At 49.4% G+C, this 228011-nt stretch overlaps 51 protein-coding genes and 2 non-coding genes across 53 annotated transcripts; 27 read left to right on the top strand and 26 right to left on the bottom strand.

Annotated features, from left to right (window-relative positions):
- Nucleotides 1–2868: 2868 nt before the first annotated feature.
- On the bottom strand, nucleotides 2869–4427 carry B0H65DRAFT_115319 (uncharacterized protein). Its single transcript, XM_062820643.1, has 2 exons — nucleotides 3947–4427; nucleotides 2869–3891 (listed from the first exon to the last, which is right to left on the bottom strand). Exons 1-2 carry the CDS (start codon nucleotides 4240–4242, stop codon nucleotides 3237–3239), a joined length of 951 nt encoding a protein of 316 aa, XP_062684647.1. The 5' UTR covers nucleotides 4243–4427; the 3' UTR covers nucleotides 2869–3236.
- Nucleotides 4428–8192: 3765 nt separating this feature from the next.
- Nucleotides 8193–9158, top strand: B0H65DRAFT_506776 (putative regulator of conidiation; the record flags this gene model as incomplete). Its single annotated transcript, XM_062828089.1, has 1 exon — nucleotides 8193–9158. One exon carries the CDS (start codon nucleotides 8193–8195, stop codon nucleotides 9156–9158), a length of 966 nt encoding a protein of 321 aa, XP_062684646.1.
- Nucleotides 9159–10939: 1781 nt separating this feature from the next.
- B0H65DRAFT_457618 (uncharacterized protein) lies at nucleotides 10940–11390 on the top strand. The gene has a single exon (XM_062826363.1). The coding sequence runs from the start codon at nucleotides 10959–10961 to the stop codon at nucleotides 11172–11174; it is 216 nt and encodes a 71-aa protein (XP_062684645.1). The 5' UTR covers nucleotides 10940–10958; the 3' UTR covers nucleotides 11175–11390.
- Nucleotides 11391–16263: 4873 nt separating this feature from the next.
- On the top strand, nucleotides 16264–16351 carry B0H65DRAFT_t126. The gene has a single exon. It is a non-coding gene; the product is annotated as a tRNA-Tyr (tRNA).
- Nucleotides 16352–18529: 2178 nt separating this feature from the next.
- On the bottom strand, nucleotides 18530–21249 carry B0H65DRAFT_419855 (uncharacterized protein; the record flags this gene model as incomplete). Its single annotated transcript, XM_062824240.1, has 4 exons — nucleotides 18530–19770; nucleotides 19843–19932; nucleotides 20012–20337; nucleotides 20420–21249. 4 exons carry the CDS (start codon nucleotides 21247–21249, stop codon nucleotides 18530–18532), a joined length of 2487 nt encoding a protein of 828 aa, XP_062684644.1.
- Nucleotides 21250–21922: 673 nt separating this feature from the next.
- B0H65DRAFT_115090 (uncharacterized protein) lies at nucleotides 21923–24305 on the bottom strand. The gene is made up of 3 exons (XM_062820640.1): nucleotides 24110–24305; nucleotides 22945–24031; nucleotides 21923–22622 (listed from the first exon to the last, which is right to left on the bottom strand). Exons 1-3 carry the CDS (start codon nucleotides 24212–24214, stop codon nucleotides 22360–22362), a joined length of 1455 nt encoding a protein of 484 aa, XP_062684643.1. The 5' UTR covers nucleotides 24215–24305; the 3' UTR covers nucleotides 21923–22359.
- A 1309-nt stretch (nucleotides 24306–25614) lies between these two features.
- On the bottom strand, nucleotides 25615–27657 carry B0H65DRAFT_115160 (uncharacterized protein). Its single transcript, XM_062820642.1, has one exon. It carries the CDS (start codon nucleotides 27394–27396, stop codon nucleotides 25795–25797), a length of 1602 nt encoding a protein of 533 aa, XP_062684642.1. The 5' UTR covers nucleotides 27397–27657; the 3' UTR covers nucleotides 25615–25794.
- Nucleotides 27412–28809, bottom strand: B0H65DRAFT_115101 (uncharacterized protein). Its single transcript, XM_062820641.1, has one exon. It carries the CDS (start codon nucleotides 28618–28620, stop codon nucleotides 27742–27744), a length of 879 nt encoding a protein of 292 aa, XP_062684641.1. The 5' UTR covers nucleotides 28621–28809; the 3' UTR covers nucleotides 27412–27741.
- A 17634-nt stretch (nucleotides 28810–46443) lies between these two features.
- On the top strand, nucleotides 46444–47064 carry B0H65DRAFT_421077 (uncharacterized protein; the record flags this gene model as incomplete). Its single annotated transcript, XM_062824318.1, has 1 exon — nucleotides 46444–47064. The coding sequence occupies one exon, from the start codon at nucleotides 46444–46446 to the stop codon at nucleotides 47062–47064; it is 621 nt and encodes a 206-aa protein (XP_062684640.1).
- A 592-nt stretch (nucleotides 47065–47656) lies between these two features.
- B0H65DRAFT_519533 (uncharacterized protein) lies at nucleotides 47657–49093 on the bottom strand (the record flags this gene model as incomplete). Its single annotated transcript, XM_062828719.1, has 2 exons — nucleotides 48223–49093; nucleotides 47657–48048 (listed from the first exon to the last, which is right to left on the bottom strand). The coding sequence occupies exons 1-2, from the start codon at nucleotides 48974–48976 to the stop codon at nucleotides 47657–47659; spliced, it is 1146 nt and encodes a 381-aa protein (XP_062684639.1). The 5' UTR covers nucleotides 48977–49093.
- A 1321-nt stretch (nucleotides 49094–50414) lies between these two features.
- On the top strand, nucleotides 50415–52178 carry B0H65DRAFT_440254 (rhomboid family-domain-containing protein; the record flags this gene model as incomplete). The annotated part of the gene is made up of 3 exons (XM_062825471.1): nucleotides 50415–50958; nucleotides 51021–51991; nucleotides 52059–52178. 3 exons carry the CDS (start codon nucleotides 50415–50417, stop codon nucleotides 52176–52178), a joined length of 1635 nt encoding a protein of 544 aa, XP_062684638.1.
- Nucleotides 52179–53143: 965 nt separating this feature from the next.
- Nucleotides 53144–57157, bottom strand: B0H65DRAFT_457587 (mitochondrial protein Pet127-domain-containing protein). Its single transcript, XM_062826362.1, has one exon. The coding sequence runs from the start codon at nucleotides 56826–56828 to the stop codon at nucleotides 53415–53417; it is 3414 nt and encodes a 1137-aa protein (XP_062684637.1). The 5' UTR covers nucleotides 56829–57157; the 3' UTR covers nucleotides 53144–53414.
- A 66-nt stretch (nucleotides 57158–57223) lies between these two features.
- On the bottom strand, nucleotides 57224–60770 carry B0H65DRAFT_457585 (cohesin loading factor-domain-containing protein). The gene is made up of 4 exons (XM_062826361.1): nucleotides 59399–60770; nucleotides 58653–59332; nucleotides 58506–58597; nucleotides 57224–58451 (listed from the first exon to the last, which is right to left on the bottom strand). Exons 1-4 carry the CDS (start codon nucleotides 60512–60514, stop codon nucleotides 57622–57624), a joined length of 2718 nt encoding a protein of 905 aa, XP_062684636.1. The 5' UTR covers nucleotides 60515–60770; the 3' UTR covers nucleotides 57224–57621.
- A 745-nt stretch (nucleotides 60771–61515) lies between these two features.
- On the top strand, nucleotides 61516–63125 carry B0H65DRAFT_568443 (Alpha/Beta hydrolase protein; the record flags this gene model as incomplete). The annotated part of the gene is made up of 5 exons (XM_062830391.1): nucleotides 61516–62148; nucleotides 62212–62344; nucleotides 62413–62642; nucleotides 62717–62845; nucleotides 62899–63125. 5 exons carry the CDS (start codon nucleotides 61516–61518, stop codon nucleotides 63040–63042), a joined length of 1269 nt encoding a protein of 422 aa, XP_062684635.1. The 3' UTR covers nucleotides 63043–63125.
- Nucleotides 63126–63306: 181 nt separating this feature from the next.
- B0H65DRAFT_114936 (uncharacterized protein) lies at nucleotides 63307–64393 on the bottom strand. The gene is made up of 2 exons (XM_062820639.1): nucleotides 63963–64393; nucleotides 63307–63865 (listed from the first exon to the last, which is right to left on the bottom strand). Exons 1-2 carry the CDS (start codon nucleotides 64275–64277, stop codon nucleotides 63551–63553), a joined length of 630 nt encoding a protein of 209 aa, XP_062684634.1. The 5' UTR covers nucleotides 64278–64393; the 3' UTR covers nucleotides 63307–63550.
- Nucleotides 64394–64597: 204 nt separating this feature from the next.
- Nucleotides 64598–65853, top strand: B0H65DRAFT_457581 (putative IMIDAZOLEglycerol-phosphate dehydratase). Its single transcript, XM_062826360.1, has 2 exons — nucleotides 64598–65041; nucleotides 65128–65853. Exons 1-2 carry the CDS (start codon nucleotides 64765–64767, stop codon nucleotides 65538–65540), a joined length of 690 nt encoding a protein of 229 aa, XP_062684633.1. The 5' UTR covers nucleotides 64598–64764; the 3' UTR covers nucleotides 65541–65853.
- Nucleotides 65854–66138: 285 nt separating this feature from the next.
- On the top strand, nucleotides 66139–67012 carry B0H65DRAFT_114865 (uncharacterized protein). The gene is made up of 2 exons (XM_062820637.1): nucleotides 66139–66511; nucleotides 66732–67012. The coding sequence occupies exons 1-2, from the start codon at nucleotides 66333–66335 to the stop codon at nucleotides 66889–66891; spliced, it is 339 nt and encodes a 112-aa protein (XP_062684632.1). The 5' UTR covers nucleotides 66139–66332; the 3' UTR covers nucleotides 66892–67012.
- Nucleotides 67013–67235: 223 nt separating this feature from the next.
- B0H65DRAFT_506763 (uncharacterized protein) lies at nucleotides 67236–67944 on the bottom strand (the record flags this gene model as incomplete). Its single annotated transcript, XM_062828088.1, has 2 exons — nucleotides 67236–67395; nucleotides 67475–67944. 2 exons carry the CDS (start codon nucleotides 67942–67944, stop codon nucleotides 67236–67238), a joined length of 630 nt encoding a protein of 209 aa, XP_062684631.1.
- Nucleotides 67945–77489: 9545 nt separating this feature from the next.
- Nucleotides 77490–79647, top strand: B0H65DRAFT_114774 (uncharacterized protein). The gene has a single exon (XM_062820636.1). It carries the CDS (start codon nucleotides 77779–77781, stop codon nucleotides 79327–79329), a length of 1551 nt encoding a protein of 516 aa, XP_062684630.1. The 5' UTR covers nucleotides 77490–77778; the 3' UTR covers nucleotides 79330–79647.
- Nucleotides 79621–81220, bottom strand: B0H65DRAFT_457568 (Der1-like family-domain-containing protein). Its single transcript, XM_062826359.1, has 4 exons — nucleotides 80961–81220; nucleotides 80686–80864; nucleotides 80528–80625; nucleotides 79621–80187 (listed from the first exon to the last, which is right to left on the bottom strand). Exons 1-4 carry the CDS (start codon nucleotides 81008–81010, stop codon nucleotides 79729–79731), a joined length of 786 nt encoding a protein of 261 aa, XP_062684629.1. The 5' UTR covers nucleotides 81011–81220; the 3' UTR covers nucleotides 79621–79728.
- Nucleotides 81221–81616: 396 nt separating this feature from the next.
- On the top strand, nucleotides 81617–83813 carry B0H65DRAFT_556171 (uncharacterized protein). The gene is made up of 3 exons (XM_062830046.1): nucleotides 81617–82954; nucleotides 83011–83289; nucleotides 83350–83813. The coding sequence occupies exons 1-3, from the start codon at nucleotides 81852–81854 to the stop codon at nucleotides 83375–83377; spliced, it is 1410 nt and encodes a 469-aa protein (XP_062684628.1). The 5' UTR covers nucleotides 81617–81851; the 3' UTR covers nucleotides 83378–83813.
- Nucleotides 83814–83842: 29 nt separating this feature from the next.
- On the top strand, nucleotides 83843–85542 carry B0H65DRAFT_457563 (P-loop containing nucleoside triphosphate hydrolase protein). The gene is made up of 3 exons (XM_062826358.1): nucleotides 83843–84134; nucleotides 84207–84427; nucleotides 84547–85542. The coding sequence occupies exons 1-3, from the start codon at nucleotides 84031–84033 to the stop codon at nucleotides 85293–85295; spliced, it is 1074 nt and encodes a 357-aa protein (XP_062684627.1). The 5' UTR covers nucleotides 83843–84030; the 3' UTR covers nucleotides 85296–85542.
- Nucleotides 85543–85904: 362 nt separating this feature from the next.
- On the bottom strand, nucleotides 85905–88625 carry B0H65DRAFT_440243 (carbon-nitrogen hydrolase; the record flags this gene model as incomplete). Its single annotated transcript, XM_062825470.1, has 4 exons — nucleotides 85905–87957; nucleotides 88009–88021; nucleotides 88087–88413; nucleotides 88481–88625. The coding sequence occupies 4 exons, from the start codon at nucleotides 88623–88625 to the stop codon at nucleotides 85905–85907; spliced, it is 2538 nt and encodes an 845-aa protein (XP_062684626.1).
- Nucleotides 88626–91916: 3291 nt separating this feature from the next.
- B0H65DRAFT_506757 (uncharacterized protein) lies at nucleotides 91917–93483 on the top strand (the record flags this gene model as incomplete). The annotated part of the gene is made up of 2 exons (XM_062828087.1): nucleotides 91917–92915; nucleotides 92941–93483. The coding sequence occupies 2 exons, from the start codon at nucleotides 91917–91919 to the stop codon at nucleotides 93481–93483; spliced, it is 1542 nt and encodes a 513-aa protein (XP_062684625.1).
- A 913-nt stretch (nucleotides 93484–94396) lies between these two features.
- Nucleotides 94397–94888, top strand: B0H65DRAFT_419247 (uncharacterized protein; the record flags this gene model as incomplete). The annotated part of the gene is made up of 1 exon (XM_062824198.1): nucleotides 94397–94888. The coding sequence occupies one exon, from the start codon at nucleotides 94397–94399 to the stop codon at nucleotides 94886–94888; it is 492 nt and encodes a 163-aa protein (XP_062684624.1).
- Nucleotides 94889–98732: 3844 nt separating this feature from the next.
- B0H65DRAFT_114535 (uncharacterized protein) lies at nucleotides 98733–100932 on the top strand. The gene is made up of 3 exons (XM_062820634.1): nucleotides 98733–99234; nucleotides 99297–99387; nucleotides 99449–100932. The coding sequence occupies exons 1-3, from the start codon at nucleotides 98964–98966 to the stop codon at nucleotides 100731–100733; spliced, it is 1647 nt and encodes a 548-aa protein (XP_062684623.1). The 5' UTR covers nucleotides 98733–98963; the 3' UTR covers nucleotides 100734–100932.
- A 449-nt stretch (nucleotides 100933–101381) lies between these two features.
- Nucleotides 101382–103540, top strand: B0H65DRAFT_114537 (pseudouridine synthase). Its single transcript, XM_062820635.1, has 4 exons — nucleotides 101382–101913; nucleotides 101990–102048; nucleotides 102125–102850; nucleotides 102914–103540. Exons 1-4 carry the CDS (start codon nucleotides 101719–101721, stop codon nucleotides 103374–103376), a joined length of 1443 nt encoding a protein of 480 aa, XP_062684622.1. The 5' UTR covers nucleotides 101382–101718; the 3' UTR covers nucleotides 103377–103540.
- Nucleotides 103541–105615: 2075 nt separating this feature from the next.
- On the top strand, nucleotides 105616–108047 carry B0H65DRAFT_114496 (uncharacterized protein). Its single transcript, XM_062820632.1, has 3 exons — nucleotides 105616–106209; nucleotides 106286–106540; nucleotides 106609–108047. Exons 1-3 carry the CDS (start codon nucleotides 105906–105908, stop codon nucleotides 107832–107834), a joined length of 1785 nt encoding a protein of 594 aa, XP_062684621.1. The 5' UTR covers nucleotides 105616–105905; the 3' UTR covers nucleotides 107835–108047.
- A 1-nt stretch (nucleotide 108048) lies between these two features.
- Nucleotides 108049–113340, bottom strand: B0H65DRAFT_114497 (SAC3/GANP/Nin1/mts3/eIF-3 p25 family-domain-containing protein). Its single transcript, XM_062820633.1, has one exon. The coding sequence runs from the start codon at nucleotides 113250–113252 to the stop codon at nucleotides 108333–108335; it is 4920 nt and encodes a 1639-aa protein (XP_062684620.1). The 5' UTR covers nucleotides 113253–113340; the 3' UTR covers nucleotides 108049–108332.
- Nucleotides 113341–114134: 794 nt separating this feature from the next.
- On the bottom strand, nucleotides 114135–117522 carry B0H65DRAFT_457530 (uncharacterized protein). Its single transcript, XM_062826357.1, has 6 exons — nucleotides 117046–117522; nucleotides 116392–116670; nucleotides 116134–116334; nucleotides 115950–116071; nucleotides 115345–115885; nucleotides 114135–115286 (listed from the first exon to the last, which is right to left on the bottom strand). Exons 1-6 carry the CDS (start codon nucleotides 117325–117327, stop codon nucleotides 114378–114380), a joined length of 2334 nt encoding a protein of 777 aa, XP_062684619.1. The 5' UTR covers nucleotides 117328–117522; the 3' UTR covers nucleotides 114135–114377.
- Nucleotides 117523–117769: 247 nt separating this feature from the next.
- Nucleotides 117770–120229, top strand: B0H65DRAFT_114236 (major facilitator superfamily domain-containing protein). The gene is made up of 3 exons (XM_062820631.1): nucleotides 117770–118464; nucleotides 118527–118626; nucleotides 118684–120229. The coding sequence occupies exons 1-3, from the start codon at nucleotides 118161–118163 to the stop codon at nucleotides 120077–120079; spliced, it is 1800 nt and encodes a 599-aa protein (XP_062684618.1). The 5' UTR covers nucleotides 117770–118160; the 3' UTR covers nucleotides 120080–120229.
- On the bottom strand, nucleotides 120230–121935 carry B0H65DRAFT_114232 (uncharacterized protein). The gene has a single exon (XM_062820630.1). It carries the CDS (start codon nucleotides 121526–121528, stop codon nucleotides 120380–120382), a length of 1149 nt encoding a protein of 382 aa, XP_062684617.1. The 5' UTR covers nucleotides 121529–121935; the 3' UTR covers nucleotides 120230–120379.
- A 9222-nt stretch (nucleotides 121936–131157) lies between these two features.
- Nucleotides 131158–132826, bottom strand: B0H65DRAFT_457515 (Snf7-domain-containing protein). The gene is made up of 4 exons (XM_062826356.1): nucleotides 132234–132826; nucleotides 131950–132154; nucleotides 131673–131881; nucleotides 131158–131606 (listed from the first exon to the last, which is right to left on the bottom strand). Exons 1-4 carry the CDS (start codon nucleotides 132421–132423, stop codon nucleotides 131527–131529), a joined length of 684 nt encoding a protein of 227 aa, XP_062684616.1. The 5' UTR covers nucleotides 132424–132826; the 3' UTR covers nucleotides 131158–131526.
- Nucleotides 132827–132996: 170 nt separating this feature from the next.
- On the top strand, nucleotides 132997–134281 carry B0H65DRAFT_114125 (CST complex subunit Ten1). The gene is made up of 3 exons (XM_062820629.1): nucleotides 132997–133276; nucleotides 133509–133957; nucleotides 134042–134281. Exons 1-2 carry the CDS (start codon nucleotides 133188–133190, stop codon nucleotides 133882–133884), a joined length of 465 nt encoding a protein of 154 aa, XP_062684615.1. The 5' UTR covers nucleotides 132997–133187; the 3' UTR covers nucleotides 133885–133957; nucleotides 134042–134281.
- A 651-nt stretch (nucleotides 134282–134932) lies between these two features.
- Nucleotides 134933–135499, bottom strand: B0H65DRAFT_421691 (uncharacterized protein; the record flags this gene model as incomplete). Its single annotated transcript, XM_062824358.1, has 3 exons — nucleotides 134933–135220; nucleotides 135282–135329; nucleotides 135383–135499. The coding sequence occupies 3 exons, from the start codon at nucleotides 135497–135499 to the stop codon at nucleotides 134933–134935; spliced, it is 453 nt and encodes a 150-aa protein (XP_062684614.1).
- A 10317-nt stretch (nucleotides 135500–145816) lies between these two features.
- On the bottom strand, nucleotides 145817–145887 carry B0H65DRAFT_t98. Its single transcript has one exon. It is a non-coding gene; the product is annotated as a tRNA-Gly (tRNA).
- A 1221-nt stretch (nucleotides 145888–147108) lies between these two features.
- B0H65DRAFT_114077 (ICE2-domain-containing protein) lies at nucleotides 147109–149127 on the top strand. The gene is made up of 2 exons (XM_062820628.1): nucleotides 147109–147930; nucleotides 147988–149127. Exons 1-2 carry the CDS (start codon nucleotides 147409–147411, stop codon nucleotides 148777–148779), a joined length of 1314 nt encoding a protein of 437 aa, XP_062684613.1. The 5' UTR covers nucleotides 147109–147408; the 3' UTR covers nucleotides 148780–149127.
- A 694-nt stretch (nucleotides 149128–149821) lies between these two features.
- Nucleotides 149822–153113, bottom strand: B0H65DRAFT_457501 (uncharacterized protein). The gene is made up of 6 exons (XM_062826355.1): nucleotides 152748–153113; nucleotides 152362–152680; nucleotides 152127–152306; nucleotides 150904–152074; nucleotides 150647–150849; nucleotides 149822–150563 (listed from the first exon to the last, which is right to left on the bottom strand). The coding sequence occupies exons 1-6, from the start codon at nucleotides 152913–152915 to the stop codon at nucleotides 150031–150033; spliced, it is 2574 nt and encodes an 857-aa protein (XP_062684612.1). The 5' UTR covers nucleotides 152916–153113; the 3' UTR covers nucleotides 149822–150030.
- A 1264-nt stretch (nucleotides 153114–154377) lies between these two features.
- On the top strand, nucleotides 154378–157910 carry B0H65DRAFT_114027 (Metalloenzyme, LuxS/M16 peptidase-like protein). Its single transcript, XM_062820627.1, has 2 exons — nucleotides 154378–157459; nucleotides 157523–157910. The coding sequence occupies exons 1-2, from the start codon at nucleotides 154490–154492 to the stop codon at nucleotides 157742–157744; spliced, it is 3192 nt and encodes a 1063-aa protein (XP_062684611.1). The 5' UTR covers nucleotides 154378–154489; the 3' UTR covers nucleotides 157745–157910.
- A 38-nt stretch (nucleotides 157911–157948) lies between these two features.
- On the bottom strand, nucleotides 157949–159783 carry B0H65DRAFT_114000 (uncharacterized protein). Its single transcript, XM_062820626.1, has 2 exons — nucleotides 158905–159783; nucleotides 157949–158832 (listed from the first exon to the last, which is right to left on the bottom strand). The coding sequence occupies exons 1-2, from the start codon at nucleotides 159648–159650 to the stop codon at nucleotides 158292–158294; spliced, it is 1287 nt and encodes a 428-aa protein (XP_062684610.1). The 5' UTR covers nucleotides 159651–159783; the 3' UTR covers nucleotides 157949–158291.
- Nucleotides 159784–160688: 905 nt separating this feature from the next.
- B0H65DRAFT_113906 (acyl-CoA N-acyltransferase) lies at nucleotides 160689–161452 on the top strand. Its single transcript, XM_062820625.1, has 2 exons — nucleotides 160689–160948; nucleotides 161007–161452. Exons 1-2 carry the CDS (start codon nucleotides 160780–160782, stop codon nucleotides 161408–161410), a joined length of 573 nt encoding a protein of 190 aa, XP_062684609.1. The 5' UTR covers nucleotides 160689–160779; the 3' UTR covers nucleotides 161411–161452.
- A 757-nt stretch (nucleotides 161453–162209) lies between these two features.
- On the bottom strand, nucleotides 162210–163961 carry B0H65DRAFT_457491 (2-nitropropane dioxygenase). The gene has a single exon (XM_062826354.1). It carries the CDS (start codon nucleotides 163618–163620, stop codon nucleotides 162529–162531), a length of 1092 nt encoding a protein of 363 aa, XP_062684608.1. The 5' UTR covers nucleotides 163621–163961; the 3' UTR covers nucleotides 162210–162528.
- A 307-nt stretch (nucleotides 163962–164268) lies between these two features.
- On the bottom strand, nucleotides 164269–166500 carry B0H65DRAFT_113904 (uncharacterized protein). The gene is made up of 2 exons (XM_062820624.1): nucleotides 164373–166500; nucleotides 164269–164288 (listed from the first exon to the last, which is right to left on the bottom strand). Exon 1 carries the CDS (start codon nucleotides 166214–166216, stop codon nucleotides 164705–164707), a length of 1512 nt encoding a protein of 503 aa, XP_062684607.1. The 5' UTR covers nucleotides 166217–166500; the 3' UTR covers nucleotides 164269–164288; nucleotides 164373–164704.
- Nucleotides 166501–166633: 133 nt separating this feature from the next.
- B0H65DRAFT_506738 (myosin-like coiled-coil protein-domain-containing protein) lies at nucleotides 166634–169468 on the bottom strand (the record flags this gene model as incomplete). The annotated part of the gene is made up of 6 exons (XM_062828086.1): nucleotides 166634–166648; nucleotides 167531–168064; nucleotides 168130–168373; nucleotides 168433–168581; nucleotides 168644–168915; nucleotides 169180–169468. 6 exons carry the CDS (start codon nucleotides 169466–169468, stop codon nucleotides 166634–166636), a joined length of 1503 nt encoding a protein of 500 aa, XP_062684606.1.
- A 1486-nt stretch (nucleotides 169469–170954) lies between these two features.
- On the top strand, nucleotides 170955–174056 carry B0H65DRAFT_546359 (Metalloenzyme, LuxS/M16 peptidase-like protein; the record flags this gene model as incomplete). Its single annotated transcript, XM_062829441.1, has 2 exons — nucleotides 170955–171244; nucleotides 171308–174056. The coding sequence occupies 2 exons, from the start codon at nucleotides 170955–170957 to the stop codon at nucleotides 174054–174056; spliced, it is 3039 nt and encodes a 1012-aa protein (XP_062684605.1).
- Nucleotides 174057–177055: 2999 nt separating this feature from the next.
- Nucleotides 177056–177319, top strand: B0H65DRAFT_418773 (uncharacterized protein; the record flags this gene model as incomplete). The annotated part of the gene is made up of 1 exon (XM_062824160.1): nucleotides 177056–177319. A coding segment is annotated over one exon (264 nt), but the record flags the coding sequence as incomplete, so codon positions are not given.
- On the top strand, nucleotides 177161–179255 carry B0H65DRAFT_113782 (ornithine decarboxylase). Its single transcript, XM_062820623.1, has 2 exons — nucleotides 177161–177823; nucleotides 177894–179255. Exons 1-2 carry the CDS (start codon nucleotides 177490–177492, stop codon nucleotides 179015–179017), a joined length of 1458 nt encoding a protein of 485 aa, XP_062684603.1. The 5' UTR covers nucleotides 177161–177489; the 3' UTR covers nucleotides 179018–179255.
- Nucleotides 179256–180036: 781 nt separating this feature from the next.
- Nucleotides 180037–182300, top strand: B0H65DRAFT_113773 (phosphoribosyltransferase-like protein). Its single transcript, XM_062820622.1, has 3 exons — nucleotides 180037–181270; nucleotides 181361–181519; nucleotides 181653–182300. Exons 1-3 carry the CDS (start codon nucleotides 180376–180378, stop codon nucleotides 182108–182110), a joined length of 1512 nt encoding a protein of 503 aa, XP_062684602.1. The 5' UTR covers nucleotides 180037–180375; the 3' UTR covers nucleotides 182111–182300.
- Nucleotides 182301–184832: 2532 nt separating this feature from the next.
- B0H65DRAFT_113732 (quinon protein alcohol dehydrogenase-like superfamily) lies at nucleotides 184833–187380 on the top strand. The gene is made up of 2 exons (XM_062820621.1): nucleotides 184833–185483; nucleotides 185548–187380. Exons 1-2 carry the CDS (start codon nucleotides 185146–185148, stop codon nucleotides 187094–187096), a joined length of 1887 nt encoding a protein of 628 aa, XP_062684601.1. The 5' UTR covers nucleotides 184833–185145; the 3' UTR covers nucleotides 187097–187380.
- A 1765-nt stretch (nucleotides 187381–189145) lies between these two features.
- Nucleotides 189146–190902, bottom strand: B0H65DRAFT_519433 (ubiquitin-conjugating enzyme/RWD-like protein). The gene is made up of 2 exons (XM_062828718.1): nucleotides 190512–190902; nucleotides 189146–190441 (listed from the first exon to the last, which is right to left on the bottom strand). Exons 1-2 carry the CDS (start codon nucleotides 190558–190560, stop codon nucleotides 189546–189548), a joined length of 945 nt encoding a protein of 314 aa, XP_062684600.1. The 5' UTR covers nucleotides 190561–190902; the 3' UTR covers nucleotides 189146–189545.
- Nucleotides 190903–192430: 1528 nt separating this feature from the next.
- B0H65DRAFT_422055 (Palmitoyltransferase PFA3) lies at nucleotides 192431–194302 on the top strand (the record flags this gene model as incomplete). Its single annotated transcript, XM_062824377.1, has 2 exons — nucleotides 192431–192578; nucleotides 192651–194302. 2 exons carry the CDS (start codon nucleotides 192431–192433, stop codon nucleotides 194300–194302), a joined length of 1800 nt encoding a protein of 599 aa, XP_062684599.1.
- Nucleotides 194303–195591: 1289 nt separating this feature from the next.
- On the bottom strand, nucleotides 195592–199514 carry B0H65DRAFT_113702 (putative phosphoinositide-specific phospholipase C). The gene has a single exon (XM_062820620.1). The coding sequence runs from the start codon at nucleotides 199398–199400 to the stop codon at nucleotides 195945–195947; it is 3456 nt and encodes a 1151-aa protein (XP_062684598.1). The 5' UTR covers nucleotides 199401–199514; the 3' UTR covers nucleotides 195592–195944.
- Nucleotides 199515–210868: 11354 nt separating this feature from the next.
- B0H65DRAFT_113646 (uncharacterized protein) lies at nucleotides 210869–211460 on the bottom strand. The gene has a single exon (XM_062820619.1). The coding sequence runs from the start codon at nucleotides 211270–211272 to the stop codon at nucleotides 210922–210924; it is 351 nt and encodes a 116-aa protein (XP_062684597.1). The 5' UTR covers nucleotides 211273–211460; the 3' UTR covers nucleotides 210869–210921.
- Nucleotides 211461–228011: the final 16551 nt, after the last annotated feature.

Raw genomic sequence — 228011 nt, 5'->3', positions numbered from 1 at the left:
CGGTTGGGTTGGGGCTGACATGAACGGAAAAGGGGGAGGAGAACCAACAGCAATGTTCCCTGACCCTCACCTTCACCCTCCCCGCTTCCGCCTACGCTCCCTTCAATCCTGGGTATCACATCCCAGTCGTTCCGGATGCGCTTCCCTATGCCTCACTGCAGGCCTTGATGTAGAACGAAACCCCGTGGTTCACCTCTTTTTCACAACCGCCGCGCCCGCACTTCATCCGTTCTCCCTTTTCCACCATGTATTTTCTCAGCCGCCCTCCTTTCTTGTGGGTCCTACGGCCTGCCTCAAAGGTACCCGCAATTTTAATGGCCTTTTATTAGCCTTTTAGCCCAGTCCTGCACGTCTGGGTTGGGCTTACTTCATGATACTGAAGTTGTGCCTTGCTTGTCGTTGCTCACAAATGGCATCCTCTTTCCAAAAAGTGTAATTTCCCTCTGGATCTGGCCTGACCAATCCAAATGCTCATACACATTTCCGGGACTTGATTGCCTTCTTTTGGAACTAACCAACCAGATCTTGAGAATTTGATCAGACCCAGAAACTGAGAGATGGCTGAGATGGCGTCAAGTGAAGGACTTACAGAGTTTCAGCCATAAAGCATCCATTGGGCAAGACTCGTTGAGCTCCTTGTCACGTCCCCCGCTTTGAAATCAAAATAACATATCGGAACTCCTGTTTGTAACCGTCTCTCAAAGCAAGATCGTCTTAATACACATTGTTCAAGCATAGTGCTGTGCGCCATCGCCCTTCCGGATGGCCCATTGCTCCGGCTTTGATACGTCTCGTCTGAGCGGAGTCAGTTCCGTCGATGTGTCTCAAGCATTCACTACCGGTCGTCGTCACCTTTCATGCAAATAGTTAGCTGAACGGGAAGGCACAGCCCAAGTGGGCCACGGCAGTCGGAAACCAACCGAGCCCAGCAACAACAAGGTCATTGACCAGGCTCCCTGTTTTGCCAACATCTCCTAATCGGATATCGCTGCGACTGGCAGAATTATGCTCAGCTTGCCGCAGCTAGTCAGGAGAAAAGAGAACCGAGCGCGACTAAAGTATACGGTGGGTTAACCGCCTTCTCTCAAGGAACTCGGCCTAATTAAACGGCCTTTCAAAAAGTCACACATCGCTTCGGCACTTTTGCGGTGCCCCCGCCCTCCACTCATCTGGATTCTTGCTTTATCCTGGAAAGTTTGATAGACCGCATATGAGGAAGAAGTGAGTAGGACGGGGGATGGGACCGACGAACAAGTGCGTTGGCATCCATATCCTCCCCCTCCTTTACACATCTCTTGCATTCATACCCTGTTCATGTCTCACTTCGAGGCCTCTCCCAGCGATAGTGGCAACAGAAGAAAGCTTGATGTCCAGTGGGCTCTCAGGACAAAAAGTGTCGAAGATCTGGACTCCGGCCGGGGACCAGGGAACGAACAAGAAAGGTTACGGCATGAGATGTGCTTGGCCGGGCGGGGGTCGGGGGCCGCACAAGGAATTCGAGATGACCTTGATGCAGGCCACGGGCTGACTTGATGCCTTTCTGAGCATGTTGCAGCAAGACTTTTGATCAGGTCGCCGACCTATATCCCTCTGGTTCAGTATCAGCCCTGGAACTGCAACTGGATTGTGGGTCTGCAGGACGTACAACGTAAGCCACAGAAGCGCCTGGTGTTCCCGTATTCCGGCACCGACTCCCTCATCGGTTGTGATCTCGATGGCGCCAGCTGCCAAAGGCTTCCACCAAGCCCAACACTCAGGCTTCAGGTGGGCCAGCCAACACGTTAAGAAGACAGTGGCATTGCATCTCCTTCCCTGATGTTAGGTCGGACTGATGGCAGGACTTCCTTCGCCGTGCAGAAGGCCCTTCCGGATGGACCGGGCAATATCCAGCCATCCAAAAACGCTGCTAGCCCAGCTGACCAACTTCTCAGCCGTTTAAGCAAGCGCCGATTCCATTGGGTGTCTCGGAGATGCGGATGCGGCGCATAGGATGGAGAAACCGTTAACCAACAGGCGGGACGAAAAACTAGGCCAATGGAAGCTGCCGTGATGGTATTGTCTTGAATGTCTAACGGCCACCATTCTGAAGTAGGAAGGGTAAGCAGATTCGAAGGGAGCGAGCTAGGTAGCGTTGGTTATTGATGCTCTCTTAGTCGAGTGGATCCATGTTTTACCATCAAGAGCATGGCAATGAGGCGGATCTTGCCAACGATTTGCGTAAGATTGGCGATATGACGCTTATGGAGAACGACAGTGTGTCCGTCGAAGTTCAAAACGGGGACTCCAGTCCCAACCACAATGAATGTGAACGCCTTCATGCCATCTTGCATGGAGTACGTCGAGGCGGCTCTGGGTTTGAGCTGGACAGGGGTTTGGGCGTTACAGGCATCCAATCGCTGACAGAAACGGCCCACGGAGACTTTTGTTGGTGAAGGTCATACCGCTAGCGGCACAACCAAGCGTATCATTCAATCTCGCGACCGCTCCTGCCACCAGAATGATAGGGTGGTCGGTCCCTCATGAGAATATCTTGCTGATGGGGTAGGGGCAATCGCATGGAGATAAATCTTGTATTCCGTGTGGAATTGAGCATCCACCGGCTAACTGGAGTTCGATCTCATCGTCGACTCGTTCATTCGATTAAGGCTTTCGGGTACGGTGGTGAAATATAATGAGCCACTATTCCATGTTAGTCAATCTTGTTACCACTGTCAGTTTCGAGAACTAGAGTAGGGAGTTATACTCACCTATGGTTACTTCTACCGTGGTGCTGCCGTATCCAAGGTTACATTTGCATTTCGCTCCGGTTCCAGCACTCGCAAGTTCATCGTCAAGAAGGTTTAGTGGAAGGCCAGGGTGACCGTCAAAACGACGGGGGGGGACCGTTACAGTGAGTGACGGGGAAGCCCCGTGAAGTGCTAGCAGGCATGCCCCCAGGCCGCTATTGTGGAGGTTTCAGGGCACTTCCTCCACCGGTACTACTATGCATACATAGCGACACCTCATCTCTTATCGGTTTCCGGTGTGTCTCGGTAGCTTATTGTCTCTGATGCGGGAAGTGTAACTTGTTTATCCCATCATCTTGTTGACTTGTTGAGGTTGGGTTGCCTTAGACTTGCTGCTCTCTTCTTCCCGCAGAGCGCAATGTAATGGCCGTTTTGGCAGCGTATTTGGATGATAATGGTTGGAGTGAGATGACCAGCGACAAGGGCGTTGAAGATTTCCCCATTTGGGCGTTAGGGCGTTAAAGCCTCAGCTGAACGCTCGCTAGAAATCGCCAGGAAAGGTTTAGGGGGCAGGGTGGGTGAGTGGACCGTATGCGACGGTAGGGATCGATAGCGGGCAAGGGGGTCGACAAGGGAATTACGGGCAACAGTCAAGGAACGCCACCTGGAAGATCTTCCTGCCATAATTGGACGCCTCTTGACCCGAAGCTGTGTGACAACGGTTTTTTGCGTCAACGCTAAAGAGCTTGGCGGACGGATCGCTCCCCTTCTTGGGTCCCAGGTCGCCGAGTCGGGCTTTAGCCACATGGTTTGAGGGAGGGTGGTGCCCGAGCCGCTGGCACGCAGCCGTATCGTATTCGTACCCAGTGCGCCAGTCCTGCCAGTGTGGCTGACTTGATTCCGTTTGGACCGTTTCCCCGGACTTCTGGTCCGTTCAGGTTCCGTGGATGGGGAAGCCCGTGGCTGTGGAGCAGTGTAATGGCACCGGCGAGTCGGCGACTGTTGCGAGCTTCGACTGGGAAGACAATGGACTCCTTCGAAAGACGGACTGGTGCCCAAGTCCGTCCGGGGATCGTCCCGTGGTAGTGGAGGTGACCTCTTTGCCCGGTTTCCGTCTCGCCCAGTCCCCAGTTTCAAGCATGCCGATGTTCCATGTGTGCTGGAGCTGCGACTGACATCAACACTCCAACGCCTCCGTTAGCGACATGTTGGGGGCGCACCTAAGCACGTCTAGCACCCGCTCGCTCCTCGGCATCTCATGGCTTGGATGGAGACGTGTGGAGCGATTATTCGCTGGCCTGGCCGATTCAGTCCAGCATGCCCAGATGTGGTAGTTGTACGCAAGCTCAGCAGGATCGCGACCATCCGGTATTCGGTGCAAGTTGCAGCCATTTCCTCGACACGGAATCTTTCCCTCGCTGTTCCGCCATCTTGGCAGCCTTGGATCGATATTAGTATGTGTGCGTTTGCTCTCTCTACAGTCGTTACTTGCAGGTTGCATTCGTACCGTGGTCATGGTGGAAACCTAGACTGCAGGCCGTGACGACAAGGCGATCGGAGGCAGATGAAACTGGAGACGGAAGTCCTTGAAGTCCAACCACTTCTCCCAGGCTCCCAGGTACTGCGAGAGCGAGACTCGACCGGAGTTGGAGTTGACGGACGGCGGGATGATGGTCTGGATTGGCAGTGGGGTAGTCGACGAGACGCAAATCATTGTTGCAATGCGGCTGCAAGTCATTTTGGTTGAATGGATATCGACAGCTTGGAGTGTCAGACTGTGTTGTGCCTGAGGTGGTCCTGTGCCCTGCCCTGCCCTAGGTAAGGTATCCTCAGTGTGCCCTGTGTCCATCACCGTCAGGTGCCAGTCTGCCAGAGCGACTCGAGTCCTCAGGGTACCATTCGACTGGGAAGGGTGACTGGGCTATAACGTGGTCCTGCTATGATTTGCCAAATTACAGCTGTTTCACTGGCTGCAGTCCGACCTCGAGGCCAAGGTATTATTGCGTAGACAAGGAAGGGACGACTTACCCCATATGCCGTGGTAGTATCATGAGTGAGATAGAGTGAGATAGTCGATATTATAGGGAAGGTACATTCCATATTGTCCAGGCCCCGACGATCCCGACGAGTTGGGACCACCGCGGGGAAAGGGCACAGCAACTTCCATCATGTTGAACAGAAGCTTGACTCGGAAGCTCAAGGCAGCCGTGATTGCTTCAGTGGGTTGCAACAAATCTGGTCAACGTCAAACGCGCCGCCGGGTGTTTGTTCCGTTTCTGCTATGATGTGAGCGGGAGTACAGTATCGTGTGTACAGTATAGGGTCGTTGAAGATGGTAGAGATGGGCTGCTTGTCCTGCTTAGTAGAGGCTAAACTTGCCCCGAGAATGTACGACATTATAAACACAGTAGAATTCTCATGTCTCAGGTTGGAAGCCACGCACCGGAGATATAGCCATGTCGAGAACCGCAGACATGCCTCCTCCGGCGCGAGCTTCGTTATACGGGCCTGGGGCTTCATTATCTTTACAATACGGCGCGGGCTCGGAGTGCTCCGTCCGGACATCGATTCCAATCACCATGCGAATTTGTTCGCTTGTTCGTCTCCTTTGCGTCCGATTTTTGTCGGTACGGTATGCGTCCAAGCGTTGCCAACTCTGGCTCGCTGACTGACACACTGCCTACATACTGTGCGTTAACCGTTGAGCTTTGGGGAGATGGACGCGCGCCGTTGTGTCCTCCGAACCCCTGCTCCGATGCATTTAACCGGTCGGGAACCCAAGTTACTGGATCGCTAGAATCCCGTCACGCTGATGACCTTTAAAGCCACTGCTCACACAACCCCTGGAGTTAATCAATTCTGTCCGGATTTAGCAACAAGCGGACGGAAAAACAGCGGAATCTCCCTCCCAAGCCGAGGCACGGAATTCACGACACCCTCAGATCCGGGCTTAGTGGGCTTGTAAAGGCCAAACGCCCGCTGTTTGCTAGCGCTCGGTTCGCCTTACTACCCCAGATCTCAAAGGTTACCGACATGTATACGTAGTAATGTCAAGATTGGTGCGATGGGTTAGCGATTCCCGCCGTGTAACCTAACTCACTTGAGTGCTTGGCCTGTCAGCGTTCACCCTGCCCTCTGTTTTCTTTCCTTTTTTCTCTTCTCCTTGGAGTTGGACCGAGCTGCCCACCGCCAGTTCGGCCTCGGCCAAGGAGAAAGAGTCAACTTGACTGCGAGCAGAGGGAACCACGGCATCAAGCATATCCGTCCTTAGGCATGTTTGGAAGAGGACATGCAAGATAATCCGCGGCAGCAAATCCGAGTCCTCGTCTACCGTAACAAAGATTCGCCAGGGGGGACGAAGACAGCCAATGTGTGTGAGCAGATGCATGGCTGACGAGAATAGGTACGGTACCAGGCCAGTGGGAAGGATGCCTGTGAGAGCGCTCTCTCACCCAGGCGCTCCAATATATACAGTAGCGCTGTGTAGGTACATACCGTGCTGTCCCTCTCCCATCTCACCCCGATTCCTCACCGGGGCAGTGGAATGGACGTCCCCAACACCGGGGTTTGGCATATCAGATGCAACCGACAGTTTGGGTGGGCGATGGATTGGACGGATCACGGACGCGGAGCGGAATGGTGTGGATGGACCGGGTTCAAGATTATCAAGCGAGCGCTCCCCGAGTTCAGTGGACGATTCGGGTTGGTTTTGGCGATCCTGCCTTCCCTGCTATTCTTGCTGTTGTGTTCCTGTTGAGTATCGACACCGGTAGGCCTATCTACCCAGAGGTAGGTAAGGGCCCCTTCGGTCTCCCGGTCCTGAACTGGGCTTTCTGCGATCGCTGAGCAAGGACTGGGCAATCGGACAGCGTCTGATCGTCACTCGAGGTCCCAGGCAGCACACAAGCTTCGGCTTTGGCAGTTCCCGGGAACGCCATGGTCAGGGTATGTACTGGACGGATGTGCTGTCAATATTATTGGATCGAGCGAATTGAGGGCTCGCAGCTTTACGGACATCAGGATGCGACCAAGTGCTACCTACGCAGCAGACACATCTCTAGGCACACGCAAATCAAACGCAGATTAGCACTCGTTTGTCACTTTACTGCGGATCATTGATCGAATAGACGGGAAAGGGTTGAATCAAACTTGCGCGTAGATTTGTCAATCCAGGGAAATGGCGTGGCTTAAGTTGTCTTGGGATTCATTGTGGTTGCGACCGGAAAAGGCGCTGTGAACAGAAGGACAGTGATTCGGTCGGCTGCCAACGAGGGACAACTGGCTGACCTGACCATCCAGCCAATCAGACCCAAGCAGCACTAACAATTTAGCAAGGTGCACGGGCTCCGGACTTGGACACTGAGGTTTCTCACGTGCCTCTTACCTCTCACCACTTCTCCAGTTTCAATAAACAGTGAGTGAGATGAGTTGGAGGCTCTGTCTTTCTCAGTTTATTTTTCCTTTTCGAATTATGCCTCCTCACCTCAATCCAGGGGCGGTTCGAATACGTGTCTTCAGGTACCTCCTCCACGCACGGATATCAGTTCCAGGGGCATACTGTCAAGCAAAACTAGGCCAGCATGGGCCCCCGGGCTTGTCTAGACAGACTCACCGTTTTCATTACAGCCCCTACCGGTACCGGTAGACGTCATAGTGGGACTGACCGTTTTGGTCTTTGCTCGCTTTCCGTAACCGGTACTGGCTGCGCTAAAGGTGGGCACCCCAGTGCATTCAGGTTGCGTTAGCTTACGGTAGCATATCAGACAAGGGGCGGTCCTGGACTCTCAGACATCGAATTAGGTCAAGGAAGCCACTGGCATTTTTCAGACTCCGCCAGCAAGGTATCTGCACAGTCTTGTCAACCGGAAGTAGAGACGAGCTTTACGAATTCTGGACAAGATAAACGAGTTTTGGTCCGCGCTGCCTGCGTTGTAAGGGGCTGAGAAGTGGACGGCCTGGTATGCGGAATCCCATCTCGTACTATGTACACCAATTGACCCCTGGCTGAGACTCGTACCGGAAGTGGAAATCTGTTCCTTCAAACGGGGGGGGGAGGTCCAGTCGTGACTTGCACTTGGGTACCTGCAAGTGAAATGGTCTAGCCGATACCCAGCAGGCTAGTACATACATGACATTTTGGGCCTGCGCCCAACTTCTTCTTCCTCGCATCCCGTCATCTACTAGCGTCCGTCGGTGGCATTAGACCGTCTCAGAACATCATCCCACACACCACTTCAGATCGGCCAGTCATCTTATATGCCTCGTTCCCTTTTAACTACTTTATCTTCCCCCCCATCCCCAACCTCCATCCCACACCACCTTCAACCATCCATCAAACATCCATCACAGTCATCGACATCCACCCCGATTCGACATCAACAAAGCACCACACAAGGACAACATTATCAATCTCCATCGCCACCAACACCAAAACTGTCGTCCACTTCTTCGACATTTTCGACCATCATGTCTAACATGCCCGACCAACGGAGAGGTCCCTGGTCAGCAGGGGAGGATCAGCGACTCATCAAGTTGGTCAAGGACCTAGGACCGGGAAACTGGGTCAACGTTGCCCGCATTCTCGGAACCAGAACCCCCAAGCAGTGCCGAGAGCGATGGCATCAAAACCTGAAGCCAGGGCTGAACCACGGACCTATGACACAGGAAGAGGCCGCTATCATCGTTAGAGAGGTGGATCTGAAGGGCCCACGCTGGGCAGACATTGCCAGGAAGCTCCAGGGTCGCAGCGACAACGCCGTCAAGAACTATTGGAATGGCCTCAACAACCGCAAGAAGAACCAGCTAAGGAGACAGAGCGCACCAAGACGCGTGTCTGCCTCCGACGTTCTAAGAAGCAGCCCCGGACAACCGCCAAGAGCACACATGCAGCGCCCCATCAGATATCCCCAGGACATCTACACGGGATCGAGGAGGCCATCCAGCCCCAGCAGCTTCAACGACAGCCTTCATCACCGCGTCCATGAGTCCATCGAGTGGTTCCCTTCTAGGCCGCAGCAGCAGCAACAGCAGCAGGCTCGATGCACCACTCCCTTCACTCCTTCCTTCCCTCCATCACATACCTTCCCCACTACCGATGGATATCATGATGGAAACGAGTGCCAAAATGACAACACTCTGCGGCTCTTGACACCACCTACATCAAGGCGGCTTGCCCCATTCAGCACCTTGCCCTCTCCCACTACCTCATCCATCGGAGACTTGGATGAGTTTGATCGCCGACAGCTAGCGGCTTTCGCACCACCTGCGGCCTACCGTCGTCCCAGTCTTCCTTTCCCTCAGCAGTCATCAATGGGATACTTCCCTTCTGCCACCGAGTACCTCCCAACGGCTCCTAGCTCGCCTATTGCCTTGGTTCAACGAGACGAGAAGAACCATGCCAGGATTCCTGTCACGAGTCTCCTGTGCTCTTAAGCAAATGGAAGACAATAACAACCATCCACTACAAACAAATATCATAACATCCTAAGAGCCACGGGCTAACGAGTGTATCGAAGCGTGAGCATGATAACATGTGGTAAGTTTTCCTGATCATGATCCCCTTCTCAAGCAAGCACGAAACTAACATGGTATATCAGATCAGAACAATGTAAAGCATCCACCCTGAGCTTGATGGTGGCATCACCGCACTCAAGGGGCTTCATCTGTTTTCACAGCTCAATCATCATCAATGTACCATGACTGGTAATTAACAGGAAAAGGAAGGAATCAAAAACTGGGCTGGGCATAGCGGATGGATAGAACACATTACGCACCCCCGCACTACCTACAATCAGGTAGTCAGTCGGTGTTTTCCTTTTCATCTTTTGTTGTATCAAGGGTCGGATGGCCTGATGAACGGACGGACGGACGGACGAGAACATTTCTTTATTGTTGAGATACCCCCACATCAGCAGATGATTTACTGCATGTTGTATTCCAAATCAAAAGAAGAATCAATCGGTCAAATCAACCAAAGATCAAACCAAACTAGAGTGCAGTCTGCTCTTGCTTGTTCTATCTTGTCCTGTGTCTGCGTCCAACAGTAAAAAAGTGAACATGATTGCGAGTTGATCCAGCCGGTGAGCTGATAAATTGGCTTACGACTTTGCATACCAAAAGACTCCGTACCTAACCAAGGGGTCATCCGTAGGTTCATTCATGACATGACCCCAGTCCTTACCAGCGTTCAGAAAAATGCCCGTTTCTTGTGTTCCCGTTATACGAACTAGGATACCTCAAGTAGAGAAAAATGTCGTGTTATACGAGACCCTCCCCCCCTCCCCGGGTTCAAGTGTTCAATGTTCAGGTTGAGGTTGTGCAACCAACTACCCAGGAACTGCAAATTGCTAAATTTAGATCACACACACACACAACAAATCGGTTGCCTCTGCAATTCTAATCTCCCCCCTCTTACCTTTGTGTTTTTGATTCTGGCGTTGTGAGTCTGGCGTATTTTTTTTTTTTCGAACGCCTCCTTGTTCTTCTCATCTTCGATGGTACAGCTTCTTTTAATCCCCGATTTTCCGATTTTTCGAAGATTTGTGTTAGACATATGTATTCACGGTAGGAAATGTTTTGTTTCTCGGTGTTCACTTCCTTTTCCCGATAAATCAGAAAAGGGTAAGTTTGACCGAGGATGATGACCACCGACAACTTCACACACAAGTCACCAACAGCAACAACAACAACAACAACAACAACCGCACACCGATTTCATGAGGAAAAAAAATCACAAAGAGCTCCACATAGTAGGCTGAGGAAAAACCATGCGAACTAGAGATAACTGAACTGAAACCACATGCTACTGCTTGACAACGGAAATTTGACGTCATTCCGAAAGGGGGAGGGGCCGGCAACTCGGATGGAGAACGAGAGGGTTGAGGAGTCGGGAATAAAGGAAAGGAAAGGAAGGAGTGGAAGGAGCGGACACTAAGCATTGGCACTAGCAACGGTGAAGCTAGTTTCACTTTGCTCCTAACGAACTGCATGAAGCGGAACGGTTTTTTGTTGTGTGTGTGTGTGTGTGTCCACTGTTCGTGTTCGCGATGCGGGAAATGGTAGTTAGTTAGTTTGGTTAGGTTTGGGCACTAGCCCGTGCGTACCTTTACACCGGAGATGTTGGAAATGTCGGTGTTTTGTGGGTTACATATGCACGACGGCGAGTTCCATAGTCTACGGGACTCCATCATGGCATTCTTCATTCTTGAAAGGTGGTTCTGATTGTGGTTCTGAATGTGGTTCCTGTGCTTGTGGTGGTTGTGTGTGGTCTGTGAGACGACCGGAGTTGGATCCGAAACCAAAAACGCTCGCTCAAAACTGCAAAACAACCCCCAATTCAAAAACTTCATCCCCGGTCTGGATGAGCGACAGGGGTCATGGGCCCGGAGACATATAAAAACTCTGAAGGGGTTCAGCTCACCCACTCGGCTTTACAAAAACGGAGCATGATAGACAACGACGGGGTAGCTGAAGGGTAAACTTAGTACATAGATTTCGGTCGATCGGGTTACATGTGGGCAGCATGGGCGAGATTGAACAAGGGGTTATGGTAATGGGGGATGGGGATGGGGATGGGGATGGGGGATGGGACCCGGCAAGCTGAGATTGTGAGATGATGCCCGAAGAAAGAGGGGCAGATAAGCTTTCAACGGCCTGAACGGTGCCGGAAAATGCCACTGTCGCCGAGATAGCGCTGCGAAAAATGGAAGTTGCCGGTTAGCAATTAGTTAGCAAAAGTTACCTAGAAACATCGATATGAAGATCTGAGTTTAGGGTGGGGAACTTGGTGATTTCTCGGTATACCATCGGGTTTATTGACAAAGTTCGGAGATATAACAGAAAAAAAAAATATCTCTCGGTTTGTAACTCAGCGTGAGGATAACACTGTGCAGCTACCTTCCATTTCCCACGAGTCACCGCAATGAATTACTATGGAGGTGTGGCCATGAGTAAGGTACCTCTAAGCAAGCTTTCCTGGCCCAAACGAAAAGTCGGTGATAGTGATGGATTTTTTAGACTGGTTTGCCTTCCAGCTTCCTGCCTGTCAGCAATGGTGGCCTGGGCGGGTATTTTGCTCGGCCTAGTGTGGAAGTTCGCGAGCGTGTTGGCGCCCAGGATTCTGCCAGGAACACGTTAAACCGTCATCAAACCGAAACCGAAAACCCAAGAGGGAGGTGTGGCTCGGTGGGTAAAAGGGGGCATGACGGGACTGTAGATCCCTCCCCACAATTCGTAACGGTGTTCCAGTTGATGGCATCGCTGTGGTGTGGACTTGTGAACGAGCTTCTTCCTTCATTTCCTTTTTAGTCTCGATCTCTGCAGCGCTGGAGAAGGCATTGGGATCGGACTCCATAGTTGGATCCATATTGTGGGACTATCGACTATATCGTGCACTAGATTATCGTGGGACTTTCATGAATCGCCTCGTGGAGATGATGCCCTTGTTCATGATGCCCATGGGAGCCATGCGTGACGTTCATGTCGATGCTGATGCTGATGTCTCGATGCCTGCACATCTTCACCATTTGCCATCCATTCACCCGCTCTGACACCATGGGAACCGGGGGTGACCCAACCCGGACACGGATGCATGAGATGGAACTTTGAACGGGCATGATGAGACTGTTACGGTGTGAGTTTGCGAGGGTTACTGCCCGCCCGTGCCGTTGCGGTGGAAGGACGGCCAGTGTTTTCTAGACTGGAGCGCATAAGAGTTCCCCGACCGCACGCAGTCCCAGGTCCCGTCCCGTCCATCTGTATGTGGCACGGGCGCCAGAGCCGTACCGGCGGATCGGCTCCCTTTTCTGGCGGGGGTCCAGACTCGACAGGGTTGCAACGCGGACGTCAGAGCGTCACTGATTGATCGACGTGAACGGCCAACATTCCCAATCCAGTTTCGGACGAACCGTCTTCTCTCTTGGGGACCTCGTTTCCGTTTTCCTGAACCGTTTTACCGTTGGTCTGTGAACTCGATTCAGTGTTTCTCTCTCTCTTTTCTTCACAACACAGTGAGCGAGTGAGTTACACACACCAAACCCATTCTTCCACCATGCAGCCCCTATCCAATCCAGAGTCAACTGAAGCGAATTCCGAAGTTCCTTAGGCGAGTGTCTTATTGGCTGTCAATTGCAGAGAAGCTCGAGAACGTTCAGGCGTTGACAGCAACATCCAACATCCTAGCATCGCATCACCTTCCCACCATCAGGGTACCAGTAGCAGTAGCCCAGCCTATATCAGGCTCTCGATATTTGTTCCTGTTCGAGAACTGAACAGCACTCGACAGGACGAGCAGCCAGAGTGGATGAAGGCACCACTAACAGGACCCCGCGTTACAAGCCGATACACATACGAATCCGAAACCGACATCAAGGACACCCAGAAAGGGAGCGGCCGCGGCAAGGGGGCCGGCCATTACAGAGTCGAAATGTAAAAACTTGGGGACGATAAAACGGTTGTGTTAAGAGCCAGGATCCAGCTCTCGTCGGCAGCCGCAAGGTGGTGGTTGAGGTGGGACGAGACACGACGGGGGGGGTTGACGCCCCAACCCATGAAGCGGGGACCAAGTGCAACGTCGGGAACGCCAGGTCGGCGACCTCGCGCAACGTCGACATCACCAAACGTACCCAAACGTCTGTGCTCCCCGCTGTAGATCCCGCAAATGCAATGTAAATATTGCATTGGCTATTCTCGGCGCTCCAGCACGAAGAGCGCCCTGTCCCTGTTCTGCATCACAACACTCCCATCACCGTCGTCACTAATTCGACGGATTACGCATTTCCCTCGCAAGTATACCTGTATACGTAGGATGCCGTTTTACCCAAAGACGAGCACCTAACCCATTTTAACCCATTCTATCCATGCAAGATCGCACCTTCAGATCCGGCCGACGTGACACGAGAGTGGCCTTTTGTTGCCGGAATCCATGCACACATACGGTAGAATCCGTACGCACATACGGTAACCCACTCTAAGCCAACACGGTCACCAAAAACCACCAAGTTTTGCACTCGCCTCACGAAATCTCCATCGTCTTTCACGAGGTTATTCGAAGTTGGAAATTCGGCCATTTGTCTACCTCTAGCTGAGAACTGGGCCTTGCTGCAAATGCTGGGGAGGGTGTTGAAGGCTGCGTTGTGTAAGGCTTGGAGGTCCTGGCTTTAAGGTACTTGCCCCATCATATCTTCGTGCAAGCGAAGACTGCCCACCAAACGGTCCATCTCTGCGGGTAGCACTGAAGATAGTGCCATAACTATAGGACCTTGCTTATACCGCGTTGCCGGTGCAAATGAGTTCCGTGAGCCATCTGTTGTTGATTAGTAGGGAGGATGAACTTAAAGCTCTCGTCGTCGTCGTCGAGCGACTTAAGGTTCGTGGTTAGGACTCTGATTGGCTGCACACCCTTAAAAAGTGGGTTTACCGTATGTGCGTACGGATTCTACCGTATGTGTGCATGGATTTCGTTTGGTTGCTGGTCCTCCACGCCTTGGATTTCCTCCATTGGTCCATCGACCCGATATCATTCATGCGACTGGATGACTGACTGACTGGATGGATGGAACCTGAACCATTTTTTGCGCTTCCAACGACCACCACGACAAGTCCAACAAAGCCCGCCGATTTTAGTCCCAACGGTGTCGGTTACTAGCTTGCGCCTGGCAAGGCACACACAAACGAGAAACACAGTTTTGTTTGTTCTCACCAACAACAAAATACATTGTTGACAAGCCCCCCGAGCCCCCCGATCGGGTTGAAGCCCGGAGAGATACCCCCCTTGTTGCCATGTGCGTCGCACGAAGAGAGCGCCTCCGTTCTTGCAACAAGTACAGTCTCACCTTGAACACAGTGTCGCTGGCCCCTCAAACGGACCGAAAAGCAGGCTCTCACCGTTATTGACCGTGGCACCCTTGCGCGGCGCCTGGTATCCAAGCATCCTTCTGGGAGTCGTGACCCCCGCGATTGGTAGGGGGGGAGATCAGATGCAAGGGCCAATACCAGACAAAACGGTGCACTAGGCAATGTCAACAACGCTTTCGGGAATCCCATTCTGCGCAGCAAACCCACTCTCGCGCATGGGAGGTTCAGCAGGACAAGGGGGTGAGAAGGGACAGCTCCATCGTTCTTCCTAAGTTCCATGCTCCGTCTTTTTGACCCTCTTTGCTGGGCGAGGGGTCTTGTGTGTACCACTGTACCACAACGTGTGCTTGGTTCCCTTTCCGCACCTGTCGGTGCCCGGTGTACCTACTGCTCGGCGCGCAGCGATCACCAGGCCAGGCCTCTCGCCAGCCAGCAGCCAGGTACCCAGGGTTCCCCCAGGACCCAGGCCCGATGTGTTTCGGTATGAGGCGTCCGTTACGAGACTGCCGAAGAGCGGCGCCTATCTCGTCATCTACCAGGTTTCAGTTCGCGGATCTAGATGTATCCGAAAGAGGATCCCCGATAGGGATTGGTCGAGAATGGGCCTTTTCCGACCTGACCTATCGTACGCCCTTGTTTGGTCCCTAAAGGGTTCCTCACCTGTCCCCTAGCTACTGGATATTCCAACAGCCTCATGGCCGAGAAGTAATCGAACTAAACGAACGGCCGAACCCCGAGCAACAACGGACCTCTATCCCACCCCCATCACCCGGTGGAGGTGGAGATGCTAAATTGATATCCAACAATGAATCAACCTCTATTCCACCCCCATCATCCGGTGGAGGTGGAGATACTGAATTGATATCCAACAATGGATCGGGAAATCAAAAAGATGGATACAAACGATCTTACCTTACAATCCCATCAACAAGCCTTTTACCATCATGCTTTCGTCATCGAAGACGTTGCTAGTGCAAAGTCGGTGAAAGTGGGATGAGACATCACCGGAGAGTCCCCTTGTTGTTGTACCGACCATCCGTTTCCCAGCACCGGCAACAGTCGGTACCGACCGCCATTCACATGGGGAAAAAATGTCCATCATGTTCAACGTTACACTCCTGCCCGGCTGCAAACTATTCACACAAGAGACTTTCATGTTTACACTATCGAAAGGAAGATTACCCACCGGCAAGGAAGCCCGGTCCCGACTCGGCGGCAGCTGCTATTGATGACATCCACACGGCACCTACTAGCTACTTCGTAAATAGTTCTCGGTGATAGACGTTATACGCACACAATACCGACCAACCAGCAGTAAGTTGATGAGCAGCAACAAAACCTTGTGTCACCAAATCTGCCTCAATTTTTGACTTTGGTGTGAGGTGTGTCCCGCTGCAAACAAGCGTCAAGCGTTGTTGCACCAACAGAGATCCAGTGGGACTCCGTGTCTGTGCTTGTGCTATGGTGACAATTGACAATAATTCTATCGAATGTCTCTTCTTGATAAGCAAGAACCACTACAGGTTATCAAACCACCGAACAATCATCACTTTGTGGAAGTTGTGGTCATAGCACCAAACAACAACCAAGGGTGTATGTATTGTTGTGACCGAGTTGCATCACTACAATGCACTGCAATAGCAGGACAGGGTACTTAAGCACAAGTTTCAAGGGACAAAAATATCCCCTTGTGGTGTAGTTGGATATCACGTTCGGCTGTAATTGTACGATTGTATACCGAAAGGTCACCGGCTCGATTCCGGTCGAGGGGAAATCTTTTTGCATCTTTTTTTTCTTTTCTCTTCTCTCTTTTTTGCTTTTTGGCTTTTTCATCCTCCTTCCTCTTACAACGAACCTTCCTCTATTGTCCCAAAACGCGGAATTCTGGAGAGCTGAAACCGGAATTTTTCCGTTTCCCCTTGTTTGCTTGCTTGTTTTTTTGCTTTTGTCGTTTTTTTCTTCTTCTGTTTCCAAATCTCGGATTTGCCCTTATGGCTCTCTCTTTCTTTTTTTCTTTTGCTATTTCATTCCCTTGGCTTTTTCGAACCTTTTGACTCTGTATCATACTCTCGTTTCATCATCGGACTTTCTCCACTTCTTTCGCACGATCTCACTTTCAGATCTCATGGTGTATTTATTTTCGATCACAATGGTATGTAATTTCAGATGTGCATAGTGCACTGTACGTACCTTAACCATGGAGATACGATGACCGTTTCGCGAACCCCTATCCAGTATAATCCCATCCTTGCCGCCATCATCATTGCACATGACAACATCTTTGCTTCTTCCACCCATGATACATACTGCCTGCTTTACCTGCCTAAGTACAGGGCCTGTCTATCTGCTGGGCATCACATGCCTACCTAATACGTAGTGATAGCCGATAGCGGCGCATATTCCGTCCTTGCCGCCTTGCGCCGTCACTGCACTAGATATTTTTCGGTCCCGGGGCTATGGTTGTGGTTACGAGCTTCTTCATCAGTCCGCACTCTCCTTCCTTCCTCTTCCGGGGTACGCTTTCCTAGGTACTCATCCATCCACACACGGCCCGGACGGGTACCGACTTGCCACTCCAGGCTATCTACCGGGTAAGAGAACCATAGCCAGCATTCCATGTACTGCAATGTCAAATATTAAGGTAGGCATCCAAGTAATGAGTGAGTGTCTCCAGGTCCCAATCACCACTCGTAAGAACTCAAGGACAAGGACTTAGAAGGAAGAGATGGCGAGACCCACTTTACCCCTGACACTTTCTATTGACTTCACGGCGGAGAGCCTCTTCAGAGTTCGGGAAGTATTTCTTTTAACGGAGGAGCCCGTGTTCGTTTGTTCTCATGACCGAAATTCTTGACGGGCTGGTACATGGCGTGAATGAAACGTTACGTGAAGGGTATAAGTGTGAAGTCAACGATGTGAAGTGAAGTGTCTGTTACGTATGTATATACAGCTGGACATCGTAGATATATCCCTCTGCCTCAGCTATCTACACAACACCTACTTAGGTACATAACCTACTCACTCGCGAGGCCTCAAGAAGTCGTCTCAAAACGAAAAGCCGAGAGACCCATTAGATAGATAGACAGTATGAAATTTAGGTTCCTCCGTGAAGTCCCGAGGTAGTGGAGGTAAGTAAGTACCTACTCAGCGCCGGTACTCCCTTCCCATAGAGAGGGCCAGACAAGTTCGCCACTCACTTTGTTCACGTTTAAACCGGAGACACTAGTCCTTCATTCACATGCCTCAGCGTGGACCGTGAATATCTCAAGTCTTTTTGCCACTTGACTGTTCAAAGGTACATCGCAGGTGTGTGTGTGTGTGTGTGTGTGTGTGTGGACATTTAGTCTAGTGAGAAAAGACGGACACTACGCCGAGTTTCTGAATCTCGAGCTTTGAGACCGGTGGAGATCCGATCTTTGCGCTAGTATTTCCATAACGGAGTGTAGAAAATCAAACGCTTCGTACCGCCGCTGAGTAATCTATCGTGAATCCGCTGGCCACTCTGCCCCCGCGTGAGAGCCGTTGACAGTCTTGCCCTGAGGAGACCTAGTCCTTGGATACTCCCCACACTGATATACCTCCCTTCCCCCGAGGTTAAGGTAGATGCGTGAATCCACAACGTGCGTAGGTATCAAGATGGCCTATCCCTACAACGCCCTCACGCCCTCATAAGAACAAATCCGATGACCAGCAGCAATTTCCAGCAAATATCCCCTCTCTCCCCGGAGCTCCAGTCACCTATTCATCTGTAACCCATTACCAGTTGCCACCTCCTTCCTTTGATCCTTTGGATCCTTCCTTCCCCCTTGATCCCTCCTCAAAACGCCCTCATTACAAAACACGACAAACCAAACTCCATAATCCCCACAAACAGAACAGTCCTCTCCCAGGTCCTATCCCAGAAGAAAGGTTCAACGGCTAAGCGGCTAAGCGGCTCAACGCAGATCCCCTTAAGTCCCTTCATTAAACATTGCCACTGTCGCTGAGACGTGATTCTTGTTCATCGGAGACTTTGTTGTGTCTTTGTCTCCCTTTTGAGCCGCTGCCACACGGGCGGGACTCGTCTCATTCTGAGGTTGTGATTGTTTTTGCTGTTTCTGCTGCTCAAACAGCTGCTCAAACCTGTCCTTGATAGGACTTACACTTCCGACTTTGTGCTGCTGCTGCTGGTGGGAGGTAGTCCGGGGAGGTATGGTCGGTCCTGCTCCTGATCCTGGTCCAAGTTCTGGTGCTAGTCTTGGGCTTGTGGCCGTCGCCGTTGTCATCGTCGGGCTGTAGTGGTAGTATTTTGTGCTGGGTACTTCTACCGCGGTAGTGCTGGTTATCTCTCCAAGCTCGTAATTTCCGCCGCCGACGCCGACTCCGACACTCGTCTCGTAGTAACTGGGTTGGTCAACCTCAGCCGCGGAGGAGGAGGTGACCGCAGCGGCTGCTGCTCTGCTGTTGCGCTTTCCTACCCAGATCACTGAGCCGGTGGAGTTGGAGGGAGTGAGGCCTGTGAGGTTACTGGATTTTGAAGAAGTACCCATGAAGGACGTGGTCGAGTCTTCTTCCGCTGGGCGTGTTGATGATGGCTTGTTCATAAAATCTTCCGCTGTTGTGAGCAATTTTGACGTTGAGTTACGGTCGGGTAAGTCAATGCCATTTGTACCGGCTAGCGGTTGTGTATCACTCCGGCCCTCCTGCTGTCTGAGTGTGTTGGCAAACTCATAATAGTCTTGAAATGGGTGCTGGCGATCGTCTGAAGCAGTATTGGCCGTTCCCAGCACCTCGGCCTCGCCTTCGATATACGAAAAGATGCGCCGTTGTCGTGGATTCACGGCCGTGGATACGTCCCCGGTTTCGATTACGAGATTGTTGATGTTGCGCCTGTGAGACAAGCTACGGCTTGCCTCTGGTGAGGCCGTACTCGCGGTGGAGCTACTGGATGTGGAGGGACTGTAGATTTGGCTGTTTACGGAGCCCATATATTGGTTTTGGCTCGATCGAGGGCCACTGTATGGCTTGGTTGGTGACGGAGGCGACAGTGACGATAATGAATCAACGAGAGTCTCTTCTACAGAAGGAGGAGAAGGAACCATAGAGTGCTGCAATTGTGATCTACGCCGCCGCTTGTCCTCCGCCGCTCGTTTCTTTACCAGTTGACTGATGCGGACATCATTGTCCACTGGAAGGTTACGCAGGGAGCTCTCTGAGAAGCGAAGAAAGAGTCAGTAAATTGCATCGATTATCGTTAGGAAGTAAAAGCCATGAGGTCCCGTACCTCTTATCCCATAGCGAGTTCCATCCCTGGTAGTCTCACCTCCAAAGCGCTCGTTCACCACCTTGTCCTCATCATAATCGCTCTCTCCTGCTGTGAAGAAACGGTCAACATCACTCCATCAACTCTTCACAATCTTGCACAGTCTCGTCGACTGATTCGCCCAACATACCTCGATCCCGGTCAGCGGTAGTACTCATCCTCTTCAACCTCGCCTGGAACCTCTTGCTGCCTGACCGATCAATGAGCGTGTCCTGCCTCGCCAGCGTAACGCTTGCCAGGCCATCTTTGCTCTCCTTAGCCAGTACGACTTCGAGCCGCTTGATCTCCGCCTTGTAGCCGTCCTCCCGTTGAATCCACTCCTCGCTGATTCCTCGAAACTGCTCGAGTTCCTTCTCTCGAAGGTTCTTGAGCTCAGCTAGCTCTTGCTCTAGGGCCTGCAACCGCTTTGTGAGGTGTGCGAAGCCCTCGAGTACGTTGTGGACAAGCGAGTTATATCTTTCAGGTAAAGGCTCGTTAGCAACTTCCTCATCGTCCCGAGGAAAAAAAGAAAGAAAGAGAAAAACAAGAAGTGACCCACTGAACAGGAAGAGGAGCCATCGAGTCCCCCTTCGTCATCATAACCGCCTGCAACGTCTCCGCCATCTGCATCAAGTTGGGATTATGCCAGGGGCTTTCCCGAGCAGCATTTCGCCTCAGTCCTCCAAGCCAGTCGTCCTCATCTTCTCCATTCGTTGCACTCCAATTGCTAAGCGGCAGCGCACTCAGCGACGGTGCCGGTGCTGCCGCAGCACTCGGCGTCAGGGGCCGGAAGAAGGTAAAGCGGCTGGTACTGCCACCGCTTCCCTCACGAGGTCGTCCGGAAGAAAACGAGGGTGACGATGGGGCGGTGGCCGAGGGCGAATTCGTTCCATTTCCTCCTCCTCCGAGATTAAGCAAACTTGAGACTCGTTGGAAAGTTGCAGACGGCCTCGACCTCAGTAATCGGTTGCTTGTGCCGTTAACATTGCTATCACTTGGCGATTTCTGATGAGGCAGTGATGGTCGACGTAAGCTTGCTGTTGAAGCCCCCGAGGAGAAGACACCCGCTGTGGGGGTTTTGGGCGGCGGCGGCGGCGGCATTTGCGGTAGTGGTCCGGTCCCGGTGGCGTTACCTCCGATTCCCCCGCTCCCGCTTCCGTTTCCGCTCCCGGCGTTGCTGACTACGCGGATGCCACCGCCATTGATGTGGTGTTTGCTGATTGCCGCAGGATGGGATAAAGGCGAGGCGTTCCCACTTCTGTCGATGGTCGTTACACTTGTGACAAAGCTATCCTCCGAAGTAGAAGTGATGATGGGCTGCGGTTGTTGTTTGGGAGGTTGCGCGCGAGATTGCTGGAATCTACGCAGCCAGCTGGTGCTGTCGGCCATCCCGCTCGTTACGCACGGTTTTCGATGTTGGCTGCCGACCGAACGTAAACTCTGGCGGAACTCCTCCGAGCGGGTGAGTAGTTAGTTAGCTCGAGTTTGCGCGCCACCGTCCTCTCACCACCTAGCAGCATAACATGGATTCGTCGTGAACAGAGGCGAGAGCGAATGAAAGCGTTGAGTGGTACCGAGTTTTGAGTGACCTGAATGTGCCACACTTGGCGGGGTAGAGCGACGGGAAAGTCGATATGGTTCGGATGCGGTATGCGGTTGAGCTGAGAGGGTAATCAATCAGATTCCGATGGAAAGCGGGATGCGGACAGGGTTCGTAATAACAGAGCTTGATGCCAAAACAATCCGTTTGGGTCAAGTTGCCAACCGCACTCGCCGGCAGCAATGAAGATATTGCTTCGGATGAAAGCGAACGAGAGGCACAGCAGTGAATGGATACCTTAGCAACTTGAAACTGCGCTCCTTCCTTTCAGCTTTGTTGTGTTCCTTGCTCCTTCCTTGTTCCACAAGGATATGACAAAGTTTGTTTCATGAACCTTACCGCCTTCCCAACTAGATTCACAAACATCTCATTGCTGGCACGCGCAATCGTTAACACGAATTTGCAATAATTGTGCGCAGAATGATTTGCGGCCTAATTCATCACTGGCAGTTTTCCCGACCTAGCGGGTCAGCGTTAACCTTTTCTTTTAAGTTTTTGTCGATATTATACAATTTAGCCAGTCTGCAACTGCTTGGCTGCACCGTCACTGACCTAATCTCATCTATGGGCTGAGCGTAAGCCACGATTGTTTTCCTAGTTGGCCTGAAATACCTCTTCCACCAAATCGTACCCTTCAAACTATCACCTTCTTCGGGGTTGTGTCCGGGCTCCAAGTTGAGAGGCTGATAGGGAAAAGCCAGCCGCAAGTGGCATGCACTGACCGATGATACCGCGGTGTCCATAAAAGGCCAGACAAACACAATGCCATGGATGAGCGTCTTGCTCTGTCCCCTCCGTAGAAATATCGATGATCCAGCTCCAACTTCGAGTATGTAAGCCTCAGGTGTCCCCTGGCCAAAGCATGAATCAGTCTATTCCTCCTCAGAAGCGCCTCCGCCTCAGTAAAACATATCCTCGGCTCTCCGCCTCCTCTGTCCTCTACCCTCCAATTTCTCAGCAAACAATTCTTTTCCTACGTTGGTTCCTGTTCCACTGAACTTCTCCGGGAATAGTTCTTTCACTGTAGTGCTTGTCGTCCCTGTCCCCTTGATCCTGAACCCTTGGTCGGTGTTAATGTTCTTGGTCGCGAGACCGCGAATGCTGAAGCCGCCAGCGGGTGTCGTTGTCGTCGTTGTTCGCGTAATCCGATCTGCTAGTTTTGCTATACATGTCGTTAATCATCGATTCATCAAAACGTTTCGTTATTTAATTTTGACTCAAGCGTTTGTCATCTGTAGCGTTTGGGCGTTTCTCATATGGTGATATGCGAAGCCGTGTCTTGAAAGATGCCGCATTCCCGCACCACTTTGCCAAGGAGGAAGGGCTCTACTTGTGAGGGGAGGCGGTCTTTTCTAGATTCAAAAGCGTCGAAAAGACTGTGTTACCCCGCAAGGAGAAACCTTCCTGCTTGGAGAAGTGATGCGATACCGTTGCTTCCGCCGTGACTGCTGAAAATGAAGTTGCTAAAGAAATGTCGAACATACCGCTTGCCAACTTTCCGACGTCCTCCTCCACTTGATCCATCTGCGCTCTGCTGCCAATTGTCGAAGATACCTTGGTAGGGAAGAGTTCTTTGGGCTTGTTGGCTTTGGAAGGGAAAAGCTCCTTGGTGGTGTTGTCGCTTCCTCTGCTTCTGTCTCTGGGTTCGGTCCTGGCCAAACGCTCCTTGATCGCCCGACCCTTCTCCCGGCTACGTAGCGAAGCAGCATCCCTGTATCTGTTGTCTCTCTCGGCGTCCAGATCCATCCGTGCGTCGCTGTCACGGTCTCGTAGAGGTGATGCCGATCGGTTGCGCTGGCGTGGCGATCTAGAGCGGCGTCGGTCAGGGAAGAGCTCCTTTTCTCGGTTCTGTCGCGAGTACGACCTCAATCTGTTAGATTCGGTCGAGAAATTGCTGGAAACCGAGCCGCGCCGAGACCGCGACTGAGGACGTGTCGAACCGGGCCTTGTGACGCGCTTGCCTAGTGCTGTCGAGTCGTCATCGTAAAGATTGACGTCAAACGGCTCACCCTCCTCTTCCTCATGTTCTCTGCGGCGGTCGTTCCGGTCGTTCCTGTAGTTCTTCCTGCCCCGTGGGCCATCATCGCGATCCCTGTACCTCCGGTCCCTGAACTCGCCACGCCTCTTTCGCTCCTCTGGGTCGTACTCTGGATGTAATAGGTAGAAACGGCTGCGGGCCGCAGCACCAACAACTTTCCTGTCTCCCTGGACGGCAAAGCGGACGAAGAGAACGCTATCTGGTTTTCCCGAGAAGCCTTTGGAGGGCACTTCTTCCAGTGGCGGTAGTGCTGTCGGGTCGGCAATAGCGACCGATGCGAGCGCAACGAGAACTTCCTGGGCAAGAGCTTCGGACCTGAAGACAAGGTTTGCATTGGTGTCGTCGATCCACTCCACTCTGTCGAATTGGGTCAATCCACAATGCTCGGAGACGTAGTCTTTGACCTCTTGAGGGTTGAATGTGTCGAGACCCCGAACGTGAACTTTTGTAGGGACGAGCGTCTTATCGGATTGGGCAATGTCGCCGCTGCCATTGACGTTATCGGTAGCGTCGTCATCGATCTCGCCGGGTTCCTGTAGAGGAGAATAATTGATAAGTGACTTGTCTTGGCTCAGTTGAGCTGAAAGGTAGGGAATGGTGCCAGCGCGAACCTGTTCCTCGCCCGTGATGATGTCGTGTGTGTATGCCTCAGGTATCTGGGGGATGTCTTGGACGTCGTGGACGTCGTCCACGTCCATCTCGATATCTAAGTCCATGACTGCAGACTGAGTGGGTTATGTGATACCAATGGCGATGGTAGAAGGCTGTATTCGCGTCTGGGCGCAGACAGCGGCAACTGGAGGTTTGCGATTGCTGCCGGTTTGCTGATTGAAAGGAAAACAGTTGAAGATCGGGGGGTGGCAGAAGGTCCGCGTAATAAATACTACTCGTGGTTAAGACTAAATCGCCGTCGTTGCGGGTGAATCGTACAGCCGATGGGTGCGTATGATCTGTCGTCGCGATTCTGGGAAGTGGAAAGGGTTCAAGTTGTGACTTGGCTTTGTCGTCGGTGGATGAATTGGATCGAGAAGCCCAGCCAGGCACGGCTGGCACGTCTGAGTCCGCTTGTCTGCTAGGGTGCTGCGGGACCCGACCCACCCCCTATCGATAAGAAGTTCCATCCAACCCCAAACCCCAACGGCTTGCCGTAGGGCAGAAAGTGGAGCAGTGTGCCTTGACCACTTGAGGTTTGGCACTTAGCACTTCGGTGAGCTTCGGACGGAAACATTGGCGGCAACTAAACTTCACTTATTCTCATCCGATTCGGTACAGCCACCAAACCCAACTGCTCCGTCTGGAAACACAAGGACGAGATGCAGCTGACCAAAGTCTTTACCTATGCCAAGATGCTACAATTACTTGCCACTAGTTTAAGGTACACAAACACCGGGCATCTAGCCCAAAGGACCACAGGATGAATACCCCGATACGTACTTCGAGGAGGCATGACAGACACTCTCGGTCCCCAAGTCCCGAATTGGGGCTTGTTCGCCAAGGGAGCCTCAGCTGAGTGAGGTTGGAAGAACTTCCAAGAACTTTACAGTTCGAACGTTTGTGTGTTGAACAAACCATGTTGACTGTGAGACAAAGCCTTGACCGCCCTTTTCCTCTTGAAATACTGCCGAATTTCTGTTTGGTTTTTACTCGGTTCCCTCCCAGACTCTGTCAGCCATGACTGTTTTCTCGGGTATTCACTCATGCTTATGGAAGTGATGGTTCTAATATCACACATTTCTCACCCTTCTTTGGCAGCAGTGTCACTAAAGTTATGCAATTCGTTTGCACTCCTGAGAGGGGAGAAACTTTTTGATTTCTTTCGATACAACTTCCAAGTTCCATTGATACACTCCTCATTCTGCCATCATCATCACCATCATCATCACGCACCTGCCTCCTTCCAGCTAAATCGTCCCAAAATATCTGTGCTAGATCCCTAAAGTTATTTGGCTTCGAACTCGGAGTCCCAAGGGGATAAGCAGTCCAACAAAATGCAGTTAAAACACCGACACACACACAACACCTATAGGATGAATGCTGGACAAGTGACCGTGTGAATCCTGTTACCAGATACCCCTTTCTCGACCCGAAAAAAGCCCGCCAAATATATGAGAATACGCCCCCTCCCCGTCTCTGTCAAACGCCTGTTGTTGAAAAAATGTTGATACATGCCCTCCTTCCTTCCTTACATATTCGTCTGGGCACATAAAGTTGAAAAGTCTATAAGATTATTCTACCGCCCTGATCCAAGCGCCGGTCATTCATCCAGCTCAGTTGCAAAGCGTACATCCTCTTCCAGTCATGCCGTCTCAACGTGCCTTCGCAGCTCCAAGATGGAGCTGGAAGGTGGTGCTGGGCAAGTCCGCTTTGCCCGGGTCGCTTCGCCGTCAACTGGAGGAGCGGCTGCCCCAAAGCTATTGGAGCGAGACATCTCTGCACGAGACCTTTTAAGGGAGGACGACGGCGCCAGAGAAGGCAATACCGTGGTGATCTCGCCGGCCGCTGGCCGCTCCCTGTCGTCAACGGCCATATCGCCGTCAAAAGGATCCGTGTCGAGCATCGGGTCGTATGCCCACGCAGCTTCGAGATCTTCCATGAATACAGGAGCATGCCTCAGCGTGTGCCATGAAATGGTGTCATGCCGCATTGCAATGTATAACGAGTCCATCATGCCACTCGAGTCGCAAACGGCACAGTTCTGGCGGAGGAAGTCGTGGTCGTAGCTGGAGTCAACCAGGGAAGCTTCAAGCTGGCGCAACATCGGAAGGCCCTGGAGTGGCTCGGCGTCGCAGAGTTTGGCTTGGAGGGGCATCCACGGACGACCTTTCAGGAACATGCCGAACGCCTTCTCGACGGCCTTGATGAATGACGCAGCGTCCCGCCCATGGACGGCCACCATCTGGTGGAGACCTCGTGATAGGCATCGCTGGTACGCGTTGGTATTCCTCTCGAACGGCATGGGCACACGGGCATGGGGAAGCAGCGAGATGTGAACGGTCCAGGCACCCGTCGACCGGGCAGAGAGCGGCGGCGTTTTCGTAGGGTGGGAGATCAGAGTCCCGTCGAGCCCGGATCCTTCGCCATGTCCTCTTTGCACGGGTGGTTGCGCTACATGGGAGTGGCCGTGACTGTCGAAGGGATTCGCGCCACCGCCTAAAGGGCCTAAAGGGCCTGAAGGGAAGTTTGGGCGAGATGTATCGGATGTTGACCTTCTTCGAGGGTGACGCCCGTTGAGTCTGGCCAGATGGTCGTCCTGTGCGTCCTGCGCGTCCTCCAGCTCCTCCATCGTCTCGGCGATATTTTCGATCCGCTCCTCGAGGCTGATATCGGCGTCCCTGAGTTCCAACTGCCCTGCATGCAACCTGTCAAGCTGCGCATCATGGGCCCCCAACCTCTCGCACACTTGGCGCAGTTGCTCGTCCTGGTGTTGAGTCTTGCGCTCTATTTGCTCGATCGACCGCCAACTGATGCTCATATTCCGGTATGCCCCCTTGATCTGTTCACTGAATTCTTCTCTGCTCTTCTCCAAAGTCTCCTCCACGTCCGTCAATCTGCTGACGATACCTCTGGTCTTCTCCAGGTCGTGCTCCACGTCAGACAACCTGCTGCCAATACCTCCAGCGAGCTGCTCCTCAAGCAGCTGGATACGCCTCCTTAGCAGTTCGATTTGGTCGCCAGATGCCGAGTCTGGCTCCTTCTGATGGTAACAGGCCAGATGACCACACTCGCAGGTCGCACCCGGAATGCCTTTGTTGTGAGAGAAGCCGACACAGGCACATCGGTGGCCCTTGATCTCTGGTACGCATAGGATGTATCGACAATGGCCCTTGGGCATCGTGGTTTCGTCCACTTGGTTGTTGGCCGGCGCCTGGAACGGCGATGGGGACGACTTGGCTGACATGCCCGTAGACTTCCCCGGAACGACTGTCGTCCCGTCGACCTCTTAACTCCAACAACAATGCCCTTCCTTCACAGGGCTAGGATGAATGATAATGGTGGAAGGATCGCGTGACGTGGTGTATGAATGACGCCAAAGGGTGGTGGTGCCGGCTCACGTCAGCAAGTAAGGTAAGGTAGATGGGTAGGTAAGGTACTGTTCTTGATGGTCACTATCGAGGCTCACACATGGCAAGGAGATGCTGATGCGAGAAGCGTCGGAGGTCCATGGAATGGTAGCTAGGCAAGAAAGAGGTTGGACATTCACGGGTCCAACTGGATGGTAAAATAATCAGGGTTCCTCGGTATTTTAGCGAAACAAGTGGAAACCGCGGGGGGACGGGAGGTCCAGTGTGGGTGGATGCCGTTGGGCTTTTGAGCGGCTCCGTACGGGGGGTATGTATATCACCGGCCGGGGACAAGATCGCTGGGTAGGGCGTCTGTGGATCGGTCGACAAGTCGAAATGGCCGGGGTGTGCCCGAAGGGGTCAAAACAAGGCAGCCAGGGGGAGATGAGGATCCAGGAACAGGCGAAAGGGTGACTTGTGAAGCGGTGGGGGCTGGCTGGCTGGTCCCTCTTGTCGATGGAGTTCTGGCACAATCTGACACAATCTGGTACAATCTGGCACAAGTCTAATCTGGCGGTGGACCTGGATGTCGTGAGAGGGAGAGGTATGATAGGCAGGAAGGGTGCAGCAGGTATCGTGGATCTTGATATGCCCAGCGAGGTTGCTACTTGGCGAGGGGCCCGCCCCGGGTGTTGCGATGGGATGCTGGGATGCTGGACGTTTGCTTTTCGTTCCGATAAGTGAAGGTCACGCCGGTGTGAATCTGATGGTATGTACGTACGTGGGCGTGAGGTATACGCAGGGACCGACGGGCAAAACGGCCAACAAGTTGGATCGAGGAGATCAGCGCTTGCGTGGTGGTGGGGATAACCTGTAGACCCAGATATGATGGCCGATGGCAGAAAGAAGCCTGAGTCGATGGCGGGATGATTGGATTTGGATTCCCGGTATGGTTTGCCCAGGACAAAGGGCTCGTGGTCCTGTTCACTGGTTGAGGTGTTGTAGAAAGACGGGATGGGAGAAACCTCAATTGAGATGAGTGGAAGGAGGGATTGAATGAGGGAGATAGATTGCGACAGCGGGACCAGGGTCTTGATAGGCGTGAGACGGGTTACCGGCATTAGCGAGGTACCAATAATGCAGCAGCTCCAGCCACGGCGTGGAAAGTCTTGTTCTAGCTTTTGAATACCAAAATCAAAGTCTGGACGGTTAGAGTCTGGAAACCTCAACGGCGTCTGAGTGCTCTACATAAAGCCTCGGTAGATGTAGACTCAATCCAAATACCGCGGCCTTCTTCCCGATGGAGTGCATTCTCTAGCGTAGAGTCCTGCTTGCGGGAAGGTGGGACGGGGCCTCGGGGGGCTTTGGGGGTAAAGCTATGATGGCGATGATGTTCGGGACTTGATATCCGTCGGTGACCTTGGACACAGTTTCGCCCCTGGGGGAAAATGGAAGAGACAACAGCCACCGATGACCACCACCACATCACCACGACGACATGGACAGGTACTTGGCCAAGGTACAATCTGCATCTGCGGTCCTTGTCAGAGCATTGCCGTTCCTGGCATTGCCCCCCTCGGGACGTCGAGAGATGTCGCTGTCGACTGAAGACGGGCACCCGGACGAGGGTTGCAATCCATTACCTCTCCGGAAGGGCAGGTGCGCAGGCATTGAAACACTGGAGTCAGGTTCCAAAGAGAAAGAGCCCGTTGTGAGTTGTGACCGATGTGGGTCCAAGAGTGGGAGGAAGGATGTGGATGAACCTGTGGGAGGAAGTGGACTCGACAGGGAAGGAAGCGGGGGTTTTGCGGGTGGACGACTCTAACGACCGGGGCTCCAGCAAGGATGGCACCCGCGAAGCCGTCAAGGTCCCAAAGGTCCATCAAGGTCACTCGGCGGACCTGATCTGTGCGCTGTTGGGGGCCTACCAGCGTCTGGCCAACCACAGGCCCTCGTGCTGCGACTTTATCAGAAGAGTGACACTCGACGGGCGAGACGACACGCACAAAGCAAAGCCACATGGATGACGAGGAACAAGACTGTGGGGGTCAAGATAAGCGCATTTCCGGCGGGCGGGCGGCCAGACCGTGAACAACCTCTCGCTCACCATCGTCGAGTTTCCAGGGGCTTTTTAGACTCTGCCGGATGCTGGAATCTCTCCCATTCGACAGTCTATCTGTCTTTGTTTTTTGTTCCATCTCACTGACCTTATTACTGGAAACATTTCACGGCATCCCTCCCGTCCTTTTCTGGACCATCTCATGCCTCAAGGACAGACACCACTGGGCTGGCTGGAAAAAAAAAGGTACCAATCTTGCAGGACAGTGACAGTCGATGTGCCGGCGCGTCTGCGGCACAGCAATTCAGATATCTATAGAGAGCTATCACCCGCGGCCTCCCAGATACCGATAGCTGTGTCCCATCCCCAAAAAAGATCGACGACCTCGAGACAAGATACGCTCTGACACCTTTACCGTCTGTCGCACGGCATTGCCATCGTCGTTGATTCGGGATTTCGTCAAGGGGTCGTTGACGGCGTCGTACATCTCTTTCCCTTCGGTTGGACTGCCGCACGAGACGGACGGTACACCACGTTATCAAGCCCCAGACCTATTGGGCATCTCAACCTTGTGAGTCGCACCAGGCGAGTATCGCGATAGCGGGTCTGAATGGTGTCAGAGAGCCTTGACCGCCCAACATGGCCGCACATGGCAAAGATGGGAGGATATACCTGGCCTGTAGCTCGGCTAATAAAACCAAGGACAAGGACACTCGCAGGACTAACAGGCCGGCCGGCCGCCCCCTTCATGTCAGACTTGCGAGCGAATAACGTGCTGATGCGGCGGGTTGTGATGCTGCGCAAGCACATCGATCAACTGTCTTGACTGCTTGACAAGGCTTTGCCTGGGCCATTGGGGTGGCCAGCGCAGGAACCGACCAATGAATCTCTTATCTCGGAGCTCGTGTGTGTGAGGAACAACATGAAATATGGAAAGCCAAAGCCTGCAACACCACACAACCACACACTTTGATAAACCTCTCACGACCGACACGGACGAGATCGCCTTCGTTTCCGCTGCAGTGTATCTGGGCGCTTTTTCATTTGCATGGATGCCCAGAATAGGCGTTTCTGGAAGACGGGACTTCCCAAAGCGATTACACATTCATCACCCCCCACCGTTGCACTTGCACCCCGTCCCTGTCAGTCTTCTTCCCGTCTATTCCGTCGTATCCATTGCATTTCACTCGGCATAAAAGATGTCTGAACTTGGATGCGCGGTTGCTGGTCCTGGTTCCTGTGTAATACAAAGAGGAATCTTTCTGATATTGCCACGGATATGGACATTCCGGTTTGGTTGATGAATGCAAACCGGAAGGACAGAGGTAGAATATTGACTGCCTATTCTACAAAATCCTTTCTCTATCTGGGCAACTGGCCTACCTAGCATTCAGCATTACACCATCCACCACCCAAAACATCTCACCGGCAACACCGCTCAGACGCCATACCAAGCCCTTGGTAATTCAGCACAGCCAAGATATCGCCACTAAGGGCCTGATCTTTTTCAGGATGCTGAGCCGGCATTCCAGCTTCAACATTCTGGCTGTGGCTTCATTTACTCCACAACTGGGGACGCTTTACCCTTTTGAGCTTATCAGAAGCAGCCAAGACAGTCCGGTTGGCGAGTGGAGTGTGGTGTGGCTGAAATGTCGTCGGAATGCTCCGTCTTTGTACCTCGCCAAGGCGCTAATCATCAACCAATCAAAAGGCCCAGATTCAGGGAAGTTGAGCGCTGGAATGAGAAAAGAAATGATGGGGGTGCTGTCTTTTCAACTCAACTTTCCAGTACATCCCCACCGACCCACATTAACCTGGCCCACCCCAAAGTCACTCGCCCTTGGAATGTCGAACTCAGCATCCCAAAAAAGATCATACCCTAACACCCATCCATCTCTCGCCTACCGTCAATTGTGCCACTCACACCTTTTCTTTTACGACCCTTGAAATATTGAGAACTCCCGTCATGATACAGCAGGACGGGAGGGATACAAAACTAGTGTCGGAAAATGACATTATGGTTGCTAGAACTAACACCCTATTAGGTAATAGCGACTAATAGTGTTGCACTGTCCGATTTTCCCTTTTGCAAATTAAATTTCTCGACATTCCGATGTCACCGTGGGGGGAAGACTTCAAGCAGAGGCTATTTTCAAAAAGAGATCCGCGCTGATTCCAACCTCCGTTCGGCGCAGGTTCGGCGGACAATATTTTTCGTGAAGAAAAAAAGACTCACAAGGATAATGATGATGATGATGGAGCTCCTGGACATAGTGACGAAGCGAGCACGGAAGAAACGAAGTGTGAAACTTCATGCGATGTCTACTGCCCGTACAGTACGTACACCACAGCCTATGCATAAACACCATCCCGTCTCAAACCTTTCGTCTTCCACTTCCAAACAAATTCCTTCATGCTTCCAGACTTCCATACTTCCAAACCTGCAAACTTCCACATGCAAAACCAAAACCACACCAGGGGTTAAAAAAAGCAGGGATTTTCATCGGCTTCTTCTTGGCTTCTTGGCTTCTTGGCTGCCGCTAACCCCCAACTCTCCTCCAGAGCCCCCAAGAAAAAGGAAAGCTTTACCTAAAGGTTGCGTAACGACATCATTCCGCCCAGGGTCCTTGTTCAGTCCAGCAGGGGTATGTAGCCACAACTTGATCATGAAAACCCTCCCGTGTTAAAGTTGACACTGAGACACTACGATATGTAATGTTGTCTGTCCGTGCAGTTGAAGGTCGTTTCGACCGTGATCAAGTGTACAACACGCCTTTGTCTGTCACTGTCTGCCAAATTGCCAAATTGCCAAATTGCCAAATAGTCCAAGGTGATAACACTTGTGGAGGGATCGGTGAGTACCTAGCCGGAAATAGGACGATTGCAGTTGAGGGTTGCCACCGTGATAAAATGTAGAGGAGGCTACAGAGCCTACCTACCTAGTTCCCTAGAAGTATGTCGTGTTGATCCAGCAAGATCTGGCATTGTGTGGACGACCGCGGGAGTAGCTTGCGTTGATGACATTGATTGTTCATACCGGAAGTCATTCTTGTTGCTTTTCTTTCACCCGATTCTGCCTCCGGTTATAGTCGTCCTCGTACAATGCTTTGAATCCATCACAAGAAACGGTAGAACCGAGTACTATGGTTCAGAAGCAAAGAATAGGCAATGTACAGGTAAGGCGAGGCAACATGCCAGAAGTGAAAAAGGGAACAAGCCATGTGCCTGGTCCCTGGTGATCACCTTCCCCTACGTACTTCCTACATGTACCCATGTCCAGCAATCTACCTGTATCGAGAAATAAATCCCGAATGCATCGGCGTAGAGTACCGGCAAGTGAGATCCAAAGCAAGCCACCTTACCTCTATGGGTATCATGCAATCCTATACATAACCTGTCTAATAATTGTATCTGGTCTGCTGGCGGCCTCCCACAACCAACATACAATATCATATGATAACGTAACCTTGTTGACTAAAGGATAGGTTCCGATTGGATGGCCTGCCTCTCTGGTGTTTTTCTGAGAACATGAAGGAAGAAGGAAAGAAGGGATGGGCCTGGCTGTTTGGATATGTATGTATCGTGATATCAAGAGGGTTGATTGGAGTGGATGGGGGGAGAAAATGGTAGGGGTCAACTGTTTCTTTGGTTGTGTATGTGTCTGGAGGATGATATGTCGTGCGGTAATGTATACTACACATTACATCTACTATGGACGTCGACGACTCGGTGAGAAGTGCTTGAATGATAACATGTATCAGAAGTCAAGACCGGTGAGTACAGACGTGAAGACGGAATTGGCTAGGAACATGGCGTTGTAGGATGAAGCTTGCATGAGAGATGGCGAGATGTCAGATTCCCTGGATCGATAGGTATTCAGTCAAGGACTGTAGAGTAGGTAACCTCTCGAGATCCAAAAACTTCATGATCTCTTTATCTTGTCATTCCTTGATGTGATGAGGACCAAAGGATGTCTAGAGGCCGCTGTGCTACCCACCTATTGTGTTAAACAGGCAAAAAAAGCCAGGCTATATCTCAGCCAGCTCAAATTCTGCATAGTGGGGGATGACAGAAGTGAAGTAAGACAGGTCTCTTGTAGCCACTCTAGCAATCACATGGATGACGGGCAGACCCGCTGGCTGGATCCCGAATAATGAACTTTGTCGTCGGCATACTTGCCCGTTCTGTTTGATACCCTTCCCAAAAGCATCATCTACCTGTCAACCTCCAGGGTCTGGTCTCCGGCCACCCGAGTGCTTGCGAGAATGACTGGATTCACACCATCGAATCAAAGGTGTACCAAAATCCCGCGAGATCCGGGCGTCTTGTCGTTGCTTTTTTTGTCGATAAACGGCATATCACATATGCGTCCGAAAAGGGAGTTTGTCGTGAGCGCCAAGGAGATCCAGATTCCAACGCCCGGTGCACTAACGTTGCATGTCGTGCGTAACGTGGGTATCGGAGAACATCAAGATATCGTGATCTTGTACTTCCCATGTCTCACATTTTGAGATTTGATATGTATCCATTCCACCGGGCGGAGATAGTTATTATCGAGCGTGGGGTTCGGCTCGCCTCGAGCCTTGCGATCCATATCACAAGCATCTAGAGATGGGGGTACCCGTGTTTGCCTGTAAAAGCTTGAAACTCTTGTCATCATCAAAAAACATTCGAGTTCCATTCATGTGAAATGTGTAAGGGTCCTTTTTTTGTGCAATGTGGCTGGCAGGCACCGGAATCCCGTTGATCCAGGAGAATGGGTCGGGTGTGTGAATGAGTTAGCTAGCTCATAAGATAAGCTTAAGTGAGATGCGATGCCCTGAGGCACCGATTCGTGGGATAGACGAATCTGAACTTTCAGACTGATCAATCGGTACCGTTTTTGAAAGACTCGAGAAGAAGTAAAGAAAGATAAGGGCCTGATCGGCTGGATGTGCTTCCGTCGGGAACACGCCTTTTCTGTTGCTTTTTGACCGCCAAGATCGATTTTTTTAGGAAGCTAGACCAAGATTAGCAATAGATTACCGCTATACGCTGTTCTTAACAGCCTATGTACTAACCAGGGTGCCAAATTTCGTACCGCGCTAATACGGACCGTATCACCTCCCTATTTAGGTTTAAATATCTCCACTTTTTATAGTATTAAGCGCTATATATTCGATATTTTACTAGAGTTGACGAAAGCTCCCAAACTACGTTTATAGTCAAATATACAAGGTGTACGAATATACAGCAAGTGCAAATGTAAAAATCCAATTGAATTAAGACAACTACGGGGTATAGTTGAGGCTCTATTGTATTTTAGGAGGTTTTATTGTAGGATATTAGAAACGACTGCTTACTATGATACTTATATAAATCAGTTCTTTAAATCCCATTATAAAATTAATATGGACAGTACCAACCGAACTACTTTTACCTTTGCCGCGGCCAATGCAATACACATTCTTTTTAGTAGGAGAAAAGACCGCAAGTTACCTACCCCTATACACTCTGGTAGTCCAAAGTACGCTAGAGAATTAGCAAATACTATATACTATAGATCTAAGACCTAATTTAAAAACCTCTTTCGTATAAATCGATATACCTTCAATACCCTAATACAATAGCTTTAAATCTATACCAGTATAGAATCGACTAAATATTAAACCGTACGTTAGAAAGTAATAGTAGTATTATCACGGGGCGAGGTACTGTTGGGTATAGTGTAAGATATACGTTGTTGTGCGGAGGAGAGGAAAGGAAAGTATGTATAGAGGACTAGCTATATAGGCGAGAGCCCTAGCGAGCCAGTCCGTGCACACGCACACGTATAGCTATACGTAACTATTATATATATAGCTAGTACGTATATAGTTCTAGGCTATAGTACTAGCTCTAGCTATAGTATATAAGGTAGTTAATATAGTACAGGAATGTTATAGGCTAGCCCTATAATACTATCCCTCTTTAAAAGAAGTTTTAGTAGCTTTGAATTTATATATATAATAATACTCTAAATTATTTATTTTAAACTTTCTTCTTCCAATATTTTATTATAGTTTACAAACTCTATCTTTAGTATTCGACTAGCCTAAATATTTATTAATCGTTTTACTATCTTTGCGAATACTGTATTTAATCCCTATTCTTTATATATTGTAAGCTTATTCTCTGGCCTTATTGTAATTATAATTGTATTAGGTAACGGCTATATAATATTGATAATAGCGGCGGCGGTCTCGTATTAGGTTATATGGGTAGACCGGTATTTTAAGGGTGTTAGTAGTTTCAGAGCGGCGGCGGGCGCTAGAATGGCGGCAGTAAGTATTAGAATTCGTCTAATTAATATAATTTCGATGTCTGGCGGTATAAATTTATTGGGGAATTCGTTGTAAAAGTATTAAAATATCTCTTCGCAATCGATAACGTTATTTTTAAGTTTTTAAGTTGGTTAGTTATTACTTTTCTATTTAATGTAGTAATATTAATAATAGTTACAGCCAAATTGGATGTAATCGATAAACTTTTCGAGGTTTTATTTTTCCTATTCTTCGTAATTATTTATTTTAATTATCACGCGGCTATTATTTACTTTTACGTCGGATGATGTATTTTAGCCGGGTAGGCCTCTATTAATCTATAATTATATTATAAAGACGTAGAAAATTGGTAAGTATTTTATATTAATTAGGAATGTGAAATATATTGTATAATTCTCTATTCGGGTAATGTAAAAAGGGCCCTCTTATTGTAAGTAAAATTTTAAATACGGCCGGCCGTTGGTTAAATTTATTGTATTAAGTAAAATTATATTACTAGGGTGATATTTAGGGAAATTAATACGTTTTTTTTTAGCGTTATCTTTGTATCGCTCTTATATTCGCCGGGTTTATTATATTATAAAGTTTTAAATTTTTTAAAAGTAATTTGTTAATTTAATAATTTTATGGTATTCCTTCAATTAGATTAAAGAAAAATTAAGGAGTAGTGGGGTGCGAGGTTCGGTACTTATCTATAGGTAGTAGCCGTAGTTAGCGAAAAAGGGGGAGATGCCCGTTGATAATGATACAGTATTATTTTTAACGAACTCCGTAATTAGTAATTATTTTGCTTAATCTATTTATACTTAATTAATATAAAGTTGTAAGAATTATTTTATTTTTACGTTAATATATTCTATTTAGGTATTAATTTAGGGGTAGAAAGTTAAAGTTAATTTATAAATAATAAATAATCTTTTATAAAGGGTAGATTAGAAATGTGATATAAATTAGGTACTTTTATTAGATAGGATACTATTTAATAGGCCGTAGATCGAATAAATATAATTAATGAAGCGGTTTGTAAATTCCTCTATTTCTAAGGTTACTATAAATATATAGTGCCGTATTTTAATTAAGTAATCGATAATAATAGCGATATATTTTAAAATTTAGTTAAAATAGGTATTTCCTAATAATGTGATAACGTAATTGATAAATATATTTCGCTATAATATTAGAGAAATAATTATAAGTTTAAAGTACCTAGCTAAACTCCGTTTAAACGATTTTATTTTTGTATAAAGGAGGTAATCTTTATAAAAAGTCCTTATATTATTATATATTCCTTCCTAATAAAATTCGTATTATAATAATTCGTATATAATATCGTAGCTAAGGTAGTCCGTACTGGGAAAATTATATTAGTAATTAATTAATTAAAGCTAGAATTCCTTATCGTAAGGGTCGATAATTACCCTATTGCGCCACTTTATAATACCGTTTATAATATAGCATTTGGAAAGAGTATAGTAAAAAACCTTTTTAATAATCGGTAACTACTAACGCCGTATCTTATTTATAAGATAAGAGACAAATTATTATAAAAAGATAGATATTTTTATAACTAACGTAAATTAAATTATTGGTAGATTTATTATTAAAATCCTTTATACTTGATGAATGGAATAAAAAGTTAATAATAGAATCCTCTTTAAAGAAATAACCGTCCTCGAACTACCAAGGGTTTAGAAGTGGGCGTTTTCTAATTATAAATCTATTGTTTTCTATACTAATAAGACGGTCGTTTAATTTTTAATTTAATGCGTTCGGGCGGAAATTGTTCGAACCCGGTATATATTTAATTAAGAAATTAAATTAGGATAAGAATTAAAAATACCGCATATAGCGCTAGGTAGATTATTTATTAGTCGTAAAAGTTTATAGATTTTTATAATCTATTAAAATATCGAAGAACTACTAGGCGCCTTCGAATTTTAGTTTCCACTCCTCTAGTACTTTAATAATAGCGAGGAATTCCTTATTATAGATATTGTAATTATATTCTTAAATTATATATTTTATTAAGAGGTAGATTATTAAATATAGTACGCTATTATCCTTATACTAAGATAAAGTATTGCTTATAACCTAATTAAATATATCCGTTTTAATTACTATTTTCTTAATCTAATTGTAAATCTTTAATACGGAGCCTTTCGTAAAAGTTTCCTTCGATGCTTTAATAACCCGTTAATAAGTAATAATTTAAATCCAAGTAGCGTTTTTTTTAACAAGTTCGTATAGTGGGGTCGCTATTATTAAAAAATTTCGTATAAAACGCCTATAGAAGTTCGCAAATCCTAAGAAATATTATAAGGATTTCTTTGATTCTAAGGCTACCTACTTAATAATAGTTTTAACCTTTTCTAGGTCTATTTTAATACCTCCTGGGATATAATTAAACTTAAGTACTTTATATATATAGTATATAACTTATAATTATCGATATTGATACTAAAGCCCGTTCTAATTAAGCGGTTAAGAATATTATTAATTTAACGTTTATAGTTTTAAACGTTGTCGGAATAGATAAAAACGTTGTCGAAATATATAGTCGCATAAACGTCGAAAATATCGTAGAGGATATCGTTAATATAATTCTAAAAAGTACCCAACGCACTCTATAAATTAAATAATACAATTAAAGATTCAAGTAGATTAAATTGTATAATGAAAATAATTAACTGTTTATAGCTTTATTTAATGCGAATATAATTAAAAGCCGTAATAACGTTAAATTTAATAAAATTTTTAATTTAGTAAATAGTATCGAAAGTCTCTTTAATTAGTAGTAATAAATAGCGGAACTTTAGAATTATATTATTAATATTTCTATAACTAACGCAAATACGGATATTACCTTTTAACTTTTTTACGAATAAGATTGGGGAAAAAGCTTCGGACTAGGACGGTCGAATAAACTTTTTAGCTAAATTATTGTCAATTTATTTCTTAATAATATTTAATTCGTCGGGGTTAAATAGGTAGCTTCGAATTGCTAGCGGGGTAATTCCAAAGTGGAATTCGATTTTAAAATTGTAAGAGTATATTAAGGGTAATATCTTAACGTCCTCCTATTTAAACGTCTTAACGTAATACCAATATTAAGAGAGGAACTTTACCTTAATTTGCTCATCGGTCTTTAGTAATTTATCGGCTTTTTTATAGAATTTCGTTATGTCTTCGGACGTAAGTTTACTTAAGGATATACTATTTATCACGAAATAATCATTATACTAACTTTATACTGTAGGAAATCTTCTTCTATCTTTAAAAGCAATACTAAATTAGCGACCCGTACGGTACGAAGGGTCTCGTCGTCTCCCTCCCCTGCTAAACCGTTAATTTACCTATAAAAATTACTACTAAATAAATATTTATATTTCTCTCCTTTACCTACTAATATCTCCGCTATCATTCCCTCAATTAAACCGTCGCTAATACAATTAAAATTTAAAACGCCTCCTCCTTCCTCTACTTCGTCTTTCTCTTTTATCCTCTTAATATCTTCTACTATATAAACCCTTATTGTGTAAATTACCTATAATTTATACTTCTTAACCAGCCAATTAAAAGTCGCTACTAATAATTCTTTAATATTATTAGGATTAATAAGATCGCAAAGTATATTATAAATGCGGATCGGTATATAGTAATCGGTATTATTAATATAGATACTCCTAACTACCCAGTAAGAAACTAGAGCTACCCAGTAAGAAACTGGAGAAACGCAGGGGGTCCCAGAATTAAATATAATTAAAAGTATTAAAGCCTATCTTAATCCGCTAAGGGTCTTACCGATAAATATAGTATTTAAATAGTTAATTATCCAATATTTAAAGTAATTAAACCTCTAGCGAGTAGTTCTATTTATAATTGTAAAAATAGAAATATAGTATATAATATCGGTTTAGGGACTGTATACGTAATCGAATTTAAATTCCCCCTCGAAAGTAGGCTCCCCCTCGTCTAGGACCTCTTTATAAAAAGCCTTTTTATAAATAGGAATTAAATAGGTACCCGGTATATTAAATAAGAGAATAGCATAGCTACCTCCAAATTTTAAAAGGACGTAGCGTATATATAAAAGGACGCGTTTCAAAAAAATAACCTCTTATTTTATATACTAAAATAAATTATAGAGAATTTTAAGGCCAAGAGATACCTAAGGCGTAGTAAATTAACTAAGGGTAGCCAAGAATAACCGTGTTATTTTCTATTAAATTATAAATTAATGAATTAATAATTTTATAATAGAATCCTACCTATATTGTTAATTTAAAGAAATAAGTAATATTACCTTTAGCTAGGCCTCCGTTGGCGAAATAAAAGATTTTTAGTATTCTTAATTTATAATAAGGAAATTAATAGTAATAAACGAAACGTTTATTGATAAAATTAAAAGTACTATAACCGCTATTAACTAGGGTAAAATAATACAATTTATATAATATGTTAAATAAATAAATAAAGAGATTTAATAAATTAAACTATTTATAATAGCTATCTACAAAAAATCTATATATTTTAATTATATTTAATTATATAAGAATATTCCCCTTCTTTCCTCCTAATCCTATAAATTTATACTTCCAATCGTAATTTAATTTAGAAGTTATATATTTCCCTACTAACCGACAATACCGTTCTTATTACCCTAAATAGGGCTAATGAAACCTAATTAGTAAATAGGGAATAGGATATTCTAATAGTTTTAGGCGGCTGTAAGGGCTATGCCTATAATATTAATTTAATAGCTTCCAATTAGGCGGTATTAATTATACTACTATTAATTATAATTATATTAACTTTACTAGGGAATAGCGTTACCTCTTCTACCGCCGCCTCTATTGCCTCTACCTCCTTTACGACTTCTACCTCTACTATAGAATAGGCGGACCTCTTTCCTAAAATTAATATTAGTATAATACGTAGCCGAAAAGTAACTTTAACAGCTATAGCGGGTATAAGCGCCTAACTACATACAATAATCGAAAACCTCTTAAAAAATTATATTACGCAAAATAATATTAGTAGTAAATATTTTATTGAAGTTTATAGTAATACCATTCTAACTAATAGGTTTATTTATAACGGGAATAAAAGAAATGGCCTTCGGTTTATAGAAAGGGTTAACGAAATTATTATAATAAATATTATCTTTAAAATTTTAAGCGAAGCCCCGAACGGTTTTAAACTACTTTATATAATTATCGTTAGTAAGCTAGGGGAATTAGAGAATGAAAATAGCCCGGACTTTTTTTAATAATTTTACTATAAAAGTAGTATACTTTTATAGCGTTATCCAATTTATCATAATCGACGAATAAAGTAAATTAATCTGCAAAAATTTATCAATATATATTTTTAATTATTTTTAATTTATCTAATTTACAACGAGCGTAGATAATAAAATCGACATTATCGTACTTAGTATCAAATTCGGCGAAAAGGTCCCTTGCAATCTTCTATTTCTACTTAATATTATTATTAGAATACTCAAAAATTATATTCAAATCCGATTTAATAATAAAGAAGGGCGTACCCTCTAAGGATTTAGTAATATATAAAACCGTTTAATCTCAGGTATAAAATAAATAACTTTATTAATTTAATATAATTTAATTTTTATACGTTAAATATAATAACGCTCAATGTATTCCAAAGGGGTATTACCCTTAGTATTAAATAACGGGACGTACAAACGGGATAATATTGACCAGCCGCTACTAGTAGCTATAATTAATATATTAGAGTCATTCGGGAGGTTGGGATTATTAAGGACAATGCTATAATTATTAGGGGCGGAAATTTAAGCTGGATCGTAAATAAAATTAATAGTATTAATTTACTTTAATCGATTGCAGAAATTATTAATAGCTTTAATATATTTATTGCATTATTTTTAAAAAGTGAAGTTAATATTAATTTTAAAATCGGCGAACAATTATTTTAATACAACGATTTCTTTATATAGTTTATCAATTTTAAACTTATATTAAAGAGCCATAATAACGAAGTTATTATAAAATTTAAAAATCTCCTTCCAAGATTCTTCCAAATCTTCCTCTACTCTCTAAGTGCGGTCGTAAGCTTCGATTACGTTATTGTAAAGTAAGCCGTTCAGAGCGATAATTACGTTGTAAAAAATAAGGATAATTGCAAGGGCGAAAGCGTATTCTATAATTGAATTCGAAGGAAGACTGGTAAGGGGATTACTATTAAAATTTATAAATACTTCTACGAAATTATTATAAATTGTTTAATTTGCGGGGTCAAAGACTTAAAGGGCTCTAACTATAGTAATTACAATAAAATTATTTATAATAACCAGGACGTCTGATATTAATCGCTAAATTAATCGTAATAATAATAATCTCTTATAATTACTATCTTTAAAGCAAAAAGAAAAAAGGGACTAGATACTTAATTAATTAACTCCTAACTCAGCCTAACAATAAGCTCGAATTTTATATTTATCCTATTAATAAGGGCCCAAATCTTCAATCGCTTAATTAATTAATTTCTCCTTTAAGTACGTATAGTGTAATAGTAAAGTATAATAAATTATTACGGGGTAAAATATTATTAGGTATAGGGTAAAATATACGTTATTATATAGAAGAGAGGAAAGGAAGGTATACGTAGAAGACTAGCTATATGGGCGAGAGCTCTAGCGGGCCAATCTGTACACGCGTATACGTGCAGCTGCACGTGACTGCTGTGCATATGGCTAGTGCGTATATAGCTCTGAGCTATAGTACCAACTCTAAGTATAGCACATAAAGCAGTCAATATAGTGTAGGAATGTTACAGCCTAGCTCTATAATAAGTATTATATATCCTAACCTATACGGAAGCTCAAAGAACTACGGTACACAAATTCCAAATTAATTAAAGTACCGTAAGGGAAATTGTAAAAGATCTACTCCCTAAATTAGTTACCCTTCACTAGCACTTTATGTAGTTACTAACCGATAATTATTTGGACTCTAATATCGAACTAAATCCAACCCTCAATACCTTTAACAGTTGTATTAGTGCTATCGATGGGATTTAAGTAGCCGCCTATATACCGCTACGGTAATAATTTTAGTATCGCGATCGAAAGGGTAATATTACCCAAAACGTATTTACCGCGGTAAAGTTCGATTATACCTTTACGTATATATTAGCGGGGGCGGAAGGATCATTTAACGATACTTCGCTTTTTGCCTATACGTTTAAAAAATCCTTTCGTATATTAGAGTTACGATATTATATAACGGATACGGGGTTTAGGACGCGGCTAGGCATTATAATTCCCTTCTCGAATATTAAATACTATTTATAAAACTAGAAAAATGTAGATAAACCGCTAGAAATAGCAAAGGAATTATATAATTTATATTACGCTCGCATTTATATTATTATAGAGTAAGTCTTTAATTTCGTTAAAAGAAAGTAGAAAATTGTAAAGGTCGTATTTATCGAATATAATATAAAAAATGAGTTTAAATTATATACGCAATAATTAGGCTTTATAATTTTATCGTTTCGTATTCGAAAAAGAAACTGAGGGTATTAATATAAATAGAGGAGAGGATACTAAAAATAGCGCGTTAGCGAACGGAATAATCAGTAAGGGGTATTTATTCTAATAATATCTATTATAATGCGGCTTAATTAATAAATAAGTAATAGTAATCGATTCGTAGAGGGTAGAGGGGAGGGCAAAGGAGGGAGGAGGAGGGGAGATGGGGATTCTTATATATAAAATCGAATTATTTTAGCAAAATTATATAAAATCGAATTATTTATACAAATTGAATAATATATATAAAGATTTCTATATAAAATTGAATATTTAATTTTAATTACATTTTATTAATATTTTACTATAAAAAAAAAGGGTATTTACTTCTATAATTCTTAGTAAAATTATTAAATTTCTAACTTTCATCCCCTCTTTCTAAATCCCTCTTTTTTATTTATCTATATACGCACCCTTCATTACCTCGTTCAACCTCATCTACATCGTCGCGACTAGCGGATTATTTACAAAATAATTAATATAAGCTATTATCTCCAATTTAATTATCTTTTTAGTAAAGCGCATTTATAGATTATCGATAGTAATACTAACGTTAACTATACTAGGAAATTTAAGAATTTATAATAAGGCCGCCGCTTTTTCTATTGAATTCCCTAATATTATTACATTAAACCTCTTTTTACTTACTTCTCCTCCCTCTACGTTTACGAGCGCAATAATTTAATTAACTAGAATCTTATTTAAATTAATAATAAAACGGTATCTCTAAGCCTAATTTATTATTAACACGGCGGTAACGGCGGTAGCGACGGCGGTAGCACGCCTTTTTAAAATCGTTATAAATAATTTAAATTTATTATTATCCTCCTCCTCCTCGCCCTCGTTAAACTTCTCCCCGCTAACGTTTTACTCCTCTTCCCCTACTTCCTCCCCTACCTTTACGTAATCAAATAAATTATTATCGTTTATATTTTCCTTAAAATTCTAATTAACGCCGGTACTAAATATATCCTCTTATTATGTTTTATTAATTATAGTAATATCGAATCCCGTCCCCTTCGCTTTAAAAAAGACTTATTTATATATATTAATATTATTAAGAGGCTAGCAACGGATTTAATTAACTTTATACGTTTTAATAGTATAATATTTAACGAAAAATTCCTAATATTCGTTTAAAATAATAAGCAATTAAATATTAGAGTCTAAGCCAATATTAAAATACTTAGAGAAAAGGCTTTACTATATTCTATATTGACGTATTTTGACCTTCTATTTATTATTAATATATTTAAAATCCTAATAATAACCCGGCTACGTTTCGATATATATTTCGATAAAGTAATTCTACGCGTCCCTATAATCTTTAGTATAAATACTATTAAATTATCCCTTAATCCTACAATATAGTAACTATTCTATAAAAGTAGCGGTAGTTTTAGGGGTAAACCTCATAAATTTAATACTATCGAATATAGGCGCCGCCGCTTTACTTTTTACCAGGGCTTTAGGTTTCTTAGGCATTATCTTATTCGCTAATTTAGTTAGCTCTTTCCGTTTAGCTTTAATTATAAATTAGGTTAACGGAAGAATATCCTATATAGTTGTAATTTAAGAAGCGGGGGGATTGAGTACTAGTTTTTAAATTGGCTAATTTAATATAATAATTAGGGAGGGGAAAGGAGGCGGCTAATTATTATTATAGCTAGCGGGCACCGGGTTATTAAAAATATTCAAATAGGTTCTAATAATAAGTCGTCTTCTATTAAACCTAAAGTTAGGGGTTAAGTATAGAATTAGGACAAATCGATACCCTCTATAGCGTTAAAAGGCTCTATGAAATCTTAGGAATCTATAATATTTAATCGTTTAGTCGATTACTAGTATTATTTACTTCCTTTACAATATTACGACGACGACAAGCAACAAGGTCAGCCCCTCTTTCTGAAAGCAGTGTGGATTCTTGGGCATTAATTATACTAAAAAAGGTTACTCCAACGCTAATACGGGCACCCCAGTCGACTCTAGTTCAAATACCCCCTAAAAAGCAGTACAATTGCTAGCTCGCTTGGCTGCAGGGCACCAGATTGTACTGAAATATCTGTGTGCTCGATGCCAGCACATCCAGCCGATCAAGGCCCAAGTTTGAGCTGCCAGGCTTTGAAGTGACAAAGCCAGGGGTCCTCTTTCTGTGTGTAACTGACAAGTACACCACGAACAACCAACCGTTGCCTGATGTTGCGCTTGTCGCGCGTTTCTTGTCGCAATATCGAAGCGGGCAGTAGATAACTGCAAGTGAGAGATAAAGAGAGCCGCCGAGAAGGGAGATCAACGAGGAAACAATGCCTTATCTGGTATTTGTTTGGGGTTCCATTATATCCCGGGCCTGCCTTTCGCGAATGAAACCCGCTTGTCTGGAATCTTATCAGTGGCATGGCATAAACACATGTGCCGCATCAGCCGTCCAAGATAATGTTGGGCGTCAAAGCGGCAAAGACGTGATTCCGATGTTCATGGTGCAATGTGTTGACAATGATTGGACTTTCTGACATGATGGATCAAGAGTTGCTGTGTCGAAAGCGTCGTTGATGGAGATCGATGCCGAGTATTGATGGCGTCGACGATTACGACAGTGACGACCATTAAACGTGCTCAATGGTGGAATACATGTGAATTATGGTCCATTAAGAGGTCGAAATGGCAATAGCCGTCACGGTCGAAGCTGAAAAGGGTTGAGGTGTACACGATAGAGGGAAAGAGGGAAAGGTCAAGACAGCTGGAGGGATTGACGTCGGGTCTTACAGCCCTATGTTATCGATAAGAGGAAATGCGATAAGATAACAAAAAGATGGGGTTACGGTCCGTGCGGATGCACGCCTGGTCATCGCCGGCTAGCTTTCCGCGAACCGCCCGAACTTTTGCGACAAGACGACGGGGGATCTTGAATCGAAGAAACCTCCAGCCTGCCTTGCGCCCAATTGGATTCCACTCCCGACAATCATCGAGCTATCCAGGGAACCCGTTCCCCCGAGAAATAGCCCTCACAATGGCCTCCCAACCACCATCATCAGAAACTCCCGCCGCGACGACGACGACACCAGAAAACCCCGTCGAAATCATTCCCTCAGCCGAGAACCACTACGGCACGCCCAACCTGCTCCACAACTCCGCCATCATCGTCTCCGTCCTCGCGCCCATCGGCCTCCTCCTTCCCGGTCGCGGACGAGGGCAGTTCTCCGTCCAGAACGCCATCCTAGGCTCGGGCACCTTCTGGGGCTTCAACCAGCTCTCGTTCGACTACACGGGCAAGTCGATCTACCAGCGGTCCAACGAGAAGTGGGCCAAGGTGCTGTCTACCGGCGACGCGTTGCCGGAGCAGGCCAAGAAGAACAAGGCTTTGATCGAGGCGGAGAGGGCGAGGAGGAAGCTTGCGCAGGAGCAAGCGGAACAGAAGGAACATGCTGAGAAAAATGGTGGTGTCTTGACCAAGATTTGGATGGGTGATGAGAAGGAAGGGTGGAAGGAGAAGAGGTTGGAGGAGGAGAAGAAGGCGCTGGAGAGTGGAAAGGGATACGGGAGCTTGATTATGGATCAGATTTGGGAGGTTTGGAATCAGGAGGGTAAGGATAAGAAGAAGGATGGTGATGATACCCCGAAGAAGGAGTAAGAGGAGAAAGAGGAGGAGGAAAAGAGGGAGGATGTTTGATTACTGAGATAGGAGCCTTCTGAATGGGTTACGGTAGGAGGACATGGATGAGGAATGATTACTGCATACTACATTTGACAACTGAAAAAGTGTTGCCGCTGAGGATGCCTGGATATGACGGAGAAAACGTCTCGCTGTACGATACTGTTCAAAAGAAAGCGGTCGAGGTTAAAGTTATGGGATTGGGCGTATTTGTCGGGCTGCGTGAGACTGATACCTTCTCCCTCCTAGACTTAAAGGCACACGGAGAGGACGAGAGAGGCGGGAAAAAAATAATATGTACAATACAATAATATCTCATATAAGAAGAATCAACAGAAATCCGACGATGTGATGGAATGCTAGGGTATATTCGACGACATACGTTGTTCCGCCACCGAAATTCCACTAAATATATAGCACACTCGAGTGCAACCATAAACAGTTCGTTGACAAGCAGCATCTAGGTAGGTATCTCTAACGACCAACGCCCCCATCCGGATAGCCAGAGATAACCGTAGTAGACAGCAATCCTCATCTCCAGCTCGCTCATTCAAATCCCGGCGGGTTTGCGTCATTCCTCGCCTTTCGCCTTCCTCCGTAGCTTGCTCACAAACTTTTTGTGCGCGACTGCCTTCCGGGTTTTCTTCCTCCTTTCCCGGTCCTCTTCCGCCTTAATCCTATTATACAACCACGCATCGCATTTGGCATCGATCTCCGGATGCGGTTTTGTGTCGCCGACTGGGACGCCCATCTTCTTCTGCAGACCCTCCTTGAACCGCTGTAGGAGCTTCATCCGCCGCCGCTCTATTTTAGACGGCTTCTTCTTACCGGCCCATTCGGCATCATCGTCCAATTCGTCTTCCCATTCGTCCGGGTTCTCTTCTGGTGAGTCGTTTTCTCGAGGGTCTTCTGGCGTCCGGACAGCGTTTTGCTGCGCTTGTGCTGGGACCTCCCGGGGCAATTCTGTCGTGTTCCTTGGTTGTGCGGACGATGTCTTCCCCAGCTTGCCCAGTGCTTGGAACACGTGTTCTGAAACTTCCGACTGCCCTTGGTTGATTACTGCCCTCGCATTCCTCGAGACCGGTGACTCTTGTTGTGGCGAAAACGAGACCTCTTCAGCGACTGGTTCCGACACACTATCCAATGCCTTCAACTTCTCCAAGCTTTCCTTCGCCACCCTTTCCTTTACGTTCCAGGGCTTCTTTTCCTTCTCGATCTGCTCGAATTCATGTTCCCAAGCCTTCTCGGCGGCCTGCGATGCCATGAAGATCCTCGCCTCCTTGGCCTCCCGTCTGACATCTCTCTTTAGCGCCCTGACAGCCCGCGACTCCTTGGGTTGGAACTGACTGTCCTTCCCCTTCATCTCCTGCCAGCGCGCAATCGCTTCCTTGGCGGTGCGGGGTGTGATTTCCGATCTTTCGGGGTCGATGGCGGATGTGATATCGGGACGTCCAGCGGCGTGCCGCCTGCTTGTTTCCTGTTCCAAGAGGGCGATGTTGCGGGCGGTCTTTCTTCTTCTTCTTTCCTCGGCTTTGTCCTTGTCGCGACGTGCAAGACTCTCCTCTCTCTTCTTGAGCCATGGTTTCTTAGGCTTCTCTTGCTTTGGTGACAGTATCCTCGAAAACTCATCTTCCCCGTCATCGGTCGAGCGAGCCTCTTTGGTCTGCTTAGAGCGATGGAGTTTCCCGTGGCTTTTGGGCTTCTCAATCTGATCGTTGAAAAAATCTTGAAGGGAGCCCCATTCCCTGGATTGATCGTCAGAATAAGGCCTTGCGCAAGAAAGTGGTTGATGTGATGAGACGTGTGGTCGAAAGGCGATGTGAGGTGATGGTCTAGCCCATAGTGAAAGTCGGCTGGTGAAGGCGCCCTTTAAGGGGCGTATTGTTGACATGGCAGGTCAAGCCCAGCCGTTTCGGTAACGGTGGTATATAGGTACAGAGGCTCTTCAAAAGGGCAGGTTGATCTGACTCTATGAAGTGATGGAGGACTTGGTGAAGTCGGCTCTGGATAACAGCCGGAGTGGAGAAAATGAGGTTATCGATAACGGGACTGAAGCACCGAGCATTTTTTGCTATTAGAACCATGCACTTGACCCATTTGGCTGCCCCAGTCAATTCGGTTCCCGACCCGTTCCGTTGTCGTCGTCCAAGTGACCCTTCCTTCAGATCCCGTCTTGGAGTGTGGCTTTGAAAGGCGATGAGTTGCACATTTCCCTTTTTGAGTGTTTCAGCCCATAATGCTTGTCCGTTGATCTGCATGCCGCCCCGTTCCACGCGCATGCACTGCCATGTCCTGATGAGCTTACAAGTGGCCGTGTCACTTGATAGTCTTTCACCAGAGCTCAGCTCTTCAACTGCTTGCTCGTGTTCAGGAGCCTGACACATTCGTCATCTCTTTTGGAGGCTATTCTTTTTTTAACTGTACTTGTTCCCTTGTCTCGCAACCCGAATCTGTTGTTCAACTCTTGGACCGGTGCTCGACCACATTCAACCCTTTGATTTGTCAACAGTTACTGCGCCGTCCGTTGAGCCCTACAACATTGCGTACCAAACGGCATTCTGCATTGCGGCTTGCAATTGATTAAATCGGCAGTCGCCGTCCCGAAACAAACGCACTGCCGTCATCTTGCATTCCACCATCTCCAAGTTCCAACATCCAACATCCATCCACCACAACCTATCCAACTCTCACAGGCAGTCCGCGTCCAAGCGCTCCCGCTCCCGCTCGCTCCCTTGTGCCTGGCCTGGCCGTTGAGGTACGAAACCATACGAACACGCGGAACCTGGATCCCGAGATCCCGACCCAAGCGCTGCGTGCCTGCAGTAGCAGTGGACTAGAAGGACCAACTAGCGAACAAATACCTGGAAACGACGCTGAAGAAAACGAGCATCGTCGGGGATCCCCTTGCCTCTAGCTCTAGCTAGACAAGTCCAAGCCTAACTGGGTAACTGCCAAACACGCCCACCTCCACCAGCCTCACCTCGTCCGATTTACCAATTTCAAGCTCGGGCTACCAGGACTTCTTCGATTTCTTTACCTCTTGGTCGCCAGTCGCTCGTTCATTATCAAACCTCGCTTCGATATTCCTGTCTCTACGCTTGCGCTGCCAAGAGGCTGTCACCGTTTGCTTTTTCGAAACCGATCCGCGACACATCCGTTTTCACAGTTTTTTGGGAATGCGATCAATCTCCCCGTCTGCGGGTTGGACAACTTGAATCAGACGAACGTCGAAACGTCTGCCCCGCGACGTCCCGCATACACCTTGCGCACGCTGAACCGACGACGACACTTCCAACAGACAAGGGCGACGACGCCACCGTGAGACAAACATGAACGACCACGAATACTACAGCCAAAAGCCGCTACCCATACCCGGCCAGTCAACGAGCTACCATGGCGGCGGCACCGGCTATTATAATCAAAATCACGGCCAGGGGCAACAGCCCATGCCAACCTCCTACAGCGCAAACTCCCAATCGCCCTTCGATACCGTCTTCGACGACCATGTCTATCCCGCATCTTCACATCAGTCCGGCGCTTCTTCAAGCCGACAACATCTAAGTCAGCAATACCAAGACACGGCCTACCACGGCCCCGTCCGTGTTCCCTCCGAAGAAGATATAGCTTACAATCATCCCACAGATGACATCCCTCTGGAGGACCGCAGCGGCGGCAGAAACAAGAACAATGACCCCGAGATGCAAGATCACGTCTACGATGCGCCCCAACCACAGCAAAAGAAGCCACGAAGCGGTCGTATTAGTATGGGACAACTAGGAATGCATGGCTCGAATGCGAAGAGGATACCCTTTGTTGTTTACTTCTTTACCACCGTCCAGGTGGCCGTATTCATCGCCGAACTCGTCAAGAACGGTATGATCAAAACCAACACAGACAGAGGCAATAGCTAACTCATGCAATCATCGTGTATCTAGGCATGGCCACCGGATCACCCATCATGATCAAGCCCACATTCAACCCCTTCATCGGTCCATCCAGCTACATGCTCATCAACATGGGCGCCCGCTGGGACCCGTGCATGCACGCCATCCCGGGGGTCCAAAACGCAACACAGCCGATTAGCTGGCCCTGTCCAAACACCACAACCTACGACGTCAATGCCCCGACCATGAAGTGTACCCTTTCCGAACTATGCGGCTTTGGCGGCGTCCCCGAGCCCTGGTACAACGCCACTGCGACCATGGAAAACGTTCCCGCACCCGACCAGTGGTGGCGCTTCATCACCCCGATGTTCCTCCACGCCGGAGTAATCCACATTGGCTTCAACATGCTTCTCCAGATGAGCATCGGAAGGGAGATGGAGCAGTCGATCGGATCGATTCGCTTCTTCATCGTTTACGTCACCGCTGGAATTTTCGGGTTCGTGATGGGCGGAAACTTTGCAGCCAACGGCATGCAGACGACGGGTGCGTCGGGCGCCCTTTTCGGTGTCATTGCTCTCTTGCTATTGGATTTGCTCTATTCATGGAGGGACCGCAAGAGCCCCTGGAAGGATTTGCTGTTCGTCATGCTCGACATCGTCATCTCTTTCGTGCTCGGTCTGCTTCCGGGTCTGGACAACTTTGCCCACATTGGTGGCTTCTTGGCCGGTCTCGCCCTGGGAATCTGTGTGTTACAATCGCCAAACGCGCTCCGCCGTCGTATCGGTGACGAACCGCCTTATTCGCAGGTTGTTGACACCAACGGCTTCCTGAGGCAAGGGGCACCGCCTTCTTTCTTCAGTAATCCTGTCGGGTTCTTCAAGGGTCGGAAACCGCTGTGGTGGGTTTGGTGGCTGGTCAGGGCGGCTTTCTTGACTCTTGCTGTCGTCATCTTCATCTTGCTTCTTAACAACTTTTATGTGGATCATAAGGAGTGCAGCTGGTGCAAGTATTTGAGTTGTCTGGTAAGTTTCTTTCACCCGCTCCTGTAAGACGAAGGTGAAAACTGACTTTCACCTCTTTTTTTCATAGCCCGTCAAAAACTGGTGCGAAGATGGAAACTTGCAAATTACGACCACAAATAACAAGCGCGACCTTGTTTTTGCTGCTGGTTTGGAGCAGTTACCGAGGTTTTATGCTCACTTTGCATAAACAAAATATTTCTAAAGCTTAACGTTATTAGCTCTTCAGGCCACTTTGGATATGGAGAGAGTGGCAAGAATACCGATGCTTTCCCATTTTCTGCTTTATTCATTACCTGGGCTTTTTCTACAAACAATCTTGAAAACACGAGGCTACGTTCGTGCCAACGTACAGAAGGGAGTGGTGGTTTTAGTTGTTCTCGAATATTTGCATAGCATTGGCGTTGAAGGGATGGGACTACGAATTTGTTATTTGATTCAGGATATTGATTGGGAGGTGGTGGGTGGTTGCTTTGAGAGGACGGACGATGCTCTCGATCCATAAAATTGCCGAAGGATGTTTGTTAGACAACGGCATCTGGAAACCAAATCGAAAATATAATGATAGTAGTATTTATCTTACAGAGGTGTGTGGTCTTCGGAGAGATAATTCTAGCCAGACATTGCCGTGATTAGGTAGCTAACTGGGTTAAAGCCTCCACCATCTGACGTTGCCCACGGGGAAGAGGGATCGTAAGTACTGGATTCCTGTTCGATTCGACTCCCCGGGCCTTTCAAGTTTTGTTCCACTGAACGTGTCTCAGGGGTTAGTTAGGTTTGTTCAACCCAGTAGACCTAGGTGGAAAGTAAACAAACTACCGCTTACGGCAAAGATCGCAGGTCGTGGTGCCTCCCTCACTGTCACAGCACGTTAGAATTATGGGCAGACGCATCCCAAAAGATTCAGACGAAAGTATTACACAGTAAGATATTAAAGGCGAAGAGGAAACTAGTCTAGTCTACACTTGGGTAGATGGTGGGAAAGGGGATCTTGTGTGTGCAATGGATGCCAGATGGGATGAAAGACGCAAAGATCAGATGGAAACACAGGATCTAACAGGTGTTGTTGGCATGTGCCATCACACTCTCACCAGAGAAGAGAACAGATGCGGCGTAACGATAAAATACCAGCATATTTAGTAAAGGACACAGAAGGCAGCCAGGGTATTTCGGTTTTTTTCTTCTAAATAATGGGAAATCCCAATCAAATGCGATGCTATCAATTCAAAAATGCTTTTTGCTTCTTCTAGTGGTGGTGGTACAGAGTGATGATATGTGATGGGGGATGAGAGCATTTACAGAGTTTCTCCTTACATCTCCACTTCACATGTGCTTGCTTTTTTACAACATGGCGCCCTCTTTCTTCTTCTTCCTCTTGACAGCTCAATCGGACTTTTCCTGGGGCTTGTAGCCCTCGGGCTTTTCCTCAGACTTTCTGCTCTTCAGCCGCAGGTTGGTCCTCAGACTTTTCCTCAGGCTTATTGTCCTCAGAAAAAGCCGCAACATCCACCTCCACCTCACCCTCCTCAGCCCCCTCCACCTCCTCCACCGGCAAACTGCCATCATCCTCCTCCACCTCCTCCGGGCTCAGCTCAATCGTGCCGCTCTCAACATTCTCCGCCTCCTGCCCATACCACCGGTAACTCATACCCTCCTCCTTACCCTCGCCAAAGACCGACTCCCAATCAAGCGGCTTATCCATACCGTACACGTGCACAGGCCTGGTTTTCCCAAGCTCGATCTCCTTCTGGCGGTGCAACCGACCCTTACGCGTGTACTTGTCCAGCGCGCCCTGGAACATCTCGTACCAGGCTTTGTCGCGGTCCTCCTGGTCGTTGAGCGTCTTGCTCCGCCTTTGGATCACCATCTTGTAGATGGTCTCGGCTCTCAGGGTCGGCATGTCCTCGAGCGAGTACTCGACCTCCCACTTGTCGGTGCGGCGCAGGTGCTCGGGGCGCTCGACGTACTCGCCGTTGACCTTGTTGCGGATGGTCAGGATCATGCCGAGGAGTTCGGGCTTGGTCTCGGGGAGGATCGAGTTGTCGTTGGTCTTGGTGTGCACGGTTTCGTCGAGGGAGGCAAGTTCGTCCTCGGGGTTCTGCGACTTGGTCGTGGCGGAGGCGGAGGCGTCGGTGGCGGTGGTGGGTTGTTCACCTTCGGTGATCTCGCCGGCCTCGGTGGTGTCCCGCGACTTGGAAATGAGCTCTGAGAGGATAGTCTCGAATTTGCGGAGCTTGGAGTCATCCGCCGCCGCAGCGGACACGTCGTCTTCAGCTTCGCCCTTGGCAACTTCACTGCGGTCGGCCTTGACCTGGCTGGCGAGGCGAAGGACCAAGTCCTTCAACGTGGGCTCCTCCTCAGTCTCAGCTGCCTGTCCAGCCTCAGTCTTTGTGTCTGTAGTCTCCTCAGCAGCGGTCACAGACTCAGATTCCTCGGCTAAACTATCAGCCGCGGACTCATCGGCCTTGCCCGACTCGGCGCTTGTGAGGGCCTCAAGAAGCTCGTCCAGATAACGACGCGCTTCCTCGGGGGCGCTGGCTTCGAGCAGGCCACTCGAGCGAAGGGCCTGCTCAATAGCTTCGCGGACCGAGGTGACGCCGTGCTCTTCGTTTTCGAGGGCCTCCTCCACCTTAACCACCATGTCCTCCCAGACGTCCGCTGTGGTGACCTCTTCACGGGCTTCAGGTTCACCGACAGACTCCTCGGTCGCTTCCTCCACGGCCTCCTCAGTTGTCTTCTCATCAGCAACCCCCTCTTCCTTCTCTCCCTTCGGTTCCAGGCCCATCATGTCGCGCTCAAACTTCTCAATGATCTTCTTGTTGGCTCCCTGGATCTTCTCGATCTCATCTGGTGTGACCGGCTTGGCAAAGATGTACATGAGCGGAGGGTCAGTTGGCCTGGTCTCAATGTGAAGGCGCAACGACTGCTCTGGCCACTTTGCGGTAGCCCTGTTCAGGATCTTGTTGAGCAGATGGAGACTGAGTTTGAACTCCTTGTTACCGAGGTTGGTGTCACGGGTGCCGTGCAAAGAATAGTCCATGTCGGTAAGAGGGATGTACTGGAAGCCGAAAATCCGCTGGGTGTTGTGGAAGGCAACAAAGATACCGTCCATACGACCCATGCGGACTTGGAGGGAGTACTTGAGGAAAGCAGAACGGATCATGTCAAAGTATTCGCGCTCAAACGATTCCCAGTTACCGTTCCGGTGGCGGATCTCGTATCCCAAGCCCTTTTGGAAACCCTTGGCATCCATGCGGATAGAGATAACGGCTCTTGTCTTGAGATCGAACATGCCGGTGCCGGGAATTCTGGGATCGTAGGCATCGAGCTGTGACCGCATCATGAAGTCTCCCAACTTGGTGTAATGGTATGACTCGGGGCTGTCACGTTCCTCTTCGGTGAGCTGGTGAGACTTGGTCTTGCGATACTTCTCAAAGTCTTCCTTAGGCAACGTAAGAAGCTTTTCCATGGACTTTCCGAGCATGCTGAGGATGTTTGCTGTGTCGAATTCCTTGTCCGCATCGATTGCGTATACACCATCCTTCCAGTGAAGGAAGGCAGCTGAAGGGGCGCGCATGATCCTGGTAAAGTTTGTCGAATCGGCCCTGAACGACTGAGACATCATGCCGGTGGTGATGGGTCGCCATGAGGACAGAAGATAATGGAAATGCGCTAGTGTTGAGGTCATACTCGAGGTAGAGCCCGTATACTTCTTGTTCGCCTCTCGTGCGATGTCGATAAGGGTGGTATCCTTTGAAGATGTGATATATTGCTTGAGCGCGTTGAAATCGAACTCCTGGATTGGCATGATGCGCGCAAGATAGGGGTCGAAATTCCACACCCGAGACCTAGGATCCTGCATGTGGTAAACTCCAGGGTTGAACAGAGCCCTATCCAAGCCATAAGACAAACCTGGTACAGGAGGTTGCTCTTTATGGACCGGTACCATTCTGATCAAATCGGGATCAACCCGTCGCACGTGGAGCTTTCTTCCCGGAGGCGGCCATTGTAAATCTTCAGGTGAGCGGGCCTTTGGTTCGGCCGATGCCCCTTTTGTCTGCTGCTTTGTGGTCGCCGCCGACGTGTCCGGTGTTGAAGTTGCAGCTGCTGCTGCTGCCGTTACTTTTGCCAAAACACCCGGGTGCTTCAGTTTACCGTCAGTCGGATGTCTTCTTATCAAACTCTTGGGTTCCGTGGGTTTCGTCTCTGTTGATTTCTGTTTCTTCTTCTTGCCATATTTAGACTTGTCCTTGCCCGCCTCCGATCCCATGCTGTCCTGCTCGGCACGCAGCTCCTTTTCAAGTACTTTTCGTAGTACCGCCGTAGCTCGTTGCATCAGTTTGGGATCATTGGCAACAGCAGCAGGAGAACTGCTTGGCTTCGACTTCTTCGCCTGTTTCCCCTTTTTCTTGGAACCCCCCTCTGCCGCTGCTGGTGTGCCATCTTGAGCGCCGTCTGTCGTCGTGGGTTCAGGCGTTTCTGGTGTTTTTGTCGTTGCCTGTTTTTGTTGCCCAGCGTTCAGACTTCCTGTCTCGAGGTCCTTCAAGAAGTTGGTCAACGGCTGTGTATTGGGCGCCCCGCCTCGCTTCTTGGTGTTTTTACTCCTAAGAGCCCGTGGGTGTAGGCGCTGCTTGCCCGGTGCAGGCTTGAAGTCGTTGTCTTTCAGTTCGGGAGTGTTGGCGTCTGAGCTCGGCTTGTCTGGCTGCTCCGTCGAGTAGAGCCTAGCAGGATTGTAGAGAGGAGCGGGCCTTGGGTGAGCATTCGAGATTAGGGTGAGACATGACGTGCGGAGAATGTGCGGCTTAATCGTGCGGCGCGTCTTGCTGGTCAGTTGCAACATCTCTGCGACTTCGGGTCGGCGTTTGCGACTGAAATCGAGAATCCGAACTGGGTCGTGCTTCGGATGGTCACTCTGCGATCGGACAGAGAGGAAGCGAGCGGAGGATGGATTGCCGTAAAGTAATCCCTGCCAACGCTGCCAGCACAACGTCTTCCGCGTCCAAGGATGAAGGAGGGGGAGGGCGGAGAGAGAAGAAAACGAAAAGGAATGGCTTGGTTGAAGGTCCGGTTTCTCGGAGGGGTCTGGTCTAACTTGGGGCAAAACAGCGACAATCTTCTTTCACACTACAGGACCATGGTCACTATCGTTATCGGTCTCGTCTCTATCTGGATTTATTTTTTTGCTGGGGCACTGGGGTTCATTGTCCACTAGCGTGGCTCCATTCCGTGGAGCTTGTCGGGATTTATGGGGCATCTGGCATCACAGTTCCCCACAAAATATTGAACTTCAGGGCGTCATGTCTTGGCATTCGACTTGCACACCCGTCCCGAATTCCAGCTCCGGGTCTTTACTGTGTATAAAGATGCTCCATGCCTTGACTACAGAGATATGCCTGGGTATCGTTTGCAAATGTCTACTGCTCCATGCCTGTTTGAAATACACGCTAATGGTCCCTCGCCATATCATGCCCCAGTTACCTTACTCCGACCTAGGAATTGACAGATCGCTTACATGCACCATACCCCGTCGACAAGAAACTCCAACCGGTGCGCCTCATCGCTATAACACATACGCTACCGAAGACAATATAAAGCCATCCTTATCCCTTCACCTCCAAGACACCTCCAAGGTCTTATTCCACCTGTGTTCGAAGGTGGGCCTCGTTTGCCAGCCGAATTCCGTCTTCCCGTGTCTTTTCGGCCTCTTCCTTGAGCCCTTGTTGTTCGAGGGACTGGGCGAGCATGCCCTCGGCCACGCTCATCCACAAAAGATTCCCGCTCTTCTTTGCCTGCGCCGTGCCTGCTCTTGCGCTTTTCAGTGCCTGTTCTCCCACGACGTTTTCGAAGAGCTTGTTACGCATAATGTTCAACGCGATCGACAGGAAATGTGTGTTGCTGGTGTTTTGCGCGCCGTTCAGAGACAGCTTCATATGCTGCTTGACCTGGTTGATCGGCAGCGGCGGATCCAGCGTAATGGAGGCGAGCACCAGGTTGTATGCGATCCTGATATCCAGATCAGGATTATCCTCACAGAGCGGTCGTAGAAAATCCAGGAGCTGTGCTGTTTCCTCATCATTGTCATGTGCTGGCGATTGCATGATCCAGATCCGATTCAGCGCAGCTAGGATGCATAGCTCCGAAGCGATGTGGCTCGTGTTATTTTGGGGTGTCCCATTCCGGTCCATTGCGAATCTCGGGTCTTTCCAGATCGCAAGTGCCTCACCAAGTTTGGCGATCCCTTGTTTGAAGACTCCGGTTAGGTAAAGAGTCAGCACATCCAGAAACCCTTCTGGCTGTTGCGCTGTACCCAGCGCATCGAGACACGTCTTCACCTTCCGCCAGTCCGAAAGAGTGGCGGCTTGCAGTCCAATAAGGACTTGAACATAGTTGCTTACACCCTTTGCCCACTGGGCATGCGCGAGAGCATCCGGAAGCGGTTTCAGTCCCGAGCCCGAGTTCTTGTCTGAGTAACAGGTTAGCGGTACTGAATCGAGAACCGACGCTCACTGATGCCTACCTTCCAACAATCGCACAGCCTCGGTCCAGATTGTCGAGCTTCTTCCCAGAGTTGTGGATTTGTAAAGTGCCACTATGCCGTTGAATATGTACCTGCGTGATGGTCAGTATTCATGTGTACCTATTTGTTGAGTACCGATCCACTTACGCCATTGCGAACGACTCTTGTTTCCCCAGAGCCGATAACACCAAGTAATCAAAGGCGCCATCCCCACGCCGGAGGACGGCCTCTGTATCACGGCTGAGTGTCGGTGCAGCGTCGTTGACAACGCGTCTAATGGGAAGAAGAAGCTCATCCGAAACCGAAGACCAGCTTGGGAGGTTGCGCAGTTCCTCTAACTTGCTCTGAAGGACGCTCAGCTTTTGAGCAGCATCTCTGTGAGACTTTTGCCGAAGGCTGCAGGCAAGATCGAGCAACAGTAGAAGGACGTCGAGCTGAGGAATGTGAGCAGCATCATCAAATTGCAGTTTCTGTGCCTGCGCAATACAATTTTGAACACGGTTGATCCAGTCATCCTTCATCGTGTTGAGGTGAGACAGTCCTTCCAGGAGCATTACCATGACAAACATGGCCTTCTCGTCCCTTGTTGTCGCAATCGACGACATCCGGCGCAAGTTTTCCAGCGCGTGGTGATCAGCAGCAGTTCCTGACTGAATATGAAACGCAGCTTTTAGAAAGCGAAATGCATAGACCCATGGTGCGTGTTTGTACATAGTAGCATCCATTATATGGGTATCAAGGGACTTGAACGCTGCTTTTGGATTGCGTTGAAAGAGGGTCTTCATTAAGAGAAACTGCGAGCAGTATTTGAGGTCGATGAAACGATGCTGTGATTTAAAGTCAGCCTGACATATCCTCAGGTATCTGCTGCCCATGGCCCTCGAGTTGCATACCTTTTCGCATACCAAAATGCCCCTTGTCAGAGCAGTTTCGGCCTCCATGATATTGGTCGTTTCCTCTATGAGAACGCTGGCGTATCTGAGACAGAGTCTAGCCTCCAGACGAGGCCACAACTTATTGGAATTCATGGCAACTTCAAGACAGCCCAGACCTGTTGCTACCATCTTGTGATATTCGTTGACCTCACTATCTGACATTGACCTCGCAACTTTTGAAGCTGCAGCGTGTGCTTTGGCGAAGCAGTCTTCGGCCACACATAGCAACAGTGGCAGCGTTTCGACATGGCCGGCTCTTTGCGTTGAAGCAGATGATTTCGCGACAGAAGGGGGCCGTCCTGGACCCCGTGGTGTAGCCATTTTGGTAGATGTCGCTTGAGGTTGTAGGCGCCTCTCGTCTGATCTATGGCTGTTCTGATGGGAGATCGGCTGATGCAACTGTTGTGTCTGTAGATGCGGGGAGTTCTGAGGTTGTGAAGGTTGAGGGCGTGGTTGTTGTCGTTCCTGTTGTTGGTGATGCTGATTCTGTGTGTGTCGCTGCTGCTGCTGTTGGTGTTGCTGCTGCTGTTGGTCATGGTGATTTGTTGTCTGCTGAATCTGTTGCGGTGGTATTTGCTGATTGTGCCGTGAAATTTGAGGCAGAGGTAGCTGAGGACTTGACACGGTCATCGGTTGAGGCGCTGGTAGGATACGGTTTGTTTGTATAGGCGGAACATATTGCTTTTGGAGGAAGGACGGATCGACGAATTGAACGGGCGCCGTCGTCGTTTGCGGGGTGTGAGCGAACGACGTGGTAGGATTAGAGCTATAAGTCGACAAGTTGACAGGATTATTGGGATAAAACATCGGTTGAGCCTGGGGGTAGGCTGACTGCGCGTACGGGACCTGTGATTGCTGAGTTTGTTGAGGTTGTTGAAGATACTGGGGTTGCCCATTCTGGTAGCCATTCACGTAGTGCTGCTGGTGGTGCTGCTGGTGGTGCTGCTGCTGATGGTGATATCCGGCAAGGGGCTGAAAGGGTTGTTGAGCCTGCTGCTGTTGTTGCTGGTTCTGATTCTGTTGAGGATAACTGCCGTATGGCTGCCCCGGGGGCATCGCATCGTGATATGTCATGGCATTTGTCAATTGGAGAGCGGTCTTATGTCTTCGTGTCGCGGCGGCCGTAAATACGTTCGTGCATCGGCGGTAGGACTGCGCGCTATTGGTGTCGGGATACTCAGATATTTGGCAAATGTGACAGATGACGGTCGCTAGGAACGTAACATGGTCAATGTTTGTAAGGAAAGGGTTTGACAGAGGCGACGGAAGTTTTCAAATTCCCATTGTGATGTTGGCAGGAAGAAGAGCAGCAGCTTGCTTGATGTCTGCGTGGTTGCTATTGCCGTGTCCGACTGTTAGCGCGCTGCCGCCGCGGCAAGGACAGTGCGTCCACCGACGCTGTCCTTCAGCTGATTGGCGTCCGATGACGGGTACCTCTATGTGGCCCACAATAGCAGGCAGGGCAGGCATCCAGAATCCGCATTTGCTTGGCTGCAGGTCCGACGGGAAGACAGCAGGGGACAGGAACCGACTGGATGAGATGGACAAGGAATGGAAGGGTTCGTTTTCCACTCGTACCACTGTCATCCCGATTGTTCGGGGCCCATCAGGGCGTGATGCTGTGGAGAAACGAAGATGGAACCGGACTAGACTTTTGAACCTTGGGAGCTCTCCCGCTCCTGGGGCTGAAAAGGGAAGAGTCAATATGCCGAGGAGTCTAGAGACGCGATATTTTGCGTTGAAGGTTGAGCCTAAAGGTAACATTAGGTAGAGTTCAAGGCCCCGATTCGTTGTCATCGTCATCATCATCGTGATAACGGATACCCAGACCTATAGGGGGGCAGCGCCAGGTCAAGAACCGCCAAAAGATTGACTTTGCCTTCACCTCTTTATACCTCGGCACTTTGAAGTCGATTAAAAAGGAGTCTGTCTGTCTTTCTTGGCTCTCCCACACATCCTTAATCTTTTGATATCTTCCATTCTTTTAACATAGTCTCTTATCTTTTATCCTCTTCACAATTTCCTCTTCAACATTTCTACGAGTTGGCCGGATCAACGGTCGTTTAGGCGCAATCATGGACTGGTTCGGTCGTGCCAAGATCTCTTTCACCCACCACGCATCACCACTTACACTCCAGCAGAAGGATGGTACTACAACCGACTTGCTCAAGGTCTGCGAACAGGCCACTCCGCCATGCCAGCTGAACCCGCTTCTCTTCAACGGACATGTCCAGACCATGTGGACAGTGGTCAAGGAGCATGGCCCCCAGATCTACTATCGCCGAAAGATCTTCGACTCAGACCATAAGCTCTACAACGGAACCTTCACTGTCGATTTTGTGACTGAGCCGCACCAGGACTTCGAAGAGAAACTGCCTCCAAGGACCGCCTACTTCTCCGAGCAAGCCTTTGCCAACTTGCCTTCCGATGACAGCAAACCTATGCTTATCGTGCTCCACGGTCTGTCCGGAGGCTCGCATGAAATTTATCTCCGTCACGCCATTCTGCCTCTCGTGGAGAGTGGCAAGTGGGAAATTTGCGTAGTCAACTCTCGCGGATGTGCAAACAGCGCAGTCACAAGCGGCCTCTTCTTCAATGCTAGGGCCACATGGGATGTTCGACAGGTTGTGAAATGGGCCAGAAAGAATTTCCCTAACCGTCCCCTTTTTGGCGTTGGTTTCTCTCTGGGTGCGAACATTTTGACTAATGTAAGTAACTAGAACCGCCCTTTAAGGAACCGGTTTCAAAGGTCACTGACATTTTCGATACAGTATGTCGGAGAAGAAGGGGAGGGTTGTCTTCTGAAGGGTGCAATTGCCGTTGGAAACCCTTTCAACCTGGATGTCACCAACAGAGCTTTACGGCGAACTCATTTGGGAAGACTCTACCAACGGGTCATGGGAAGTAGGTTCAATCCGCTTCTTTCACGCTACCTAGTCAACAAGATTGCTGACACATATGTGATTTTGCAGCCAACATGAAGAAGCTTGTCGCAAACCACAAGGAGACCGTGCTCAAGTACACCAACCTCGACTACGACAGGATACAGAACATCACCTACCTGAACGAGTTTGATCGTGAAGTGCAGACCGTAACCTGGGGTTACCCCACCGAAGACGCCTACTACCGCGATGCTTCCTCATGTGATGCTGTCCTAGGCATCAGAATTCCCTTTATGGCACTCTCTGCCGCTGATGATCCGGTGAGCATATCATATCCTTCCTCCTGAAGAGTTCAGCACAAAGACTTGATGAGCGTAGAGCTAACCCTCACTAGATCGCTGTCGAGGAAGCCATTCCTTACCAAGAGATTAAGCAGAACCCCTACACGGTTCTCTGCCTTACGTCTCTCGGCGGACATCTTTCTTGGTTCGAGGTCGGTGGCGGAAGATGGCACACTCGTCCTGTAAGTTTCCATAGTCTCAATGTCCGGTTGCCTTTTGCTGACTGGTTCTCTAGATCTGCAACTTCCTGAACAAGATGGCTTTCGAGATCGACTTGGACGCCATCAAGCCTGATGCTTGCGACAAGTTTGACAGCCAGTTCAGAACTCACTTCGATCCCGTGCAGCGCAAGTTGCAGATTCTCGATCTCGACCAATAGATGGTGCTTGAGTGAACACATAGATAGCGAAAGTGTACTTTGGAAAGATTCTAGAGATTTGTTTCGTCAGTTGGGCCTAGATCGAGGGTTAGACAAGACTTAAAGGTGCATTGGCGCTGGATATAGACTTAGATTCGTACTTTCGACTTGGAATGGAACCGAAAGTATGTTCACTGAAGGCTCATACAAGCCACGAGCTACACGCGTCCCGCAGTTATCACTTAAACAACATCAAACAACTCATGGCGAAGGCTGGACCAATGCTGGCGAGCCCAATTGGTATCTTCAATTCCCAGACAGACAAAAAGTAATAAGAATTTTCCCCCGGCCAAGCCCATCCTACCCGCCGCCGAAGACTTTGGTTGATATAAACGCCCAGACGCCATACATGCGAGAAAATAATGCTTGGTGTAGGTATTACGCGACAAGCTTCCACCCTCCCACTTCCTTCATTCTCCTAGCCCAGGCCCAGGAGGGACCTTCGAAGCTTCCATCCTCGCTTGATTGATTATTCGGGGGCAGCGAAGGATACCGACTTCTTCTTTTTCGACTTGACGGCTTTCGTGCCTGCAGACGAGAACTCCTTGACATCTCTGGAGTCGTCGTCGTCGCCCTTGCCGCCCTGGGACTTGCTGCGCTTACGCTTCTTGCGCAGCGAGTCCTTGGTCTCTTCTAGCCTGGCCTTGCGCTCGGCCTCCTTCTTGTCGGCTTCGGCGCGTCTCGCCTCGCGGATCTCCTCCATTTGTCGCGCCTTGATCATCTTGGACTCGATCTGGCCCTCCTTTTCTGCTTGTACGATGGCGAGGATGGTGGCCATGCTCTCCTGTGTAGGGGGTAAAAAACATGTCAGTCTATTGAAACTTTCTGGTTTCGAAAATGGAGACCACCAGAGGCCCGATTGCCAGCCAAAAAGAACTAACCTTGTCATCGACAAACACCTTGCCCTTCTTCTTTCCCTTCGGCTTGGTCACACCAACGGGGGTGATCATGTTGAGTTCCGGAATCATTCCCGCAAGCTCCTTTTCGCTGTACTTCTTCTTCTTCTGCTTCCTGGCGATAAGCTCCTGGATGTTCGGTCGGCCCTTGTTGGCAGTCACGAGAGTGTGGGTCTTGCTCTTCGGCTTTCCCTTCGACTTGAGCACTCCATCGTTCCTCGACCTCTCCGCATCTTTGCTGCCCTTGATGCCGGATTTGTTCGCAGCATGCTTGTTCTTTATCGTCTTGGTCGGCGCCATGGTGATTTATGATTGCGATGTTGATACCGTCGCAGAAATGGATTGAGTCGGTGGATGGATAGGTGGATGGAGTGGGAATACTTTCGAATGTATCCTGTACGCTGTCGCTTCGGTCGACTTCTCTGGGGAAAATTTTGGGACCGGAATTGGTCCCTGCCTTATCTTATCGCTGCTAAGCTAGAGCTTAATTGGCACTGTATTAATGCCTGCGGCTACGGAGCAGTGGGGTCCGTCAGCTCGCTGTGGGCCTGCCCTGGAATCTCGAATTGGCTGCTGGAGATCGGCAGGCAAGCAGAAAAGTCTAGCGCGGGGTTGGCGGCACTATCGATTGCTCGGTGCGTCACTGGGTGGCCCTCCGAAACCGCCAAAATTTCTAAGATCATCAAGTTTATTGTCGCCATCCTTTCATCCCAATTGATCACGTTGCCGTCGCCATATCCTACGAGTCTGCAGTTCCCAGAAGTCTAAGACACCCTACCCAGACACCATGAGCTCCGAACAGCCTGCGCCCCGCTGGGCTGCCTTTGCGCGCGACACCAACGAGACCAAGATCCAGATCGCCCTCAACCTTGATGGCGGCGCATTCCCTCCCGAGACCGACGCCCGCCTGAACGTCAGCATCGCCGACGGCCACGCCACTCAGGCTAGCAAGTCGCAAACTATCAGCGTCGACACCGGCATTGGCTTCCTCGACCACATGCTCCATGCGCTCGCCAAGCACGCCGGCTGGAGTCTTGCTCTTGCTTGCAAGGGCGACCTTCACAGTTAGTAGACCTTTTTCGCTTGGGCGCAAAGTTCTCCAGGGCGCAAACATCATCCAGAACTCGAAACTGACTTTATCTCTTCACAGTCGACGACCACCACACCGCCGAAGACGTCTGCATCGCTCTGGGCTACGCCTTCGCCAAGGCCCTCGGCACTCCCACCGGTCTCGCGCGCTTCGGATACGCATACTGCCCTCTCGACGAGGCCCTCAGCCGTGCCGTCGTCGATCTGTCGAACCGTCCCTTCGCCGTCGTCGACCTTGGTCTGAAGCGCGAGAAGATTGGTGACCTCAGCACCGAGATGATCCCCCACTGCATCCAGAGCTTTGCCGGGGCTGCCCGCATCACCGTGCACGTCGACTGCCTCCGCGGCGACAACGACCACCACAGAGCCGAGAGCGCGTTCAAGGCGCTTGCGGTTGCCACGAGGCAAGCTACTAGTCGGGTGGCGGGTCGCGAGGGTGAGGTTCCTAGCACCAAGGGAACGCTCAGCGTATAAGAAAGTTGGGAAAGGGAGTTGGTTATAGATTTGTTTGATATAGAGTTGCAAAGATACCATGTAATGTCATTTACCGTGATATTTTGCGCGCATGTCTGGTTTCCATCATTTTTCCATAGCGACGACGTAGAGTAGAGGTGATGAGAATGGGCAAGCAACTGGGGAATTGGTGATATCGTGACGGTACAAATAGGAAAACACCCCTGATGCAGGTTGTTGACAAAGTTCCCCTTTCGGACAGATGCGGGCCCCACAGCGGACAGCAGAACGGGGATCGAGGGGAAAGTGGAAGCCCAGGGCAAGAAGTTCCGGGAAATACGCACAATCCCATCGTTCGTGTGACGTACATTCAATTTTCTCCATCTCAGTGACTCTGATACAGACACGCATTATACGGCACTGAGGCCTCGCACCGGAAACGTCTGTAATCAAACGAAGACGAAATAAACCAGTCTTCGTCAAAACTCAAAATCAAAAGCAAAAGAATCTCCATTGTTGCATCCACCGGCAGCAACGACTCACTCCACATCTCATACGTTCCGGGATACGGCCTTCCGAGGGTGAATCACTCACTGAACCACCTCAACGACCTCTATACAACCAACAAGCCGAACGAACAAACAAATTCAAACGAGAACCGTCACATCAGCCAGGCTTAACGACCTCAACACCTGAGTCCTTCCAAACACCCCAGGAACCTAAGTTCCTCATCACCAATCCACACTACCTCCTCCATCCACGCCATATACCTCTTTTTCTTAAGACAGACAAACACACACAAAAACACCAAAAATGTCCAGACCACTCGACATCAACACCATTAAGCACGAAGAGGCCAACCAAGCCTCGTGGGAGGCATGCAAGGGCGCCTTGTCCGGAGCCTTCAAGTGGGGCGTGGCCTCGGCGATGCTGGGCGGTATTGGATACGCCGTGTCGCCGATTTATAGGGGGTTGACTATTCAGTTTAAGGTGTATGTATTCTCTTTTTTTTTTTTCTTTCTTTCTTTCATCTTTTTTTTTTTTCTGTTCTCTGCCCTTTTGTTATTTCCTGCTATGTTTTTGTTGTCTCCCGGGTTATATTCTGTTTTGCTTCTTTTTTCTTTATGGTTTGGTGGGCTGCGAGTGAGGTGATATGTAACTCGGTGGTCCAACAAGAGAGAAATAAGTTACTGATGAAATGAGAATTTGCAGATACATACAAATGTCCGGCATGGTACTGGGTGGCATGCTGGAGGCGGATCACCGGATCCGCGAGTATGAGAAGACCATGAGGATGAGGAGGAGGATAGCGGCGGATCAGGCTATGTGGAGGGAATTTGAGGAGACGTATGGGAAGGATGAGGATGAGTGAGTGAGTGAGTGAGTGAGTGAGTGAGTGAGGGATGGCAGTGGGATAAGTCAGGCTCTGTTGAGGGTTCTGGAGTTATCAGGGTTGGACCGTTTGGGTCGACGGATCGATCGGGGTTTCGTGGAGAATGAAACGGTTGGCATTTTCTCTCTTCTCTTCTCTCCTGTTGTTTATAAGTTGCTTTACATACAGAACTATGTTACTTGCACTACTACAGCCCACTAAAAGTCATATCCGGCGTGTACATGATATTCGTAATTCCAACCCGTTCCTCCTTTCTCATATTTCAACCAGTCGTTCCGAGCGTCATCATCATCATTACCATCCGTAATGGCCTCCATAACCTCTTACAAAGGGTAAGGGCTCTCGTTGTACACACAACCAAAATCGGTGAACCCGACAGGAACTCTCTCGATGTTACGGAACCCGTGTTCCTTAGGCCTGTTGATGCCCTCAAAATCGAACCAAGTCGACGCTTGAAGTGAACCTTCGGCGTCCATAGTGGAACTGGAGATTTCGCAACTTCGTCAGCTTATCGCACACATAGAAAATATCAAAACAGCCAAGAAAACAAAAAGACACTCACTCGCAGATATTCATGATACCCGCATCGAAATACTCAACGTAACCCATGGAGATCAGCCACTTCTGAGCCCCGGGAGGATCGTTCTTGGAGCAGGGCTGCGAGTGGAACTCGGCGAACTTGTAGTTCTGCCCGTCGGGTATGGGGGCGTTGACGTTGCAGTCCACCTCGGTGTTGTCCCGCGAGTCCCAGATGGCAAAGCTGAGCTCGACCGACTTCGTGGTATCGTTCCAGTGACGAGAGAATCCCCTCACGGACCACCAAGGGCCCTGGTCCACCCACACGTCGCCGTTGCCGTTGCCATTTCCATTCCCGTGGCCATTGCCGTGACCATTGCCGTTGCCACCCTTGTTGTTGCCGTGCTTGGTGTCCTTATGGAGCTCGCCTGGGGCGCGGACCTCGCTGATGGGGTTGGCGAGGGTAGCCGGGAGGCCCGACAGAAGGGCGGAGAGAAGGACGGTCTTGAGCTGCATTGTTGCTGCTTTCCGTTGCTTTGGTCTGAGCCAGAAAGATGATGGAGTTTGGCGGCGGTTGGTTGTTGCAGACGATAGAAGAATGGGGATTGTGATGCTGAGCTGCTGTGCTACTCTTCTTCCTCTTCCTCTTCCATGCAGGAACCCGTCGTCCATTTATACATTTCAACTCTCACTCATTTTTTTTGTTACCGACAAAACCATGTCTTTCCAACCTCCCCAACTTCTGATTTTTTTCGCCATCGTGGTCTGCGGCGAAAACATTGTGTTGTTGGCGGTGTTGATGTTGTTGTCGGACCACTGAGCAAGCTATCGTGGGAGACTAGAGATCCTTCATATTGTCCAAGTCGCATAAGCATTGTAGGTGTTAGTCAAGCAAACGCGCAGTAGAGGGGTGCGAGGAGCTAGAAAAGGAAGAAAAGACAGGGTTCACGTGAGAAGAAAGACTATGCGCTTGCCCGCACATCGCAGAAAAAGGGGGGATGAGGCTTCATGGCTTTCTGACTGTTGTTGAGCCTCATTTGAAGCCAGTTTGCCAGTGGTAAGTTGTAACTCCATCATCCTATCGACGGTTCAATCCAGTGTGTGTCTCCTGCTTGGAGAATGTTGGTTTTCCCATCGCGAACTCTGAACGTTCGGGGCTCGTTGAAGAGTATCGTGAACTGAAGAGTATTGGACAATCATAGTTGTCAAATCGTTAGTTAGCTTGTCAACAATCTGATAGATCATGGCCAAGCAACATATTAGGATATCCAGCCAATAGTGTTTAGAGATTGAGGCGATTTGGAAATTCGCACAGTAGTGAAGGTGATGGAAGCTTTTTGGAGCTCCCTCCGACAGACCGCCGAGCTCACCGACACACCGGACCGGCAACCTATAGCCTTTCGACCAGCCAGAAGGTCATAGCTTATGGTTTGGAAGACACTTGAGGGTCTGTCTTGTGGCCGTCTTATCCCTTATGGCGAACTATCGAACTCAATTCTGCTCGGCGCAGCAATCTTGTTGATGCTTTTGGCTCTCTCGTTCTCGTGATCTCACGATATCGTAAAGGGAGAGTGGCTGGTGCTTGCTACGATGACAGCTAGCTCTAGAAGGGAAAGAAAGAACTGTCATAAAGGCAAACTGCGAGTTTCCCGACCTCTCTTCAGGCCTTTCGTGCTTGTTGTTGTGAACGTTCGGCACCTTAGGAGCCAGATGAAGGCTGCTTATGGCATGTTCCTGGCATTGCCATTCAATGTGTCGATAACAAGCACCAGATGTCTTTAGACGTCCCAGCTATTCAATTTGTAGGCCTCCGGAGATTCAGTGACGGGCAAAATATGTGCCATGACAAGTGGAATAGGTAGGCTTCTCCCCCATCTTGAGCAGTCCATGTTTTTTTTGAGATGCAATAAACTGAGCCGTGATTGAGCAGTGACACCACAACTTTTCGGAGACAATCTGGACAATCTGAAGGCTTGTTGGCAAGCACTTTATCTCAATCATGGCTGTGCTTGGGGCTGACAATTTGCCTATCAAGGCTTCTGCCTCTGGAGGGCGCAGACAAAGGATAAGATGGGGGCCGACGCCGCTCGAGTTGCGCAGCTTCCTCATGGTGGACAAAGTGTTTCGTGGAAAGTATGGCAGTGTTGCACCAGACAAGCTGTCAGACGGCCGAGGCAGCGAATGCGACGTCAACTACGCGGATGTCAAGCCGGTCGTTACTGTTGCTGATCTCCCTTGTCTCCTTCCCTATATTGAACACAACCCGGCGACTTAGCAGGGTCGGTTAAGCATCGCGCCCATCGCGTAACTCATTTTCTCGTATGATATTGGGGGTGAACCAGACAGCCGGGAAATGTTCTTGGAGATGACTGGCGAGAACTGGCGAGTTGTGGGTGCCGATTAATACTGCATGCTGCGTATAGCCCGGCGCGAATACCTGGTGTCTTTTGAGGATGGAACATGAGGTGAACAGGCTGAATTGGTCATGTCGTTGGTCCTCCATGCACTCATCCTCTTCCCTCAAAGCAGGCAATTGAGGAAATTGGACGAGGCTGCTGTGAACCCGAAGAGGCGTCACCGAGTTACCGAAGAGTAGCAGCCAATCTTGCCAATGCTGCAGCCCGGACATTCAGCAGTCTCTGTGTTCTGCAGGTACAGACCCTTCTGTATTCCCGGATCATTTGCAACCGAGGTCCTCAAAAGATGGGGGTAACCAGAAAGGGTGGAGGCGGCAAGATGCGTTGCAACCTCAATAGTGACACGTATCGGGCCGTACATATTGCATGGTGATATGATGGGGCAGACGGGCCTCCTAGGATGGAACTGGAAGCTAGGAACGATGGGGAGAGCCGGAGGGTTTAATCAGATTGCACGGTTATGTAAATATAGAGAATATGGGTGATCGCTGTATTGATTGAGTGTGTAGAGTAGTAAGACTACACATACAGGTTGGGGGATCCCAGAGTATTAAGAAGGTCTACAGCGCTTTTAGGGTAGCTAGGAGGCTAGTCCTCTTATAGAACCCTCGTCTTACTAACTAAATACGGCCCACCAAATCAACACACCTCCCTAACTAAAATCCCCTTTTTAAGGATAAAACTAAAACTATTCACATATCGCCTTCCCATCTCTAACCATTTCCTCTACATCTTCCAACTCAATATAATCCATTACATATCCTTTCGTTTTCTTCTTCTCCTTAACTAAAGCCATTCCCAACAACCCTCTAAATTCCATATACTTCTACGTAGACAATACCTTCATCAAACCGTCTACAAACATCTTTACTATCTCCAAATATCTAATCTTAATAGTCCCAACTATAACCTCCTATCTAAGCCAATACCTATAAATATCTATATACTTCAATTTAATTACTAACTTAAAGGCCTCGACCGTCACTACCCTAATCGTTTACTTATTATCACAATCAATAGTAGGGATAAGATCTATAAGCCTTACGGTCAAGCCTCGTATCAAACGCATCGTAAAAATAACTTCCTTTACTACATTTAAAAAGGCAAAAAATTCTATTTCAATTATTAATATAATTATAGTCGTTTACTTAGTAATTCCCTAATATATTAGACCGCTAAAGAATTTAATTATAAAACCGTATAAACTTTTTCAATTTATAAAATTATCTATAAATGATATATCTGACGTAATTTGTAAAGTATCCTCGCTTCTATAGTATAGCGCTATATCTACAATAGCGTATAAATAATACAATACTTTATTTATAACCTTATAATAATCTAAATTAAGGTTATAATTATACTTAGTGAAGCAGCTTATAGCGAAAGTAATATCCAGTCGTATTATAACTACTACGTAAAGAATAAAACCGATTTTAACCTAATACTAATATATCAACTTACCAAATACCTTATCTTTAAAGGGCATAAGCTCAATATTAATTATAAGCAACCACATTACTCTTTTATTGTCTATAAAGCGGTGAATCTTCTATAAATATAACCGTTAAAATAGCTAAATCTTTCGTACTTTATAATTTTATATAATTTTAATACCTAAGAACTATTATAACTCTTTACCTCCAATAAAATAATATCGTTATTTAAAATTATTTATATACTTATAGGCCTCCTCACTTTTATTATAATAAAAGGCAAAAATAATATTATCGACGTAATGAAAAACGAGTATACTATTATTAATAAAAATATAAAATTCTTGTAAGACCGCTTCGAAACCTAAGACGGTAAATATATTAATAAATTCGTATTATTAAAAAAGGGGAGAATACCGCAGCCTATATAATACCTTTAAAAATTTTAATACTTTACTTAGTACTTAATATCCTAAAGGTATACGTATATAAATTTCCTTATCTATATATATATTAATGAAAGTATTAATAATGTTATATTAAATAAATTCGAAGTTAAAACGTACAACTATAATAATAAGGGTATAAGAGGATCGGCTGGCAAATATAAAAGTATATATTTCTTACCGTACTTCCTTCTTTTACTAATTTCTATATATAACGAAATATATCTTAACTTTATTAAACTTACTATTTTTAAAGAATTTATATATATATACCCATATATAATCAAATAACTATTTCTCCTTAATTTTAGGCTCGTCCCTATCGACCTCTACCTAAGTTCTTATCTCCTTATAACTATTGAAATAGATTTATTCTACTTCTTTAAAGAAGTCCCTAAAGAAGTATTAATTAAAAAACTTGTAATTCTTTAATAGTAATAATAATTTCTAACAATAGATAGTTTAAAGTTTATTTACAAAAACGAGAAAATCGAACTCCTTCTAAATAATAATTTTATCTTTCTAAAAAAAAACGCTCTAACTCTACCTTCGTAACTACTTTACTATAATATGTAATTGTAAATTAATATAATCTTCCTATATTAAACGCGGCCTTCTATAGTTCGAAACCGTAGTAAACTTCGTCTTCTATACATTTATCGAAATAAAATCCTACAAAAAAGGACGCAAGCAATAATATATTAAGAAGAATATGGTAATCCTTATTAAAAAAAAAATCGAAGGATATTTTATTAGCGGGGGAGTTCGAATTTTCTAACTAAGGTATTAAAGAGCTGTAATCAGTCTCTCCTTCTTAAGGGGTTTAATTTAATTCTAATAATAAATTTAGGAAGTTGTATATTTAAACATCCTCGAAATTAATTCGACTACCTATAAATTTAATATTTCTAACGCTAATTAGGACTAATTGTACTAATTAAATAATACTGTAAATTCGTTAAAAGTAATTTACAAAAACTATACTTCCTTTAGCATCTCCCTAAAAAAAAGGGTATTTTCGTTAAACAATACGTTGCGGGTATTAATAACTATATTCGTAATTAAATTCTATATATAATGAATTGAGGAAGTTATATAACCGATAAAATATTTTATCTAAACCTTAAAATTCATCTTCTAATATCGCTACTCCTTCTTTTAAGTAATAATAATTATTGCGTACGCTTTATAACCGTAAATGCGTAAATATACTATATTTAGCTTACGTAAGGATATTATATTAAAACTATTTTAATAGGTAATTAAAGTATAAAACCGTTTATAAGGGGATTTCTAATCGTAAAACTATTTAAATAATCGGTTAATAAAGTAGACTATTACGGAAATAACGTCTAGCCACAAATCTTTCGCGAAATATTTATTTAAATTTATTGTTCGAAATTTCTCCTTAATTATACCTCCCGAACGCTCTATGCTACCGTTCTATACCTAAACATTTAAAATAAAAGGCTCTACAATTATACTTCTAAGAACAAGGAAATTTTTTACTACTTTAGAACCGGTAATCTTATTATTACATTTAATAACTTTAAATTAAATATTATATCAGATAATAAATATAATAAAGAAATTATTTAAGAAGGAGGCAATAATTGTAACCTTATAATTTATTATATAATAATCCTAAATATACTTAATATACCGATAAGTAATAAGTATAACGCTAGAATATTCCTAGCGGCTTTTATCGTAATTTAGGAAATCGATAGCGAATTTCTCACCAAGTCTATAGCCACAATCTCGAAATTTTTATTTAGCTTATTATTTTATCTTTAATATTACGCAAACGTCGTAATTTATAATTATAAGTCCCTTAAGGCGGGCCCCTACAATGTTACTAAAGTAATCTAATACTTAAGGGCTGTAATAACCGAATTGGTAATACTAAATAATAGTTTCTTTTTTATAATATTTCCAGCTAATTAATTAATTAAATTGGTATTGTTTTGTAAAGAAAGTAATTCTTAAAAAAGTTGGGGAAAAGTTTTTGAACACCGTTTAACGATAATATATAGAAAAACTATAAAAAAGGAAATTGTTTAGGGCGCATAAACAATTATTTAAGAGTTTTTGATTCTAATAGAAGCCTTTTTTATATAAAAAGTAGAAAGATACGAAATTAGTAATAAAATTTAAGTAGAAGGCTACGTCGTTAAAGTGAAGTTTCTTAAATCCTTTTACTCCTTTTATAATAATATTTATATTACTATATCCCTTAATAAGAACATAAAAGTCCCTAACCTAGAGTCTATTATCGTATAAGGTATAATAGAAATTAAAAAAACCAAATATATCGTTAAATATATAAAAAGAATTCCTAAAATCGAAGATCGTATCATTTTTAAAAGGGTAAATATTTAAACCTTCCTCTATATAGAGAGTAGTTTTACTAATATTAAAAACTATTTTATATAAACTACCCTCGCTGAAAAATTAATTACTCTTATTATCGAGGCTGGGAAAAGGCTAGGCGTACTACCTTACCATCTCCCCTCTATAGACTTCGACCTCTCTTTTCAATTTTATATTATCCTTAAAATTCTTTACAACCCTATTTTAAATTTTCTTATTAAACCTCTATTGCGGATTTATAACTATAGCCAAAGTAGGGAATATATATTAATACTATTTAATAATATATATACCCTCCTTATATATTTTATAATTAGGGGAATAATTTTTAATTTTCATATCGTACTTTCTCTTATATTAATTATAGGTTCTACTAAGTCGAACGTCTTTATCCTTAATATTGCTACCCTACGAACCGTTAAAAATAATACTTACTCTAAATACTCCTCTATACCCTTTAGCTTTAACCGTAGTAGTTAGAGGTCGTTCGTATAAACCCTTACAACGAAAATCCCCGGATACAATATAAAAATTAAAAGTATTAGCCGTAACTTTCTCGCTAAAAAAATTCGAGATTCCGGATACCCAATTAGAACGTATAGGTCTTAAATAATCTAATAAATTTCTAAATTAAATAATAGCTAATTAAATCACTAGGACCTTATACCATATAGCGTTAATTATTATTAAATCCTAACTATCAATCTATTTACTTATTCTACTAAAGGTCTTACTAAACTCGCTCGATAAAGGTTTAATGTAGTCGTAATATTATTAACGAGCTTTAATTATAGTATCTTCTTCGCAATAATTATAAATACTATGGACCCTAATATACTATGTAATAATAAATTCTAAAGGGGTAAAAGAGTTAGCTTTATAGTCTAAGTATATAGTCCCTTACATCCACTTTCAAAAGTTAATATTCTTAATCTTAAAAAAACTCGTAAGCCTTTTAGCAGTTATTATATATAGTATTATTGTATTCGTATTCCTTAATAACTAGAGGGGTAAAATCAACTAATTAAATAATAATATCGGCCAGCCAATCTTCGTCAAACCGGTCGGTAACCTCGGCAGCATTATTAGGGTCTTCGTTAGTAGCTATAGAAGTAGTATTAAGAACTACTAAAGTGCGGTAAATTAAGAGCCTAACTTCGAAGTATTAAAAGGTCTCTCGAACTCTTTTAACATAGTGGATAACTCCGGCCTTAAGGGCATAATTAAAATAACGCGGTTTTTAAGGCTTAGTAACGCCTAATTCAAAACCTTATAGATAATTAGTAAAGTCTAAGCCTTCAGCGTACCCTAGGAGTTCATTACTCTATTTATAGAATTTTAAAAAAAATATCGAAGTAAAGTCGGTTAGATTTAAAAGTAAATTCCTTAGATAGGGATATAGTTTCGGTTATATATATAATTATATAAATAGATCTTATACTTCTAAATATACTCGTATAGCACAAGGATTGCGAATTCAGACTATTAATTATCAGATTGTACAGTTATATAAATATAGAAAATATAGGTAATCGCTGTATTAATTGAGTATGTAGAGTAGTAAGACTGCACACACAGGTTAGGGGATCCCAGAGTATTAGGAAGGTCTGCAGCGCTTTTAGGGTGGCTGGGAGGCTAGTCCTCTTACAGAACCCTCGTCTTACTGGCTAGATACGGCCCACCAAATTGACAGGTTTCGCAAAACGAAGAAAAGAGGAGGAAAGAAGAAAAAGAGACAGGCCAACATGCCAGGATCATTGGGGTCTCCAGTTCGGCCCCCCACAGGACCACTTGGGCCATTGACCTGACAAGCATGATTGATTGGCACGAAGGGTGTCGGGAGGGAGGGGAAGCTCGGGGTAGCAAGGCGAGCAAGAGAGGGCATTCCGGGAACAGGGAAGCTGTCGGGGTTGCTCTTCTTTTCTGACAAGTGCTTGCTGTGTCTGTCACGCAAAAAACATCAGCGGGACGGAAATGGTGAATCAGCCATGGACGGGATGATCAGCAACGTGCGGGAGCGCTAGGAACAACGGTCGTTCTGTGCCGCCCGCGCCCGTGTGGATCGCTTCCTTTCGATAGAAGGCCGACAGGTCATTTCACCACCTCACCTCGATGCCCCCGGGTGGTTTCGTGCTTCGTTTCCTTCAGAAGGATTCCGTATTCAGGATCGTCTTCCGAGATTTGGCTGTGAACAGGGAAAACAAAAAGGTCAAGTGCCGAACTGTTTCTCTGTTGAAGGTCAGATCTTCAGCCCTCAACTCCAGCTAAGAGATCTGAAAGTGGGCCGTGCGCTTGTCGCTTCCGTTCAAGCTCTCGTCAAGCTCCACTGAGCTTAGCGCGGGACAGTCCGGACCCCACCTTTGATTGCAGATGTCCTCCGGTGTCCACTTTGAACGCTCACCTTCCACTTGCACACACTTTCGACACTTTCACTTTGACACCTGGTGCGCATGCTTGGCAGTGACTGAAGTCTCTCTCAGCACTGTTTTCCTCTTTTCACGACTTTCTTTTCTTTTCAAAAATCTCTGCTGCGTCCTGCTCGAGCTTCTGCCAATGTCACACTCTAGCGCTCGTCAAAACAGGCCCTCACTGGCTCGCGATCAAGGCAAACAAACAGCTGGCTAACCAGACTCGCCAGACTTGTGACTGTTGTGTTTCCTTTGCCCACGTTCGGTTGCCTCTTAGAGACCTGGGCACCGTTGGAGGCCATCCCTATGCCGCCCTCCTGACTAGCCAACATGATTGGATCATGCCTTCACACCACCACAGGTCAAAGGTTCCAACTGTCCCAACCCATCCATCAGCTGGATGGACCAAAAAAGCGAAGGGATGAGAAGGAAGACGGAACTAGAACTGTGTTACAACGGGTGTGGCCAAAGTCGAGGGTGTCCCGCAGCTCAGCCAGTGCGCCCTACCGTCTTTTCACACCCGACTTCTCGCCGCCTTGGCCTCTCACCTGCAGCAGCCCATTTTCAGCGGGAGCCCTCAAGCAAACTTGCCGACTGGACAGCCCAGTCGGCAGATCCTGGACAAAACCTTCATCTGTATGGCCGTGGCCCTGCCGGAAGCTCAGGAAGCTGGCTGTCTGGAGGTTGGTTTAAGGTAAGGATAGTCGATACTCACGATGCTACTCTTCCACTCTCTTTACATTAGTCCTTTGAGATATCCCAGCTGGCTTGCATTAGTACCACTATCTGATATTAGTCGATATTGACTACTCACTATTCGACTACTTACCAACTGCCCGGATGATGACGACCTCCTCTTCTTTTCCCCGTCCAAGGCAGTCTTACTGTGCCGTGTAACCTTGCAGGTAAGATCAACGGGGGACGGAGACCCAACAGCCAGCCTGCTCCTCCCACTCACACCATCTTCAGTATACTTGACTATGCCGGGCCCCAAGTGGTGGCCTTTACCTCTTCCCCTCTTCTTGGTACCGACTCGTCTGTCTCTTTCGACCTCTTTCGACTTGAGGACGACCTTAGTGTCCCCGGGTCTTCTTTCGAATGTTGCCCAGTTACAAGGCAGCGACTGTGAGTTTTAAGTTACAGAAACGCCTATACGGATGGCCAAGGACCCGACGACATCTGAGCAAGGTTAACGCCTGAGTAACCATATTTTCACCCCAGCGCCCTTCGTTCTTGTCGAACACAGAGGGGATCCTCTGCGTGTCTGACCATGACAACACGGACATGGACCTCCCTTGTCCGGAGAGACACCAAAGGGCCCTTGAGCACCGGTGCTATCGCCGGCATAGCTGTCGGAGCGGCCGTGCTGTTCTTGGCGAGTGCTGCTCTATTTGTCGTGTACTATCGACGACAACGACGCTATGATGCCGAAGATAGCGAGTACTATCAGTATGCCGATTCTGTTCAACGGGGCCAAAACAACATGGGGAGGACATTCGTGGCAGTTCCTCGCCGAGCTCCAACCTACACTTTGGACTATAAGATGGACAACCAGGGAGGTACCGGGCAGTCGACTCCCGCCCAGTTCTCAGCAGACCCCCGGGCCCAAAATCCAGAGTCACCTCCACTGGACGATATGGCAAGCGCAATGCCAACCCACCCAGCATATCTTCCCAAGGCGGTGGTTCGGGGGACAACACTCAAGCCCATCACTCGTCGACTCTCCGAAGACAACAGCAACCCGGCATACTATCCTTCGACCACAGACAGCAACAGCATGCCAATGCAAGCCTATCGCGGCTCTTCATCCACTGCCACCGCCACCGTAACAGGAGGAAGGAGTGAGAACGATTCAAGGGTGATGGGAAGCAAGGAGAAACAGTTCTTCCCCTCTCCACCGGGATCCGGGGGAACGGGCGCAACCACCTTCTCCGACGACGAGGACTGTTACGCAGGGGATCCGGAGAAGGACGTCAAAGGCCGGCGGAGGGTCTCTCTCCCGCTCCGTCTTGCCCCAGTGGACCAAGAAGAGGACGACGAAGACCACCGATACTACCAACAACAACAGCAACAACAAGAACAACAACAGCCCCAGCACTACCAGCATCAGCAAGCCCAAGGTTATCACCAACAGCAACAACCACAACAGCCACAACAATCACCACCAGCCCTTCCCACCCCCGCCTCCGTCGTCTCCTCCTCCCGCACCACTCGAAGCGGCCTGGTACCTACCATCTCCCTCCCCAAGGGCAAAAAGAAGAAATTCCCCCCTCCCCAACTCAACCTCCACCAACAGCGCAACAACAACAACAACAACAACAACAACAACAACAACAACAACAACAACAACAACAACAGCACTCATAACTCTCCCAACAACCCCAACCAAACTACCGGCAGCGGCAGTAACATGAGCAGCGGTGGGAAGAACAGTGGCGGTCTAATGGTAGACATGGTAATGTCCACCAACAACCACCGCCCGCTAAGCGGGATGGAGGATATGTCCATCAGTGGACCGTTGGCTTTTCCTCATTATTCTCATAAGCAGTATCATCAGCAGCAGCAGCTGGAGCAACAAGGGGGCTATTATGTTGATGAGTATGGGAATCCGGTTCTAGCGCCGGGGAGTGGAGGGAGTAGAGGTAGAGGGGGGATTAGAGATCGGTCGAGAAGTTTTGGTGGTGATCACCAACAGGGAGAGGCGCAGCAGAGGCAGAGACAGGGACATGGAGAAGGTGGAAGGCGGGAGAAGAGACATAGTGGGAATAATGGGAGGCATTATGAGGAGGTGGAGATTGGGAGGGAGAGTGATATTTGGTGATTTCGTCGATGTTTTGTCATAAGTTGCAGACCTGGAAGTCTGTTTTCGATTCGTTGTATATTTAATTGAACAATACCATCATGGGTTTGGGGTGTGGAAATGGCGTATCATGGAAGGAGGGAATCTCGTTTTTCAGGGACACGAAGATATCTTGGCTCCCGAGTAGGCGGGATTCCTCTCGGGGACTTGGAGATAGTTGACTGCGTGTGAATGTGTCGGTTGCTATGTTTAGGTTCATATCCAGTTATGAACATCAATGTCACCAGAGAAGTGAGGAAAGCGAGGCGTGTATGATATATCAAATCATTACTATTACTATCTTGACTGATCTGCCATTCTGCCCGTGCCCTACACCACACATGCGCATGCTCTCAGACCCTCACCATGACAAAGTCACTCTCAATCACCACCCAGACGATGGCCTGAGCCCCGGGTCCTCCACGAATCCGGGAGCACCGAGCCGGTGGACGCACCTGTAGTGCTACCAGTAGACGGAGCGCCAGGACCGGGACGGATGGCTGTGCCGTACTCGCGGCGGAACACTCTCGGCGTCTCAACAAAACGAGACAGGAAAGCGGGCGTCGGCAACAAGCTCGAGCCGCCGCCGAATTCGGCCCACAGACGGGTCATAAAGTCATGCCAGTGAGCAGCAAGAATACCGGTGACCTGAAGAGGAATCGCCATGGGGTTCATGAGCAGCGACGAGAGGAGCATGCAGTACGGGATCAGCTGCGCAGGCACCGTGAAGAAGAAAAAGTTCGCCTTCGCGCCGCGGGCATCTTGAACGGCAGTGTAGCACAGCGCAACGATCAATCCTTGGAGGAAGAAATACCCACCCAAGAAGATTCGGTTTACGGTCTATCATGTGTTAGCAATTCTGCTGACAGAAATGCTGGCAATTGTATAACAAAAAGCACGAATGCTTGATGTTGAGATGTAGGGCGCTAGAAACCACACCGAGCACACTGATATTGCTCGGGTCATCCAAAAGCATTCCCACCATGGCCACACCGCAGCCCACCCGGTATTTTGCGAATGATGGGCGGCCGAGATGCAGCGGTAATCTTCCTCGGTTCCAGGAACCGCAATAGTTGTATGCATTGCACTATGCGGGCAGATATTCCGAGGATTCCAATGTGTGTTGTGACGGGTTGGGGGAAAGTGTAGTCAGGAGAGAAAAAGAGATGTCAAAACCTACAATGATGAAACCACCAACAGTAATCAAATACCAAAGGATGTCTTCCTTCCTTTGGAACTTGGGGTTTGTGGTTTCAAGTTGGCTCAAGTACTGATAGGCTGTAACACTTGTTAGCATCCATGTTGAGAAGTTTTCTTCGAGGAGGAAGGGTGGCTTACCAAAGTACGGATCTAACACAATGCCCAGCTGCGGTGAGCTGAGCAGGAAAGATGTAACAAGACGCCATATCTCAGGCGGCAGTTTGAAGAGTCTGCTCTCATCGAAGTAGATCCAGTCAATCGGCAACAGCCCGAAATGGGCTGTGATGGATGTAACGAGAATGGCCGTCGCCAATGTCCTGAAGCAAGTTGGTATGTGTCCATGGAGGCTCTTTGCCAGCTCTTGCACACGATATCGGGCGTGGGAAGAAACCAGCTCAGACGGCAAAGCTCACCTAGCCATTGGTGGCGCCTGCCAGTAGGCCGCCATGAGTTCAGACGACATCTTGTCGGGATCTGTGCGTGCGGTGTGATGTGATGTGGTGTTATGAGGGGGACTGAAAGCAAAATGCTGATTCTTGTTCTTCGATTTTTCAAAAGAAGCTCAAGTCGGCATTCTTCTGTAGGAAAAGGTGGAAAGGGGAAAACGCCACAGGCAGCGGTGGGATGTAACGCTGCCTGGAAAGGCAGAGACAGAAGACGTTGGTGATTCGTGTCTTTTTTGAGGAATGGAAGCACGAAGAAATTGCAGCCAACGGAAAACGCCTTTTATGGAAGCCTCGGGAAGCCAAGTGCCTCTGGTGGGGCTGTTGTGCTTTGGGTGGGGCATTTGGAGCTCTGGCCGTCGATTAATCCGTGTCTTGGCAGGGCAAGCGCGGGGACCCGCTTCGCCGGCGCCCGGGGCGATCTTCTCCCGGCAAGAGGAGCCGTTGCCGGTGGCATATAATGCCCAGCTCGATACCGCTTGCTTGCCCTGACGGCAACATCCATGTTTGTGCCTTCTACTTGTAGGGTTGCTGTGACTGTGAGTTGTGACTCAATTCCGTTTCGACAATCAAGCCAACTCAGATGAAGAGAATCACGATGAAAAGTATGCCTTCAGGCCAATTTAGATCTTTAAAAAAAAAAAAAAAAAAAAACTTTTGTGTCTCAATTGGTTTGTTCGTAGTGATATTGGTTGCGCTCTCTTTGATATCTCCCACTGGCTCCGATACCGCGCTCGGCGTCTTGTGACCTCACAGATACTGAATTGCGCCTTTTCGGTTGTTTACTTTCTGATAAGAGAATCACCAACCCAAGCCACCCCTTTCCCCAGTAACCTCCAGACTCAGCATCTCGCAGCAGTCATGGAGAGCCTCAACGGCTGTGTTCTCAGCCAATTGAGGCAGTCTGGTGCCCAATTGACTCGTACTCTTCAAAAGGTCCAGTCCAGGTCCTACTCGGCCCCCGTCAGCGGCTCTATCCCCGCGGCCAAGAAGAAGTATGTCCCTACTTCCGGCACCTATCCTCTGGGCTTCTCGGCTTCCGGCATCAACGTAGGCGTCAAGCCCAAGAACACCACCAAGCCCGATGTTTGCCTTGTCGCCTCGGACCGTCCTTGCGCTGCCGCCGCTGTTTTCACCAAGAACAAGTTCCAGGCCGCCCCCGTCACTTTCAGCCGTAGCTTGTTGCAGAAGAAGGGCAACCAGGGTATTCAGGGTGTCGTTGTCAACTCGGGATGCGCCAACGCCGTCACTGGCAAGGGAGGCTTGGAGGATGCCGGCAAGATGGCCCAGGCCGCCGATGAGTGCTTCGGCCAGAGCGAGAGCACTCTCGTTATGAGCACCGGTGTCATTGGTCAACGCCTGCCCATTGAGAAGATCACCAGCAACATCCCCCGGGCTCACAAGGCTATGGGCTCTACCCACGATCACTGGCTTACGGCTGCCAAGGCTATCTGCACCACCGACACGTTCCCCAAGCTCATCTCCCGGTCCTTCAAGCTTCCCTCCTCCCCTTCGGTTGAGTACCGCATCGCCGGTATGACCAAGGGAGCTGGTATGATTCACCCCAACATGGCCACCCTCCTCGGTATCATCGCTACCGATGCTCCCGTTTCTTCTACCGTCCTGCCCGCCGTCCTCAAGCACGCCGTCGACCGTTCGTTCAACAGCATCACCATCGATGGAGACACTTCCACCAACGACACTGTTGCCCTTCTTGCCAACGGTGCTGCTGGCGGAAAGGAGGTTGTTGCCAACACTCCCGACTACGATGCCTTCCAGACTGTCCTGACCGATTTCTCTACCGACCTTGCCAAGCTCATTGTGCGTGATGGCGAGGGTGCCACCAAGTTCGTCACCATCCGCGTTGTCGAGGCCGCCAGCGAGGAGGCCGCTAGGAAGATTGCCAGCACTATTGCCCGCTCTCCTTTGGTTAAGACTGCCCTTTACGGCAAGGATGCCAACTGGTACGTTGAAAAGAGTTATTCCATGCGCTCATGGCAGTTACTAACATCGCTTTTAGGGGCCGTATCCTCTGCGCTACTGGCTACTCCCTTGTCTCCGAGCCTGGTCTTCCCGTCAACGATGTTCCCGAGGTTGTCCCTGAGAAGACCAGCGTCTCTTTCATCCCCACTGACGGCACTGCTGAGCTGAAGCTGCTCGTCAACGGCGAGCCTGAGCAGGTTGACGAGGCTCGTGCTGCTGAGATTCTCGAGCTTGAGGACCTTGAGATTCTTGTTAGACTTGGAACTGGCGACAAGCAGGCAACCTACTGGACTTGCGACTACAGCCACGAGTACATGTAAGTTGAACAGCCCTCATCTGAACTTGAGTGACAGACTGCTGACATGATCATGAACAGTACCATTAATGGAGACTACCGCACATAAGAATGCACTAATGAGGCGTTACTGTTACTTAGGGAGGATACCCGGAGGTACATGGATAGAAAAGGTTCATTTTATAGCCATACTTTTGCTTTCCTGCCCTTTCTTTGATTCGTACTTCTACATGATACGCAGACATCGTCCGCCATTCCGACTAAGCCTTTCGCAAAAAATGGAGTCTCAGCATATACTCTGATGATTGAAATGTGTAAGAGAAAAGCACAACATGTGTCAAGTCACTTGAAGGGATATGCCACAAAGGCTTCTAAATGAATATTTCCGGGGACGACATATACAAATCTCCTCACAACTACGGACCGAATAGAAGCCCCTTCTAATAGACATCAAAAGATTTTTCAGGATCTTAGAAGATCATCTCATTTTGTTTTTCGATCGAGACAGAAGGAACAAAAGTCGGACGCTGAGGGCGAGTAAGAGCATTCTTAGGGTTAGGGTGCAGCGACCTCGGCCAGACCCCTGCAAAACCACTTAAAATCAGTTGAACGCGACGCGTCGCGCCGCTGACCTTTCCCTCCAGGCAGCTCAGGAAAATCGCAAACCAACAAACAACACCATTGAGGGTCGCAAAACATAAAATTTGGAGACTTGAAACAGGCCATTCGAACAGGAAAACAATTGGTCTACATCCACCCAAAATGCCACCAGCCAAAGCAGAAGAGAGGGGCGAGTCCTCAACATCCATCTCCAAGGCAGCAACCTCGGTTTCCACAAGCTCTTCCCCCACCTACGAGCTACCATGGTGAGTCTGGCCTGGAACAGAACCGCCGCTTGTTTTTCATAAAACGTCTGGCTAACCCACGAGTACAAACAGGGTAGAAAAGTACAGACCAGTCTTCCTCGACGATGTGGTCGGCAACACAGAAACGATCGAGCGACTCAAGATCATCGCAAAGGAGGGCAACATGCCCCACGTCATCATATCCGGCATGCCTGGTATCGGAAAGACCACGAGTGTCTTGTGTCTAGCGAGACAATTACTAGGCGATGCGTACAAGGAGGCGGTCTTGGAGTTGAATGCCAGTGACGAGCGAGGTTAGTTGACAACGACATCAACATCCCCCTCCTCGGTACAGGCGGGAGAGAGGCATAAGCTACGACAACATCACCAACCAACCCCCATACTAACCCTCAACCCAACCCAAAAAAAACAGGCATCGAAGTAGTCCGCCAACGAATCAAAGGCTTCGCCCAAAAGAAAGTCACCCTCCCGCCCGGGCGACACAAAATCGTAATCCTCGACGAAGCCGACAGCATGACCTCGGGCGCGCAACAAGCGCTTCGCCGCACAATGGAGATCTACTCTAACACCACGCGCTTCGCCTTCGCCTGCAACCAATCCAACAAGATCATCGAGCCGCTCCAGTCCCGCTGCGCAATTCTGCGCTACGCCAAGCTCACCGACGCGCAAGTCGTCAAGCGGCTGCTGCAAATCATCGAAGCCGAAAAAGTCGAGTACAGCGACGACGGCCTTGCGGCTTTGGTCTTCAGCGCCGAAGGTGACATGCGGCAGGCGATCAATAACCTGCAATCGACGCACGCGGGCTTCGGGTTCGTGAGCGGAGATAATGTATTCAAGGTGGTGGATAGCCCGCACCCGATCAAGGTGCAGGCGATGCTCAAGGCGTGCTACGAGGGTAATGTTGATGCGGCGCTGGACGGCTTGCGGGAGCTGTGGGATCTTGGGTATTCCAGTCATGATATCATTTCTACCATGTTCAAGGTCACCAAGACGATCCCGACGCTGAGCGAGCATGCTAAGCTCGAGTTTATCAAGGAGATTGGGTTTACGCATATGAAGATCTTGGAGGGCGTGCAGACGCTGTTGCAGCTGAGCGGGTGCGTGGCGAGGTTGTGTAGGTTGAATATGGATCCGAAGAAGTTTGTGGTTGCGAAGAAGTGAATAGGGTTTTCGAGCAAGGAAAAAGAACAAGGGATTGTGGAAGGGATCTTGAGGTGGCATGAAGAGGTTCTGAACAGATAATACCCGAGGGGCGCTATGTGTTGAATTTTTTGTTCGGCGTTGGTTTTGATGTTTGGTAAACTGGCATAGCATACTACACTACAGAGAAAAAGGCATTGGTGGTTGGCATGTAGCATTTGCGATATGGCTGGCAGCGAAGCATGAAACGTAGAGGAAGTCCTGATCATATGCATCGAATGTATATTATTCAGATACGTCGGGCCATGTTTGTGAAATATCCAAGTTGCCTGAAAAACTACACAGAATCCCAAGGGTTGTGACTTTTCCCGCTGTCACCACCTGTTTTATCCTCTGATCCATATTACCAATCCGGTTGCCCGGTATCTCTTTTAGACATCTTTCCAAAAACCGAGTGAAATCCTCTCTTTTCCTTGCCAGCTATCCAACGTTTCCATCCAAGAAAATTGATTCAAGAAAATTTCATAGAATTTCAACATGTTCATCTCATCCACGATACATCCGCACATAACCTTCGACCGCAAACTTTAAACCCCGTTATCTCCAAAATTCCCAGCACTGATACCCTTTTCAAACAGAAACAGGCGACAACAAATCCGGAGGATAATACCTCCCATTGACCCTAGCCCCACCATTGCGTCCACTCCCGGCAGCAGTCTCCCGGCGATGAGGATCAACGGAGTGTGTCCTCCTAGACGGCTGCTGCTGGGTAGATACCTTCCTACCTCTACTATCCCTTCCTCCCATCAATCCTCCAACTGGTGTTACCGGCCCTCGCCCGTAAAACGCCTCGGGTTCATCATCACGATCATTAATACCAACAGCCTGTGGCATTGCCTTATGTGGTTGTTGGACATGGCTATGGCCACCATAAGTCGTGGCAGGGAGCAGATTATGCTGATGGTACTGATGATGCGGCGTTGTCGGGCTTTGGGTGCTCGGTGTTGACGGAACTGTGCGTTGCTCACTGCCCCTTCTAGTGTAAGAAGCCTGCCTGCTTCTGCTCGATGAGCGGGAACTCGAGGTGTAAGAAGCAGGAGTATATTGGGGCGTTTGCGGGACCGGGGGTGGAGGATAGTTGAACGATGGTGGGATCTTGGGGTTTGATGCCGATGCGCTCCTGAGTCTAGAGGGCGTCCGTTCAGTTGTGGGACGTTGTCGGGGAGCTACTTGAGGTTGTGGCTCGTCCCTTAGTCTCATGTGAACTGGTTGGCCGGCACGCTGCTGCTGCTGCTGCTGCTGCTGCTGGTTGTTCATAACTTCTGCTTCGGAAAATGTGGTCTTGAAAATGCTGGGGCTTGCGGCGATGGGAATCATGTTGAAGAGGTCATCGAAACCCGTCTTGGCCGGCTTTCTTGCTGCTGTCCTGCCCACGCCTAGTTCGCCGAATTCATGCTCCCTCTCGTCTTCGCGTCCTGCCCGCCTTGGGTCTCGTTCTGTTGGACCTGTGCGTGCTGACTGGTAGGAGTGATGGCTCGTGACTGGTGAGAGCATCTCTGGGCCCCTTGTTCGGCTGGGATTGCGGGATCTGCCACCGGATTTGTTTGTCGATCTGCTGGCTGGCCTGGAGGGAGGAGTGTGGGATGGTTGGCGGTTGTAGTCAGTCCTGGCCGAAACGGGCCAGTTTGGTTCAACCGGTGTGTTCACAGCGGGTGAAAAGGGCAATGGAGTTCGGTAGGCTGCTGACAGCGGTGCGTCGTCGTAGGGTGTGATGGGAGGAGTACAAAGATCACGACTGGTAAAATAGTTTCCAGGCTTCACTCCGGATGGCAACCGCTTGGTAGTAATGGGGGGAAGTGTACGTGCACCTTTGTGAATGGGAAGCTCGGGTCGCATGGCCATGACAGTCGGACTGGGATATACCGGGCTCTCTACAACTTCTGCTCGTCCTACATAGGCATGCTCGTCACATCCTCCACAGTTGCCTTGGCAACCAGCGTAGTCCTCCGCGCATGAATCACTACAATCCTCTTCCTCGTCTACCACGAAGCGAGAAGGCTTCGTAGCTATGTTCAAGATTGGTCGTTTTCTGGCCTCGACTGGGCTGCGTCTGTTGCCCCCTATATGTCTGTTAGAAGCTGCGGCTTGCACTGCTGCCTCTGGTTGTGTATGTGTTCTCACAGGGGAATATGGGGAGGTTGTGTTGGCTTGGCCGGGAGAAACTGGATTCCCAGTAGTGCCAGGGGTTGTCTGGGGCATGTCCTCTTCATTGTTCTCGGTAGCGGCGTCAGGGCGATTGACGAGCTTTCCATAGGGCGGAGCGTCAGTGTTGACGACCAGCAACTCCTTGGAACCACGGCCGAGGAGTCCATAAACAGACACCTCACCGTTCTTGATTCCAATGACGGCACTGGTGCCCGCGTATAAGACGTCGTCTTCCATGCCGCAGCGATTGCAGAACACAACAATGAGTTCCTCGTCGCTTTCGTCTCGGATGACTGGCTCGAATCGTTGAAGCCAATATGTCATGGTTGCCAGATCAGGTTCCTGAGCGAGGGGAGTGAAAGTTGATGGATCCTCGTGGGTAAGCCAGGCCATTGATAGAATGACCAGGTTTGCTCGAACTTCAAGGACGTGGAAAGCGAACTCGAATTTGTGCCAGGGTGCCTCGAATTTGTAGGGACTATAACTCGTTAGCTATGTACAATAAAGGGGATGTGAGTTTAGGACATACTTGATATCCATGCCTGCGAAAAGGTTAGTACGAGTGTCTCTTTGAATAGTCATTGAGGTTGGGATTGAAGATACTCACAGATTCCCATGGCAACGTTGCCGAAGCCCTCCATTCTGCCGCCATAGAACCCTCCACCTTCCAAAGCCCAAGTCTGATCAGTGTAGTAGAGGAAGGACTTGCGATAGTTTGCAACGGTTTCACCTTCCCCATTGACAACAAGCAGTGAGTTGTAGTACTCGGGAGAGGATCCACGTGGTGAGCCCGAAGACCCGACCTTTTCGGGATAGCCGACGGCGACAGTGCAATCGTACTTGAGAGCATTTGTCCGTGCCCACAATGCACTGATTCCAGATCCTGATGGTTCGAGGAAGGGCTGGATTTCTTCCAGGGACTTGAAGTTGTATCCTTTTAACAGTGTTAGTTCCTACGTTGAATGGATGCCATGGTAGATGGGAAAGTAGAAGCTGCTTACCAGAAAAAGCCATCTCGGGAAGGACAAGTAGGTCTAGATCCTCCAATTCCCTCTGGTTGGCCTTGGCCAAGACGGCGTCGGCACGACTGAGGTTGTTGGAGACATCCCCGACCTGGGGTGCGAACTGAAGACACCCGATCCGCATGGTGGTCGAGTATAGACTTGTAAGTTGGTGTTTCTGTTATTTTCCCAGTAGACTTGGATTATTATTTGGTCGAGCGCGCTTTGGTAGCGCAGCAAGCTTTGTCTCGTAACTGCCGTAGACGCTGCTTTAGTGCTGACCTTGGCGACTGCGAGGCCGACGGATCGCAATAAGTCGAATTCTCCAGTGTTGATTGTTGTTGACGAACGAAGAGATATCTAAACGGTCTCCGTGAATGGTCTGAAGGGGGCGGTTGGAGCTGTGCCTCGTTTTTCTGGATCAAAAACAAAACAGGCGAGAGAGATTGGCGTAAAGGGAAGAGGCGTCGGTTCCTTCCTTCGTTGTGTTGGAATCCCCTTGGGTCATGAGCTGGAAAGTGTGGTAACACGGGGGCGTCTTGGACCTGCGCTGGGATATTTTTGGACCCTTTTCCTTAGGAAGGAATGTATGCGGGCGTCGAGGTGGTGTAAGAGGCACGAACTGCACTCTTTCGAGTTCGATGCAACTGAAAAGAGTCGGAAGCAGGAAACAAGTGGAAGATGGAGACGATGGGCGCATGGAAGTATGCAACACAGCAGGACGCTTCCACCCCGTACCTACAGTTTGTGTCACGGTTCGTGCTTTATTCTTTCGGGCGATGAGAAAATCAAGCGTGAATGGCCAGCAGACTTGCCATCATATTGCCGTCTTGCCGCCTCCATAAAGCGAGTGGGATGCTTAAGATGGCACGATGGGGTCTGCGTCTGTTAGGCTTCTTCAGGTAGACTACGGGGTACCCTCACGGCAAGATTTGGTTGGTCGGTACCTCGCCTCGTAACTTGGCTTGCCCCTGGAGATCTCGGCAGCCTGCGCTAGCGGGACGGGCAGCGCTGAGGGTCACTGCCAATGTTGTGCGAGAAGAGAGTGCGGATCGCGAGAATCATGGCAAAATGTGATCAAGTTGTCAAGGGCCTCATCACACGCTGTCTTCACAGATTTGTCTAGACTGGTCACATTAGCAAAGCTGAATGGCGAACCGAGCACGCCGAATCAGGAACACGAACGAGAAATTGTCCGAATAAAAGGGAATCAAGCAAAGATAAGCCACAACATCCAATGGCTTTTCTCAGGTGTTTTGTGTCAACTGTTCCCAGGGGCACCCGCATGACATGAGGCGGCTCGTCAGTGCAAGTCAAGTGTTTGAAGCTTCCCCGCTCTTACAGATCAAACTGTTCGCGGGGGAGTGCCCTGCATCATTCATCAACACCTCGTGTGGTTAGATATCAGTTCGTGATGACAGCGAACGAAAGCGAACGAAAGGAATGTGAGAAGGCAAAGTGACTGTGACGGCAGCGACATGCGAGATGGTCAAATGCAGGTCCAGACTCGATGCCCATGTGTCGCCCAATCCGTAGAGGCGTGATCTCGTACTGTGATTGGCCAGAAAGCGCTAATGAACTACCCCATACTGTCAGGTTCGTTTCAACCTCCATTCAACTATCCTATCAACTCCTTCACGCCAACATCCAATCCCAAGTTCAAAGACTGACCAAACACATCTCCGAGTTGAACATCAATCCAACATCAATTTCTTTCATCATTTGCATGCTATCCGCCCATATCACCAACGAGCTCGGACCAACTTTGATCTTCAACAAGCCTTTCTTTCATGCGGCGCCATCCAAATGACCGTCAACTAGCAATGCCACCCAAATCCACACGTCTTGCACGAGTTGGGCATGGTCACTTGCCGCCTTCCGGACTCCGGAGTCGCTCTCAACGTCACTCGACGATTCCAAACATCTCAGGTTTTTGTACTCAGTCATGGATAACATCTCTGGCCGTTCCAGACCGAGTTGGAAAGGCCAAAAAGAGCCAACTAGTCCTCTGGCAACCAACTATAGAACGTCATGAAGTCGTGGTCATCATGCCGTTGATACAGTGCCTGTCTCCAAGTGGAAACAGCATGCTGGGAGGATGAGGTTGGTCATGGGCAGACAGGCCTACCGGGCTGAGAGGGTATTTGTTCTACTTTGCACTCTGGAGAAACAACTCGTTGTCATGATATTCGGTTATTCCAATTTGCAAACCTAAGCGTTTGGTGTCTTTGGCCGAGATGGAATTCGGGAATTTCGAAAGGCGTTGCCCACAACGAGCGAGTGTGATCTCAGCACGTCTCACAAATTCAATTCAAACGCTGTAGTCTGCCAAGTGGTATATACTACATTGAGATCTTTACCTTCTACCCTTTATTCCTCACATCTCACGAGTGGTCTTGGAACTTTGATCTGCTCGTGAACAGGGGGAGGTAAATAGCAGGGTTGGGGCCAAACATCTTTCCTATTTTATATCATGACAGACAGGAAGAATCCATACTGCGACATGAATGCCTTTCAAAAGCTGCATTATGAACTCAAGAGGTCCTGTGCCTGACAGTGCTGCAGTCAGCAAGTGAGACGGGGTACGGTAACATTTAAGGCGATTCATAGAGCAACGGAAAGGGCTTAGCGTGACGTTGGGAATATGGCCTGGTCCTTTCTTGGCCGCCAAACACCTGGTCCCCTTGGGCACACACACCTCTGATATGGACGTCCGGACGCGTCGTTCAGGTCCATCGATTTTTAACGTTTTTAACGATTGAACACCGCGTATTCAATGCGTGCGAAATCAAAAGGATAATTCATAATAATGCTTCTTATTGTTATAAGATGGATTAATTTTGAAGGGCGCACCGGGTATACGCGGGTAGTAAATCGAATCGCGGCCTTTTTTCCGATCGCGCTTCGAAAAGGATATCAAAACAGACAATATTAAAACGCCTTTTTCAACCAAACCAAAGTTATTCCTATCTTCCTAGTCAACTACTATAGCGCAAAGGCAAACTATATGCTTTCTAAGTTGTACCAAGTCTGATTCCGAATATGAAGTCATTTTTCTTATATCTCGTCATTTGGAGGAGATGCATCAAAAAGTTCCCAAAACGCCCAACTTTTCGACGTTCATACTGTATCAGAGGTGTGTGTGCCCAAATGGCCAATGCCGCCAAGACCGGATCAGGTGTTTGGCGGTGGGAATAGTTGCAATTGCTACACCTTGGCAGGTAAGCCGTTACATAGTGTTGTCGGAACGATGGGGTTCTGGTGAGGTGGCTACAAGGCAGATCCTCAGGGTTGCGACTAATGAGCTCGATAGGCACATGGGCAGAACTGGGTGAGTCTTTCATATAAAGCCTCGAAAGTGGTGCTTTATGTGGCTTCGTTGTCATCTTCGTTTGGCATCGTCGGCTATTACGGAGGGATCCAAAGAAACTCAATCATGCCGAAGCAAGAAGTTTATCACCTCCATTCCTTCGGGTGGGAGAACGATCCAGAGGAGGAAAAGCTCAAGCTCTCTACCCTCGACTATATCTCGCTCAGCACATACAACAACTATTGCCTCTTCTTCAGGCTTGATGATGCTCTCAAACCCAGAGCTGTTCAAGTCCTCAAAGAAAGGCTCGAGCGGACGTTGAGCCAGGCCAGATACCTGGTTGGCAGAATCGAAAGAGATCCCGAGGGCGGCCATCACATCTTGAGGAAGAGAGACGACACGGTTGAGTTCCACGTACAATGGCTCGACGCCCCTGAGGATGCAGCCAAGTATCCATCCATCGACGACATGGAGCGGACGCACTTCAGTACCGTGACTCTGGGTGACCTCAAGCAATGGAGCGTCTTGCCCATGACTTTCGGAGAGAGCCCCGAGGCACACATTGAGAACCATCCCACCGTGTCCGCCTTCAAGATGAACTTCGTTCGGGGTGGCATGTTGTTCCACATGCACCATCACCATTTCGCCGCCGACGTCATGGCCTGGTACGGCTACGCAAGGCAGATAGCCGAGAACTGCCACGCCATCTTCAACGGAACACCATTCCCATCCTGGGACCCTGCAGCCCTCGATCTCTCACGCCTTTGCAAGCCCCAGCCGTCACCGGAAGCCATGATCACCGTGCCTCCGAGAGTACAGCGCCATCCAGCTCATACCAAGGGCGTGTCACTGCTCTTCCACCTCCCCAAGAGCAAGGCGGCCAAGCTAAAGAACCTCTGCGCGCCCGCGGACGGCTTGGTCCCCTTCATCTCCACCTACGACTGCGTCAACGCCTTCATCTACCGCACCCTAACCCGTCTCCGCGCCCCCGTGTACAACTACCCCTCCGACACCAAGCTCTTCTGGGGCGAAACTATCGACATGCGTCGGCGCCTCCAGAACCCCAAACCCGCCCCCCGCGTCCGCGGCAACGTCATGTTCTGCGCCCTCTCTACCAACTCCGCCGTCGAGCAACCAACCCTCGCACAAGTGGGCTTCCGAATGGTCCCTCTCCAGGCTGGCGACCTACATCCGGCAGATGACGGACAGCGTGACGCCCGAGGCGCTGGACACGGCGCTCGAGATGGTGAACATCGTAAGCAACAAGGCAGATCTGGGCCTGAGCGTGGACGGGACGCCGCCCATGTCCATTATGACGACGGATCATCGCGATTGTCACTTTGGCGATGTGAGCTTTGGGTTTGGCACGCCGTTGGCGTATCGCCTTCTGGCGGATTGGATCATGAATGGGCTGGTTTTGTTTTATCCGCCGAGGGATTTGTCGCCGGAGTCGGATGAGGGGGTTGAGTTTATTGTTTACTATGAGAAGACGTTGGTGAAGGCGCTGATTGAGGATCCGGAGTGGTGCGAGTTTATGGAGTATAGGGGTGTGGAGGCGGAGGATTCTGTGGTGAGGGAGGGTGATGATGAGGAAGACGGTGAGGTTGTTGAGAAGGTTATGGTGGCGGGGGATAAGAAGGGGTGGATGGAGACTGTGACGGTGGAGGAAGTGCCACCTACGCCTATCGCGTAATCTGTCTTTCAAAACATACCTAATCGGATAATGTTTTTCTTCCGTTGAATGACTTTCACGATATGAACCACGAATCGTGCAGCCTGAATTCTCTTTATCCCCCAGTTGTCTGCAGTCCCAGCTCTGTAATAACATTACACGGTCTTTCCTTGTACATCAGTACTCGCCAAACTTGAAGCCAAGGTAGACAGATTCGGAGAGCAAGGCTCTCAAGTTATCTACCCCTCGCTCCCCAGAACCGAGGGAGATCCCGCTATCCAGCGGCACAGAAGACCGAAGAGACCGTTCAGGTTGCCAGCGCCGCCACACACGTGCGTCTTACCGTCATGTTCCTTCTGTCGGGGACTTTGTTTCAGGCGGGTTTTGAGACATATTTCCCTTTTGGGATAACAGTCTCAAAGTGGTCTTAACAGCGACGTCCCGCTTCCCCCGGGATTGTCAAAAGAACCAACGGCATACGCAAGTGTCCTTGGGTTGTAGCACCTCCATCAGGAAAATGATCTCGGATTGAAACCTAGCATTGGAATCTCGGATTGAAATCTCGGATTAGCCTTCTTGCCATTGGATTGGTCACCGATATCTTTCAAGTTGACAATTGGAACAAAGAGGTTGTCGACGAACTATCTCAATCGAGTCATATAAAATCATCCAGAGCCAGATGATCCAGTGGTTCACAACTCATCCTTCCATCTGTCTTTCACCATCGTCATCATCCTACTCAAATCGAATCATACCACCTATTCCAACCAACAGCCAAAAGAAACAAAAGTGCACACCTCATTCAGCATCACCTACTCACTCAACAAACAGCCAACCACCTCAACGTCTACGCCCACCACGATCCAGAACCGCCCAAAAAAAACTTCACCTTCAACAACTCCCGTACAACCATCCCATCACCACACCAGTAACCATGGCCGCCACCCCAGCAGAATCCAGAATCCAATCCCTAAAACTCCGCTACTGCCGCTACGTCGACACCCAGCAATTCCCCCGCCTAACCTCCCTCATCCTCCCCTCTTGCACCTTCAATTTCATCGACTACTTCTCCTCCTCTCCCATCGTCGAACCGTCCGCCTCCGGGCCCGTGACACTCGGGTTTGACTCCCTGGCGTCCTGGACCTCTTACTTCTCCGAGAAATTCAAAGGCCTCCGGACGATGCATTTGATTTCGGGCGCGGGGGAGTTCACGAAGATCAGCGAGGATGAATATGAGGTTATTTTTCCGGCGATTTATCATGCGGCGCCGAAGGAGGGGGAGACGGGGTGGCAGGGGGCTGGCGGGGGACATTATTATGAGAGGTGGGTGAGGAAGGGGAAGGAGGGAGGGGAGGGGGAACAAGGGGAGGATTGGTATATGAAGAGTTTGAGGTTTGAGAGGTTGTATTGGAAGTATGTGGAGTGAGTGTGAGTGAGGGAGGCAGATGGGAAGGTTTTGCGAAGTGGTTGAAATGGGTCTGGCGCTGGTGGATGGAGATTGAGGGAACAGAGGGGGAACAAGAAGGAAAGACGCCGTCATTATGTCTCTATGGCCTGAATTGAAGGGATCATCAGGAAAAGGGAAGGACGAGGAGAATAACATCGGATGTATATGGCACTTTGGACTGTGGTGTTGATTGGATCTTGCTCATGGCGTCGTTGAAAGCCGCAAGTGTTTCTCTGCTGAGAGTTGACTGATTTGTTGAAGAAAATGTCAAACTATGAAACGTGAAGTTACGATGCATTTGCTTAACTCAGTGACTGGAACTCCGTCTGATACCTTCAATTCAATATCTTTGTTTATGCTTTAGGCACCCACTCAGCCGCTGGACATTCAGGGGTATATCTCGAGACAAATGCCGAGGGGCATCAACTTCCCATGCTTCAATTTCAAGTATGATATAACACAGATTACTCTGACGGCTCAGAAAAGGGGTGCGGGTATCCCTCCACCCGGCGGCTCGGCCCATCAATCTCAATCTCAGGGGCTCTACCCGAAAGCTGTCCGGCACTCAAACTTACATCCCTTTCCTTTCCACCATCAACTGTGCCGAAGCGGCGGTGATAGTGACAAGAGAAAAAGCTGAGCGGCAACGAACCGAAGGGGGCACCAGAAGCTCTTCACATTGCTCATGTCATACTCGAGACCATTGCCTCCTGTCATACCGGCGGCACGGTTGTATAACACAAAGTACTACAGCCTGCATAGAACGCCGAAGAAGCACCAGATTGCCCGGACAACAAAAGAGTGTCCAGCCCGACTGGGTGGATGGCCGGCAGACGACTTGTATGCGTGGACATATTGAGGAACATTGGGTATCACACTAGTGAACCAAGCATAGTCAAGCTTTTTGGCCAAGGTCCCGGATGTTCCGTAGGCCAGGTCTGAACGTGCTGATATCAGCAATGATGTCGGCGGTTGCAGTGATGGATTATGAGAGATTGGAACCGTGCAGCAGTACATTTGCTGCCAAGTAGTGAGCGACAAGCTGGCTTGAACCTAAGGGTTACGTTCGCTGGAGAGGCGCACTTTTAACGACATCTCCCTTTCCATACTCGGCGAGTGTCCAGGACGAGCATACATGAGGCCACGCCTCTTGCGCTCTCCTTCACGTCCACCTTCACCTATGCTTACCCCCTATTTCCTAATCTCTCGGTCTCGTGGTAAGAGATCGACCAAGGAACCGACTCGGGAGTCTAGTAAGCAACAGGCAGCGAGGTTGATACGTGGTAGTGTAGGACCGATGGCAGTATAACAAGGCCTTCAGCCGTTCGGGCCCCAGTGCCATATCACGGTGGTGTTCACTAACCATTAGTGCGCAGTACAGCGGCAATACCAAATTGCTGGGTCCATCTGTGGTGCCGTGTACTGTGTGCGCGCCGAGGCCGTGCGATGGCAGTCACTCGCTGACGGGCTGGACGATGGGACGAGACGAGAACCGCAAAGGGTGTGGCGAAAAAGGGGTAGGTGGTATATGTGATAATATGTCGTGCTTGAAGTCTTCGCCATAGTGACCTTGATTGGGTCCGGCCATGTGTTGAAGAACTCTCCGGACCATGGATAGAACACGGAATGATAATGGCTTTGACCGGGTAATATCCATGGAGCCTGTGAAGGTTGTTGTTGACTGCTAAGGAAAGGGGAAGATAATAGCACGTCGATAACAGGACAATAGTGCGGCATTGTCACATCAACTATGCGATACTCACGCTGCATCTCTTCGTCACGCACTCTGTTCGCTCATGTACTGTGTAAGTTGTAAGCGACATCAAATTCCAACAAGTGACGAGAATGGTAAAGTTCCAGCCGGCGGCTAAGGCCTGGTCGTTCCAAGTCCATAGTGGAGCTTATGATGACTTGGTTCATTTCTTTTCTTCGCTTTCGAGGAAAATGGCAAACATCGAGAGATGAAGACAAAGTTGAAAAGGAAATCATCTTCGGCATATCAGATACATACCTTAGCCAGCTCAGCCAGGTACGTACAGTGCCTCGGCTCCGGTCTCTTCCACTCGATGGTGGGTGGGGGTTGGCGGCGTTGGTTGTGTGGGATGAGATGTGAGACACTGTCGTGAATGTGCGCATCTCATCAATGTCGCGCAGCACACAGAGAGCCATCCAACGGTTGGGGTCGCTGAAATGATGACCACCTGTGTGTGACCAACGTTTCCAAGTTCCAGTGGAAGCGAGAACATGTGGTGCAATGCGAGGGAGTCGGCTGAAGACTTGGTTGGCCCAAGGCGAACAACCATCGAGGCCGCTTGCTCAAGTTGTCCTCTCTGCCCTCTCTCGCCCTCTTCTCGCAGCCACAGCCTCTCTGAGAATATCACGACGAACATCTTATGGCCATCCAACTGAAGGCCAGCCAGGAGGTGGCCTGTTTGGTCGGGCCACTTCCATTCCCACTTGTCTCCGGCTCTTGATGATCGGTAGGGCGAGAGATATCGGGAAGGAAACTGGCGATCGAGTCTTTGCCGGATCGGGAGGGGCCGTTGATGAAGAAGGAAAAGGGCATTGATGAGGAGATGATGATGTGATGTGACTGGCCGAGTTTGTCGCTGTTGCCGGACGGGACGACCCCGACAAGTGGAGCAAAAGAGGGAAGCCAGGAACCGAGCGTGAAAATGCTTGAAATGTTCACGGTGCTCAGCGATGTGCTCACTGCTCAGGCCGCCGGGGGCCCTTGCAGGCAAACCACCGCCGACGTCGCATCTCGCTCTTCTGATTGGCCAATGACGTTCCTGCGCAATGCATGGGCGGTGATGGGGCCAGAGGGTTTAGTGGTGATCGTGCCTCTTAGCTACAGCTTCCCGGCCTTGGCAAGCCCGCAAGAGTCCTCAGCCAACTTCCCAAGCCTCCATCCACAGCGCAGAACAGTCGTCCATTTCACCCCCATTTCACAAGTCAAAAGGATGGTCTCTTGTCGTCACGGGACGGGGGCTTTGGGGGACATTTCGGCAGTCGTCCCGATGCCTCCGGTGAAGTGACCTTTTCTCACCCCCATGATGGCCCATGGTTCATGGTGCCCGTGTAGTCGGCAATTTGGACCCCAATCACACCTCACTCCAGCTCTCGTCGAGTGAGCTTGTCTGTTCTGCACAGTGCGTCTTCTCCTGTATCTGCCCCTCCACTCCCTCGCCAAAAGTGACCCTGTTCTGTCAATCTTCTCCCCAACCCGTTCGGTCCCGTTCATCGTGTCCGCCACCCCCAGGCCTTCAGGGGAACGGGAACGGGGACCGTTGCTCGCTGTCGAGGTCAAAGTCTGGCAAGATCTTCTATATGCCCTGGGCTTGGACCCCAACTCAACCAATGACTTTTGTCCGAGGTGCTCGAGTCCAGACTGTCTCAATCTCACTGTGCCCTCTGCGCCTTCAAACTCTCATATCACAACTAACGAATGCCTGCCTCCGACGACCTTCCCGTCTTTTCAACATCCTTCCCGTCTTGATCACGGCTATCTGGGTCCCCTGTCAGAAACCAACAGCCGCAATTCTGTCAGCTAAAGAGTGGATAAGTACCTGCTGTAAAGTCTCCGGTTAGCATCGTCACTTCTCGCGCCAACAAGTTTCTGTTATATACCTTGTTTTCTTTGATAACTGGCGCGCAGCCCTATCCCACCCCGCGCTTTATCCCCTGCCTCCTGCTTTGCTCGCTCGTGACACGAAGCAGGCCGGTCGACTCTCTTCTACGCACCAACTGCGGATGATAGCATACCAGCCATGTCGTACAGAGAAACCCTGTGGCGATAATTCAGCACTTTCCGTTACCCGCACCGAATCTCAGCACACAGCATATTCTCATACGTCCGGGCGATAGAGTGGGAAGGACGGAAGATAGGAAGCGTGGCGCGGAAAAACGATACCACTGGACCGGATATCGGACAAGCAACGTCAAGCAGGCCCGCTCTCGCGGCCGACCACCAGTTTTTTTGCGACACGGGGACGTACGGAAGATATAGGGACGAAAACCGAAAAGAAGACCTCAAAAAAGATCACAGGTCAAAATGGTGGGCGGCAATGTCCGTCCGTCACTCTTCATTGTCACGGCTGCCGCGGCATTGGCACCATTGACGACGGCCATTTTCACAACTGCTGGATCACCATGCGCCCAATATTGCGGCAACACTCTAGGAGCAACGGCCGGGGATGAAACGGTGTGCACACAGAACGAATATGACATGACCAACACAGGAGCTGTGTACAAGGCGTGTATGCAATGCCAGATGACGAGTGAATACAGTCAAGGGAACAACACAGACGTCCAGTCATTTTTGTGTGAGTTGCTGCTTCAGCCAAAGAGGCACTCAATCCAACGCTAACATTCGACCTTCTCTCAGATAACCTCCGATATAATCTTGCTTATTGTCTCTGGGATCAACCGGCAGACAACCCTCATCCGGAGGCTGGAAACAACCCTTGCATCACCAGGTAAGCCAGCTCTTGTTCAACAGGCGAGTATCTATCAACTGACAAAACTTCCCATTCACAGCAAGGCATGCGAGCCTCTCAAGGCCTCGGTCTTATGGCAAAACATGACCACAAGTACCGGCGCGTTCAGCTACTGTGACAAATGGGATGACCAGGCTGTTACTCAGTGTAATCATTGTCTGGCAAATTACGACGTGGGAGGGAATTATCTGGTGAACTACGTCACTCTGTTGAACGCGTCCTGCACCCAGAGGCCCGAGGTAGGCTCAACCATATCCTTCCGCGGCGACCCCTTTGCCAACGAGTACAACAACGTCACCATCACCGACCCAGAGCCAAAGGGCCTTCCCCTGCCAGACTATGGCCCGGTATCTTTGGGCGCGCGTGTCGGCATAGCCTTCGGTGGCCTTGCTCTCATCCTGGCCATTTTGGGCTTTGGCATTGTTTGCAACGGAAAACGACGAAGACGCCGCTTCTTGCGCGAACTCGAACGTCGCAACGCCGGGCAGGGTTGGCCTCATCCCAAGACGAGGCATGCCGGGCACGGTGGCAGCGGCGGGGAAATGTTTGAGACGCCTGTCAGCCAGAGACCGCTCAGGGGCTGGGACGAGAGTCCGATCAGCGCACATACGGACGGACCGGCCCTGCCTCGGTATTTCAGCCCGTACTCAAGCCAGTACAACAGTCCCGTCAGCGCAACAGACGGAATTCCAGCTTCGGGTGTGCAGTGGCCGGGCACGCATCAACGGTTGGGCCAGATCGAGGAACGATTATCGCCCGCTGGCTCTTCGGTAGCAAACGGTGCCTCTCCGCCGCCGCCGCCCTTTTCTCAGTGGCCCAGCCCCGTCACGCAGCAGAGCATGATGGCGCACTTGCAAAGTCAACATGAGCAGCAGCAACATGAGCAGCAGCAACATGAGCAGCGGCAACGGGAGATTGCAATTGGCATTGCGCTGGGTGGTGAAGACGCCAGTTTGCGATCCAAGCCGTCGAACTCCAACCTAGGATACGAGAGTAGCGGGAAGGGCAAGGGACGAGATGAGATGTACGAGATGCACGAGGTGGAGAGTCCGTACAATAACAACAATACCGGCAACGCTGGTGGCGATGGCACAGGAGGGTACTACCAAATGCCGGCTCAGCCTCAGGCACCGGTCCTGCATCACCCGGGCTACGGAAGAGCTCATGGATCCAGGCCGGGCTCGAACGGGTCAGCAGGAAGTGCTCAAAGGGCGGAAACCGGTCTGGGAGTCATGCAACAGCAATCCTTCCAGCAACACCTGCAACAGAAGCAGCAGGAGAATGGGTGGACGGAGGTGGGGGTAACTAGGGGACATGCGTCATAACGCTCACCATCACCGCCCAAACGGACCATGTTCAGTTCTTTTGTTGGCGAGGTCTACGGTTAAGACAAGTACAAATACCCTGGGGTTCGGATGGAGTTCGGATGGGAAGAAACCTATGATTGGGATACGGGTATCCTAATCACGTACCGACGTCACAGATGCCTTTCATAGGCTGATTTGAAGACCCTAGAGACACAAGTGGAAGCCAGGATTGCTTCACCGTTGTAGTCGATCTGAGTGTCTAGACACATTAATGGAAGTCAAAAGACCAAATTTGTCGAGTGCTGCCTGGACAGCCGTTTGAATTCCACGTGGGCACAAAAACTTGAAGTCATGTGAACGTTGAGGCGAATTGTCTAGATTGTCGTAAGCGTATCATTTGCCTGAAATATCTTCCGATGATGACATTCATCCCATGTATCAGAACAGTTCGCGATAGAAGGAGCAAACAAAGTCTGTGGACGGCATTGGCACTCCCAATTGAGGGTTTCAGGGACCAATTGTTGCCAATTGGCCGCGCACAGGGCACCTGTGAGATGGTTTGTCGTCAACCCCGCTGGGCAGGCACGGCAGGCCCCATTGAAACCCCACACTGAACGGGTTAGCGCGGCGAGGCTGCAGTTGTGGCACCGGACGAAGACCCCACATTGGCCCAAAATGCAAAAGGCTGAGGAAAAAATTCAGAGCTTGGATCAACGCAAAAGCTCCGCCGCCTTTTTTTTTCGGCAAAAAGTGGAAAAAAGTGATCGCAAGGTCAAACGGTCTTGATCTTGAATCCTCGACGTGCCCACTCCGAGCCGTGCTTTGCCTACCGACTCTTCCTCTCGACTTTCTTAATTTCCTTCGTGAAACCAAACAACCCGCGACCGAAGCCATTTCTTCTACCGGTTCGCGGACGTTGATTACACGAAAAGATCATCATCATCGATTCCCAATTATCACCAACAACAAAGTCAGAGTATTCAATCGCAAAACAACAGTCAAAATGGGTGCCGAGACAGAACACGTTATTAAGCCCCAGGCCACCGAGCCCGCGGTCGACACCAGCGAGTGGCCTCTTCTCTTGAAGAACTACAGCAACCTCCTCGTCCGTACCGGCCACTTCACCCCCATCCCCGCCGGTTCTTCTCCCTCCAAGCGCGACATCAAGTCCTATGTCTCCTCTGGTGTCATCAACCTGGTAAGCCTTGCCATTTGCGAAATTGATCCTTCAATATCATTCTTTCGCAATCTGAGCGCATGCTAACTCCTACCAGGACAAGCCTTCCAACCCCTCCTCCCACGAAGTTGTCGCCTGGATCAAGCGCATGCTCCGGTATGTATTCAACACGCAAGAAGAGACGAATCTCACTGCTGGTATCGGGCTTATGCTGATTGCAATTCTTCCATAGTGTTGAGAAGACTGGTCACTCCGGTACTCTCGATCCCAAGGTCACCGGCTGCTTGATTGTCTGCGTCGACCGTGCCACCAGACTCGTCAAGGCCCAGCAGGGTGCTGGTAAGGAGTACGTTTGCGTTATCCGCTTCCACGACAGCGTCCCCGGCGGCGAGGCTGCTTTCGCCTCGGCCCTCGAGACCCTCACCGGTGCCCTCTTCCAGAGACCTCCTTTGATCTCTGCCGTCAAGCGCCAGCTTCGTATCCGCTCCATTTACGAGTCCAAGCTCATCGAGTTCGACAATGACCGTCACCTCGGTGTTTTCTGGGTTTCTTGCGAGGCCGGTACCTATATCAGAACCCTCTGCGTCCATCTTGGTCTCCTCCTCGGTGTCGGCGCCCACATGCAGGAGCTCCGCCGTGTCCGCTCCGGTATCATGTCCGAGGACAACGGTTCCATGGTCACCCTCCACGATGTCCTCGACGCTCAGTGGCAGTTCGACAACGGTGGCGACGAGACCGCTCTCCGCTCGGTTATCCAGCCCCTTGAGACTCTCCTTACCACCTACAAGAGAATCGTTGTCAAGGACTCTGCTGTCAACGCTGTCTGCTATGGTGCCAAGCTCATGTTGCCTGGTCTCCTTCGCTTCGAGAAAGGCATTGAGACTCACGAGGAGGTTGTCCTCATGACCACCAAGGGTGAGGCTATTGCGATCGGTATCGCCCAGATGAACGGTGTTGAGTAAGTCATGTTCCGCTTCTGACCAAAATTGTTTTCTGTGATGCTGACCATTCTCTCCTACAGGATGCTTTCTTGCGACCACGGTGTCGTTGCCAAGGTCAAGCGCTGCATCATGGAGCGTGACCTCTACCCTCGCCGCTGGGGTCTTGGCCCTGTTGCTCTCGAGAAGAAGAAGCTCAAGAGCGACGGCAAGCTCGACAAGTTCGGCCGCCCCAACGCCGAGACTCCCGCTAAGTGGACTGAGGGCTACAAGGACTTCAGCGCCGCCGCTGAGTCCGAGGCCGCTGCCGCTGCCGCCCCTGCTGCTGAGGCCGCCAAGGTTGAGATTGCTGAGAGGCCCAAGCCTGAGGAGAAGGCTGAGAAGAGCGAGGAGGCCGAGGAGGCCGGCGACAGCAAGAAGCGCAAGAAGCACGACGGCGAGACCGCCGAGGAGAAGGCCGAGCGCAAGAAGCAAAAGAAGGAGAAGAAGGAAAAGAAGGATAAGAAGGAGAAGAAGTCCAAGAAGGGCGGTGACGAGAGCGACTAAAAGATGGATAAACTTTTGTCCACTCTTGTGTTCGGGTTTGTCTAAAGTCCGTTACCCTTCTTTCTTTTTCTCTGCTATTCTTCATTGGAGGCGTTATTCATGCGCATTTGTTCATTGTCGCAACACATCGGGCTCCGGGAAAAATCAGGCGTTGGGGTAATATTCTTTGTTGCAATGTCGGTTTATGGAATTATCTTCTAGGCTTTATGATGGCGTGTCACTCGAAGCGCTCGAAGATAAATGTAGATATAGATTCACGCGTATTTGAAGCCGCACTACTGTATCGTGGTATGCCTACATTTTGATGAGCCGGGAGAGCAGCGGACAATGGTGTTTCAAGAGGTTGTGTGCGTCTTTGAAAGGAACGATCAGCTGCACAAGCGTTACGGAGCTGGTTCTTCAGCTCTCAAATCTCACCCTCATTCCAACAATTTTGCTCGCCTACGGTGTCACAATATCAACATCTGTGGCTGTCGTTGCCGTGGCGAAGCCAAAGGTCAGTTGAGCCTCAGCACCCACAGCACCCAAACAAACCTGAGCAACACCAGATCATATAAGAAGAAGGAAATGTTAATAGCATGCATGAAGTCATGTTTCCGTGCCACAATATACCTCGAGACACGTACATAGGTCGGGAAATGGGCCGGCCGTTAGCCACCCCGCGTGGACATAGCCGCCCGGCCATCTAATCTACGCGCCGGGACGTGGGGAGATCTGGGAGCACGGCAGCTTGGAATGTGCAAAAGGGCAATGTACCCCGGCTACCCTTGACCGTCTTTTATTCTTTCCAATGAAATAACCGCAACTTCATGGCCCTCCTCATCTACTTCCGGATCTCAAGTCTGCCATGAGATACCGCAACACACAAGTGTGGTGTTCAAAAATGCCCTCTTTTCGACTGCCGTCGGGGGCAACATTCCGATACTTTCCATCCATAATACCACCAAACAACGTTGCGTGATGTCATGAAGATAAAGATAGATGGGAAGATGCACGATGAGAGTCGTTCGTTGCTGAAAGGACTTGGAGTGATTAATCGGACCGCTAGAAGCAGCCAGAGCTGACTGCAGACGAACGGCAACGAACACCCACACTCACCCAAAGAACGGAACCGAGAAACATTTTGCATCATTTCCTCTCCGAAATAGCTTGGGAAGAACAAGATGCAAGTAAGACGTGCAAAATAGGGTTGAGTGGGTAACACACGGCACACAGGCACGGCGCTGGGGGAAGCAAGGGAAGTAAAAGTGATGGTAAGCTTCGTCTGACCGTGTTGACGTGAATGATGTTTCTCGGCGGGTAACTTTATTGATCAACATGTGTTCCTGAAACAATGGACGAATCGGAATCGAGATGTCGGCTGCGTCTCGTTAAGCTCCCAGCAAGCCAGTCTACTTTTAGACTAGTATACTGCTTGGCGGAACAGTCAGGTTGCAGTTAAACCGCTTTGGGTAACCTCGAAGCGCCCGTCGTCGTGGTCCACGGCGGTCGTTCTTAACTTTTTCTCTGCGAAGAACCACACTTCTTGACGAGGAGAAAGGGGTGGGAGTGGCTACATACTAGTACAAGCGCTGATGGCCGCAGAGAAGGCCGCTCTTTCCAGATTCCTGGGACTCTCTTCTCATCCTCGTCCGACGAGACTTATGAGTTCGACGATGGACATGTGGTCAACATGCCATTGATCTTCGTAACTGACCATCATGATAGCGGCATCGAGGTTCAACGACCACTCAAGCGGTCTTGTCAACATCGCCGCATCGGATTCAGCATCTGACAATCCACAATCTCTCGCTTTTCGAAGCGTATACAAAATTCTTTGCCCGTGACCAGAAGGAAAAACACAACAGAAGCCCATCTGGATCAGTAATCCACATGTATCCCCGGGGCTAGATTCGCTCAACGCTACAACTGCCGTGCTTGCCATACATCGGAACTCGGACAGCATCATGATTGGTGCGCTGACGAAAGACACAAGACCCTAGAGGGGATCGTCCGCGGCAACAGTTCAGGCACACAAGAGTCTTCAAGGCCATCACGCACACCTCCAAACCTATTCCACGCTGAGTCCCCGGATCCGCCATGCAGGTTTCCTGCTCGTCACAGCCGCTCACTACCCACTCAACCACCTTTAAACAACCTTGAGTATAGTGATCTAGTGGTGCCCACCTCGATAGTGCCATCCACTTCGGGGAATCTTCACAAGATGGGCGGCACAGGATCGCTTCTCTCTCTCTTACATGTGGTAGAGGCTAGAGACAGAGGCTCATTCATATTAACTTGTGCCCCGGCTTTTCTTGCTCCTTCGCCGTTGATGTGCTTTTGTCTATCATAATATTCTTTGCTTTCTCAACCAGTCGTTCACTAACTTTCCGACTTCCCGGCCTGGTGCCCTTTGATATCATATACTTTTAATCAACCCAATAGATTATCGTCAGTCAACCCTTCTACGACTCTCATACCAACATCTCGTATCCATCACCGAATTATTCAACCAACTCCTCGTCTGAACACCCTGAAACAATTTACAAGATGAAGGCCACTAGCCGAGCAACGAGGAGCAAAACAGCAACTGCTCTCCTTTCCTTTCTTCTTGTACCTCAACTCGCCAGCGCACTACAAGTTACACCAAATTCTCCGTGCGCCTCAGTATGCCTGGACTCGCCGGACCTCGATCGATCAGATCCCAACTCCTTCAACACGAAAAACAAGGATATCATTTGCAAGGATGGGACAGTCGACAGCCCGGCGGGAAGTAAATGGAAAGACTGCATGACTTGTTTACAAACAAGTCCATTCTCGCAGGACTCTGAGACTGATCAGATGTGGTTTCTTTGTGAGTTCACTACTTAGATCCTGGTATAAGTTTGTGTTGTGTGTTAGCAGCAACTTACTAATGACACTTTACATAGACAACCTGAGATACACCTTATCATATTGTCTCTTTGGTTATCCCAACGCTACAGATGTCGAGACAACACCATGCAGCACATCCATGGCCTGTGGTCCTCTACAACAGAGTGTAGAGCATGGTATTCCTGACCCCAAAGATACCACGGCATCTTCATACTGCTCGGCAGACGACGGATATGCATCGGATCCTGCCATCTATGGGCATTGTACCTCATGCTTGGTAGCTGGAGGGGATTCCAACTACCTGGCCAATTGTAAGAAACAAAGGAATACCAAGCTGGGAGGGTTGACATATACTAACCAACGACTTTCTGTCTCTTAGACTTCACCGCCCTAGAAGCCGGCTGTCAATACAAGCCCGAAGCAGGAAGCGTCATCGGCCTAAACGACACCATCTTCTCCACCTCTCCCGTCGGCATCGTCGACCCCTCGAGTGTCCTCAAGTCCGAAGAGGGTCCTGCGATCTCCACCACTATCATCGCCGTCATCGTCTGTATCGCCGTGCTCGTGATCCTCATCATCTCCGCCGTCATCTTCATCTGCCACCGCAAGCGCAAGAACCGAGCAGCGCGCGCCAGCGCCCAGCTCGATTACGCCGAGAAGCGCGTCCGGTCCCGACACCAGCGGCAGTCTTCGCTCTCCTTCCAGTGCCAGACGCATGTGCTTTCGCCGCGCTTTTGGCCTGCTGCCTGTGAGGGGGGCGTGTCTCAACCTGGTGAGGGTGGAGGAGACGAGACGATGATGACGGATCCCACCAACGGCAATGTCGATACCACAAGGCCCCTCTCTCACCAGTCCGAACACTCATCCCCCGGCACACCGGCTAGAGGACTTGCAACCCGCCGCGTCACCAGCTGGAAGCAACACAATTCTTTAATCTCGACGGTAGCTGAGGACCAAGCATGGGAGCACCACCAACAACAACCCCAACAACAACCCCAACAACAACCCCAACAACAACCCCAACAACAACCCCCCTCAGGCTCCGATAGTAGAAGCGCCACCAACCCCCTCGGCCTGCACACCCTAACAACCACCAACATCCCACGCTCGCCCACCCGCGCTTACTACGGCGCCGGCACTCCTGCCACTCCCGCGACTTCCAACACATACTACAGCCCCTCTCCAATGTCCGCCGACTCCGTCCGGAGCACCGCCGCCTTGTTGCCTTCCATTCAGCCTTATACCCCATCTGATCATCAGCATCAGAATCAGCAAACTCCGCAACTCCACAGCGCCAGCACCTTCGGTCCCGGTCCCGGCCAGCAAAGTCCATGGTCAGCAACGACAGCTAGTCCGTTGTTGAGGAATTATGGGTGGCCTTTGCCTGTGCCCCAGCCCCAGCCCCAGACCCAACCGGGAAACGAGCAGCAGCGACGGTTTAACGGGGCAATTATTAGCGTGACGACGCACGGCATTCCGCCGCCGTCGCCGAGGAGTCCTAGGTTTGGTGGTGGAAATGTGAGGAAGCCGGCGGCGGGAAGTCCGGTTGAGAGTGTGGCGATTCGAACGACGTTTGATGCGCCACCGAAGAGTCCTAGGAAGTGAGGAGGGGCTGAGTTGTAGATGACTAGATGTATGTGTATAGTTAGGAATGATAAAGGATACCCGACCGAGATGATGATAATGAACTGGCTTCTTCATATGCTCGCTAGAAAGTTGCTCTGTGTTTAGAGATGAAAGTATACCTTGAAGAGTTGCCTGCTTGTACGAGTCAAGAAGAGTGAAAAAAAAAAAAAAAAAAAAAAGAATGAGGACGGGTTTGGGTATCATCACTCTTGGTCATGCTATGTATGGTTTTGGTTTGGTAGGTCTCTTGAAGCAGCTAAAAAGCAGAAGCAAGTGTAATCCGTGCGCCGAATGCATGCAAAAGCTCCCATCTCCCCTCCCTATCTATGTTTAATGCGTTACAATCTACGCCTGGCTTCGGCTTCTGTTCAGCAACCTTATGATGTGATCTCATATTTGAGTTCAATCCTGTCTCGCTCGTCTCCCTTCATCAATGATTCTCCAATTCCTCATCCCCACTCAATGCAAGTAATACCTCTAAGACTTCCCACCGCCCACCTCCTCCCTCCACATCCCCTTATCGCTATCCAGCTTATCCATCGTCTCCCTCAACTCCCTCAGCATCCTCTGCGTCTCCTCCACCGCCGCGTTTGTCTCCTCTCTCGTTGACAAAGCAGCGGTACTGCCTCTGCTGACCGCCGAAGCAGCATAGTATGCCTTCTTAGCCAAGGGTGGAGAATTATCTGGTCGTCCTTGTCCTTGTCCTTGGGCAGCAGGAGAACCTTCAGCCGCCGCCGCCGCCGCCGCCTCATCGTTCGCCAAGTCTCGCTTCCTCTTTCTGTCGAGAATGGCGCTCCAGCTGGCTTCTCTTCTAGAGAATGGCCGAGCTGTCGCTGAAGCGGCAGAAGGCGTGGGTGACGGACGAACGGCGGGAGATCCCGTGCCACTGACTGCTGGCGATCCGTATCCCATTCTTGCCTTGAGTTTGGCAAGTCTGCTGGAGGTGCTGTAGTCGGCGGGCGGTTGCTTGGGTGTTTGCTGGAGGTGTTGCTGGAGGGGAGTGGAACCGGTGAGCCTTGCAACTCTCAAGCGCCAACTGGTCATGGAGGCGGAGTCATCCACTTCAACATCGTCTCCGTTGTCGTTGTAGGTACTGCCCATGCCCATGGACTCGTCGTCATCCGACAGGATAGCGTGTTCGGTCGATGGCCGAATGGCGGGTGAGTAAGAGTGGTTGCGGGTTGGAGGACTGGGTGGCTTGAGCTTGCCTTCTTTGATGGCGGTGGCAATCGCTTCCGGGAGCCACTGTCCGTCTGGCATCGGTACCAGTCCGCGAGCTCTGAGATCCCAGTGGCTAGTCTTGAACCCATTAGGTTTCGGACTGTTGGCGCTGGTACCTTGTCTCAGGCTGATGTTGGGCAGGCTCGTGTTTGCCAAGCTCATTCCCAGCATTGATCTCCGTGGCTGCTTGGGACCTCTCCCCTCAGTAGCTGGGGAAGGTTCGATGGAGCGCTTTCGCGGAGTGGAGAAATTGCTCGCTCGCTTGATCATGCTGTTCTCACCATTGACGCCAATTCCATTGAGTGAATGGCGGAACTTGGTGATCATGGAAGACTGAACCGAGCTGCCGCCGACGGATGAGAAGCTTCCCCTAGGGCCTCCCAGACCGAACTTTTCGCGCAGCGCCCGCGTCTTGCCACCTTCTTTGCTGGCGGTACTTTCCGGTGAACCTGCCAGTGAGCCTCTGAGGCTCCCAGCATCCCGGCGTCTGGAGGCCGTTGATGGCGCCCGTTCAAGCTCGAAACCTGACTCTGAACCATATCCAAACGTCTTCCCTGGTTGTGGGGAGCCCCAGTCACCATTGGTCGCAGCTTCCTTGATGGCTCGGCGGACGGCTGCGCGCTCGTCACGCGCCCCAGAGAAGATACCGCTGGCAAGAAGTTCTTCCTCTACTTGCTGCTGGCTCCGCCCAACCCTGGAAGCATTCAGCGCCAATTGCTTGAGTCGGGAACCGTCGGCCTGAATCCTCCTCTTCGCTTCTATCCTTTCTTGGTTGCGTGACATCTCCTCATCTTCTTTCTTCTTCTTTCGCGCACGCTGCTCCTGTTCTCTGTATAGTCGCATCTTCTCCTTTCCTTCACGAAGAATTCGTCTCTGTGCCAACTTCCTGGCAGCTTCCCGCCACCGGTAAAAGTATTTGAGCTGTAGCCGGTCTCTCATATGTGCACGTGCTTCTCTCCACGACTGTTCGTCTTCCTCTCTGCGCCTGCGCTCAGCTTCCTCTTTCAAGTGCTGATTGAAGGCGCCCTCTACCAATTCTTGAAGGTAGTGGGCTGTAAACTCTTCCAGCACGCCGCCGTCACCCATGACAATCCACTTCGCAAAATCACCCATCAAGTCCCTCGGAGGAGCAGGTTGCGAGGGAGAAACTGTGGATTGCGAGGGCTGCGAAGGCGGTGCCGTAGGAAACAAAGACGAAGCAGAACCATCATTGGATGTGCCCTTGATTCCAAAAGGTGGGTTGGAAGCGGCCTGCGGAGCAAAGACTGTTGATGGCTGTGTTGCGGGTGGAGTGGGCGCCGTGCTTTCGACTGGCTTGGGAGGGACGGAGAAGACTGAGGGTGTTGTAGGTATCACCGAAGGCGTCCCTGGCAGTTGGGTTTGCGTAGGCACCGCCGGGGTACTGGCCTGTTGTTGTTGTTGTTCTGTTCCTGCGGTTGCAGTGAAGCTAAGTAGAGGTTTAGGGCTAGGTGCTGTTGGAGCAAACGTAAATCCTGAAGGCGTTTGCTGTGTGGTCTCTGAGGATTTGGCTGGAGCAGTGCTCGTATTCTGGTTTGAAAGAGACGCGAACGGGTTGGCCGGCGCACTGCCCGAACTGAAAACGGAAGTGGCCGGAGCAGGCGAGTTCGATGTGATCGGCTTCGAAGTATCTGCTGCTGGAGCAGTGGGCACCGAGGAGCTTAGAGATGGGTTTGCCGCTTGAGGCTGTAAAAAGTTGAATGTCGGTTGCGGGGTTTGAGAGGCCTGTCCGAAGACACTTGTAGGCTTTGGAGCCGGAGCCGGACTTGAAGTTTGAGTCGCTGGTGGCACGGCTGATGGTTGACCGAACATGGCGAATGGACTGGCGGCCTGTTGTGGTTGTTGAGCTGGCGAAGGGCGAGAAAAGGGACTCGAAGTCGTTACACCAGTTGCTTGAGGCGAGTTAGTGGTTGTATTTCCTGTAGGGGGGTGATTGAGCGCACCGAAATCTTTTATCGCTGTTTGGAACATTGGTGTGCTCTCAGGCGCCTTGGTAGTTGGCGGTGCAGCTCCAAACATAGACGTGAATGGTGATGATGAAACGACATCTTGAGGTTTGTTGGCTTGTGAGATAGTGAAAGCAGGCAAAGCTTGCTGAGAGTTAACAAAGAGACCGCCGCCATTAGCATCTGAGTCCCTTTTGGAAGAAGTATTTTCGGCAACATCTTCGTAAATCGTGTTGTAAATGACATAGGGTAGCGATTGTCCAGCTCGTTTCCGTTCGACCAACTGCCCAGAGTAGGACTGGGGAACTCTAGGCGATGGGACATGCTTCCTCCTGTTATTCAGGAGAAGGTATGGCTCGGATACTGCTGGCTTTCCCGGGGGCACCCAGGTGGTAAACTCGAAATTGTGCTCCTCGGCGAAGGCAACAGCCTCCTCATCAGTGTCGAACCTCAACATTTTATTGAGATCGGACGCAGTGATTGTCCTAGGAGCATCGCGTTGGCGCGCATAAGCCTTGACCAGATTCTTGAGAATGCACTGGCGGACAAAGGTAAAGTGAACCTCTGCAACACAGGCCATGGTGTATGACACTCGCGGGTCTTCGACGATGGCGAAGAAGTTGGTGAAGGCGGTGTCGGACATGGTCGTCATTCGGCGTGGTTTGATAGGTCCCTTTGACTCCCGCAAGTCTTCCATGACCTGGATGAGAGATAGTGCTGTTTGGATCTCTTCGGACTCAAACCAATACTCCTTTCCCCACGTACGAATCCTCTGTGCTATAGAGGGATCGTGTGCGTTGAGAAGTAGGTAATAAGCTCTGAATTCCGCCTCATTCTCGCAAAGGACGTGTTTCTCCTTGCAGACGTCGTATGCCTCCATCAACGAGAGGATGGTCCTGCCCAGTTGCTCAATTTCTTGCTTCTGCTCGAAATCCTCATTTGCAAACCCCTTCCGAGACAACAGATGGAGAGCCGTGGCGTGGAAGCGAGTGATGGTCTCGAAACAGTAGACCATGTCCTTCATCTCTTCTGCCGACTTTTGCGAGTGGAATGTGAAGTCCTTGCGTACTGCTCGTGTGCGATCCCAGAGGTAGTTGTGCATGGATGGTAGGTTGTTCTCAGACTGTAAAAGGTCGTTAAAGAGGTAGTCGGTGGTTCTTCGTAAAGCGTCGATAGAGCGGACATCCATAGGGAGCGGCGCATCTTGACCGGCTGCAGATCGACCAAACTTCTTCACCATCTTCGAAGGTTCTGGCCAAGCCGTGAGACCGCCGGGCTGGGATTCCTTCTCTTCGTTCTTGACATCGAATTCGGCGATACGGGAGATCTGCTCAAACTCTGGGCACATATCCTCACAGATACCCTTAAACGGTAACGCATCCTCAAGCTTCCTCCTCTTTTCCGGGTCATCGATAAGCTCGACCTTCCGTAGGGCATCATAAACGCGGGTACGGTATTTCTTGTAGGACTGCTTGAGGTTCTCAACATCGTCGCGCTTGTTAGGGTTGCCAAGTTCGGTCGTCGGCCACTGGGGTGGCTTCAGGCTGTCTTTCTTTAACTGGTCGTTGATTCTGTTGTGAAAATTATAAGCAAACTCGGACAACTCGCGTGTACGCTCGGTCGGTTCTCGAGTCGGTGCGCCAGAGGTGCTCTTGATGCCGACAGCACGCGTCGCACTCGGCTGGGTCTTCGCAGGGCGCTCATTGTTCTTCCGTTGGCCGCGCTGGAACTTGTTCGCCAGTGTCGCTCCAGCATCACGGCCGCCTGACTGTTGTGGTTGTTGCGGCGTGGCCTTTCCCTTTCCAAACATCTGACTGGCTTGTGAATTTCCGAATCCGTTGCTGGAACCAGACGGCTTTCCGCCGCCAAACCCTTGTGGCCTTTTCATGGCGTTGGCATTCGCCGCCCCAAAGCCGGTTGCTTGTTGTGTTGTGGATTGCGCGCCGAAGAATGGAGACTTGTTTCCGCCCGCAGAATTCGTCTGTCCTACTGGCTTCGCGAAAGGATTCTGAGCAAAAGGGGAGGGACTGGCGCTGGGCGCGGACGATTGCGCCTGGGCAAAAATGGGCTTCCCGAACGGATTCTGATTAGGAGCTGATGAGCTGCCAAAAACCGATGCTGTTTGGGCCGGTTGTGCGGCTTGAATTGGTTTCGCGAAAGGGTTGACAGCCGGAGCTGAAGGCGCCCCGAAGGGATTGTTAGCTGCCGCCATTATGGCTTGCTCGAGCAAGCATTTGCAGAGGTAATTGTCCGGGCCGGTGGACGAGGTATGGAAAGGTCAAGCGACACTGAATATCGTGGTAGTGTTCAACAAGAGGTGTAGACGGCGTGGTAAGCGGTATGGGCTGAGAACGTCGCGGCGCGTTTTGGCTTTTGAGTGTCGGAGACTAGATCGCGGGTGCTATATGGGAGAGATTAATGTGTGTTCTGGGTTTCGAGGGAAAAAGAGTAGTGCGCGGCGGGGTGGCAGTCGAGGGCGGACGGAAGCGATGACGAAGTGAGATGTGGGTGACGGCGGTGATGTCGTTCAAAAGTGGAAGTAAAGGTAGCTTGGTAGCAACCCGCCGACAAGAGAACAGATTAACAGAACATACAATCTCGAACAGTCCAAGAAGAGCGTGGTTGCGGTTGGCCCTTGGACTCTTGCTTGTTCCCCCCTGCGCACGAGGTTGCGCGGCGCGGTTCACCAAAGCGAATGAATGAATGAATGAAATCGAGAAAGTGGAATGGCAGAGGCAGGTGGAGAGGATGTCGATGCTGGCCAACAAGTGGACGGTCAGGATGCCTTCACCTTTGTCGCATTTGGAATTCTGCCATTACATACCTCTACAGCGAGACAGCTTGCAGGGGGCACGCACAGGTGCTGCCGTGGATGTGGAAGCATCGCCCGGCCAGTGCGCCGCGGAGGCAGGGACAGAGGCACATTTCAGAGCTCGGGCCACATCTAACGGCCCGCTTCAACGTCCCCCGCCGTCTGCCCCACTGTCAGACATGTTAGGTTGTCATTCAGGCCGAGCCTTTGATGTTTCCCCTTCTCGCCGTCGTCGCTGTCTCATCTTGAACTTATCCGAGGTTTGGATGTAGAAGATGTAGTGGTACTTATAGGATCACGGGATTTTAGGAATACATTTATTCAAGCAACGCGAACATACATACGAGATGAAGACAAACTTGATAATCTCAATCCATTTCACTACCCTCTTGTCTGCCCAACGCTTATTCCTGCTGGGTTCTCACCTGGCCAGGTTTAGATCGGGGTTGAGCGGGCAACAAAAGCTCACATCAATGCAGAAGATGCGAGCGGGAAAAGTGCCGCAAATCTCCCCGACCGTACCTGTCAAACCCTCCGTCCGAGATCCGGTCTCGCGCCATCGAAATCACCTCCATCGAAAGCATTCAAAGGTCCTCCATTCAATTTGAACAGTTGCACCCCATATTTCTTCCCCGTCTCGGTTATCTCGTACCATTCCGGGTTCGACAGGCCCGAGGGGTCAAAGTACAATGCCTTAATCTGCGGGTGGGCGATCAACTTCTCGATGAAGGGCAAGAGACCACTATGACGTCCCGGTGCGACCGTTACCGTGTCGACGTTGGGGAACTTTTGCAGCCAGTCGATAAAAGGCTGGCCATCAAAATTGCTGTAATGCTGAGCCCAGTTGAAGTGGTGTAGTCCGAGATGGTGAACGCTCGATGACGACGTGAAAGCCCAGTCCTTCGGGGGATCGATATGGATGCGGTTATTGAACAGTGACTGGTCGCTGTTGATGGCTAATTCAAGGACCTTCAGCGAACCATTTGTGGCTGTTTCCTCCAGGGCCTTTTGTAGTATACCGGTGCGTATGGGGCCATGGCACCTGAACACCTCCAGCCGTGGCCAACCCGCCGAAGCAATGCCCGACTCAGCAGTGGTTCCTGTGAGATCAGACATGAAACCCCGATGCGGGCTCCCCAGCTCATCACATGTCGTAAAGAGATAATTGATCAGATGCTCTTTGTCGGAAAGGATCTCAACAGAGCGGAGGTTTGGTAAAGCGGGCAAACCAAAAGACCCATGGATTGTGTCGTCAAGAGAGACGTGAGTCCTCACTGAGCCGAGATACAGAGACTGCAAATTTTGCCATGGTCGTATGTCGCTCGAAGGGACCTTGTCGAAACCCATGGGGTGAAGCTCATGATCGACAAACTTAAGCCCGTAGCCTTCGATATGAAGTTCCTCAAGGTGTGGAGTCAATTTCATGAGCCCGTTCTAAGATCAAATGGTAAGCAAGTGGATGAGACAGAGGAGCCTAGGACAAGTTACTGACCATATTCAGCTCCCCGAGATGTGTCCTTGGGTCGTAGCCATCGTCCGGCATCCTCAGCCGTAGCTTTCTCAAACTCGGCCAAGGCTGTCGGGTCATGATCGCGTTGAGATCCTTCCCCAAAAAACCTTGCAGGTCTAACACTTGAAGAGATGGACTTGTGAGCGGTAGAAGCTCTCCAACTGTATGGGCATCCAGTTTTTTCAGTGATAGATGTGTTAGTTTTGTCAGGTGCTTCCCTTGCACACCCCCAAGCATTTTTGGAATATCCTCGGGACCGTCGGGGTTGCTGAGACGCATGCGTCTATGGAGGCTTAGCCGTTCCAAATTGGGTAGACCACGCATGATCATTTGAAGCTTGTCGTGAGTCATCTTGAAATATGATGTGTCGTTGATCGTCAGAGACCGGATATTCTTGTGCTTGTTGAGGAACCGTGGAAAGAGCCAACCGGGTTTCCCAGGCCTACCCAGCGAGACCTTGCTCCAGAGCACCGAGTCTGAAAGCACCAGCTTCTGCCATTTCTTGCTCACGCGTTCACATCTCCTGTAGACCACGAGGATCTGTTAGCCCCGAAAAAGGAAAACAACGTTGGCAGGGGGGGGCTTGCATTAAACTTTCGGTGTCAAGATGCGACCAGATCATGGTTAGCAGCTCATGCGGGAGCTTCTCTACAGGATCTCTCTTTGACTCGGGCATGTCTAGCATACTGGACAATTGACGCAGAAGAATCTGGCTGGCGTATCAGCTGCATGTCCGCGCGCCGAGAGTGTGTTCAGACCGCTTGGACTCACATGGTACTGATTATACTTTACCCGCCGGTACTGTTCCATGTTGTAGAGCCCGGACCTGACGAACCGGACAGTGAGATCGTGCACATCGTGGGAAGGGTCAAGTTTAGAGTCTCGCAGTATGGTAGTAAGCGCAAGAGCTGCCGTCTGGTTGTCTTTGTTCTTGGTCAAGTTGCGAAGGACTCTGGCAACACGACAATACCCCTAGAGCTGTTAGGTCTCCCACTTCGACATGAGGCTAGAGTTGGTTAAGCCACTCACTATGGGGTGGGCGGGATCCAAGCGAATGAGACCAAGGGCAGTGGAAAATGCGGCGACATGCTTTTCCTGTTTGTCCAGAGAATCGGCCAGGCCGTCGACGGCGCGGATATGGAAGAGGTCGGTACACGATGGCCATACAAAGCCGCAAGGGCATGGCTCCTTAGCAGCGCGGTAGAGAGCATCGGGGCCTTCTTCATACACAGCAGTCACGCATTGCGAGATATGACAAGCCTTGTTGTTTCCGTGGCTGCCCGGCTTACAAGGGCAAGCATTGATGGCCTGTGTAGAGAGCTGTCAGCAGAGAAAGCGAAGCCGAAGGATGGTCATTCAGTCCCTGGAAGGTGTGCAGTACGGGATGTCGACGTCATGCTTGAGACCTAGGTTCAGAGCACCAACCCGTAACGTGGATTTGTCCGGGTCACTGGAGTCTAGCCGTTTCCTGGGTGGAAGTCGGCGGAATGTATCCATCGTGTTGATGGTTGCTACCTATGCAGTGGCAGCGGAGGGGAGGAGGTGGTGTACTGGGTTGGTGTTCGGTATGATGTTCGGGTAAAGAGGTGCGGAATCTCACACGTGGTGCTGAACATGGGTGGTGGGGGGATTTATATGTTGTATTGTGTAATCCCCTCTCCTGCATGTGGAAGTGGAACGTACCTTGAGAAGGGCCCCCAAGACTTTGATACCGCCTTCTTTGGAGCGGGTTGCGGAGCGGGCTTGGTCAATAGCTGACTTTACTTGGTTTTTCCAAGAGTCATATTCAATTCCCACATAGTTCCCTTCTTGGTCGCGACGCTTAGCGGCATCTAAGTGGGATTCTTGTGGACGTGGAGGTTGCGGTCGTTTAGCAGGAGCAAGCGTCGAATTCGCGGGGCTGTCTGACGCCTTGCGCTTAAGACTGGCGCTTCGAGGTGTCTTCTTGATCAGATAGCGCTCCATCCTGGGACGGAATCAACTAAATGTTTTCGTACTCCCTTTACTGGATCATGTGAGTTGACTATGAGTTTCGTTATGGTTTTATCTAGAGCACCAGGTCATGTCCAGAGGCTGATAATGATCCATGTGGTTGTGGTGATTCTTGTAAACATCATGGTGAACTTCAAGGAAAGGAACGTGTAGGTGCCTGCAATTGGTCGGAAACTGCCGCACCCGTCCAAGCTCGGACGGAACGGGAGGACCCCCCAAACAGAGTGACGCGTGACCAGTTTTAGTGGACGCGTCCACTGGAAGGTACCGACCAGCTGGTTCGATTTGGCGGGGACCCTACAACTTCCTAATTCGCCGACCTGCATGTACCCTGACGACAGTGGGGGCACCTGAGCCCCTCGGCTTATAAGGAACGGTACCTCTAACCTTTCTTGCCCATTTCATCCATCCATCATGAAATCCGAACTTGCGTGAAGAATATTATCAACTTTATGCTTCAAAATGTGATGGCCATAGAGCATACGACCCATCGTTTCTTTGAAATTTCTATAAATTATTCAGTTCCAGCGACGTCAACCGCTCCCATAGCCGGGATCCCATCCCTACACTCGTCTCATATTTCCCGGTACCCATTGAGCTCATACACGGTACCTCATTTGGACCTCCTAGTCGTTCCGGCATCTTGGTTTTCTATATCCTCGGTTCCGACTAGTCGATCGTGTTAATCTCGCTGTCCTTTTACTCTTTGTGGTTCCAATTGTACCGCCATCTACGGAGAGTTACCCTTTGGAGACGGACGGATTAAGGGCTGATGTTAGTTACATTCACCGTTCTAAGGGATCATCATGACAAACCTTCTATGGTCTGGTTACCGCTCAGAGTCGGTTGATGACTACCCGGGAGTGCTCGTTCCACTCGGGGAGGCTCATCTACACAGCCACTCGTCCAGATCCCGCCCACCTTCTGATTTAGACGATGCTCTACTCGGTCAGGATGACGAGGGCGGCCACCGTCACAAAGACCCAGCCGACGATGAGGACACGGGAATGCTGCTTGAAATGGGGACGGAGCCTGAGTACAGCATCGAGGGCTTTAGGAGAGAGGTTCGCCGCGGAAACAAGGGCGGCGAGAAGTGGACGGATTATGAGAGTGAGATCTCGACTATCCAAGATCTATCTTACAGGACATATTAATGCTAAACTACTTTATAGTGAAATCAAAGCTCATTAACAAGGCCATTCAAGACATTGGGATGGGGAGGTACAACTGGCAGCTATTTGTCTTGTGTGGCTTTGGCTGGTTTGCAGACAAGTACGAGTTCCCCTTCTTAAGGTACAAAACAACCCGTTGTTAACGCCGGTCTCGCAGTCTATGGATGCAAGGCATCTCTCTCACCCTCCCATCACTATCGGCCGAGTTCGACATATCAGAGAAGACCGTACGCTATACCACGTCCTTCCTATTCGCCGGCCTCTGTGTTGGGAGCTTCATCTGGGGAATCGGGTCCGATGTCCTCGGTCGACGCCTCGCCTTCAATGCCACTCTCTTCATCACCGCCATCTTCGGTATCGCCTCTGCTTTTGCAACAAGTTGGGCTGGGGTTTGTTTCCTGTACGCCGCCCTTGGCTTTGGCGTTGGCGGTAACTTACCCGTTGATGGTGCCCTCTTTCTCGAATTCTTGCCCGACGCCTCCAGCTCCCTGCTAACGCTTCTCTCTATCTGGTGGCCCATCGGCCAACTCTGCTCATCGCTGCTGGCCTGGTATTTCATCGGCCACTTGCCCGCCGAGCAAGGATGGCGACACTTTGTGTTCAGCATCGGCATCATCACCTTGATTATGTTCCTCGTCCGTTTCTTCATCTTCCACCTCTACGAGTCTCCCAAGTTCCTCCTCTCACGAGGCCGGCAAGCCGAGGCAGTAGCCGTCGTGCATGGGATCGCCTACCGCAACGGCCGCAAAACCTGGCTGACCGAAGAAATCCTCGACGCTGTCGTCGACGGACTATCATCCCCATCCCCAGCCACTCCTCGCCGCCGCCAGCATGTGACGCGACAACGACTATCGACCGCCAACATCCTCAAGCAGCGCTTCGCCTCTTTCTCCGGCGACCGTCTCCGTCCGCTCTTCAGCAACCGCAAGCTCGGTCTGACCACCGCCCTCATCTGGTTCTGCTGGGCGACCATCGGCATGGGATACCCCTTATTCAACGCCTTTCTCCCTCAGTATCTATCCCACGGTGGCAACAACAGCGGGCAACCAGCACCGGAAGCGGAAACCAACAATCCAGAAGCCATCTCAGCCGAAACCTACCGCAACTACGCCATAACCTCCATCGCCGGAGTCCCCGGTAGCTTACTCGCCGCCTACGCGGTGGACAAGAAATCGCCCTTTTTGGGCCGTCGTGGAACGCTCGCCCTCTCGACGCTCGTTTCCGCCATCTTCCTCTATCTGTTCGTCAAGTTCGGCACCACGCCGGGTGCCTTGCTCACATTCTCGTGCATAGAGGCATTCGCGCAGAATATCATGTATGGCGTCTTGTATGCTTTCACGCCCGAGATCTTCCCGGCGCCGGTTCGCGGAGCGGGCACGGGCGTGGCGAGTTTCTTGAACAGGGTGACGGGCCTGGTGGCACCGATTTTGGCGGCGACGGTGCCGGGAGATGGTACGACTACGCCTGTGTATCTGTCGGCGGCGCTGATTTTGGCGGCGTTTGTGGGGATGGTGATGATTCCCATCGAGACGAGGGGGAGGCAGAGGTTGTGATGTGGTTGTGATGTGGTAGGTGGTGGAAGAGAACGTCGGGGAAATCACGAAATGAAGGTCGTAAGAACACTACCTCGAGGAATCAATAGAAGTTTTGGATAACACAAACATCAACGAAAGGCGTTATGGATATAGGGTGGTGAATGAGCATCGTCAAGGAGTTCTCTTCACCACAGTAAATGACTTTCAAATGATCATAAACTCAAAAACGGTTGGCTAATCGCTTTGCTAAAATAACCTGAAATGTGGAATCGAAAAGAAAGCCCAACTAAAATCTGCCCCGACATCACCAACTCTGTCTCACTTCGTCCCCCTCGCTCCAGCCGGCGCATCCACCCTCCTCCTCTGCAACCCCCTCCCCAACGCATCCCTAACCATGGGATCATTCCTAATCGTATTCTGCACCAACCACTCCTTGATCTTCCCCCTCATACTGCTCAGCGCCTCCTGATCCCCCGCAAACGGCGCAATCCCCAGCTCCACCAGCCTCGTTGTATCCAGATCCAACCCTTTGCTCATCATCTCCAGCCTCTCCAGCCCTTGCTTCAGCAGCTCCTCCTGATCGCCGCCTCCCGCCCCATTATTCTTCGCAACCAGTTGCCCACTCGACGTATCCGCCGTCAACAACGGGCCAATCTGCGAGATAGCAATATACACCGTGACGCTAACCTTCCTCATCAGCGCCACCGCCTGGAACGGCAAGTAATACCTGCCCATCACACCCGTCACCCGTTGTAGCAATGGGTTCAGGAAGTGCTCAAACACCGCCGGCCGCCCGGGGCTCATGACCGTGTGCGCCTCCCACACAAACATGCTCGCCAGCACCAGCCACCGCTCGTACCGGCCCCACGTCAGGTATCCCAGCAGGCCCAAGCCGTACAGCACCGCGGCCGCGAGGCCGTAGTAGGACAACAACATCTGGGCGCCGCGCATGACGAAGTCGCGGTGGGTTTTGCATCCTCCCTTGCCATTCCCGTTGGGCCCGGCCCAGGCGACGGCGTCGACGCCGAACCGCTCGTACGCAAATCGGCGCACGGGGTCCGTGAGCGTGTCCACGGCTGTTTTTAGGTGTACGAAGTAATTGTTTACCTCCTCTTGGCTTTGTTGTCCTTGTCCTGTAACCACTTTGTCGGGGTGGTAGAGGGCGGCCAGCCGGCGGAACCGGCTCTTTATCTCGCGCTCGCTCGCGTCGGGGCTGACGCCTAGGTCGCCGTAGAAGTTGGAGCCGCGCACGACGAGCTCGTAGTGGGCTTCGTAGATGGTGTAGAGGAGGTAGACGGTCACGACGAGGATGTGGATGCGTCGGCGGTGTTCGGCGTATCGAGGGGTCCCGGGCATGGGGCGCGGCGAGCCGGCGCGGATGGTGATGCCGTAGTAGAGCGATTGGACCCAGCCGGTGACGAGATTGGGCAGGAATGTCCAGCCGAAGAGGGAGAGGAGGTCGGACATTTTGCTGTTCGATGTCGTGTGTAGGTAATTCGGCAATGACGTTTAGCTCGCTCGATCGGTTGTTGGGCTAATTGTCCACGCGCGCGGGTCGTAGTGTTTCTAAGTCGTGGAGGGATGTTTGGCTCTTTGTCACCTGGACATTGCAAGATAAGGTACGAATGCGACAGAACCTGAAACTGTGAGAATGGGATCACGTCCTGTCCAGAAGACACAAAGAACGTAGGAAATTGGCTGGATAGAAAGAAGAGCGGCAGCAGATGCAGGGAGCTCTCGTAGGTTGCAATCTGGCCAGGCTGCAAAGGGCCAGTTGTTTGTATTTTGGTGGTGCTTTTTAGTGGTGTTTAGCGCTAAACAATGAAAGTCAAGTTGGTCTCATCCCTCCACATGCGCTGCAAGGCTGACCGAGTTACAAGGGCCTCCCTTGCGTCATATAACCGGGCTCCCGCGGCAGGCAGACCGGCTATTAACCGGCAAACTCGGCTATCTGATTTGATCGGTCTTTTTTAACCGGCCGGCAACTGCAACATTCACATGTCGGCCCTTCCTTCAAGCAGCAGGCAGCGTCATCGCTCAAGAGCATCCAACAAGTTTGAGAAGATGGAGAAACCACAAATCAATTCATAAACTCATAACGCAACGACCCTCGCGGGTGTTCCAGAAAAATGAAAACCGGTGACCGAAGTGACAAATACAGTAATCCATAACATACACAACTATCGTTCCTCGTTCCTTCTTCTTGTTCTTCTTTGCTGTTCCAAGTCTTCGTATAGCGCGTGCGATCTTCACCATCACCACCGCTGTCGTCCCCTTTCATCATTAAACACTAAGCAGAGGTAGATGTTCGCCTCACCATTATCATCAAACCAATATGCCGATTATTAAACCACAGTAGCCACCCCCTGAATCCGAAAATAGTCAAAACACTAGGTGTCAGGCCTTTAACTGCTGCCAAAGAAGCGCCTGACGGCAGCCCTAAAGCCAGTTTTCTTGCCTTCCTTCACTTCTTTCCTTCGCTCTTCCCTCTTTTGGCGGTGAGCGGCGGCCTGTGTTGGTGACTGAGGCTCCGGACCGCCAGCCGACGAAGTGGGGGACACAGCTTCTCCAGACCCGTCCGATGCAGTGGATGACTGCTTCTTGGACTTGAAGACGGACGAGATGGAGCTCTTCTTGCTGTGTCCGCGCTCCGTGCCCGATCTCCGCAGTCTTGTTGTGCTAGACCGCCCAAGCTCCGGTGAAGAGGATCCCTGTTGAACAATGGTCGGGTCCGATACGGTCTCAACGTTCTTGACGTGAGCGTACTTCTTCCTGGCGGTGGGTGATGGAGGCTCGACATCCTTCCCCTTTCCTTTCACATCAGCCTCGGAAGGCACTCCTGAGAGACCAAGGGCGTTGGTTTCCGGCTTATCAGCTGTGGCAGTGGCAGCTGGGCTTGAAGAATCGGCTGTGGCGTAGACGACTACTGCTGCTGCGACCATCTCCTCTGCTTGCTTAATGGTGTTCTTGTCCTGCCCCCGCTCATTGCGGGAGCAGCTCACTTCCTGAGCCACAGGATCGTCAAGACCAGGGACAACGACAGCAGATGTGGGTACACGCTGGTCCACCGAGACTTGGTTGGTTGTCCTGTCTTCTGTTGGGAGCCTTTGGGGATTAAGAGCGTTATCAGTCTGTGTTCCTTCCTGGTCAACGGACTGGATTGTTTTTTCCTCACCATCTTCAGAAGAAGCTCCCTTCTTTCCATCGATTTTTGCAGCTTCTTCTTCAGCTGGTGCTTCCTTCTCCACGACGTAGAAGGATTCGGAGAGCGGCACCGTCTCATCAACGATCTCGGGTGCTTCAGCCTCTACTGACGAAGTCGGCTTGACATCCTCAGCGACAGCCTGGGGAGACTTGGGCTCGGGCTTGGGACGCTCAGCAACGAGTGAGCCAGCCTCAGTTGAACCGTGAGCCACGGAACGCTCGAGGGTGGCGACCTTTGGTGCAGAATCCGAGATGATGGGCTTGGCGACTTCGGTAACCTTCTCCGTGACGGGCTTGGAGACCTCGGTGACCTTGTCGGCAACCGCAACAGCGGCGGCTCCCAGAGCACCAGCAACAGCAATGCCCGCACCGATGGCAATCTCCGTGGCATTGGACTTGCTCTCGTCGGTGTCCTTCTTCTCGGAGTCCTCGGCAGCCTTTGTGACGGACGCGTCGTCAAGAGCGGACTCGGGCTTGTCGGTAGCTTCCTCTTGAGTCTCCGCCACCGGAGCCTCCTCAACAGCCTGTTGAACGCTAGCAGGTTCCTCATGGCTGACGGCGTCCGTGGGTACTTGGACGCTGTCATTGGATGATTCCCCTTCAATGGCAGTCTTGTCCTCACCTGTAGTCTGCTCTTCGGCAACCACCTCCTTGACATCATCATGCACGGGTGCAGCAACTGTGTCTTGGATCTTGGCCTCGCTCGACTCATCAACCGGCAATACTGCCTTTGACTCACCGACAGTTTCCTCAACTGGAGTTTGCTTCTCGTCGTGATCCTCAGCCTTGGCAGTGACGGGCTCAGACGCCTCGACCTGGGCGATATCGGTAGCCTTGACTTCGGGAGTAGATTCTGCGACCTGAGAGACCGGCTCAGCCACAGTCTCAACAGGCTCAGCAGCATCGGCGACGCTCTTGGTGGCGGATTCGGTGATAACAGGCTCGATAGCCTCGGTGGCGGGCTCGGCGGCAATCTCGGTAGGCTCGACAGTAGGCTCAGAAACAGCCTCTACGGCGGGCTCAGGGGCCGTCTCAGGAATAGAGGCAGTGGCAGTCTCGGTGGCGCTTTCGATGGAAGGTTCGGCCGCAGTCTCTTGAACAGGCTCCTCCTTCGCGGTTTCGGCAGCAACTTCCTGCTGCTCGGGCTTGACCTCCTCAGACTTGACCTCCTCGACGATTGGGGTCGCCTCGACGGGCTTGGTTTCTTCGACAGCCTTGGGCGCCTCGGTAGCGGGGGTCTCCTCGACAATAGGGGCCTCTTCGACGACGGAGGTCTCGACAGCGGGGGTCTCCTCAACGGCCTGAGGCTCCTCGACAGTCTTGGGCTCCTCAGCAAGAGGGGTCTCCTCGACGGTCTTGGACTCTTCAACAGCAGAGGTCTCAACGGCCTCGACCTCCTCAGCGGCAGTGACTTGAGGCTCCTCGACAGTCTTGGGCTCCTCAACAGCAGGGGCCTGCTCGGAAGCCTCGACCTTCTCAGCAGCGGGGGTCTCCTCAACGGACTGAGGCTCCTCGACAGTCTTGGGCTCCTCAACAGCAGGGGCCTGCTCGGAAGCCTCGATCTCCTCAGCAGCGGGGGTCTCCTCCACAGCCTCGACTTCCTCGACGACAGTCTTGGGTTCCTCAGCGGCGGAGGCCTCCTCAACGGCCTGAGGCTCCTCGACGGTCTTGGGCTCCTCGGTCACCTTGGACTCCTCGACAACGGGTGTCTCTTCAGCAGCCTTGGTCTCCTCCACAGCCTTGACTTCCTCGACGACGGGGGTCTGCTCAACCTCAGCGGTCTTAGACTCCTCGACAACGGGGGTTTCGGAAACAGCCTCGGGAACGGCAACATCTTCAGAGACAGGCTTCTCGGCGGCAGCAGGCTCAGGGGACTTCTCCTCGACGTCCTCCGCCTCGACAGGCTTCTCGCTTTCGACAGATTCCTCAACCTTAGCCTCGGTCTCCTCCTGGACAACGGGCGCCTCGGGCTTCTCTTCGGGAACCTCAGTCTTTTCCTCGGCAGCAGGGGCCTCGACCTTCTCCTGTACCTCAGCCTCCTGCTCAACAGGGGCCTCAGCGACGGGAGCCTCAGATTCCTCTTCCTTGGCGGGAGTTTCAGGCTTCTCCTCCTGAGCTTCAGTCTCGGTTTCGGGAGCAGATGTCTCGACCGTCTCCTCAGAAGCAGGAGCCTCGACTTCCTCGACAGCAGGAGCCTCGACTTCCTCGACAGCAGGAGCCTCGACTTCCTCGACAGCAGGAGCCTCGACTTCCTCGACAGCAGGAGCCTCGACTTCCTCGACAGCAGGAGCCTCGACTTCCTCGACAGCAGGAGCCTCGACTTCCTCGACAGCAGGAGCCTCAACCTTCTCCTCGTGAGCAGGGGTTTCAACCTCCTCAGCAGCAGGAGCTTCAATCTTCTCCTCCTCGACGTTGGTCTCCTCGGGAGCAGAAGGCTCGACTTCCTCAACAGGAGTTTCGGTCTTCTCCTCCTCGACGTTGGTCTCCTCAACAGATGCCTGGGTCTCTTCAGAAACAGGGGCAGCAGTCTCCTTAACCTCTTCAGTCGTCTCGGGAAGTTGAAAGAAAATGTGAGAGAGACCACCCTTGCTTTGGACGGGGACCTCAGGGACCTTGACATCCTCCTTGACCTCGGCCTGGACTTCGCAAGTCTCAACACTCTCGACTGGCGTGCTGTCAACTTCCGGCACCTTCGTCTCCTCGACAATCTGAACCTTGGTATCGACTGGTTCGGCGCTTTTAAGGACCTCCTCGGTCTCGGGAACGACTTCGGAGGCGGGCTCGGGGGTGACCTCAGTGGCCTCAGGTACAACAACCTCGGGAGCAGGCGAGTCTTCCTCCTTCAACTCAGCAACCTCGGCGTATGTCGGAGTGGATTCATCCTGGGCGGTTGTTGTGGTGGTGGTGGTCTCTTCCTCGGGCTGGGAAGGAACTTCCTCTTCGGTGCTCACGGGTTCAGGGACGGCCACAGGAGCCTCCTCGGTTGTCGTCGCCGGTGTCTCTTCAGTCGATTCTGGCGCAGGGGCTTCCTGGGGCTCGGACTCGTCGACCTGGGCCTCGGCAACGGGCTGCTCGACCTCCTTTACTTCCACGGCCTCAGGCTCCGGCGCGGGCTCACTCGGTTGGCTGACCTCCTCGGACTGCTGTTCTTGCTGTTGCTGCTCCTCGACGACGGGCTTGACCTCTGGTGTCTGCTCGGCGGTCTCTGTTTGCGCAGGCTGCTCTCCTAGGATAGAAGCAATAGATGCCGAGAGGTCCTTGCTGGTCTTGGACTTGGACTTCTTCTTCTTCTTTTTCTTCTTCTTTTCGCCGTCGTTCGGGGCGCCGCTATCCTCGTGCTCCTCAGGGGCAGCCTCAGACTCTGTTACGGGCTGAGATTCGGCCTCGGCCAGCGCCAGAGCCCTAGCAGCGGCCTTCTTCGCCTTCTCCTTTTCCCTCTTCTTGGCGTTCTTCTTGGCATTCTTAGAGGCGGCAGAAGCTCCTGGAGAGCCTGGAGAGGTGGGAGACATGGGCGAGCTCAAGTCATCGTCTATAGCAGCGATCAGTATGACTGAGACGCTACGGATGCAGCTCGGCCATGTAGACAGCACTTACCAGAGTTGTGGTTGGCACCATTTTGTGTCACCTCAGATTGTGCCTTGTCGGAAGAAGTCACGACGGAGAGGGCCTGAGGTGTGCTCTTACTATCCGCCATGCAGAGCTGTGTCGTCGGGGTATCGGAAGGCGGCAGAAAGGTAGGGAACGGCAAAGAGGGGTGGGGCCTTGGACGGCAGTGTTTGGCCTCCGTTCAAGATCTCAGCGTGGGAACGGAAAAGGGGGAACTGTCTAAATATGTGGTCGTTGACGGTCGTATAAGCCAAGTATGGCCAGCCTGTGTGGTGTCACGTCCTGTAGTTGGCCGTGCAAACGGTCCCAGAATCAGAATCAAGCTCGCCAAGTTACAGAGAATGAGATTGAGAGCTAGGGGAAGCTGATTGCGAACAACGACAAGGCGTACGGAAAGTGAGAGAGAGGACGGAGGGAGAAAAAAGGTTTGTATTCACCTCGTAAGTCGTAATGCGTTTTGAGGTCGGCGATGGGGGGTATGACTCTCGGAGCCGTTTGGTTTTACAGGTGAAACTCCTAGGGAAAGGGGATCTAGGAAAGTTGAGGTTGGAGTGTAGCAGGTGGAAAAGGGACCCTTGGGCAAGTTTCGAGAAGAAAAAAAGCGACTGGGCTTGGCACGACTGGAGTTTCGCAGGAGCGATGGACTCAGAACTGTGGATGTTGTGGACTTTGTGGATTTTGTGGATGGGGATGGGACCACCGGCTCGACATTATGAGTGGTACCTGCCCACACAACCCTCGACACACCAGGTCACAACCACAGCTTTCCCCCTTCTCGTTCCGCTTCTGTGCCCTGATGCCCTCACTCCCCCGGCCGTTTTGGGCTCTTCTGCCCTTCTCTCAGTGTAGGTCATATGTATCGCCGTGGCCGAATGGACCGACGTCGTCAACAAATTCACTTTGCGACCCCGGCTGCAACATGGGGTATTTCCAATTGGGAAGGGTTCCCCATCGTCACGGCTCCTCACGGCTCCCCATATTGCTCGCAGCTTGCCACGCGATTGGATGGCGCCGACGTGAGATTGGGCAGTGACCCACCACATCTCCATCAGCGTTCTCACATTGACCACTCACCGCATCGGATTCATCGCCCGCCTTGCGGCCTGGGGATCAAAATTCAAAGGAGATCCGCCGCCCTCTGATCTCTTCTTTCTGCAGCAATTGACCCATCAACACCCAAGCAAGACACCCAAGAAACCAACCCCACGGTTCACGAAGAACCCAACTCCGGCACAAGCGACTTTCACTTTGTCACTGCTCTTACAAACATTGGCCCAAGTGCTTCACAGTAGCGCCACGTCGCAATGGCACCGGGGGAACGAGCTACCTACAGTACACTGTAAATGAGCGGCAGGGGCTCGAAGGAGGGGAACTCAGATCACCTCCAGGAAGGGACAAGGCCCAGGTACAGGCGCTCAGGCGGTACTAGTACCTAGTCCAGTAAAAAACTGTTACCATATTGAGGGGCTGGTTCGTGATGGATGATGGCGCCGTTTGGCGTTGCAGATTCATGATGGGGTAAGTCATTCTCGTCCTCATCAGCTGAGGAAGAGACCGCCGCCAAAAGCCCGATTTGACGGGCAACGGCCAACGACGGGAGCTATCAAAGAAAGAAAGTCATCTCAAAATAGACATCCAACCTATCCGAGACCCGCAGCACCAATAACAACAACAAGGACGACGCCTGTCCGGGACATATAAGCTCGAGACGCCGCTGTCTTTCTGTTTTGGTGTGTTTTACAAAGGCCCAGAACGGAACCCAAGCGTCAATGTCTTGCAAAAGATATCAGATGCCCATCACTTCATCAATCACCCCAACTGCGAGGCTGACAACAGCAATCCCATTGGCTACGGCAGAATATCAATGTGCCATTGGGTCTGACTCTGGTGAGCCGGCCAATATTATTTCATTGGGTTCTTCTCCAAAGGGTTACACGGGCTTGACTTGTTCCTGGATTGGGCATGTCGTCTGAGTACTGTTTTACAAGACTTCAGATGATAGTCCTCTATGAAACCAACGGGTGGATGCGTCATGATAAACTTTGCGAACTTGGCGAGTATAGATCACTATTTGATATCCTCACCGCGCTTACTGACATTGACGATCCCAAGGCACTATATCTCCCATTCCGACAATATCAAGGTGACTGTACACTTTGCTGATCGTACACGCTGACTGCAAGATTGCAGATGCATTTCGTCAATCAAGGTTGCCGCGTACACGCTCGGGTTGATCAGGCTACGTGGGCACCCAACAGCTTGTCGTTGCTGGGAGATCGCCGTGATGGGATTGGCGATGAAATGCAGAACGGACGTGACCCTGACGGCGGCAGATGGCCCGCCAGCCCACCACTCCCACACCATCAATATCACACTTTCAAATGCAAAATATCGGGTGAGCATCCGGCCAAAAAGACGGGTAGGACAAAAGCGGGTAGAAATCTCTGACTCTGCTTCTCGCTGCATAGAAGCCCAGATGTCCGGCCCAATTGCGCCGTCTGCCCAATTTCACCTCTACTGCTTCTTCGGAAGAGCCATTGTGGAAATTGGGTACAAATAAAATCCTGCCGTAGCATTGCATTACAGTCGAGGAAGCAATGTCGAGGTTGCCGAAGCCGGGCGGCTGGCTCGTGAGGTCCGTGAGGGTACACTCTCGAAAGTAGCCGGGTATAACTACATAGCGAGGCTGGGCAAGCAGCCAAGAACCACCCAAGAGTCCCCGCATCCGAGCTCCCGAGCTAACAAGGCCCCGGTCCATCACGCCAACGCAACAAGTGGAACTTGGGAATTCGTTCGTTCGTCGTTCGTTCGGTCGGGGTTCGCTCGGTACCTGCCCTGAAGCCCGGGACTCAGGCACAAGGGGCCCGGCCCCATCGTCGTCCAGAGAGAGCGAATTCGAGCGTCGTTGTTCCTGACCGAAACCGACGAGAAGATGCCATCTCCCAAATCCCGTCGGTCATCCGCGGCCCCGTTTTCCCACTTCCCCCTTTTTTCCCATGTGCGACTCCGTCCACATTTGCATGACTTACAGAAAAGGTACATAAGTACGGACTCTTTAAACTCCGAAAAAGAGCCAGACTGGCCTTTACAAATGGACGGGAGCTCCTCCGTCCCTGAAAACTGCAAGAATGAGAAATGGGACGGGAATGGGGGATTCCGCGTTTGTGCAAGGCTGGGGGGGATGCCAAGTTTCCGGTAAATCAGGTACCGATTCAACAAGCTTCGGTGGGATTCTGGTGCTAGCGATCAATTGGGTACCTGAGTTCACTACCCCGCCAACAAACCGCTTCTTCCGTTCGCCGAGAACATGCAAAGAAGCAGACGACGGGGTTACCGAACGAGATCACTCAACCAACTTTGGAAAGTGTTCACAAGGTAGGCTTTTCATATTCTGTGTCTCTCACATCTTCAAGTCTCTTCACATCCATAGGTGACCGATCCCGCCGTGAAGCTACCTACTCCGGAAGAGGTGCTGGTGACGGGCGGGACTGTATGTACACAGTAAACCTCGGTGATCGGGCGGTCAACGGTCAGTGGAACTTCCGGCGCTGACTTGCCGCCCGGCGTCTCTCTTAGCCAGCCGAGCCAGCCTCCCGCCGCCGCCGCCGAATCCACTTTTCCTCCTTCCGATCGGTTGATGCTCGACAGGGGAAGCTGTTGCGAGTTTGCGACTTGCGAGGCTGGGAAATGCACCCCAGGTTTTGAGGCTCGCTTCACGGAACCACTGCACTCACACTCACAGGAACACACGACACAAGGGGCCGGGGGAGATTTGCAAATGCGTGCCACCAATCCACGAGTCCGGGGGGTTTTAGGTGAACCTAGCTGTCCTCCATACCGAAAGCGATCCAAGAGAGGTCAGGTGAAGAAGTTCCAAAAAGGGCGGTGTGACCAACCTTCCGTTTCGCGAACCACGGCCGCCAGCGAGAACCTGCCAGCGAGAACCTGCCAGCGAGAGAACAGTATGTAACTGATCCTTGTGTTTGTTGCACACGAACAGCCCAGTGGTCAATGGTCGTTCGATTGGACTATACCTAGAGTATTTGAGGGTCTAGATCTTCAACAAAAGATGGATATCCAAGTCAAAGTCAACAAATGCTTTGCGAATGCGAATTACTAACGCCACGTTCCGCCATGCCTACATACTGTCTGTCAGTGGATCACGAGACCGTTTGGGCCGAACTCTATTAGTATACACCGGAATAGGTTCGGTACCGCTCTTGGTCCAAGCCGCATACTTACCTTACCTGGAAAGCTTGGAGAGGGATGAGAACTATGGATAGGTAGATTGATATCTTAAATTCATTCACAGTGCCTGCCACATGAACCAGTCCAACCCACCAATCCTGTTCCCCTCTCTTATGAACATCACTCATATGCCAAACCGTATCATCCCTCCCGAAACGCCAGCGCCGCTCGTCTTACGAGTCGAAACTCTAAAGAGACAGAGTAGTGAATCAGAAAGAACAGAGAAAAAAAATAAGAGGCAAACAAACACGGAACAACCGTAACCAGCTCCTACTCCCCAATAATAAAGACCAATGACACAACAATGGAAAGCGGTAACGACATGATGCTACGCGCATATATCGCATCCTGTATATCCCCGTTTCCATGCCTCCTCTTCTGTATACTCCCAGGCTTGCGCACCTGACTCACATGGCCATCTCGGCCTGCAACTTTCTGAGCTCCTCCTCCTCGTCGTCCTCGACAACCGCCTTCTGTTTCCCCTTGACTAAAGACGGCGTCAGCGGATCATGGTCATAGTCATCATTTATGCATACGATATAGGGATACTCACGTGCGCCGGTTCCAGCTGCGGGAAGAGAGATCTTGTCGTGGACAGGGATCGATCCACCTGTCTCGTGTAGCTTTGAATCCACCTCCTCCTGCTGGAGCGCATTGAGCTCGTCCTCGAGCTCCTCCTCGTCGATCGGTTGCCCAATGTTGGCGCTGGTAATGGCTGTGGCAATCTCGTTGCTGAGGTCGTTCGCTTCTTGGAGTTTCGCCCTACGGTGCTGGTTAGTATCGAGACAATATTTGGTAGCGGGTCTGAAGTGGGATAAGTCAACACTAACATTTCCTCGTCGACCTTCTCGGGGGTAAGTTTGCCGTGAATCTTGCCCATAGCCTCACGTGCTGCCTGCATGGCGGCCAGGGTCTCCCGGTTGATGTTGGCAGACTCGATCGCGTTTATTTGCTGCTCGAGGGTGGTGATCTGACCCAGCGTGGTCTCGAGGGTGCTTTCGGCGACCTTTTTGCGTCGCAAGGCCTGCTTCGCAGCTGTTGGAGACAATCGCACGTTAGCTTTCTTATCGGCCAAAGAGTCATCAGGAAGCCAGTCAGGTGCGGGGCATCATACCAGTCTTGTTCGTGCTGACGTTCTTTCTTGCTATGGCATCCTGTTCGTCGATCTGGTTCTGTAGATGGCGCTCACGCTTCTGGAGCATGTCCAGTTGCGTTCGTAGGCCGAGAATGGCATTCTTGGGGCTATCTTTGCGTTTCTGCGCGGCTGAGCCCCCGCCAAACCAGCCCCAGATTCCGGACGACATGTTGTCTCTTGCTAGAGATGCGATAATAGGGACGGCGAGCGGTGTTTGTACAATAGGTGGACTAGGTCACGATGCTTGGGAGGTGGGATGTCGAGCAGAGGAATCACGGCCGAGGAACGGCGTCGGGCGTTTCGTAGGCGATGACGACTCTCCAAATGTTGGCGGGGCGCAACCAGGTTGATATCCCCCAACCAGAAATCACTTGGCCGCCTGGCGGATTGTCTTGACTTGGAGTCGCGGTTTACGGATCGGTATCAGGTTAAAGACGAAGGAAACAAGTGAAAGTGAGGTTAAAGTCGCAGCCTAAATGACGAACGCACTTGAGGTCACCTGGAATCGCCGTGGTCAATGACCATCGCACCTGGCACGGCTGGCACTTGAGGGCCAGGCGCCTTGAAGCGTTGCCTCCGGCAAGCCATCCTTGCACGTGTCCGAGGATCAGCCGCGCCTTGAGCGATAAGGAAATATCAGCACGTGACAGAGTCATGTTGCTTAGTCAGCTCCACTCTTCTTGTTAGTCGACCACTCCTGCTGGAGCTCGGACCTCACTCACTCGTGAAGTTGTGTGATTGATGGTAGTGCACTCTCGACCTTTCCTCCACAACTTCACCACCAACGACAGACAGTCCCAGCTTTACGACTGGTACAACGACATCCGGAAACCTAACAAACACCATCCCCTCATCAATGAAGGAGATCTACGGGATTTCATCAATTTCCTTCAATCTTCGATCGTTTTAGTGGTTGTCCTTCCCTCGACGACCATGTCCAATGGTCCGCTTCCATCTCAGCTATATCTGTTACCAGATTTAGCGTTGAAGAAGGAAGGTGATAAAGTTCGGTTTTTGGGTTGGTGAGCATACACTCTTCCCATTCCAAAGGTTTTAGTGCCTTATCTCGAGCTTCTCAATCTTCCTGGACAACTCTGGGAAATGAAGCACGGATCACATCATCGTGGGAGAATCATCACAACCTGCGTCTCCCCTTGGCCAGATATTCAAGTCTCGTCCATGCCACTTCTGCCATGATGTTGATGTCCTAAGAGCTGTCATCGATGAACACACTAACTAATCACAGGATACCAGCGTAACTTCTTACTCTTCAGTATCTGGTGTGTTGACGCTGCAGCATCACCATCAGGCCCAGGACTCTCGTTGCGTCTTCGCTTTGGTGGACGTAACTTTGGTTCTGCAGACGCTCAAATCTGACCAAATACGTGTCGGAGAGTGGGTGAACGTGATAGGGTATATCACTGCCGTGAACCCCTTACCCGCCAGGAAAGGCTCGACGGGAGAAAACGAAGTAATCCAGGCGCGGGTTCAGACGCAGGTTCGCATCCGCGCCCTTCTCATTTGGTCATCTGGACCACTTGACACTCAGCGATACAACGATTCCGTGAACGCACTCAAAAGTCGCTGCAGCATCACAGCTCCAAATCCGACCAGCAAAAACGGACCATGACAGTACTAGGGGCATGTTTTCTTGTCCTGGCCTTTCTGGAAACGAAGCATACGCTTACGCTTTATACCTTAAGGTACAGCGACAAAGAGTGTGGAAAACCATAGCTTTCTCCCAAAACCATATCGGGTTCTTGCCTTACTTACCATCTTCCGGATAGCATCCGTGCCCGATGTCAGGAGCAGCCAAGCGGATCTGTTCTAGCTTCCTTTGAAGTCTCACGACATTGTCCCAGAACGCCTCTTGAAGGCCCATTGCCGCGGCGCCTATCAGTCAGACTTCCGATCCATCCACCGGACCTTCACTATAGTACCTAGGAATGGCTTACCCATTATTGCCTTCTCTACGGACCTGCTCACGGCGCTACCCGAGTTTTGAGCCGAAACTACGCCAAGCTCGTCTTCAGATCAATGGGGGTCTTCTTCATTGCATTGACGATGCGCCTCTGCAGAGAAAATCGACCACTCCCATGCTGCAATTGGGTACACTGCAGGTTTCTTTCGGTGATAGATGCGGCGAATACACTCCATACTGGATGGAACCCAAACGTCGTTGTGCCTTGCTTCTCGAACTTTGTCATGCACAAAACGCACGACTTCAAAACCAGCAAATAGCCAGTCGGGTTATGCTCATACACTGTTCAGATTCCGAGGAGCATCATTCTCAATATGGAACCCAACACATGGATGCACTTATCCGCTGAGCATAGAAGATGCGATGTTCATTGGGTCAAAGTCACGCCAGATGGCACATTGTTGCCGGTCCATCGCCGGAGAACACCATCATCATCCACCATATATGCGATATAAGGCATGTGCTTGTTACGCCGCTAACATTGAACATTCTGGATTCTTATTTGTTGCCATTATGCCTTTGCCGGCTTTGGTCTAAACTCCAACACCTGAATGATGCTTCCGTCACTCATGGAATCCTCCTGCAATATTTCAATCAATCCGCTTGGCCTAGATACTTGGTCACATCATGTCCAGCAATCTGGTGCCCGCCCTGCTTTTGGAACAATCTGACATCGGATCTTGTCGAATTACCTGCTTTAATCACGGCGTCTCTCGTTGGACCAGCTTCGGTCATCACGTTGACTCCTCTGTTCACCCCACCTTCGATCGTCCCTTCGGTCGCCTCTCCTGTCATCTCGCCGGTCATCCCGTCGGTCGTCTCTTCTTCGCTTCGAGGGCTCCGTTCCGCCTGAGCTTGCCTGTGCTATCACAACGGGCTGATGTAGCGGCCTCTTGAGAGGTTTATCCGGGGTCCCGGTTGCTCGAGCCGCTGCTTGCTTTTCCCACATCTCTTTGGACTTGATGCAAATATCATCGATTTGCTCCTAAGTTTCCTATCAGCTTTGATCACGGCACGGACTGGGATTGAGATCTCCGGCAACTCACATCGGTTAGGCATGGCCCGGGTGTCGTGATCAGAAATCCGTCTTCTCCCTGGAGTCACCTCCGTCAGCCATAGCTAGGCTTAAGGATAGGCCGGTTCACACCTCTCGAGTAAAAGGTCTGACTGTTGCTTGAGGCCCCAGATAGTACTGGAGCTCTTGAGTGATGACCTTTTTGTGGATATCCAGGTGTGGGATCCAGTACTTGTTCATTGACGACATTTTCGGCTTCCGATATGGTTTAAGGGGACAATACCTCCTCGGTTGCTGATATTCGAGCTACAGAGCTGGGCAGAGGTTTCGTTATATATCTCTCGCACCGGAGCGCCAAAGACCTCAATCGGCTGACGATAGCCTATTTGCCATGTTCGCTGTCCAAGAGGGGCGTCCAGATCGGGTTACCAAGTATCTTGTTCATCGTTGGGCCTACACCGCTTGATTTCTTCTGGCCACTACAAAGGCACATAGTTCTGCATGTCCATGGTATGCTGCGTTGTGGTGCTCAAGCTTTGGTCAGTTTGAATGCTTGCTTTCTTACTGGTTCGTTTGATCAGAGGCCTCGTTCGCCTCACTTTCGAGCCTCATCTACCCTGTGCTTGAGCCACCAGAAACCTCCATTAACCTCACATTTCGAACGTTTAAGCTACTACCCTAAACCACGTTCTTGTCTCACTGAGGGCGAGCTGATGTCACACCTTCCAGTCAGGTTTCAGTTTCGCTGAGATTCTCTAGTATAAGAAGCTTTATCATTGGCTGCAACCTCCGGTAGCTTCCTTTGCGCAACGTCGAGTGACATCCAGGATCTGCAGCCCTATAGGCTGTCCGACGAACCATGGTTCCAGGCCGAACACCAGTTAAGGCATCTTCTCCAGCTTGGCTTTTACCCCTTATGCTTACCAGCTGAAAGCATGTCTTCCTCGTGATATTGCACGAGGTACACGTTCGATTCTTCGGATTCCACTGGTGTGGCAACCTGAGCCGAAAAAGACGACCGCTGACGCACAGCGACGTTGTTGGCTACTGTTCGACCCCATCTTCTTCGCAGCGGTAACTAGCGCGAACTTATCTTGCACATGCAGGCGATAGATGATCATCGTTTTGCCAGCCGACGTGGGTGGTAGTGGTTGCCCCAAAGACCGTTCTCGTCCCCAACTTTGTCGTACGACTTGCACTCGAGACGTCCACCGATCGTCACTGAACTCTTTTAAAAGGGGGTGTTGAAAGCTGGGTCGCGAAAGGGCATGCTCGAGCCCAACTTCTCGACGTGTTCTCTTCTGCGATGCTCTCGGCGCGATCGTCCCTGGTTTTTGCCGTTTTCTTAACCCCGGACATATGGGGCTTGCTGTCGATCTCCCGGTTTGATGGATAAGAGCAACACCGGTTTTAAGCCTCACGTTTCGAACTGTTAGAAGGTCATCCCTGCTTTGGAAATGTTTCGCTTCTATGCACCGATAAAGCTCCTCGGTCCTTGATGCTTCATTTGCCCAAAAAGGGAAGTGTTCATCTGGTTTGGAGAGCCAGAGAGCCCGATAAGAACACCACATAACTGGGTAGTTGACAGCTCTGTCACGGTTTGGCTATGTTCTGCATATTTCCATTATTTCACTCCTTCTTGGTCTATCCATGGTCGGTAGTGTTTGAGACCTTCACGAGCTACTACCCGGGCATCTGCCACCAGTCATGAACAGCCCGCCTCAAATGGCACATGTTTTATGTAGACAGAGAGATCTCACAACTACGAGGCCACTCACGAGAAGCTTGTCGATCGGATCCCATACACAGACAGGCGCCTTGACTTATTGCCATAGTTATACACGAAGCTGCTAGTGCCACTGCTCACTCAAAGTCTTGGTGCCTGAAGAGCCTCGAGTTGCTCTTTACTTGTCATAGCCCATACTCGATCTTTACAATTCCCAAAACACAATAACATCCTCCCAACTCGACCCTGCCTTGTAGAAGTCGTGACCCCACAACCGGTCATGCCCCACAACCGGTCGCGTCCCACATCGTGATTTTATACAACCTTCTTTCTTTCATCAACCATAACTCTACCAAAACACCACCGTTTTGACTCGTTTCTAGCCATGACAACTCAAAAAAAACAAACTTATTAATTAAGCAATCGAAACCATTTATAACGGCCTATCCTAGCGTGCTGCATTACAACAATATAGTATCGCGCAGTCTACCCTATCGGATCGTATTTACAGTACCTAAACTAAGCGTAATTCGAAAATATCGAACTAGAGATTATCGCCAGTACAAGAGAACTTTATTTATAAATGGATATTAAATGAGAAGAAGGCTAGCCGTACTCTAAACTATTGTTAAGTATCTGGATTCACAACGTCGATACTAAAAAGAGGAAGTAATTATAATAAGCTGAGCGCCCGTTAGGTAGATCGATTTATAAAGAGAAATCCTTCTATTAGGACTAAGATTTCTAATCCGCTTGAATTAATTAGAACCAGAGGGTCTATTAAAGAAGTATTCACAGCCTTCTTCGATTTGCTAGAAGCTTAGATTCGCGATAAAGCTATTATCTTAGCCAATATTACTAATATAGATAAATATAGACTTTAAAAGTTAGAATCTAGGGATAGTAAGATCCTTAGGAATTCCTTAATAAAGAAGGTATACGTAATTGTTTGCTGCGGTGCCCTGACTGGCCTATAATGATAGCACCAGTACAAGGTTGCTACAGTGAACTATGCACTTGTAGCAGAGCGGAGCGGAAGCGGTAGGAAGTACGACAGCAATGCTGAAGGAAGCAGCGTAGTTGCAAGTACAATAAAAGGATGTTGTAAAAGAGGTCTTAGAGAGGACTCTGCTCTCAAGACAGAAGATTACAGTGGACTCTGCACTGTGAGAAAAGACTATATTGTATTGCTTGACTTGTGCTTGCTTGCTTAAGGAGTGACGAACTGAAGGAGAGGAGAGGTCTCTATATACATGGACACTAAGCATCTAGAAGCTTCTGTTGAATCCTGTGATGACAAATCAGTCTGGAAGAAATGCTAGCTAAGTTATAAGACTCTAGAATACAGTGGCAAAACCTCTTGTATTCTAGTACATTCTGTGGGGACTGAGTCAACTGATTCCGTAGAAGGAATAGTTCAACTAGCCTTCTATACTACAAGGTAGTACAAGACAGTTACAAGGCACAGTACTAGCCACACGTTAACACCCCCTCTGTGGCTGTACTTAGTGCCACAAGAGCCCCCTCTATACCCCTATGTTGTAGAGCTTAGAGTAGTTCAGCAGTTGTAAGAACCGCTCGAACTTGGGAGCTGGCAGAGCTTTTGTGAGGCCGTCAGCAGCCATATCCTCTGTTGGAACAAAGGATACGGTGATGTTTCCCTCTGTAACGCTCTCTCTCACGCCTTGGAATTTGAGGAGCGTATGTTTAGTACGGCTGTGGTGCTTGGAGTTATGAGCCGTGTCTATAGCCCCTTGGTTGTCTGACTTCAGAGGAGTAGGGTTTTGAAGAGGACGCTGAATTTCGCTGAATAAACCTCTGAGCCACAATGCCTCACGGTTGCCTTCGATGAGTGCCGTGTATTCGGCTTCAAGAGTGCTGTAGGCTACTGTAGAGGCTCTCTTGGATTTCCAGCTTACTGGGCCTCCACTAATCAAGAACACGTAGCCGTAAGTAGATCGAGCAGTAGTTTTACAGCCAGCAAAATCACTGTCAGTGTAGCCTATAGGTGTTATATCTCCTATAGCGCCGTACTGTATAGCATTGTCGATAGTGCTATAGAGGTAGCTCAACAGCTTTTTTGCTGCCTTCAGATGAGCAACTGTAGGCTGTTGTAAGTGCCGAGAGAGCCACTGAACTGCGTGTGCTATATCAACTCGAGTCTGAGTCATAGCGTAAGTAGTAGTGCCTATAAGGCGCTGGTAGAGCTTCTGATCGGCTTTGTTCAGTGGTGGAGAGGGTGATTCAGGACCTGTGAGTCCTGAAGAGAGTGGTATCTTCGGACCGTGAGTGCTAAGCTTGAAGTGTTTGATAGCCTCTTTGATATAAGCTCCTTGGTGAATCCACAATAGTCGTTTGGCTCTGTTGCGTTCGATCTGGACACCTAAGAAGAACTTAGCAGCACCTAAGTCTTCTATGTCATAGGCTTTAGCTAGACTTTGCTTTAGAGCTTGGATCTTCTGTTTAGAAGGTCCAATCAGGAGGCAGTCATCCACGTGGCTAACGATGAAGATACCGTCTTGCTCGTTGAAGTAAGTGGCTGAGTCAGAAGTTAAAGGCTTGTAGCCGAGGCCTTTAACTAATGTAGCTACCTTCTGCTGCCACAGATAGGGAGCTTGTTTTAAGCCGTATAGAGACTTCTTTAGTAGTATAACTTGGTCCTTAGTAGGATCCCAACCGTGTTGTTTCAGCAATGCTCTTGCACTCTTGCTGCTGAGGCTGTATTCATACAAGCCTTCTGGGACTTCCATATATATATCAAAGTCCACACCAGCATTTAGAAAAGCTCCCACGAAGTCGATTTGCTCTATTTCTAAGTCTTCCACAGCTGCTATAGCTAACAGAACTCTCCAGGTAGGAGGAGTAGCTGTGGTAGCAAAAGTCTCTGTAAAGTCAACTCCAGGGACTTGTTGGAAGCCTCTGACTACCAGCCGAGCCTTGTATTTAACAACTTGACTCTGTGAGTTCTTTTTAGCTTTAAAGACCCATCGGCTTGTTATAGGGTTCTTTAATGCCTTAGAACGGTCAACGAAGTAGAAGGTCTTAGTAGTCAATAGCTGTTGTAGCTCATTGAAGGAGGCTTCCAGCCAACAGTTTTTCTGTGGGTGCTTTAGAGCCTGTTTGAAAGTGTTAGGCTCCGTGGTGCTGGTGGTGGCAGCGTTGTAATTTACTGCAGTAGTAGCTGCCTTAGTAACTAAGTACGTTACTAATTCAGTAGTGTCCATGGCGTTATCGTCGTCATCCACTACTTGGAATTCTTCCTTCTGCTGCTTAGAAGCTTGTGGCAGATGGACTTCGATATTTGTAGACTTGGGAGGCTCTACAAGAGGTGTTGTGAGCCTGGGAGGCTCTGCAGTTATGAGAGGTTGTTCTGCAGAATGTTCTTGTTCTTCCTCCTCCTGAACTTCAGGAAGCTGTAGGGAGTTTGTAGGGCTTCTGGGGCCCTGGAGATGAAGCTTGTAGTCTTCATAGAATTTGACAAAAGGCGTCTGAACTACTTGCCGTTGGCCTAGCCAAACCAAGTAGGTTTGATGCCCCAGAACGGCCAAAAGCCTTCCTTTGGTACCTCTGGGCTGTAGCTTTTGCCCTGCAGAACGTTTCTCAGAAGGTATAAACACCATGACTTCGGTGCCAATAACTTTATAGTTCTGGAGATCAGGGACGTGAGGAGCCTGTGAGGGCACCAATTCATCGAGGAAGAGCTGGTAAGGAGTAAGCTCCTTAGTTGAGTTGGCAGTGCGGTTGATAATTTCTACCACAGAGATAATAACGTAACACCAGAGGGTCGGGGGTAGACCTGAGGCAATGAGAGTAGCTCGAAGATGGTCCAAAATCACCCGAATGGAGCGTTCTGGTACGCCGTTTTGGTGGTGAGCGTAAGGGCTAGATTTACTGAAGGTGATACCTTTTTCAGTGAAGTACGGAAGTAGGCTTCTGATTTCTTTACCTCCGTCGTAGTGAAATTGCGCTGGGTACCGCTTATAAGTGTTATAGAGAGTTTCGATAATAGATCTAACCTCTATAGCAGCTTCATCTTTCGTTCTTAGAAGCCGAATGAGTCTGAAGCGGGTTTTCCGATCCACTAAAACAAGACCATACGGCTTGTTATTCAGTGGCGTAGGACGAATAATAAAGATATCCCCCTCTAGTCGTCCGAGGGCAAACGGTGGATCGGCTACTGGCTTTTTGGAGGGTCTGCGTAGTATTTTGGCCGAATCACAGCTTTTGCAAACCAAGTCTTCAGGGCGTACCTTTTGAAAGCTAGGCATGCCTTTAGTAACTTGAGCAGTCTTTTTCAAAAGATCAAGGCTTATATGCCCGAGCCGGACGTGCCATAACTGGGCGGCCCGAATCAACGCCTCAGAGGGTTTCTTGAGAGCTGTTGTGGGAGCTGTGGGAGTTGGATCCAGAGCCGGAGGCTCTATAACCCCCTTTGAAATTTCAGGAGCTGTAGTAGGTTCAGTAGATTCTTCAGTTTCAGAATCACTGAGATCGGCATTGTCTCTGGTAGTGTAACAGTGCCAAGTAGACCCGTAGGCCAATGGTTGTTTAGGATCAATTTTGGTAGATACAGTATTCTTCGTGGTGAAGAAGAAGCCGTGTTTTTGGAAGTTTAGCAATGCCAATAGCTTCCGGGAGGCTGTGTATAACTTTTCCTTGATTAAGGTGCCTCCAGAGGCATACAACCTATGGCCACTCACTATATTCAGCGGGAAGTTAGGAATATAGAGAGTATCTGTGAGTGATATAGAGCTGTAAACCGCTGTGTTATCTTTGTAGCCGGCGAGGAATTCGATTTTCACAGTGCCAACGCCCAGTGGCTTTACAGGACCACCTCCGGTCCCTACGGTGCCTAGAGTGGTAGAGAACTGTAGGTCCGAGAATAGGGTTTTGTTGTTGCAGATGTGCACTGTAGACCCAGTGTCAAAGAGCCATTGGCTGTTGTTTTTGATAGTTGGGTGGCTGAATTCAGGAGTTTCCTCGGTGGCTACAAATTCAGAGTCACTGTCTGCTCCGAATATAGTGCCAGACTCAAGGTTATAGCCTATAGTGAAAGCTTCATTAGAAGCTGTTTGCTCAGTGCCTTCAATGTTGAAGGACTCTCCTTGGGCCTTCTTCTTAGTGCCTTTGCCTTGCTGCTTGCCTTGAGGGTTAGTGTGCTTAGCAGACGGCTGGCTGAAGGGCTTAATATCTTGATCCTTCCTCTTAGTAGACCGTGGGTTCTGATGATTAGCCTTGTTGTTATCTTTCGACCTGTGGTTTCTCTTATAGCTAGCTTGCAAAGCTAACAGCTGTTGAGAAGTCGTGGTAGTCGAATTCCGAGTCTCAGCTAGTAGGTCTTCCTGGAAGTACAGAAGGCTTAGTTTAGTAATCTTGCCTTCTGTGTTGTAGAGCCATTGTTCTTGCCGCAGCAAGCCTCTACAACGCTCTACCCACTGAGAGAAGTGGCTTTCTAGCACGTTAAAATAGTGGTTGATCTGGTCAATTTCCGCTATCCTAACGCCGAGACCAGCAAGTCGGCTCGCGAGGGTGTTGAATTTGGCGTTGAATTCTACTATAGTAGTAGATCCATCAAACTTAAGGAAGTGAAACTCCTTATATAGGGAGTCTCGGAGGGTTGACTGGCTGGGAGCGTACTGCATACGCAAACGCTTGTAAGCCTCTGCAGGGTCCGTTTCGAAGGCAATAGTAGATAAGGGGCCCTGTTTTAAGGTATTCCGAAGGGTCAATAACAAGGCAGCCTTCTGAGGATCAGATAGTAAGGCGTTAACTCGGTCAGGGTCTTCCAGGAATTCAGGAATTTGTAGTGCCCTGAACTGGATAGAAATAGCCTGATACCACTGATTGTAGTTTTCAGGTCCTGAAAGACGCTCTTTTTCAGCAAGTTGGAGTGACTGTTTAGCAAGCTCTTTGGTAGTAAGAGCGCTGAAATCAGTTCCGAGGTGTGCTGAAAGCGTTGGAGCTGTAATAGGCTCCGAGGTAGGTGTAGGAGACTCAAGAGTTGACTGAGCTTGAAGAGTTGGTTGAGCCTGAGGAAGCTGTTCAGCCTGAGGAGGCTGTTCAGCTTGAGGAGGCTGTTCAGCTTGAGGAGGCTGTTCAGCTTGAGGAGGCTGTTCAGCTTGAGGAGTCTGTTGAGTCTGAGAAGAGTGTTGAGCAGCCAAGTTCTGTTGTAGCAGCGAAATAACGTGCTGAAGCTGGCCTTCAAGGTTGTGAATTTGAGCTTGTAAGCCTTGTAAGCTCAGGCTTGGATATTCTGCAGGAAAAGCTGCAGTATGATCCATTAGTTCAGTCGGTTGATCCATTATAGCACTGCAATAATGAAGGGTGCTTGAGGGACCAGTGAAAATAGTCTGTAGTACAGTACTATTTGCAGTTGATGAGCAGTCTACAGCCTGTAGTACAGTGCTGTTTGCCGAGAAGAGAGATAGGAGGTTGGCCTGTAGTACAGAGCCAAGGGGTCAAGAATCGATCGTGACTTGGAAGCGCGAATCGATAGGCTAAATCCGGGTATTCTTGTTTCCCGGGCTCATAACCTGTTTCCTGCGGTGCCCTGACTGGCCTATAATGATAGCACCAGTACAAGGTTGCTACAGTGAACTATGCACTTGTAGCAGAGCGGAGCGGAAGCGGTAGGAAGTACGACAGCAATGCTGAAGGAAGCAGCGTAGTTGCAAGTACAATAAAAGGATGTTGTAAAAGAGGTCTTAGAGAGGACTCTGCTCTCAAGACAGAAGATTACAGTGGACTCTGCACTGTGAGAAAAGACTATATTGTATTGCTTGACTTGTGCTTGCTTGCTTAAGGAGTGACGAACTGAAGGAGAGGAGAGGTCTCTATATACATGGACACTAAGCATCTAGAAGCTTCTGTTGAATCCTGTGATGACAAATCAGTCTGGAAGAAATGCTAGCTAAGTTATAAGACTCTAGAATACAGTGGCAAAACCTCTTGTATTCTAGTACATTCTGTGGGGACTGAGTCAACTGATTCCGTAGAAGGAATAGTTCAACTAGCCTTCTATACTACAAGGTAGTACAAGGCAGTTACAAGGCACAGTACTAGCCACACGTTAACACTTAGAAGTAAAAAGAAGGTTCGAGAAGGGGGGAATAATAAATTTGTATATATAGAGGAGATTCTGAAAGTTTGTGAAGCTTTAAAATAGGCCCCCAAACGAACGAAGGCATCGTCGACTAAGAATACTATAAATCTAATATAATAGGTAGAAAGAGCCATCGAGACGATACTGTAAGTTATCTACGAATATCAGAATAAATAGATCTACATTTTAAACGGTTCAAAACGCTGCAAAAGTAGCTAATTTTCGATGTCATTTGGGTCCTGATGATGAAGTTGCATGATCGGTTGTGGGGGGTGACCGGTTGTGGGGTCGCGATGTCTATTGGATAAAAGGTACCGGATGCAAGAAATCGCCACTTTGTACTAAGCAAGCCAGCCTAATATTGCTGTAGCTTGCAATGCCTAGTCTTAATTATAGGTGAACCCCATAGCGTTGCCGCAGCGCTGGGAAAAAAAGGGAAAAAAAGAAGAAGAAAAAAAAAAAAAAAAGGCTGGGAAAACACCACTTGGTGAAAAACCCAGTTCGCTATGTGTAGATGCTCGCTGTCTGTAGAGATGCTCGCTAGTGATAGGTATACTCGCTGGTTCGCTGGTGGTAGATATATTCGCTGGTTCGCTGGTGATAGATATGCTCGCTGGTTTGCTGGTAATTGGTATGGATACGCTAGGATACAATAGCAACGCTGGATATTAGAGAGAAGATTCGCTGAGGTGAACTCACCATGGGAGAGTGCCCAGGACTTGCCCGGACAGCTCCCCCATAGCGCTGGGGAAAACCCCCGAAAAGTTGCCCTCGACCTGAATCGAACGGATGACCTTGCGGTTCACAGCCCACGTGGGGAGCCGCTACGCCACGTGGCCATCTGGGTTGTTGGTATCCACTTGACACATACACTACGCTTTAAAGGGCATAGACGTGTCCGAATGTTGCTTCCATCCCAACATCTGGTCCGAAGTACCTTCCCATCATCTCAATTTCGAACAACTCGAGAAGATTTTCGCACTATACACTTCGTCTGTGTAACGGATAGTCAAAGACAGGGACAACCCAAGGAGACCAACACTTTTTAGCAGGGCTGAGGTGATCGGCGTCGATGATAGGGAGACGGTGCAACAAGGCAATCTCGTAGTCAGTGGATGAATGGAGGATGTCAGTCATGGCACACAAGAAGACAAGGCAAGTGAAACATACATGATGACTTGTGAGTGTAGGAATATTCTCTGCATGAGATTGAGCCTCCTCCAGCGATGTACGCCTCTCCTATACCTCCTCGTTCAGAGTTGATCTTGGAATCGCTTAACAAGGCAAATGTGAATGTTGTGCTTTGGAAGTTCGAAAGGGCGTTCTGGGTAAACCGATTCGAGTACGATAATTTAGCATTAGCCATACCTACTCCTTGCGAAATGACACGAAACCCATTGTGCGAATCCTGGTGGGAAGGTTGTCGAAGTCGAACATCGGCTCGGATCAGGAGCACCGAGCAAGCAAGGCCCGGACGGCACCGGACCGGCCCCACCTTCTTCTTTCAGAGCCAGAATGAGATGTGACTGGCTGGCTGGGCGGAATATGTGGTTGGGTTGGATGTTGTTCCAAGTCTCGATAGAGTGCAGTGCTTGGAAGTGTCAAAGAAGAGTTTCCTCGATGATGGGGTTGAAATCCTCTCCAATTCGCGTTCAGGTGTTCGAATGGTAGCAACACGACACAAGGAAGCAAAAAAGAAAGACGAAAAAAAATCGAACTGACTCGTTCAAGGAACAAATGCGCCAGCCGCGAATCGAACGCGGGGCCCATCGATGGCAACGATGGATTTTACCACTAAACCACTGGCGCTTTTTTTTGATTGTGGTTGATTTGTCATGGAGGATGCACTTATGAAGGTGGGCTTGATTATAGTTTGTCGCAGGGGAAAGACATCAGATATGTAAGCACTCTGTCAAAGTAATATACGCCTTGACTTATGAATCAAGTCTATCCTCTTTCCATAGTTTGTTCAGACTCGTCCATATGAGCATCACACTTGCCATGTATGAACTCGAATGGGGAAGGAGGGGAAGCTCCGGCTCTTTCCAACACCAAGCGAAGTTATACAGTACCTTCCCTCTAGGGACGATGTACCTACACTGATGATGACGAGCCATGATAACTACCTTAACTTTTTTCCAACTCAAGAGTGTGAATGAATAGAAGTGTGAATGCATTGAACATAAGGTATCTTTAAGTCGACGGACCCTCAAACTGTGATGCAAGAACATCGCAACTTGAAGCACGTGAATTTTGTTAATCGTGGCGCAACACACGATCAAAAGCCCACCTTCAGCTCATGTGGATGGAGCTAGGGAGCCGTTATCAGCGCTATCAAGGCTCCGCTAGCAGTTTCAGGCTAGCGGCTTGGCTGGCCGCTGGCTAAGATGAGGGGAGGCGCCGACCAAGGATTGTCATAAGTGTTTTTCCCTCGAGGACGGTGGAGCACGAGGAGCACACGACAAAAAGTCACAACCACCAAAAACCCTGAAAAGCTGTCATTCTAGGTAGGGTCAGCCTTGGAGATCGTTGGAACACTGGCTCCCCTCTCTGTCGCACGGGTAGCGACTGCAGATCTCGAGAAATTGGAGACCCAAGGGTTTCCCGCTTTCTTGTTTCAGCCCTCCCCTCCTTCACCCAGCAGTTAGCAGCCGTTCCACTGCCACCCACCACCACCGCGGTCACCACCTCCAACCTTCCAATATCCAAGTTTGGTCGAGAGACAGACATCAGGATTCAACTCCCATTCGATCCCATTTGCTTCACGGGAGCAGCTGCAATTGTGTAGCATCCAACAGTCATACTGCATCATCGAGCACTTCATCGAATCACATCCGGCCAAATTCCCCAACGACCGAACCTTCGAACCGACCGACCGACCGGCCACGGACCAACCGATCGACTCGATTGCCCGGCACACCAACCATACGTCGTCTTCACACCTGCTACCTACGCGAGACACGCTCCGTGAAAGCAAAAGAAAACACTTCGCGACCTGTTGCAAGACAAACTCTGGCTGGTAGTCCTCTGCAGAAGGCGTTTCTGAAAGTCGACTCTGTCAACTGCCGTTCTTCAACCAACCCCGCGACGTCAAGGCCTTGACCACACAGTGCTCCGTGTCTTGGCTGCTTGTTTCTCCTTGCTCGTGTGTCACTTTCGGGTACACGAACTGGCCTTGGTTGCATCATCGACCACATCCAAGGAAGCCTCCCCGTCACCGCGACTGTTCGCCGACCTTCTCGACAGGTTCTCAACCCCGACGCGCCCTCTTATCTCAACACTCGATAGTCGGTTTCGGCAGCGGGCGGACAACCATCGCCCGCCGCAACCATGTGGCTCATCAGCGCCTCGACGAGCGCAATCTTTTTGCTGAGCATCGTGCTCCTAATACCCATCGCTTTCGACGTTGGTGGTCGCGATGCCGGTCTAGCCTACTCGCTATCTCTCTTCATCTTCTACCTTATCTACAGCACCAGCAAGCTCCTCACACCCGAGAGGTCACGAGTCCGCTGGTTCTTCACTAGCAGTGTCGGCTTGTCGCAATGGATCGTCATTCCAGCCCTTCTCATCTGGTCTCTGAATAGGTTCTCAGTGGATGCTGAGAACGCCGGCTGGGTATCGCGCACCTTCTCTTCTGTTACTGCGGATCACAAGCCCAGCACTTGGGGCGAATACTTCTTTGGTCAGCATGGCTTTGTCGAGAATGTCGCCTTGGGAGCTTGGGACAAGACGTTGAGCTACTCGAGCCCTGTTTTCCAACTGCTGGAAGGTTTCTGCACCCTCTTGGTGATACAGACTGCTGGGCGGGTTGCAAGGTGGCTCGTCACCCGCGGTGGAGGCGATACATGGATGGTAAGTTGCTGATCTTGATTCTGTTCCTTACAAACCACGTTGCTAACCTCTTTCTAGATTTTTCTCCTTGCCTTTTCTGGTTCCATCATCTCCAGTGCCGTTTACTTCCTCTGGAGAGTTGCGCGTTTCCCCGAAATCAACACCATCGATGCCACCCTCATTGGAGCGACAATGGCCTCGGCCGTATTTCTGGGAGCATATGGAATTGGTAGCGGGCGCGGCAACGCCGTGGAGTCATCTCTCCTCTTTGCCTACATTGTTCTATGTGTCTATCAGATCTTCACCGACTATCAGCCGTCTGCCGAAGCTGTTGCTGCGGCCGAGCAAGCGGCCGCGCTTCAACCCGATTTCCCGCCTTTGCCCCCAATTATCATGGCATCCTATTCGACATTGATGCACATCCTCAGCAGTCTGCCCGAAGTTTTCAACACTTCTTTTCAGTTCCTCTACGCCGCATTCCAAACCATTACACCGAGCGTCATCATCTCGCTAACCTACCGGATCATCGTCTTCTACTGCGCCACCCGCATCATTCCGGCTGTTCGGGAGCTCGGCGCCAGAGCTCTCATGGACGAGCCAAGCTTACTGGAAGAGACCGACGGGGCTAACCGCCTTGTAGGCTTCCTCAGTTGGTTCTCTCCCTCCATCCTCATTGCCGTATATACGAGCTTATTGCTACAGCACTTCAGTGTATCCAACAACGGCGATGATATCGGGTGGACTCTACGCGCTGGTGATGCCGGTGGAAACCCTTGGCGTTGGGTCAATGTCGCTGCCACCATGGGACTCTACGCTATCGAGCTTTATCTCGGCGAAAGAAACGAAGGAATGCACTGGAGAGCGGACTGAAAAATGCCAAAACGCGTGCATCAGCGCCAGCTATCACAGACGCAATCTACAGCAGCTCGTGTCGGTTATAGACATGACAAACGGTTGGTGGCTATGAAAGTCACCAATCACCCGGAAACAAGCCATCCATCCAACATCACTTGTCGAGAAGCTCGTTTACCACAAATCAACAACAATTCAAGGACGAACGTAGGGTGTGAGGAAGTGGCATGAGAGAAAGAAGATATGATACCCATTGATTGAAGGGGAAATGCAGCAAGACAGAGAACAGAAAGCGAATCGCGTTCGTTGGTAGCGCGAAAAAGAAAGGAAACAGACAGGCAGGCAGGCAGGCAGGCAGCAGATCAAAGGAAACATTAGCTTGACCAGGTACAGGCACAGGCAAGAACAAGAGCTACCTCGACAGTGGTCGGTCATCTACGGAGAGAGAAAGGGTAGCAAAGCTGTTTGTCTAGTAGCTAGCAGTAAGCCCCGTAGCATCTTTTTTATGAATATTTCTTCACGTTCAGTGAGCCTGCCTCACCTCCTCTGGTTTCCCTGCGGATGCTACATGCCATACCATACCATACCATACCATACACACAACACCATATCTTTATGCGTGCCTTGCACCTCAAGGTCGGGGAAGAGAAGGAAGACTTCACGAGCTCGTTCAAGGGTGCATAATCTATGGAAAGAGGCCGCATCCTGCCTATTCTAGGCGACAGACAGCCAGCCAGCCAGATAGGCCATTGCCAAACAGGAGTTCAGCAGGCAGTTCAGACCAATGCCAACGAGAGGAGTTGGGGTAAAAAACGGAAGGGAAACGAAAAGGAACAAGTCACCAGAGTCTTTGGAGAGTGATGAAGGAAAAAGGAAAAAGGACAGGAAAATGGATAGGTAGAATGTATAGTACCACATGAGGGCTTTTCGCGTGTTACCTCCTCTACTTTCTTTCAAGCGGTTCTTACTTCGGAGCCTCTGCATCAGCTTTGGGTGCTTAGTCTAGTTGTTGAAGGATTTAACAACAGAGAGGACGGAAATAAAAGAGTTTGAAAAGCTTCTTCGAGTCGCGCAAGTGATAACAACTGAGCCACCTATCCGCCTGTGGTTTTTATGACCAAGTCGCCCGGGAGGGAAAAAATAGCTCGATATGACATTCAATTACCTCGACCGCAAGCTGGTCGGTCGTCCATCCGTTATATGAATGCTTGCAATTATTACAAACTACCATTCTACAATTATACTCCCTTACTTATAGCTAAGCTCTCTTCACCCAAGAGGATTCGGCCTCGCCCTAATCTCCCTAATCACCTCCCTCGTCCTCGGGTTATCCTCAAAGCTGAGATTGACCAAATCCACCACCTCGTCCGCCGAGAAATACAAGCTCAACTCGCTCTCCAGCCACAGATACCGCACGTCCTTGAGGTTGCTCTGCAGCACTTCCGACAGGTACTTGAGGCGCAACCACGAACCCGCGTACTGCGCCGTTGTGGGGATTTCGTTGGTCTCACCAGCATTACCGCTCTCGGTGGCAAAGCGACTAGGCAGGAACAAATCGTCCAAAGCCGTGACTGAAGCAATGTGGTTAGCAATGTTGTAAGCCTCGTCCTGGCCGATACCCGGCAAATCCATGACGTCGCCAATGATCTTGTTGGCGACGGCGTCGACGAGCGAGCCGACGGCTTGCTGCCAGGCTGAGCGAGAGAGGATGGATTCCCAGGCGATGGCGAGGGAGCGCACGCGGGCGACGGCGGCGGAGACGCAGGATTCGGTGTCGTCTTGCTGGATGAGGTTCTGTTCGCCTGTGAATTTGAGGGCTAGGTGTTAGTTACAGGTCAAGAGGGTGGTCTCAAAGAGGTTATGGTTAGCAGCGGGCGGAACTTACCCCCTAAGAGATCCCTGAGCACTGTCTTTTGGATGCTCATCTCGTTGCTATACGCGCGGTTTGCGAAGCTTTGCATGGACTTAATGTCGTTATCCAGTCTTAGCATGGTTTGCGCCCGTGTGCTGATATTGTCCCTCTTCACCCACTCCTCGGCGAACTCAGCTAGCCGCTCCGACAGGTAGGTAGCATCGTTGTAGAGAAACCTTTGATCTGGTTAACATCTCGACGTTAGGTAACAAGTATGGTTGTGCACTCACATGTTTCCGCCAAGGTCGGGAGCGTAGTAGTGGGGGGCAACGGCACGGAACATGGCCAGCGCAAGAGTGGGAAGACCGAAGAGTCCGGCGGCAGCTGCAGCAACGGGGCTGTTGGCATAGGTCCCCTGGGTTAATGCTGCTCCATCTTCGACGAGAGAAGATATCAAGTCTAGGACCGGCTGTGGCAGGGATGAGATGCTGTAGGTCTCCTTGAAAGTCAACTCCCGTGTCTGTGGTTTTGACGAAGCTGATGGGGCGGTTGGTGCTGGTTCCGGCGCAGTATCGTCATTCTGGGCGTCATCGCCCCAGCCCCAGGCCTCAGTGGGATCATCGTCCTCCTCCTGCTTTTGCTTCTTCTGCTGAGGTTCCTCCGACTTCTCTGGTTCAGGGTCTTCCTCACCCCAGCCCCAGGCATCGGCCGCATCATCGATAGCGTCCGCGGATGGTTCGGTGGCTGACGTTGTCGCAGCCGGTTTACTGGACTGTTGCCCACCAGTCTCTTGCTCGCCATCGGATCCCCATGCATCCCAGCCACCATCGTCTTCGGTAACCATGGCTCCATTGGCGGCCAACTGCTGGCCCTCGGACTTTGACACCACCTGTTTTTCGACCCTTTCGACTTGCTTCGATGCGCCCAGTCCCTGAGACAATTGCGTCCTCATTTGGTCCAGAGCAGCCTCTCTTCGTTTCGACAGCCATACTCTAGGTGCACTTTCGGTCCACTCTTGTAGTTCATTGAGATGCGACAATCCCAGTGCTTTGAGAGTGGTGCAGAAGCCCTTTGTTGTTGATATTGTCGCTTGAAATCTATCCATTTCCTCAAGCGAGGATGGAACGGCCAAGTCGAGCCAAGTTTTGGTGATGGTTGGGATGAGACCTGGTAGTAAGACAGTTGAGATGGTCTCAACCAGATCTGGCGCCAGCTTTTCGACCAGGAAGGCAAAGATCTGTTCTAAATCTCGGAACACAGCCTCAATAGACTGATCGGATGTTCCTCCTATCTCCAACGTGTTTTCATTAATCCTGATACTGGGCAAACGTTCTTGCTTGATGTCGAGTCTGGGAGCAAGAATAGCCTTGTCAATATCGTGCCATAGTTGGGCTGCGCGTTGATCGACTTCCTTGTATGCCTTGAGGCCAATGACGGCATCGGATAGGCTCATGGCTTCGTCTACGATGGGTCAGATCTCGTGTGCCAACAGCCTGTAGATATGGTGGCTTACCCTGCTTCGTGTCACTTATTGACACCTTGTGACCCTCGATATCAACGTGTATTAGAGTATTCCACACATGATCAAAGACTTGATGGACGTCCGACTTGAGTTCGAAGGCTCTGATATCAAGGAGTTTGATAGCACGACAAGACTTGTTGACGGGTACAGCGTCGAGCTCTTTCCATGATCCTGATGGCAGTATTAGCAACCGGCTCAGGCACTTCCTGGAAGCATTGTAGCTCACGTTCGAGTAGATGTAGAGCATCGAGAATACGACGTTCGTCCCGCGCTTGCTCAACTTGGTCGAGTATTTGGTTAACGGCCTTGATTCCCTTTAATGCGCTTCTCAACTGTGTGTTGTAGTCCAGCTCGCGGGCGAGAAAGGCAGCTCTTGCTTCGGCTTCCTCGATGGCTTTCCCTGACGCCTGTGGCGCTTCCGACTGTTTCAGGATATCGTTCGCTAGAGCTTTTGACCGAATAATGTCGTCTTGGACCGATTGGGCGTTTGTTTTCCATGTTCGGACATCGTCGGCGGTTTCTTCGTTGATGGTGTGTATCTCGGCCTACAAACAAGTGCAAAGCCTCAGCAAAGGGTTTATAGGCGTGGGTCGAGAAGTGAATGGTTGGTACCTGGAGCTTGGCTTTTGCACTGGCGAGTGCTTCAATGGCTGCTGGGAGCGCGTCTGAGTCTACCGTTAAGGATGATACCGATTCTTCTGGGAACGCTCCCTCGACAGAGAAGTCTACGAGGGCCTGAGCAATCTGCCCAGCCGGCGAGTCTGGCGTCGCAACGGCCATGCTGTCCTGATATGTTGGTTTAGGTGTGGATATGTGGCTCGAGATTGGAATTGCAACTCGAGTGGCAGCGGATCTGAGTCCGGTCGACTGCCTAGGCGTTTCGTGGTGTCATACGCGGACTAGGTAGGTACTGCTGCTGATGTGTCACAGTTGTCGCGAACTTTGTTGGTTGGTGTTGACAAGCAAGTTGCGGCCAGCTTGGCTGTCGATAAGTTGAATCAATGGATGGCATTGATGACACCCACTGACAGCACCCCCTGTACGTACTGCCAAGACTTGTTTTAGGGGAGATCATGTGGGGCGTGCTTGATGCGGCGCCAATCGGGACCGGGCTGGCCGTCAAGGGACCTGAAAGCTCCCCCGGCCGCTGGGACGGAAGGTGAGACGGCGCCGTGTAACTACAGTTGTAGTTAGCGCCGGATGCCCCTCAATTATCTTGTTGTCGTTGAGGTCGTGGCAGTTACAAGTTCTCGTGGATCTCCATTTCTGATTCATAAACCTCCATCTTGCGGGAGCTACTGATCGTATCTATATAAATCTATTCCAGTTCACATATGTGAACTTGGAATACGACGACGGGAAGTGAGTTCAAAATTTTTATTTCCATTCTCGGAGCTTTCCCCACGGGGTCCTGCCTCTGTGCTCCATGGTCCTCCGCCCCTCATTCCTTCCCGCTCATCACAAGAGGAACCTGCATCTGGGCCAGTCTCAAGGAGGGGCAACTTCCCTTGAAACTTTCTTTTGGTGGACTTCCTTTCCTGTCAACAACACGGACCTCAATCTGATAACTTTTACTTTCTCTTCCGTATAAAAAGGTCCATCAACCCTGCCTCAACTATCCATACGTCGACTCCAGGCTGCTCAACCGCCATTATTCAGAGCAACCTCGCCTTTCTGGTCTTACTCGACCTGCAGCAGATTCCCGGCGGCCTGGCAAACATCTTCGTTCAGACAGTTGCACCGGTAAGAGAGTCTTGTACACTTCACCTCGAGATACACACCAACCTGCATTCAGTTGTCAGCAGCCAGCCTCGATTCGCCGAGTCCTCCTTCTTCAAATCCATATCTTGCCAGCCTTGCTCCCTTTTCTCCCCCACAACTCCCCTCGATTCTCCCTTCCCCAAGCATCCTGTTCTATTTCATCACGCATTCCTCCTGCCCCAAGGGCCTATGACAAGATGCTATTCTTCAGACGCTCAGTCATGTTCTTTGGGACTCTAGCAACGGGCAGTGTAGTTGCCACCACAGCCGACTCACGGGTTAACAATAGCACTTCCTGTGATATTCCCACGGTGATTTTCCCATATAATTCTTGGTACCTCCTCCCTTTTCATCATGGTCGAGCATGAGGAGAAGGGGGACTCAGCTACATAAACCCCCATATAAACCTGTGGGCTCCCCAAGATGTAGCTTTTCAGGAGTCTATGGAAAAGTAGCATTATCACTTGCAAAAGATGTCATCATTTTGGAGACTTTCCGTGGCATTTCTACTGTTACGACTTTTATCTCACTAGTCATGGGCTAATCCTCTTCCCAGTAACGTTCAAGGCTCTTTGCCCACAATCAGCAGCAACATGTCGACAGCACCAAGGTTCCGTAAGGTGCAAACCTTCGAGACCGACTATGCCCCGACGACAATCACCCAATACGTCTCAGAGCGTACTGGCATGCAGGTCATTGTGGCAGATCGCAAGGGTCCGAAAATCAACGGTTACTTTACCCTCGCTACCGAAATCTTTGACGACTCCGGTGCCCCTCACACTCTGGAGCATCTGGTCTTCATGGGCTCCAAGAACTACCAATACAAGGGTCTCTTGGACAAGCTAGCTGGACGTGCCTACTCTGGTACAAATGCATGGACTGCCGTTGACCATACCGCTTATACGCTTGAGACGGCTGGTTGGGACGGCTTCGCTCAGATTCTACCCGTCTATCTAGAGCACGTCATTCTTCCTACTCTCACCGACGATGGATGCGTGACCGAAGTTCACCATATCGACGGCGAGGGCAACGATGCGGGTGTGGTGTACTCCGAGATGCAGGCTATCCAGTACTCGAGCCAGGAGCTTATGGACTTGCGTGCCCGTCGGTTGCTGTACCCCGAAAATGTCGGATTCCGCTACGAGACCGGCGGTATGATGGATGCCCTCAGAGTGTTGACCCCAGACCGCATCCGCGAGTTCCACAAGGCCATGTATCAACCTCAAAACCTGGCTGTCATCATTGTCGGCGAGGCGAACCATGAGAATCTTTTGGATATCTTGGATAAGTTTGAGGAGAGCATCAAGGACGACATCCCCCCTCCTGACCCCAACTTCAAGCGCCCATTTGTCGACTCTCCTCAACCGCCTCCCCTGAAGGAAACAGTTGTCGAGACTGTTGAGTTTCCTGAGGAGGATGAGTCTACTGGCGAGATCGTGATGGCCTTCTTCGGTCCCAGCTGCGTTGACCAGTTGCAAGCAACGGCTCTCAACATCTTGTTGACATACCTCTGTGGCTCCTCCGTGTCTGTGATCGAAAACACCATTGTTGAGAAGGAGGAATTGGCCAGCTCAGTGTCCTTCTGGTGGGATACTCGCCCCAACTCCGTTATCTGGTTCCAGCCAACCGGTGTCGCTACCGAGAAGCTCGCCTTTGTCGAGGAGCGCCTTATTTCGCTTCTGAAGGAGGTTGCATCCAAGCCACTCGATATGGGGTACATGAAGGAGTGCATCTCGCGCGAGTTGCGTCAGATCAAGTACCATGCTGAAGGTTCGGAACAGTTCTACTCCAGCAATATCATCACCGACTACTTGTTTGGAAAGCGTGACGGCTCTACCCTGAGGGAACTTCAGACTTTGGGCGAGTACGATGTCCTTGCTGGCTGGGAGGAGGAGCAGTGGCGTGACTTCCTCAAGAAGTGGATTTCAGACGCACCTCACGTGTCCATCCTGGGGAAGCCCTCTATGGAACTCGCCAAGAAGCTCAAGAAGACAGAGAAGGAGCGTCTCGCCAAGAGGAGAGAAGAGTTGGGAGAGGAGGGCCTAAAGAAGCTGAAGGAGAAGGTTAAGAAGGCTAAGCAAAACAACGAGAAGCCTATCCCTCCTGAGGTGCTCGATCAGTGGCCGGTTCCTGACACATCGTCCATCCACTTCATTGAGTCGTTGACAGCAAGAAGCGGCAAGGCCCGCAGCCTCGGAACTACCGATAAATCGGCCCAGAAGATCATTGATGCGGCACCCCAAGGCGCTAAGCCTCTATTTCTCCAGTTTGAGGACGTTCCTACCAACTTTGTACACCTTACTTTGCACGTCGGAACATCGGCGACGCCCAACAGGCTCAAGCCTCTCCTCCCTCTGTTCGCAGACAACTTCTTCAACTCGCCGGTCATGCGCGATGGCAAACGCATGGAGTTTGAAGATGTTGTTAAGCAACTCGAGAAGGACACCATCAGCTACCACCTGAACAGTGCTTCGCGCATTGGTGATAACGAAGGTATGGCTCTGCAGTTCCAGGTGGATCTCGACAAGTACACCACTATGATCAGCTGGCTTCGCACACTGATGTTTGACATCGTCTTCGATCCCGTCCGTCTCAAGGCCGCTGTTGTCAAAGCCCTTGCCGATATTCCCGAGGCGAAAAGAGACGGCAGAGTCATGTCTCGCGAAGTCGATCAGTCCATCCATCTACTGCCGGAGTCTTACTCTGTCGCTAAGCGGACGCTCGTCAAGGCGGTTTACTACCGTCGCCTGAAGAAACTTCTCGAGAAGGAACCCGAGACCGTCGTCTCCTGGTTCGAGGAACTGCGCCGTAGTCTTTTCACCTTCGAGAACCTCCGCGTCCTTGTCAACGCCCACGTTGAGAAGCTCCCCAACCCCATTGCGGCCTGGGACAGCTTCACCGAGATCCCCGACCTCGACACCTCCAAGGATCTCCTACCCGTCATCCGCCCGCACCAGATGCTGAGCGACGAGGGCAAGGCTCCCGGCTCCTTCGGCAGCGTCGTCATCCCCATGACCACGCTTGACTCCTCCTTCAGCGTCAGCACCGCCAGCGGCATCAAGTCCTACTCCGATCCCCGCTTGCCCGCCTACCTCGTCGCCCTCTCCTACCTCGAGACCACCGAGGGTCCCTTGTGGAACGCCGTCCGCGGCAACGGTCTCGCCTACGGCGTCCACTTTGGCCGCGAGTCCGACTCGGGCTACATCCAGTTCCACGTGTACCGGTCGCCCGATGCCAGCAAGGCCATCGAGGCCAGCAGGAACACGGTGGCCAAGATCGCTTCCGGTGAGGAGCCGCTGGACAAGCATCTGGTCGAGGGCGCCATCAGCGGTCTGGTGCTGGCTGTCGCGGACGAGCAGGCTACCATGACGGCGGCGGCGCAGCAGAACTTTGTGAGCAACGTCATCCGCGGTCAGGAGCCCGGTTGGAACAAGAAGCTTCTGGCGCGCATTCGCGAGGTGACGGGCGATCAGATTCGCGAGGCTTTGAGGGAGCTTGTCTTGCCCGTCTTTGAGCCGGGCAAGAGTAACGTTGTTGTTACTTGTGCTCCTATTATGGAAGAGGTGAGTTCATCCCTGGCCTGTTGTCGTTTTATCATGCCATATACTAACAGTCATACTTTACAGAACATGGTCAAGAATCTTGAGGCCATCGGGTACAAGACCCAAGTCCAGCCTCTTACGCACTTCTACGATGACTACGGCTTGAAGGCTGACGAGGACGAGGAGGATGAAGAGGAAGAGGAGGATGAGGATGATGATGATCATCATCACCATCACGGCTGCGGAAGCGAGTGCGAGAGCGAGTGCGGAAGCGAATGTGACTCGGATGAGGAAATGTCGGACTAAGATGTCTTGACCTGTGTCATCTGATAAACTACCATCTTTCTGTGGAGACCACAAATACTCTACTAGAATAATTGAACATTGTTAGAAACGTTGGTAAGGGCTGGGCGAGGCGTAGGTGATTGAGGCTAAGCGTGAACTAAGCGTAAGTTTGATGGCCCCAGTGAAGTGTAGAGTCTATTTAATGATTATATGAAAATAAACTGCTCCGTGACTATGTGTTTTGGGCTTTAAGCACCTGCAACTAGTGTCGATCGCAAGTTTCTTTTTATTTACCGATCTACTGTATTGTATGTAAGTTGTATTAGGTTTGAGGTCATCATTCCGTCGTTATATATAGTGTGTACCCTCTCTCTGCTTCTCATCTATATCGCTCACAACTCTTTTCTAACACAAAGTGAAGTGTTGAAAGTATATGCGCCGCTTTCTTGCTCTTTCTCTATCGCCATCCCTTCTTCCCTTCTCATTGATCGTCAAACATCTTGCTTGTTATATTCCATCCCATCGTTGAGAATACTCAGTCAACCAACCAACAACATCAGATGGATAATCATGCCTCGACACTTCCCATAGTCCCCGTCCCATCCCCACCTCCCCCTTCCGCCTGCGCCAACAACCTCTTCCGCCAATTATTACACACCTCCTCGAACCCGCCCACCACTTCGCCACAGACGTGCGCGCACTCGCGATTCCGCAGCCTCTCGCTCCAGTTGCCCCTGCTCAGCCAGCGCTCGCCCTGCTCCCTCAATTCTTCCTCGCGCTTGAGCTCCGCCACCAGCTCGCGCGCGCTTTTGAGGCGTCTCGTCGCCGTCGTCGTCGTCTGCCGCGACATGTGCAGCGTATCGGACAGGTAGTTGAGCGTCTGGACCAAGTCCGTGGTGATGGTGTGCAGCGAGGCGAGCTGGGCGAAGGCGGCCGTCGAGGGCCGCGGCATGCACGTAGAGAGGCTGACCAGCATGGGCAGCAATTCGTCGATCGCTTCGGCATCTGGGGCGGGCGAGAGCGGGGAGAGGAGTGGGAAGCTGAGACTGTGTAGTTGTCGGGTTTGGTGGGTTAGGTGGGTTGTTAGGGCTGAGTGGGCGGTTATTAATCTGTTTGGAGAAAAGGGGTGTGAGTTATGGTGGTTCTTTGTAAGGTAAGGAGGGGGCGGGTTGAAAACGAACCTTGTAGCACCACCTTCCACGCCGGCTTGTGAACCTAGATCGCGGAGACCCTCGGTCACTCGCTGAAATGCCCCGTCGGCCGCCGAGCCATTGTTTTCTGTGCCTCTTCGCGCAAGCGACTCGACCTCAGCCATCTTCTCCACCAGTCTGGGCGACAGTCCGGACAGCTCTAGGTCCGACTCAGAGCCGTATTCACTTCCGTCGTACTCGCTCACCTTTCGGCGGTGGTGGTGATGGTGGCCCCTTCCGTTCGGCGAGAGTTGTGATTTTAGACTTGCGCGCTGGCGGCTCCGGGGACTTGCCACGTCGACACCGCTATCCCGTATACCACCCCCATCCTTTGGCATAGGCGTCGGGAGCAAGTCCTCCTCTTCGCCTTTGAAATCCATGTTGGGTGCCTCTTCGCCTTCTTGACCCTCAAAGTAGTCGTCTTCGCCGTCTGAAAAGGCATCGGCTAGTTCGTCAGCTAGGTTACCCAGCCCGCCGCCGTTGTCCATGCCTCCGTTTCCAAACATGCCAATGTCCATCGCAGGGCCCACCGAGGAGTTGAAACTGTTTCGTGAGGGCGTTAAAGGGTCGTTAAACGACGACTTGTGTGAAAGGGCGGGGCCCTCTTGCGGGTCGTTAAACGACGACTTGTGTGAAAGGGCGCGGCCCTCTTGCGGGGAGTAGGACGCCGCGGATCTGAGGTTCTCCATGGAGGGGTACGGCGAGTGCCGTGGTGTTTGCGGTGAAGACGGCGTCATGGTGTGGGTGTTGTAACCTGTTGGATTATCCGAAAGCAATGTTTCCCTAATAATTCCCTTCCCCCGCGCGCGGTAGGCGAACAAGGCGAGAAGTATTCGGAAAGACGAACGGCTGGTGTCTGCTTAAAGCGGTGCGCGGCGCAGGTTGTGATTGTTCGCGGACTGGGATACTCTTGTGAAGCGAGACGACGTAGCGTAGTATCCGGACGCGGGAGAGTTGGATTAAGGTAGACGGCCAGGAAAGGTCGGACGTATGAGACGAGTTCGTTAGGCGGTAGGTAGAGAGGGACAGGCGCGGGTCCGTAGGTGGTGTTGAGAGATGTAGTTGTTGGGCGGTCGGTCGGTCTCGGTCGGTGAGGGGGATCTGTTTCGGGCTGTACTGGGGACTTTCGTGAATGCGTCGGAATCCCTTTTGTTGTCTCGAAACGTTGAGGAACAAAGCACCTTGGCTAGAGAGACGTAAGAAGGCAACTCTTGCTTTGGCCTTGAGAGTGATGAAGTGTTGAAGTGGATAAGGTGAGTGAATGGGGACTTGGAAGGATAGCGCGAGCGGTGATTCGTAGTCGTGGCCAGGGGCATTGAGCAATGCCTAGGAGTAGCTGCGAGCGATGTGACAGCGGTTCTGAGGTGGTGCAGAGTGATGGTCCTGGAATTTCGTCTTGGATGATCTCGGCGGTTTGACCATCAAGCCCGGACTGTCAGGGGCAAGCGACTACGGACGGGAGTACCGAGAAGGAAACATCCATCCATGGACCATGAAACGAGACGGGAAGGCGGAACTTGAAGGGTCCCCAGCTGCGGGCTCATGCCAGGGGCAACTGAATCGCTGGCGGGCAGATGGCTTTGCTCAGTTCCAGGAGCCTGTGCCACCTCAGGTACCGTCTGCCCCGCATTGACATCTGGCACGCGTGGGGCACCACACTGCCCCTGGAGGTCCAAGCAGTTGGGCAGCTATCGACGTCAAAGCACACCACACTAACAGCTTGTAGTGTAGTCGCAACCTAGCTCTGTTAAAAGCACTAAATCATCCTTGCTTCTTCATCCCGTACGTTACGGTCCTATCAAATATCTTCAACTCAAAATATCACCACAGCATCGAAACAGAAGGAGTTCCTGAGACACTCACAAAATGGCCAACTTCCGCCAATTCCGCCCAGATGACCTGAACAAGTTCTCAAAGTGCAACCTCGACCCTTTCACAGAAACATACGAGCTTGGATTTTACTTGCAGTACCATGCAAAGTGGCCATCGCTCTTCCAGGTCGCTGAGGATCAGCATGGCAACATAATTGGATACAGTGAGCACTTACTTATTTCACTCCCTTTGTTTGACTCTATACTCACATACACCAACAGTCATGGGCAAACTTGAGTCCTCACCAGACTACTACAAGTTCTCAGAGCACTACCTTCCCTGGCACGCCCACATCACCGCAGTCACCGTAGCGCCCGAGGCTCGTCGTCTGGGCATCGGCAAGATGCTTACCGAACAGCTTGAGGCCGCTGCCGACGCCAACGACGCCTGGTTCGTCGACCTGTTTGTGAGGAGCACCAACCACAAGGCCATCCAGTTCTACAAGAGCATGGGGTACAGCATCTTCCGCACCGTCAAGGACTACTACGGCGACCACTCGAGCGACCCGACCAAGTCGTCAGAAGACGCCTACGACATGCGCAAACCCATGAAGAGAGACGTTAAGAAGGAGCACATTCGGGAAGATGGCGAGAAGTTTGAGGTGGACCCGAGCGATGTGTGGTGAAAAGATTCTCTCCCTGGAAAGAGGACTTCGTTATTCCACTCATGCTTGCCCGGGTGCTGTTGAGACTGCGACTCGTCAGGGTGCTACCAACATATCACACCCACCGATGCAGAAACGACAAGTTGGGGCGCCGCAGATGCTGAATTGAATCCAGCTGCTTCGAACCAAGCATTGGGCATGCGTAGCAACGGGAGAAGAGAGGGTTTCGAGAGACACCAGGCCTTGTAAACGACCAGGCCTTTTGACATGCAGCAACAGCTCGAGTGGCCGTTTCGTTGTGGGTGGCTCTCCACACGTCCTATAAGCTGGGTACGTGGTAAGATGATGAAATGACTTTTTCCTCATCATATACTGATCGTGAGTTTCTTCTGTCAAAACCTCAGTCACGATCAAGATCACAGTCATCCTGCAATGCCTCTTCTAGACCTTCCCATCGCCATTCAAGTGTTCACAAGTTGACGGGATTTTGTCGGCAAATGTGTCATGAGCCTTAATGGATTGCTAGCGGAAAGCAGAGAAATCATTACGCAAGGTGGTAGATCAAATAGAGGTCGTAACCAAGGTTTACGTGCAGATGACAGCAGCGCTTGGGTGTTTGGTGACGACGCTATGGTGAGGTCGTCTCTCTTTGGTTGTATCTCCAAAACTCCATGATAGCCGGACAACACCTGGTTTGTAACTCACCTCCATCTAAAATACCCAAACCCCTTTTGAGCACATCAAAATGTTGTGCCTTCCTTCCTTCGTCCGGCTTGAGGATAACGCATTAAAAAAAGCGATCAGAAGAACAAAAGTGCAAAAAAAAAAAAAAAAAAACGTGGACTTACAGCTACCGGGTTCGAACGCGCAGCGTACACGAGAGCCGGGGGAAGGAAAGGATGGGGGGGCCAACAACCTTGACCGCTGCGCCATCTTAACCAACTTGCCACGGAAGGAGTGACGCAGGAAGTAGTACATATACCGTGAAGGAGCTAGGTTGCGGGCTATGTAGTGTCCTTTGGGCGACGGGCCCAGTCGAAGTTGGGATGGAAACGGGCGGGAGGGAAACATATGGAAGGTGCCAAACACGATTTGCGTTGAGCGATGGATTATCGGACTAGAGCGACTTCCCGCCTCGCTCATAGCTTGCTCGCCCTGTCCCCGTTCAAATACGCCTGACCCAACTTCAACTGCTCAACCGCCTCCTGTACCATCTCCTCCACGATCTCCCCAGCCGGCTGCACCTTCTTCACCAACCCCGCCACCTGTCCCATCAGATGCGGCGGGTCAATCTCGTTCCCTTGATCCATATCCCACTCGATCGGCACGATGCCCTTGCCCGTCAGCTCCGCAATCTTCTCCGGCTGCGCATGCCACTTGGCGATATACCCGTTCGTCTTCATCCTTAGCGGCCTCCCGCTGAGCACCAGCGTCCGCTCGGTATCCTGAAACCCGCACGTCACCACCGCCTCCTTGTGCTGCTCACTGCAGCTCGCCTCCTTGCTGGCCACGAACCTCGTTCCCACCCAAACGCCCGCCGCCCCCTGCATCAAGCTGCTCGCCAGCCCTCTGCCATCCGCGATACCGCCGGCCGCCACCACCAGCGCCGGATGATCCGTGGTACCCAATACCTTGTTCAGAATCTGGGGTTTAAACGTCCTCGCCACGTCCACCACCGAGGGGATCAGCACGCTGTTAGCCACGTCGCCCGTGTGTCCACCACCTTCGCCTCCCTGGGCGCACACCATGTCGACACCCAATTCCAGCGCCTTGACGGCGTGCTTGGGGTGTCCGACCATGTTCATGACCAGGATCCCGTTGGCGTGCAGCTTGTCGATGATGCGCTTGGGCGGCACGCCCACGGCCGACACGAACAGCTTGGCGCCGCTCTCGATGGTGATGTCGATCAGCTCGTCCAGCTTGCCGCCCGTGTAGTCGTGGTTGGTCTTGCGGGCGGAGCCGCCGATCTGCGGGAGCGCCAGGTCGACGCCGAAGGGCAGGTCCGGGCGAGTGAAGTTGGCTTTCATCTCGGCGATGATGGAGCGCAGCTGGTCGGGCGTGTACATGAAGCCGCCGATGACGCCGAGGCCGCCGGCGTTGGAGACGGCAGCCGCGAGGAGACCGCCAGAGACGCGGGCCATGCCGGCGAGGATGATGGGGTGTTTGATCCCCAAGAGGGTGGTGAGAGGGGTTGTGATGGGCCCTGTAGGCGCGGTGGTTGATGGTGCCATGGTTGCTAGTGAGTTTGAGCGCGACCGATGTGTAAGTGATTAGATATGTGCCAGACGAAGGTAAGGAGTGGTTGGATCGCGAGTGTTGTCTGTCATACAGTAGGTGGTAGATGTCACACAAGGTAGTTCACTCGGGGAGAAAGTAAGGGGAAGAAGCTCTACAAAGACGAAAAGGAGGTGAGAGCTTGATATCCAATACCGTTGTCAGGTCGATCTCAAAGAATTTGGTATCAGCTCCAAGGACCCGACATTAGTGAACTCCGAGCGCGAAAGAATTGGGATGAACGGCGGGATCTGGCATGAACCTCCACTGACGTCTCCCATAACGTCGTATCGTGGTCCCTTTGGAGGAATGGTGGAGTCCGGGGTAGACGGGGGTAGGTCTTGGGATGCGGGGAAGCCGAACAGGGGAGGTGAGAGCCGGAGCCGAGGCACCCTCCACCAATGCTGTCCCCCTGGATTGTGAATGGTTGACATGTTCATCATTGACTTTCTTTGACCTTCAGGCCCCGCGTTTGGACGCATCGCCACATGCTTTCAGATGTTAAACATGCCGTTGAATCCGTCCATTTATACTAATCAAAATACGTGGGCACTCTGCCACTTGGACCTCGACGGGCTGCTCTTCATGATCGAGGTGTTGTTCGAGGCCGATACAGGTAGTTTGACTATGGTGCTCTTCTTAGCCAGGCTTCTCACCATGTAGACAATAACAAAGACGCTCCCAATTCGAAACCATCATTCAAACCAACCTATGTTATAACTCATAGCCGACTACTCCAAAAGGGACCCCAACTCCGGTCTATAGATTGCCGTCAACGATAGCCTCTTTCGTGTCTTTTGACTTTTGTGTGGAGAGCATCTCATGTTTCTATCAGTTCGCCTTGAACTGAAAACTCCGTCTTCCAATCAAACCACCAATATAATTCTCATGGGGAACCTGTAGCCGCACACCCCTTCGTTGTTTATGTTCATTAAAGTCGTAACTGAAGCATCTATCCCGCAGAGCCGTGATACCGTATGATCCGTTTTGTAGCCCCCAACAGTCCCTGTTTACTGGACCCACATTATCAGGCCTGATCTTTCATCCAAAATGAGGCAACCGTGCCGGTATGAATTCGAGCTCTGTGTTATTTCCTTCGAGCTTTGCCGTCGTGCTCTCCTTCACGCCTCCATTATGGTTCTGCTTGGCTACAGGAGTGTCGTTGTTCCTGACATCCGTAAAAGCTGGGAGTTTCGTCTCCCTCACTTCATCCTCAGGGATCTTCCTTGTCTCGTCGCTTTGTGTTGTGTTCATCTGTAGAATGGGTTCTTCGGGAGTCGATCCGTGGTTAACTTCGGCTTGCTTTGATTCCAGCTCCGGTTCCAGTTTCGGTGCTGGTTCTGGCTTGGGAGTCCCCTCCTCTTCTTTGCGCAATCCACGCTGTGCGGCCAAGCGAGACGCAGCCTTTCTCTTGCGTTCAATCTCTTCGTACTCTTCCCTCTCAGCCAGTTCTTCCTCTCGTTGCAAATCCTCCAGCGATGGCGTCGGCAGGGCATCCTCTGAGCCCGATGTTGGGAAAATAGTGGTGTCATCGATCTGGTAGGCCGAGTAGGTTGACGCTATCGTAGTCCTTGACACTGATCTCAATATCCCTGACTCCCTATCTCCGTTCGCCGGCCGTTTCCCCTTCGTACTTCTCGTCCTGTTACTGCTCCCGTCATCCACGCGGCCAAAAGCGACCGCGAATTCGTCGTCTAACGGCACCGCATCCTCATCGCCCTCGCCATCACTTGGGAAAATGTCGTTCCTCGATCGATACGAACTCGATGACGTGCCCTCTGACTCGCCAGTATTACTGCGCGGCCTCAACTGTGGCGATTCCCTTGCATGTTGTTCGTGGATTCGAGCATGCTCACCCTCCTCCAAGCTTGTCCCCAGCAACGGCTCATTCTCGTCTCGATGCCGGCGCCCTCCCGGCTGTTGTTGTCCAGGCACAAGTGCACCCGGGTGGTCCCGTAAGTTCGCTGCTGAAGGCTTGTACCTCAGTGTGCCGCCAAACTTGAAGGGCAACCGCCCTAAAAACCCTAGCGGTGCCGTCCTTGGAATGACAGTCGGATCGTCCTCGGGCAGGGAAGCCTTCCTCCTCGGTCCTCCTCTTGTCCCATAACTCATTCCTCTCTTCCGCCTCGGTTGATCCACCACGTCCCCCGTGCCACCGGCCGCATGTCTCCGATCGTTTCCCGTCCCTGCCAGTAAGCGATCCCAGTCCTCGCCGCCCCAGCCGCCGAAGAGTCCTCCTCCTCCACTACTGGTGGCCCTTTGATCCGCGGCGAAATCATCGTCCCAGTCGTCGTAGAAATCAAACATATACTCGGCTCTCGTCCGGTGAGCTCCGCGGTCTCGCTCGCGCGCGCGTCGGGCACGCTCTTCACGGTCCCCGAGACATAGGCTCGTGCAGCTGTCGATGGAGTCGGCGAGAGAAGAAAGGCAGGGGGTGATGTATGTGTGCTGGAAGGTCCAGATGCCGGCCGCGGCGTTCTCGGTTACCGCCTCGGCGTTGTGGGAGATCTGGTTCCAGCGCTGCCGTAGACGGGGATCTTGGATGAACGCCATCGCGCACGGTATGTGTGAATGTGAACGATCGGCCGGGACAGACTGTAGCTGTGTTGGAAAGAGGATGAAAGTCGAATTTCGGTTCCGTGTTAATCTGTTATTGGGTGCCGAAGACGGAAGCTAAGGTCGCAATCAGATACGCGGTCCGCGGCCCACGCCTAACTTGGGCTGCGAGATGATAAAGAGTCTGAAAGTTTAAAGCGACGATGTGTTATATGTCGATTCATTCGAGGAGACGGTTCAATGGGTGGAGAAATTGGACTGTCAAATCCGGCTGGAATGTGTATTCGTCCGCATGGGGTCCGGCGACTGGATTTGTGAAGTCAATCTGTCGCGTTCGGCACAACCCGCTAGCGTAGAAGGCAATAACAGAGGTAGGTTCGTGTCTTGGTCAATGATCCGCCTTTTATCGAGTTTCTAGCGACGCCTGTGCTGGTAAATGACAAGTGAATAAGGAGTTGAACGGTTTAGAATCACAAGCAATCCCAATGTTTCAGGTCTGCCCGTGCTATTGCCGCCTTTTGGTGGTGGTTGTGCTATCCCATGTTCGGCTTTTTAGCCCAGCCGTTCAAATCGGTGTGCGTATGATGCAGCTGAACTTGGTTAGAAACAACCTCGACCGAATACCGAGATAGGAAATTCCGCAGTCAATCGGGGGGTAAACTGGGAGTCTGGTCCGTTGTCGTCGGCAAGCGCATGTCTTGCAGGGACGTCGAGGATAGATACCTAGAAATGAGGGAGAGATGTTGGTGTACGGAGAAATTCCCCCAAGTCCATCCTTTGTTGCAAGCAGAAAGTCTGACACTGCCATTTCAGTAGTGGAAATTGTTAGGGCGGCATCAAGGGTTCCAGGCTTCCAACACTGCAAGCTGCAGCCGTAACATGAAAACAAATGCCCAGGGGAAAGTGGGGCGCTACTACCGGTATGCGGGGTTGTTGAAGCCAAGTTGACGGGAATGGTCCGCAGAGGTACGAGGACATCGATTGGCACCAAGCACGTTCATCGGACTGCAACAGCTCAAGTATCCATGATATCATCGAAACTCGTTTCCTAGGCCATCAAGCACCGAGTCTCTCCTGCAACTGCTGTATTTCTTCACTAGACAGTACTACACTAATACGGTAACGTCGTTACCGGTTCATGCCAGTCGATACGTCTGGATAAACAAATAGGTTGAGATAGTCCACTGAGCATATCGACAGCCAAGTCGTAACCTCGGTGTTTCACTGCATACCCTTAACCCGAGCCGTTCTCGAGGGACAGAAACCCTGGAAAATGAGCATGCCGATATCCATCTAGCAAAGTTGATACGCGCCGTTAGCGGTAAGGGCGGCCTTGGTGGGAACGGGGGCAGGAGCGGGGGCAGGAGCGGGAGCAGGAGGGGGCGGCCGCTCAGGCCCGTACGGCTGGGGTTGATGATGCTGCTGCATCTGCTGCTCGTCCTCGGTTTCATCGTCGTACTCGTCGCCCTCGTCACTCACTTCCTCATCTCCTTCTTCGTCGTACTCGTCTTCGTACTCGCTCTCGTCCCCCTCAAGCTCTCCTTCACCTTCCGCATAGCCCATTTCAACCGCGCCAGCCAGCCCTTGCGGGATCCCCCGGCCCTGCTGCTGCATCTGTTTAATGATGCCATTCAGCTTCTCGCACTTTTTCTTGAGGTCCTCGATCTCGGCCAAGTACTTGTTCCGCTCCTCCGCCATCTTGAGGATGTTGCCATTCACCTGCTCGTGCTTTCTCTTGAGGTTCTCGTTTTCCCTCTCGAGACGTTTTGTCTTCTTAGACATATCTTCCATCTCCTTGCGGAATGTAAGAAACAAGTCGTTGCTATTGTTCAACGTGTCCTCAACCTAGCCATGCTGTCAGCCTTCTTCATCCCCACTCCGTCTTGGTACCATTATCGGCTAGTACGGACCTGCTTGAACTTATCCACGTAGACATTGAGTTGTTGTCTCAGCTCCGTCTCCGTCTTTGAGAAGGTCTGCACCTGGGCGTTTAACTGTCTTGATCGCGCCAATTCGGCCTCGTAGTTCTTCTTTTCACGCTCAAACCTAGCGAGGTTGTATTGGACTTCGAGCTCCTTGGTCCGCATTTGCGCATGGAAGTGGAGTTCCCTCAGCTCGTACTGTTCAATCAGAGATTTGAACCGCTGGCGAAAGCTGGTGGCAGTGAGCAAGTGTAACAATAGAACCAAGCAAGAGATGGGGCCGTTACTGACAATTCATCCATTTCCATGTCCACTACTTGCTTGCGCGGATTGTCCTTTTCTTCCTGATAGTCGTCCATTCGACGAAGAAGAGCAGAATACCTCTCATCCCATGAGTTCTGACTTCGAACCTGCGTATCCGATAGCGTCTTGTTCTCGTTCTAGGTAGAAGAGTAATGTCAGTAACCCTGAACGCTACTCTAACACACATATGATCCCATACCTTGAGCTTGTTATTCTCTTTTTGCAGTTCGCGGCAGAGTTTCTCAAGCTTCTCTTTAAGCGATGTTGTCTTGTTGAGTTCGTTGCGGCTGTTGTCCTTGTCCTTCTGTAGCTGATCACCTCGTTTCTTGTTCTTGATGCTTTCACGTTCGAGCCTCTTCATCTCAGCCAGCAAGTCCGCACATCGTTTGGTCAGATGATCAATCTTTTGGAGGTCGTTCATCCGCGAGGTCTGGCTGTGTAGCTCCCTACTAGCTTTCTTGACCTCTCGTTCTGCGCACGGCTTGCTGTCAGCGCCTTCTCTTTCATCCAAAGCCAAGAGAGCCCGTTTTGACAAGGCCCCTCTATCCTTTTCCAGCCCGTCTACGTCCCAATCGAGACAGGAGGGTGGTCTGAAGACATGCAGCAAATGTTGACTGAGGAGGTTCGGTCAACGACTGTCGAGTGTTTCTGAGCCTTCCGCCCCCCCTTATCGATCCCATCACATCCGTCATTGCCCTCTCAAGCGCCCAGCAGGGAGTAGGGACAAACACGCACCTATTTCGGCCTCCTGGTCCTTTTCACCAGCGGCATCTTGCTCCAGTTGTGTGATCCTAGCAGCAATAAGCTTACTAGCCTCGTTCGGCTCGGGGGCCTTTTTCGGTTTGCCCTTTTTGCCCGCCATGTTTACGGGGGGCGCAGGAGCCGGCCGGGTCTCATGGGCGTGGTTCGGGTGGCCATTCGTGGCAGGAGGGGGGTCGACCGGATGGTTTGCGGATCCATTGCTCATGGGTGTCGCAGGTCGAGGGCCGGATGTTGCAGTGACCGGAGGATTGGCGCTTGACATTGTCGAGGGACTGGCCTTGATGACGGAAACAGGCGTGTGGTCGGCAGTGGCCCCTCCGACTGGCAATGTCAAATGGATGTCAGTTGCAAAAGGCTTGCGTGTGCACTGCAGTGGTGCGTTGCTGCTAGCCTTGCCGCTCCGTCGTCGTCGTCAGTGTAGGCTGATGTTGTGCGCGCACAATAAAGAAATTGTATGTGTTGTTGTATGGAAGTTGTGTAGTCGAGTCGTTGCGTATTCGGGCGGCCGGGGCGGCAGCAGTCGTCGAGATGATGGCTGCGGAAGACTTTGATGTTTGGGAAAGGACGACCAGATCGCTATGGCGTCGGTTAATCTGACGGAGCGCGCGAATTGGATGACAGGTTCCGCTGCGTCTCAACAGCCCAGGCGGCAGGTACCTGCTCTCGGGCTTCGGGGCCAGCACGGACTATAAATCTGAAATCTAGTGCTTCCCGCCTTCCCATTCATGGTCGCTACTTCCCACAAGTGTACTTGTTGGCCACTATGGATATTAAGGTACCTGTATTGATATTATAATTTTAGAGGAAGGTACTCTTTCGCTACTGATGTTTTATTAAGAAGCAGATGATTGAAGCCCTCGAGGAACCAAACGGCGTTTTCATCTTCACTTCATCCGTGGCCCGCCGTGCATCGACCTCACATGTACAATGTGCTTTTGATAGTGTACTGACATGCTGCTCACAGACACTTCACCTCATAGATATTCGTCAGGTGCCGGTTGCCGTTCTTACTGGTGACATCCAGAAAGTTCAACGTTTAAGACACAGGACCCGTTGGCTTTACCAGACACATGAGGCTATACAGTAGCATTAAGTGAATAGAAGTCCGAAGAGCTTATAGTCAGGCCTACCTCTCCCGTTCAAGCAGAGCCATCTTCCTCTACCTGTACGTGTAAGTAGATGTCACTCGAGGTTACGAGCAGATAGACCAATACTTCTTTGTAGTCTCTTGGTTTAATGTTAAAGCGCTGACAAATCATACTCTTTGAAGTACCTTACTAACAACGTATCTCTTTCCGAGGCACGGCAAGTCATTGGTTTAAAGATCAGCCTCCTCGTGCAGCCACCAGCGTCCGTCGTCCCCTCAGCCCCACTATTCCCGACCCTGCCGGAGCACGGTTCAATTCCAGGTTTTCCACTGCCCTGGGCTCTCTTTTCCACTTGATTCCTTCCGAGGGGAGCTGGAGCCTGGCGACGCCGGTTGGCGGGCGGGGTGCTGAGGGGCGACGGAGTCAGTCGTCACCACCCCAGCTGCTCTGCCCACTGCCGCTGTGGCAGGCAGGCGAGGCAGGCCTAGCTCCGCGTCCCGTCAGCTCTGTTCCAACTGCCGCCAAACCGGACGCCTGAACTTGCACGCATTCATCAAGTATCATCACCATCACCATCGCCCTTTCCAGTCGCTTGCATAGTGCTAAACCCGGCCTCGGATTTCTGCCAGCACTTGGGTCTTCTCTACTGCGGCCAGAACGATGCTGCGCAACGCGACCAAAGGTGCAGCGCGCCGCGCCGTCACCGAGCTCTCCCAGTACCCGAAACCCGGCGAGAAACTCCACGGCTTCACCCTTGTCCGGTCAAAGCATGTCCCAGAGCTGGAATTGACTGCTTTGCACTTGCAACACGACAAGACCGGAGCAGAGCATTTGCACATTGCCCGTGACGACAGCAACAATGTCTTCTCTATCGGTTTCAAGACGAATCCCCCAGACGACACCGGTGTCCCTCATATCTTGGAGCACACCACTCTGTGTGGCAGTCAAAAGTATGCGAACCCGAACGGCCGGCATCGTCTGCATCATTCGCGCTGACGTGGAATTTCATTCAGATATCCCATCCGAGACCCATTCTTCAAGATGCTTCCGCGCACGCTTTCGAATTTCATGAACGCCTTTACAGCATCGGACCACACTTTCTACCCGTTCGCCACCACCAATGCCCAGGACTTCAAGAACCTCATGTCGGTCTACCTCGACGCGACTCTACATCCCCTCTTGAATGAGACGGACTTCACACAGGAAGGATGGCGCATTGGGCCCGAGAATCCCCAGGCTCTTGTTGCGGCCGAGGGCAACGCAAAGCCCGAGGACAGGAAGCTTGTCTTCAAGGGCGTGGTGTATAACGAGATGAAGGGCCAGATGTCGGATGCCGCCTACCTCTTCTGGATTCGGTTCCAAGACCACATCTTTCCTGACATCAACAACTCTGGTGGTGACCCCCAGAAGATCACAGACTTGACCTACGAACAGCTTAAGAAGTTCCATGCTGATCACTACCACCCGAGCAACGCCAAGGTCTTCACATACGGCGACATGCCGCTGGCGGATCACTTGAAGGAGATCGGTGCCCAGCTCGACGCTTTTGAAAAGATCCGAGCTGATGTGGCGAACCATAGCCCCATCGACCTTAGCAGTGGCCCTCGGGAAGTCAAGCTCTATGGGCCTATTGACCCTCTTGTTGACGCCAATAAGCAGTTCAAGACCTCCGTTTCGTGGGTTCTGGGTGAAACCAGCAACGTTGTGGAGTCCTTCTCGCTGGCCCTTATTTCTGCTCTGCTCATGGATGGTTATGGCTCGCCTCTCTACAAGGGATTGATTGAATCCGGGCTAGGAACGGACTGGAGCCCTAACACAGGGTATGACAGTTCGGGCAAGCTTGGTATCTTCTCCATTGGCCTGAGCGGTGTTCAGGAAGAAGATGTGCCTAAGGTCAAGTCCAAGGTACAGGAGATTCTGCGCAGCATGCGGGACAAGGGCTTTGAGAGATCAAAGATTGATGGTTATCTCCATCAGCTTGAGCTCGGCCTTAAGCACAAGACTGCCAATTTTGGCATGTCTTTGCTTCACCGTTTGAAGCCCAAGTGGTTTACCGGAGTCGATCCATTTGACTCTCTTGCCTGGAACGACACGATTGCTGCTTTTGAGACTGAGCTTGCCAAGGGTGGTTATCTTGAGGGCTTGATTGACAAGTATCTGATCAACGACAATACTCTCTCCTTCACGATGGCGCCTTCGCCAACCTTCAGCCAGGAGCTTGCCCAAGAGGAGGAAACCCGCTTGAGCACCAAGATTTCGGAAGTCGTCAAAGCTGCTGGTAGCGAAGAGGAAGCTCGTGCTGCTCTCGAGGCTCGGGAACTCAAGTTGTTGGCCGAGCAAAGCAAGACCAACACCGAAGACCTTAGCTGCCTTCCTAGCGTGCATGTCAAGGACATTCCGCGCCAGAAGGACTCGGTTATCTTGAGACACGATAACACAGCAAGAGTCAACACACAGTGGCGCGAGGCTCCCACAAACGGGTTGACCTACTTCCGTGCTATCAACCAGCTGGAGAACCTGCCCGATGAGCTCCGAAGCCTGATCCCCCTCTTCACTGACTCCATCATGCGTCTGGGTACGAAGGACATGACAATGGAGCAGCTTGAGGATTTGATCAAGCTCAAGACTGGAGGTGTCTCGGTCGGTTACCATTCGGCTTCCCAGCCAACTGATTTCACTCGGGCCACAGAAGGCCTGGTGTTCTCGGGCATGGCATTGGATCGTCATGTGCCAACGATGTTTGACCTCTTGCGCAAGCTGGTCGTAGAGACTGACTTCGACAGTCCTCAAGCAGCTCAACAGATTCGTCAGTTGTTGCAGGCATCCGCTGATGGCGTCGTGAACGATATTGCTTCATCGGGACACGCTTACGCTCGGAGAGCCGCGGAATCTGGCCTTACGTGGGATTCCTTCCTCAAGGAGCAGGTTAGCGGTCTCTCGCAGGTAAAGCTGGTGACTAGCTTGGCAAGCCGGCCCGAGTCAGACTCGTTGGAGGATGTTATTGCAAAGCTTAAGCAAATCCAACAGTTTGCACTGGCTGGCAATCTCCGTACCGCCATCACCTGCGACAGCGGAAGTGTCTCTGACAACGCAAAAGCGCTCTCAAACTTTGTTAACTCGCTGCCTTCGGAAGCGGTGACTTTCCCGAGCCGGGGACCCCCCAAGTTTACCCGTGATATCAAGGCGTTCTATCCCTTGCCTTATCAGGTTTACTATGGTGCTTTGGCTCTCCCTACGGTTTCTTACACGGCTTCCGAGGGTGCCCCTCTCCAGATTCTCTCGCAGCTCTTGACCCACAAGCACTTGCATCACGAGATTCGTGAGAAGGGTGGCGCCTACGGCGGCGGATCTTACGCCCGCCCGCTTGACGGCATCTTCGGCTTCTACTCGTACCGCGACCCGAACCCTGTGAACACGCTCAAGATCATGCGGAACGCCGGCCAGTGGGCGGTTGACAAGAAGTGGACTGATCGTGATCTTGAGGATGCCAAGATCTCTGTCTTCCAGGGCGTTGACGCTCCCAAGGCCGTCAATGAAGAAGGCATGGCCCAGTTCCTCTACGGTATCACCGACGAGATGAAACAGAAGCGCCGCGAAGAACTCTTGGATGTTACCAAGGATCAGGTCCGGGAAGTGGCGCAGAAGTATGTTGTCAAGGCCCTTGACAACGCCTCTGAGCGTGTCGTCTTCCTTGGCGAGAAGCGCGACTGGGTCGACAAGTCTTGGGCGGTCATCGAGATGGACATCAACGGTTCCGCTTAGACCACTTCATCAACGGCGGAACACGACCGATGTTGATGAGGTTGGCGGTCTTGTATTTATAAAGTGACATGGTTGAATGATACCCTCCTCCAATACAAAAGGCACAATGAGCCAGTGCGGACCCAGTAGGTGTCCGAGAAGCTGCACCGACACTCGGCTCCAATCAGCGCTCCAGTTTTTCGGGCCGTATACTGATAAAGGTTTTAGGGGTTTGTTACATGTTTTTTCCCTTCCCCTCTCTCATCAAACAGCGCCAGCTACGATACGCTTCAACGCCTGCTCAGTGGCGTTGATGCCACAAAACGGCGCGAGATCAAAGGTGACAGGGAATCGGCGTTCTGCGCCTTGAGGCCCGGCCGAGGGCTCGTTCTTTCAGAACCGTCTTCCTCAGCTTTGGACGTGCGGACTAAAGAACAGAGTACATGCTTCTGCTTTGCCTATTGACCCGAGTGTTTAATGCCACAATATCCCCTCGTTTCCCAGCTTACGTCATCACCACCCCTCGGACGAGATAGCCGAAGCATTTGGACCATGACAGGCTGCCTCTGAAGTGTGGCGGCCCTACAGTACCACGAGACTACACATCAGGCTGCGTTGTGGTTGCTTCTGGGCTGACTCACGAAATCAGCCATCCTCATTGGTAATAAGCAGCCTCGCCAGGGGCAGCATCGTAGCAGACCAATAATCTCGATCCGTCTTGAAGATGATCGTCGTCGATGTGAGCCCATGGGTACGGCCAACGACATCAGTGATCAAAGCCACAGCCTGCTTCCGTGCGTGCGTAACATATATCTTCTCTACATGACATAGCAGATAAAGAACGGCTCATGCCCTCATGGAGGCGGAAGTAGACGTTAAATTTAACAACAAAAACTAGCAGATAAAGAGACTTTCGAAGTTAAGCTTGCTTCAAGCCGCAATGTGTGCCCTCGAGGCAACGGCCTCCAGTCACTTGCAGTCATTTTTTCTCTTTGAATATAGAACAACCCCCTTACTCACAGGTGCTATCTATAAGGAACTCAATCATTGTGTGTATGGTGACAGCCGCGGGGATGTTTGGTCGCAAAGGGGCAAGGCACAGACGAGTCGGCGAGATACCGACCGACACGGGTTGGGTTGCTTGCAGATGCAATAGAGGTCTAATTGCACGATTTGACTGGTCTTTTGTCGTCTACCGTCGTTGTTGCCAATATGAAATCGGCGATGTCGGCGATGTCGTGCGACAATGTCCTGAGTGCAGTTTGTGTGTGATACAGTGATACTATCGAAACTAGCAAGTCACCCTATTCCAACGGCGCTTGCTCAATATCGCGCTAGGTGAGGGGTTCATAGCCCTCGCTCGTGACACTTCCTTTTCGTCTCCATTCTCGACACCCAACCTAAAAACCCTATCTGCTCACGCGGTTCGCATGGCGGCCCGGCATGAATCTAGAATCTCGCCGGAGATGAGAGGGATATCGGGCTCACGCGACGTTTTGGCGGCGCACGGAGTTGCGGTCTGAAAGTCCCTCGTTTCAAAGACTCTCTGGATTGCCCGAGAATGCACATGCTATCAAGCAGGGATATGCGCGCAAACATGGGACGAAAGGGAGTCCCGACGGTCGCTGCCGTCGTCATATTTAACAAGTCCAAGTGTAAAGACTTCGGGTAGCAACGATCACCAATCCGAATCATGACGGAAGACCGAATGCGGCCGAAGCTTCTCAATGCCCAATGTCTGTCCAGCAAAAGCGTGATTACGAGAGCGTTGCGGGCAGCAAAGGTTGGACCCCTGTGATGTTCTCTGGCTTCTCTGCTTCCTTCTACGGCTAGCTGGGTTTGAGCCAGGGTAGCACCAAGTGCCGTACGTGGTTAGGGTAACTCTCCAGCGCCGATTGGATTTTTTTCTGATTTCTTGTTGGAGAAAAAATCACGGAATGGAAAACGATCGAGATGGCGGCCGGGGCTGGACGACGGGGGCTCCGCTCCGTAGGCGACCAGGGCGATGTCCCTTTTTTTGTGGGCGGAAATCAAGAAAAAAAAAGTTTTGCTAGCAGGATGTGAGCACAGCCTCCGACCTGCTGGCCTCGCTTTCAGTGCCAAAGAGACGCCCGTGCCCTGCCAATTGCCCTCCCGCTCCTTTGCCCTCACCACGGCAGGCTTTTTTGAGGTTCCATCTTTTGTCTCCTCGGTTGAATCGAGCCTGGGCCCCTCCACTTCAGTTGACAAAACAAGCGCGGTCAGCAACTCACAATCAGCAGCAGCAGCAGCAGAAATCGTCGACCTCCCGCCCCGGCCCGCCGAGTCCAAGACCCCCCCGCCCTCCTCCACCCCCCTGACGCCTGATTCTTTTAACCTCCCCTCCTCCACGCGACCTTTTTGAGCTCTTTCCTTCTCTTCTCTCCTCTTCCCTCTTCCCTCATCTGCAACTGTTGCAACTACACACGTAGCCCCCTCCACTCCAAACACTCTATACAATCCACAGCTTGCTTTCTTGCGCGATAACGGGTAAGTCAATGACGGTGACGGCGGTGTTCTTCCAATTCCATCCCATGATTCTTCGAATGCTCTACCCTCTGATTTCCAGCCACACCCGACCCGGATCACATGTGTGCTCCAAAGAGACGGGATGGAAGCTCTTCCTGGTTTCTCTGGGTCTGCCCCCGTAGAGTGGGGAGCTCTTCCATGTGGCAAACCTGTCGCGGACTGCTCAAAAAGGCTGGCTTGGCCGACTACCCGAGTCGGAGTCTGCGTCCCAGACGACCTACATCCAGTGTCATCATAGTTGTGGAGGGATCATCACAGCTCGCAACCCCAAATCCAACACAATTCTTCACACATTCTTCACCTTCGCACAGCATCCTCTCTGCCTCTTTACGACTTGGTCACGGTCAAGTTGCTAACATTGCGCCCATCATCAGGACGGACACGTCGTCGTCATCGCCATAGCATCCACCTCCCTTGACTGCCTTTGGTCTTCTCAAAGGCAACCCTATTTAACACGGCTTCCTCGGCCGTAAAGCTCGTCTCGGACCAAGATTTCAGCCTCAGAAAGACCTTCCACATCATCAACGTCGTACCTCCCCCATCCGCTCCTGAGGGTCTCTAAGAAGCTCGACGCTCTCTTTTTCGACCCCTCTCCCAACCAAGGACCTGAATACAGTCCCAACCGTCAGCTGCCGCATAGGACGAGTTCTGCGGTTCTTCCTCTAACGGAGGAAGAGTCGAGGAGGCCTCGTCAGATCGCCCAGGGATCAGTATCGTACCGACACCGACCCCCCTAAGACCAATTTCAAGAGCACTTGTTGCTCCTTTTTGACACATTAACTACACAACAAATCCAAAACCAACAACAACCAACACACGCAAACTCCCCCTCACACCGGGAACCTCCGAAACCTCGCAAACTCCACTACCAACACTCGATCTTATCCCCCCAGTCAAATCTTGGGATATGGTTATGCCGACTGTTGTCTCCGACCGCATGGGCACTATCGATTTCATCGATTATACAAACAATCATGTCTTTTCAAAGTGTCAAACCGACAGTTTGAACACCATCAAAAATGGCTCCTTGAAGCACGATGATAACCTTCGCGGCCTTGCCAACGGCAAGTTGGTCGCCAAACAAATGATTGGCGATGCCCTCCGCCAGCGTGTGGAGAGCATTGACTACGACTTCTGCGAGCCCGGCGATGAGGACACCTTCTTTGTTGCTGATCTCGGCGAGGTCTACCGCCAGCACCTCCGCTGGAAGTTGAACCTTCCTCGCGTCAAGCCGTTCTATGGTGAGTATTTTCGATTACTATGAGCCCCGTATCGAAGATTCGGATTGCTGACTTGAATGTTTGTTATCAGCTGTCAAGTGCAACCCCGACGACAGGCTCCTGCAGCTTCTGGCCGCATTCGGCACCGGCTTCGACTGTGCCTCCAAGGCCGAGATCGAGCAAGTCCTCCGCATGGGCGTCGACCCCTCCCGCATTATCTATGCACAGCCGTGCAAGACCAACTCCTATTTGCGCTATGTTGCCCAGCAGGGCGTGCGCCAGATGACCTTCGATAACGCCGATGAGCTGCGCAAGATTGCGCGCCTGTATCCCGACGCCGAGCTCTTCCTCCGCATCCTTACCGACGATTCTGAGTCCCTTTGCCGTTTCAGTATGAAGTTCGGCGCTTCCCTCGACTCGACCGATGGTCTCTTAGGCCTTGCCCGCCAGCTAGGCCTCAACGTGGTTGGCGTCAGCTTCCACGTTGGCTCCGGCGCCTCTGATCCTACTGCTTTCCTGAAGGCTGTTCAGGACGCTCATGTCGTCTTCCAGCAGGCCGCTGCTTATGGCTACAACCTAAAGACTCTCGACGTTGGTGGAGGTTTCTGCAGCGACGGTACTTTCGAGCAGATGGCTAACGTCTTGCGTGCTGCCCTCGATGAGTACTTCCCGGCCCATACCGGCGTCAACCTTATCGCTGAGCCTGGTCGCTACTACGCTTCCTCGGCATTCACCCTTGCCTGCAACATCATTGCTCGCCGCACCATCCCGGGCGGCTCTGCTGTCTCGGTCTCCGATTCCTCTTCTTCTATGAGCGACGACGGATCGGTGAACAACGGCGATGCCAGCTACATGGTCTACGTCAACGATGGCCTGTACGGAAACTTTAGCAGCATCATGTTCGATCACCAGCACCCTGTGGCCAAGATCCTCCGTACTGGCGGCCGCACCATGTACAACTCTGTTGCTGCCCACGAGTCTTCTGCGGAGGACGCCATTGAGTACAGCATCTGGGGTCCCACTTGCGACGGCATTGATCGCATCACCGAGAGCATCCGCTTCCGCGAGACTCTTGATGTTGGCGACTGGCTGTACTTCGAGGACATGGGTGCCTACACCAAGTGCTCGGCCACCACTTTCAACGGCTTCACCAACGAGCACGATGTCATCTACGTCTGCAGCGAGCCCGGTGCTATGGCCCTCTTGGGACTGTAAGGTGCAGCTTTGCAGATGAGATAAGGCCAGGGCCCTTTTGAGGTTCCTTGGATAGGGGAGATGTGTGCTGTTGTTGTTATTTGCGCAGGAGGAAGGTGATGCAAAACACCATTGGATTTCTTTCGTTGGCTCGTTTGGGCCCCCTCGTTATAGAACTTGCTTTGCATTTTGGATTTTCGACAAAAAGGGGGCCTAGGAAACGATGGAGCGCAGTGTTGGATCAACCTCAGGGTTACAAAACAAAAAGGTGGTTAGAGATTATTGGATGCAAAACAGCAGTTGGGTTTAGACATTAGAGGAATATGATTGCGTTGGCCCCCATAAAATGTTGACTTTGCACTGCCGTTGTGATGGATCTTGATATAGGTGAATGGTGAGGATGGTGGGAAATATGTGACGAAGAGGCGGTTGTGCTTTATACTTGGGTTACGCTGAAGTTGTCACACAAAGGTAGGAAAAGTACGGAGTGTGCTCGTATGACAAGCTGTAAGTTCAGTAGTACGTGTAAGTCACGGCTTTCCCTATTTGACCCAGCATCAATATTGTCACATTTTCGGCGGCACTCCATCCTTCCTTCCCGTCCATGTCTTATCTCCCCGCCTTCCAATCTTCCCACCCAAGCTTCAGCTCCCCCAATCCCACTCGGTGATTCGCTGCACTTGACATGTGCTATCACTTGAGCTGCGTATCATCGCCGCTGGGATTTCGGATGGAATATCGATAGTTGATGATTCCCCTTGGCAAGCACGTTGTAGGGGATGGTATAATGGTATATCATGTATGTCTCGGTACAATCCAGCATGCGTCCGGTCTTTCTCCCGTCCTCGAGCTTAGCAGAAAGAAGAGAGAAGGAAGGGACTTTTGAAGGCGGAACATCCGATTGCTCCAAGTTATCGTACTAGCCGGCCATGCCGCCTTCCGTGTAACGACATCAACCCGTCTTGGGAGGTCGGGGAACCTTGATGAGCCATCCGACTTGGAGGTGGTGTCGTAAGATACTTGATTCCCAACACTCCCAACTTCTTCCCAGCGGCTTGATACCTGACCATTTTCTTTTCTTCCTTTTGTCCTCCTGACGTGTCCGTCTATCTTCCTTTTTGATCCCTTCTCTACACACCTAATCACGTCTTCACTGTTTGCAATCACGGTCCTTTTCCATCCATGACTGCAGTTTTCCGAGAGGACACTCGTGACTGGAAAGAGGGGAGAAGTCCAGGAAGGTGACTGAGCGACAAGCAAGTAGAAACATCAACGGCAACGAAGCTGGTACTAGCCAGCGCCATCCCGTCGTGTTTCGTACACATACTCAAAGTGCACACACGTATACCGAAAGACAAAAAGACAGCCAGACAGCAGTCATGGTCCGCAACATCGTCGTCCTAAGCGGTAGCTCGCACCCAAAGTTCGTCGACAGCGTCTGCGAGTACCTAGGAATTCCCCCGGCAAGCCGCGTACTGGAGAAGTTTTCGTCGGGGGAGACACGCTGCGAGATTAGGGACTCAATACGTGGGAAGGACGTCTACATCATCCAGTCGTTTGGGGTGGGAACCGACAGAAACGCGGCCAACAACAACAACAACACCGATGGATCTTCTTCGACTTCAGCTACAGCGGGAACAGGTCATGTCACTGTCAACGACTACTTCATCGAACTCTGCATCATGATATCGGCCTGCAAGACGGGATCCGCTCGCAGGGTCACGGCCGTCCTGCCGTTCTTCCCTTACTCCCGCCAGCCAGACCTGCCGTATACCAGGACTGGGACACCGCTGGTGTCTAGAAATCGAGATGCGGCGGCGATGACAGCTACGGAAGGTCAAGGGGGTGTCTCGTACACGTTTGAGAGCGTTCCGCCTACCCCGGCTGCACACATCCCACGAACTGCCGGTCTGACTAACGGCGTGTCTAAGCTCGTCAATGGCCTGTCCAACAGCAGCATCACCCGTGGTATCGACATCCGTGACATGGTTAAGGCACCGGCCACGGTGACGGTGACGGGACCGGCAAGCGACGATGGTAATAACTCGTTGGGAGAGAAGCAGCCCCAACAGCAAAAGGCCAACGACAAGTTCACCACGCACGACTACGAGAACCCGACCATGGCGATGGCGTTCCAACAGAAGGCCGGGTTTAAGCCGATGATGGCGCAGGCGGGATCGTTGATTGCGGATCTGTTGACGTGTGCGGGAGCGGATCGGATTGTTACGTGCGACTTGCATGAGAGCACGTATCAGGGGTTCTTCGATATTCCCGGTGAGATTGATGTCCCAGCCCGACTGCGTCTTCCCTTCCAGGAGCCGGGAAAGGGGAAGTACACACCCGTCTAACTTGGAGTCATGACAGTCGATAACCTCATCGCCAAACCGCTCCTCAAGCGGTACATCCAGCACCACATCGAGAACTACAAGGAAGCCGTGATAGTCAGCCCGGACGCCGGCGGGGCTAAACGCGCCGCCGCCATTGCTGACAGTCTAGGTTTACAATTTGCTCTCATCCACAAAGGTTAGTTCATTCGTGGGGGAGGAGGCGCGAACTCACCTCTTCATATCCGTGACCACTGTACCGAATCACATCCAGACTCGTCGCTTCATAACAAATAAAGAGACGCTGACACTCCTCTTCCCCATCCTCATAGAGCGACGCCCACCGTCCAAAACCCACACAAACTACCCAACCATGATGCTCGTCGGCAACGTTGCCAACCGTATCTGCATCCTAGTCGACGACCTCGCCGACACGGCCAACACCATCACGCGTGCGGCCAAGCTGCTCAAGCGCGAAGGGGCCGTCCAAGTGATTGCACTCATCACGCACGGCGTGTTTAGCGGCGACGCGATACAGAGGATTAATGCGTCGGCGCTGGATCGGGTGGTGGTGACGAACACGGTGGCGCAGGATCGACATCTTGAAGCTTTCCGAGCAGCTGGAGCTGGAGGGAAGAAGGAGCTGCCGGACAAGAATAAGAATGATGTCGACCCGAGGGTGGTTTGTGGGAAGTTGGAGGTGTTGGATATTGCGCCGTTTTTTGCGGAGGCGATTAGAAGGATTGTATTTGGGGAGAGTATTAGTATGCTGGTCCGGGATGGGGATTAAGGAGGGTGGAGGAGATCAAAAGAGAAGGAAGTGGGAAAATATTATTGACCTGGGAGGATGAGGTTAACTTGTACAGTATGGGTGGTCAGGTGGCGTTTCTGTCTTGGGCTTCTTCTCTTCTCAGAATTTGTATTTTCTTGCCGAAGTTTACCTTCTACCACCGAGATCGCAAACACGCATCCTACACCCAGTTTCTAAAGCGACTCTGAGGTGTAAGCTGACCGGTATGTATCGTATGTATCTTCAAGATCCGCATCTTACCTACCCTTGGGCCCAAAGTCCATGCCGTGGGGTAGGAATCAGCACGTTCGATCCATGTTGTCTGATGCCACTCGACAACCCTGGAGCATCTTCATCGTTTCATGTGAAGACGAGGGGAGCTAAAACGGCACCGGCGTGGGAGGCGTACAATTGTAAGTTGTAACAGCTTCCCCACAAACAGTATCGTTGTCTTTCAGTCGGTTACCTAGGAATGCAATGCGAATACTTCCATTCATACGTTTCCTGCATTGTCTCCGACACAGGCTGTGATTTTGCGAGAGAGGGTGTGAAACAGTGAATGGAAATAGTAACAGAAAACATTCCAAGCGGTTATTACAGTCCAGTAGTCCCTTGGCTTTCGGAAAGTGGCATTGTCTAGATCTCAGGTTCTGAGCTTTCCCCAATCCGTTTTCGAACGTCGCCAAATCGATATTGCAGGAATGGTACAAGTACATATGTACAGAAGAAGTGCCGAGTCTGGCCTCTGTCTCCATGCATTCGATGTTCACCTCTGCTTGGATGTAAAATGTTAGCTTGGTACCTAACTTGTACAAGAATCAAAGGGCGTGGACCCTAGCGTTTTATATCCATGCAGAGGTGTTGACTGTTGTTGTCTTCAATCTCATACGCTGACGTTGCCATGAACGCGTCCTAAACGCAAAAGGACGCGCTCAAAACGCCATTAAACGCGGTCGAAAAAGTGGTTCCCTGTCTGCTCTGGTGGGGTCGGCTGCAGTGTGGCCCCCCCTGCGGATACGGTTTACGGCCCAGAGGGCAGCTTGTAACTTCCAGCGACGTTGAACCACAGGGCAACGCGGACTCTTCTCCCTGGAGTTGACAACTTAACATCAGGAGAAAGCAACCAGTCGGGAGTCTTCAACAACACCAGCACTCTCAAACGCGCTGTGGTACCTACACAGTACTCCCCTGCCCCCCGCCCTGCTCTCACAAGAGCCGGAATCATACACAAGTACATAGTAAACAAAAAGCGGCATGCTGCCTGCAGTGCCAGTGCAGGAGGCAGGGGCGGGACCGAACCAGCGAAGGGATGGATGAAGGTCTGCATTTGGTGGACCGTTGGCGTTGGGCCTTATGGTATGAAAACAACAAAGACAACAACAACATTGAGCAACAACAAACAATCACGAGAAGACGAAGACGAGAGAGACAGGACGGGAGCTCGTCTATCTGTTCGCCCCTCTTCACCGCTTGTGATTTGAAAGACTGCCCAACCATTTGATAAATATTGCATTCTTCTTCATCCAGCAAGGGGAGGGAGGAGACAAACGAACGAAAAGCGGCTTGGGGAGGAGTTGTGTGGATTGGTCGATGTTGCCGTCTCGGGCTTCCACTTACAAACGAAAAGGGCAAGATGGAAGACGGGTTTTGCCGGCTTCAGTCCGATCAACGGGAGACTCCAGGTCCATGTGTTTTTTTTTTTTTGAAAATTCACCCCACATGTCATGGTTCAGTTACTTGTGTCGGTAGTACGAGTCCTTGGGCCCATGTGGATGTTGGCTTTGATGTCAGCATTCTTGCTTCCGGCTGGCGGAGGAGGGGGTCCAGTCCTTGGGGAAAGGGACGGAAGACAGCTGGGTCAGGGCACATGAAAGTGTAATTTTCACTTGATCGTATTGGTAACGTAATGAAGGTCGATGCTTGGACCCGCTGCCCACAACATCGAAGAGAAAGGTGGATTCGAGTTTCGCGATTCCCTGGATTTGACGCTGACCGGGACATGTCTGGCAAGTCTGGCTGGGCTTTGTGGAGCGGATGGGAGGCAATGGCGGGTCAATGTTTTGATGGCCTGTGCGCCACAGGGCCGTTGCAGGGCCCGCTTGCCCCAATACGGCTAGTCAGCGGCCTGGCGCGACTGGCTCAGTCTGCCGCGACTCCGTCAGTCCGTCAGTGAGTGGTGAGTGGGCAGGGCGTGGGCAGCCGACGCTCACTCAATCAACGCCCGCTCCCACCCGTCCACCTGCCGTCCACCCCTGGGGCCTACCTTTTCCAGAGATTACCTCGACTTTACAACCACCACCAGGCGACACCAGGTTCCAACATTCAACCTTTGATCCCGATACCTTGCCTCCGGTCCATCGCCTGCCGAGTTCGCTCACGACTTTAATGCTGTCGCCGTCTCAACGTTGACAAGCCGGTTCCGACGCGCAACCTTGCTGCACCACCTATGATCGCCGAAATTAATACTAGGGACGAAAGAAGGCCACCCCCCGGGATTACCACTCATTGACGTGCACCCGTATTGAAACCAAGCATCGATAGCTTCTTGCGCCGCGCATGTGGGAATACTCACACTCTCTCTTCACGACGACAACACTCTAGATCACGACGAACAACTTTTAATCTTGCGAAAACCGCCGCCGCAGCCCCCCTAAAGCAACAGTGGTCCCCGCCAGAGTACAGGTAGTCTTTCATCGCAGCGCATTGTCGATCGGTTCACCACCGCCGCTTGCCATACCTGTTTGCCTTCCCACCGGCTTCCCACCACATCGGACTTGGGACGACATCAACAAGTGCGCCAAGGATAAAAGATCAGATACAACTGGCACGTGCTGCATCAATCTTATTACGACCTCGTCGCCGCCGCCGACTCGGGCATTCCCCTCTTTTTAAGCAAACGAAGCCAACCCGAGTCTGCCGTCGCAAGATATCAAGAGACCACCCGCACCCGGTCTACTACTCACCCGCTCCTCAACGTCGTATCAGCAACTCAAGCTCCAACAGGTTTACCACAGTATTGAATCCCGAAATCAACCATGGTGGCCACCGGCGACGTCTCCGGGCGCGCCGCACATTCGGCCGGCACCAAAAGGTCCAGTCATGAAACCCGCAGCCAGGCAGTCCACCCATCAACAACGAGAGTAACCAGGTCAACGAGGTTGCAAACCCCTCCACCACCATCGTCAGGAAACTCGCGCGAGGAACCGGCGACTGAGATTGCGAGGAACCCACGGGCACCAACCAGAACTGAGAACCATGTGAACAACTTGGACGTCGGAGCAGTTGATAGCGCTTTGCGCCGGGAAATTCAGCAACGCCAAAATTCACCAGGGCCAAGTTCGCATAGGAAGCGACAACGCATTAATGGAGATAGGTATGTCTTGCTGGGGGTGGGATTTCTGTCGACATTTAGGATCGCATTTCTGACATCTAACCAGGTTCATTCCCACTCGGTCTGGTCAAGATTTGCAAGCCAGCTTTAGTCTTTTGCATGAAGAGGGCTCTCCAGCGACGCCCAGACAGAAAAGGCGCACACCGCAGGGGGAGCTTCATTTTCAGAAAAGTAAGTCATGGTCCGGTCTTATCCTAGAGTGCCTTGCTGACAATTTCGCAGCTGAGGAAGCAAATCGTACGTTCTCAACTGTGCTACGAACAGAATTGTTTGAGGATACTGTCCCACAGATTGCCCCGGAGTCTCTATCACCAGACCATAGGAGAGCATCGCGGGGTTATCTACATGAGGGCACAAGGTCTCAGACGCCTCCTCGGAATGGACTCCCAGCCGCGGCAGCACCAACAACCCTTACCCCCTCTACACCTCACAAGAACCTGTTCTCGTATCTATCACCACGACATGCTAGCCTTGGCGGCCATCCAACGCCATCAAGGACGCCACAAAGTCGACACGCCATCAACCTGGACACCCGGGCCGAAATCTACAGTCTCTCACCCATAAAACATAAGAGCCAACAACTGTTACTGAGCCCGCGAAAGCAGCCGCGCGCGATCAGCAAGGTTCCGTATAAGGTGTTGGATGCTCCTGAGTTGCTAGACGACTACTACTTGAATCTAGTCGACTGGGGGAGCGCCAACGTCCTGGGCGTTGGGTTGGGATCCAGCGTCTACATGTGGAATGCGCAAACAAGCAGGGTCAACAAGCTGTGTACTCTGGAGGACGACACCGTTGCAAGCGTATCTTGGATACAAAAGGGAACACACCTTGCCATCGGTACACATAAAGGACTAGTGCAGATTTGGGATGCTGAGAAAGCGAGAAGGCTCAGGACGATGACGGGTCATACTGGCAGGGTAGGAGCATTGGCATGGAACACCCACATTCTCACATCAGGGTCCCGGGATCGTCTAATATACCATCGCGACGTCCGAGCGCCGGATCAATGGCTAAAAAAGCTGGTTGGTCACAAGCAGGAGGTCTGCGGTCTAAAATGGAATTGCGAAGATGGCCAACTCGCCAGTGGAGGAAACGACAATAAGCTGATGGTATGGGATAAGCTTTCGGACACGCCACTCTGGAAATATTCCGGCCATACAGCAGCCGTCAAAGCGATAGCCTGGTCACCACATCAACGCGGTCTCCTGGCTTCCGGAGGCGGTACTGCTGACAGACGCATCATCTTTCACGACACCGTTCGCGGCACGGTACTCAACGAGGTGGACACGGGCAGCCAGGTCTGCAACATTGCCTGGTCCAAAAACTCCAACGAAATCGTCTCGACGCACGGTTATAGCCAAAATCAGATAGTAGTCTGGAAGTACCCCTCCATGACGCAAGTCGCCAGCCTGACAGGTCACACTTATCGGGTGCTGTACCTTGCCATGAGCCCGGACGGCAAAACCGTGGTGACGGGTGCCGGAGATGAGACGTTGCGGTTCTGGAACCTCTTCGGCAAGAGCCCGAGGAAAAGTGTTCACGACCTGGATGGAGGCGGCAGCGGACGCTCAGGTGACTGGGGAGTCATTCGATGATGACGGGAAGGATAAGGAACCCCCAACGGGCGGGAAGGAACTTGGCCCATCGACTGAAAGAAAGCGACTGAATACCGAGACCGCCAGCAGAGAGCAGCCGCCGATAAAGATTGCAATGATCATACAGCGTGTATCACTCAGCTGTCTAAGCTTGATGCGCCGACCACGCAGGCTAGAAAGGTTCTGCGTGGGCCTTGCCCTGCTCAACTTTGACGGCACCGATCTCACAAGAGTGGTGCGAGGCATCGAACTTTCTCTTGTCCCGACTACGACGTGTGCGCAATCTATACAACACGCCACTTCTTCATAATGCTCTCATCATCTAGAGCTTGACATACACTTCTTTTTAATCTTCTATTTGCTCTTTAAGATCAAGGAGCTCAACCACCAGCGACCACTCTTACGTGTTTTCTTTTCTTTTTTCTTCATCTTGTGATCATGTGGTATCTGAGATTAGAGCGTGTCGATTTTCTTCTCGGACCAGACAGGCGTTTGTGGTGGGTGGGAAAGAATGGAAAGGCGGGTGGGCGTGTTTGAATTCGCTAGCATGCATTGGCACGGCATGGCATGGACGGACGGGATTTGAATTGTGCTTTTTGTGGCATCCCCAATCAATCTGCTTGGCTTTTTTGTTTTGTTTTGCTTTGTCACACTTCAAGGCTACAGCGAGGAGTAGACGGATATGGATATGGCGGGCATGCTGGACGGACAGACAGGAGGGTGCTGTTACAGTGAAGTAGCAGGAAGAAGTATTTGAGACCGCCTTAACTTGTTGAAGTTGGGATGGAAGAGAGAGAAGACAAGAGAGGCTTGCATTGCATTCTGTACATAGCGAATACCACTGTACCACTTTTTGACTTGGTCATAAATTGATCATTCATGGCCATCCGTCACTCCTCCGTTTCAACTTGACCTTTCTCTCTCACTGCGTAACAACCTTCAACATCTTACCCCACGATATGATCTAGGATTAGGGAGAAAGTCATACACATAAGACTGATGGTCAAGAGTCCGGATGTGTCTAGCTCTCTCGTCACCCAACCCCTTTGACACCCATTTACCCATTCCACACAGTATACCAAAGGACGCCAACAACCGCAAGCAGTTCGTCCAGCAATATATCAAACAGGTAACGGTTATATTCAATGGTCAACTTCGACAGGATAATACATCTCTTTGTAACCTTTTCTCTTTCTCGACTTCGCCAGCAAAGCTCCCGCCATCGACAACTCCCTCTTCCACCAGCGCAATGCCTCTACTTAGAACTTCTCCCCGCTTTTCCTTCGTATGGTATGCCTAACCTGCGTAGGTAGTGGAGATCAGGTATATCAAGCTTTGGTATGTAACCACAATCTAACAGCATCCCACCCACCCATTTGTGTGTGTCACATATGTCAGTCATGTTCGAAGAAACTTCTCTTCAACGAATGAACAACAAGTAGTCTAATGGTCAGTCCGGTTCGCGACGTGGAAGCCATTCAGGTATGGCCAGACAACATTATGCTCATGAGCCACGCCCACAACGCCATAAAAAAAAAACCCAAAAAAAAAACCCCCCCAAAAAAAAAAAAACCCCCCAAAAAAAAAAAAAAACCTAGTAGGCAAACCAAAACCAAACGACTAGTCCCAAAGAAAAAAAAAAAAAAAAAGAGGAGGAAACAATCTCAAGTTCTTGGTCAGTGAAGTTTTTATAGTAAAAGCGAAAAGGATCAAAAAAAACATACAACACCAGGGATTCGCTGGTCGTCACCGACCCAACTACTAGTCTGGCGATTGGTAGCTTATCTATGGGAGAGCGGACGGGATCCCGAGTTTTCTACCATCTATGGTCGTATGTGTTATACTGTCGTCAAATGAAACCTTATATGCCTGCTTTTAATAGTGCTGTACGTGATCTATGTGTATGGGAGTAGTCTTGATGCGTGTATGTATGGTGGCATCGATGCGTGCGTTGGTGAATGAGGTAGTTTTTCGCTTTGAAGCAAAGATAAAAAAAAAAACACAAACGTTTATAGAGTTGAGGCCGTAGTAGGCACTCGGCTTGATCATCGCAGAGATTACATCGTGTTCGCTCAGCTAACCTAGCTAGTTTCTTCCACATCATCGCTCGATACCTTTCTGAGGGAGGGCACGAGGTGTTACACCTTACTTACTATTACTACTGACAAGCTGTAATATATGTGTAGCAAAACCCCATTGCGTCATAATGCCAAATCCCATGTTGTGTCTTCTGTGTATAAAAACATGGGTATTCCAACAAGCCCACGTGTCGCTATGAGAAGTTCAATCTCTGTAGGAAAACGCCCTTCCAAACCCATCCATCCTTGCCACCCTTGTGATCGCCCAAAAACGCCGAATTCCCAAATGTGTAAACTTCAAAAAAGGGGCAAGCAGACCAGCGCTGTAGAGCCAAACCATTATGCCAGAAAGACTTTGAGAATCATGACAGCTATGCCAGGAAAACCTTCAGAATCATGGCAGCGAGGGCGATGGATAGGACTACAATCAGCCGATCGATCCAGAACGTCACCTCGTCGTTACTAACCCTAACCTGCGGTGGTTGACGATGCTGCATCATAAGCTGAGGGTGAGAATTAAATTGTGCAGGCAGGGGGATCGTCCTCGTCGGCTGTGGCACACCCTGCCCTGGTTGCGCTGGGATCGAGGACGATGAAGTTCCTACCGGCTCGGGTTGTGACGCTGGCGGCAAAGGCACCGTTTGTACGAACCCCTCGGCCAACTCGGCACTTTCAGCATCCTCCTCGTCTTGTTGCGCCTTAGACCCCGACGCCGCACCACTGCCGTTCTTGTCCATCTCGTCCCGCCACCCCATCTTCAAATCGCTCGGCACCTCCACCTCGGCCTGACCTTCTCCCTGGTGTTCCTTGGCCGCCTCTTCGCACTCCCGAATGATCTCCTCGTTTGACTTTCCGCAGGCCTGGCATTTCCACGCCCTCGACTCGGTCGCCATCCGCCTGCGCACGGCGTCGGTCGCGTCAAGACCGCCCAGCTGCCCCTTGGGGTCTGTCTCCATGAAGGAGCGCAATGCGACCAGGGCGGTGCGTACTCCCCAGGCGGGCTGCCATGTCTCTTCGTGGTGGCCGCTGATGGAAAGACAAATCTCGCGGTTGGCTTCGAAGCGCCCGGAAGGTGTGACGAAGCGGAAGGATGGAGGTCGTAGCGGGTAGGCTTGTGGGAGAACGATGCGGCCGTGGTAGATGCCATCGGCGTAGACCGAATTAGGGGGCCCGCGGAGGGTAAAGTGCCATTCGAAGAGGTCTGATTCGAGCGGGGTGGCTGTGTAATCGGGGGAGGGCGAAGCGGAAAGTTCTTGGGCTTCGCGGACTATGATGTGTTGAGCGAGTGTCAGTCCTGGAGTCTAGCAGCGAAGAAGGCGGATGATGAAGGAACTTACGGATGCGACGGATGGTGGGCGATTTGGAGTTGAACTTTGGTGTTGCCATTTTGCTGGTGCTTCCGCTATTTCTTTGATGCTAAACGATGTTTCTAAATGGTGAGATGGTCAAGTATTGGGTCGCCCGGAAGTTGTGCAACTGCCTACGGCAGCGGGCAGTTCTTGGGGGTAGAGGTATCGTGGCAAGGCCTCAATAGGTTGTCTCCGCGACTCGAAATCAGGACTGCTTTCTTGAGGATGGATTTAACGAATATGGTGCTCTTTGGAACCGAAAGACTATGATGAAGATGTCACACTAGATGCACAAGATACAAGATGTATTCAAGGTATAGGTGATGGAAGTTATTTGGAGTTGCGGTTGCGGTTTGCGACCGCGGTCACTGTAGCAAGTGGTGAGGAGCGCTGTTGCATGGCTGGGCGGTACAGCTGACTGGACACCTTGCAACTACGTACCTCGCGCCCAACAGCTGTCAGGTCAACAGCTCCAAGTTCCCCGCATTCAGGGGCCGCCTTCCGTGATGTCCACCAGGCCAGCTTCCTCAGGCTCTGATCCAGGTGTTGATCGCACGATCATTTCGGGCTCTTTCAAAGTATTTCGGATAAGGAAGCAGCAGGCCTGGCCCTACAGAAGAAACTCGCAAACTGAAGAGAGGAAGTTCAGGAAACCGAGACGGACATGGGACTGAACTGCACCGGGCCGCTGCCGGGACCGTTAGCCCGACCGCCTAGCGAGCTCCCGGGCGGGGTCGGGTTTCAGTGGAGCGCCGTTGGCGGAGTAAGGTACCGGACGACATCATCAGCGGTGCAAGTGCTGTCTGCAGGCGTTTCGGCAACGGCTCGCAGAGCGTAGAGGTACCTGTAGTCTACCGCCGAAAACTTCACTCCAGGATCACACAAGACTTTCGAGTGTTTACCCAACGTCCAGCAGTCATCTCAACCAGCTATTTAAGCTCGAAGCTGGCATTGGATCACGAAGATCGTGATGCTTTGCATATCCGCCCACGAGGCAAAAATAAAGGAAATTCGACGCTTGGCGGCTTGTCACTTTGATAGAAGACCCCACCGTTTAATTTACAGTGGATCGCTGCAACTGCCAACTTACCCCTGACAAGCCGGTCATCCAAAGCTTGTGAACTCATTTCATCTGGTCGCATGATTGGCCAAGTTGAGCAGTTGGGAATTCGAAGCTACCTACCGAAAGCTGATACTTGGTAGTTGGTGAGCCGAAGGCCAGTAGAGTACCTATGGCTTTCCGGATCCAAGGTAGCCGTTCATCCTTTGTTGAATTGTGACAGTTCGCCAACGTTCGGTACCTCGACATCAAAATGCAACAGCATCCCATTCCAGCACCAACGAGCATGGATGTCACAAGGGTTCTTTTGCTTCGACTTCGAGAACCAACAGCTGCTCTTGTTCTGATTGGTTGTGAGGGCCCCTGTTGAGGCTGATTGCGGACGGAGGCGCCCCCCTGCATGGCTGTTTGCCATTCCGGGAGTTCCTGGGCCACCGATGTTTCGACTTTCGACGACATCCACCCGCTTTCGCCCACTTCACTTCTTCAATCTGTTTCCGAAGCAGCCTGTTGCGCTCCCCCGTCTCCCACGTTTCCCCCGTCCATCCTGTCCACGCCACCAGAGCCTGGACACTGCAGATTCGCATCTCGATATCCCCTGACGATGGACCGGCGATAGCCTCGGTTCGCGATCACGGCCTCTAGACCCCCGAGCCTCGGAACGAGCTTCCCTTAACGAACGACCCGACCACGGTTCATCCGGCAACATTCTATCCAATAGCCCAACCTTTACAACCCAAGATCGCGATTGCGTCTTACAGAGACATGATCCTTGATGGACGCGACGCCATACACAACGCCTTCCACCTCGACCGCCCTCGATCCCCCTTCTTCCTTACCCGCCACCATGGCGCGCCGCTGGGCTAGGAAACTCGAGCGCTACTGCTGCACATGCGTCACCTACTTTCCCCTCGCCTTCGTTTACGGTATAGGAACTTGGGCCGTCTATGTCGATGTCTCGCTTAGTACGACCCCATCTCGCGTCACTTGGCTAGGTAGGTCGACCCCCTCCCCCGGTCTCAACATCGCTGTTGCGCCTGCTAACCTTATGCTTCGCTCCCCCACAGGTCATTCCTATGCCTTCATCGCCGTCGTTCTCTACCTCCTCGCCGTGTGGTCCTACACATACGCCGTCTTCACTTCGCCCGGGAGCACCACCAACGAGCATGGCTACAGTACCCTCCCTACATATGCGCCCCCTACTGCCACCTCCTTCACCGTCAAGTCCAATGGCGAATTCCGATTTTGCAAAAAGTGCCAGGCACGAAAGCCCGACCGCGCTCATCACTGCTCGACATGCCAACGCTGCGTCCTGAAAATGGACCACCACTGTCCATGGCTTGCAACATGTGTTGGCCTGCGCAACCACAAGGCCTTTTTGCTGTTCCTCATCTATACTTCAGTTTTCTGCTGGGTCAGCTTTGCCGGTTCGGCATCGTGGGTGTGGGAGGAGATTATGAGCAACACCACCTACGTCGAAACCCTCATGCCAGTCAACTATATCATGCTTTCCGTCATCTCCGGAATTATCGGTATCGTCCTGACCGCTTTTACCGGATGGCATATATACCTGGCTTGCCGTGGACAGACCACCATTGAATGCCTAGAGAAAACGCGCTATCTCTCTCCGCTGCGCGAATCGATGCAAAGGACCTACGTCAACCAGCATACGCCCGGCCAAGGTATTGCGCTGCCCAAATATGGTCAGCAACTACTGGACATCCACCAAAACGCCATCCCGGGAGTCACACGACCAGAGGAAGGTGAAGAGCTGCGACGGATGACAACTCCTTCGGGCTCATCACTACACAACGATATTACCGCCCAGCACAATCCCGAACTCCAGGCCGGCTCCCGCCGCTTCACGTACGACGAGATGGAGCGCATACGCGCCCGTAAACGCTACGAAGAATACTTGGATGAGCAGGACTCGACCAAGTTGCCGCATGCTTTCGATCTCGGGTGGCGGCGCAACCTGCTGCATCTCTTTGGTACCAACGCCTGGCTATGGCCCTTCCCTGTATGCACCACCCTCGGTGACGGTTGGAGCTGGGAGCCGAACTCGAAGTGGCTTGAGGCCCGCGACCGCATCGCTCGGGAGCGCGAAGAGCAACGGCAGCGGGAGCGACAAGCCGGATGGGGCCCAGCAGACGACGATGATATCACCCCCGTATATACACCTACATGGACGCCGCCGCCCAATCAACAACCACAACAAGAAGGTGGTGCGGGCCGTCACTACCTGCAGCCTTCTCAGCAACAGACACAGACGCAGCGCAGCCCGGCATTCACCCCTTCGCGACGCACACCAAGCAAAGCCGACCGAATTCTGGGCCGCGATCCCAACATGTACGCCGATGAGGAGCCAGTAATATACGGCAAGCACGACGTCGCTATGAGCAGACTGAGTCCAGCTGGACGTACTCTGGTTGTAGAAGAGGACGAGGACGACGACGACGACGACGACGATGACTACTTCCAAGATGCCGGCCGAAAGCAGGAGGAGGCGGAGCAAAATGCCCTGAACGTAGTAACAAACGGGCGGTGGGGTCGCTCCGCCGGCGCCGGCGGAGTGGGATTGCTTGCGCATGGAGCGAGGAGTCCCATAAGTGGAGCGAGGAGTCCCATTCCACTTAGTCCTATAAGTCCTCGTGCTGGGGAATTTGGTGGGAACGCGAGGAATGGGGAGAGGAGGTCGAATGATGATGGCGTGGATTGATTGAGAATTGGCTGTGAACCCTGTTTCTTCTCTTCTTTTCTTGCTTTCACGTCATTCCTCTTTATATCATTACTTAGTGTCCGATTTGGCTTTTAGCGAAACGTACCATACCATACCATACCATAGTGTATTTCTTGGCTATCACAAACATCAACTATGGTTGAAATCTCAAAGCCTAATAGGCGTGGGCGAAAGGAGTAGGAGTAGCTCGGTTTGCGTGGCGTGGCGGTGTTTAGAATTTTATGTCATGTCGAGCAAGCCAAAAATATGCATGGGCCTAGCGTTAATATCAAGATGGGGTGAATATACTGAACCTGAAACTGTGCTTGGAGTCGCTCGCTATGAGTCAACTCTTGTCTATTGTATTTGTTTACATGCCCCTGAACACCGGATCTTGGCGGCCGTCGAAGGAACGTGCCCATTTTCGTCAGTGTATGCCTTCCGTTGTCTCCAAGTAATCTGGATAGCGATTGTATAGAGGTATCTGTATTTGCTGGGTCACAACTGCATCCGAAACAAACCAGAAAGAAAGCAAGATTGGCACAAGTTGGTAGGTAGTAGTACGCTTGGATTCATTGCTACCTAGGTAAACCAAGAAAACCCGTAGCCATAGCCAAAACAGGGTTGAGTAAAAATAATGGACATGAAGTGAAAAAGAAAAAAAAGTAATGACATCAAGACCAAACCAAACGAAGTTGTGGTCACCGCCGCCGCCGCCGCCGCAAAACAGTTTGAAAGAACTCCCAGTATGCTTGCATGTCTTACAAATTGTAATAGTAGTTGTTTTCCGAGATGATGTGATGCCCCAATGCAAAAAAAGTAGAACCTGTCCGCCCTGTTGTGTCCGTAATAAACCCCTTGCCATGCTTTCCGTTGCCCTTTTTCTCTCCCTCTCATTTCATATCTTTTGCTTTGCTCATGGCAAAGTTGATGCATCCTTGATATGCCGCCCAGAAAACATAAGTTCCTCCCATCCAAGATGTATGATGTCTGTCCCCTGAACTTCCCCAGCTTCCCCGCCGTGAAGGTTCATGCGACGAAGCAAGGAGGCAGGAGGAGGAGAATAGTAAAAAGAAACTAAATCACTTTTCTCTTTCCCTGCTTTCCCTAGCCAGCCCAACCTTCTGATGCCCCTTTCTCTAAAGTTTGCCTCGCGCCATTCCCAATTTGCACACAAAGACCTCAAAGCAGCCCTCCCGATGTTGACGTTGCCGTATTCAGAACCCCGCCGCCAAACAAGAGTTAACGCAGTGTGATGAAAAGAAGAAAGCAATGAGACTTGATACACCAAATGATCCAGTCCTTAGATGCAACCCTAGTGATTGAAAAGGCTCTGCCCATTCGAACAACAACGGAGAAATGACACAAAAATCCTCACAAGGGAATCGAAACGAAACGCTCGGCGCCGGATCTGTGATGTTTGGAAATTGGGGGTATGGGTATATGTGCTAGATCACAAACAATGAAACAGTTGAAAAATGAATCATAAACATGCGGCCTCCCACACGAGATAAAACAGTTCGTGAAGTGCTCCGAGATAGTGATGATACATGGTCGCTCGAGATGATTGAATATCCCCGTAACAGACAATAGAAAAAATTGTGATAATGATACAGTACCGAAACGAACCGCATGAAACGACTCAGGTCCGGCCGCTATCCATGCTGGATTTAGGGCTGATGCCGGACTGATTGAAGATGTTCTTGATCCTGCTAACACTGTTCCTTGGAACGTCGCTGGAGTAGGCAACCATGATATCGGTAGGTTGGCTCTTGGTGATTTTGCAGAACAGGGTCGAGAACAGGTAGCTGTACCCGTTGTGATCAAGCAGCGGTATCGTGCGGTAACCTTGCTTGAGGCCGCCAAGTTTAGCTGTGAAAGTCGCCAGGGGAGGGCTGCGGTCGTTGTATCCTTTGTTGTCGCCAAGCTTCACGCTCCAGCGCACAAATATGAGATCGGGGTACTTGGTGGTAACAGTGAACTCATAAGAGTTATTGCCTTTGAAAACGGGGTTGAAGCCATTGTCTTTGACGATGTCGGTGCGGTATTTCAGCAGCGTTTCCTGAGCTGGCGCATTTGTAGCACCATCTTGCTTGTTCCTCTTGTCATCGGCCAGGAAAATCTCGACTTCGACGTAAGGATCAATTGTCCGCCCCTTGGGGAGATTCAATGGCCTCATCAACTGCTGCGCAGAGATGACCTCGATCTTGAACGAGATCTTCTTCCGCGGTCTTTTACCCAACAGCTGCCCGGCAGCATCCGTCGGAACGACCTGGATCTGACGTCCCTCGAGGGGTTTGAGAACATAGCCGGACAGGTCGGTGCCACTATCGAACATGGCCTGATTCAGCTGCATTCCCAGATCGAATGTTTGCCAGTTAAGTGCCGCCATTTGAACCCCGCGCTTCCAATAGAGGAGCGGGTCAAAGTTGCTAGAAGATATCCGACCTCCGTTCGGGTACACACGCATGAGATAGCGCATGTTGTGACGGTACAAAGCACGCTTTGCTTCGCCTGGCTGGCTTCTCTCGGCAAAGGTCTTTTCTTTGAAGGAGAAGATGTGGTTGAACTTTTTAGCGTCGGGGCTGTCGAACCCATCAAAGTGAACACCCATGCAATATACGCCCAGTTCGCCAAGAACAGGGTTGATCTTGCTCACCACCTTCTTCCCCGAGTCCTTTTCAGCATCACTCTCGTATTCACTCGGGCTGCTACTAGGCCCTCCGTGGGAATGAACCTCGCCCTCCGTGATGGTGTTGATCTGCCGTGTCGAGCGCGACAATGGACTTGGACTCAACGAGGGGCTTCCAGGGACAGCGACGGGTATGTTATCCATGGGCGATGACAAAGGTGATGATCTCTGATAAGGCGAGGGTAGGCTGTTGCCGCGCCTCCGACCAGGTCGCTCAGTCTTCAGCGACTCCTCAGATGGTGCGCTAGGTACTGGTTGGGACTTCTTGACCTTGATAAGGATGCGCTCAATCAAGTCGGACGGTGAAGGGAGTCGATCCGAGGATGGGTCGAGGGGCGCCCGGACAAGCTTGTCGCCAAAGATGTCAATCATGATCTTTGCCATGTTGGCCTGAGTAGCAGCGTTGCAGCGGACCTCCAGCGATATCCAGAGAGGGAAGCGAGACTTGACGAAGGCATATTTGTTGATGGTCTTGATCACCTCTTCAAACTTGATCCGCGTTGTCCAGGTATGGCCGTGTGACACATACGGCTCGTCATTCGGGCCGTCCCAGCAGTCAACTTCAACGCACCTGCAACCACGCTCAAGTGCCGAAATGTAGCCTTCGACACTAGAGATTCCACGGACTTGGCGACCGAGGAGATATGTGTTGTGTGAGCTTGAAATATAATACTCATTCATAGGTCGGTCGAGTGCATATTCGGATGGCTCCTGAATAAGCAAATTGTTGAATGGCGAAGTCAGAAATCCAGTGAAGCCAGTCTCGGATATGGTCAATGACTCGTCCCCGTTCGTGGCCTGCTCGGCGTCTTTAGATCTGCGCTTACGCGCGAACTGGGAGAAGATATTGTTCCAATGCGTAAGCTCTTCCTCCACGTTTTCGCATTGAATATCTTTCAAGAAACTCATGAATTCTTGCCTGGTCATCCCTGCTTTAGCGTCGGCCGTATGTTGTTTGAAGACATGGCTTATCTCAGACCTCGCCTTCAATAGCCGCACGAACTCCCTAAACTCATTGAAGTTCAAATTGGAAGGGGAGGGTGGATCATAGGCCCCATTGGAGGTAGCCTTGGCAGCTTTAGCAGCGTTGAAGTTGTCGCGGATCTCTGTTGGGGAGAGGTGCATATGGAGAGAGCGACAGATTCGCTCAATGTCGGGAAGTTCAATGGTTTCGCCTTCGGCCGGAATGTTCCTGTCTGCGTACTTCTTCCTCATCTGTCGCTGCCAGAACTCGTGGACGGCCTTTTCGTTGGAGGCCATCAGGTTGGTCGTGAAGTCTTGGCGATACTGAAGTATGGCGTTGAGCGTTGTGATCCAATTCCGGAAGTCGGTGGAATTCAGGGCGATGAGATGCAACACCTTGGTTCCCGACTTTTCTGGAACCGTATACAGGATCGAGAAAAACCGGGGCTCTTCGGACTCATCAACCCCGGCGTCAAGGCGGTACTGTCGAATGTCCTCGGCCGTCCTTACTTCTTTAATGTCATCGATGAAAACAGACTTTCTCCCTGTTCGACTCTTGTCCCACCATATCTTGGAAGTGTCTGGATCAAGGGTGAGGGTGATTCTCTTTTCCTTCTTCTTCTTGCTGATTTTCTTCAACATGACACCTTGGCGTAAAGCGACCGGAATCTCAGGCCCAATGCTCAGGGGGATTTGAGCGTCTCGCAACCCATCGAACGGACCGGCATCATCTATAGCACACTCGTCATCTGATTCCAGCAAGTAACCTCTGTAGTTGTGTTCCCCGAGTGGGAAGGTGTTGCTCCCACGGCGGAAAGACGCCACCATGGGGTCAGCATCCCGACTGATCACGTTCGTTGATGCTCTTCGTGCAAGTATGTCGCGCGCTTTGTTCACTGTATTTGAAGCACGACGAACCAGACTGCCCGCAAAGCTAGTTTTGGACAGAGCCTCGCCCATAGCATTCTGTTGTCTTGGGATTTTCTCGCCGACTTTCTCTCCATTCTTTCTTAGCGAGTTGCTGCTTGTCTTTGATGACAAAGGGGCCGGGGCAAGTGGCTCGGGGAGGTTGAGAGGTGTAAGTGGTTCCTCCATTCCCTTGATCGTAGAAGCGTAAGAGTCCACTTCCTTTATCGTAGAAGAAGCGAAGGTTGCGGGGGAATCCTGGAGGGAGCTGCTTTCTGTGAAGATGACGCCGGCTGTGTCCGATGTCAAGGCCGGAGAGGGCTGTTGTGAAGTGGGCGAGGCAGACGACGTGCTTATGGCGGACAGCGGAGGAACATTGGTGGAAACATGGGGCTGTAGCGTGAGAGTCGTCTGAACCTGGGCAGGACGTGCCCGCCGCGATGGTGAAGTATTTGAGGCCATGGCTCGGGATATGGCCTGGGGCAAAGTCGAAGGGGAGTTATGAGAGACCAAGAGAGCCTCTGTGGTTGAAGACATGATGTTGGGTAAAAGGGAGATATCCCCTAGGGGCAAAGCCGTTGCAGGGAAGCTTGGACGAACAAAGTGATGGACCAAGTCTTTTCCTGATGGGTTGTGCCACGAACAAGGAGGAAGAAAACTGAGATTATATGTGATGAGAAGTCTTTCGTCGCATCTTCCAGGCGTTGTCCGACTAGTCTGGGTCCCCTATGGTTATAAAGGAAGAGTGCGGGGAAAGATATATAAATGTCGAAGGGTCTGGCAAGGCGTGGATTGCAGGAGGGGACGTCTTGTAGCAGGTGTAGCGAATGGTTGTGGACAATGGCCGAGTCCCACTCGGGCGTTTTCTCTCTTGCTCTCACGCACAAGTCAGCAAGTGAGGAAGCAGAGGTAATGAGGCGTACGGGGGTGAACAGCAGGTCGAGCTAAGTAGCCTGTAAGGCAGGTAAGTAGGTACCAGGCAGGTTGCAAGTATCGCGGTCGTACTGGTACGGGGTTGGACCCAGGTATTGTACACGGGACACCTCGAAGCATGCAGTGGCAGGTGTAGGATTTTGCGAGGAAGGGGCGGGTAAGGTATGGGCCGCCGGCGCCGTTTTGTGACGGTCTGTGAACCCACGGCAGAATGATGAGGTGGCAGCCGTATGCAAGCTGCTCCTATTTGGGAACCGTCCAGGATTGGAGAGTTGGGGGGCAGCTCGGTGATCCACCAGAACGGCCAAGAGACGTTGGATACGTTGGGTGGAAGCCGCTCGGTCCAGTGAGTACGGGTACCAGGACTGCTGGGTTCGAATTGGCCCGTCGGGTGCTGTAGCTAACGGCGTTGTGTGGTATGAAGTGCTGCAGTGCGATCCCTTCGTTTCCTGTTGAGGCGAGCTCCCGTTTTGCTACCTCCGACCTCCGACCTTCCTTGCTTGCTGGCTTGCGCAGAGCCTAATTTACGCGAACCGGCGTCTGCTTTTCTGGGCACGTAGCCTAGGTAGCGTAGCAGGTATCCGCGCTGCGCTTGGTGGTTGAGCCGCCCGGGCCCTGATGTCGTCTTCCTTCTTTGGGTGGTTGTGAGGTTGGAGATGGGGAAGCAGCTTGGAGGGCCAGGGATGCGCCCAGAAAGATAGCAGCGGTATATACTACGTAGTAGCAGGAGAAAGCGGCAGAAAGAATCTGGCAAATTGGTGAGAGCCTCGAGGAAGAGTAACAGGTCGGCGGTGACAGGACCGGTGACGGACCGTTGACGGCGGCAATGGTAGTGGTAGCCAAGTAATGGTGGAGCAGCGTCGAGTTTCTCGTTCTCAGAAGGAGAAAGAGAAAGTGGATGAATTCAATGGTGACTGATGAGCCGGGTTCCGTTGCAGTGGACCTCGAGATGACTGAGCTGGATGCTGGACGAAAAGCTGGAGCTGGGAGAGGTGTCGACAGCCGCGCAAGAGTCAGCCAGGATACGGTGTGTGTGGCCGGCGGTACAAGTGCTCAGGTTGAGAGATGTGGATGGGCGTCGTAAAGCAGCGTATGAATAGATATTGGACGTATTGCGTATCGTTCGGAATAACAAGCGCATCTAAAAAGGTGTATGTATTGCTCGGGGCGTAGTCTATGTAGTGCGTCGAGGTAGTATTGCAAGTCGGTAGTGGTGTAGCTGCCCTTGCCCTGCCCCTGCCCTGGGGTTTTGGTCTGAAATGCAAGCGAAGAGATCAAAGTGGAAAACCCGATGGAAGCAAAATTTCAAGTTGGAGTCGCGGGTGGATTCAGTGTCGGTTGCGGTGATGGCATTGAGCAGCTGAATTTTTCGCGTACTGTGCCGCCGTAACGGAGGTACGTATCGAACTCGGAGTCCCAGCTCTGATTAGGTGGCCCGAGTTGAGGTGATGTCGCAAAAGTGAGGTTTCGTCGAGCAAACCTTAATTGGCGTCGTGGTGGTTGCGGTGCGGGCGGGAGCGAGGGTGGCCGAAATACCGTTGGCTGCAACGATTCTTTTGTTCAGAAATGCTTGCTCTGTGCTGCCTCTGTCCGCCGCAGTGGTCCTGATCCTGGGGAGCTTTTGGGGCAGAGGGGGGGCCGCCTATCCACACATCCACATCAGTGGGGACTCGGAACTAATGAGGGTGGGTAGCAGGAAGGTGCGCCCCAGATTCAAGTGTCAGACTGCATGCAGCAGTGCAAGCAGGAGTGGGCAGTGACTGGACTGAAAATTACGGAAATGTAAGAGCGTAACAGCGAAATAACAAAACGCCATACAAGAATCTTACGGAAAAATTGCGCTCTGTATTGGTGTAAGCCGTAAGTACATACTACCTAACCTGCAGTGGTGCGTACCAGTCCAGCGGTTGCATGTCAAAGCGTGGAGGTACCGCGGAACCTGGCAGAGGAGGCAAATGAGCAAGGGATTCCCACGAACCTATTGCACGCGAGCGCCATGCCAAACCCGCACGAGTTGGACGGAATACGGCAGCTGTGGGCAGCAATCTTTGTAGCAAAGAAAATTCTGAAAGCACGCCCAGAGCTCACTCTTCCAATTGCGACGAGTGCCCAGGCGTGCCAGGCTCATTGCGCCTGCCTAGCGCATCCGTATATCCGAAGTGGTGTAGCGTCGAACTACAACTTCCTTCTCCTTTCCATCATTCCTTCCCCTTTCTGTCATATGTCCACTATTTGGCCCCTCCGCCTTCTTCCTTTGACGTCCGAGTCTGACTGGATCATGATGTCCACGTCGCGTGGCCGAGGGTTGGGCAGGGAGATATCTCATATTTGAGCGTATGGGTGTGAATTGGGCTACAACAGTAGCCTCATAACCTTCCATGGCACCCCCTCACTGGACGATAGGGCCGTCGCGGATGATCTACATTGGTTTAGGTTCATCAGGGACTCGTGGGGAAGACTGGCAAGACTAGCATCTCTCCAAATGCATCGGAAAATTTCACAATCGAGGCCGATCAGATGAGCTGTCCCGGGTTGTCCAAGTCATCTCTGTCCCTGTCGCCAGGCTACCGCAAATTTGGATGAACGCTGATAGGCGACCTGTGAACATGGGGTACGTACCGCTGCATTTTTCGGTCAGCTCGCTTCAGCGCAGTGAGGTCAGACGTGCCCCGTCAGGGACTTGCTTGGTACCGATCGTCCAGGAGCCCCCTTTTGGCGTTTTTCAATGGACAGCAATTGGGATGGGAGAAGAATCCCAAAAACGGTGCCATATTGACCCTTCTCGTCTCCACCAACGAATCACGTCTATTTAGGGACTTGGTTCCTTCGCTTCTACTATGATCTGTCGCCCTGACCACAAACTGATCGTCGAGGGCTGACCACGGAACCTAGCTGCTATTAGTCTTTCGAACTATGTTGACTACACATAGCAAAGGGTGTATAAGGTATTTCACACAAGAGGGCCCCAAGTTGGTAAAGGTACGTGCTCAGGCTCCCAAGACATTGAATCCGAATGAGGTGCAGGCACGACTGTGATTGATGATAGGCTGGTTGGCGAGTAACAGTCGAGAAATTCATCGAATTGACATAGGCCGCCGCGACCAATTAGAGATCGGAGTGAGAACAAGATGGGGACCAGACGGTAACCTAGAGTCCTTGTCCGTAATATACCTTGTCGCGGGACTGGTGCCGGCCATGCGGTCCCGGGCCGACTTCAACGACTGTCATCACCCGGCGCCTTGTTTAGCTCGAGCCTGATGGGGGTTTACTATGTAAAGGCTGGGTAGGAGGAAACCCCGAGATGGCTTCGCAAGATGGAGCTGGAAATCTTTGATTGTTCCCAGTCCCGTGCTCGAGCCGTGCCACTGATCATGAATCAGGGCATCCACTGAGATGGTTGGAATGGGCGCTCTCTTTGTTCTCGGATGCCTTCAAGTTCCTCTTCCCAAGCAGATCGCTGCTGCCGTTTATGGACAAAGGAGAGGGGTCAAGGCTCCAGGTATGACCTGCTGTTTGCCTACCCCATGACAAAAGTCTATCAAGATCAAGTAAGGCAAGAATCAGCAATCCTGAAACACGAGTCTCCCTTGGCAGGCGGAAAATCACCATTGAAACGGCTTTGTTGGAAAGAGGCAGCGTGATCTCGCTGTCACTACCCATCACTAGATTGCCAGTCGCAGCTACCTGGCCCTTCAAGTTTTTCACCTTCCACACTTGCAACGAGGATTTCGGCTAGTGATCATCAAGATCTCTCGAGCACCTCGACACCTTCATGTCGTCAAAAATCACCTCGTCACGAACAGATCAATATCACCAGATGTCGAGAGAGTTGCCTTGCGGGACCTGTAAAAATCCATTACCCACACTCCACTACCTTCGGTTACCAAAGCACGAATCCTGTCGTTCATTCTATGTAGCCGAGCCGAGCTGACCTCATTTTCAGCATCAACATTTCCCAGCCGTGTCGAAATACATGCGGCACGGACGGGGGCCTATCTTGTCTCTGCCTCGTGACAGACAAGAATTTCTCAACCCTCTTCCGTTACCCACATGGAGATCCAAGAAGATGGGTTTTCAGGGAGCTACAGCCCCCTGTTGACCGTTGTACCATTGAACAAACCCGGCAAGCCACGCACTGATGAGCCGCCGCAGTCATGGAAGAAACTGAAGCGAGAGAAAGCCCCTCGGGCCATCGCGCGTTTCGATTGGAGGTAGTATGGTACCCGGGATGTGACGCATCAGGGTCTTCAACAGCACGCTTCATGGGTGAGGACCAATCATCTGGAGCTCGTCCATGTGGTCGTAGGCGCGGCATTCCTTAAAGTTGACAAACAGGGAGCTGCGGCGCCATCTCCCTCCCCCTCTCCGATGCCGGGCACCCGGTCCCGAGTCCCTTGAAGCCATCCACGAGCCATCGTAACATGTCAATAACATGCGGCTGAGCCGACTGGAAAGCAGAGCAATCCTGAAGATCTTCATGCCAATGGGGGTTTTGACGCTTGAGACAAGGTGTATCACTGGAAGGTATGTGACGGTAGAGGATACGGTAGAGTTTGGCCAAGTAGCCGAAACGGAGAACGGACAACGCCGCCTCCAACTCAACTCGCTCCTCGCCGAGTCTTGGTTTTGATACTCTTATATTCGTCAAATGCTGCTTGCTTCCTGTGGTGACTCTTCATTTTCACACCGATGGAGTTGAATGTCGGGTACGTACATACACGATACAAGGGTTGACGGTGGCCCATCGGTACCCGATATCTTCACACATACAGACCATTTCCGACTCACCGACATTTTGTTAAGGCGGCCTCTGGCTTTGTGTTTAGCGCCAGGATGTTGGCTCATGAGGCCATCACTGAACACCCAAGGTTAGGTGAGCACCACGACCTCAGTTCCCCAGCAAATGACTGGTACATACGAAACGCAGCACCTGTTATGGGAGCGTGCCACGGGTGCTAACTATTCCGTGGTTCCATTTCTCTTCCAGATGCCAAGACATATGCTGCGATTCTCTTGCACTTTACGCCGCCAATACGATGAGCATGCCAGGCGAATTTGACGCTTTTAAGCCATAAGTGCAAGACTAGTTGTACCGATTATGGGCGTCCTGGAGTTTTCAGCAGCCACCGTTTGATGCCAGGCCAGAGCTGTCAAGCACGGCGCTCAACAAATCAGCAGACCCCGGCCGGCCGGCCGGCCGGCATGTCGACAACTCCTGCTATCGGACCACGATCCGTGGAGCCGCACTCACTCGTCTGCCGTCGGCCGCCCCTCATTCCGGGTCCGCGACAAGTCCGACTCGGATACCAATCGACCGATATAGCCCCACTATCTTCCTGCTAGCAGGTAAGTATCTGCATATTTCGCCGGTCACTGTGCGTCACGCACTTCCGGTTGGGCTTCCGCACGCTGGAGCGTTGGATCTCTTTGAATCCCAACAAGACCGTTTGATTGATCACCATGAGGATCAGCCATCTCAGCACTGCTAGAACGACCACGCGCGTTTCAAGTTGGACGATCTCCTGTGCGAAAACCTCTTCACATGCGGAGTAAAACAAGGCGACAAGGCGTTGACAATAAACCGGGATATCCGCTGTGCCTCTGTCATCCAGAAACGGCCTTGCTGGTTAGATGGATTCGGCGTCTGTATTGGTTAAGAGATGAGGACGTTTCGCCTACCTCTCGCCTTGGTAATTGGCATTTCCCGGGCTTGTCAGGTTACCGCAGCTGTCAGGTATGTGTCACGAGGCCATAAAACTTCAACGTCTTGTTACAGTACAGGGCGGTCTTACCGAGTTCAATAACAACAGGGCTAATATCCGTCAACATTGGTCGGAGGCACCGTTTCAAGCAAGCCGGACCCCTCCTCCCCAAGCCAATGGCGCTTAAGCTGCGCAGATTTTACCAAATACCAGACAGAATGGCTGGCAAGGCCAGGCTGGTAAAGTGCAACTACCCGTCATCTTGTTACGTTGCTCGTAGCCGTGGACCGCTGAGCCGAGCAGAGTGATATTTTGCCTTTGCCTTCATCACACCGCTTCATTGTCAGGAGTGATAAAGTTTAGCGCCGTGGCATACCGAGTCGACGTCGAGTTGCTGGCTGAGTACACCTTTGCGATGGATTTGGTGGTCTAAATGCTAATGTTTATCCCTTGCTCACAACACTCCAGGTCAGAATCGTGCGAGAGACGGTGCCAACGGGACGGCTCGAGATAACCGTCGCATAAATTAGGTGAACACAGTACATTACATGGTAATATACGGACTCTTTTTTCGCCCAGTACCCAGAAGCCGGCTATGGAATTTTCACGAATGGGTATGGGTTTTTGTCAAAAACGCCCAAACCCCTGAACGTCAAGTTCCCCACTCGTTGCGTCATTGTTGGGGAAGGCGATCAAATGTTCCGTTCCGTTGATGCCCTGAAATGGATTCCCTGAAAGTCGGATCTCCTTGTCCGGCCTGTGATGTTTGGCTTTTGTTGTGACATTGGATCTGGCGATGGAAGCTTCTTCTTCGAACCAGCCATACGAAACCGCCGGAGCCCTTACCTAGGTACATCTTGGCGAGGCCAGACAAGTGCCATCAAGACGGCGGAAAGACAAGAAGCAGAATCCAAACACGGTTAAGATCTCATCGCCATGTGGAAGACTGAACGAAAACCAGCACATCATCTGTTGCAGGTGCTTCAGTGGATAAAGTGATCCCGCGTCAGGTCCGTTTCTGGACACAAAATTTGCTTCTTCGACAAGGCGAAATTGCGCCCGCCGAGATGCAATCAGCCTCTGTCTTCTTCGAGCCTTGCTTACGGGTTATCCCATTTTAGGTGTGAGGGCGAGACCGCATGGTTCTGATGATACAGGATCCGTTAGGTTTTCCGCATTCCCTTGGTTTCCCGTTCCTGAACTGCTGCCGCGCTCTGTGCCGTATTGTTCGGCATCCGAGTGAGAGCTATTATATATCATGTGCACAGTTGAGCTCTCTCATCTCTGTCTACCGGTATACATCCAACATCAGAAGGCGACTATACCCCAACCCACTAACAACAACATTGTGGGAGGGAGACGGGCTATCCCGTCGTTACAGTTGGAGTTGTTATGGGTCCGCCATGTGACACTGCCTGCTGCGAATGTGATATCACCTTGAAACTGTGCGAGTTTTTCGGACGAACAGAAGACACCTTACTACCTACCAGAAATGGATTACTTTTGCGACTTATGTTATTCCATCACCGTACATCAATGTAACTTCCGACAACGAGAAAAGACGATAATTTTCCCCACCATGCCGGCGTTCCTCTCATCATTCTCTTCGACTATCCGCGCTAATTCGACTTACGGCACCTATCATGAATTTTGCAACCAACCACCTCTAGGATTCTCCGTCTTTGATTGCCTCCTCCTCTTCTCTTCTTCACCAAGGCACTCCATTCACGCCAGACGCCAAGAGCCACTGCTGCTTGAACAAAATAGTTTTCTGCAGGCACAGAAGACTCCGGCGAAGGCCATCAAAAGCAAACAACCATGAACTCGTGATCGCCTCAGCCCAACGGGGTTGGAAGAAAATGTCCGCTCGTGTGCAACTTGTGAGGCGGGCCTGGCCTGGGGCCTGCCTGAAAGCTAAGCGAGGGACGGTTGAGTACAGAAAACTACGGGTGATGGTATGCAACCATCGTGACGGCGTGCAGGTGTAACAGGGTTCAGTGCTGTTTTAGCTACAATGGCCTTCCCTACACCGGAAACGGGAGGCGGGCACACTAGCAGGCACAGGTCCTCCGAACGGTGGGATGCCCGTGAGGGGGCGGGAGGGTCCGCTGAGGTACGTGCAGCATCTCGAAAATGATATGCAGCTTGCAGCTGCATATGATGGTTCCGATGCCACTGTTTGATTTGATGGCGTTTTTTCTGCTGGGCTCGCTCGCTCGTACGCAGTGAAGTATTCCGTATCAGCACATGGTCCCCTACCGTACGGCGCGAGATTTTTCAGTTTTCGTCGGAGCTGACGTGATGTTCTCAGTGACTCAACAGCTCCATGTCAGGATACGCTGTCCGAGGATATGAGCATTGAGCAGAGCTTCAGTACAACTGTACCTTGGGCTTCGGACATGGAGTTGTTGATCAACCACCTCCCCCTAAGAATGGAAAATGATGGAATCGGGCTGCTGTTCTGGCGCCGGCGAATTCAAGGGGTTTGAGAGGAACTGCGACTCTGCAAGGCGACACAAACTTCAATCAGAAAGCCAACCAGGCGGGTGTCATTTCGGAAGGTGGTATGGATCGAGCGAGCGCTATTCCGAACGGCGATCTTGATAGCAACAACCACCTCCAGGTCCGTTACCCCGGGCCTCGCGGGAGTTGCTATAATCTCCCCGAGCACCTCAATCGAGTCAACCCAGATCCCGTCTCAGCATCCCACGCCCGTAGCACATGGCCTGATGTGCGGGACCCGGAATGCAAATCAGCCCCCACGAGATTGAGTTTTGAGTCAAAGGAGATCACTTGTTTGAGAGGACCTATAGCCATGCAAAGCGGAAGCTGTTCCCCTGCATTGGATGTCAGCGTTTTCAGGTCGACTGCAACTCAGGATCCATCCCCTTGATGCCAAGCAGAAAATATTTTTGTTTTCAGCCCCTTTTTCGTCCGTTTCCCCCTGTCTCATCGTCTCCTTGCTTTTTTCTCCGTATAACGAAACGGGTACCTAACTGACACCATTGTTTTGATGGATCATGCAAATTCTTACCTCTATGAGTGCATCGACTGACACGAAAGCAATTGCCTTACCGAGACCAATTGAGAAAGCACTGCAGCATGTTGACACGTTCCGCAAACTTCTTTGGTCGACTTGCTTCTCGTCCATGCCATATTATTGTCACTAGTGTTGTGCTCATCGGAAGACGGCAGGGACGAGCGGGAGCGCTCGGGAAGCCCGGCGCCGGCCGGGCGATCATTCAACGGTCAACGTTTACAGGCTCCTCGGAGGACGAATGAAACATCATCTGTCTGTCGATGACAAGCACGTTTTTTCAACCAACGAATTGCTGGTTTGATCGTCCAACAAGTACATACACTACACTGAGGTACGCACGTGAAGACGATGATCTTGTTTGATAAACATATAAACAACAAGAGTCACCTCTTAGAAGACAAGTATCTATCGCCTCGGCTTGTGTACTAGCTACAATCAAGTACCGGTTATCGATGAATATGACAACCTCTCAGATGCCTCGCAAAACGGCTATAAGAAAGTGGACAACAACAACAACAGCTATCCAGCTACGAATTACAGTATCACTACCTAGCATACTATGTAGCACAAAACGAGCGGGCACCGTCCTATCATGCCACTCAGCTACACCCTCTATCTTAACCTCCACCACCACAAGCATAAAACGAGATTGACGGGAAGCGGTTCCACGCCCTCCAAAAAAGGCATTGAAGTGTACACTGCCCCTGAGAAAGAGGTCAATAAAGGGGGATTGAAGGAAGCACCCGCTTGTCTCTCATCGGTGCCACCAAACCATCCCGTCCATCAATCCACCATATCAATCCCACCATCCACTCATCTCGACGTTTATGTCCTGATACTAGTCCCCGCCGTTTTGGTGCCTACGGTACCGTTTCCTGCATGCTCGGGGCAAAGCTTTCCGGACGTCAAATGTCGAATCCTTTTGCCTATCTTTGTTGATGTTGTGATGGGTACTTTCTTCTTCTTCTTCTAGAAAGGTTCGAAAACGTTCGCTCCGTTTTAAGCATTCTCCCTGCAAAAAGCGACGTTGTGCGACCAACCCAGTTCGGCTCCGTTGGGAACTGCCACTCATTGGGAGTGCAATGGTGGGAGGGAGCAAAGAGAACGGAGGTCAGAGTCAATGGGGGGAATCTTTCGTGACCTGGGAAAATTTCGTGCTCCGTTGAGACGGGAGTTGGAGAAATGAACGTGGATGAAATTTGGGGTAAGTTTCGCTAGGTATTGAAACTTTGAAATGAAGGTATGTAACTTACGGATACGTAGGCATTACAGTCGCGAGTTACATCCCTCGTTACTTACATGAACCTGAACGTATCAACTAAGCGCGGAAGCCAAGACCACAACCAAGCCTTTCAGTTTTCTTCTTGCCGTTTTCCACCTCACAAGCTCTTGCTCGGTGAGATGATCCCAGCTGCCCAGCTCGGAGGAGAAAAAAAATCAGAAGATAATGTTTGAAACCATCTGCGACTGCCAGATGATTGGCTGGTTTGCCAAGTGCCCCGTTGATATGGAAGATGTCTGCTCCGTCGTCAGTGCCATAGGGCTCCCAACTTGAAGTTTCACCCAATTGAATGTCCCGTCTGCCAAGCTGTTCTTAATGCCTGTGCTAACATCAGCTGGCAAAAAGGGTGCATTCATGACGTAGTGGAAAAAAAATGCGTCGTATGCTTTCTTGGGCTGCTTTTCTTAGAATAATAGAACAGGTATTGCCGATGCCTGAGCGCCCTGAATCGCTCCTTCTTACATCGCAGTCGAAAGTTGAAATTAGGCAGGTGCGGTGCTCCATCCGCCGTTGATGCCAATATCGCAATATCGTTCGCTTGCTCGATTGAACTCCGACGATAAAAATAACGCGATTGCATCTCGTTATTGCGATTGACTTTCCCCATCGTCAAGCTTACAGCGGTCATGTGCGCAACCCCAGCAGATCTCGCCTGATAATATCTTGGGATGTCTGACCTGCCTCCTTACCTCCCCTACCTTCCCATGCTCATCCCCACGATAAGCTCCGTTGGCGCGAGGAGAGAATCGACATGATGAGCACAGGTAGGTATCGATATTCAAAAGTCATCCAGGCGAGGATCACTAGAACCGGTACCTACTTGACCAGATGCCCCCTCAATCCCCTCTCTTCCCGGTCTTCTGTTCGTATGCTTATACATTCGGGAAATACAGTGGCGTTTTGAAATTGCCGATAACGTCTGGTCGACATGTACCGTATGGATGCAATCATTGCACCCCTCCGCCAATAACCACCACCCCATGGCTTCCCCCATAGCATCCACCCCTCTCCAACTCGCCCGCCAGCGAGGCTGACGATGCCGGTTGCCACATGCTGCCCATGTTTATTGTCCACAGATGCTTAGCGGTGGACGGCCCCAAATTACACAAGACCCGGGGAAACAATGCGGTTCTCCTCAGGTCTGGACCCGCCACTGACCATCATGGGAATACCCTCTTTGGTCTCAGCGCTCTTTTCTCGGATGCCCGTGGCTGATCTGGTCGAGTCTTGCGAGCCTTGGCAGGCAACTCTGGACCCTCGAGACCCATCCTTCCTTATGCGCGTCTCGCTCATCATGAAATTCTTCACTATAGGATATTCGGGTGGCGCCCCAAGTTCCGTTCCCCAGCTTTTCCCGAGACGAATTGGGTTTGCGTAATGGGCTTCTAAAACAGTACGTACCACACCCCCAGTCACATCCTCCCTCCCAGAAAAATAATAGTAAATATTCATATAACATAAGATTTGTTAACCGTACACGCTAAAAACAAATATACTACCAAAATATACGCGCAATTCACGATACAATACAATTACACCACTATTCTTCCATATACTTTCGTATAACTTTGGCAATAAATAGAGGGTATTTAAATAATACGATTCCTATTATCTATGACGAAATTGCTATTGTTTTGAGAAAATTACCAGTATTGCACGAAATTTGGTATATTGCGGTAGTAAGCAGGCACCAATTTTACCGCTAGTACGGTCACTTCCTAGAAAAATAAATCAAATAATTTATATACTAATATTTCTCTTTACTTACGTCTCTCTTATTTACCTTTTTACTTCTCCCTATATAACTACCTTCTACTAGTCGTATTAATACTATTATTATCGTTCTTTAAAGTTCGCTGTCGTTATAGATTAATAAGAATACTAGTAGGTCGTCGGCGTTATAGATCTTTAAGAGTTTTTCGACTACGAATTAGATTAGGATATTAATAATTTCTAGTAGTTTCGCGATATTAATTTTAACGAATTATTATTCGACTAATTTATACCCGGCGCGTTTCTCTATACTGTAAAAATAAACGAAGAGGATTTATTCGTACTTAATAATAATACTGTCTGTAAAAATGCGTTAGAGGGTAGTAAATATTATACGAATAATTCTTATATAAATTACTATAATTGATGTTCTTTTATAACTAATAATTATTATCTCCGTTCTAAATACGCTGCCTATATAAAAAGATAAACCTATTATCGTTACTACCGCTAACCCCGCCGCCGATTAAATATATATATTATTAGAAGACCTTCCTTAATATTAATGCGCCGTATTTAAATTTATTTAACGACCGGCCGCCCTTAATATAATAAGAATAACCTTAATCGCGAAAAGCTATATCTACGCTATCGGTTATATAAAACTAAATTTAGAAAGTACTATAAGGGAAAAGACCTTAAAGGAAAACGTAATAGAATAATACGTAACTTCTAAAAGTATAAAACGAAGGTAATTATAATTTTATGGTATTATAGCCCAGTTAGGAATAATAATTGTATATTAGTTAATATATTATTAAAATCAAATAATAATTAGCTTTACAATTATAATTTTAATCTTTTAAATTAAACTAAGCGAACTTTTAGCTTTAAAAAGTTAATTTCTAATAACGTTACTCGAAGGTTCTTTTCGGCTACTATCTATTATACCTTTTATAGTAATGATAGCCGATTAGAAGCTGCCAAAATTGTATTTTATAATTTTGGGAGTCGTTAATTTAGTAAGTACGATGTATTTAATTAGGGTAGGGTATTTCGGTTCGCTTATTTAAATCTATATTGTGTAGGTAAGGACTTCGTCCTCTAATTATAAATCGATTAAGTATTATAATACCTATCTATTTAAGTAATAGTAAATAAAAATATTAATAATTTCAAATTGTTTAGTAAAGCCGTTAAGGCTACGCAAAGAGATGGTGAAATTTCTCGTAGGGTAATTTAATCGATTACTAATATATCCTTTTTTATTATTTTTATTATTTTTATTATTTTCATCATTTTTATCATTTTTATTTATTTATATACGTATAATTAATATATTCTTCCCCCCTTATTAAATTAAATTAATACATTACAATGGTAAAAGCACCTTATCCTCATAGATGCTACACACAATACGAATTAATTTAATTAATTATTCTATACCCTTCTTATTTGTAATAAGTACGGCTATTAACTTCCTTATAATCACTTCTTTATAAAGAAGGCTGATAGTAATATTGTAAGAAAGGCTCTATTAATAATACGGGGGTAGGTAATAAAAAGCGGTTAATTATAGCTACTTTGTTACTTTTTTATAAACGATTCTACCGTCGAATAATGCGCTATAAAATTAGCCTTCCCTAATATCAAAGTTAATTACTTCCTCTATTACGTCTACGTAAAATAGATCTTTAAACGGAAATTTACTAGTAATAGTTATAAAGAGTATTTAGAACGTATAGTCGATACTATTCATTAAAAATGTATTAAATAAGGTTGTAATTATTCTATTTGGTTTGCCTTCGTTAATTTAAATTAAGACGACCCTATGCGAAGGTATATTGAAAAGAATTAGAAGGATATAAAGTTGTAATAGGTTAATTACGCTTGTAAGTACTTACTTTTATTATTATAAGTATAAACCCCTTCTCTTTTTATTAATTTTTTCATTTACTCCCCTTAATCCTTTAAGAATCTAGAGTAAATAAAACGGAATTTAATTTCTTTTTAAACTTAAAGAATATTGGAGGAAACTTAGTGAATATTGGAAGAGACCTAAAGAATATTAGAAGAAACCTAGGAATTATTAACGCTAATTTTTTTTTCTTTTCTTAATTAACTATACCTCTCTTTAATAAATATTTACAACTAACCCTCTCGAAGGCTACTATTCTATTTTAAAATTTAAAAATAAGAGGATTATATAATAATTCTCTTTATTTAGTATTACTAAATACGTACTATATTTAAATATTCGATATTTTAACCGTATTACCAAAGTTAAAAACGTATCACGGGGCGAAGGCACTGTTAAGTATAAGGTATGATCTTTATTATTGTACGAGGGAAGCAAGAAAGGTGTGCGCAGCCAGGGCAGATATAGGGCATAGGTAAAATCCACCTATAAATCTACCCCATAACTACTACCAAGGCTACCCAGTACCATAGCTCTATTATATAACAATATAGTATACTAGCCAATAATAATTATGGTATAACTGGTATAGGGTATAGAATCTAGCCTTATAATACTACCCTCCGCAAAAGAAATCCCCGTTTATAAAATTACTAAATATATAGTTTTACCCTTTAATTCCTTTAAAGTAGGCCTTCCTAGTTACCCTATAAATACACCTAATTAAAATCCGATAAAATCCCTTAACGTACATACCAAGACGGGAAGCTACTTAGCGTTAGAACACCCATTCAAGGGTAGAATACTAGCTAAAATACTACTAAATATAATCCTTCCGCCGAAATATTTATTATTACGTTTAAAAACTCTCTTACGTCGTATATAAACCTAATAATTCGTTTCTCCTATTATTAGCCCCCGTAAGGGGGTACTATAAAGGCCTTATAATATAGCGGTATACGAGGACGTTCAAAGCGCCGCTACTAGTATAAATAGATATCGTATATTCGAATCGTATTTATAATAATTTTTCTTCCTCTTTCACCCTATACTTATAAATATAATTGTAAACGCTTAATCCTATCTACGCTAACTTCTTATAAATATTATATAATCTTATCCGAATTAAGGAAACCGATCCGAGGGCTACCTATAAAGATCCTATAATATAGTAAGGTAAAAAAATTAAAGTATAATTAAAACGGGCTATCCCTCGGAATAAGTTTAAGAGATTTATCTTTAAAAACTTAAAGTAGGGCGTACTTTATAAATTTTGATTTTTTTTTATTAAAATTTCATCGATATTTTATTTTTTATTCAATCTTGTATTTTATCGAATCGGTAATACCTCTAATTATTTTAGAATATCCTTTAATTTTATTGACTTCTTCTTTAACCGTCTTCGTTGTTTTTTAACCTAAACTAGCGGCGGTAATATATTAAAATTAGCGTTATAAAACTTCCAAATAGCGTCGTCGTACCCTTCCAAATTCTTAATTAGCTACTAATTAGATTTATCGATATCTTTCCATTTAATATAATATTATTAACGACTATTATTTACTTTACTATATCCTATAATACTCTCAAACTCCTATTCCTACTATTTATTATTATCGTATTCGTCAGTTCTAATTATCATTCGGCCTTTATTAGTACGGATATCCTCCTTAATATTATATTATCCCAATAATCTAACCGTCTCCTAGAACTTAATTATAAATATATAAAACACTAAATTACCCTTCATATTCTTAGGGAATTTAAATTTTATATAATAGGAATCTAATTCGATAATTAGGAAAGGTCCCTTCTACCTAGGGACTAACTTCGCTTACAGCCTCCCCGTAGCCAAATTCTTAATATTTAATAGGACTCTATCTCTAATATAATACTTCGGAACATCGCTACGATATTTATTTACATTTACCTCGTACCGGTCTTATACTTACTTTAACAGGGCGACCACACCATCCAAAATAGCTTAGAAACAATTAACTACTTCTAAAGCTTTAAAGAATTCTTTCTTCTATACTTCGGATAAATTGGGTAGGCATAGTTTAGCCAGCTCGGTACCTATCCGAGGATAAAAACCGTAATTAATATAGAATAGATTAACGCCTATTATTTCTAATACTATATTATTACAAATAAATTCAGCTAGTAGTAACTAATCCGCCTAATCGTTTTATACTTAATTAATATAAAGATAAAAATACTACTCTATTTCCGCGTTAATCCATTCTATTTAACTATTAATTTATAAATAGAAAGCCGAAAAAAACTTCACTATAATACCTAACTGTTTATATAAAATCCTCTAAAATATTAAAATAAATTATAAGCCCCTATCCGAGATAATATTATTTAAAAGACCGTAAATACTATAAATCTTTTTAATAACCCTTTTAACGAGCTCCTCTATCTTTAAAATTTCTATCGGGATATAATACCTTATTTTAATTAAACGGTCAATAATAACCGCTATATACTTATAAATCCTACCGCTTCGCATATATAATATTATAGGAGTAATATAATCGATTAAAATCTCTATTTAATATTTGAATGAAATTAAGAAAGGCTTTAAAAATCTAGCGGGGAAGTATCTTAACGATTTAGTTTTAGCATAAGCCAAGCAAGCCTTATAAAATTCCTTAACCGACTAATATATTTTTAACTAGTAGTAGAATTTATTAAAAGTTTAATATATCTTCTTACGGCCTAAGTAACCGCCTAGCTTAACCGTATATATTTTGTAAATAAGCTATAACTAGGTATCTTTATCGTCGGGATTAATAAACACCTTCTCTTCTATATCTTTCCTCTAATATATACGGCCCTATCTAATTAAATACTCCGCGAAAACGATTTTAAATTTCTTTTTAATTTCCAAGGTCTAATTTCTTTATCCTTCTTTTTATAAATAAGAAATCATCTCTTATATTAAATTGGATTTAATATAATTATCGTCGATTAAATCGTTTGTAAATTTTATAATATCGAATTCGTAGAGGTTAAAATCCTAGAATTCTAAATATTGGTCGTACAAGTCTGTAGCGTATTTTATATAATAGACCTCTTCTATAGCTCCTAAATATATTTTAGTAATATCTACATTCTCTTCTATATTGTCGTCGTCCTTAAAAAAGGCTGGATTAAAGCGGTCCGTGTCGATTAGAAGCTTTTTCCTTACTAATAACCGTTTATTATCGTCGTTCTATAACTTATCTTTAAACTTCTAGCTTAAAGTATTAAGCCTAACGTTATTTAAGCCTTACCTATATATAATACGGAAATTAAAGCGATTAAAAAATTCCAACTACTTTATATAACGAGGGGTAAGTTACTTTATAGTTATAAACGTTTTAAGGTTCTTATAATTTATAATAATTTATACCTCCTCTTAAGCTCCTTCAAATTTAAGAGACTACTCTTCTAATACTTTTACGATCGCTAACAATTCTTTATTGTAAATATCGTAGTTATATTCTACTACAATATATTTTACTAAAAAATATATTATTAGATAGAGAATTCCGTTATTTCCCTATCATAAGAAGGTTCCTCCGAACGCCTAATTCGATGCATTTATCTTAACTACTATTTTTTTACTCTAATTATAAATCTTTAATATAAGTGCCGTTATAAAAGCAATTTTAAAATTGTCAAATACTTTTTAATATTCGATATTTTAATACTAATTTACTATTTTCTTAATAAATTTATAAAGACGCTTAACTATACTCGAAAAATTCTTAATAAAATAGCGATAGAAATTGGCGAATCCTAGGAAAGATTATAGTACTTTCTTCGATTCTAAATCTTCCTATATAATTACCGCTTTAATTTTATCTATATCCATTTTAATACCACTTAGTATAATAATTAGGCCTAAATATCTTATTTTTATTATATGAAATTCGTATTTATTGATATTAATTTAGAGTTTTAATTTCTTAAAGCGTTCTAATATCTAATATATGTTTAATGTATTCCTCTTCGTTATTTAAATAAATTAGAATATCGTCGAAGTGAATAGTAGTGAATTTATTTAAAGTATGATAGAAAATATTATTAATAAAATTCTAAAAAGTCGCTAACGCACCTTATAAATTAAAAAGATAAATTAAAAACTTATATAGCCCGAACCGTATTATAAACGTTATTAATTACTCGTAACCTTTATAAATTCGTACATGGTTAAAAACTATAATAATATTAAATTTAATAAAAGTTTTAGCCTTATAAATAACGTCTAATATCTCTTTAATTAGAGGAAGAAGGTATTGTATCTTTAGAATTGTATTATTAATATCTCTATAATCCATATAAATACGGATACCGCCGCCCGGCTTTTTAATTAACAAAATTGGGGAAGCTGCTAATAATTATAATAACCTAATAAATCCCTATTTAATATTTTCATTTAGCTATTTTTTAATAACCTCCAATTCTAGGGGGAAGAATAATCGTAACCGAATATTAAATAACTCGGCTTCCGGGATAAATTCGATTTTATAATTGTAAGACCTATACTAGGGTATAACTTTAATATTATTAGGATTGGCTACCTTCTAATACTTATAGTAATATATTAGCATTTTTACCTTAATTTACTCCTTAGTAACCAAAAGTTTATCCGCCTTCTCGTAGAACTTCCTAACGTCCTCCTCTATAATCTTTAATATAATTTCGCCTACCTTACCCTTTAAAATTCTTAGAAAGTAGTCTATAAACCTATCTTTATATTTAGTTCCATCGCCCGTATAAATATCTTTATACATTTAATCTATAACCTCCAACTTCTCTAATTCTTCTTTACCTTTATTCTCCGCTTTTATCTCCATTTACCTAATTGCCCCCTCGATTTTAACCTTATTAGTAATAATTATTTCCAATTCTTCTATATAAATTACAAAGTTAAAGTTCGTTATATTAAACTCTATAATATTATTTATATTAATAAGAATACTACTAATATCGATAGGCCTTACGAATAATAATATTAGGGGCCTCCTCGCTGAGTCTATAATAGGTAGGCGTTACTTACTAATTATTTTATAAGGTATTAGCTTCGTCCTAAGTTCTACCGCCTAGGACGGAGTCGGGTTAAACAATAATATTATTATTTAATTTCCTTCTAATAAATTAATAAGCCAAAATTATTTAAAATTTATACCTATTTTCCTTATAATTTCTTCCTGTAGTTAGACTCTTCTATATTAAATTGTATATTTAATTTAGGAAAGCGCTGGGGGTTCCTAGGAACGGTCTAAATTTAATTCTAAGCGAATTAAAGTTAATTCTAATAATAGCTTAGCCTTAAATTCCGGTACTACTAATATATTTTCGAAACCCGGTCTATTATTTAGAGAAAGCGACGCCGCTATTAACGTTAATCCTATTTCTCCTTCCTTACTAACTTCCTCCCCGGCGGTTTTATCCTTAACGACCTTTATAGCCTCTTTATATAGAACTTTAAGGGCCCGGGTTTAAAAATCGGGTATATCTTTAAGAAGGCACTTGCTACGGCACTTCCTATTAAATTAAAATTCTTCCTTTTCCTAATTTATTAACGAATTATACCACTGTAACTAAGGGAATCCCAAAATAACTGGGTTATTTAGTAATAATATAAATATTAATATTACCATCCGCCAACCTCAACGGCCTTAACCGTTCAAACTTCCATATTAGTAGGTTATTTTATTTAACGAAATTTATATTAATAAATATTTTACCCGTATAACCGTTAATAATTAATATTAGATAATATATTTTATACTTACTATAATAAAAATAATTAGAAAGAAAGATAGATTTCTTTAATTTAATCGTAATTAAACTAATTAATAAAGATTCTCCTTAATTTAATTCTCTATATTTTTATTTTAATAAATATCCCTCTAATTTCTTTTCTCTTTCCTTTTTTAGTAGTAGCCTCTGCTAGCGATTTACAATAGAGGCGCTGCATTTCCCGTACCGGTATCATTAATTTCGGTAATAACTTCGCCGCCGGCGTTAACCGTATTAACGTTATCGCCGCTATTATTATAATTGCTCTAGCCGGGCTTTTTATCCTTATTAAACTTCTTACTACTATTATTAAAACGGTTAATTTTAATACTAATAATAAATCCTTTACTATTACCTAAATTTATAAAATACTAATATATTTTCTACTTATAACCCTTCTTACCACACCTCTTATATTCGCCGTTATCCTAGCGGCGCTTTTAAATATTAAAAAGTATAATGTAGCGTATAACGACTTCGAACTAATTTAAATCTATAATATCGCTACCTTATAATACAATTTTAATCGACCCGCTATTACCGCCGCCGGAGCTACCGTTGCCGGAATTAGAACCATTACTAGAATTAGAATTATAGTTACCGAAAGGATTAGAAAGCTTCTTTTCAAAGGTAGCCTCCTCGTAATTACGAACGAAGCTACGCAAAAGTAAAGCCTAACCTTAAAAATCGTTATTGGCTAGAAGGTTGGTTTAATAATTAATTAAACTTTATAATTAATTAGTTTTCTTATTAATTAAAAAGACTCTCATTAAATTGCTTATACTACAACGGTTGGTATAAAGGATAAATTTATCCTCGAAGTTTTAAAAATTAAATTTCTATTAGAATCAATAGAAGGCCCGTTTGGCGTCTAATTTTATATTTATAATATCGTAACGGGTATTAAAATATTTAATAAATCTTTCGCTCGTCTTCTAAAGTTATATTTCGGGTATATCTTTATTAATTATAACTAATTCTATACCCTTCTTAATATTAATTATAAGTATTTTACTTAAACGTATATAAATATAAAAGAATTTAGTACGTTCTATAGGGTATACCTATTCGTTTATATTCTAATATAGACGAATCTTTGTACGCTAAATCGAATAAACGTTGTTACAGTCCCTAGGAATTTTACTGGAAGCGTCGAAAACCTCGGAATTAGGTACTATATAACGGTAGCCGCCGTCGTATTCTATAGCTAAAACCAATACTGGGGGCTTAAAGGAAAGGCTGTAACTATAATTACCGGGGCCTCCACCGCCGCTACTATTAAGACTTCCGCTACCGCCGCTACTAAGATTTCCGCCGCTGCCGGAATTATTATTATTAAAACCGAAGCTAATAAGGACGTTAATATCATTATCCTTAAGTAAAGCTATAAAGCTATCATTATTAATTTATAATTCTACGACCTAATTTTATAAATAAAGTACTTAAATTTATAAAGAAAGTATTTAAGCTTTTATAATACCATTATTATTAACTATATTAAATATCTCCTTATTATAGTTTGCGTACAATTATTCTTTATCCTTATATTTATTGAACTATTTCGTAGCCTTAGATTTCTATTAGATAACTTCGTTCTAGAGGTTCTTTTAGGATCAATAATTAATACAATCCTCCGCCTCCTTATATAGGATTTTTTAATAATAACGTTCTTTAGAAGTACAAAAGGCCTCGGCAATAATATTAATTATAATTATAAAAGCTAGTAACTAAGTAATATAGTTAGTATACCAGCGGAAAACGACTAGGTAAAAAGTAATGAGATCGTTGATTAATAATATATTATATAAAAAAGACTAAGTATAGTAATATATAATATCGTTACCATATATACGTAAAGCTATTATAGCTATCTTATTATTAGTAATTATTTCGTTACTATCGATTAGAAGATCGCTTAATCCCTAAAGAACGAAATTAAAGTTATAGAACTTATAACCCTAATAATAATAATTAGGAGGACAAAGAACGTTAACCTTATAGGAATTCAATTCCTAGGGAATAGGGTAATTATTAGCCATTTTAAGAACTAAAATTTAATTAATAAAGGTAATCTCGCCTAGGAAATTAAGGGGTTTATTAATAATTACGGACTTAACGTTAGTATCGTTATTATAATAGATAATTACCAATTCAATATTATTATCATCTTCGGGGTAACAGAAAATATGGTAACTAAGGACGTCGCTTAACGTTTAATTACTATAATTATAATAATCGTAATATCCGTTTATAATTAAAGAAATACTAAATAGGTAAATATAAACGCTAGATTGATTCTCCGTTCTATAAAGATTGAGAACGTTAAAAACGATCTAAAAATTTAATTACTAGTAAACTGCTAAAAAAACGTTTATTGCAATATTTATAGTAAATGAACGCACGCAACGCTAATATATAAGTATAATAGATTATTATAGGGCGAAGGCACCATTAAGTATGAAGTATAATCTTTATTATTGTACGAGGGAAATAAGAAAGGTGTGCGTAGCCAAGGCAAATATAGGGCATAGGTAAGATCTACCTATAAATCTACCCCGTAACTACTACTAAGGCTGCCCAATACCATAGCTCTGTTATACAGCAGTGCAATGTACTAGCTAATAATAGCCATGGCACAACTAGCACAAGGCATGTGATCCAGCCCTGTAACAAAACGATTTTCGTATTAGATTTTTACGAAAATTAACTAATTACCTTAGATTTGGCCGATTCCTAATACTAGTATAAAAACTAGTTCTACTAAAAACGAAGGAGGAGAGGCGGCTCTACGATATTATTAAGTATTTCAATATACGGTTAATATACTTCGTTAATATAAATTGCTATAAAAGAGGTAGCCGTTTCGATTAGTAATTCATTAATTATAAGTACCGGTTCTATAAACGTTAGTAACTACTATATCAGCATCTCTAATAGTATTACTTCCTCCATAACTATTATACACTATCAGCTAGCTGTCTAGCTAATTAGTTAGAACTATAGTAAGATAAGGGATATAAGTAATTTGAAATTCGAATTATATAAAGATTACCCCCTTAAGAAGATCGATGTAACCTTAATTAATGGCAGGCGGTACGAGAGCAGGTAGAATTTATAATCTTTAGATTCTATAATTTCTAATAGTTAGCGTATTGCGAATATAGCCTTAATCTTATAAATGTAAAATGTATTTATATATAGTATATTGTAAAAATTTAGCAGCTTAATAGAAAGTTTAAAGTTCTTATAAATAACCTATAAATGCAAGAGGGGGCACGACTTTAGGAAGTAAATAGGGGTTAAATACTAAATTAAGGTCTTTTAATATATGTCTAATAATATTATAAAATATTTAATAACGTAGAGTACTATAAATTGGATTTATTATAATCACAAATATTAAATTAGCTAATCGACTAGTACTCTAAATGATAATTTATATAATTTATATATTAATATATAGATAAATCCAATTTTTCAATAAGCGGTATAACTAATCATACGTAAAAGGCACCAGAAATATAGCCAATTATATACAATATTTTATATAATATATATATTATATATAAAAGGTACCAAAAATGCTAATATACTATATACTACATATAGGAATTTATATAATATATACGATTTATATTTAAATAAATCCAATTATTATAGTGATTGTATAAATCTAATACTAATCATATATTCTAATTAGTATTTATTTAGTATAATTAAAGGTAGTAAGAGTAAGCCAATATTATAATTATAAAAATGAAATTCAATACAAATATTTCGATTTGTATTAAATGTATTAAAACGACTTTTTAATATAGTATTTGTATACTACTACAAATCCTTTTAATATATATATCAATCGATTACTAGTAATTAGAGTATTCTATACAGTAAATTTAGTATTATTAAAGTTAATACTATAATTATAATATTAAAAATATAATTAATATATATATTAACTAACCTTTATTAACTTTGTAATTTTATTATTACTAGCATATATAACGGTTACTTAATATAAAACTCATCGAACTGATCTATACTACTAAAGTAACTTTCTATACAAAAGATAACCAGAAGGACTTTACTATAGGAATTAGACTTCGCTTTCTAACCTTATCATTTACTATATGTTATATACGAAATAATACCACTATTATACGCTCAATACAAAGCTTATCGAACTCATTCATACACGAAATAGTACTATTATTACACGCTCAACGCAAAGCTTATCGAAATAGTTATTCAATGCAAAGCTCATCGAACCCAATTATAAGGGAAATAAAAGTTTATCAAACCGATCTATACTACTAAAGTAACCCCCTATATAAAATATAGCTAGAAGGATTTTGCTATAGGAATTAAACTTCCCCAATCCATTAATAAAGCCATTAAATAATTCAAGGAGACTAATATTAAATATTATCAATAATAGTAAGCGGTATAGTCACTTATAATACTACACTCTACATTATAACTTTTATAGGCCACTTTTTCATAACTTTTATAATTTTACTAAATTAATACAACGGCCATATACGACTCTTACGTATAAAGAACTAACTCAACTAGCTTCAACTCCATACATACTACCCAAAGAGGCAAAGACTATACAATCACAGGACTCAAGAAGCCATACCATTCTAAGCAGTAAATGTACGGGGGCTAGAGGTGACTGGGGGTGCGGTACGTATCTTTCTACAAGCCCGTTACGCGACACCGACGAATTAGGTGGTGACCATTCCGGTCCTTCCCTCTCCGGGCCCCCGGCCCCCTCTCCCGCCCGTCATCAACAGCCAGACTGCCATTTATCACTAGTCGTGGCTGCCCCTTTCGGCATCGCGCATCTCACGCGCAGAGACAGCTGATCTCGGCTACCAGCTTACCATCAGCCTAACCTTACTAACCATCGCGTTTCATCCGAATACCACCTATCATTCTGCCAAAGTTGGGAGACGTCAAGGCCTCAAAGTCGGCCCGCAACAACGACAGTGGGCTCTGAGGCTTAGGCTGGGAGCTGATGGAATTGGTCAAATACCGCTAATTCTCATTCAAATCGGATTTATCCCCCCCCCCCCCCCCCCCCCGTCCTGGCCAGTTATGTGGTTTGCTGAGGCCTGCATGCCCCGTGAGGCGTCGGCGTGAAGGTCTCTCTCCAGATGTAACTGACTAGTATAGTGTGGGGGATATATTCGATTTGAATGAGAATTAGCGGTATGTTTGATCATTGTCCTTCTAATGGCCCAAAAGCACACCACTCCGTCGCTGGGCGACATGCGGTCCGTATATGCACGGGCATGCGGTCAATTCCAACGACGGACGACGACTGACGATGGCGGGGGCTCCAATCTGGGGTACAGTACAAACGGGAGTGGTGGGTAGCATTGTTCCCACGCAATCCAGAGATCTTACCAACATTGAGCCTCCGTTGGACATTTTCAGCTTAATCGTCTCTCTCGACACACCATCTTTTGGCCAGACCATCACGGACCACCGTCATGTCTCTGCGGATGTCTTCAACGTCAGCAGGAAAGCACCAAGGCGAAGCTTTTTTTTTCCGCCTTTTCTCAACCTCTATGATATCTTGCGACGAGAAACAGGGTGCTTTGGTTGCAAAAAGAGAGATTGCAAACCCGGCAGGACCATGACCTGTCATGTTTGAGCCTGTTCGGTGAGGGGCCGTCAAGCTGTCTCAACCCCCATCTTCACCGGCTTCAATTTGCAGTGCAACGCAGGCCAGACCTCGGTTTGTGTAACCTGACAGATCCATTTTCTAAATGAAAAGCCACATCAATGGCCTTTCAAACTGAGACGGTTTCGGACTCTCTTGCACTTTTTGGCAAGTCCATCTTTACCTTACATAGGATATTCCATGTCCTGCTATATGGCTGCCTATATTGTCCATGGGTTATTCGCATTACGGTGCTCGAGGTGCCTCTGGCCTTATGGACCAACCGCACCCACCACGAGTCAGCTAACGTGATGAAGTACAACGGTCCAGACACTGCCTCTTTCCTTCTTGGACACGTCCTGTCGCCATTTTCTCTCTGGACCGTCATTGACCTCCACTTCCTTCGGACTATTCCTGCACGTCGTCAGCCCTGCTGGGAGACTTCAAGTAGCAGTTCGTGGACGTCGAGGTTCTCAATGTGACCTGTCATGGTTATCTTACAGGATGGACGGCAAGATGAAACTGGCATCACCTCAATTCCCTCTCGGTCATGAAAATTTCGTTTCCCGGTCTCACTGCTCTCAACACTTCCCGCGTACGCCACCAATGCTCAAATTGCCAATTGCGTTCTCAAGACACAGAAAAATATTTCTGCGTGGGCGGAATGGGATTGATGCTACCCCTTAATCCTGTGCGACCATACCATGAAGTCAAACAGCCAAAGGGAAAAGAAGGCGTTTGTGGGTTATCGCAAATCGGCGATTGTAACGGGTACCTCACCCTCAGAGATCCGGAAACAGCAATCACCCACGAAAACCTCCACGCGTAGGGCGCGCCGTCTTATTGCATGCAGAGGCATGGTTCTAATGGATAAAGCATGGAAGAATATGCAACTTCCTGATATACCGTTCGGCTCTCCCAAAGTTTCAGTCACTGTACTCGATGCTGGTAAGCCCTCACTCTGCCGTCTTATTTGTGTGGGAGTCACCCAATTCCTTACTGCCCTCAGCCCCCACCGGGCTACTCCCGTTTTCGATACGGACTTGGTTCCGTCCTAGCCTTTTCTGTTCATCCTACCATCTTATCTTACCTTACCGTACCCGTTCCTCCAACGATCAGCTGCCTCGCCCCATCAACTGCGCCGCTTACAAGCATGAGCTTGGTACTGAACCAAACGCTGGCGTTTATTCCATGTAATTATCATGATCTTCCAAACCCAACAAGCCAACTACTGCGGTTAAGTTCTAACTGCCCTATCACACTCCATTTCGAAGACTCCATAGGAGTCCATCAGAGAGGAGTTTGTTCTGCTTTCCGTCCATGTTCCGTCTCGGCACAGCAAAAACCGCACATTAGCTTCTTTTCTTCATGTTCACTGATCCAAGCATATCCTAGGAAAATGCAACGTTACCCGCCCTCAAGCTTCTCTCGTTCTCACTTGTTCGCATTCTTGTTCACTCACGAGATTCGTCTAAGCGATTGCGAAGGGATCTGAAGGGCCCACGAGAAGCGAAAACGGATCGGGCACCCGTTATCTGTCTACCCGTGAATAGTCTAGGACTACGCATGTTGACTAAACCATATCCATACAACAGCCAAGCTCATCTAGGGTAGCATTTTGCCCCATTCTCGGCCATTAAATCTGCCCTATCAATCGAATTGCGCTCTTTTGCTCGATTAGATCTTGATATTGCTCCATCCAGTCTCTAGTCTCCATCCTCCAGTCTAGCCACGTCAGACAGACATGAAAACACGCCTTTTCCCTCACTCACTACCCGCTCAACATTCTCTCTCTCACGTTCTTGCTGGTTTGCGGTTTTTGTTCGTCACTGGAAATCATTTATCTTCTGGTTGCTCCTGCCTCCACGTTATGGATACTACCCAGCGCTGTAGTTATCCGTTCCTTCCCACTGGCTCTCTTGGCTGTCACTGCCCCGTAGCGTTTTTGTCTTGCTTCCACTTGCTTCTTTGATTGCGTGAGAGCAGGACTGAAGCGCTTTCTCACCACTGCACTGCACCTTCTTATTCCAGATATCCCGATGATCGGTCCGGTTCCATTTCATGATCTTGGAACTTCTTGGACGTCTCACGTTCTCTCCACTCAAACGCTAGTGAACCACCACCAGACGGGCCATTGGATATGCCGATGGACGAGCGGTGCCACATGGTGCTGGTCAAAGAAACGAGTGGCAAGAAGGAACAGAAACATATCATGGAATGTTGCCGGCCGGCAGAGGTAAGTGACCAGCAAGCGCACGGAAGAGCGATGTACATGCCGGTTTGGGTTTAGGTAGACTGTGTACCTTACCCAGCCACGAGCAGCCAAGTGCTACCTCTAACTGCTCTAGTGAGTGAACCCCACTATATAGCTCACTCCGGGCTCGCTGGCGGGCGTCCGTCCACCCAAAAACTCCCCGTTACTCCGTCCAAGCGGGGCCCCGAGCGAGAGACGGACGTACCGGATCCGACTCCGTGCTCCGGAACCTCACAAGTTGTTGCAGAAAGACAAGACTCCGCCGCAAATCCTTCCGCCCGCATTTCTCGCCCGTCCGTGCGTTTTGTTTGTTCGGCAGGCAAATCTCCTGATCTGTAGCAACCTCCGTCACCCATCCATTCCCTCCCCTCCCCCTTCTGCCCGTCTGTTCCGTCTGCCCATCTGCTCACCAACAACGGAAGGCCCCGACTGGGCCGTTGCGCCATACATATATCCAATGCCTGCCGGCTGGCCGGTTGGCTGGCGGCCAGTCCCGCCCGTGCCCGCACTTGCACTTTGCGTAACGCCGTAGTGAGCGGGACTTTGTGTACTGTGAAAGATGATGAAGATCGGGAGCAACTCAAGCACAGTTCATGGATATCAACGACTGGGCTGATATCGAATTGAAGTTACTATCGAGTTTGTCATGTCCGTTTATCCAACCAGTTGCTAACTCGTCTATTGATGATCCTAACCGAGAAGACAATAACAGACTATAACGCTTCACTGCGTATATACACTACATACGCAGTACGTATACTTCTTTTAAGGGGCCCAGCAAGGCAAAGCCACAACGAAAATCATCATCATCAGCAGCATCATAATCGTTCGTT

The sequence above is a fragment of the Neurospora tetraspora genome, assembly GCF_033439725.1.
Source record: "Neurospora tetraspora strain CBS 560.94 chromosome Unknown B0H65scaffold_2, whole genome shotgun sequence".
Classification (NCBI taxonomy): domain Eukaryota; kingdom Fungi; phylum Ascomycota; class Sordariomycetes; order Sordariales; family Sordariaceae; genus Neurospora; species Neurospora tetraspora.
Note: the sequence above shows the minus strand (reverse complement) of the source record. Positions and strands in the feature narration are given on the sequence as shown.

Excerpts from the sequence above, each read along its gene's own strand:
- B0H65DRAFT_115160 (XM_062820642.1), bottom strand. The coding sequence starts at position 27,396 with ATGTCAGCCAAGTCGTCCCCATCGCCGTTCCAGGCGCCGGCCAACAAC.
- B0H65DRAFT_457568 (XM_062826359.1), bottom strand. The coding sequence starts at position 81,010 with ATGTCGTCTGAACTCATGGCGGCCTACTGGCAGGCGCCACCAATGGCT. Across the intron at positions 80,865-80,960 it reads CAGGCGCCACCAATGGCTAG|GACATTGGCGACGGCCATTC; the intron begins GTGAGCTTTGCC and ends AACTTGCTTCAG. Across the intron at positions 80,188-80,527 it reads CTGTTGGTGGTTTCATCATT|ACCGTAAACCGAATCTTCTT; the intron begins GTAGGTTTTGAC and ends AACACATGATAG.
- B0H65DRAFT_114125 (XM_062820629.1), top strand. The coding sequence starts at position 133,188 with ATGTCCAATGGTCCGCTTCCATCTCAGCTATATCTGTTACCAGATTTA. Across the intron at positions 133,277-133,508 it reads AAAGTTCGGTTTTTGGGTTG|CGTAACTTCTTACTCTTCAG; the intron begins GTGAGCATACAC and ends ACAGGATACCAG.
- B0H65DRAFT_114236 (XM_062820631.1), top strand. The coding sequence starts at position 118,161 with ATGACAAACCTTCTATGGTCTGGTTACCGCTCAGAGTCGGTTGATGAC. Across the intron at positions 118,465-118,526 it reads GAAGTGGACGGATTATGAGA|TGAAATCAAAGCTCATTAAC; the intron begins GTGAGATCTCGA and ends ACTACTTTATAG. Across the intron at positions 118,627-118,683 it reads TTTGGCTGGTTTGCAGACAA|TCTATGGATGCAAGGCATCT; the intron begins GTACGAGTTCCC and ends CCGGTCTCGCAG.
- B0H65DRAFT_457563 (XM_062826358.1), top strand. The coding sequence starts at position 84,031 with ATGCCACCAGCCAAAGCAGAAGAGAGGGGCGAGTCCTCAACATCCATC. Across the intron at positions 84,135-84,206 it reads CCCACCTACGAGCTACCATG|GGTAGAAAAGTACAGACCAG; the intron begins GTGAGTCTGGCC and ends GAGTACAAACAG. Across the intron at positions 84,428-84,546 it reads GAATGCCAGTGACGAGCGAG|GCATCGAAGTAGTCCGCCAA; the intron begins GTTAGTTGACAA and ends CAAAAAAAACAG.
- B0H65DRAFT_114537 (XM_062820635.1), top strand. The coding sequence starts at position 101,719 with ATGGGTGCCGAGACAGAACACGTTATTAAGCCCCAGGCCACCGAGCCC. Across the intron at positions 102,049-102,124 it reads TGGATCAAGCGCATGCTCCG|TGTTGAGAAGACTGGTCACT; the intron begins GTATGTATTCAA and ends ATTCTTCCATAG. Across the intron at positions 102,851-102,913 it reads GCCCAGATGAACGGTGTTGA|GATGCTTTCTTGCGACCACG; the intron begins GTAAGTCATGTT and ends TCTCTCCTACAG.
- B0H65DRAFT_457581 (XM_062826360.1), top strand. The coding sequence starts at position 64,765 with ATGAGCTCCGAACAGCCTGCGCCCCGCTGGGCTGCCTTTGCGCGCGAC. Across the intron at positions 65,042-65,127 it reads TTGCAAGGGCGACCTTCACA|TCGACGACCACCACACCGCC; the intron begins GTTAGTAGACCT and ends ATCTCTTCACAG.
- B0H65DRAFT_114936 (XM_062820639.1), bottom strand. The coding sequence starts at position 64,277 with ATGGCGCCGACCAAGACGATAAAGAACAAGCATGCTGCGAACAAATCC. Across the intron at positions 63,866-63,962 it reads AGGTGTTTGTCGATGACAAG|GAGAGCATGGCCACCATCCT; the intron begins GTTAGTTCTTTT and ends CCCCCTACACAG.
- B0H65DRAFT_457515 (XM_062826356.1), bottom strand. The coding sequence starts at position 132,423 with ATGTCGTCCGGAATCTGGGGCTGGTTTGGCGGGGGCTCAGCCGCGCAG. Across the intron at positions 132,155-132,233 it reads CGTCAGCACGAACAAGACTG|CTGCGAAGCAGGCCTTGCGA; the intron begins GTATGATGCCCC and ends TGTCTCCAACAG. Across the intron at positions 131,882-131,949 it reads GAGAAGGTCGACGAGGAAAT|GGCGAAACTCCAAGAAGCGA; the intron begins GTTAGTGTTGAC and ends CCAGCACCGTAG.
- B0H65DRAFT_113782 (XM_062820623.1), top strand. The coding sequence starts at position 177,490 with ATGGTTATGCCGACTGTTGTCTCCGACCGCATGGGCACTATCGATTTC. Across the intron at positions 177,824-177,893 it reads TCGCGTCAAGCCGTTCTATG|CTGTCAAGTGCAACCCCGAC; the intron begins GTGAGTATTTTC and ends GTTTGTTATCAG.
- B0H65DRAFT_114496 (XM_062820632.1), top strand. The coding sequence starts at position 105,906 with ATGAAGGCCACTAGCCGAGCAACGAGGAGCAAAACAGCAACTGCTCTC. Across the intron at positions 106,210-106,285 it reads TGATCAGATGTGGTTTCTTT|ACAACCTGAGATACACCTTA; the intron begins GTGAGTTCACTA and ends CACTTTACATAG. Across the intron at positions 106,541-106,608 it reads TTCCAACTACCTGGCCAATT|ACTTCACCGCCCTAGAAGCC; the intron begins GTAAGAAACAAA and ends TCTGTCTCTTAG.
- B0H65DRAFT_114077 (XM_062820628.1), top strand. The coding sequence starts at position 147,409 with ATGTGGCTCATCAGCGCCTCGACGAGCGCAATCTTTTTGCTGAGCATC. Across the intron at positions 147,931-147,987 it reads GTGGAGGCGATACATGGATG|ATTTTTCTCCTTGCCTTTTC; the intron begins GTAAGTTGCTGA and ends ACCTCTTTCTAG.
- B0H65DRAFT_113702 (XM_062820620.1), bottom strand. The coding sequence starts at position 199,400 with ATGTCTTCAACCACAGAGGCTCTCTTGGTCTCTCATAACTCCCCTTCG.
- B0H65DRAFT_113773 (XM_062820622.1), top strand. The coding sequence starts at position 180,376 with ATGGTCCGCAACATCGTCGTCCTAAGCGGTAGCTCGCACCCAAAGTTC. Across the intron at positions 181,271-181,360 it reads GGGGTTCTTCGATATTCCCG|TCGATAACCTCATCGCCAAA; the intron begins GTGAGATTGATG and ends GAGTCATGACAG. Across the intron at positions 181,520-181,652 it reads ATTTGCTCTCATCCACAAAG|AGCGACGCCCACCGTCCAAA; the intron begins GTTAGTTCATTC and ends CCATCCTCATAG.
- B0H65DRAFT_115319 (XM_062820643.1), bottom strand. The coding sequence starts at position 4,242 with ATGACCACGGTACGAATGCAACCTGCAAGTAACGACTGTAGAGAGAGC. Across the intron at positions 3,892-3,946 it reads CGGGTGCTAGACGTGCTTAG|CTCCAGCACACATGGAACAT; the intron begins GTGCGCCCCCAA and ends TGTCAGTCGCAG.
- B0H65DRAFT_113906 (XM_062820625.1), top strand. The coding sequence starts at position 160,780 with ATGGCCAACTTCCGCCAATTCCGCCCAGATGACCTGAACAAGTTCTCA. Across the intron at positions 160,949-161,006 it reads TGGCAACATAATTGGATACA|TCATGGGCAAACTTGAGTCC; the intron begins GTGAGCACTTAC and ends ATACACCAACAG.
- B0H65DRAFT_457587 (XM_062826362.1), bottom strand. The coding sequence starts at position 56,828 with ATGTTGCAACTGACCAGCAAGACGCGCCGCACGATTAAGCCGCACATT.
- B0H65DRAFT_115090 (XM_062820640.1), bottom strand. The coding sequence starts at position 24,214 with ATGGACTTAGATATCGAGATGGACGTGGACGACGTCCACGACGTCCAA. Across the intron at positions 24,032-24,109 it reads TCATCACGGGCGAGGAACAG|GAACCCGGCGAGATCGATGA; the intron begins GTTCGCGCTGGC and ends TCTCCTCTACAG. Across the intron at positions 22,623-22,944 it reads CGTCGGAAAGTTGGCAAGCG|CAAAACTAGCAGATCGGATT; the intron begins GTATGTTCGACA and ends CGACATGTATAG.
- B0H65DRAFT_519433 (XM_062828718.1), bottom strand. The coding sequence starts at position 190,560 with ATGGCAACACCAAAGTTCAACTCCAAATCGCCCACCATCCGTCGCATC. Across the intron at positions 190,442-190,511 it reads GCCCACCATCCGTCGCATCC|TCCGCGAAGCCCAAGAACTT; the intron begins GTAAGTTCCTTC and ends AACACATCATAG.
- B0H65DRAFT_556171 (XM_062830046.1), top strand. The coding sequence starts at position 81,852 with ATGGAGAGCCTCAACGGCTGTGTTCTCAGCCAATTGAGGCAGTCTGGT. Across the intron at positions 82,955-83,010 it reads TACGGCAAGGATGCCAACTG|GGGCCGTATCCTCTGCGCTA; the intron begins GTACGTTGAAAA and ends CATCGCTTTTAG. Across the intron at positions 83,290-83,349 it reads GACTACAGCCACGAGTACAT|TACCATTAATGGAGACTACC; the intron begins GTAAGTTGAACA and ends GATCATGAACAG.
- B0H65DRAFT_115101 (XM_062820641.1), bottom strand. The coding sequence starts at position 28,620 with ATGCCGGTAACCCGTCTCACGCCTATCAAGACCCTGGTCCCGCTGTCG.
- B0H65DRAFT_457501 (XM_062826355.1), bottom strand. The coding sequence starts at position 152,915 with ATGGCCGTTGCGACGCCAGACTCGCCGGCTGGGCAGATTGCTCAGGCC. Across the intron at positions 152,681-152,747 it reads GTGCAAAAGCCAAGCTCCAG|GCCGAGATACACACCATCAA; the intron begins GTACCAACCATT and ends ACTTGTTTGTAG. Across the intron at positions 150,564-150,646 it reads GCTCAGGGATCTCTTAGGGG|GCGAACAGAACCTCATCCAG; the intron begins GTAAGTTCCGCC and ends TCAAATTCACAG.
- B0H65DRAFT_113904 (XM_062820624.1), bottom strand. The coding sequence starts at position 166,216 with ATGGCGTTCATCCAAGATCCCCGTCTACGGCAGCGCTGGAACCAGATC.
- B0H65DRAFT_457530 (XM_062826357.1), bottom strand. The coding sequence starts at position 117,327 with ATGGAGCGCTATCTGATCAAGAAGACACCTCGAAGCGCCAGTCTTAAG. Across the intron at positions 115,886-115,949 it reads CTTGACACCGAAAGTTTAAT|GAGATGTGAACGCGTGAGCA; the intron begins GCAAGCCCCCCC and ends CGTGGTCTACAG. Across the intron at positions 115,287-115,344 it reads ATCTCGGGGAGCTGAATATG|AACGGGCTCATGAAATTGAC; the intron begins GTCAGTAACTTG and ends ATTTGATCTTAG.
- B0H65DRAFT_114497 (XM_062820633.1), bottom strand. The coding sequence starts at position 113,252 with ATGGCGGCAGCTAACAATCCCTTCGGGGCGCCTTCAGCTCCGGCTGTC.
- B0H65DRAFT_457618 (XM_062826363.1), top strand. The coding sequence starts at position 10,959 with ATGTGGTTCCTGTGCTTGTGGTGGTTGTGTGTGGTCTGTGAGACGACC.
- B0H65DRAFT_113732 (XM_062820621.1), top strand. The coding sequence starts at position 185,146 with ATGGTGGCCACCGGCGACGTCTCCGGGCGCGCCGCACATTCGGCCGGC. Across the intron at positions 185,484-185,547 it reads CAACGCATTAATGGAGATAG|GTTCATTCCCACTCGGTCTG; the intron begins GTATGTCTTGCT and ends ACATCTAACCAG.
- B0H65DRAFT_457585 (XM_062826361.1), bottom strand. The coding sequence starts at position 60,514 with ATGACATATCACGATGCGATGCCCCCGGGGCAGCCATACGGCAGTTAT. Across the intron at positions 59,333-59,398 it reads GCATTTTGGTATGCGAAAAG|CATCGTTTCATCGACCTCAA; the intron begins GTATGCAACTCG and ends TTTAAATCACAG. Across the intron at positions 58,598-58,652 it reads CAAGAGTCGTTCGCAATGGC|GTACATATTCAACGGCATAG; the intron begins GTAAGTGGATCG and ends ACCATCACGCAG.
- B0H65DRAFT_114774 (XM_062820636.1), top strand. The coding sequence starts at position 77,779 with ATGACAACACGGACATGGACCTCCCTTGTCCGGAGAGACACCAAAGGG.
- B0H65DRAFT_114027 (XM_062820627.1), top strand. The coding sequence starts at position 154,490 with ATGTCGACAGCACCAAGGTTCCGTAAGGTGCAAACCTTCGAGACCGAC. Across the intron at positions 157,460-157,522 it reads GTGCTCCTATTATGGAAGAG|AACATGGTCAAGAATCTTGA; the intron begins GTGAGTTCATCC and ends CATACTTTACAG.
- B0H65DRAFT_113646 (XM_062820619.1), bottom strand. The coding sequence starts at position 211,272 with ATGAATATTTACTATTATTTTTCTGGGAGGGAGGATGTGACTGGGGGT.
- B0H65DRAFT_114000 (XM_062820626.1), bottom strand. The coding sequence starts at position 159,650 with ATGACGCCGTCTTCACCGCAAACACCACGGCACTCGCCGTACCCCTCC. Across the intron at positions 158,833-158,904 it reads GTGGAAGGTGGTGCTACAAG|ATTAATAACCGCCCACTCAG; the intron begins GTTCGTTTTCAA and ends TTCTCCAAACAG.
- B0H65DRAFT_457491 (XM_062826354.1), bottom strand. The coding sequence starts at position 163,620 with ATGGCACCATCAACCACCGCGCCTACAGGGCCCATCACAACCCCTCTC.
- B0H65DRAFT_114865 (XM_062820637.1), top strand. The coding sequence starts at position 66,333 with ATGTCCAGACCACTCGACATCAACACCATTAAGCACGAAGAGGCCAAC. Across the intron at positions 66,512-66,731 it reads TTGACTATTCAGTTTAAGGT|ATACATACAAATGTCCGGCA; the intron begins GTATGTATTCTC and ends GAGAATTTGCAG.
- B0H65DRAFT_114535 (XM_062820634.1), top strand. The coding sequence starts at position 98,964 with ATGGTGGGCGGCAATGTCCGTCCGTCACTCTTCATTGTCACGGCTGCC. Across the intron at positions 99,235-99,296 it reads AGACGTCCAGTCATTTTTGT|ATAACCTCCGATATAATCTT; the intron begins GTGAGTTGCTGC and ends ACCTTCTCTCAG. Across the intron at positions 99,388-99,448 it reads AACAACCCTTGCATCACCAG|CAAGGCATGCGAGCCTCTCA; the intron begins GTAAGCCAGCTC and ends TCCCATTCACAG.
- B0H65DRAFT_114232 (XM_062820630.1), bottom strand. The coding sequence starts at position 121,528 with ATGTCCGACCTCCTCTCCCTCTTCGGCTGGACATTCCTGCCCAATCTC.